Source organism: Abrus precatorius, unplaced genomic scaffold, assembly GCF_003935025.1.
Source record: "Abrus precatorius isolate BTA unplaced genomic scaffold, Abrus_2018 Scaffold11, whole genome shotgun sequence".
In the NCBI taxonomy this organism is placed as follows: Eukaryota; Viridiplantae; Streptophyta; class Magnoliopsida; order Fabales; family Fabaceae; genus Abrus; species Abrus precatorius.
The window spans coordinates 15,057,643-15,346,000 of NW_020874303.1; the positions used below are offsets into that span (position 1 = coordinate 15,057,643).

At 31.8% G+C, this 288,358-nt stretch overlaps 14 protein-coding genes, 1 long non-coding RNA gene, 1 other non-coding gene and 3 pseudogenes across 36 annotated transcripts; 9 read left to right on the top strand and 10 right to left on the bottom strand.

The window, feature by feature from the left end:
* Nucleotides 1–6,413: 6,413 nt before the first annotated feature.
* LOC113855667 (zinc finger protein 1-like) lies at nt 6,414–7,301 on the top strand. The gene has a single exon (XM_027487298.1). The coding sequence runs from the start codon at nt 6,414–6,416 to the stop codon at nt 7,299–7,301; it is 888 nt and encodes a 295-aa protein (XP_027343099.1).
* An 11,985-nt stretch (nt 7,302–19,286) lies between these two features.
* LOC113855668 lies at nt 19,287–23,427 on the bottom strand. Its single transcript, XM_027487299.1, has 5 exons — nt 23,084–23,427; nt 22,864–22,999; nt 22,436–22,699; nt 21,395–22,201; nt 19,287–19,307 (listed from the first exon to the last, which is right to left on the bottom strand). The coding sequence occupies exons 1-5, from the start codon at nt 23,425–23,427 to the stop codon at nt 19,287–19,289; spliced, it is 1,572 nt and encodes a 523-aa protein (XP_027343100.1).
* A 17,464-nt stretch (nt 23,428–40,891) lies between these two features.
* On the top strand, nt 40,892–43,805 carry LOC113854734 (pentatricopeptide repeat-containing protein At1g11290, chloroplastic-like). The gene has a single exon (XM_027485922.1). It carries the CDS (start codon nt 40,938–40,940, stop codon nt 43,383–43,385), a length of 2,448 nt encoding a protein of 815 aa, XP_027341723.1. The 5' UTR covers nt 40,892–40,937; the 3' UTR covers nt 43,386–43,805.
* Nucleotides 43,501–48,639, top strand: LOC113855669 (annotated as a pseudogene).
* Nucleotides 47,688–50,378, bottom strand: LOC113855215 (L10-interacting MYB domain-containing protein). 4 transcript variants are annotated; one of them, XM_027486755.1, is made up of 4 exons: nt 50,239–50,378; nt 49,798–49,898; nt 48,360–48,715; nt 47,688–48,272 (listed from the first exon to the last, which is right to left on the bottom strand). In XM_027486755.1, exons 3-4 carry the CDS (start codon nt 48,711–48,713, stop codon nt 47,706–47,708), a joined length of 921 nt encoding a protein of 306 aa, XP_027342556.1. In that variant the 5' UTR covers nt 48,714–48,715; nt 49,798–49,898; nt 50,239–50,378; the 3' UTR covers nt 47,688–47,705. The 4 variants fall into 4 exon arrangements, with proteins under 4 accessions (XP_027342556.1, XP_027342554.1, XP_027342555.1 ...); XM_027486753.1 differs by having other exon boundaries at nt 49,798–50,088; XM_027486754.1 differs by having other exon boundaries at nt 49,798–50,093; nt 50,239–50,253.
* Nucleotides 50,379–62,533: 12,155 nt separating this feature from the next.
* On the bottom strand, nt 62,534–64,818 carry LOC113856585 (annotated as a pseudogene).
* A 111-nt stretch (nt 64,819–64,929) lies between these two features.
* LOC113855670 (cysteine-rich repeat secretory protein 38-like) lies at nt 64,930–66,380 on the bottom strand. The gene has a single exon (XM_027487300.1). It carries the CDS (start codon nt 66,378–66,380, stop codon nt 65,559–65,561), a length of 822 nt encoding a protein of 273 aa, XP_027343101.1. The 3' UTR covers nt 64,930–65,558.
* A 14,446-nt stretch (nt 66,381–80,826) lies between these two features.
* Nucleotides 80,827–85,234, bottom strand: LOC113856584 (cysteine-rich receptor-like protein kinase 10). Of its 4 annotated transcripts, none has more exons than XM_027488457.1 (7): nt 84,417–85,234; nt 82,752–82,874; nt 82,492–82,661; nt 82,176–82,386; nt 81,527–81,764; nt 81,271–81,421; nt 80,827–81,169 (listed from the first exon to the last, which is right to left on the bottom strand). In XM_027488457.1, the coding sequence occupies exons 1-7, from the start codon at nt 85,186–85,188 to the stop codon at nt 80,861–80,863; spliced, it is 1,974 nt and encodes a 657-aa protein (XP_027344258.1). In that variant the 5' UTR covers nt 85,189–85,234; the 3' UTR covers nt 80,827–80,860. The 4 variants fall into 4 exon arrangements, with proteins under 4 accessions (XP_027344258.1, XP_027344259.1, XP_027344261.1 ...); XM_027488458.1 differs by having other exon boundaries at nt 82,857–82,883; XM_027488460.1 differs by lacking the exon at nt 82,752–82,874.
* Nucleotides 85,235–97,226: 11,992 nt separating this feature from the next.
* On the top strand, nt 97,227–97,333 carry LOC113856768. The gene has a single exon (XR_003503001.1). It is a non-coding gene; the product is annotated as a small nucleolar RNA R71 (small nucleolar RNA).
* Nucleotides 97,334–112,105: 14,772 nt separating this feature from the next.
* On the top strand, nt 112,106–142,452 carry LOC113853861 (ABC transporter C family member 12-like). 5 transcript variants are annotated; one of them, XM_027484539.1, is made up of 27 exons: nt 112,106–112,713; nt 112,920–113,098; nt 113,572–113,611; nt 114,211–114,367; nt 114,520–114,634; nt 114,726–114,806; nt 114,948–114,972; nt 115,471–115,527; nt 116,234–116,299; nt 125,153–125,227; nt 125,357–125,464; nt 125,590–125,724; nt 126,088–126,194; nt 126,281–126,374; nt 126,976–127,143; nt 127,486–127,626; nt 130,182–130,382; nt 133,836–133,934; nt 134,025–134,177; nt 134,532–134,917; nt 135,340–135,520; nt 136,050–136,373; nt 137,469–138,225; nt 138,951–139,072; nt 140,100–140,345; nt 140,987–141,407; nt 142,178–142,452. In XM_027484539.1, the coding sequence occupies exons 1-26, from the start codon at nt 112,381–112,383 to the stop codon at nt 141,395–141,397; spliced, it is 4,761 nt and encodes a 1,586-aa protein (XP_027340340.1). In that variant the 5' UTR covers nt 112,106–112,380; the 3' UTR covers nt 141,398–141,407; nt 142,178–142,452. The 5 variants fall into 5 exon arrangements, with proteins under 5 accessions (XP_027340340.1, XP_027340343.1, XP_027340344.1 ...); XM_027484540.1 differs by having other exon boundaries at nt 112,107–112,713; nt 134,532–134,914; nt 135,337–135,520; nt 142,178–142,420; XM_027484542.1 differs by lacking the exon at nt 133,836–133,934 and having other exon boundaries at nt 134,532–134,914; nt 135,337–135,520; nt 142,178–142,421.
* Nucleotides 142,453–142,463: 11 nt separating this feature from the next.
* LOC113853862 (receptor-like protein 14) lies at nt 142,464–146,021 on the bottom strand. Its single transcript, XM_027484544.1, has one exon. It carries the CDS (start codon nt 145,930–145,932, stop codon nt 143,752–143,754), a length of 2,181 nt encoding a protein of 726 aa, XP_027340345.1. The 5' UTR covers nt 145,933–146,021; the 3' UTR covers nt 142,464–143,751.
* Nucleotides 146,022–147,324: 1,303 nt separating this feature from the next.
* Nucleotides 147,325–147,819, bottom strand: LOC113855671 (receptor-like protein 14). Its single transcript, XM_027487301.1, has 2 exons — nt 147,447–147,819; nt 147,325–147,329 (listed from the first exon to the last, which is right to left on the bottom strand). The coding sequence occupies exons 1-2, from the start codon at nt 147,817–147,819 to the stop codon at nt 147,325–147,327; spliced, it is 378 nt and encodes a 125-aa protein (XP_027343102.1).
* Nucleotides 147,820–150,986: 3,167 nt separating this feature from the next.
* On the top strand, nt 150,987–154,396 carry LOC113854450 (BTB/POZ domain-containing protein At3g05675). 2 transcript variants are annotated; one of them, XM_027485426.1, is made up of 2 exons: nt 150,987–151,137; nt 152,915–154,389. In XM_027485426.1, the coding sequence occupies exon 2, from the start codon at nt 153,286–153,288 to the stop codon at nt 154,174–154,176; it is 891 nt and encodes a 296-aa protein (XP_027341227.1). In that variant the 5' UTR covers nt 150,987–151,137; nt 152,915–153,285; the 3' UTR covers nt 154,177–154,389. The 2 variants fall into 2 exon arrangements, 1 of the variants encoding a protein (XP_027341227.1); XR_003502763.1 differs by lacking the exon at nt 150,987–151,137 and having other exon boundaries at nt 151,385–154,240; nt 154,273–154,396.
* Nucleotides 154,397–166,996: 12,600 nt separating this feature from the next.
* LOC113855672 lies at nt 166,997–168,767 on the bottom strand. The gene is made up of 6 exons (XM_027487302.1): nt 168,764–168,767; nt 168,556–168,676; nt 167,850–167,903; nt 167,713–167,778; nt 167,210–167,288; nt 166,997–167,126 (listed from the first exon to the last, which is right to left on the bottom strand). The coding sequence occupies exons 1-6, from the start codon at nt 168,765–168,767 to the stop codon at nt 167,049–167,051; spliced, it is 402 nt and encodes a 133-aa protein (XP_027343103.1). The 3' UTR covers nt 166,997–167,048.
* A 557-nt stretch (nt 168,768–169,324) lies between these two features.
* LOC113856438 lies at nt 169,325–171,356 on the bottom strand. The gene is made up of 3 exons (XR_003502889.1): nt 171,295–171,356; nt 171,071–171,166; nt 169,325–169,492 (listed from the first exon to the last, which is right to left on the bottom strand). It is a non-coding gene; the product is annotated as an uncharacterized LOC113856438 (long non-coding RNA).
* Nucleotides 171,357–179,211: 7,855 nt separating this feature from the next.
* LOC113855269 (probable serine/threonine-protein kinase PIX7) lies at nt 179,212–186,249 on the top strand. Of its 2 annotated transcripts, none has more exons than XM_027486837.1 (9): nt 179,212–180,049; nt 180,355–180,494; nt 180,769–180,863; nt 181,860–182,056; nt 182,786–183,397; nt 183,490–183,638; nt 183,995–184,210; nt 184,544–184,693; nt 185,666–186,248. In XM_027486837.1, exons 1-9 carry the CDS (start codon nt 179,866–179,868, stop codon nt 186,032–186,034), a joined length of 2,112 nt encoding a protein of 703 aa, XP_027342638.1. In that variant the 5' UTR covers nt 179,212–179,865; the 3' UTR covers nt 186,035–186,248. The 2 variants fall into 2 exon arrangements, with proteins under 2 accessions (XP_027342638.1, XP_027342639.1); XM_027486838.1 differs by having other exon boundaries at nt 179,233–180,019; nt 185,666–186,249.
* A 25,943-nt stretch (nt 186,250–212,192) lies between these two features.
* LOC113855673 lies at nt 212,193–214,925 on the top strand (annotated as a pseudogene).
* A 22,378-nt stretch (nt 214,926–237,303) lies between these two features.
* LOC113854206 (vacuolar protein sorting-associated protein 26A) lies at nt 237,304–245,319 on the top strand. Of its 5 annotated transcripts, XM_027485092.1 has the most exons (14): nt 237,422–237,647; nt 237,880–237,933; nt 238,071–238,145; nt 238,368–238,442; nt 238,547–238,619; nt 240,155–240,199; nt 240,343–240,454; nt 240,842–240,908; nt 241,172–241,216; nt 241,506–241,561; nt 243,370–243,545; nt 243,950–244,008; nt 244,078–244,159; nt 244,724–245,062. In XM_027485092.1, exons 2-14 carry the CDS (start codon nt 237,931–237,933, stop codon nt 244,900–244,902), a joined length of 1,047 nt encoding a protein of 348 aa, XP_027340893.1. In that variant the 5' UTR covers nt 237,422–237,647; nt 237,880–237,930; the 3' UTR covers nt 244,903–245,062. The 5 variants fall into 5 exon arrangements, with proteins under 5 accessions (XP_027340896.1, XP_027340893.1, XP_027340894.1 ...); XM_027485093.1 differs by lacking the exon at nt 238,071–238,145; XM_027485096.1 differs by lacking the exon at nt 243,950–244,008 and having other exon boundaries at nt 244,724–244,860.
* A 4,162-nt stretch (nt 245,320–249,481) lies between these two features.
* Nucleotides 249,482–260,913, bottom strand: LOC113854376 (transcription factor GAMYB-like). Of its 5 annotated transcripts, XM_027485334.1 has the most exons (6): nt 260,753–260,903; nt 260,340–260,498; nt 260,051–260,141; nt 259,378–259,751; nt 250,490–251,474; nt 249,482–250,094 (listed from the first exon to the last, which is right to left on the bottom strand). In XM_027485334.1, exons 4-6 carry the CDS (start codon nt 259,732–259,734, stop codon nt 249,847–249,849), a joined length of 1,590 nt encoding a protein of 529 aa, XP_027341135.1. In that variant the 5' UTR covers nt 259,735–259,751; nt 260,051–260,141; nt 260,340–260,498; nt 260,753–260,903; the 3' UTR covers nt 249,482–249,846. The 5 variants fall into 5 exon arrangements, with proteins under 5 accessions (XP_027341135.1, XP_027341132.1, XP_027341133.1 ...); XM_027485331.1 differs by lacking the exon at nt 260,051–260,141 and having other exon boundaries at nt 249,648–250,106; nt 260,753–260,913; XM_027485332.1 differs by lacking the exon at nt 260,051–260,141 and having other exon boundaries at nt 249,752–250,094; nt 259,378–259,749; nt 260,753–260,877.
* Between the last annotated feature and the right edge of the window lie 27,445 nt (nt 260,914–288,358).

Here is a 288,358-nt window from a genome sequence, read left to right on the forward strand (position 1 = left end):
TACTAAATGAAATGCAGAATGTAAAAGTGCATAAATATAGATGTAACTTTAAAACATAGAAACTAGAACGGCGGTAGAACCAGTACAGATCTAGTAGAGGGAGAAGAGAAGAAAGTTAGACGACGGTAGTAATCCTTATTCAAAATTTATCATTGTCTATATTGATGATGTTTTAATCTTTTCCCATTCCATTGATCAACATTTTAGACAAATAAATGTTTTTGTCAATGTTATCAAACATAATGGACTTGTTGTTTCCAAGTCTAAAATTAATCTCTTTGAAACTAATATTAGATTCCTTGGTCACAATATTCATCAAGGAACTATCATTCCCATCAGCAGGTCCATTGAATTTGCTGACAAATTTCCTAACAGAATCCTTGATAAAACCCAGTTACAAAGGTTTTTAGGATGTTTAAATTATGTAGGTGTTTTTATTCCACACCTCAACAATATTGTTAAGCCCTTACATGATAGGCTTAAAAAGAATCCTCCTTCTTAGACCGATGTTCATACCAATGTCATCAAGGAAATTAAAAATAGAGTCAGAGAGATAAGTTGTCTTTATCTCCCTATTCCTCAAGCTTTCAAAATTGTTGAAACAAATGCCTCTGACATAGGTTATGATGGCATTCTCAAACAAAGAATTGAGTTGCATGAGCATATCATTGCATATACTTCAAAACATTGGAATTTTGCACAGCAGAATTATTCAACTGTTAAAAAAGAAGTTTTAGCAATTGTTTTATGCGTTTTAAAATTTTAATTTGATTTATTAAATCAAAAATTTCTTATTAGAGTAGACTGTAAGTCTGCTAAAGAAATTTTACCTTTCTCACCTAAACGAGACAACCAGACAATGAGACTGCTCATTTTTCTGATATTCTCACTTGAGCGAGAACAATCTCGCTTGAGCGGTATACAATCTTGCCTGAGCAAGCTATACAGCCTGAACAAGATTGAGTCCAGAGAGCACCTATCTTCCCTGCGACTCCTCGCCTGAGCGAGCTCTATCTTGCTAGGCGAGCTGCTCCGAGCCTGAGCGAGATTCCTTTCTCGCCTGGGCGAGAGGACAGTTGAGGCAATGTTATCTCATTCTCGCTTGAGTGAGAGTTCCAGAACGTTCTAGGAAATCCTATGTTGCTTGAACGAGATCTATCTTGCTTGAGCGAGATATTCTTTATCCAAATTCTTATTTTTTCTATTCAAGAGTAATAAAATTGAGGATGTTACAATTATTATTATTATTATTATTGTCTTTATTTATTTATCTAATTTATTTGTGTATTGATGTTTTATTTTTATATAAAGTGAATATGATTTAATATCATTGTTAGTAAATAATTTTTATTTAAGCAAATAATTATTATAATAAAATATAATAAATAAATTTATAGATTGATTCACAATGTAGCTGGGTAACTTCTTTGTGTGATTTATTATAAATTGTTAAGACTCGTGTACCTATGATACTTGAAGTCTTATGCAATACAAAATTGTTAAAAATATATTTTAACTTCTCTTAATTAAACGTTTATCTTTACTAATCAATTTAAATATATTAATTTATTTTTTTAAATATTTTTCATTAAATAAAATTAAATTCATACTTAAAAATTTTAAATTGTGTCTCCAAATTTAATAAATTAAATAACCAAGCATTCGATTATTTAAGTATACTTTTTCATTTTATATAATGTTTTGCGACATAGATGTGTGATTTACATTGCCTTTAGTTGACAAATAAGTTCTGAGATATTTATGTATAGCTTACGTTGCCTTAAATTTCTTTAATATTAAAATTTTTAAATTAAATTATATATTAAAAATATTTTTTCATAAATTAAAATATTTGATCTTAATTACCACATTTTTTATAACGACTTACAATATGGATGTGTGATCTTCTTTTGCCTTTTGTGTTGTTCGTTATAGAGTAACATGTATAGTTGCGCTATCTTATATCCTAAAATATATAAACGATTCTTATTTCTTTTCTCTTAAAATAAATATAATTATAATTAATTTTAAAACAAACTCTTTTAAAACCTTATAAAATTCTACTTAATAAAATAATTCTATAATTTTTTTACAGAATTATGTGACTTTGAGTTCTCTATTGCACTTGGGAATATGTAGGAGCGGAATCATATCTGTCGAGTCAAAATAATTTTTAAAAAAATATTTTTTTCTTTTCTAAGATATAACTTAATATTTTTAATAAATAAATCTTCTTTCTTTAAAAATAAAATAACAACATTTATTTTTTAAGAGTTAAATAAATGCTTTTCAAATTTATAATAAATTTGCACAATTAATTTAAGATAACCGTTATTTAAACGGACGTTATAGGGTGCTAACACTTTTCCTACGCGTAAATGACTCCTAAATCTATTTTTTGTTTCAAAGATCAAAATTTTAAGTTTTTCCAAGGTTTTATTTGATAAACTTTGGTGACAACTTTACTGATTTTTCTTAAAAATATTTTTTTGTCGTAACATTGCGACCGCTTAGTTGCAACATATCTCATTTTCTCCTTTTCATCTTCCTCATTTTTTTCTTTTCTCTCCTCCTTTCACCTCTCGTTCATACTCCACAACTAATTTCTCTCTCCCCCGAAAAATCTCAAACAAAAATGCAATATATTCTAATAGATTTTTTACTTGAGTTTTGGGATCATAAGAAAAAGCGAGCAGCAAGACAATAATAGTAGGGAGCAAGACAACAATAGTAGTATTGAATACAAATAAAGTATCAACAACTATTTTAATAGAGGCAAAGTTTCTTATGACTTTTATCTTTTTGCTCTTCCTCAAAACCTTTCTCCTTCTTTTCTTTTCTTTTTTTTTTTTTCTTTATTTACTTATTTTCTTCTTCTTTTACCCCTTATTCACACTGATCTATTTTTTACTTTGTAAATTTTGATAAAAATACACATTCTAGTAGGTGTTAAATTAAAACAAAACTCTAATAAAAATAGAGAAATAAATTAAAAAAAAGTTAAAAGTTAAGAAATTAATATACTAATTTAACCTAAAAATAAGTAAAAATTTCTTAACACCATATATTAAAATTGTTCACTTACATCACTTAATAACTTTTTATAAAATCTAAGATTAATCAATTAATCAGTAGTTTGAAGGTTTTCATTAAATAAATCAATAAATACTTAAATAATTTATTTTAATTTGTTAGTTTTTCATGTACTTGTAATAATTTATTTTAATTTGTTAGTTTTTCATGTACTATACAAGTACATGAAAAAAAATGTTAGCTTCTCAAATTAAAATATTTTATAATAAAAAATTAAGAATATATTATATAATTATTTTTAAATTAATAATTTTTATAATTGAAAATAAATATTTTAATAATAATAATAAATATTTTAAATTAAAAGATAAATTATGAAAAAATTGAAATTCAAAATTTAAATAAATAAAAAAATAAATTCTAAAAACTACTTTGATTACTGTAGTTCTAAAAAGTACTCGTATTTAAAATTGGGCACTTATATTTAATATGTAGAGGTAGATTTAGCTAAAATTTTAAATTAAAAGTAAAATTTATGATTTATTAAATTATTGATAGTTTTATTATAAGTTTTTTAAGCTATTGTATCTTGAAATATATTAAAATAGAAAAAATAATAAAAACTAATAGAAGAGGAGTTGAATTAAGTTTTTCCTTATTCTTAAACTTTACAAAGACTTTAAAACAAAGTTATATTAGGTAATTTAAGTTAGGTGTAGCTGGTATAAAGTTTATAAAACTTTGGTTTTTTAAAAACTAAAACTTTTTAATTAATAGAGTAGACTCTTATACACAAGTATACAAATCAGAAGAAAACTAGTTTAAAAATAAATTGAGAAAAGAGAAGGTAAACACTAAAATTAAATATTTATACCTATAACATTCAAGGCTATATCTAGTATCTATCTCTTAGAATTAAAATTTTTATTATTCTTCAACTTCTTTTATAAGCATTGCAATAGTAAAATTATTATTTGCTCTCATAATATCTCCACGATCAAACGCAAATATTATATGCAATTAGTCTTTCTAGACTCAAACTAAAATGTTATTCCTAAGTACTTTTATTAGGTTACACTCTTCTAAAAAACAAGAAAAGTAAAATCAGTACCATATTAAAGTTTTTTTCAGTAAGTACAAAGTGTTCAGTATTTATGAGATGAGTAAGAGTAGTGTTTAGGCAAAGGGATTGAAGGATTCACTTGCATGTTGCTCTTGTTATTATTCTTGGTAATTTTTTCTTTTCTCAATCTCATGTATATATAATAACTTAATAATTTCTTCACTTTAACTAATCAATTTGTATTTTATAAATAATATCTTTATTAATTTTTAATTATTTTATAGAATTGATCTTAGGTACTTAAACTTGGAGACGTACAGTAGAATATCATTTTTAACTTTAACTTCTAATACATGATCTCTTTTTTCTTTTTTGTTAAAATTGTAATGTATATACTTTGTTTTATTTTTGTTTAAACAAAAATTCTTAGGAATTATTTGGCAAGAAGGGCGGGGTTGAGAGGGGAGAGTGAGACATATTTTGTATTTTAAATAAATATATTTAAGAAGAATATTTTTTTAAAATAAAATATATAAGTTAATATATTAACATAAATTTAATTTATTTATTTATAAATGATATATAATTCTTTTAATTTAAAATTAAAAAATATGTCATCTCTTCCAAAATTTCTCTTCCAAACATAGTTTTAAATTCCAAGATTTTTATCTATAACTCAAGTTTAGTATTAACACATTCTTTTAATTCCTTAAATTAGGATTATGTCATCTGCAAATAACATTAACTGAAAGATAATTTTTTACATGTTACCTTTAAGTATATTTAAAATTAGGTTAAACAAGAGCTCAACATAAAGTATTAATGTAATCTTTTTTAATTTTAAAATAAATTATACAAAATGTAAAACTAACGTTAAGATTAAACTTAAAAAATTAAATGTTCAATAGCGTAATAAAAAGAAAATTAACACTTAAAATGTCCTCATTTAAGAATTATATAATATTCACATTTTATATTATAATAATAATAATAAATTTCAAACTTGTACCTGAGTCAGAGAATAAAAGAAAAGTTGAATAAGGCAGATTATCACATTTTCTTGAGACTTGAACAAGGTTTTAGAAATTGCTCACCTCATTTACTTCAAAATATCTAAAAGGTCTTTAGTCAGACCTTCATTTTATGTCTTTAACAAGAATTTATTGCATATAAAAAATATGAAATTAATATAATTCAAACCTCTAACATTAAAAGTAAGGTTTGCGCAACAGTTTACTTTTACGGGAATCGAATACTGTTAGATTTAGATAGTTGTTGAGAGTGCCCATTATTTTCTCTTAAACTCCTATTGTTTTCTTAATACCTAACTACAGAACATTCTCCGAAACTCTCGCACTATTCACTACTGTAATCTACATCATTAACTGTTGAAGATTCTAAGAGCTTCTAAAGTCTCAAATTCTTTTGTGTGTTACAAAAATTTGGGTATAATCCTTCACGAAAAATCAACTTCCTGAAGTACGGCACAAATGTTGTGGCATAACATGCTTGTTATATTAAAAATGGAATTTGCCATCATGGGTGAGTCCTTGAACCTGAAATCTGCGAAATAACGCCACTGAAAACTCAAAGTCTAAGCCATTAGAGAAGTGCTACGGATTTGTTGTTAAAAGAAAATTGGAAACAAGTTCTTTTTTTTAATGAGAAAAATGGATTTTGAATAAGTTAGTTTAATATTGCTTTGAAGTACACATTAAATTGGATTTTCCACACAGAAACTATAGAGAAGAGATTTCAAAATTTGAACCATCCGCGCGTTGAGTAAAACAAGGGATTTGTTAGGAAAATATAGAGCATTCATGAATCCAAAATTATGTCCCAAAATTACTTCCATTGATTTTTCCGCCAGAAAAGCTGTTGAACACATAAGTAATTTTACTTCAACAAGTAATTTCAAAGTTACCAATTTCGCTACTCGGTTTGACATCAAATTTGAACTACATAAAGTTGTGATGTACTAAACACCACTCATCCCACACGCTGGCTATGGAAATATTTGAATTGTTTGAGTAATCAACCACATTAGACGGTGTAGATAAAATCATTTTAGGAATGTTTGTTTATGCAAAGATCATGCACAAATCGGTGCAAACTTGCTCATACCGCTTCAATCCTTTGCTACCATAATGCAAAATAATAACTGCAAAATGCATGAGATTCCTTTCCTTTTCATGAAAGATATTTGCATTAACTCAAATCTTTAAATAAATAACCATGGTCATATGCCCCCTCTCAATTCAATCCCACTCGATCCCACAAATTCAAAAGGGTCAATTTTTTCTCCTTTAATTGTGGAATGGCATCACACGGTTTGGAACGTTGTCCCTCAGAAGCCTCTAACATATCTGCCACCTCCGAAGACATTTCCCTAAACGATGGTGTTGAAGAAGAGAAGAATGATGTGATTACAATGAAGGAGAAGGATGGTACATCTGAAAAAGGTCAAGCTTCAAATTCCAATTCCCATGTAATGTTGGATTTTGTGAAGCTCTCCAATGATGATTCAATTCATGGGTCAAAGGTGGAATTGAATTTTTTCAATCCAAAAAACGTGGTTAGTTCATCTTCTTTTAGGGCTAATAATACTAACGAAAAAGATGAGAGTAATGAAGAGAAAACACCAGAGGCAAAGACTTTTTCATGCAACTTTTGTAAAAGAGAGTTCTCTTCTTCACAAGCTTTGGGAGGGCACCAAAATGCTCACAAGCAAGAGCGTGCCCTTGCAAAGCGTCGCCAAGGGATTGATGTAGATGCTTTTGGACACCCTCATTTTCCCTATTATTCTTATCCTACGCACCCCTTTTATGGATCCTATAATCGCACACTTGGGGTTCGAATGGAGTCTATGGTTCACAAGCCATCTTATCATTGGACCTCACCCTTGAGGTTTGGTCAAGGGTGGCTAAGGCAAGAGATGTTAAACCCATCTCTTGTGAGGATGGAGGGTTTGCATGCAAATAATGAAATTGGAAATTTTAGGAGTGGTGCAACTTTGAGGGCAGAAGATGATCGTGGTGCTGTTGGAAATATTCCTTTCCTTGGAGATTCTTCTACAAATGTTGCTACCAAATCAAACTCATCCATGGACAAGCCAAAATTGACTAACATGGGTGATCATTATTCCAAGCAAGAGGAAACATCCAATCCTGATTCTTCTGGGATTGATTTGTCACTTAAGCTTTAAGTTTTGATCTTGTTTTTATTTAGATACTTATCAATGTTCTTGTTAATTTGATTGCCACTCTTGTTTAAGTTAATTGGGGCATTTCAATATTTTAGCTGTCGAATTATACATTTTGAAAAACAATATCAGTGTAAATAATTGTGTTTTGTTTCATTTTAAATTTTGCTTTTCTATTGTTCAGGTGTGATATCTGAGTTTATTAGCTTATTAGTTATGAGCTTTTGATTCCTTACTGATTTTTGTTACCATTGTAATTAAGATAGCCAAACACTCTTGCTTTATTAATATTTAATGTATCATTTACTACCTTTTAAAATCACGATTAAAAAGAGTTAAGCTGAGTTAAGATTAAGTCAACCTCACTCATTAACATTTTCTTTTCAATTTTTCTTCAAATTTACCCAAGCCAATTTATATACAAGTTTGTACTCTTTTTTAAAATTTGGCTTGAAAAGTTCAAGCAAATGCTTGAATAAATAACGATCAATATATCGGTACTTTTGATTCACATTGGAACGTATTTTCCTTTCATGTTCACCTAATTAAATAAAGTACATGATTAAAATAAAATACTCTCTCCCATGTTTATTATTGATTATTTTTTCTGTTGATGTGTTCAATTTTGATTTGGGGACAAAAATGGAAACCAATAATTTAATTTCTCAATAACGAAGAATTGGATTGAATGAGATGAGATAAAACAATCACTTCAAATCATTCTTAATTTTAAAATAGGATGACTTCTTGACTATTTCATACATGCTATACAAATGTACTACTCAGGAACACTATATATTTTCTTTTTTAATATTTAGAAACTTGATATACAAACATAATTTTCTCTTAACTAAAATAATAAAATAGTAGAGATCTTTTGGGGGATATGTTGAAAAACTAAAAAGTATAAGGATTAATGTGTGTTCAATTAAATAAAGGGAAGCAATTATCACTGTAGGAAATCAATCAAGGAATATTAGAAATAAATTAATTATATTCATGAAATATGAAATCATTAATTCCATTTTCTTTGGATATAATACTAACTCCTAATTTTGAGGAATGAGATAAAATAAAATCGCCATTCATTGTAGCAAGCATGATTTCATACATTAAATAAGTTTTCAGAAAATTTTAAATCTAGTAAACTTTCTAATTTTTTTAAAATCATATAAAATATATATCTATTAATAGTAGTGTTAGAAAACTATAACAATAATACATGTATCAAAATATTGAATCGCTTCACATCAACCTTAAATATATTTTTAATTCTTGAAAAGAAAACGGTTTTTTTTGTCTTAGTTATTATTCAGATTTTTTTGGAATCAATTATTTTTGTTTCACACATGATATATTAGAATCTTCTTTTACTTAAGGGGGATATTCTCAAGGTTTTATCTCTATATTAATAAATATGTTTTGCTTTAAAAAAAATTAAAATATATGAGTTTTGTAATTGTAAATATTAAAAAAAATAACGTTTAATGAAAATCAATTTATAAAAATTGGCATATTTCAGGAAAAAAATATACTTAAATCATTAAGCATGTGGCTCAATTAATAAAAAAAATATTTTAACTTAATTTATACTCTTAAGTTCAAGTCTAATACTTCATTGATTATAAAAAACAATTTAACTTAAATAAAATATGGATTCGATTTTGGTTTATACAGCTTGACATATGATTACCTCATTTTTTTTACAACGAATAATCATATTTTACTTTATAGTGATTGTTTACGGTGAAAAATGACAGTTGTAAACAAATAATCCAAAGATCAATCTGGGGACTGGATTTAGGTCCTCTTTGGGTCCTTTTAAGTGTGTTAACGTAACGGTGAAATGGACGCGTAAATTCAGCAATTTAGTAAGAATAGTGAATATTAAACGTGCAGAATTGACTCAAACGTAGAGGTTCATTACAGAAAAGTATGAAATAAGAAATGAATTGCAGAAACAAGAACAAAAGCAAACAAACGAAGAAACTTGAATTGAAATACAGAATGTAAAGGTACAGGAATGTAAATATGCTGAAATGTAAACATACGACTCCTCACAACGGTGAACAGCGGCCACCGTGGGTCTCCTTGTAGCTGGTGTCTGGCGCGGTGCAGGGTTTCAGCGTCTCAGAGAGTTTAGGTGCGGTGTCTGGGTGCAAAAAGTCGTCCTCTGTGAAATGGTGCTTTGGATTATTTATAGACATGAAAATCACCACCGTTTTCCTTCTTTTGCGGGCACTTCTTAGTAATTGCCTTCAACTGTTGATGCTCACTATCCAGGATTGCTTGTGATCGTGCTGTTTGTTGGGGCTGTAACTGCTATCGCCCATGATCTCCTTTGCGTAGTGGTGAATGTTGATAACTACTGGTAACCACTTTTGGATTTTTCAAGACTCCTATCTTTCGAGTATTTCTGAGAGAAACCTAGGAGATTCTTTTAATGTTATGGCCTTAGAATAGTTTCTTCTTGACTTCTCTTTTCGAGCCATTCTAGAGTTTTGAGAGCCTGTCTTGGTCTTGTGGACTTAGAACATTTTCTTTGCTTATTTCTGTTTTTTGAGCAATTCTAGAGAGACTCTGGAGCTCGACCAGATTTGTGGACTTAGATTATTTTCTGACCACTTCTTATTTTCGAGCAGTTCTGGAGGAAATCTGGAGTTTGGCTAGGTTTGTGGACTTAAAAGTATTTTCTTACCACTTCCTGTTTTTCGAGCAGTTTTGGGTGTCAGGTACTTGGAAACTCCTCAAAAACTCCTCGAAAAGCCATCAGTTTTTGTGGACTTAGAATATTTTCCTGTTAGTCCTGTTTTTCGAGCAGTTTTGGGAGTCAGAGATGCTAAAAAAAGCTAGTGCAGCTTGTGAGAAGAAAAGAAAATTTTTTATAGAAAATGTGAAGACCCTGACTATCGAGAGAGCTCAAGCTATGGAGAATATTTCGAGTCTAGATGCGCAATGTACGGCTCTTGAAACCAGATATCAAAATTTGAGAGCCGTTTACACTGAAATGCGCTCGAAGCCTCCTTTTTGATTTTTTAATGTATTTTTCTTTGAATTCTAGTAGTTATTTTAATGTAAATACTCGAATTCTGCTTTAAATGACATTTATTCATTTGGCCTTTTTATTACTCGAAATATCTTTTATTTGCCTTGACTTAAGTTATTTTTACTTCATGTATTTCTGATTTGTATGGTTTTAAGTACTTACCGTTAATCGACATAATTCGACTATTAGTTCCAAGTTCTCGAATTGAATACGCGTTATTTGAAAACACATTTTCAATCTCGAAGGGGCCTTCCCAATTGGGTGACCATTTTCCAAGTTTCCTTGATTTTTTGTCGAACGGTAAAATTACTTTCCATACTAATTCACCAGTATTAAAAAACTTGCCTCATACTTTTCTGTTGTATGACCTCGTAATTCTTTCTTTTTGTCGAATCATTTTCTCTAAGGCACTTAAGCGAATTTCATCCAAGACATTCAATTCATCAAACATTAAGACCCAATAATCTTCACTTGGTAACTCGAATTGTCGTTGTAATCTAACTGATTGTAGATTCACTTCAACAGGTAAAACGACTTTATGGCCATAAACAAGTCGAAATGGGGTTGTCCCCGTGGCCTCATTTGGAGAATTCCTATATGCCCATAATACTTGGCTTAAAGTGTCATGCCAATTTCTTGGCTTTGATCCAATGTGTTTTTTAATTAACTTGATCAAAATTTTATTTACTGCCTCCACTTGTCCATTGGCCTGGGCATAATATGGGGTCGAAGTTATCATTTTTATATTCAAGGACTCAGCATATTGAGTTACTTTTCGACCTACAAAAACAGTTCCTTGGTCTATTGTCAAAGTTTCTGGTATACCGAATCGATGAATTATGTATTTGTCGATAAAATTAACAACATCACTCTGAGTAACTTCTTTCAATGGAACTGCCTCAGCCCACTTCGTAAAATAGTCGACAGCTACAATGATGTATTTATGACCTTTTGTCGAAGGAGGATAAATTTGGCCAATTAAATCCAGAGCCCAGCCTCGAAAAGGCCATGGCTTAATTATTGAATGTAATTCTGAGGCTGGAACGTGTTGAATATTACCATGCTTTTGACATTCTTCACAAGATTTTGCATAGTCAAAGCAATCTTTAACCATCGAGGGCCAGTACAATCCTTCTCGAAGTAACATCCATTTCATTCTTTCTCCAGCTTGATGAGCTCCGCAGATCCCTTCATGGATTTCTGCCAAGGAAATATAAGCCTCATGTTCGCTGAGACATCGAAGTAAAGTGCCATCAACACCCTTTTTATACAATTCATCAACCATAATTATATAGTTAATTGCTTGAAATTTTGTTTTTCGATTAGTTGGAATGTTGGGGTCCTTGAGGTAATTAACTAAAGGTTTCCTCCAATCTTGGTCAATTAAGTCATTTATGTTTAGGATCTCAAGGTTTGTTGACCCTAACTTCTCCCTTATCTCTGTTAATTTTGCCAGGTTTTCACTCAAAATTCTATATTTCGAGGCAATTTGGGCTAATTCATTGGCCTCTTGGTTTTTGTTTCGAGGAATATGTTCTAGAATGACTTCGTCAAATTTTTGTAATAACTTATTCACTTTTACCCAATATTCGACGAGGTTTCTACTTAAACATTTATATTCTTTGGTTAGCTGCTTTATTACTAACTTAGAATCTCCTCGAATGATTACATTTCTTGACCTAAAATTTAACAGTATTTCAAGTCCAGCCAATAATGCTCCGTACTCAGCTTCATTGTTTGAACAAGCTGATTTTATCTCGAAGAGTAATTTCGTTGAGATTTTGTCTGGTGAAATTATCAATATTCCGATTCCAATTCCATTTCTATGACTAGATCCATCGAAGTACAATTTCCATGACTTTAGACTTATAAAATCTACTTCTTTGATTGGAATCGAGTGATCAACAATGAAATCAGCAACAACTTGGCCTTTTACAGATTTTAGTGGTTTATAAATTAGAGAATACTCTGTTAAAGCCAACGCCCATTTTCCAACTCTACCATGAAGGATAGGTTTCGACAAGAAATATTTTATTATATCGTGATGTGAATAAACATGTACATCGAAAGGCCTAATATAATATTTCAATTTCTCACAAGAAAAATATAGACACAAACATAATTTCTCGATTGGACTATATCGAGATTCTGCACCTATCAACATTCGACTAAGATAATAAACAGCTCTTTCGACACCATTTTCGTCTTCTTGAGCTAGCATGCTCCCAATAGTTTCTTCTGATGTCGAAATATATAACTTCAAGGGAAAACATTTCTTTGGCGGAACCATTACTGGTGGTTTTGTCAGATATTGCTTTATCTCCTTGAAAACAGCTTGATGCTCTACCTCCCATCGAAACTCTTCTTCTTTCTTTAACTTTAATAGGGGTGAGAAGATTTTAACCTTGCCAGAAAGGTTGGAAATAAATCTTCGTAGAAAATTTATTTTCCCTAGCAACGATTGCAGTTGTTTTTTAGTCGAAGGGGCTTGTGTCTCAGATATTGCTTTGGCCTTATTCTTGTCGATTTCAATTCCTTTTTGGTGAATAATAAAACCGAGGAACTGTCCTGCAATAACACCAAAAGCACACTTTAGAGGATTCATCTTCAAGTCATATTTTCGCATTCTTTCAAATGCTTGTCGAAGATGACCAACAAGGTCACTTTTATACTTAGATTTCACAACAATATCATCAATATAAACTTGCAAAAATTTGCCTATTATGTCATGAAAAATAGTGTTCATTGCCCTCTGGTATGTCGCTCCAGCATTTTTTAATCCGAATGGCATTACTACCCATTCATAAGTTCCTAAAGCCCCAGGGCATCGAAAAGTTATTTTTGATATATCCTCTTCAGCAATAAAAATTTGGTTATACCCTGAATATCCATCTAACAAACTTAAAATTTCATTACCTGCTGCCGAATCTACTAACATATCGGCTATTGGCATAGGGTATTCGTCTTTTGGTGTAGCAGTATTTAGATTTCGAAAATCAATATAAACTCTAAGAGATCCATTTTTCTTAATCACAGGTACTATGTTCGAGATCCAGTCAACATACCTGGCTGTACGAATAAACTTGGCTCTAAGGAGCCTTTCGATCTCTTCCTTGATTTTTGGCAAAATCTCTGGCGCAAATCTCCTAGGTGGTTGCTTTACTGGCCTCTTTTCTGGTCGAACTGGGAGTCGATGTTCGACTAATTCCCTCGAAAGGCCTGGCATCTGGTCATAATCCCAGGCGAAGCAATCCTTAAATTCCCTTAGTAGCTTGATTAATTGGTCTTTCACTTCTTCATCGACCAATTTACTGATGAAAGTTAACCTCGGCTCCTCCTCATCTCCAAGGTTCACTTCTTCTAAGGGATCTTGTGCCTCCATTTTTTGCCCTTTTTGAGCTAAATCTTTCTCAAAGCTAATCGGTGCATCGTCATAGATGCAATCAAGCCGGACATCATTGCCTTCGGTCTCTAAGACCGATTCTTCTTGAATCACACACGTTTCGAGTTCTGTGTGCCTTTGTTCGGCTAGATAAGCCGAATTTGTCTTAATTGCCAAATATGGTGAATCGGCCTCCAATCCTTCGGCCACTTTTAGGGCCGCTTCTCTTCTTTCGGCTAGATGAGCCGAACTTTCGACCATGTTGATATTTGCATGGCCTTGGATTGGGTCTACGGCTTTATGGGCCGAGATTTCTTCAATTTTTTGTGATTTTATGGCCGAACTAAATTTATTGGCCTCCAAAGTATCCCTGGCTTCGAGAGCCGTTTTTATTTTATTTTCAGCTACGTAAGCCGAAATTCGAGCCAAAAGGCTCTTTTCAAGGTTCTTCATTTCCATTCTTTTCGGCCTCCACTATTTCTTGGAAGCCGTAAAAACCCACCGAAGGACCTAGGTGGATCTAGTGTCGAATTTCGCGAGCATTTAGTAGGAGAGGATTTCAGCCAAAATGAGGGCCGCCTATATCTTCTATACGAAGTGGCGCAATGTTGGCAAAAGATTTGTCGAATGTTTTGCTATCGAGACTGCTTACATGAACTTCAGGCTTAAAATAGCTCTGATCTCCATCGACGTATTCCAACACTTCGTTGTTATTCCAAAGACATAGTTTCTGATGCAGTGATGAAGGTACTGCCCCAACCCCATGAATCCATTCTCTCCCGAGCAATAGATTATAACTTGCCTTAGAAGCTACCACTACGAAAATGGTTGCTCGAGAAACAGATCCAACCCTCAAGTTGATGATTAGGGCCCCTTTGGAACTTGAAGATTTCCCTTCATAGTCCGTGAGTACCAAGTTGTGGGGGAGCAAATCTTCTTCGGATCTCCCAATCTTTTTCAGTAAAAAACTGGGCATAATATTGATAGTTGCCCCAGAATCCACGAGGACTTTGTTCACTCAAAATTTTTCATCAATTCGAGCCGCAATGTATAACGGCTTCATATGGCTCTTCATTTCACGTGTTGGCTTCTCAAAAATAGCCGACGATTTAGCAAGTGAACCATCCTCTGCCAAATAACAATAACCCCATGGGTTATTATCGGGTTCGTCATCAGCATAGAAGTCTTCTTCATCTCCTTCGCCGATTCCTTCGGCATATTCAGCAGGCAGCATGGATACAACCCCAAGTATATCCTCGAGATCATCTTCAAAGCCTGATTCGAATACATCGGTGATCAATTCATCATCCGCATCGTACTCGATTTCTAGGCTCTTTATCTTCAAGTCCTTTTTCATTGCTGGTGCTCTTTCTTGCGTCGTTTTGACTTCGACACTAACCGGGGTACACCGCATATTTCTGGCGGCATTTCCCTGGACTTGTTGGACTTGATTTTGGGCTCGAATTTGGGCTTGGATTCGAGCTTGCGCTTGTGCCTGGACTTGAGCTTGAGCTTGAGCCAAGGCTTGTGCTTCATACTTAGCCTTCCTGATTCTTTGAGCCCTTCGCCACTGAGTTTTAGTCATAGGAGCCTTAAAATAAGGCTTTTTCGACTGAAAATGGCTCTCGGATGGATTATGGAACCCAGTTTGAGTGAAAAACTTAGGTTGTGAGAAAACTTGTTGTGGCATGACCGTCAAATGTGACGGTCTGCCCTTTTCGACCATCTGCAATTTTGGTCGAGTTAATGATGGGTGCAGCACGTTTCGAACCCATGTGTTGCTCGGAACGTTTTGAGCAGGTACGAAGGTCCTGTGATCAATTGGATTTTTATAATATTATTTTCTCTAATTCCTAGCTTATTAATCCTCTTTTGTGCCTAATTGGTTGAATTGGATCATTTTATGATGTTTGAATTTTATTTGGGCTTTATTTAATTTTTTCCAGTTTTGGCAAATTCTGATACTATTTTGGTTTTTGGACCATATCTTGAGTTTTAGAACTCCTTTAATTGTGATTCTTGATTTTCAGGAAAGCTAAGAGAAAGGTGCACAATTCCTATGATAGGTCAGAAACCAATTCCGATGATAAGAAACTGAAACTAGGCCTGGAAAAAGTCAAAACGCTGCAGTCGCGGATCCTGAGCAAGGTGCAGTATTTGGGCCATATCTCAGTTCACAGATGTCCAATTAAGCCTATTCTAGTGGCGTTTTGAAGCTAACATCCAAGGCTACAATTGTCCTTCAGGCCATGAACCAAAAAGAGGCCGTTTTCATAGCCAAAAAAAAGGAACAATGTGACGAACGGAAATTTTGAATTTTGAATTTTAAGTTGTTTTTGGCTCCTCTCTTTTCTTCTTCCTCTCTTCTCTCTCATTTTTTTTTCTCCGCTTTTACTTTTCATTTTCCTCCATTAATGGAGGCTTAGACTTTCATCTAGTCCAAGGATTAAAAGAGACGTGACACTCTTGAGGATCGGTTTCGCAATTTATTCAACAACAAATTCGGTTTCATCTCTTCTTTCTTTCTCCTTTTGCTAATTATGATTTTGAATTGAAGTTCTTCGTTTGGATTGATAATTGTGCAATTTTTTGATTATATATTATTCGGTTGATGTATGTAATTAATTCTTGAAGAAATGTGAATTAGATTTTCAGATTTGGGATCTAAGATTAATGGCATTGGTGAATTAAATTAACACAAATCAATTAGGTTCTAGAGGTTTCTGAACTTTGAGTGAATTGTGTGTTAATCGAATGCATGAGGGTTCTCGTGTGAATGCTTAATTTGAATTGAGGTTTTATTCGAATTTAATGTTAATCACTAATTTGTTAGTTGATGCATCTTCTTGGAATTCGATGATAGAGTGGTCGTAGTTCTTCTAAATTCTTGGATTAGAGTTTTTAATTATTTTTAACTTTTGATTCTAATTAGTTATTCTATAAATCAAACCCCCTCTAAAAATTTTATAATCGTATAACATTATCATCGTTAGGAGACAACTCAGATTGCACCACTTACTACATAATTTTTATGCAATTCGATTTTTATTAATTTGTCCGAGAGCGACACTCGCGATCAAATTTTGGCGCCGTTGCCGGGGATGATGATGTTATTTGATTATGTAATTCTGTGTTAGTGTGATTGCATTGCATATTATGTGTTGCGTTTTACATCTAATTAGGATTTTGCATAATTAGTATTTTTCATTTAGCATAATTGTGTCTATGCATTCTATTTTAGTAGCCTTTGAATAGCATAGTGGGTAGTCATCTATCCTTGCTTAGTATTACATCATTCAATTCTCTATATTTTGTGTTGTGTTTCTGCATTTTTGCATTCTGCATTCATCGAAAAAGTACACGGCCGTATATCTGAATGTGTAGATCTCTATCCAAACTTAAAAGTGGCATAACTTTTTGCATACAGCTCTAATTTCTTATTGTAATATATGCATTTCATATAGCTCAACAAGATCTATGCAATGGCAACAAGTTGGAGACCAATTGGTGGTTTCTGAAAAAAAGAATTATTTCTTTTCATTCTTATTTAGATATTATGGCTCAGAGAACTTTTTATATGGCTGATCATAGAAGACTAGAGAATAAGGTAGATGATTTAGCTTCTTTGATCGAGCAGTTGACATTGTCACAAAGGGCTACAATGTTGTGTGAAATTTGTACTTCACCTGAACATCATACTGATTTCTGTCCTACATTGTATGAGCCTGCAGGTTGGATGAGTCATCCAAACTTGGGATGGGAGAATTTTACGCAGCAACAATATCAACCCCCACCACAAAATGTTGCACCTTCCAAAAATGAGCCTTCCTTCGAAGAGTTGATAAGGGAGATGACAATTAACGATCTGAATTTCCAACTAAGAACAGAAGCATCCATTCAAAACTTGAAGAATCAGATTGTTCAGTTAGCAACAACAGTAAACGAGCTAAAGTCTCAAGGTCCTAGTAATCTTTCTGCACAACCAGTTGTTGAACCAGAGAATGTTACTTTGAGTTCAAGAAAGACCATTAAACACTCGCAAGAGAAGCAACCAATAGATAAAGATCTTAATGCTACTGCTCCAACAAGTGATTGCAGCCCAGCAAGTGTAGAATTTGCTCCTACTGCTCATACCACTTCTACTGAGTCAGAAGAAAAATTTGAGCAACCTGTTCCTCTTTCATTTCATTCAATTTTTCATGATAATTTGTTGAATGATTTAGTTGATGATAATTTGGCTGAGTTTTTTGAATTTTTAGATTGTATTAATTATCCTAACCTAGCCAATTATCCTAATTCTTTTACTTGTGATGCATGTAATGATTCTGCAAAATGTAGCATCTGTGTTGAGATTGATACATATGTTTATGGTGATTTTGATGCAGCTATTGCAGATTCTGAAAAAGTAAATCATGATGCATCCACGACAGATTCAGCTCCAATTTTTACACTGCCTTCTTTTCTAAAGCTGCCCCTTGCATATGAGTTAAAGCCATTTCCTGAGCAGTTGAAATATAAATATTATATCATTGTATATTCAAGGGAGCAGCCTAGGTACAGCAGCAAGACACGATGTTCTGCACATCAAGGAAATGAAGAGCATGAAGAGAAGCTTATTAAGTTCATGAAGCAGCTGGAAATCCCTCCACGGCTATTTCTTCCATGTTCCCAATTAAATGAAGTGCTGCAAATTTATGAGAAAAAGAAGGAATATCTAGGGATACAACTCATAATTATTTTTTTTCTTTTAGAAGTTTTCAATTTATTTTTTGCATTCAATAATGGTCTTGCATTTGAGTTTCTCACCTCAAGTTCTTTTCTAGTAAGCTTCGTTCTAGGTGGCTTGGCCCCTATATAGTAACTAAGAATTTTTCATATGGTGTTGTACAGATTTTGGAGCCTGGAACAGATAAAGTATTCACAGTGAATGGCCACCGCTTGAAGCCTTTCCATGAGGACACACTCTTGGAGACCATTGAGGAGGTCCGCTTGCTAGCAGCCACTTATGCTTGATTAGGAAGTTCCTCTCTGCTTTTCCTTACTATATTTTGCTTACATTTCCATTATACATTACATTGAGGACAATGTAAAGTTGAAGTGTGGGGGAGAGAGTAATAGGTTTTTATTATTTAGCATTGTTTTTGTTTTGTTTTGTTTTGTTTTGTTTTGTTTTGTTTTTCTTTGTTGAATTGGAAGTTGTTGAGTTAAGGCATTAGTCATTAAGGAGGATAGAGTTCCTACATGATTTCATTTTTGCTTCTTCATCTTGATATATGTGAATTGGGTGATTGATTTTGATTTGTATGATTAAGTATGTTAGACTTTACCTTTGTGAGCTTTTGAGCCTTATTTTTGGATGGTTGAAATTCATGCCATTCTTTTCTTTCTTGTGTGTTTTCCCTCTTAGATTTTGTCATTCTAAAACTTGTTTTGATTCTTCTTTGAGGCTACAATTTTCATATGCAATTATGAACATGATAGAGGCATTTCTTTCAAATTTGTACCCACTTGGCCATATAGCTTACCTTGCATTTTTCCATTTGTTTAGCCCCTTTGAGCCTTATTGACCATTCTTTGGCTTCTAGTACATTATAAGCTTTAAGTGAAAAATCATGTTATACCTAACTTTAGGGAATAGGGAGTGCATTGGTTTCATTAATGTTATTGCATTTCAAGTGTGGGGGTTTAGAAATAATGCAAGGAAAAAAAAAGAAAAAAAAATAATAAATAAAAAAAAATTTATTACAAAGAAAATGGAAAATTTTGATGAAAGGAAAAGGAAGTCCAAGGAGAATAATGTATGTTATGGCTTGATTTGTCTAAGGACCAATGTTATTCCTATTCTCTTTGGTTGTATCTTGTCATATCCTCATATTTCCCTACCCTTACCTTAGCCCCATTACAACCATTGAATAAAGTCCTCTTGATTTGTGTTTGCATATGATTGTAAGTAGTGGAGAAGTAGAAGATTAACAAGCTTATGGTAATGCATTGTCTTTTGAAGTGACTTGAGTGAAACACTTTGAACCATACACTTGAGAGTTGATTGTATACACCATCTTGTGAGATCTTTCATGCTTGATCTATACACTTTGAATGATATTGCTTAGCTTGCATTTTTGAGAGGTTGGGAGTTGGATGTTTGATTGTTGTAGAACTCTTGATGCTTTATTTGATCTTGTGTTCCTAGTTTAGCACTTCTAAGGATTCATTGGAGAATTTGTTTATTTGTTTTGATTATTCTATGATTTTTTAGGTTACATGTTTTTATTTGCTTGATTGTGTCTTACATGAGGACATGCAAGAGCTAAGTGTGGGGGAATTTGATCAATTGGATTTTTATAACATTATTTTCTCTAATTCCTAGCTCATTAATCATCTTTTGTGCCTAATTGGTTGAATTGGATCATTTTATGATGTTTGAATTTTATTTGGGCTTTATTTAATTTTTCTAGTATTTGGCAAATTCTGATACTATTTTGGTTTTTGGACCATATCTTGAGTTTTAGAACTCCTTTAATTGTGATTCTTGATTTTTAGGAAAGCTAAGAGAAAGGTGGACAATTCCTATGAGAGGTCAGAAACCAATTCCGATGATAAGAAACTGAAACTGGGCCTGGAAAAAGTTGAAACGCTGCAGTCGCGGATCCTGAGCAAGTTGCAGTATTTGGGCCATATCTCAGTCCACAGATGTCTGATTAAGCCCATTCTAGTGGCGTTTTGAAGCTAACATCCAAGGCTACAATTGTCCTTCAGGCCATGAACCAAAAAGAGGCAGTTTTCATAGCCGAAAAAAAGGAACAAAGTGACAAACGGAAATTTTGAATTTTGAATTTTAAGTTGTTTTTGGCTCCTCTCTTTTCTTCTTCCTCTCTTCTCTCTTGTTTTTTTTTCTCCGTTTTTACTTTTCATTTTCCTCCATTAATGGAGGCTTAGACTTTCATCTAGTCCAAGGATTAAAAGGGACGTGACACTCTTGAGGATTGATTTCGCAATTTATTCAACAACAAATTCGGTTTCATCTCTTCCTTCTTTCTCCTTTTGCTAATTATGATTTTGAATTGAAGTTCTTCGTTTGGATTGATAATTGTGCAATTGTTTGATTATATATTATTCGGTTGATGTATGTAATTAATTCTTGAAGAAGTGTGAATTAGATTTTCAGATTTGGGATCTAAGATTAATGGCATTGGTGAATTAAATTAACACAAATCAATTAGGTTCTAGAGGTTTCTGAACTTTGAGTGAATTGTGTGTTAATCGAATGCATGAGGGTTCTCGTGTGAATGCTTAATTTGAATTGAGGTTTTATTCAAATTTAATGTTAATCACTAATTTGTTAGTTGATGCATCTTCTTGGAATCCGATGATAGAGTGGTCGTAGTTCTTCTAAATTCTTGGATTAGAGTTTTTAATTATTTTTAACTTTTGATTCTAATTAGTTATTCTATAAATCAAACCCCCTCTAAAAATTTTATAATCGTATAACGTTATCATCGTTGGGAGACGACTCAGATTGCACCACTTACTACATAATTTTTATGCAATTCGATTTTTATTAATTTGTCCGAGAGCGACACTCGCGATCATCCTGCTTTGAACAGTTTGGGGATCACGTATGGTGATAGAAGCATTCTGGGTCTGGATCCCTTTGTTCTTGGTGATCACCTGGTTGGTGGTCACCTGATAGTGTTTCTTCATCTCTGATTGCTTGAAGGCTTTAGCCGCCGCTTTATCGAAGACGACGCTGCACCTTGGGCACAGCATGACCTCACTGTCCGCTTCCTTCTTTCGAGTTAGAAAGTCCAGCAGCGAGTCACCAGCCCTTGGGAAGATTTCAGCTTCTTCCTTCTCGAAGGCTTCGAGGGTGTCATTCAAAGAGCCTTTTCCTTCTAACTCTTCTACAGCTCGATCGAATGACCCCTGTTTTTCAGCAACATCGACCATCAGTATGTCGATAGGTTCCACGAAATTAGCTTCTATTTGCATGGGATCAGAGTCGATTTTCATCGGCATTTTGGTTTTTTGCTCGAATTTCAATCGTCCTTGCTTAATGGCGTCTTGAATAAGATCCCTGAAACGAACACAGGTATTAGTCCAATGACCATAAACATGATGAAACTTACAATATTTTTGACCCTTTCTTTGTTCTAGAGTAGGGATTTTATGATCATCAGATAATATAATTTGCCCATTTTTCAATAAAATGTCAAAATTATGATCAGTTTTAGAGACATCAAAGGCATAACTCTTATTAGGTCGAGTTTTGTCCTTAATTTTGAGTGGTTTTAAAGATTGGCAAACATAAGGGGGTCCTGGTTTTAATTCAGCTACATTTACCTCATTTACCCCTAAATCGACATCTTCTTCGTCGAGATCATTCTCGCTTCCTATTTCTCCTTCAGTGAGACCTATGTAAGCCACTTTGTCTTTTCGAGAAAATTTCTCTATTTTCTTAGGGACAAATTTTTCAGCCTAAAGTTGCTCGATTTGCCTCACTTTTGTCACTAACTGCGACATGTCTCTTAGCTGCTGATTAATCAATTTCTTTCTAATCGAGTACTCTAATCCGCCTACAGCCATTTGGACTAGTTCATATTCTGGAATTTGAGTAAAACATCTCGACCTCATTTGTCGAAATCTACTTAGATAATCATCAATGGATTCATTATGTATTCTTTTTATATTAACTAAATCCATTAAGCTAACTTTCGCTTCACCACGAAAGAATTGTTCATGAAACCTTCTTTCTAATTGATTCCAATTATGAATTGAATTCGGGGGTAAGGTTGTGAACCAGGTAAAGGCCCCCTTAGTCAAAGAACTAGGAAAGTACTTCAACTTTAAATCTTCATTTCGAGCTAAATCTCCACATTCTATGGAGTATCTAGCTATATGTTCTACTGTGGATTCACCGGAATCTCCGGCAAATTTAGTGAATTTTGGGACTTTCCAGCCTCGAGGCAGTTCAGCCTGCAAAATTGCCTCAGAGAATGCTGAGACAAAGTAGGGTCTATTAGCATACCCTACGTCGAACCCATGTTGATTCAGAACTTGTTCGACTACATTGGCAATATTTTGAGGATTCGGGTTGTTTGGATATTGAATTTGATGCCCCCTACATTATTTTGCCTAACTTGTTCAAGTATTTCATCAGCATTCTGATTTCGAGCAACAATAACGGGTTGATTTCCCTGGAAATCACCCTCATTTTGTCTCAGAAGGTTTTGGTCGAGATTTCGACCAATTTGCTCAAATGGAGCATTTGGATTTCTAGCAAAAACTAGGGGTTGGTCTACCTGGAAATTTCCCTCATTTTGTCTCGGAAGATTTGGACCAAAATTTGGTCTATTCTACTCAAAAATTTGACCATTTCGACCAAGATTTGTGGCATCTCGATTAGATGTTTGGGCAACATTTTGCCCTTGCCTTATAAGGACTTGAGGTGCCCCAAAAACGTCAGCAATTCGACGCATTTGTTCAGCCAAAATTTGATAGCTGGTATTAGTCGTTTCCATTATGAGATTAAACACAGCGGTCATTTGATGAGTCAGCATATTGACCATCTCGTGATTGCTTTCATCCATTTGTTGCCTCATGGAATGTAAGGCAACATTCAAAAACGAGCTAGCAGGAAGTGAATCCCCACTCGAAGCTCCAAACGCAAATTGCGTTTCAGGTACTCCACCAATCGTACCCATTCTCGGTGGAATGGTATGGAGTACACCCATTCCTGGTGGAATGGTGTGACTCTAGGGTGACACGGTTGTCACCATAGGATTGGAGTAGGTTGATACTCCAAAGATAGGCGGCATACACACAGGAGGTAAGCCAAATGGATGATCACCCAGGCTTGGCCTTGGGCCAGGATTTATGCTGGGATTGGTTGGTGGCATAGTAACCATAAATTGGCTAACTACGGGAGATGATGGCGTAGGTAACGCCGTTGTTAATGTGGGTTGTGCGGCAGTAGTAGTAGTGCCGCTTACATTTTCTGGGTTGGTATCACTACCATCACTTTTAGAATTGCCATTCCCAGAACTAGAATCATTATTTCTTCCTCTATTAGCCATAATACAACGTCCATTGCGTAATATCATACAACAAAACAATCAATCACTCAAAACACACAATATGGTCCCATTGGGCATGCCAATTTGTTTACAGTGAAAAATGACAGTTGTAAACAAATAATCCAAAGATCAATCTGGGACTGGATTTAGGTCCTCTTTGGGTTCTTTTAAGTGTGTTGTTAACGTAACGGTGAAATGGACGCGTAAATTCAGCAATTTAGCAAGAATAGTGAATATTAAACGTGCAGAATTGACTCAAACGTAGAGGTTCATTACAGAAAAGTATGAAATAAGAAATGAATTACAGAAACAAGAACAAAAGTAAACAAACGAAGAAACTTGAATTGAAATGCAGAATGTAAAGGTACATGAATGTAAATATGCTGAAATGTAAACGTACGACTCCTCACAACGGCGAACAGCGGCCACCGTGGGTCTTCTTGTAGCTGGTGTCTGGCGCGGTGCAGGGTTTCAGCGTCTCAGAGAGTTTAGGTGCAGTGTCTGGGTGCAAAAAGTCGTCCTCTGTGAAATGGTGCTTTGGAGTATTTATAGACATGAAAATTACCACCGTTTTCCTCCTTTTGCGGGCACTTCTTAGTAATTGCCTTCAACTGTTGATGCTCACTATCCACGATTGCTTGTGATCGTACTATTTGTTAGGGCTGTAACTGCTATCGCCCATGATCTCCATTGCGTAGTGGTGAATGTTGATAACTACTGGTAACCGCTTTTGGATTTTTCAAGACTCTTATCTTTCGAGTATTTCTGAGAGAAATCTAGGAGATTCTTTTAATGTTATGGCCTTAGAATAGTTTCTTCTTGACTTCTTTTTTTGAGCCATTCTAGAGTTTTGAGAGCCTGTCTTGGTCTTGTGGACTTAGAACATTTTCTTTGCTCATTTCTGTTTTTCGAGCAATTCTGGAGGGACTCTGCAGCTCGACCAGATTTATGGACTTAGAATATTTTCTGACCACTTCTTATTTTCGAGCAGTTCTGGAGGAAATCTGGAGCTTGGCTAGGTTTGTGGACTTAAAAGTATTTTCTTACCACTTCCTGTTTTTCGAGCAGTTTTGTTTGTCAGGTACTTGGAAACTCCTCAAAAACTCCTCGAAAAGCCATCAGTTTTTGTGGACTTAGAATATTTTCTTGCCAGTTTTATTTTTCGAGTAGTTTTGGGTGTCAGTGACTTAAAAACTCCTTAAAACTTCTCGAAAAAAGCCTTTAGTTTTGTGGTCTTAGAATATTTTCTTGTCTTTCAAGCAGTTTAGAGAAAAATCAACAATGTGACAAAAATCTCCTAAAATAGCTCGAAATATGTCCCTTTTAATTAAAACCAAAGATCTTAGATAATCTTCTAATATTCTTTTATGTTCAGACTTATCTTTGTCCCCTTCTTGACCTTTAAAACTTGTTGAGATGTAGTTTCATTCAAGATGATTTTTTAACTTAGAAATTTTTCCTTATCCCAAACAGTGATATAATATTATGTACAGCTATATTTCTATCGAAAAACCTCAGTTTAACCATCATACAATTAGGGTATTGTAATACCTTGAAATTGCAGAGGATTTTTATTATTACATGGAATTTTTTTCTTTTGGTTTTTTTTTAGTTTCACTACACAAAGTGCTACTACCACATCAATGAGTCCCAATTGCAATTTTCTCCTAGTAAAGCCATTGTCTCATTACTCCAATAAGGTTTTGTTACATAATTCATTTAATCATGAAGAATATACTAGAGAAAAGATAAATGATATGCTGCTAACGATATTCAACAATAAACAAAATAAAACCCCTAATAGTAATTAACAATGAATGTTAACTAATGTCTTAAGAATTTAAAATATTTTTATATTAAAAAGTATTATTAATTTATCCATATCATAATTTATAATGTATCCTTAATATAATTTTTAGTAAAAAATTATTTATTAAGTTTTTATAAATTGTTCTTACAAATGTTGTTTAGCAACACTCCAATAAAAAATTAAAACTTTTCATATTTTAGAGAAGTAAAAAAAGGAAACAAATCAACACCCCTCATGACATATAGTTAAACTAACGCATTATGGCTTCAAAAATTTTGATAAGAAAATTTAGCTTACATTTTAATTTTAGACAATGTTTCAAGATCAACAGTTTCATGCGTGTTACTTTCATAAATTTATAAAATACACAATAATAAAAAAATCATAGACGCTCAACTTGTAGAAGTGAATTAAGTAAGCATAATTAGTGCTATTTTAGGGAAATGAGTCTACCTCCATCTTTAGACATGTTTTCGTCTTATAAAAGGGTTGACTGATGCCTTGAGATGCAAGGTACATGATAAGTCTGTAATTATACTCTCTTTTACAACGTATATATTGATATTTGACCTTTATTTTATTAGAATTTTACATTGATTTATTTGTATATTGTGCAGTTTAACTTAAAAAGATCACAAATGGTTTAAGATGTGTTTTGGGCCTAAATTGGTTGGAAAATAGAGTTTCGCAGCAGTCATCAAACCTAGACCCTATCATCAAGAACGGAGTGCTATGAACACATACACGATCGTGCATATTGACCAGCACGCCTATGTACCAAGTTTAAGCATGATTGTGTTTATCTGCAGGAAGTCAAATTATGAAGAGCTTTTAGAGTTTTCAAACCCAATAAAAGAGAGGCCCCAAACATCCAGTTTTATATTTTGTTTTTTGCTCTTCGATACACATTTCATCTTGTCTCTCTTGCACATGATCTCTGATATACTCTTTGTAGGACTTAGAGTTTCGAGCGACCGTACTTGAAGACTGAGAACCCATCTCATTCTAGTTTGCTTTTCTCTATGGCTTTATTTATTATTATTTTAGTTTTTATCTTTAACATGAGTAACTAAGTCCATAGCTAGGGTTATGAAAATACTTTTTCATGAATTTATAGGATTTTGATGTTTGAATCTAAATTAAGTTTCCGTCCGTGATTAGTTTTAATGCTATTGGGCATAATTGTATAATCCTAATTAATTATATCGTTGAACGACTGTACCTTGATTAGTTAATAGATCTATAGGATAAAACAAGACAAAAGATTAGGTGGACCAAACTAATCTTTCTCTTTCAGTTGTTATTAAATTAACAAGTTCATAAGTGTTTTATGCTTTCTTGAATTAATATCTTGCATGACCATTGAGGATGTTAGTTTAGAGAAAAATAATATTAATATTACATGACCTTTTGGTATTAATAGTAATTGTATGAATGATTGGTAATCATAAGGAAATCAAACTTAAAATTAAACAAAAAAATAACATAAACGATTGAATGAGAAAACCCATATGCCCTAGGTTTTTCTCTGATAAGTTCAACCAAAACCTGCATTGTATTCCTTGTTCTTAGTTCTATAATTGATTTTATAAATTATTGTTTTAATTAATCTCATATCTTTGAAGCTCAAACAATTGAATTAGGAAACTCTTAGTAATTGAAAAACAATCCTTATAAGATGATAATTCGGGAACTTAATTTAAGAACTCTTTATTACTTCTCGATAGGTACACTTGCCCACCGAACAGTACACTGAGAGACAACCATTATCTCCATTTCAAGATGTAAAATGTACCTACTAGAGTAAAATGTGCTTGAAATTCCTTTAAGCCAAATATTACCCATGATTTCCTAATCTCTAGAGCTAGCACTCTCTCAATTTCACTGATCATCATACCTTTGCTCAGGCATATCGAGGAACGTTCATCTGAACACACTTCTTTATACCTTGCAATGTTTATAAATTATGAAGTAATTCCATCCTTCCTCTTTGTTTCATGCTCTAGGCCAATAAGCTTAGGAAGCGCACTTGTGGGAAGACCTATTTTAGAAGAAGCTTCCTATGAAGTTCCTCCATTTTTCTCCTCTACTCTCTAGAAAGAGTTATAGAACCTTTGAAGTACTAAAACTTTAAGGGGAAAAAGATATCTATTTTTTATCCTTTATTCCTTCTATGGTTCCTTCTGCCTTGGTCCCTATCACAAGTTGAGAGAGCACTAACTAGCAAGTGTATTAGTATTGTTGTAGTAAGTTATAAAATAATTTTCTAATTCATTTGAGTCCCAAATATCGTCTTCAAGGATTAGTTCTTTCAATTATCACTTCACAAATCAATAATTAGTTGAGCTAAACAAAATTTGGAATTTGAACATTTGAAGACAAAAGTAATAAAGTGCAGAAAATTGGAAAGTAATAGTATAACAAAGTGTAAAGTTCAGAAATAAGATGATATGTGAATAGAGTTAGGAATGATTTCACCTCTTTATCAATTATAAAACTGAATGAGATTTGAACTCTAAGTTCCTTAATTGATTGATGATTAATTTCACTAAATTAATCAAAGTTCAATTCCTTGACTCATTAATCCTAATATTCAATTAACTACCTTAATTCCTTAGGTGTAAATCAATCAAACATTGCATTAGGCATTAGAAATTAACAGATCACAAGATCATGAATGCTTATCCCTAATATATCAATAACCTTGACATTTAATTTATATATGAGAAATTAACTCAACTTTCATTGATGAAAATCTTCTAAGTTCAATTCAATTGAATAGCTAATCCAAGAATTGCATTAAGAATATAATTAAATGTTCAATACAATCAAGATCTTAGAATCCAGATCCATAATCAATTTACAATATCACAATCGGATCCATCAATCCCTAACAAAAAGATATATTCTTAAAAGAAAAAGAAAAAGAAAGAGTAGAAGAAGAGGACTTGTAGAATTTCTTCATAAATCCAATCCCTAGCTTGATTCCTCAAGGTTCAGAGCTTGGAAGTAATCTCCAATCTCCCTCTCTAACTCTCCTAAGGTGTAGAAATGAAAAAATGACAAAAGATTTCAAATCTCTAACTAAGTTTGTATTTATAATTTTTTTTCCTTTTTGGCCAAAAATAACTCTACATTCATAAAGTGATCACATAGAAGACTTTCTGTAACATTCCCTTTCTGAAGTAATCACTATTAGTGAATATAGTGATCACTTTATGGTGTTTTTATTAGTGAATATAGTGATCACTTTATGGTGTTTTTCTAGAATTTAGCCTGCGCGTGTTCACTATGAGTGTATAGAGTGAATACGCGCAACTCCCTTCAAGTCATAGCTCTATGTAGTGATCACTTTGTGTGTAGAAAGTAACCATGCACAACTCTGTGTAATCACTTTGTGTGCGAGTAGTGATCACGTGCAACTCTTTTCCTGGTAATAAGCTTTGAAGTATTCACTTTATGCAGAAATAGTGAACACTTTCACCATATTTTACTGAATACACTCAAAAGCTGTCACTTTATGCACAAATAGTGAACAATTTTATTCTTCCTCCTGAATAAGGTTGTTGTTCTTTAGTGTTTACTTTATACAGAAATAGTGAACACTTTCATTCTTCACTACTAGATTAACCTCAAAGTTGTCACTTTATGTGCCAATAGTGATCACTCCTAATATACGACTTTGGATTCTTCACTTTTTTTTTGTCCAGATTTGTCACTTTCTTTTATTTTCTCTTCTTGAATCCTTATCCTCAATACTCTTAGCTTAGAATATCCCGCAAAACTAGTTCAATCAACAAAATTATATCAGAATTCTATTAAATTCACACAATTTGAGTTACTAAAGACAAAAATTGACTTTATTGAATATTTATATATTTTTGTGCAATTTTCACCTTCCAAATTACCTTTTTTTTAATAAAAAATAACACAAAAAATTACTTAAAAGCATAATAAAATTAGGATTTATCAATCCTTAAGTAGCACATTGACCAATAATAATGAGCTTTGTCTCTATCGTTTCCTATCTAAAGCCTTTAACCACTTCTGGATATTACTTCTCTTTGTCACTTTGTTTCATTCTTCCTGCTTCTAGACACCATAGCTATAAAACCATAAATTTGAAGCGATTGTCTATTCTCGAAGGAGTATTCGTATATGTCTTGTCTACATATAAATTACTTTCAATACTAGTTGTCTAGACATGTTTGGCATCTTAATCTTTGCTCAATAATTTAAGGGTTCACTCTACTACAATAGCTTCTTTGGTTTCTTAGGCATTCTATTCTTGCAGTGTCTTCCTAAGAGCTTGTGGTTCGCTCCATGATCATCTCCTTCCTCCAGTGGAAGCACTTTTAGGCCCATGCTACCCTTACCATGTGATCTGTCCTTTTCCAATCATGTCTCCTTTCAAATCCTTTTACTCATACTACTATCTTACTATATTTCTCCTAGTTTCCATTTTTACCTCTAGCATTTTATTATATTTCCAACATTAGATCCCAAGTACATTCATTTGTTCTCTTACACCCCAAGTGCATTAATTTTATTGTTTTATAGCCTCTTTTATTTCTTAAATATGAAAAGTTCTCATACTTCTCGAAGGGCAAAAAGGTTCCTGCAACAAGCACTCACATTCAAAATCATTTGAGTCTTGAATCTCGCTCCTGAGGACAAAGTGTCCTTGGCAATAGCTTTTATGAGCGTGTCTTACAAAAGTTTTTTTATACAAATATTATTATACATGAATGTTATATAATGCTTATTATGAATGCATGTTATGTATGAATATGAATGAATTATGTTACATATGAATGTTCATGGATGTATGTTATCTCATAACTAATCTCAAGCATTTTTCAGGTTTGCTCCACTCTTGATTGGCTTAGTGTCTTCAAGGATAAGTTATTTGATTATTTGGACACCTTCTAGAATCTTGGTTTCAAAGGTTTATGGCTTGATTCCTTATATTTGAAACTTGTTCAACCTATTCTGTCAAAGCAAGAAACGATGTGTCTTATTGCCTTGAAGGATAAATAGTTACAATAAGTGCATTAGGTGACTATCAAGATTTCTGTTCTAATTACTCAACTAAGTTTGGCTTGCTCAATGTTAGCCCAAGCAGAGGACAAGTTGAGCAAGCTTGCTTCCTAGCTTGATGAGATGGTTGTGGCCCAATTTGTGTTACATCAATCTTTTTTTCTTTAGAGTTGCTTCTTTGCTTGTTTGTTTTGTTGGTGTTCTTTTGAATGATTGTACTCCAATGTTGACTTTTCTTAAACAACTACATGCTATTACTAGTTAAAGACAATTACTTTGCCTAGCACTTATTTATTTTTGCAATATGTATTACTGTTCATTTATCATGGTTTACTTATTTGCTTTTACACATGTGGAATAGTCTTGTTTTAGATGTGTCATGCGCTTACACTGTGTTTTCTAAATATTATTTGCATTATACACAAGCTAGTCACATTCTAGGTATGCCTTTGGAATGACACTTAACTTTTCACTTCCCAAATATTACGTGCACGCTTTCATATATAAGGTAGCCATGTTTTGGTTATGCTTTTGGAGTAATGCCTACCTTTACACTTTCTAAATACTACATGAAAACTTTTATACATAAGGTAGCCATGTTTTTGGTACGTTATTGGATTAGTACCTACTTTTGCACTTTCTAATGGCTACATGGACCTTCATGCATAAGGTAGCTATGTTCTACGTATGTTTTTGGATTAATGCCTAACTTTGCACTTTTTCAAATACTACGCACACACTTTTATTAGTTGAGGAGAGCAAGGTACTAAATGTGTTTTGGAAAGTGTCCTACTTCACTCTTTCCAAATACCAAAATATTAATATCTTTTATTAGGTACTAAAAGTGATCAATCAAGAAATTAATCTCACGTAAGAGAGTCATTTTACACATGATAGAAGTAATATTAGAAAAGTAGCTTTAATAATAATATCATTGTTCAATTACACTTTAGTCCTTATAGTTGACATGTTTAAAAGAATTAGTGCCTAAAAGGAGCAATACTTTATCACTTTTAGGAAGCACACATATTTATCAAATAAATGCACTATTTATGCATATTACTCAATAGTATTGCTATCTATTATGCGTGCAACTCATATTGTCATTTCTTTGAAAAAATATAACAAGTTGTCAAGATTGAGTACTTAAATTTAAGATGTTAAGGTATATACTTTGCACATGTGTAGTTATAACACTAATGTATATATTTCTAGTATTTCTTTACTTGCTTAATAAGTAGCGCTTTCTTTACTACCACTTAATTACTTAGGAAGATGTCCTTTATGTACTAGAAGAGCTTGACAATTTTTTCGTAAGAAAATTTTTGGAATCTTACATTAGTAATGGTAGGTATTAGCTCTATGTTGTTGACATTTTTGGGTCATCATCCTTGTTTCCATTTCTAGAATTTGTAGATTCATTTATTACTAAGAGGCACAAAGGATGGAAACTCAAAATAATTATGTCAATAAAGGCCTTTGTCTAGCATAACTTTGTACTTTTCAATACTCATCATTTGATAAGGGACTTGATAATATTTAATATTTTATAAAGTATCATCAAGTTCCTCTTAGATAAGACAATCACCTTTTGCGAAGATCATGACTAATATTGTTTAATCATTCCTCTCACTAAAGAGGAAGCAATTTATCGAACCAATAAGTAATTGATCTTGATCACGACCAACATGTTGTGTGTCATGTCACATATTCTCCTTTGGCTTAGCTTGCATCTACCAAAGTAGCATTTATTTGGCCCATTTTTGAGTAATCATAAACATAATATGGCAACGTGTAATCATAATCAAATCCAAAAACTTGCAAATTGTCCAATCTCAAGTCCTTATTCAATACATGTATTTAGGATTCATTTTTGACATTTTTCTAAGTGTATCAGGAATCTTGAGAAAATTATTTTTAGTGACTTCAAATTTGTGATGGAACATTGCTATTTCCTCACACTTAATCTTCAATACATAATGTTTTGACAATTAAACAATGTTTAAGTTTTAAGGGGCTTTAGAAAACCCTCGCAAAAGTGGAGAAGATATTATTATTATTATTATTATTATTATTATTATTATTATCATCATCATCATTATAATTATAAAAATTTAAGTAATCTCTTGCTATTGTCATGTGACAATAAAATTAATTACTTTTTAACCATGTGTAACAACTTCAACACCTATCATATCCTCACAAAATGTTAATATGTTTATATGTCATATTTGAAATGTTTTCTCCAATATTGACTTTTGTTGTTCATGATTATAGTATATATGTCATTCACTAACCTCTATTTAGCATAAGGTGCACACATGTCACACCTTAGTCATATGATAAAATGGCTTAAGAATCTTGCTAAATACAATACTGCCAAGCAAAGTAAAAGTTGGTGAAGAAGAAAGAGTAGGTATTGGCAGAGTCCTATGGAAAAAATATTTGAGGTCCACAATTATGGACAGAGAATGGCCTTGTTTTTATGTGTCCATTCATAATGAATCAGTATTTTTTTATTATTTATTTTTTATTTGTGATCCATGCTCATTCTTGTGACCCACTTTATAAGGGAGCTATCGAAAAATGGACACAATCTTTATGCAAAAGTTGTCGATAGCTTTGTCAAAATTTTCTTTTTGAGCTAAACAAAAGCAAAAGCTTTAAAAGCTTACTTTGGAGATTGTGAAACTTTTACTATTTCACATAAAAATGACTATGTCCCTAACACACAAGTCAAATCTTTTTAAAACTTATTCTAGAGTTAGTAACACACTATTCATATTTCAAATCATGAATTTAACAAAAGTAAAGACAAACTCTTGTAATATCACTATTTGCGAGAATGTGCTTTCTTTTCTTCTTTTTTATGCACTTCTGCCTCTCCCTCTCTCTTTTTTATTAGTATTTAATCCATATCATAAGGCAATGAATAAGTGTGTCTTAATATCATAAACATGAAAGAGAAACTTATCTAGATTCTATGTTTATTTATTTTATTTTATCTCATTTTCTCTTTCATAAGCGCTCCTTAGAAAACTTATTTATGCATATTTAGAACCATAAAGGTCTGATGTAACAACTTGCATTGCATCTTTTGACTCTTTGACCTTCTTCTCATTATTTGGTCATTATTGTTCAATAATCAACGCGTCATTGTAGAGTTTTCCATAAAGTTGTTTAAGTTTAAAGTCACTAGTAGGCCTCATAGCGAGTGTTTCTAACTTATTAGCAAGTTTTACTTCGTCCTTTTTTACTATAACTCCATGTTGTGGTCCAAACTGAGGTGACATGTGTGACACCCTTACTACTTATTATGCCATCAATATAAATATAATATTAAAATAATCCAAGCAGTAAGAAAGCCACATGTATGAGTTTACATTTGTTCACATTAATAGAAACTAAATACACCATCTGCATCAGTTATCCAAATACGTATATAGCAATCATCTGTCAAAATATACAGTCATCCAATCATATAAACATATACACATAGCTGATTTACATACAAAATAAAGTGGGGTCACGATATCAGAGACAACAACAACAAAAATGACCTCACAAGCTTTTCCCCTAGACCCATGATTATCAAAAATACCATTTCCTCCAAAAGTTAACAGTACTCTAGGAGTAAATGGAAAAGTGAGTCTCATGGGTACCCTGATGGGGATGGGGTATGCCCGTGGGCCTGTTCCATTTCTATCTAACAAAAAGGTAATAGTGCCAGTATGGGTGGACTGTTGTCGTTCCCAATCGTGCGCCCATCTTCTTTCAGGATCCTATCTGACTGTGACGCTGAACTGGTATGGTGGTCAGGCTATTTGTGTCCTCACCTACTAAACATATTCACATACAACACACATATATGCTAAAAGGGTGAGACAAACCCATTTCAACCAAAGTACAGTAGAAAACACGTCAAGATATTTGCAATCATTATAGCAATTAGCAACAACTCAACACACAATGTACATGCCATGTATGATTCTGTGCATCACCTAGTTAATTGCTATACTGACACATGCATGTGGGCCCAAACCATTTTCTTTTTCTTTTTTTCTCTTTCTTTCTTTCTGGGAAGGATCAGGAGTTCACTGTCACCAATCATTCTTGGTCATAACCATCTCATTAGATAGTTTCAAAGATATAGCTCAACTGATTCTGATAATCCATCGGGTTCTGTCAGGATAGTCCAGTTTTGCAATGAGAACCGACAGCACAGGGTTGCGAGCCCTGGCCTTTGCCCGGCTCAATCACACCCAACTATCCCCAAGACTAACCTGGAGTCTCCCCTAGATTTCGTATACTTCCCATCCAACACCATCATCATTACATGCTTAGGATGCATGAACCTAATTTCAGTCTTTTAATTAGGTATTAAACATTTCTTTTTAATCAACAACATATATTTCAAAATTTTACCGACAATCCGGCAGAGTTTCCTCTATAATTCAGATATTTCTAAATTTTCTTCTCTCTGCAAAACAGCCAGAAAATTTCAATACACTTCGAATTTTAAACAGAGCCTCACTACCACCACATTTCACAACTTTTCTTTCATTTCAATGGCTATCAAATACCTTATTCCAATTATCACCACATTTCAAAATACCCATTTAAAAAAATTCTTTAAAATGAATTAAAATCCTTTAAATTATTTAAATATGTATATAGGTATATTTTAAATATATAAAAACTATTAAATAAATTTTGATCAAACCACTTGAAATTAAAAGAAGATTTTTTTTTAATATCTTTATTTTGCAATTCTCCAATTCTTTTCAACTTTCAACAGACCTTCTATATGTTCACTCCACATGAATGATAGTTCATTCCTCAAGTATTTTAGGTAATCAATTATTTATACTGAATTCAACAAACAATTATCATAGAAACATCATCACACATAAAATCAATTTCAAAAAGGAATATCAAACAATTGTACACTAAGTATGGAAATAATTATAAATTCCTTCAAATAATTCATATATATATAGCAAAGAATAAAACACCCATTTCTCAACATTTTTCTACTATACCCGTGAAAATAGATATGTCCCCCCTTACCTTGAAGTGTATACCGATTTTTTTCTCACCAACGACTTCTTTCCACCACTTCTCAAACCACGATCTTAACCAAATAATCACACATAATCATGATCAATGTTAAGAGACATTAATCACCCAACCCACTACTAGTGAGTTGAAACTATCATTTTCTAATCTTCGCAAAAATGGCTTACGGGTCTTACAATTGTTTTCTATGATGTAAATGGAATACTATAAGCCTAAAGGTGATTAAAAATAATTATTTTCCCTTCATAACACTCTTGGGACAGCACCTCTAGACCAAGGGTTTTAAACCCCCAAATGTATTTTTAACAAAACAAAAAGCACCAAAATTATTTATTATAAAATATAGAAAGATTAAGCTAATTAAAACATAATTTAGAAACAAAATTTTTGGACAAAATCTCACCCTCATGCCACTGTTCCAGCACCCAAAAGAGGAAGAAAATAAAAAAATTAATCGGTTAAAAATGTTCAAAATGATGAAAATAGATGGAATATTAAAAAAATTTAATGAACTTACTTGGAAAATCAAAAGATTAGAGCCAAAGAAGTTTCAAAGCTTTTGGAAGGAGAAGAAGAGCACTTACGGCAGCCAAGAGTGAATTGGATGAATTGATGAATTGATCTTATCTTAAATAGTAAAAATAATAATATAATATTAGAATTTTCACTAATTTTTTAATAATTAATTGAAATAATTAGATAAAAATCCCAAAATTTAAAAATAATCATGGAATATATTAAACATAATTATAAAATAATTTTTGACACTATTGATCCTTTAGTTGGTGTCCAAAATTTTTACACGCAATTTCTGCTTGAGCATATAACTAATTTACATAAAATTAACCAGAAAATCCAAAAATGCTCATTAATTACAAAAAAATTATTTTTATATTCCAAATAATATTTATAAATAAAATATAAATTTTTATAATTTTTATTATTATTATTGTTATTTTTTTAAAATAAAATGTTATTTTTAGCATTATACAACAATTTTAACCAATACAAATTGACACTTTTTGAAACTTAAAAATTTTAAAATTAAAAATTACCAAAAATTTCTTAAAAATATACCTAACAATTTTGTCTAAAGCATCTCATGCTAATTCTATCCCAATTTTTTCCAAAAAATCAAAAACTATATATTAACTTAGAACTATATTAATAAATTAATCGTTTAGCAAAAACGAGGATGTTACAACATGTTTAGTCATTATGTCATGAACAGTACTCTAAACCTTTGGGTATTCTTCCTAGATAACGAGTAGTTTTCTTTGTGGGTTAGTTCTTTCGAGCAAACATTATTTAGCAGTTTCTTAACTCTCTTTAGCTTAAACTAAACGCTTGGCTTGTTCTAAAAGAGCATGACTTAATGAGAGTGAACTTTGTGCTTTAATTTTTTTTAAAGTTTTCACTGATATTATTATTCAATGCTCCTTCATCCATTTTGCCTAGTAGATTTTGTGTTCACCCTTTGTTATGCAATAAGTCATCCAAATTGAATGACGCCATCCTCAGCCTTATCATAGGTTATTGTGCCTAAGCTCCTTCCATTTTCAAGTGTACTTCTCCAGTAGAGTCACCAAATGTTTCAAGATCAATAATTACATAAAGGTTGTATTTTGTAAACTTATGAAGTGCGTATGAATGGGAACTATGGATGCTTGACTCATAAAAGTGAACCAGTTAAGCATAATGGGTACTTTTCTGGGAGAATGAGTCTACTATTATCTTTATACATGTCTCCTTCTTATAAGGGAGTTGATTAATGCTTCAAGATGCAAGTTATGTCCAGGATAACTACAACCTCTTTTTCAAGGCGTAGAATGCCTGTACTAAAGTAAAGTGCGCTTGAAAGCCCTCCAAGCCAAATATCGCCTATGAGTTCTCATTTGCTAGAATGCTCTCTTAATTTCGTCTGAGCGTTATTCCTTCAATCAAGCATATCGAGGAATACTCATCTGAACACGCTTTCTTATGCCTTGAAGTGTTCATAAATCACGAAGTCATTTCGTCCTTCGTCTCTGTGTTGTGCTTTAAGTTTGTAAGTTTAGGAAGCACACTTGTAGGAACACCTTGTTTAGAAGAAGCCCCTAATGAAGTTCCTTTACTCTTCTCTCTAGGGAGGGTTATAGAACCTTTGAAGTACCTATACTTCAAGGGAAAAGATCTTTATTTTCTATCCTTTGTTTCTTATATAGTTCCTTGTCTCTTGGTCCCCTGGTAGCACAACGACCAATAATACGAACTCTTGTCTCCATCGTTTCCTATTTGATACTTTTAACCATTTTCGAATATTGCTTTTCTTTGTAACTTGGCTTCATTCTTCCCACTTCTAACACTATAACTGCAAAACTAGGGAGTTGAAGTATCTCTATTCTTGAAGGAATATTCCTACACGTCTTATTTACACATGAATTGTCTCTAACATAGGTAGTCTAGAAAAGTTTGACATCTTAGACTTTGCTCAATAGTTTAAGGGTTCATAAATTCAATCCCTAGCTTGATTCCTCAAGGTCTAGAGCTTGGAAGTCATCCTCAATCTTCCTCTCTAACTCTCCAAAAGTGTAGAAATGAAAAAAATGAGAAAAGACCCCAAAAGACTAAGTTTCTAGCTTTTTACAAAATTTCTACTCTTCTGGCGTGGTTACTGTTTATGTAGAAAGTAACCACGCGCAGGGTAATTTTCCTGACAACACTCTGTAGTGATCACTTTATGTGCTGAAAGTAGCCATGTGCACTCAAAGTAATCACTTTCTGTGAGAATAGTAGCCACGTACAACTTCATTCCTTTAAAAAGGCTTGCGTGTGATCACTATATGTGAAGAAAGTGATCAATTATAACCTTATCCTTAACCATAGCTTTATGAGTCTTTCCCTTTGTAATTCTTTACTTTTAAATCTTAGCAATATCATATAAGATTCAGATCCTCTCTAGTTTACACGGGAATTGAACATCTAGTTCTTTATTTGCTTAAGCGATTTTGAACTTGCTTAAGTGAATTTTGAAATTATTGCTTAAGTGAGAGTGATAATTAGCTTAAGCAAATTTATAAGTGACTAAATCTTGGAACAAATAAATTTTGATTAAGCAAGCCATAAATTACTTAAGCGAGTATTCACTACATGGAGTGAAGATTCAATAGAAACCACAAAATGAGGACATTGATTATGGCTTAAGCGAGAGTAGGCTTGCTTAAGCAAAATAGGAATCACTTATGCGAAATCTAAATTTCTTAAGTGAAAATTGGACACAAAACACACGCTCTCAGGAATTTAAAATCGCTTAAGTGACGCTTAAATAACTTAAGCAAAATGACATTTGCTTAAGTAAAAATCGGACAAAGAGCAATCTTACCATGATAGTCTATTTTGCTTAAGCGAAGACTAACTAGCTTAAGCGAAATGTCTTCTACTTAAGCAAATTATGTTTTACTTAAATGAAAAATGCAAAAGATGGTTCCTATGTTGTAAAAAATTAAAATTCAAACACAACAAACAACTAAAGGAAATGTTTCACAAATTAAACATTTAGAAAGTGAGACATATATTATATATAGAAATTGCATAATTAAGTTCAAATGTTAAGAGGTCCTTCAAACAAAATACAATGTCAAACGAAAAAAATAAAATAAAATAAAACATGAAATAAAACAAAAAGCCTTCACGGTGCTTCTTCATTCACATCATTTACAAGTTAATCCTCCTCAATGTGCTACTTCCCTCTAGACCATATTGCTCTTGATCAAGCTTATCCTTTTGTGTCTTTTCTCTCACCTCTTGTTATTATGGCCCCCATCATCATTATCATGATTAGCCTCTCCTTCTTCTTCATAATATCTTTCATCCTTTTCATATTGGTTAGGCTCATTCAGGCAGGGAGGGGTGTCTTCAGGAGATGACACGTGCTACAAATTCTTCAGGTACAGGTCATGAGAATGTGAAAATGTCTCCTTCATGTAGGTGTAGGGTGAGTAGTAGAATAATTCATTCAGGTGTGTGTAAGCTCAATGGTTAGCCATCATCTGTTGGTGTAAGTGTGTATAAGCTTGATGATTGGCTTCCATTTGTTTGGTATGTGAACACCTTGAGCTTCACAAAGAACAATGATTAATATGGGAATCCTTAAGAGTTTTATTGCAACTGCATAAGGGAAGGAGTTAAACATCACAAACAAGTGAATCTCGTTAGACATCATAGTAACAATGTCCACTGTTATCCCTTCCATGATGTTGTATATGAGGTAAGCCGAAGGTGTAGGCACATATGATGTGTGAGTGATTAGAGCAAGTTAATTAGCAAACAAAAATGAGATCTAAATTTGTGCATAAGTGTTCAAACTCTCCTTCTTAAACCTCATTGGCTTGACATGGTGGTTTGAAATTCATTTGTTCCAAAATTTAGTTATTTATAAATTTGTTTAACCTAATCTTCAGTCTTTAAACTATTTTTCACTTAAATAATAATTTTAAATTTACTTAAACAAATCTAAAATTGCTTAAGAAAAAAAAAAGTAGACATCTAATTTTATCAAAATTCTTATATTCTCTCCCTCTCCCTCACCCTCTTAATCTCAAATCTCATCCATGTGAGTTCCTCTCTTAAACCATTTGAAATTGCAAAAGAGTAATAATAATAAAAAAAATCCATACACATGTTACTTCAATTATAGGCTTTTAGATTTGAAATCCACCGAATTCAATTGTTGCTAAAACATAGAGCCAAGACCTCACTCAAATTAAAACTTGTGCTAATACAGTTTTATTACTTAAACATTAACCTTATACTTAATTGCTAATAAATATATAGTTTCTTATTTATTTATATTTTATCGTTTTTCATACACAAAGATCTTTAAAGATGAGAGCTAAAAGTATTGTGTTACAAATAGATTATGAAACGTGTGTATTTTTTTTTATAGTTAAATATAAAATAAGAATAACATATAAAAATAAAAATATTCATAAAAATAAGGAAATGTGTGATATTTACCGTGCATGTTGGTACAGAAAAATTTCGTAGTGATCTTTAGAATACTTGTCTAAAATTAAAAAAGACAATAAAAATTATGATTTTAAATATCGCAATAAACTGAATTTAGATTTCTTTTTAACGTAGATACTATATATTTGAATATTATGAATCTATTAGTCCAAAGAACCTGATGCCTTTCGATTGAGTCGTAGGTGAGAGAGATCGAAGAAGAATGAGCTCACAGCTCCTAACTCTGCATTCTGCACCCATTCCCAACAAGACAATCACAAACACCAAAACCACAACGCCAACAACAACCCCTCTCTACCAAAGAATCTTCATCCCTTCCCATGTCTATAGACATCCTTCAGCTATTCTCTTAGAACTCTGCACTTCAATGAAAGAGCTTCATCAAATCCTTCCCTTTATCATTAAAAACGGTTTCTACAATGAGCACTTGTTTCAGACCAAGCTTATCAGCTTGTTCTGCAAATATGGCAGCATCAGTGAGGCAGCACGTGTTTTTGAGCCTGTTGAGCACAAGCTTGATGTTCTTTACCACACCATGCTCAAAGGGTATGCAAAAAACTCAACTTTAGGTGATGCCTTGGGCTTTTACCATAGGATGAAGTGTGATGAGGTTAGGCCTGTGGTGTATGATTTCACTTACTTGTTGCAGCTGTGTGGTGAGAATTTGGACCTCAAAAGGGGTAGAGAGATTCATGGACAGATGATAATTAATGGGTTTGAGTCCAATTTGTTTGCCATGACTGCTGTTATGAACTTGTATGCTAAGTGTAGGCAGATTGAAGATGCGTATAAGATGTTTGAGAGAATGCCGAAGAAGGACTTGGTTTCTTGGAATACGTTGGTTGCGGGGTATGCGCAGAATGGCTTTGCCAGGAGGGCTGTGCAGTTGGTTTTACAGATGCAGGAAGCTGGCCAAAAGCCAGATTCAATCACATTGGTCAGCGTTTTGCCGGCTGTGGCAGATGTCAAGGCTTTGAGAAACGGAAGGTCTATTCATGGTTATGCTTTCAGATTAGGATTGGAATTTCTGGTTAATGTTGCAACAGCACTTCTGGATATGTACTTCAAATGTGGGTCTGTGAGGACTGCAAGGTTGGTTTTTAACGGAATGAGTAGTAAGAATGTTGTTTCGTGGAATACGATGATTGATGGTTATGCACAAAATGGTGAATCTGAAGAAGCGTTTGCAACATTTTTGAAGATGCTGGATGAAGGGGTGGAACCGACAAATGTTAGTATGATGGCAGCTTTACATGCTTGTGCTAATTTAGGTGATATTGAAAGAGGGAGATTTGTTCACAAATTGTTGGATAAGCAGAAACTCAGTTTCGATGTGTCAGCTATGAATTCTTTAATATCCATGTATTCAAAGTGTAAGAGAGTTGATATTGCTGCCTCAGTATTTAATAATTTGACAAAGAAAACAATCGTAACATGGAATGCCATGATATTAGGTTATGCACAGAATGGCTGTGTAAATGAAGCTTTAAATCTATTCTGTATGATGAAATCTCAAGACATTAAACCTGATTCCTTTACATTAGTGAGTGTAGCTACAGCTCTTGCAGATTTATCAGTTACCCGCCAGGCTAAGTGGATTCATGGACTTGCTGTAAGAACTTTGATGGACAAGAATGTCTTTGTTGCTACAGCTCTTGTTGACATGTATGCAAAGTGCGGAGCCGTTCAAACAGCAAGAAAGCTTTTTGACATGATGCAAGAACGACATGTGATAACATGGAATGCAATGATAGATGGATATGGGACACATGGCCTTGGAAAAGAAGCTCTGTATCTCTTCAATGAAATGCAAAAGAGTACTATTAAGCCCAATGGTATAACATTTCTGTCTGTTATCTCAGCTTGTAGTCACTCAGGTTTAGTGGAAGAGGGCCTCTATTACTTCGAAACCATGAAAAAAATTTACGGCTTGGAGCCTGCAATGGATCACTATGGTGCCATAGTTGATCTCCTTGGTCGCGCCGGCAAGCTAGATGATGCTTGGAATTTCATCCAACAGATGCCCATCAAACCAGGAATAACGGTTTTAGGTGCAATGCTAGGTGCTTGCAAAATCCATAAAAATGTAGAATTGGGAGAAAAGGCTGCAGACAAACTATTTGAGTTAGACCCAGATGATGGTGGGTATCATGTATTGCTCGCGAACATTTATGCCTCTGCTTCAATGTGGGACAAAGTTGCTAAGGTGAGAGCAGCGATGGAGAAGAACAGGATCCAGAAAACTCCAGGGTGCAGTTTGGTGGAGTTGAGAAATGAAGTTCACACATTCTACTCAGGAAGTACTAATCATCCTCAATCCAAAAGAATCTATGCTTTTCTTGAGACTCTTGGAGATAAGATCAAGGCTGCAGGTTATGTGCCTGACACCAATTCAATTCACGACGTAGAAGAAGACGTGAAGGAACAATTGCTTAGTAGCCATAGTGAGAGGCTTGCCATTGCTTTTGGACTTCTAAATACAAAGCCTGGTACAACAATACACATTAGGAAGAATCTAAGAGTTTGTGGTGATTGCCATGATGCCACTAAGTACATTTCACTAGCGACAGGGAGGGAAATTATAGTGCGCGATTTACGAAGGTTCCATCATTTTAAGAATGGAAGCTGTTCTTGTGGGGATTACTGGTGAATCAATAGATACCTGTGTTGTCTTCATTCTGTAATGGTTCCTTTGGTGAGGGCCAGTAGCTTGAGAGTTAATTGAGTCCCCTCAATGGATATACTCATTAAGTTTACTTCCCTAGATGAATGCCATTATTTGGATCAATTATGGAGATGAGAATGACTCACAAAACCAGACAACAAATGATAGATCCTTCCATAACATAGAAACAAAAAAGAATGTAAACCATATAACCTCCAATTTTCAAATAGAGAAGCCCTACAAATGGCAGGTAGGTGGCCACAACAGTAGATTAGTGATAACTGAGGAAAAATAAATGGCATTAATGGAACTGAGGACAAGGAATAAGAGAAGGAAAATGTGTTCAAAAAGATTAGAGAAAAATAATGTTATAAACTTATAAAATTGGGAAATAAGAATTTCTTTTGACTCCCAACTAAGGGCTGGTTTAGAATTATGCTTTGCATCTTCATATGATGTTGAATAGATGCAAATGCATTTTGATTATCGTGCTAATATGTTTGATTGGTTTGAATCAAAATTGATTTTGGCTCTAAACTCACATTTGAGTAGATATGATAAATTGTAGGTTTTTTATTGAATTAAAAAAATTTATACTTCATTTTATTTCAAACTTATTTTTAAGAGAAAGATTTTCAAACATAAATTATATTAATTTAAACTGACTTTTAAGCAAAATTAATTTGCAAAATTAAGTTTATTTAAACCCAAGTTTACAATTGTTCATTAACTTGTCATTCTTTATGATAATTTGACATAATATTAAAGCTTGAAAAGGAAAAATGAATAAATATATTATTTCACTCACACTCTTGCAATTATTTTCCATTGTTCTCTCTCTTTCTATCATATCATCAACCAAGTGCACTTTTTTTCTCTTTTCCATCCATTTCACACTCTATTTTAAGGGTGTTAACTGATCATTTTTCAAGAAGAAAATATATACAAGGAAAGATTTGGGCTTTGGACAAATATATGTTGGATCAACCACTTCATCGGCTGTGTTGCAATGCTCCAGTCGTAGCTGACACTTAAAATGCTAACTGTAATATTGAACAAAATAAATAAATGAATAAATAATGCTAAACTATAAATATGTACACATCAACCAGCTCGAATGGATTTTTTAATCCTTTAACATATTTTTCTTAAATAATTTTTTATTACTTTATAATTTTTTTTTACGTTTCAAGTTTTACATAAAAATGAAAAATTATTGATATTTTTAATTTTATAAAATAATATTTAATTTTTAATTATACTATAAATTTATTATATTAGTTAATGTCTTGCTTTTATTATTTTTTACTAAATACAAATTAATTGTTAAAATAAAAAAATTATTGGTTGATTTTATAAAATGACAATAAAATACAGAAAAGAAAATTATTAAAATATAAAAAATAGAATACAAATATTATATATATATATATTAACTTGAAAATATTTAAAATATATATTTAATATTTTTTTATTTGGTAAATAGTAAGATTTGTAATTGCAGATATAAAAATTTGCAGGATTTGGAATTATTTCTTCCAAATCAAGGTGAGACTGATCTATTTAGAATGAGGTTGCAGCTTGTTGCTGTATATCCTTCACTCTTTCTGTGCAACCCAAACACAAACTCAAACTCCAAAACAACGACCACCACCTCTCTCTACCAAAGAATCTCAATTGAGTCAATTCATACCCGTGTCCATAGGCACCCTTCAGCTATACTGTTACAAAATTGTACTTCCACCAAAGAGCTTTATCAAATCCTTCCCCTTATCATAAAAAATGGCTTCTACAATGAACACCTATTTCAGACCAAGCTTATCACCTTGTTCTGCAAATATGGTAGCATCAGTGAAGCAGTTCGTGTTTTTGAACGTGTTGAGCAAAAGCTTAACACGCTTTACCAAATTATGCTCAAAGGGTATGCAAAAAACTCAAATTTAGATGAGGCCTTGTCCTTTTTCTGTACGATGATGTTTGATGGTATTAGACCCTTTGTGGGTGGTTATGCTTGCTTGTTGCAATTGTGTGGAGAGAATTTGGACCTCAAAAGGGGTAGAGAGATTCATGGCCAGATGATAACTAATGGGTTTCAGTCCAATTTGTTTGCCATGACTGCTGTTATGAATTTATATGCCAAGTGTAGGCAGATTGAAGATGCATATCAGATGTTCGAGAGAATGCCCCAGAAGGATTTGGTTTCTTGGACTACGTTGGTTGCAGGGTATGCACAAAATGGATTTGCTAAGAGAGCTTTGCAATTGGTTTTGCAGATGCAGGAAGCTGGCCAAAGGCCTGATTCAGTCACGTTGGTCAGTGTTTTACCTGCTGTGGCGGATATCAAGGCTTTGAGAATTGGAAGGTCTATTCATGGTTATGCTTTTAGATCAGGATTTGAATCTCTAGTTAATGTTGCAAATGCGCTTTTGGACATGTACTTCAAATGTGGGTCTGCACAGACTGCGAGGTTGGTTTTTACGGGAATAAGTTGTAAGCGTGCTGTTTCATGGAATACCATGATTGATGGTTATGCACAAAATGGTGAATCTGAAGAAGCTTTTGCAACGTTTTTGAAGATGTTGGATCAAGGGGAGAAACCCACGCGTGTTGCTGTCATGGGAGCTTTACTTGCTTGTGCTAACTTAGGTGATCTGGAACGAGGGAGATTTATTCATAAATTGGTTGAACAGCTGAAACTTGATTTTGATGTCTCTGTTATGAACTCTTTAATATCCATGTATTCTAAGTGTAAGAGAGTTGATATAGCAGCCTCAATATTTGGTAATTTGAAGGAGAAAACAAATGTCACATGGAATGCCATGATATTAGGATATGCACAAAATGGGTGTGTAAGGGAGGCTTTAAATCTATTCTGTATAATGCAATCTCAAGGCATTAAGCTTGATTGCTTTACATTAGTGGGTGTAATTTCTGCTCTTGCAGATTTCTCAGTCAACCGCCAGGCCAAGTGGATTCATGGACTTGCTATAAGAACTTATATGGACAAGAATGCATTTGTTTCCACTGCTCTTGTTGACATGTATGCAAAATGTGGAGCCATCAAAACTGCAAGAAAGCTTTTTGACATGATGCAAGAAAGACGTCTGATAACATGGAATGCAATGATAGATGGATATGGGACACATGGCCTTGGAAAAGAAGCTCTGGATCTCTTCAATGAAATGAAGAAGGAAGCCATCATGCCAAATGATACAACATTTTTATCTGTTATCTCAGCTTGTAGTCACTCAGGTTTAGTGGAAGAGGGGCTCTTCTACTTCAATAGTATGAAGAAAGATTATGGCTTGGAGCATTCTATGGATCACTATAGTGCCATGGTTGATCTCCTTGGTCGCGCTGGCCAGCTACACGATGCTTGGAATTTCATCCAACAAATGCCTGTCAAACCTGGGATTTCTGTTCTAGGTGCAATGCTAGGTGCTTGCAAAATCCACAAAAATGTAGAATTGGGAGAGAAGGCTGCAGCCAAATTATTTGAGTTAGACCCAGATGAGGGAGGGTATCATGTGTTGCTTGCCAATATGTATGCCTCTACTTCAATGTGGGACAAAGTTGCTATGGTGAGGACAGCCATGGAGAAGAAGGGGCTCCCCAAAACTCCGGGGAGCAGTTTGGTGGAGTTGAGAAATGAGGTTCATACGTTCTACTCTGGAAGTGCAAGTCATCCTCAATCCAAAAGAATCTATGCTTTTCTTCAGACTCTTGGAGATGAGATCAGGGCTGCAGGTTATGTGCCTGACACCAATTCAATTCATGATGTAGAAGAAGATGTGAAGGAACAATTGCTCAGTAGCCATAGTGAGAAACTTGCTATTGCTTTTGGACTTCTGAATACAAGCCCTGGCACAACAATACACGTTAGGAAGAATCTACGAGTTTGTGAAGATTGCCATGATGCCACTAAGTACATTTCACTAGTTACAGGGAGGGAAATTATAGTGCGCGATTTACGAAGGTTTCATCATTTTAAGAATGGAAGCTGTTCTTGCGGGGATTATTGGTGAATTAATTGATTCTATCAAATGGTGTCATATTAAATTAATAAAACCAAGGCTGTAATTCTTAATTTGTTACGTCAATGACAATTTTTTATCATTTGAATATTTGGGAGAGGATTTTTCTAACGTCTCCTGTACATGGCTATTTCTTATCACAGTTTCAGTCTATACATTCAATTATCCTTGCAACACATTGATAAAAAATTTCTCAAACAAAAGGAAAACATCTGTGAAACATGGTCCCCAGATAATCTATACACCAAAAACTTTCAAGACATGATCACCCTCATCTCCACCACGAAAACTGTCTAAACAGGTATATCTTTCTCATTCTAGCATTATATGTGAGGAAGGCTCTGGCTTTAACAGGATCAGCATTCAAATATTCAAAAGCATACATCTGTTTACCCTCTTCCAATCCATCTATCTCCATCACAGCCTGTAATAGCTCACTTGCATCAACTGAGGACTTGCTTTGCTCCATAGCATCAGCCAAACGTCGGAGGCTTGATGCTACAGTCATTAAAGCATCCTGAAGACCATCTGAGCCACGAGACCGTTTTGGAAGTTGTCTTACAGGCTGGCCCACAGGAGGCTCTTGAAAACCATCTGGCATCTGGCCAAATTCTGGAGGTCCAGTATATGATTCAGTTCCATCTGTCTCACTCATGTCTTCTGAACTGGGAGAAGCAAAGGAGGCTGATTCATCCCCGCAATTCTTCGTGTTCATTAGATGGCTTCCCCTCTTCATCCTAGCCCAACGACTTGGGGCTTGATAATTTCCACAAACAATTTTAAGTTCATCATACATCTCTATCTGCTTTCCACGAAGTCCTCTTGCATCAGGATTTGCCTATTCATTGAATCAAAGAACAACAGAATAGGTATTTTACATAAATTCATACACATCCAAGAATGGAGAAAATGAAACATTACATACCGCAACGTATTTCTTCCAGAGCTCATCACTGTCACACTCTATCATCTTTGAATTTGGGTTCCACCAGAAACCATCCTGACTTAGCATATCTCCTATTACTTTATACCTCTTCTTAATTGTTTTCAACCGGTTGATAACTTTCTGACTATTCAAATTCAAGTTGAAGCGAGTGTTTACAGCCACACAGGCTGCTGTGTAGGCATTTTCATTGAAACATTTGTCAATTTTGTTTCCACTTTTTGCCTGAACTGCCAGGGCTTCAATTAGACACTTATCCATCGCAATTGACCACACAACATTCCTTCCTTTGTTTTTCGTATCCCTTCTTTGTCTTTGCATATCATAGTGCTCCATTACTTGAATATAGTAGGAACCAAGAATTTAATAAAAGTTTTACATAAGAAAAGTGTAAGGAAGGATCTGCCAAAGAAACAAGTAGTAGATGAATAATGTAATATCGATCAATAATTACAAAACCACAGTGGGGTTTATCCAGTTCCTGACTTTTAAGGTGAGTTCATTAGTGAAGAATTGCTTATGAGTAGAATGTGTTAAAAACAATTAAATTGAAAGAAGAGTTTCTTGAACAGTGTAGAATAAAGTTGCTTTCAAGTGCAAAATTATGGGGGGAAAATACAGAAAATAACTTTGAAATAGTGAGGACAAATTTGTAAAACATGCAGAAGTGTCAGAATAAACTTTGACATCCAGAAGAAAGTCTTACTTGTTCACAGTAATTCTTGCTTTAAGCGGAAGTATGTATGTTATGCATCCTTAGGTGCATTTAATTGGAGTGGAATGTGTGCAGCTTTAAGATTGTCTGTTTGCCCCAAAACTTGTTATTGCATGGGGCTACATTTACTGATGCAGTAGGAGTGTTTCTCTAGGTTGTTTCATTGGTATATGAAGAAAAAAAGAGCATCCTTACTTAATGATTGTGCTTTTCTCCCCCAATTCCTAGTTATGTCTAGAATTTTCTAGTCTAGAGATGATATCTTATCCTCCTCTCTGTATACTTTTGCTCACATGACTTTGAAAGAGCTAGCAAACCGAGCTCTACAAGTCCAACATGAACAGTCAGAGCTTCACCTGTGATGGTTTTCTCCAATGAGCAAGTCCTCTCTAAATGCTGTAATAATCAACCAAAAACAACCTTTTCAGCCACAAACTTCAGCATTGGTTCACAAAATTACTAAGGTAGCTGAGAAAACTGCTCTATAAAATTGTTGGTTTAACGCACACCCGCAAGAATCCACAGCAAGAAAAGAGCACTGAAGAACACACAGATGGACATTTTATTTGAAAACAGAATTGGCTGCAGAAGATGGGAAATTGATAATCCCATGGAGGAAAAATGACGTAAACAGACCACGTCATGGACAACCAAATCCCAGAAAAAAAAAAAAAAGATTAATAGGAAAGCAATTTGAAAACTTACGCCAAACACTTTAAGCTGAATTTCCAAAATGAAGTTATGCCAAATGCCTCCTTCAAGCCACCTACATATTCTTCATTATGTCTTCTGAAACCATACATTGTCTACATAAAAGTCAAGTCATTCTTGCAAAAACTCAAACCACAATTTGTCCAGACTGCTACTCCATCTACTTTCACCACATTCACTCATTCTAGTCCTAACAAATGCCTATACTTCATTCACAATGACATCAAGCAAAAATGCCAGTTCAGCAAAGATCAATTTTATACACTTTCAAGAACACAAGTTCTACTGCACTGTAGTAAAGGAACACATTAAAAACAAAATACAAAAACAAAAAGCAAAAAATGTGGTTACAAAAGAATGTAAATTTCCTTTATCACAAAAAGATGAGAAGAAAATGTCAGTTCAAATTCTAAAAATCAAAGAAGAAATCAATACCTACAATACAACAACGGATTGATGAAGATTGGACCTTAATCGCCAGTGATATCACGGAATCCGACAACACCGACGCGTCATTGGAGTGCAAGAATGCAGCTACGATAGCACATTCGGATGGTTAGGGTTTCTCGGGAAAAATTATGGGAAAATTTTGATTTTCACTTTCTCGAAGACCAAACACAGAAAAGAAAAAGTCCAGTCCACTCTAGTCATGGGATCAGGTGCAACGCAGCGTGAGAGACTTAACGAAGAACCCTATGGTTCGCAGACACGTGTGAAGAATAAATAATCCCTTGTATTTACTACCTACCAGATCAAAATTGCCGTTGTTTAATTAAGGGACTCAGCCTCAACGGCTTTTTTCACGACAAAATTTACCAATAAGTTTTTGAAAGTTTAATGACTTTTTTTTAATTTAATTTTTACAAATAAAAAATTGTATATTTATATAAAAATTTATTTTAAATTTTATCTTTATCGATTTATACAATATTAACTCTCTTATTGAAATAAATGACTATTTAATGTATCAAGTTTAAATTATCTTTTAATCTTTGCATAATTTTATTTTTTGTTTATTAAACGGGACTTAAAACTCAAACAAACACAAAACTAACTGCCATTGGCCTAGGTCACAAATTAAGGAAAAGAGAGGAAGGAGTTTCATTAAACACAGCAAAAGGCTCACCAACCTCAGCTCTATCTTAGCTAACCAATTTGCACATTGATTGGCGACTTCTCTAGAAATAATTAAACCTAACATACTTAAACATTTCTAATGAGCAACCTAATTTTGCTAATAATAAAATAAAATGGGTGGTTACAATGTTGAACATTCATAATTAAAGAAATAACTATTTTGGAATCACATTCAATACAAATAAAATGAATCTTTCTAGCAATAACTAGATGAATACCCCAATATAAACTCCAAAGCTCAACAACAATTGGATGGCAAGGTCTAAAGGAATGTAGAATCTAGCAATGAAATTTTCATTTATATCACGGATTAAGCCACCGTAGCTAGCTGAACCTAGGGATAGGGACACAACACCATCAGTGTTGAGCCTTAGGTACCTATCTGGAGGAGGATTCCACTTCACCAAGTCAAGATTTTCTCAATCAGCAACGATCTTTTTCTTGTTCCTATAATAATAGAGCAAATAATCAATATTAAGAAAGATTTTATTCAACAAACCCTTATTATCTAGAGGTTGATTGTGGAAAATAACCTTATTTCTATTTATCCATAAATTCCAAGACACAATGCCAAAAATAGTGCTCTAGAGAGGATGAAAAGGAAAGTTTTGTTTAGAAAGATTAAACTCTAACAATTTCAGGGGCTTTCATGTACTTAGTACAAGCAGGATTACAACCATTTTCTGATTATACCTTTCCTCATTAGTAAGAAGCTTACCATGGACAATTTTTTATAAGAAGATGGATATCTTTGGGGGGAGGAGGGCTCCCAATCCCAAATCAGAGTAAAAATCTTCGCATGATCTTTCATTGGTTTGGCCAATATTAGATAAAAAATTGTAGGCAGATTTTAATGAAAAGTTCTCATCATTAGCTAATTTCCAAAAGGCATGGTCCTGGCCACTATCTAGAGAGGAGGGTTTGATGTTAGAAATGAGGTCACAAATAGTCACAGGAAGTAAATTCCTTTCTATTCCAGTCCTAGCTACCTTGTCTGGAAAAGAAAAAGACATGTTCTCTTAAATCATTCTCAAGAATGGGTTGAGTAGCCAGTTTTGACAGGGCCTGGTTATTATAAACCCAATTATCCTCTCAAAATCGAATTGTCATGCCATCACCTAAATTCCAGCTAAGGCTAGTATAGAAACATTCCCAAAACAAAGGCTATAATTTTCCATAAAGAGGTTATGAGTAGAACAAGGGAAGGGGTTAACCCGAAGAGAAAATCTATACTTGTTGCAAAGGACTTTTGTCCAAAGCTCATTAGGGGAGGTAACCAGCCTCCAACACAACTTCATAATGAAAAATTGGTTAACAAAATAGATATCCCTAAATCCTAATCTCATTTTCCTTTTTAGGCTTACAAATCTTATCCTAGCTAATTAAATGACATTTTCTATTATCAAGAGAGTCCCAAATGAACTTTTTGCAAATACTATTAATTTCATTACAAATAATTTTAGGGATTATCATTGTTTGCATGAAGTAATTTGGGATGTTCATAATACAAGACTGAGAAAGAGTAATTTTACTAGCTAGAGATAGGGATTTCATTTTCCAAGTTGAAAGCTTCCTTTTTATTTTATCAATTAAGAAAACAAAGTCCTTCCTCCAGGGCTTAGAGTGACTAATGGGGATACCTAGGTATTTACCAAACTGAGAGGAAGGTTTAATTCTCAGGGCATATTCTACACTTTGTTTGATGGCAGGGTCACAACTTCTAGAAAATAAACACAAGATTGACTATTTTGGTGATCTGCTTTAGAAACTAGAATAATATCATCCACAAAAAGAAGGTGGGATATTTGAAGCCTAGAATTGTTAAAGGAAAAAGGAGTCCAATTGTTGTTATTAACCTGATCTTGAACTAAATAGGATAGCCTCTCGACACACATTACAAATATATAGGAAGAAATTGGACCCCCTTGCCTAATGCCCTTTCTAGGTTTAAAGCTCTCTATCCTGCTATTGTTCCAATTGATGGTCATTGGGGAAGATGTAATGCAATGGTTTATGAGATCAACAATTTCATTATTGAAGTCAATTAACTGAATGGTATCAGAGATGAAATTCCATCTTAACCTATCATAAGCTTTTTCTAAATCTATTTTAATGAGCATATAACGAGACCTACTTTTAATTTTATCAAATGAGTGAATAAGTTCTTGCAAAAATTAGGACATTGTCTATACCCTGTCTACTAGGGATGAAACTAGTTTGATTAGGAGAGATAATGTGAGGAATGTAACGTCCAAATTTTTAAGTGTCTGTTTTATGCTATTAATTGATTTTCTTGATTCATTTACATGAATAAGGTTAATAAGAGATTAATTGAATATTTATTAGAATTCAAATTTATGTTGATTAGGTAGACTAGAATTAAAAGTTTATAGTAGAATTTTCTTTTAGGAGAGAAACTAGTATAGTTTCAATAGTTTAAATTATCAGAATAAAATAATATTATTTGTCCTAGATCCAACGGTGGAGAAACCATCCACCACACCTTGATCCAATGGCTCATAATCAACCTTGTGGCTCATTTGAGACCACAAGATTTATGAACCAATAAAAATTTGCCAAGTAACTCCATTCGTCATGGCCACTTGGATATTTTGCTTTCCCTCGCTCTCTTCTCCATCTTTCTCCTTTTCTTACCTCCATAAATTTTCTCTCAAGCTCACCTACACTTGCAAATTAGAAACATCTTTGGAATCAAATTGGTGCTCAAAAGAGGTAGGGTTCTATCTTTGATGTTATGCTTATGTGGATATGTGTGGCTGCCTAGCTTATGTTTTAAATATCTTAATCCATGATTTATGTGATGTTTTTATTATGTATATCTGGATTAATGGTGGGTTGGGTGAGTTTGAAGGTGGATCAAGTAGAAAAACAAAGAAGAGAAAGGAAACAACAGGTCTAAAAATAGAATTTTCTAGGGTTTTCGTACAAATACACTATGTCGACCAATTATTTACTGTTTAAATATTATGAAAATATTTTTAACTTGAACAAGACATCCAAATATTTCTATACATATAAATTATTAAGCAATTGGATTAGTATAGAATTAGTTATGAAATTTTAAGTTTGGTTTAAGTTTCAGATTTTGATTTTGGGCAGGTAAGCTTGCGTAAGACATAACTCATTCCAAATAACTTGGATTGAGGTGGAACAAAATTTGCTAAAAAGATAAGATATATTACTTTATACCATAAAAATTTCAGAGTCCAATTCATTTTGAGCAGTTCCTAGAATTTTTCCGAAGTTACCCTACTGCTGTTGAGTCAGAAATAGAACAACCTATAACAACCAACTTTAGAAACTTATAGCTTAAGTTATATTTAACCAAATGAAATGAAACTTTTTGGATAATAAAATTTGATTCCTTAACTTTAAATTGACATGAATTTAGCAGTTATACACTTAGAATTCGAATTTGGTGGATTTTAACATTTTTGAGTGCTATTCTGGCTAATCACAAGACAGGTTATAGTAGAAAGCAAAAATCCTGAGCTGTAGTTGTCAAAACTGAATGGGACCAATTAGGTTAGAAAATAGACAAATAGGCTTCAACATATAAAAAATCCAAGTCTATTAAAGTCATATAGCAATAAAGTAGTAAAAATAAAACAAGGCAAAATTTATCCCTTTAAGGAAAGAATTATGAATTTAAAGGTTTTGTTTATTTATTTATTTATTTGCTATGATATGTGAATGTTTGTTTGTTAGAAAGCAAATATGATCTGTTATGCTGTACAAATTTTGTAAGAATTATGGATAAATTGTAAAATTTCAAAGAGATATGTGAGATACAATATGAAAGTTATGAAAATTTAAGATGATTGAAAGTTATCAGAAAGTCCTATATCACTTGGGCCAGCTTCGGATAAAAAGTTAAGGAGAATAAGTCAGTGGGAGCGTTGAGAAAAGTAAACCTAACAAATCCTGTATAGGAACGAGCTCGATCCTGATAAGTAAACTATTACCCAAGAGTCTTATGGCCAAAAACTCCCAGGGGACCAAGGATAGGAACATATATGAGAATTAAGTACATTATTATGTGATTGAAAGTATTTTAATTTATATTAATTCATTTCAATGTTGCTTTCAGTTACAACTTTAAGTATTGTTCTGTCATATGTATGATTGATGTTGAGTCTTTTAATAATTTATTTAATTTCTTGTATATGTGTATCATAATCATTATGATCTTGTGTATTATAAATGTTAGACATAGAATTTACTTTGCTTCGGGCCATGTTTTTAAAAACTCTTTATTTAAATAAAAACCAAAGCAACTAAAAAAGAAAGCGATGTCACATAGAAATACACAGTCTTACTAAGAATTTTCAAAATTCTCACCCTACTTAATTTCCGTTTCATTCTCAGATCTACATGATGGACGCAACAACAGTGATCTACATTGAGTTCTCGGATATGCAGCTACACTATGATCCTACCTTTGACTCTTTATATAGTTGGATCGTGTCGTTTTATGATTTATTTCTTTAGTAATAGAGACTTTTCTGTACCTCTTTTTCATCCTGCATTTGATCCTATTACTCCATATTTCGCATTTTCACTGTCCGCGACACATCCTGCACCTATAGATTATACAACACCTATATATATTTCTCCTTTGCGGGTAATCCCCGGAGATCCGCTTGAATCTAAGAGTGACCCATCAAAAGCTACAAACTCATCATCATCCTCCCCTTAACCTGATGACTATACTCCTGTTGGGCCTGCTATGGCTAATGATTTTCTGTTTGAGTAGTTGGTAGAGTAGCTAACTTTGTATAATATGGCCCTTTTTTGGTAGGATAGTTTACTGGGCCATGATAGTAGTTGTAGGACACTAATCTTAGTTCTAAATTGTCCTATAAAGTCTTGTTAAGACTGCACTTTGATGACATGGACCACTGATCTTTTTGTATGTAGTGGTCCTTATATGTATTCCTGACTATATATAAATAACATGATGTCCTATATACATATACATATTTAGTTACCTTTCTGTAAAATATATGAGTTAAATTAATTACTATGTTTATCTAGGTTTTTCTATATTCGATTTTCTTTTATTTTTATTTTTATAACGTCTTGTTCCTTTATACATCCTATAATTTACTACTAAATCAATATGAAATGAATAAGTGGAATAATTTTTTTTTATTAATGTAATGCAACTACTGCATTTAGTAATTATGATTTAAGCATAAATTAAATATAGTAGGGTGTTACAAGGAAGAGATCCCCTAATCCTATTAGCCAACAGTTTAGTGATTATCTTATAAATTACATTATAAAGAGATATAAGTCTAAACATTTTCAAATGATCAGGTTATCAACTTTTGGGATAAGAGTGATGATTGTGTCATTAATTGCAGCCACTTTGGAAGGATCATTGAAGATATCAGTAACTAGCTTAAAGATGCAAGGACTTAATAAGACTCATTGGCTCTTGAAGAAAAGGGCATGCAAGCCATTAGGGCTAGGAGACTTCAAATTTTCTATGCTAAACAGAGAAATTCTAACCTCTTCAAGAGACATATCCGAATTGATAATATTTTTATCTATTTTCCTAAGGGGAGGAAAGTTAGAAATAGTGGAAAAGGGATTCCCATAGGGTCCAAGATAAGAATAAATGTTTCTAAAATAACTCAACTAGATTTTGAAGATTGGCTGGGTCATATTCCCATACATCATCATCATTCCTAAGAGCTTCAATCATTTTCTGTTGTTTCTGAATAATAACAAATTTATGGGAAAAAATTGTTGCTTTTATCTCCAAGGTTAATCTAGCTTGACTTATATTAATGAAACCAAAACATTTTCTCTTGGTCTAGAATTTTCTAGTAGTTTAACCATAGGGTTTTTATGAGATTTTTAAGTAAAGGGTTATCCTGAGTACCTAATTTACAAGATAAGCCTTGGATTCTATTTAAGATTCTTCTTTTCATTCTAAAAATATTACCAAACACCCTAACATTCCAATAAGAAATATTATTTTGAAAATTAGTAACATTTTCTATCTAGGGATTGGAAGCAACCCAAGATAATTTAACCTAGTTATAAAAATCCTCATGAGAGAGCCAATAGGCTAAAAATTTAAAAGCTTTATTTTGGGGGATGAAGAAATTTTTATTTCTAATTTTTAACCAAAGTCCTACATGGTCAGATTTTAGGATTAGAAGATGAACAAGAGAGTTATTTTGGAAGGTCATTCTCCATAGGTCATTCACCATTATTCTATCAATTCTTTCCTTTATGTTACCCTTATGCTAGGTAAAGGGATTCCCTTTAAATTCCAAATCCTGAAGACCACATATATTTAGACAATTATAAAATTGATATATCAAGGCCAGGTTAGCAAGTCTACCCCCAGTCTTTTCTTTTTCAAATAAGATGGAGTTAAAATCTCCAGCAACACACCAAGTTTCACTAATAGTTGTGCTGAAATTACTCAATAACTTCCAAACTTCAGATCTCAAAATTTCCTTAGGGCTAGCATAAATAGATGATAGGATCCAGGAATTCTGTCCACTACTGATTTTAAGGTAAATCAGATATTTTTTTTTCTATAATACTTACTTGGATCTTCCTAATATTCCAACAACACCAAATTCCCCCAGAAAAGCCTACTGCATCAACCCTAGCAGTTAAATTTTTTAATGAACTTTTCAACTTTATCAAAATTGATTCTAGGCTCAAAAATGGATATAAAATCTAAATTTTAGATTTTAGTCAGGTCATTTATAAGTTTGAGGAAAGTTTTTTCCCCAGCACTCGTGCAATTCTAAAAGAGACAATTCATAAAAACTAATTATACAAGTTTGTGGCCTCGATAGGCTGCTAAGATTTACATACCCTAGTAGGGTTTTCCTTAGGATCCCTCAGGTGTTCCTAGAGAGCTTTGTCTATTTCCATAGCTAGGGATATATCTAGTGGTTTGTTTGTAGGGATATTAGGTAAGGTATCCTGATTTTTCCAAAAGAGTTTAAAATTTAGGCCCATAATGTCTAGAATGTTATACCTCTCCTTACAGTTTGCTTGAATATTTTTCTGAAAATTAGACCTAAGTCTCAAAATTTCCTTACTTTCCTTATTTATATTATTATCCTTTTGATCTTGATTATGAAAAGCATTCCCAAAGATTTCAGGAGGAGTGGAATTAACTTTCTCCCTACCATGTTTCATAAGTTTAGGGGTAGCCTTGGATTTGGAAATTTTTCTTTGAATGTTCACTCAATTTGTTGCTGTTAGGCAATTTCCTATCCGATTTGTCAGTGACATGGTTCTTTTGGTTTGCAGAAAATTCCCTAGAGGCCTCTAGAATTTTGTGGTCTATCAGGTCTGAAACCTCTTCTACTACCTTATCTGAATTTCCTAGAACATCAAATCTAGATCCAATAGAGAGTTCTATTGGTTTTCCAATTTTAGGGCTAGGACCAGCAACATTCATATGGGTGGATTTCTTTCTAGGCTGTTTCTTTGCCAACATCTAGGGTCCAGAATGGTCATCCTTGTTTGTATGCTCTTCCCTTTCGTTGTTCACACACCCATCCTCAGTCATTCTTATCTTATCAAGATGCACTCCTTCCTTTCCCTTATCATGTTTAAAATAAGATGCCTCCTGCTCCATTTCTATTTGGCTGCTTCTCTCAGCGACGCCACATTGTTCCTGTTTATGCCCATGCTTTCCACATTTAAAATAAATTAAATGAAACTCCTCATACTCCACCTTAAACTCCTGCCCTAGGGCTTTAAAAGCTGGGATAAGGTTCTTTCTAATATCTACTTCAATGCAAATTCTTACAAATTTACCTCTAGACATCAGTGATGTGTAGGGGTCCACTTTTAGCATCGACCCTAGACATGAACCTACTTGCCATAGAAACTTATTATTATATAACGTTATAGGCAGGTCCAATATACGAGCCCAAACTGCTATTTTTCTAAGGTTATAATCTCTACTTTGAAACAAAGGCCTCCACCTCTGAACAAGCAAATAATGGTCTAGGATAAGCCAAGAATCTTCAAAAAGAGCTAGTTTATAATCTTCCATTTTCTCAAACTGGACTAGAAAAAATCTTTATTTAGACCTAAGATTTTTAAAGAACTATTCTTCTCCCAAATATTATTTAGTCTTTGACTCAAATAGTTAAAACTTACACACTTTCCTAGTAGTTTAACTACGAGGGTGAACTTCTATGGAGAACATTATGTCTCATAATCTTCTAAGGGTATTTTTATAGCATAGATTTTGATTTTCTAAAATTATCTCATCCATTTCTTCCATTTTAGGGATAAGATTAAAATCTTCTAAAACAAATTTTATGATTTCTTCATTATTAAGAACTAAATATAGATCTTTCAAACCTAGAACTTTATCTTTATAAGTAACAAAGTCAGAAAAGTTAGGGTTTGAAAATACCTGGAATGGGTTTTGATCTACTCGTCCCTGATCTTCTTGCATGTCTTCTTTATGCTGCTCAGTAGGCTCCTCTGTTTTCCTTCTCACCTTCTTCAAACTTTGATATGCTTTTTGCCTTCCTGCCATTCCCTTGGCTTGAATATTTGGCTCCTAATTGCTCAGCTATCAGTGAACCCTCTCACTTCTCAGTCTTGTTTGTCACACTCATGCAGGCCAGCTAGGGTGAGAACCCTAGCAGCGCTCCCTTTTTTCTATTCTTGAGAAAGAGAAGGAACTTTCTTGAAGCTCCTCAAGAACTGCAATATTACTCAAATCTTAAACTCTCTCTATATAAGTAATTTAGTTCTTATAAGTAAAAAAATTTGTATATCAAGTTTTGTACAATTTTTTTTTAATTTTCTTTTATTGTTATGGTGACAATTTTATATCAATGTCACGTGACATTTTCGTATCATCCTTAGAGAAGTATTATTCTTAAAAAATAAAGCTCATATTTTACTTCATATTTTTTTATATTTAACTTTATGTCTTAATTCGTCTTTACATACTTATCATCTCAAGTATTTTCATTTCTAGTATCACTACTTGCGTGTGTTTCATCATATCTTATTATAATATTTATCTTTTTTCTTGTCGTTCTTGTCCAAGTCTCAAATCTCGACCATGTTTCCTAAGTCGTGTCTAAAGTCAAGAATTTCCTTTCATTATTTCTTTAATATGTTTATAAGAAAATTAAAATCACTCTTTAAATCACCACTATCATCATAATTTTTATTTATTTATGCAATCACATATTGGCTATCTTTAGAAAACAACATTAGGATAAAAATGATAGGAGAATAGATGAGAATTATTATGAGAATATGATTAAGCAGATAAATAGTGATATTTGAGATATAAATACTCGAGGTGATGCTGGTGTGAAAATGAATCAAGACGTGAAGTCTTCTTGAGATGGTTCTTACACAAGTTTAAAACAAAAATAAAATAAAATTAACTTGTATAATAAAACTCAACATCATAGATTGAAAATGTATGAAGCTTCTTTGAAGAATTCAAAATACTTTCTTAAAGATGATAAAAAAATGTCACTAAACACCACTGTAATGATAGAAATAAAATTGAAAATAAATTTTTGTATAGAAACTAACGTATATATTACCTATAAAAATTAAATTATAAAAAAGAGAGTTTTATATAGAGATAAAAAAGAATTTAAAACTTGGACAATGATTTATCACATGAGAGAAAGAATTAAAGTTATTATAACATAATGATAAGAATAAAAATTAGACGATCATTTATCTTATTTTTTAATTATGATTTTGTCAAATATATTTTTTTAAAATAAGAGAATTGTATAATATATCTTTTACAAATTGCTCAACGAACTCAAATAAAATATTACATGTGACAAATTGTTAAAAAAAAAGGTGATGATTAAAGAAATTATTTACAATAAGTTATTAAAGAAGAAGACATGTGCAATAATTAATTTTATATTTAAATTATTAATTACTAAAAATAAATATAAAAATAAGAATTAGTATATATTCTTATCTTTTAATTATAATTTCTAAAATTTTAATTATTATTAATATATTTTTATTGTAATATGAATATTTTTATTTTAAAATTTTAATATTTAATTTGAAAGGTTATTAATTATTTAAATTAAAAATAAAAAATATAATGAAAAATTTCTTTCTAAATTATTTGTATTGACATTTCTTTGATATAATAATAAATTAAAATAAAAAATATTTTAAATTTTAAAATGATAAAAAAATAAAATATCTAGCATTTCAAAAGAAATAGAGTATAAAATATTACACAATCCGGTTCTGAACTTGTTGAGGCATATTGAATCAAAAACCTTGAAGGAGAGTTGGTGATGGGTGACAACTTATTATTCATTGGTTCACAAGTATTCAGTTTAAAATAAAAAATTATTTATGTTACAATAAAATGTTTCGTGTTATTGCTGCTCTTTAGGTGACACATACATTATCCCTTTCAAGTAATGTTTGTTAATCATAAGTCACTTTCCTTGATTTGTATGCGTCACTTCTTTGTTAGTAAAACATTTCAAGTCTCATTTTTTTATATATTAAATTTATTTTATAAAATTAAAATAATTACCAATTACCCGATAAATAATATTAGTAAAATAATTAAATAATTTTTCTTAAAAAACCTCCTTTATCCTATTATGGTAGCATTTGCTTTTACTTATTTTAGACTTCTCTTCTCTAATTAAGGAGAACTTGTGTCGATTATAGTTTTATAAAAACTCTGAGAAATAAAAGGATTTTTTAAAATAAAAAATTTTAAAAAGAGCTTTTGAATTAGTTTATTTTAGTAGATATTTCTTGTGTTTCTTTATCTCAAATATCAAGACTCAAAAACATACTACCTAATAATTTTTAACTTAAAAATAACATTTAAATTATAAAATTACAAAGTAATTTCAACTTTCAATATATGATTCATATTTTTAATTTTAACTTAAACTTAAAAATGACTAACAAGATGAAAAAAAGAGAGTCTAATATTACTGTAACTTTCTCTGTTTCCCATTAATTTTGCATCTTAAATGCTTAAAAGATGTATTTTAAATAAATTATAATAATATTAATACTTTTTATTATTTTAAAATGATTCATTCTAGAATTTGTCTAAGCCTAGATAAACATTAAGAGAGTGTTGAGTTATATATCAAATATGCAAACGTAGAAAAAGCCCTAAGTAATTATAATTAATAGGAGGAAAAAACACAAAAATAGAGTACACTTAACATCGCAACAACATTAAAAGTGTATTTGGATGACAGGGACAAATGAGACAAGAAGAATGATAGAGAATGTGAGCAATATGACAGATGATACGATGAAAAAGATAGATAAAGATAGAAAGGGAAAAAAACATAAAAAAGAGATTTAAGAGAAATAATATATGAAAAAAGAATAAAAATCCTAAACAATAATAATAAATACATGCCAAAATATACTTTTTCAAAAATCAATCATTTTTATACAGCAAAAAATCATGTCTTCTAAAAATTACTTTTCTATATTTCGATTAACTTAATCACAGATTTCCTTGGATCTTACTAAAGCTAAGAGCAAAAGCATGTTCACTGAAAAGTGGCATTGATCACCTAGGTCTCACTTCAGATATTGTTACTTCATTGTTAGAGTAATGCATAGAAGTGTTGGATGAAGACCCTTTATCATTGACAGCTCTTCCAACAGAAAATGCAGGGCGTGTGGGGCTTGGAAGAGACACTGTTTCACTTGCTAGCATATGAACAAGACTTGACATTGTTGGTCTATCTGCTGCATCTTCTTGTACACATAATAGACCAATGTGTATATACTTAAGAACTTCACTAGGTACACATGATTTTCCTATTAATGGATCCATCAATTCCAAACCTTTGCCTTTACACCAGTGATTCCATGTCTAAAATTGTAAATGTATTTGATTTTAGTTAAAAGAATTTTTCAAAAAATAATAAAAGCATGAATTAGGAAATCACTTACATATATGAGAAGGCTTTGGCCTTGGTCAGAAAGATAGAATTTACTGTTCCTTTTTCCTGTGATGATCTCTAGCAAAAGAACACCAAAGCTGAAAACATCTGACTTCACTGAAAACAAGCCTTCCATAGCATATTCTGGAGCCATGTATCCACTGCTCAAAATCAACACAACAGTAAACTTTATTAATCTCACGTTGTATATAAATTCATCAAATAAAGTAGGTCAATATTTTTGTACAAGTGAAAGAAAGCAAATTAATTTATACTTACTATGTTCCCACAACTCTAATTGTATTTGCCTGCTTTTGGTCTCCTCCAAATGTTCTTGCCAATCCAAAGTCTGAGATTTTTGGATTCATTCCATGATCTAATAGAATATTGCTAGCTTTCAGGTCTCTGTGAATTACCCTTAATCTAGAGTCCTCATGTAGGTATAAAGCCCTTTAGCAATCCCATTAATAATGTTTGATCGGTGTTTCCAATCCAGCTGTGCACCCTTCTCCCTATCTGACATCAAAATATAAAGCAATGCAATTCTGAGAAATATGAATATATCCATAAATATATTACTAAATAGGGTTAGTGTTAGACATCAATATATAAATAAAGGTTTTGGAGACTATAATTTGGGTATTGAATTGAGCCCCTAAAACATACAGTTTTGGGTTGATTTCGGAATTCATGTACATAAAAAATACCCTTGGGTGGGAGGGGTCTCCTGATACCTAAGACAAACGCTAGTCACACAAACTTTTAGACCCATTCTTAAACATACTTTTTGTAATCGGTCTATTCTATAAAAGTCAAAATACTTGCCTTATAAATTGATCCTTTTTTAAAAATTATTTTGAATTTTTCAAAAACTAACCAATTACAAGAAGTGTGTTGAAAAAATGTGTTGGTACCTTTCCTTTTTACCTAATGTCTGACTTATTAGGTTATGGTTACTAAAATAAAAAACCAAAAATAGTAAAAAGTGAGAAGGGACATGCCCCACTTAATGATTTCTTGGCATCAAAGTTCCTTGAAATTTTGTTTCATTTCATCCCTCGGCGCCCTTTTTCTTCTCCATTCAGGGCTTATGGTTGTTCATGTATTGTTGAACTACAGGTAGATAATTCTAGCTTTATAGCAAATAGAAAAGTCCTACTTAGCAATTATGTGAATGTATAACTGTGCATGTATGTGTACCATTATATATACTCAAATTCTTTAGAAAGTTTTAACTCTGTACATATTTATTAATATATTTCGTCAAACGGTTGATTTGTTCAACAATAAAGAGAAATGTAAAAGCAGGTACATTGTTTGGGTTTACCAAATAGGTGGAAGTCAAGGCTTGAATTTGGCATATATTCATATACAAGAAGCTTTTCATTTTGCTCAATGCAGCAAGCCAGCAATCTCACAAGGTTGCGATGCTGCAATTTTGCAATCAATATTACTTCATTCTTGAATTCCTCCGCACCTTGAACCGAAGTTTTTGAAAGCCTTTTAACAGCTATTGGTCTTCCATCTGGTAAGACACCCTAGAACAATTTTCAAATCTGTAAGTAAGAATGTTGCAAATGGAGAAACCAAACAAATAAATATCATGTGTGATAAGTGACATTAATTTATTACCTTGTAGACGGGGCCAAATCCACCTTTTCCCAATTTATGTTCATCAGAAAAGTTACTTGTACTTCTTAGAATTATACTCAAATGCATCATAGGAAGGTCAGTGTTCACACTCTCTTCCTTGTCAGTGTGATCTTGAGAAAACATTGGATTTAGTCCATCTTCTTGCTTAGCTTGATGGTCTACAAAGATGAAATTATCTAACATAAACATGATATAATTGATAGCCTCAGCTCAAAGAATGTTGAGAGTTAATGCTTACCTTTCTCCCTTTTGAAGCACCAGAAGTAGTATGTGCTGATAGCCAGTAGAGTTAATACTACAATTCCAGCTACAACAATGACTACTATAATCCACCACCTTGTGTTATCCCCCTCTTTGGCTGCATTAACAAGACAAACAATGTGTATCATTTGTGAAAAATGGTGAAGAAGTGGAAATAATTGTTATTTTAGGCTTTGTTATACAATTTTTACGGAGTTTTTGCCTTTATATTATACTTAAAAGATAGCAAATAAATGCAAGACTAAAACATGTTTCCGGAAGAAAATTAGCTCATGTGGCACCAAGTCCCTTGGGAAGCTACTTGAATCCCACAATAGAATGCTACTAGCGACATTTAGCATACCTCCACCTCCCCATACTAGTGCTTACACAATTTTATGACCAATAGTAGAATAATATAAATATTGGTTCTTAAACTGGTAACTTGTGTCCCCATGGTCCCTAAAAGTGTACATTCGTCTCTGAAATTGTCAAGTTGATCTTACCAAGTTGTCAACATGTAAATGGTTTTCTTCCCTCATAGGACTAATTTGTGTAGATGAAATCAATCAGAATCAAAGCAACACAAGTTGTCACTTTTGAGGGTATAAATTTTGAAAACTGTCTAACACGGCAATCTTCAAGAAAAGAAGTACAAGTTCTCAAACATAATTTAGGGGGTACCAGTGTCAGTGATGCTCCTATAGATCAATAGATCATAGCAAATTGGTTCTAGATGAATAGTACAAAATATTAGGATGAACATAAAAACATAGCTAAAAGAATCAAGCTCATACCTTGCTGAGGTGCTGGAGCAGCAGGCAGTGTATCATTCAAAAAAAATGGCTGTGTTTCATACATCACAATACAGCTTGGAGAAAAGATACGCCACACCTTCTTCTCTTCACAACAATTTTCAACATCCTGAAGCATATTGCTCAAACATGTTCTGCATTCATCACTAGTAATATCCCTGCTGCACTGCACCCAACCATACCTTCTTTGTGTACCATTTATGTTGAACATGTGTGTTCCAAACATCAAAGGATTCTCTGATCCCATTTGTATCAAACCATTCATCAAAATCCTAGCATCACTGTCAAATTCTCCAGCACTAGTAAAATTTTGCGTCGCATCGAACATAGGAATCCTGGGCCTGATTGTGAGGTTGCCAAAGAAATTCTGGTTTGAGTACCTCAGAAGACAAAAGGGGTACCATAAAATAGCTGTGGCATTATTTGGGCAGTGCTGTTTGAGTAATCTGCTAGAGTTTTGCACACATGAGTGACAAAGGCTTTTGTTAACATCGCCACGACATAGGTAGAGTCCATAAACCATGTTGCTTCGATCATCACCTGAACTTCTATTTCCAAAACCATTGCTTGTAGCAGAATCAGATGAGAGTGAAGATATCAGATTGTTGAGGTTGGTTTGGTATGTTGTAGAAGGAGGAACAGAAGATTGGTCCAAACAAGCATATCTATAATCAAGTGGTTGTGTATTGCTACTGTTCTGACCAGAAACAAAGCAAATAAGGCATATCAATTTGATGGTAAATAACCATTGACAGAACATTCTTCTGCTGCTATACCACCACCTCGTATGATCAACATAAATTTGAGGTTTAGGATAGATTTCATAGAAATATATGAATGATCAATTTGTCAAACATTTGACATTCATGTAACATGCACTTTTTAATGTTCAGAGAGGATCATGAATATATTGGCTGTTTGTAGCGTCAATTTCTGACCATATGAAACAGTAAATTTGAAACCCACATAGTATTAGAAAAAATCAAAGAATATTACGCTAAAAAAAAGCATAACAGTGCAAGTAACGTTTATTTAACATTATTCAACTTTTTTTTTTATTATGAACAAAAAATTACTTGAAATAGCTTTGTTCCAATAACGAAGCTTGTAAGTGGGGATGGCCCAGGGTCAGGTAGGATTGATATTTCTAATATTTAAAAATCAACGTTACAAGGTTGTCGTTTGAACAAACAGTAATAGGTTCTAAATCCAAAATATTTAAAATATTGAAATCTTTTAGATAAATTCATGGTCAACAATGGTACCCCTGAGAAAAGTAAACCATTTTGGAGCCTCCGTTTTCTTCGCTAATAATTGAGTTTATGATAATTCAAGTGTTTGACACGCCAAAATGCGACACGTTTTTGGTCAAGATATTGATAATATAATGTTTTAAACATGGATTGGGTGATCCAAACACTTTTTACTTTAGCCTTTTTTTTTTTTTAATTTTATTTTGCTGGCTGAATTGGGACTATATAATGAGTGACTGTGACGTTTTAGAAGAAGAAATAAGAAAGTATATTATGATAGAAAAATAAACAAATTTTTTTCAATCTCATAGCTTGAATACAATCAAGGCTCAAACGTGCTGGTAAGTAGCAACTTACCGTAAAATTTGTTGAAACTTAGTTGAAAACGAGAAAATATTAAAAGAAGAAACTTGGTAAAAATTATATAAAGTATACTAGAATTGTAAATGTGGAATAATTAAATTTTAAACATTTTACCTTTATAATAGATGCTTATAATGAGGTTAAGACATACTTTTACATTATCAGGCAATTAAAATATACATAGATCTTAAAATCAATTATTACATAAAAATCAGTAACTCTAATTAAATATAACAATTTACATTTAGATGATAACATATCTTTTCTATATTATCAATATATATGTTTTTTTTAAATACATTAGACAAATTAAAAACAATAGAACTTAAATGTTAATTAACGCACATAAAAGTGAATCTAGTTATTTTTAAAAATTAATTTTATTCAAGTTAGTCTGTTGGATAATTTTTTATGAATACTAAATTCTATTAATCTAACCATTAAATTGATGATTCTTATTAAATAAATTAAATGAATTTTTTTATATAATTTAAGAATTAATTAATATTTGATCAATCAATTTAATCTTAATAAATACAACATGTTATAAGTTGATATATTATAATTAAAATTCATTTAGATGTAACGCCCCGAATTTTGTAATATTAATTATTGATAATTATATAAATATAAATGTATTTCATGTGTGTGTTTTAGATACATGTTGGGGATATGTATATATATATATATATATATATATATATATATGTGTGTGTGTGTGTGTGTGTGTGTGTGTGTGTGTGTGTGCATGTGTGTATGCATGATTGGTTGGGCTGAAATGGGCTAAGTGCTTGAGTGCAGAGCGAGACACTGGATTGTTCTCGCTCTAGCGAGAGGGCCCTAGGAGGAAGGACCAGAACTGTTGTCTCCTCGCTGTAGCGAGAGAGCGACAATCTGGTTACAGTCTCGCTGTAGCGAGATTCTGCAGAAATCAGAGTGCAGTTTTTTCTGATTTTTTCGTTGTAGCAAGGGGGCGTGTCGCTGCAGCGAGAATATCTCGCTGTAGCGAGAGTGTCGCGACCAGGAGGGTATTTGAAGGGTTATGGTTCGAAAATAGGGTTATTTTCACGATTTTCCTCTCCCTCCTTCATGATTCTCTCTACCCAAACCCATTCCTACCGATTAAAAGCCCTCCAAGACTGATTGGAAGCTAGATTGAGGATTGGGGAAGTGTTTGGAGCTCTTGGAGGTAAGTTCTATGGTTAAGATTTTGGTTTTTGTCCCTTACTTTCATTTTCTGAGGTTTTCCTTAAGTTCCCTTGGAATTTTTGTGTACTTTAGGGACGAAATCTGTGTGGGAAAGTGATTCCATCAACGTTTCATGTCGGGTCTTCGTTTTTGAGGAAACGGGAGTACTTTACTTTAGTTATCTTTGTTAGGAATGAGTTTATTTGAACGAATATAGTAATGTGATAGAAATAGGAGATGTGGTTATGTGTATTGATGAATTGTACGAATTGGTTTGAGTCCGAAGGTGTTCGACCTCCGGCATATTGTGTGAAATTGAGTGATGTGCTTGTGTTGGTTGCCATTGGATGCAAGGAAATGATGTGAATTATGTACTAGATGTTGTGAATGGGTATGGGCACTCGTGCCGTATAATTGAATGAATATTGTGTGAAATGTGGGCCCGAGGGCCATGTAATATAAATAGAAATAGGCTAGGAGCCGTGTATCTTGAATGAATTATAGGCTATGTGCTGTGTGTGCTGTGAAAATGAAATGTGGCCTAGTGTCGTATACTGAAATGTGTGTGATTGGAGCGTGTAACGCCGTGTAATGTGTTATGAATGGTTCAGCGATACACTAGGGTGTGGGAGATGAGGACAGTAGAAGTACCTTGGGGAAGAGGGGGTGGTGGTGACATCGACTGTGGAACGGGTGCACTACAGGCCACACACTCTCTTCCTGACTAGACTTTTGACTATTACTTTTGCTGAGCAATCCATGACTGCCCACGTGGTATCCGTGAGGTGGGAATAACCGGCGACCATTCATGGTATAAATCCGTGATCACAGTATCAATAAGAGTGTGATTGGCGTGCGTATGCATGGATTCATGAATTGTGTTTGTTGGATGTACTACTGCTACTTGTGTTCGTATTTGTTTGATGTGTTGGAAATGTGTTGGAGGGGAGACTCTATGCTTATTTGTATGTTTTGGTAGTGTAAAGTACGCACCCTTACATTCATTTTTCAGGTACTCAAGACGATCAGCACCGGACTCAGTGAAAGGGGCGGATGAAACTGCTATAGGACTAGGAATTTTTAATTGAAAACTAATGTATTTGAATGAGTCCTGTAGTAATGACTTGATAGAAATTGTAACCCCTTTTTTTATTTTAAAATATTTAATGAAACAAAGGTTGAGAACCTTATTTAAAATGAATTTTATTTTATCCCGAATTTGCGAAATTATGATTTATTAAAATTAAAACATAAAGTGTTATATTCTACGTCAAGAATTAAAATTTGAGTCTAGTATTTCAAATTCAAATTCAATTTCAATTTTATTAAATTAAAATTAGCTCATAATTTTAAATTTTATTTTTGACTTTTATAAAGAATTTAGATACATGATTAGAATTTTAAATTTATATATGAATAATTTTAAATTTATGTAATTCTCCCTTTTTTTATGCATAATTTTGGAAAGCTAAAAAAAAAAAATATCTTTAGTGAAACTTAATTAGCTATAACAATTTTTATCACTTTCATGATATAATAGTCTCAGAAGCACAAATCTTTCCAAGTCATTGTCAGTCTCTACTTTTAATTTCCTAGGTATGAATTTTTGTTATACTGATAACAACTCCTTTTAAGATTAGTCTCATCTTTTTTACTTATCTTGTATTTTCATTGGTTGATAAATCAAATTTCAATATTTGTTGAGTTTTGTTTGACATCTAAAATTTTAACCATATTTTTTTAGACAAAAATAATTATATTTCTAAAAAGTAAAAATAAACAATAATCAAATTTATGAGAAGCTGTAACCAATATATATCGCATATCATATATAAAAAGTAAAAGAATGATAACAGAGATTAATAACAATAAAAAATACTCATATAACCAAAAACAATATATAGCTACAAAAAATATATCAAGAGCTATGGATTTGTGACATAAAACGAAAATCAAAGTAAATCACATCCAAATACCATTTAAGAAGAATCAAGCCAAAACTGGTGTAATATGAAAAGTATTAAAAAATTGCAAAATTGAAAAATTACATTATTACGTCATTAATTGGTGTAATAAAAAAAATTGCAAAAATATTCAAAAGTATTTTTTTTATGTAATATCAAAACTATCGATTAGTGTGATGCAAAAGTACAACGTTTTTTTTGTTTCTTTACTTGAAAATTAATTTTTATTCAACACTAGTACAATATTATCATGTGAACAGTGTAATGTTACAACTAAAAGAAATTTTAAAGAAAAAACATACCTTAGAACTTTTTGACAGAAATGAGAAGTGGTCAAGTAGCAGTTTTGGAGAACAATGAAAATTCTGAGACGTAGAATTGACAATTTCTAGAGTATGGGCTAAGAATTGGAAAAGGCTTAGGCTAGTTATTTTTAATTCCATGGAATTGTTATATGAATTTATGATTCTAATTTTAAAAGAGCCACCAAACATAAAATTTAGAATTAAAGAGCCCAATTCTAATTCTAAATATTAATTCCAAACCTAATTTTATGTACTAAAGGGACAATTAGGAAAAAAGTGAAGGTGAGGGAGTCAAAGGACACACAAGAAGAAAAATAGGATTAGTTTCTTTAAAATTTAATAAAGTAAACTAAATTAGATTAATTGAATATATGTGTGGGCACTGACCGTATATAATAATTCAACTCTGTTTATTTTTTAATTAACTCTTTTAGAATGAATGATTGGTTTAATCTTTTAAAGATTTATTTAATATTATTAATTTAGTCTTTCAAAATTTTTTAATATCGATTGAATCTTACACATATTAAGAGACAGAAATATAATTTCTTTAGTTTTTTTGAAGACTTTTACATTATTATAAATCTTCTATTTAACATCATATGAGTAGACTTCAGATTTATATATTTGTATTATCGTTCAATCACTATCAAACATTAACGGTTGAAAAAGAAATTCATAAACTACATGCATTCAATGATTGATCTTATTTTTCAACCCTGCATTAAATATAACAAAGCGTATATTTAATTGCTTTTTTCTTGTACATATGAAAATAGTATTTTCGAACCTACATCAATATCCATCTAAACAAACTATTTGAATTTCTGTGCAAACTTAAGATAAACTTTGCATTAATTAATGTGGTCACATTAAAGATAAGATTAACATCGATTTGGTGAAAGTGATATTAGTTTAGTCCCTTAAACATATGAAGGGATATCAACTCAGCATATTTCTTAAAGCTACACAATGTAGTTTCTAGAATTTGACGCGTTTACAGATTTTAATGCATGTATAGAAATGTGCTCAATCCTAATCAAATTGGCATCAATTTAGTAAATAAAACATACATATGAACCTAAATTATTAAAATATGAACAACTAATTAGCACCGAAAAGTTAATACAAAGTGTTAGGTTACAAAGCTACAAAAAATTGTAAAAACTTTTATCTATATAAAATGTTGTAAAAGTAATTTTTTAACTATCAATATTTTCAAATGGATTTTATTTGAATATATAAAAGTATCTCAACTCAATAACTTAACCTACACTAACCTTAATTCAATCAAGTTAATTGGATTTGGCTTGTTCCAAAAAATTTTCCAAACTTGAATCAAGATTTTAAATTTGTTTTGACCCCAACTCGTGTGATAGGGCACCACAATTAAAATTAAGTTATTTCTTTTAGAAAGTAACATATATTGTTGCCTTTTGTAATTACTTGTTTATGTTAAATTCCCTTGTTAACAGCATCAACATGCCATTAAGCAACTTCTGTAATAATTTATTAGGGTCTATTCGGATGAATGAAATTAGAATTATATTTCAAAATTTATAATTCTATCAATTCTAAATGTTAGACATAAATTTTGTTTGCTATAAAAAAAATAGCGTAAAATTTTAATTTTATTTTATTTTGACATCTATATTTAAGTATAGTCATGGATAAGATTATTTTGAGTTTGATAGAAAAAATTAATCTACCAAATGATAGTGGTAACTATGGTAGCTCCAATAAAATAAGAAATGGAAGTGGTGATTGAGATAATGATACGTGGTGTTATGATGATAATGTGGCAATAACAACAATGTCAATAACAATGATTTTTGGTGACATAACAATGATTTTTGGTGACATAGTAATTGTAATAACAATAATAATAAAAAAAGATGATACATTGATGATAGTGGTAAGAATAAAAATCAGGGTATTAAACATAATAGTAGTAGGAATAAACAATGGTAACAATATAATAATCACTATACTAGAAAAAAAAATTATGAAGTGGTTTTATGTTAATTGTGAGAGTGATTACAAACGTTCTTAGAAAACGCGCCGCTATGCAAAGTAATCAATTTTTGGAGAATGACTATTAGTTGCTTTACAAAATGTGTCTTAGAGAATGATTCCTAATTGTTCTACAACGTTGTAAACTTCTTGTACAACAAGGCAAACCTGTTTTATCTAGGAATCACTACACAGTTAACTACTTTAATTTAATAGTAATAAAAATACATGTCCTACTAAGATAGAATTTGTAACTTGCTATCCTTTTGCCTAGCTGGCAAAGATTTACCTCTGTGGAAAGGATGATTCATTCGGATCAACATGAGAGTTCAACCACATTGCATTGCCAGAACTCATGTTGTATATTTGAAAAAGGTTGACCTCCTTGCTTCTCTCATGATACAATCCTCTTGTTGCTAAGCTTCCTTTCTCTTTGGTCCACATAGACAAAATGTAAGACTAGTGCCAACAGTTCATCACGAAAGAAAGGACTTGCTGAGCTAAGATCACTAACTAATACTAACCTAATACTAGTAGAAAATACTAATAAATTAGAAATACAACTGTGTTTTCTGTATAGTCTCCCTGGTTCTATTGCTACCGCGCGTTTTACGCAATCGATCAGATCATATAGAAATCCCTTCAACACAACATAGGTCATCGAAAGGATCTCAAAGACCCACCAACGCATGAAAATTGAGATTTTTCTGAAAAAAGGTTCCTTTTCACTAAAAAATGCACTCCATTGTAGCCACCACACTTCACTAAGGACCACCATATTATGAGTCGCTCGCCAATAAAATAGAAATAAGTTAAGCTATTCAATAGGGGTTTGCAGCCTGACCTATTTAAGGTTTGACTTAGCTTATTTTAGTAATAGACTTAATTCAAATCTTTTGAAAGACTTAATTAATTAAATAGGAAAATTTTGGGCTTAAGAAAAAACTTTTAGCTCGATATATTGACCTATTTAAGACTTACTAATTTTATAACCTATTGAGTAGTTCTGCATCATACTGCTATGCAAGTGGATGCACTTTATTTCTTTTGAACCACAAATCAGAAATTTGAAATTTCTTCCCTCATAAATATTTTATTACAAACTAAGATTAATTCATTATTATGTTTAAACTCAAGTTTATATGTCTTATATTTAAAATTTCTTCCTTTATGAGTTTTTTATTACAAACAAAAATTGATTGTCCCACATGAACCAAATAATTCATATTCAAATGAACAAAACACTGGAAAACAGAAAAAAAAAGACTAAAATAACAAGAGGTTTTAGTATTAATAGAGAGGAAAAAAAAGAGCAATTAGAGAAAGAAGTGTGGAAAGGTACTTAGAATTGTGGGAAGAACCAATTTTTTTAGCATAGAGAAAATAGAGACGAAGAAGAAGAGATTCATGACAATGTTGCAAATTAAGTGATGTTTCATCTCTACTTATATTTATAAGTTCAAAATGCTAAGATATCTTAAAATTTTAATTTTTGAGAGTGGTTGGCACATACCAAACTTTTAGTTGTTTTATAAATATGATTAAATCTTCATAACCACCAATGTAACAAAAGAGAAGTTGCTCACTTATAGGCAACACAAGGAGCGTTAGATCATTAGGTAAATACACACCTATTTTCCTATTGTTATCTTTCTCCTATAAACACACCTAAAACGGCTTGTCGTTTGCACCTTTTTGCTTCCTCACCACATGAACAAGTTTGTACTTGGTACATCTTGTAACGTCCTTAATTTTTTCTTTGAAATTGTATCATAATTTATGATGAAGTATAGTAATTAAAATAAAATTCTCATGAAACAAGTAGTATAAAAATGTGATAACATTAAAACTATCTTATAAATAAATTCATACACAAAATTTACCAAGGCGTTAAAATAATGAAATATAAAGTGTACCTTAATAATTATATTTACACTGAAACAAAAAAGAATATACATACACTAAATTTCATTTACGTACAAAAGTTTAATATTTATAGACTTAACAAAATATATTAGGACTTAAAATACATAATTACAATATCAAAATAAACTAAGTCTTAAGAGTAGTCTCAATCCACACCCAAAATACTGAGAACTTAGTCCTAGTCATCGTTACCATGCCAACCATCTATCTCAGCCAACTCCTTTGGAGTCACGTCCTCATCTTCTCTAAGATCTCCAGAATTAGTCACAATCTCAATACTTGTTATTCGCTCGAAAGTAAACCAAGTCCTGTTACTCGCTCGAAAGTAAATCAAGTTGGTTTTCCATAGAGGTCATGATCAAGGAAAGCGTAAACATAATTTATAGCTGATGGAGTCTTGGTTGTGCATCAATAAATGAAGATACTAAGAGTATAGCGAATACTATTATTTATAGGATAGTCGAAGAGAACATTGTAGTCTAACATAATTTTCAGGGTAGAAATGTCTCTTACTTCATTATTATATTCTACAGAAAACTTAAAGTAACATACATGTTAGTACTCCCTAAATACATAATTTAACCTACAGCTTACAAGATAATCCACTAGTCTAATTATTGCTCGAGATTCAGTTATCTTTGCTCCCATAAATATTTAGTAAGGATGAGTATCTTTCTCACCATTAAACATATTGCAATTATATTAATAAAGACTGCAACATAACTTTAGTAATGAATTAAAAGGAAATATTGCCACCTCAAATACACAAACAAATTCATCAATAATTTCCACAAAATCATACATACTCAATCACAAACCATTACACTTTTCTCTCTCAAATATGCACTTTCAAGTGCATTGTGATCACAGGTATTTGATGCTTCCAACACTTCATGAGGTCTTACATAGGTAAGTAAATAGTCATCGGTTAGCCTATGCGCACTGATACAACATATGCAATAACAGACCCCTTAACAAAGGTATAGTCAGAAGTCTAATCAGGAAATGAGTGTGAGGTCATGTGATGTATTTGCTCTCAGAAAAAGTGTGTACACATACCTAAATGTCGTTCACCACCTTATGTTTCCCCTAGATGTCTAAATCGTCTCCGAACTCTATAGCCAAGTGTATCTTTGTAACTAATCACACTGTTTCCTTTCCTCACTTTATACTTATCCCATACTCTTTTCATATCAATCTCATTATTCAGCTAAAAGGGTCAGGCTTAGTGAAACACTTTTAGACTAAGTCCATTTTACACATACAATAAAAATACAATATAAACACCCAAAATCAAACAACTTTCTACAACATTCAAGTACCATTCAAACATATATTTCCAAACAAGAAACATATAATAATACTCTCATGAGCATAAAATATATACTATGTTATAATAACAAAATAGAGTTCTCCTTACCTTAAAATGAAGATTTAGAAAGAAGATTTGTGAAGAATATCATTCAAAAAACAGAGCTCTTCCTAAACATTACAAAATAGGATAATTTTGAGAAAGTAGAAAACGAAGGGAGAAAAAAACCAGAGATTGGAGAATTGAGCTTTAAGAAAGTTACTTGGAGTTGATCAGATTGAATGTCCAAGTCTGGATTAAAGGAATGATCGAGATTTAAGGGAGGTTTCTCTAAGGAAAGGAAGTGAAAGATTAGAGAGGAAATGAGAAAAAATGTAACTTAGATTATAATACAAGTTTTCTGGTTGGAAATTCCTTAAATACTCCTCAAATTCACACGCTCTTGCTTGAGCGAGGTACCATCTCGGCTGGACAAAAATATCAGATAGTGATTTTCTAGGCTTTTTTTGATATTCTCGCTTGAGCGAGAAGGGGTTCAAAGAGCTACTCATTTTTCCTACGATTCTTTGTAAGAGCCTGACAACTTATTCAGGACTGACGACTGTCCCTACAAATCAACATGAGACTTTTCAGCGTGCTTTGTTCTCACTCACACACTTCCTGGAAACTTCCCAGAAGGTCACCCATCCCATAATTGCTCCAAGTTAAGCAAGCTTAACTTTTGAGTTCTTAAGTGATAGACCACCGAAAAGTAAATGCATTTTGTTTGTATAGGTAGTCCTAATCAATTCCTTTAAGCTATCCTTAATTGTATACACAGTCTCTAGATCCCCCTCTCATTCCGATGTAAGTTCAATTTATTCATGTACCCCTTACCGCCGGAAGCCTGCTAGGTAGCCGCTCCTTATTCGTGCCACATTGCACCGGCGATCACTCCCCGCCCTCGCCTAGCGCCTGGGTGTCACATGCCCACCAGCTTCCACGTGATTCGTCCTCGAACCACACCGTACTAGGAGAGAGGCCTGCTCTGATACCATTATTGCGCCTGACAACTTATTTGGGATTGACGACTATCCTACAAACCAACACGAAACTTTTCAGCGTGCTTTGACCACCGAAAAGTAAATGTATTTTGTTTGTATAAGTAGTCCTAATCAATTCCTTTAAGCTATCATTAACTGTATACACAGTCTTTGGATCTCCCTCTCATTCTGATGTAAGTTCGATTCATTCATGTGCCCCATACCGCCGGAAGCCTGCCAGGTAGCCGCTCCTTGTCCGTGCCACATTGCACGAGCGATCACTCCCCGCCCTCACCTAATGCCTGGGTGTCACATTCTTTACGTAAATGAGCCCAACTAGCCTGAGCGAGAGGACAGTTGGGACAACTTTATCCTATTTCGTTAGGCGAGACTCATCTCGATTGAGCAAGAATGTTCTGAAATCACTTGGTCTAAAACGCTCAATCTTGCTGACTTGAGCGGAACTCCTTGCAGCAAACTTCATTCAATAATTTTAAATTAAAACAAAATTTAATATTAATTAATATCAAATAAACAATTAAGAAAAAAAGGGTGTTACGCGTCTTTTATTAGAGTTCTTGTTGGATAGCAGCATCGCAGCGCCACCAACGCAGAACAAGCAATTGGGTATCAACATCGTTCCAAAGTACCAATTTTGGGTTATGTTCTCTGTGCTCACCATAATTGCTTAAGTGTTGTTGTGAAACGAACCATGTCTTTAGCAAGATCAATGGTTATTATACCTGCATTGCAACCTATGCCTCCAAAATTTAAGCTCTTAATGTTTCCCCTCAACTTGTTCTTGTTCACAATCATGGTTGAAAGCAAAGTCATGGGGTTGAACAAGTTTCAAAACTAAATAATAAATTTTGAAATTTGGATTTACGCTTTGAAATTTGAATCTACATTAAACTCCATAAGAAGAGAGCAAGATAGTAAAGAAGTGTAAGATAGTAAAGAATGAGAAGTAAAATGCTTCAAACACATGTGAGAGAATGAAAATGTGACAAGACAAGACATGCAAAAGAAAGACATGATATACAAATGCAGAAGTGAGAATAATAATAATGACAAAAATAATAAAAATAGAGCAAACAATTACATAATATATAAAAATAAAGTTAATAATTATAATTTATAAATTGAAATTTTGAATTAAAAAATATTAATTTTAATTATATTAAAATTATATAAAATTAGACTTTAAAAATATGGCTTATGTTTTAAAAACTATTAAACATCATAATTATGAATACTAGATCAAATTTCAATTCTAAACCTTAATTTCAATCCTCAATTTTATTTTTAATTTTATACACTAAACAATCGGTAAAGATGTTATTCTTCAATTGCCTTTCACAATAATTGGTATTGTTTGTTGCACTTCATGATTTTTTCCTTGTTGATAAACTGATATAATCAACGATAGTATTATTTATAGATAAGAAAAATCGGTACTATCATATTGTTATGATAGCTTGGGTACTATGAAAAAAAATGCTTTATTGTTGCCTCTATCAGACTATCACGACTGTTGCAAATTTTGTTCTTATTTCAAAGCAACGTCATTATTACTCTCATTATCTATCCGTTTCTTATGTTTTTTATTCTTTCAAGAGTGTCATAGTTTCCCTTGTTAGTATTTTTTTACCCAGCCAATTACAAAGAAAAAACTGTTTTTTTAAAAGATTCCTCTAAATTAATTTTGTTTTCTATTTGTTTTTTGTTACTTATAGGATTGTTTCTAATTTATAGTACAACATGATTTAATTCACTAATATTAAAGGTTGAATGTATCTTTAATTACTTGTTTACTTTAGAGATAAATTAACTAAATCCTTTTTTTAATTTTAATTCCAAAACTAATGTTCTTTCTTTTTAGTTCGCAGATCATGACAAAACCAATGCATGTTGCTAATTATATTTTATATATAATTAAGTATAATTGTATTTCTAACTACAACTATGCTTGTTGATAAATGTTTTTTATGTTTAATCCGATAATGCAATTCATGAGTAATGATTGGGATTTTGAGTTAACCATTGTGAGAATTTATTATTAATTAGATTGTTATTCATGTTTTCAGGGAGAATGAACAAGAAGTGGGAGCTTTAGAAGATTAATGAGTAAAAAAAGGAAGTAATATCAACTTATTTTAAAGATTTACAAAACTAGAGATCTATACGGAAAAGTACACGCTTGTGTATATGTTTGTGTACTTATCGGATCATGTAAATTAAGTAAAGTATTTGAATCAAAGATACACACGGTCAAGTGCATGACCGTGTAAATGAGCATGAAGTTCAAAAAAGTTTAAAAGGAGTGAATATTTAAGAAATCAGAGATGTATACGGTCAATTGAGTTGTTTTAATTGTTGGTTGATAATTCAGTTTATGTTCTATTTTATTTTCATGTTCTGGTTTTGAGGTATGAATTGATCATTGTTCATGTGAAAAGACTTAAATGCAACTCTAGAGATAGAATGACATAAATCTTTTGTATTAGTAATTATAACTATGCTTGTGATTCTATCGATGTTTAATTATCTCCACATAGATATTTTTCAGTCAAAATTTGGTAACTACCGCATGCAATTTTGATTTATTAAACATGTTTGCATTCACACTGGTCACAGTTTGGTAATGATGCTATTTTTATAAATTCAACCATTGAATTATGACAGCTTATAATTTTATATCGATAACTTGGTATGTTTGATCAACGTCATGTATTTCATATCGAAAGAAAATGTAACGTAGAAGAAATTGTTGATTATACAAGCCTTCATTCCGAAGTTTCAATGCCTAAGATTATAAATATAATTCATGAGTTTATATGAAAACAAGTTTTCATATATTTTGGAGTTTGGACAATGAGGTATATTGTGATAACCTCCATATATAGATATTAAAGGCTTGACCACATCAAGCTACTCCTGTTCCCACTGTTGACCAAGCTGAAAAAACCATTTATTAAAGCTCTACACGGGTTTAACTATTCTTGAATGGATCGAAGATGGTTGATATAGGCATATTAATGATGCATACACCTAGTGAGAGATAGAAAAGAAAAGAGAGATAAGTGAAAGATGTAACCAGTGATGTAAACATCATAAGTCTTCTTGAATTATTACACGTGATTTAATTTCCTCTCTTAAATTTTAGTGGAAACTCAAAGCTGTGACTTTATATAATTAGTCTAGCGTGATCCATTACACTTTTACAACTAAAACCCAGCCCATAACTGTTTGAATATGTTATTTCAACAATATTTTTTTAATAAACATTATTTCTAAATCTTTCTATTACATCACCCATCTTATCTACACTTCTCTCTTCTTTGTATCTCACTCCTTGACATAGAAATTATTGTGAAAAAGCAATGATGAAATAAGCATTACTCTAACTATTTTACAATATCCGTTAATATCATTTTGAGCAGAAGTATTTTAGAGGGAAAAACCAAGACAAAATTTTAATTTTTAATTTTTAATAACAAAATGTATAAAGTGATAGATTATAATAAACTTAAAATATTAATTATTTATTTATTATCATACAGTATATAATTCTATTAATTTAAAAATAAAAAAATTACTTTCTCATTTTTCTTCAAAAATTGTCTCCCAAACAATCTTTTAGATGTATGTTGGCAATACGTTAATGCAAATCGATGGATATGATAAGACAATACAAGTGTTACACCAAATACAGATACTTAATACAATTTGAAAGCAAAGATTATGGAATCAATAATATGAACAACCACAACTTTAGTATTGCAACCCCAAAAACAAAAATGCTTCTCATACGTAGAGGAGGCTGTCTAGTTTGTTGTAATTAGTAGTACAATCCGGGCATTCTCAAAGCAAAATTTTTACCATGTTATACAATTACCTTGGTAAAACGTTTGATACTGTTACCTCATTAACAGAAGCATCCTTGGAAGCTTTTGATGTTGATTCTTCTTCCTTGATCTTTCTTCCAACTGAAAATGCAGGATGATTAGGACTGGGAAGAGTCATTGTGTCACTTGCTAGCATGACAACAACAGTGGACATGGTTGGTCTGTCTGTTGCATCTTCCTGTACACACAACAAACCAATGTGTATGCACTTCATAACTTCACTGGCTTTGTATGTCTTTTCCAGTATTGGATCTAATAGTTCCAAACTTTTTCCTTCACACCAGAGTCTCCAACTCTGCATGAAAATATGAAAATGTCAAGAAATTCTAGTTGAATCACATGCATATCTCTTTTGTAATATCAATATCTTAGTTATATGATAGAAGGAAAACTCACATATACAAGAAGACTTTGACCATGTTCTGAGAGATAGAATCCACTATTCCTTTTCCCACAAATGATTTCTAATAGAAGAACTCCAAAGCTGAAAACATCAGATTTTGCTGAATATAACCCTTCCATAGCATATTCTGGAGCCATATATCCACTGTTTAAAATCAATAGAACACTATTAGTTAGTAATTGTATCACATTTTGTGATCTATTATATATTAATGTGTCATGATTAGAAAGGATTGCCACTAGCACATACTAGGTGCCCATGACTCTATTTGTGTTTTCCTGACTTTGGCCCTTCTCAAATGTCCTTGCTAATCCAAAATCTGATATTTTTGGATTCATCTCTTGATCCAGAAGCACATTGCTGGCTTTCAGATCTCTATGGATCACTCTAAGTCTAGAATCTTCATGAAGGTATAGAAGTCCTTTTGCAATTCCATGGATAATACTCAGCCTTAATTTCCAATCTAGTTGCTTTCGCTTTTCCTCATCTGACATAAAAAGTGATAGATGAAGTATTTTTAACACTGGACTATATGGACCAAAAAAAAAAAAAAACTAGAACTTTTATTTTTGGCAAAATGCTATTACCTTATTGAATGTAATGATTAAATTTAATTTCCTAAATGTAAGATGTGCCAGTAGCAATATTTGAAAGCTGTCAAATTATAAATTGTTCTTGTTCTGTTTCATAATATGTTTGGTTCTTCTGTGAAATGTATAGAAAGAATTGTTACTTATCGAAAATTCAATTTTGGCAATAAATTTATCCCTCCAAACTCCTACCACATAGAAATACCTTCCTAGATTCTAATCGCTAAGACTTGTGTAAATAATAAGCTGAAGCGATAAAATTAAAAACAAATGAAATGAAAAAATAAGGGCAGGTAGTGATAACATACTGAACAGGAGAGAGTCAAGGCCAGAATTTGGCATGTACTCATATACAAGCAGCTTTTCATTTTCCTCAATGCAGCAACCCAAGAGTCTCACAAGGTTCCTATGTTGGAGTTTAGCTATGAAGATTACTTCATTCTTGAACTCCTCTAAACCTTGACCAGATGTTTTTGAGAGTCTTTTGACGGCAATTTCTGTTCCATCTTCTAAATTACCCTACAATAAAATGTTTTCAAAGACTACAAATAAGTATGGCAACTTAAAAACAAAGCAAAATTAAACATAGATAGCTTTCACGCACATCCAAAATTCAATTGACACCTTATAAACAGGACCAAATCCACCTTCTCCTAGTTTGCAAAACTCTGAAAAGTTATTTGTGCTCTGACGAATCCAAATTAAGGGGATTGTAGGAAGATCTGCATTCAGTGTATCCTCTCTTTGAATATGATCATGAAGAGATATAGGAGTGGTCTCTGATAGCAGTCCATCTACAAAGAAAACTTGCTAGTTTGTTATTTTTGCTTATTGCCATAGGTGAGTACTTTCAGCATGTGTATGTAATGGTTATTAGTTATTACCTTTTTTTGATGGATACCTCTTCCACAAGAAGTAGATACAGAAACTTATTAGAGTTAGTGCCACCAACACACTCACTATGGCGATTATCAAGGTTTTTGAATTACTTGAACCTCCTTGCTTGGCTGCAAGTGAAACAATGGCAAATATGAACATGTCACATTTCTTTTCTCTTATGTTCTTAACAGTTTCATTATCTGAAGGACTAAAATTGACACTGTATGTAGTACTGTATATAATTATTTGTATCTCTCACTTACCTTTTATCTTTTCTAAATACACACATCCCAAAAATACACCAAAAAACACAAAGAAAGGAAGGCCTAAAGGTTTCGTCAAAACACATTTTTAAGGAAGTTCCTAATTAATTAACAAATTTTGCTAATGCACTGTATTTTGTAACCCAAAAAAGGACTTACAGTTAACCAATTCTTCATAAATTAATTAACAAATTTTGCAAATGCACTGTTTTTTATAACCCAGAAAAAAACAAAAGAAATTTGTGGCTGCTGATTGCTCATATTTTAAATCTCCTTCTCTGGAGCCTGAATCACCTTTTGAATAAATGACATGACCTTGGTCCTGATTCACTGTGTCCATGGTTTTTTATTATATGATCTTGGAGGCCTGAAAAATTGTAGTGTTAACAGAAATATTGTCTTATATGCTTGATATTTCTACATGGAAGCCTATTCCCAAAAATTGAAACCGCAGCAGGATGTTGGGTGTTAGAACAAGCACTATAGAGCTTAGAAAAGATATTAGAAAACAAGTGCATTAACTCAAATGTTTTGAAAAGAATATTCTTAATGTAACTTCAAACTGTAATTAATTTGAGAAATCAAAGAGAGTAAGAGAAGTTGAGTTGTGACAAAAAGAAAAGAATTAAATCACAAGGTGTCACATAAATCAAAATGCTTATGTGACAAATAGGACTTAAATTAAAATGATGTCCTAAATGTTGGTGAGCCTGTTTACCTTAATCAGGAATCTCAAATGTTTTCTTAACGAATTGTTCGGTTACCGATGAAAGAAATGACTAGTTTGGCAAATTTAAAATGAAACAAACAATTAATGAAGATATAAATATCAATTTCATTTTTACTTTAAACAAACCATTATTTTGAAAAATAATTTCATGCCAAAGGTGTCATAAATGTAATGAAGTTACAAATTAAGTAATATAAACTACAAACTAAATATTAAAATTACATTAATAAAAGTATCAACTTTTATTATTATAATTTTAAAAACTGACCTGATTGAACTTTATAATAGAAAGAACTCTAAATATTTGTGTTATCTTTATAATGTGAGCAAAATATAAACAAAATTAACGTAATCAAGGATCAAATTATACACAACACTTTTAGGACCAATTAGTTTCCAGAAAAGACCAAAATATAAGCAAGTTAACACATTCAAATACTAAATTGTACGAAGCAAAACTTTCAAACATCAAAGACAAACAGAGTGCTGTTTTCAGTAGCCAATTTATGTATTTACTCGTTATCGTTACTAACTATAAAGCAACTCAGGAAGCAATTATAAAGCACATACAGACTGCAGTGTGTAAGATGGAACCAACCAAGAAAACCAAAATGGTAAGTATGCCAAAAAGTTGAATAAGTAATACTAATATATAATACAATACACATTGTATGTACCTGGATTAGGCAAAGGAGAAGATGTTTGACTAATAATCTGGTAGAAGATAAAATCATCATACTTTATAAGACAATTTGGAGACAAAACTTGCCATCCTATCTTTGTCCCACAACATTGAGGAACTTTGTCTATCATGGCCTCCAAACACTGGCTGCACTCATCACTAGTAATGTCTCTACTGCACTGCACCAACCCAAACCTTTCCTCAGAATTACTCAAATTGAACCCTCCCATTGCATACAACTTGTTGGTATCCACAGTAGCTTTTCTTCTCAAACTTTGCATAAAATCCTCAGCTTTCTGAAGCTCTTTTGGATCAGTGGCGTTCTTGGACCCCGGAATTGTCCATGATGAGGTTGTGTTAAGTTTCCCTATGAAATCATGGTTTGAGTACCTTAAAATACAGTAGCTGTACCATATAACTGCTGAGGATCTGTTTGGACAGCGTTGAAGGATTTCTGAGGCTGCAGTGGAGACACAAAACTGGCAGAAAGTTCCTGTGACATCACCCCTGCAATCATAGAGGCCATACACGACATCAACTGTGCCACTTCCTATGGTTGTGTGGTTGTATCCCTTGCTTGTGGCAGCATCTGAGGAGAGCCATGTGAGGGTGTTCCGAAGGTTGGTTTGGTATGTTGAGGTGAGGGCATGTTCTGTTGAGTTCTGGCAGTCATCACCCACATAGTATGGGGATTGTGCATTTGATGGGGTGAAGAGTATCATGAAGCCAAGAAATCTTAGGATTTTAATGAGTACTTTTGTTGCCATTGTTATGGGGTAATGAAATGTTAGGCATAGCAATATGTTATAGTAGAATTCAGTGTCCTGGGACCATAAGAAATTATTTTATAACTTGATTGTGACCACCGAATGTTCATAGTCTAGACCAATCTTCACACTATATGCTGTGATCATTTCTCATGATTTGAAAAAATTAAGTATATAAGACAGGAGAAATGGTTGAAATAATGGACATGGGGTTTTCAATTATGCAATAATCTCTTCTAGGAAGGGTTGTGTATGGGGAGGAAAATAGGATATATTAATGCATATGTGTTGAAGTCAATTGCTTGGAGATTGTGCCAACTAGAGAAAACGCCACTTAGAATTTAAAATCACATAGTTGAAGAAGCCGACCAGTGTGGTATGATTACTTCTGTCTAACACATTTGAATAACAATAATGATAATAATTTTGAAGTCGATGAATCTGCTGTTGATTTAGCTTGAAATCTTATTGATTAGAAAAGTCATATTTGTACTTCATTTCACTTTAATCTTCACATTTCATATTAAGATATTGCACAAAACTAAGATGAGGTATGACATGGTTGAAAGTCTGAATTTATCTAGATGAACTTCATTTGTAGTTTAGGGAATTCTTTTCAATAATATATATAATGTTTGGATCTTCAATAACAAGAAAAGGGTTCCACTATTGACAACCATCATATATGTAACGATAATGGTTAAAAAATCAATAAATGTGTTCAACATTTTAATATGCTTCTCTTGGATGTCTAATCTGTCTATTTATTATTTGTTGTTAGATAATAAATTCCCACGTTAATAAGTTAGTAACAAATTAAAGAATATATAAGCTGGAGTTTATCTGTATCGATATATATATATATATATATATATATATATATATATATATATTATAAATTTACAATTTATTCATGAGAAAGTTTGGTGAGGTGTCAAATTTTTTATGAAATGACTTCTACACTTTATTTAGATTTTACTTTTAGAAATCATAATAAACTAGTCACTTTCTGTGTATTGCGTAAGTATTATTAAATTTTTTTAAAAATAAATAATTAAAATTATGTTATATAATTATTTTAAGTATTATAATTAACAATTAATAAATAATATCTATTATATTAAATAAAATTAAAATTATACAAGTGTCAATTTCGAAACAGTTAGTTTTCTTCCAAAATTTCAACATTTATGACTAATTAGATAATTTATTTTCTTTTTTATTTTTATATTTCTAATTGTTTTTAATTGTCTTTCGGATTTTCAATACTCTCTCTTCATTTATTAGTTAGTCGTTACTCCTTCAAATTCAATTTTTAGAATCTTGGTGGCAGCATAATATTCATTTAGTTCTCTCCAAAACTCAACCTTCTAGATGGATCAATAATTTTCTAATTATTACCTAATTAATTAATAAAACCAAAACTTGGAAACTAAATCTTATAATTTTAATTAATAAACCCTAATAATTTAAACGATTCCCATAATATTTTGTTTATAAAATCACAATATTAATCTGACTTAAATGCAACGAAAATTAAGTATTGAATTTATGTTAATACTACCAGGTTATATAACGTTGTATAAAAATACATGGGGAAACAAATTTTATATTAATCTCAAATCGCATAAAGAAACGCGTGTATTAATTAAAAGCACTCAACTATCCATGAAAATTATGAAATTAAATTTAAAATTATAATTTAGTCATTGGATGATCCTGACAAAAAAAAGTTTGAATCGTAAATGACAAAACGAGTAGTTCAAAATATTTATTATGTGATTGTGTAATCAATAGTCAACTAATTAGTTAACAACAAATAGTAAAACAGTGTTAACCAAAGCATTGGAAGCAAATTGAAACAAAACAAACATAAGTAATCAACATTAAGAACCTTAGTGAATGCAGAATGTAGTAACCAATAATAAAATAGGCATGAATATAATAAAGTTTGATGAAACGATTTGTGATCGACTACTTTCAAACGGTTTGTTTACGTTTGAAAGACCCATTAATCCTAAAATTTTGTAATTTTAAAACTTTACTTGACACATCTAGAAAAAAGTAAACTGAAGATAACCCACTTGACAACCACAATTGTGACATGATCGCTAAATGGGTCAATAAATTTTTAATTTATATTGGTCACTGATTTAGCCCTACAATTCAATGATTATTTCGATTGTTGACTTAATTATAAATTTTAGTGACTCATTTTAGTCATATAATTCGGTCACTGATTTGGCGTTTATTTATCTTAAAATGACTTTCGGTAATTCAGTTTCTAACTTTAAATTAAAATCAATAGCTATTTCAGTTGCTATCAAAATTCTGTTGTTGGTCAAAATTTCAACTGCTAATGGAATTGATCAAATTTTTTAATTTCTTTTATTTTGGATTAAATAAAACATATTTATAGATATAAAAAAGCTTAAAATCACAATCATGATAAAAAAAAATGCAATAGATATTCATAAAAATATCTTATTATTTGAATTATAAATTAAACTGTAAAGATAAATATTTACACTATACAAAAAAATTTAAATGAATGTATACTAATATTTAAATAATAAAATTAAATATTTTTTTGTTACATTAAAGAATTAATATTTATATCAGCATGAAAGCATATTTATTTTTAAATAATATAACTAAACGTTTTGTTACTCCTTCTATTTTTTTTATTTGTGATTGTTTAAAAAATGTTTTGTTCCATTTTATCTGTTAATTTCTATAAGTTTAAAACAATATTTATTAGTCTTTTTCTATTATACCTTGCCTTTTACAAAATTTTTAATTATTTTATATAGAGGAATATTAGCAATTTACTCTTTTAAAATATGTTATCGGTTAAAATTTATTTAAAAATATAAAAGTGTGAGAGAGACATTAATTAAGAGTATAAAAAATGAAACTTATATAATTTTTATAATTTTTAATAAATTAATATTAAAAAATGGAGAGAATGTGTTCTTAATGAATCCAGATCCTCTTCGATTTTAGAGTAAACATTACAGTTTATTTAGACATTCATTTTAGCAAGTTTGAACTTGCTTCAAGGAAATTGAACAATATTTACTTAAGTGAGAAAATTTAAGTTAAGCAAGACTAAACATATCATCAGTTTTGGTTGCTTAAGCGCGTCCAAGCAAATTTAACTAAAGTTAAATGAAAAAAGGATAGAGAGCTTTGGATTGAAAAACTACATTTGACTTAAGTGAAATTTTATATGCTTAAACAAAATAAAATTTGCTTAAGCCAACTCAAAAAGAATGAAGCGAAAAAATGTAAAAAATGTGATTATTATGCAGAAACAAAAAACATGCAAGATAACATATTCAATTCATTGAAATACAAGGAATATTTTGGATAAATTGACCAATCCATTAATGAAAGTAGCATATCATAAACATAACTTTAGTGTTCAAAATAAGAAAGTACAAAGTGTAATCCATTATAAAACATCAAATGTTTGAAACTTAAAACGACAAATGTAATTCATAAAACTAATTAAAAATAAATAATGTTTATAGCATTGTCCAATGTAAAATTCAAGTGTTTGAAGTGATCATGTATGGCACAAACTCCTTGTCATCCATAGGCGAACTTAATCTCTCATTATTTGTAGCATGATCCTCATCATGTATCCTTTCTTTTCCTAGTTTTTCACCTTATACTCCATCCCTTAGTTGATGACAATCATGGTCCTCCTAAGCTCCATCCTCTAGCTCTACTAAATGATCTTCTTTATGAGTTTGAAAGGTATGGTTGTTTCTATGTCATGATACAACTACTGTAAAAGTCTATTGGTGTCAGCAATAGGAAAGTATATGTCTCTCCATGAGGTTGGTATAATGTCAATCTATGGAAGGGGAAGATGAATCAATTATATATAAGATAACTTGTAGAAAGACTGATTAAATTGCGTGTACGCCCAATGGTTTACTATCATTTGTGCTTTGTGAGTGAGATGACTTTCAAATGATGACACTGGTAATTGTGATGGTCAAGCTTTAGGTGTTGTTGACAAGAAAGGTTGAGAAGAAGGTCCAACAAGTTATTCCAATAGATTAGTGTAGTAATTTTATAAGAAATGGACATTGGTGGGTTTCTTCAATTTGATAATTGATTTCATACCTCTTATTTATATATCTAACTTGAAAGATATATTTATGTGAAGAATTTTAATTTTTTTATTATTTAAATAAATCCACCATAAAATATATATAAAAAAAATCAATTCAACCCACTTTTTTTTTTTAATTATACTTTTCAAATAAGATAATATAAGGTATTTATTTTATTCTCTTTATATATGTCAAATATAAATTAGAATAGAAACTTATCTTACTCTTATTCTATTTTGCTCTTATCAAATTTTTATAAATTAAAATTAAAAAATATCAATTTTGTTAACTTTAGTTTCTAAGTTGAGTTCAAACATCTAAAAATAATAATTTTTTAATTAAAAATAACATATATTATACTTTTTTATTCTCAAGATTATAAATATTTTATTTTCTGATAAAAAGTTACTACTTTTAGTTAGTTATTTTCAATCAACACTTTAAAATTGAGACTAACAATTTTCAAAATATGCTAATCTATTTTTAATATTTATTTTTTAATTTTTAATTAGTATTTTAAATACTGCTTATTTAATATTTATGTATTTTAATTTATATGAGACAAATCTTACCTAATCAATTAACTCGAGGCTTTGTTGGGTTATCAAGCTATGCTGCCGATGGGTTTCCTACCAAGGGCAATAATGTAACTTACTTGCTCTATGAATGTTATCATAATTTTAAGCAATGAATTATTAAAAACACATTCCTTAAATAAAATTGGCGCTGCAAGAAGGTCTTTCTTTTTCTTGAGAGAAGCCAAAAAAGGCGTTGCTAGAGTTTCTTTTCCTGGTCGCCTTGTGGCTTGTGAGGGTCGTGAGGCCTTTGCGCTTTGGGTCCTTTGCTACAAGGTTTGAGAGGGGGTTTTGCTCTATACGTATTATACTTTTATTTCTGAATAAATTTAATTATATCTTTTATTTTTGAAATTATACTTTTATTTTTTAATAGGATAAGGATGTTACAATCATCATTATTGAGGGCTAGATCTAGGTTATTAGACTCTAAAAGAACATTCTTATAAGTGCAGGAAATAGGGACACAAGATACAGAAGACATTTGATTCACGTTTGAAACTCTAGATCACTGGTCATCTTGCATGTAAAAGAAATCCCTCTCTATTGAGCTATCATCATTCGTTTTAATGTTCTTCGTACTCCAATCCATCAGAGATATAGATCGTCAGGGTTTGCAGTAACCTGGGTACCCATAATCCGCTCAAATGTCCATTGAGATAGTCTCCCAAGATGATCATGGTCATGGTACGTAAACAGGTATATCAATGTTGTTGGGGTTCTTATGGTGCCAGGAAAGATATACTTAAAAGAAAATTAAAAGGGACACTATAGGCTAATTCCATTTTCATCATAATAATGTCACTAGATACATCATTTACATATACAACAATCCTAAAGAAACAAAGTCGCTGATACTCATTAAATACATAATTTTGCTATTAGTTATAGAACTATCTACAAGTTTAAGTCTCTCGGTAGGTGCTGTCATCTTGGTTCTCTGAAATGTTTATGTAAGGATGAGTCTCTATTTTTATTACTAAGCATAAATTCATAAATAATTCAATCATACAAATAAAGAAATCATGGAAGCATCATATAACAAGATCATTAATCATCTAATTTATTCAATTTAGGTCCATTACTACTAACACTTTCAGTTCTCAATTTCGCTGCCCCTAGGATCCCTCGAGGTCTTCCTTAGCATAAATGGCTGTTAGATATGTCCTAGTATTAAAATTCCTTTAGAAGACTAGGAGGATTGGTGTTCTTCCTAGAAGTTCATCCTGATTGTGAAGCTCCTAGGCAAGTCAACTAGTTTTAACTACTCAAATCAGAAACTAGGTAGTATTTGGGGGGGAAAACAGGGCTTTAAAAATCCTTGATTTAAATAATAAACATGCCTTTTTTGAACGGCCTTGACTAATTCTTGATCACTATCTATTGATAGATGATTGCCGAGTCGCTATCAAAACAAACTATGTTTTTTAAAGATTTTGTAGTATAGAGTCAAACCTAGGTCAATTTACGGAAACACATTCTCATTCAAATTCAATTTTAGATTTTCTTTTAAAAATGCAAATAAGGTTTTTGTGGTTTTAAAAATTACAATTAATCAAATTAAATTATAAACAAATATCATTTGGCCATAACGTTTTCTACAGATATCATTTTTGGATGATTCTAGTTGCATTGGATTCTACACATCCACAGTTTCAAAATGCATATATGGATCACTGGATTTGGCGTTGTTTTCTATATTTTATAATTTTTTGAAGTTGAGGCAGATTTGCTGAATATTGTTGCAAGATTGCATTTGGACCCTTGTTATTTAATAATTGTATTTGGGCTTTTAGACAATATTGAGGCCCACATTTTGGCACTTAATTTACCCTGATTAGAACCTATAAATAGACTAATAAGGTTCTGAATTAGGAGGGTGATTAGACACTTTGAACTTTTGAGACTTGGCCGAAATAAGAATCTTTGTTTTTACTTTCTCTTGAACTCTCTCGTTCTTTTCTCATTCTTGCGTGGGTTAAATGTTTCAATGGAAGGCTAAACCTCTCGCTCAATTTGCAGAATCCAAACGCTGTAGTTCCGACTTGAGTTCTGCACTAATTGCTCCGAGTTTGTTCTCTTTTTCTCTCTAATCTCAAAATTGTTTATTGCGATCGTGATTGACTTTTCTGTTGTTAGATTTTAAATTAGGACTCGATTAATGCTCTAATTTAATAATTAATGCGAATTAGGTTAAATGATTATTTGATTTAATTCGTAACTCTATTCAATTAGGTTATTCAATTGAATTAATAATTGAATTGGGTGATTGCTTAAACATGGATTTAAATCTTTAGATACTGTGATAGTCAGAGTTACATGCAATTGGTATTCTATGGATTGATATTTCTTAATTCATTTTTTACTCACTTTAATTCTGTTCGCAATTTAATTTGATTAATTGCAATTTTCAAAACCCCAAAAATCTTATTGGCATTTTTTAAAAGAAAATCTAAAATTGAATTTGACTGAAAATGTGTCTCCGTGAATCGACCTAGGTTTGGTTCTATACTACAAAATCTTTAGAAAACTTCGTTGTTTTGTGTTCGGAGGGCAACTGTACCCATTGAGAAGTAATAAAGGGTTCTTAAATTAAGTTCCCGAAATATCGTCCTATAAGGATTAATTTCCAATTACTAAGAATTTTCTAATTCAATTGTTTAACCTTCAAAGATACGAGATTAATTAAAAATAAGAATTTATAAAATCAATTATAAAACTAAGAGTAAGGAATACAATGCACGTCTTGATTAAACTTATCGGAGAGAAACCTAGGGCATATGGGTTTTCTCATTCAATCCTATGTTATTTTTCAATTTAACTCTAAATCTGATTTCCTTGTGATTACCAATCATTCATACGAATACTATTAATACCCAATGGTCATGCAATATTAATATTTTTTTCTCTAAATTAATATCCCCAATGGTCATGCAAGACATCAATTTAAGAAAGCTTAAAGAACCTATGAACTTGTTAATTTAATAACGATTAGAAGAGAAAGATTGGTTTGATCCACCTAATCCTTTGTCTCGTTTTATCCTATAGATCTATTAATTAACCGAGGTACGGTCACCTGACGATATAATTAATTAGGATTAAGAAAGAAGCGCAATAGGATAAAATCTAATCACAAAACGGAAATCAAATTTAAATTCAAATATCAAAATTCCATAAATTCATGAACAATAGTTCTCATAACCCTGGCTATGGACTTAGTTACTCATGCTAAAGAAAAGAACTAAAACAATCATAAAAAAAGCCATAATCAAAAGAAATAGCAAACTAGAGTGTGAGATATGTTCCCGGTCTTCAAGTACGATCGCTCGAAGCTCCAAGTCCTGCCAAGCATGTGCCAAGGATCCGGTGCAAGAGAGACGATATCAAATGTATTCTAGAGCCAAAGCCAAGATGTTAAAACTGGTCTAAAACGGTGTCTGAGATCTTCCCTTTTATAGGATTTGAAAACCCTACAAACTCTTCATAATTGGGCTTCCCGCAGATAAGCACGGCCGTTCAAGGCCTTAAGCACGGCCGTGCATGGGCTCGAAGCACCCCCGTGCTTGTTGGAAGGGTCTGGGAGTGCTGGCTGCTACGAAGCTCTAATCTTCTATCAATTTGGGCCCAAAGTGCACCCAAAATCCACTTGCGGCCTCTTTATACCAAACTGCACAATTAATATATAAATTAGTGTAAAACCAAAATAAAATAAAGATCAAATATGAATATATGGGCTATAAAAGAAGGTCTAAATACAGACTTATCAACTCCCCCATACTTATTTGTTTGCTTGTCTTCAAGCAAAGTGCTGGTTAAGAGTAACATAATAACTTAAAACATAATACCATACAAGGAACCCGAGATGAGGAGATAAAGAAAACAACAAGAGTAATATCACTGAGCATAAGCAATCAAAAGAATTCCCAATTAGAATCTTATATTTTCAAACTTTTCACTTAAACATCAAACTGGGGTACTCTTCTTTCCTCTCTCACTAAGGGACAAAATAAGATATCGCTCAATTCTCCTAAAGAAGAGTGTACTACCATAGGCTTGACTATAAACTGACTCTCCACTAAATAAATTAAATGCAAGTAAAAATCATGAGGTCTTTTTCAGGTTATAATGTAGCCAAGTGATTATAATAATTGAGGTGAGATAATTGACAGAAACGGAATATACAAAGGGGTAATAAATTATAAAAATTATAAACATCCCCTAAGTTTACAAATGAAGCTCTTGACGTAATTTTTATATTTTTGTATGTGAATAATATCTTTACTATTCTCTCCTTTCAATCATATATAACCCTTTTTCTTTTTTTTTCTTTTTTTCTTTTTGCATATAGAGATATAGAGGAGAATTTATAAAACAATTCAACAACTCAATTGCTCCATTCATAAACTCAAGGTCATCAAAATATTTTTATAAATTTAATGCAAGGGACCAAGAAAATCAATAAAGCTCAAAGTGGGCAACTAGTTGTATCTCAAACATGCTGAAGGCCAAGAAAAAAAATTTTATTATGCCTCAATCATATTAAAAATATGTAATTAAAAAGAGAAGTCTTAAGTCGGTTCTAAGTCAAGTTCTAGAGCACAAATCTTAAGGAGATAATCACACAAAACAATGAGGAAAGGGGTACAATTAATTAAATTAAGATAGAAATCCCCTTTAAGACTCAAAACTCACATCTGTGGGTTAAAGTTTAATGTAAAGCATAAAAGTAAGAAACCTAGCTAATTATTAGTTTCCAAATGAAAGTATAATGTCAATAATAATCACTCAACATGCTCTTTTATCTAGAAAAAATTGGGTTCCATGAGGGAAAAAGTTTTAAATTATCATAAAAAATAGTATAGGCACTTTACTCAGTAACATGCAAATAACAATCATATAACTAAGAAATTCTCCCCCATACTTAAAGCTAAACATTGTCCTCAATGTTTGAAAGCAATTAACTTAAAAGCATGCAAAGAGGGCAATTGAATAAAAAGGAAAGAGGTTCTTTGATAATTCTTGGCGCGACGGCTTTGGGTAAGGGAGCACGACCATGCTGAAATCTTGAGCATGCCCATGCTTCTGATATAAAGCTTTCTCTCACAACTGCGACTCAATGCACGGCCGTGTATGTGATGAGCACAGGCATGCTTCCAAATCAGAGCTCAAAAGTGTGGGAACAATCAACTCCGTTCTTGCAATCTTTCAATATGCTTAATCTTTATTCTAAAAATAAAATATAAATAGAAAAAATTAAAATAAACAAAAAGAAATAAAATTTAAATAAAATAAAAGACACAGGTTGCCTCCTGGGAGCGCTTGTTTAAGGTCACGAGTCGACGTTCATATTAAATCATGGTGGGAAGAAGGTATGAGTCTCAGAGGTAACTCCCTTGATATGCAATTGTCTCCCTAGCAAATTTGCCTCCCCAACACCTATTACATCAGCAAATTTTTTCATAAGATAGAGATTAGAATAAAGAGAAGAAAATTTAAGCTCTAAATCAGGAGGCTTATTAATGGATGTTTTAAACTTTTGTCTTTTCTTCTTCTTATATTGCTTCCTCCTTGGCCTTCTTCTTGTGGTTCCATGCTTCACATGAATTGGAGGAGGAGAAGCAACATCCATAGTGCTCACAAAGTGACAGGACTCTTGGCTAGAAGGGTACTTGAAAGAATTGAAAACTTGAAATACAACTTCCTCATCATCTAGCCTCAGTGTAAGCTTCCCTTCTTGTATGTCTATAATGGCCTTAGCATTGGCCAAGAACGGTCTCCCTAGTATGATGGGGATATCACATCTTCTTCCATGTCAAGTATCACAAAGTCAGCAGGAAATATAAACTCCCCAACTTTTACAAGTACGTTCTCCATTATGCCTTTGGGGTATGTGATCGACCTATTTGCTAGCTGAAGTGGCATAGAGGTTGGCTTAGGTTTATGCATTCCAAGCTTCCCGAAAACAGAATAAGGCAAAAGATTAATACTTGCTCCTAAATAACATAAAGCCTTATCAATATGAGTTTTTCCAATTGTGCAAGGAATAGTAAAACTCCCTGGGTCCTTAAGCTTAGGTGGAAGCTTTTTAAGGAATATAGCTGAGCACTCCTGAGTGAGCTTCACAGTTTCATGTGCTTTCAACTTTCTTTTATTGGTCAAAATCTCCTTTAAAAATTTAGCATATTTAGGCATTTTAGAGATAGCATCAATGAAAGGCTTATTGATGTGCACTTTGCCCAATAAGTCTAAGAACTTGTGGAACTCTTCATCATAAGGAGGGTGACTTTGCAGTCGCTGTGGGAAAGGTATCTTAGGCTCATAGGGCCTTGGTTTAACAAGAGACTCTTCCTTCTTTTCTTTTTCAAGCTCCTCGCTTGAAGCACGGTCTTGCTCATAGTGATGCACGGTCGTGCTTTGATAACTGTCATGGGCGTGCTTGTATAAGTACGGTCGTGCTTCAGTTTCAGCAGGGGCGTGCTCATCAGTAAGCGCAGGCGTGCATGTAGAATCAGCATGGGCGTGCTTCTCTATAAGCATGGGCGTGCATGTGCCTCTATTTTGCGATTCTTGTAGTTTCTTCGCACTTCTAAGAGTGATGGCATTGCATTGCTCCCTTGGATTAGGCTCAGGCTGAGATGGCAGTGTTCCCATCACTCTTTGACTCAGAAGGTTCGTAATTTACTCCAACTGTGTACTAATCTTAGAAGAGTTGGCTTGTATTTCAGATTTAACCTCTGCGAACCTCTTATTAGTTCTCTCAATATGTTGGTCCAACTTGGATTCAAGCTCTGCCATCCTTTTATCAGAGTAATGCACATATTGCATCATTTGTTCTTGAAAGTTAGACTGAGATCTAAGAGCTTCTTTTCCTTCAGGTCTTGCTCCTTGACTTTGCATATGAGGAGGGCGATAAACACTTGAATTTTGACTTCCAAAGCCATTCCCCCAAGAGTTAGGAGGATTACTCCTCCACCCTGAACTTTGATTGCCCATGAAATTTTCCTTTTCTTGCTTAAATTCTGGGCTTGCGGGAGCTCTTACAGGTTGGTCTTGAGCCTTCATTAAAGATTCTAGTTGCTTTGCAAGGGCTGCCATTTGGTTCATTAGTGGATTGCTACTCTCTACTTGGTGGACTGTGGCTGTTTCTTTCCTCTTGATGTCGTAAGCGTCAACGGTGTGCCACTGGAACCTAGAAGATGCCATCTCATCTATTAGCTTGTATGCATCATCTGGATCTTTTCTTATGAGGGACCCTCCTGCTGCGGCATCAATCGTAGCCCTGGTAGTGATTGATAGGCCAATGTAAAAAATTTGTACCTGTCTCCACGTCGGAAAATCATGATGAAGACATTTCCTCAAAAGCTCTCCAAATTGCTCCCATGCTTCAAATAAAGATTCAGCTTCATGCTATTGGAAGCAACATATCTCTGTCATAAGCTTAGAGGACCTTGATTGAGGAAAGTACTTTCCCAAGAATTATTGAGTGAGATCCTCCCAAGTTCTAATGGAATTGGCTGGAAGTGAGGAAAACCATGCATTCACCCTTTCAGATACTGAGAAGGGAAAAAGTCAGAGTCGAATAGCATCGTTGTAGACTCCATTGTACTTTATGGTGTCCGTCAATCGGAGGAACTTTGTCAGATGAAGATTAGGATCTTCGTTAGGCATTCCTCCAAATTGTATTGAATTCTGGACCATAGTTATAAGTGCTGGTTTTAATTCAAAATTGTTGGTCTCCACATTAGGTGCTGTAATGCTTCCAGGAGTGCCTCTAGCAGTGAGTGTCATGTAATCTAGAATTGATCTCCTTTCTTCTGCCATTCTTTGCTCTCTCACTTCTTCTTTTTGTCTACGAGCTGTTCTCTCAATCTCCGGATCAAATAAACAAGCTGTAGAACATTTCGAATGAGTGAGCATACATTAAAAGAAATTGTGAAATAAAAAAATTAAAATAAAATAAATACAAAAATTGTAAAAAATAAAAAAATTAACAATAAACAAAACAGAACTAAAATAAAGTAAAACACAAATTGCTCAAATCAATTAAATTTTAGATTTTCTTAATATTGAAAAAGCAATTCCCGACAACGGCGCCTAAAACTTGTTCGGAGGGCAAGTGTATCCATCGAGAAGTAATAAAGGATTCTTAAATTAAGTTCCCGAAATATTGTCCCACAAGGATTGATTTCCAATTACTAAGAATTTTCTAATTCAATTGTTTAAGCTTCAAAGATACGAGATTAATTAAAAACAAGAATTTATAAAATCAATTATAAAACTAAAAGTAAGGAATACAATGCACGTCTTGGTTAAACTTATCGGAGAGGAACCTAGGGCATATGGGTTTTCTCATTCAATTCTTTATTTTATTTTTCTATTTAACTCTAAATCTGATTTCCTTGTGATTATCAATCATTCATACGAATACTATTAATACCCAATGGTCATGCAATATTAATATTTTTTTTCTCTAAATTAATATCCCCAATGGTCATGCAAGACATCAATTTAAGAAAGCTTAAGGAACCTATGAACTTGTTAATTTAATAACGATTAGAAGAGAAAGATTGGTTTGGTCCACCCAATCCTTTGTCTCGTTTTACCCTATAGATCTATTAATTAACTGAGGTATGGTCGCCTGACGATATAATTAATTAGGATTAAGAAAGAAGCGCAATAGGAGGTCTTCTAATGGGTGTCCAAGAAATTGTTCTTGCTGTAACACCCTCATCAAGTTTGGTCTAATTTCAAAGTTATTTGCTTGGATAGGAGGTCTGACAATGGATGTTGTGTTTCCCTTGGGTATTGCACAAACATATTCATCCAAAGTCCTCAGCTCTTCTTTAGCATTTTTTGCCATTTTTCCAGAACTTTCTTCTTTTAATTCCTCTTTTTCTAAATTCAGGCCCTTCTTTTTGGTTTTTTTTCTTGAAATTGATGATTAACTGATCAAGCTCTAGAGATGAATCAAGTACATTTTTGTTCTTGTCTTTTCCTCGCATTAACAGCCTGAACTACTGCACCTCAGTCTTTCTCCAACACCTGAAATATAACAGAAGTTATTAACCCAATTTAACAAATTCTCATTACAATTGATATTAACTATTAATTCTCGGCAACAGCGCTAGAAACTTGATAAACACATTGGTATGTGTACCAAATCGTTTATAGTAATAATAAAATTTTATCATGCACTAGGATTAACGTTAACTACCAAACCACAAGAATATCATCAGTAGGGTGACAAAGAGAGTAATAGTTTCAATGCAGAATTTAAATATTATGCATAAATTAAAAGTAAACATAAACTCTAAGGATTAATTTAACGTGATAGTAAAACTGAGTGCAAGAAATTAAAGCAAAATGACAATAAATTGCATAATAGAAATGAATGAGTTTAGTAAATAAGTCAAAAATTAATATAGAAGTGGGTTGAGTTAGGATTTCTTCATTCTCTCATTGTAAAAAGTATATATAAACCAAAATACAACTAATCTAATGGTCAGATTTTTAAGTACCCAAATCAATTCCTTGATTAAATTGTTCTAAACCAACTCTAAGTTCTTAATTCTTTAAATAATCAAGAAAAGGTCAACATTAGGTTTAGAAATCAAAGTGACCATACCATTAGAAATTTCTATTCCTAAGTAATCCGTAATGAGCGATTTAATCCATTTCCAAAAATAATTCTAATTTTTCAATTAGAAGATTCTCTTTATCAACTCTGAATGCTAAGAAACAGAGAAATATTAAGTTTAGGATTAAATGCGTTAGGATAGAACTTACAATTGAGTTATTTCCCACGTTTAGATTATCCTAAAATAGGTTGCAAAAATAAACTTTATGTTTAATTGAAAGAAAAATTACAGGAAATGTAAATTGTAGGGAATCATTTTTCTATCAAAAAGTAAAGAGAATGAAGAGATATAACCCTACTTCTCATCAAAATTCCTCAAAGAAGAAAATAAAGAAGGAACGAAAAAATATCTGTACATAAAAGACAGATAGAAGACCTAAAAATATTCTATGTCTGAAAAAATGAAAGAAAAGGTGCTGCTTTTAGCAGAAAATTATGTTTTTATATGTTTTGTCAGACTCGTGTCCCCAAATCAGGTATGCGTGTGCCCACAAATCAGTCCTGCAGTATTCTAACTTCTTTTCTACTAGATTCAATTGCAATTGCTCTTCCAAAACTTTCAAAAACCAATTGCAAAATATTAAGAACATTTTTTCATTGAATTTTTTTAATTAATTACACCAACTTAGATTGATTATTTAATGAAAAGTACTAGAAATACTTAATTTATTACATGAGTCAATGATTCATCGATTCCCTTGTTTTATTTGCTACATTTATGTTTTGTGGCCTAGAAGTTTGCTGCTTGTGATTGCAAGAGACACTAGTATGGCAGCAGAGAAGTCTATGTATTTGGCTACTTGTGCAAAGGGGAGTTTCTTTTTTAATTTTTGTGAACACGATTTTATGCATATTTTGTATTTTTAGTTTTCCTTGTGTATGAACAACCCCTTTCATCTTGATTAACACACATAGTCTCTGTAAATACTCTGTTGTATAGCCTAAATAGCTTAATGATTCTTAACAAATTTTGAATGCAATGTTGGACACCATGTATGTTTTAAATTCCAGATTTTACCGTGTTAGTAATTAAGCTAATATGTTCTTTGCTGAGTGCGTGCTTGCTATGTTTATCATTATTCTTTTCAAGATTTGCCATTATTCTTTTGCATATTATCATGCTTTCTTGTCATCAATATGATTGAGGCACTTTTCGTATTTTTTTAAATAACTCTAGCTAAATTTGCTAACCTTTACTCAGCCTCTTTTTTAACCCTTCTGAGCCCAACCTTTTTTATTCTGCTCCTAATATTATTCTCTCACTCAAAAGCGAAAAAACTAGTTTGTCCCTCCGTGTAACTTTAAGAATATGAACACTGCTTTAGATGATTTAAAGATTTAAATTTGGAGTTTCACCACCAATTCCTTGGGGACAAGCAACACTTTTAAGTTTGAGGTTATTGGGTTAGCTATCATTGAATTATGGTAAGCTGATACGGATTTAGGGAATTTCAAAATTTCATTAAAAAACAAAATTAGAGATGGAAAATGAAGTTACAACTGAAAAAAAAAATTGATTTTGCAGCACTGTAACAAAGATGAGTATTTTTAACGAGGTATTGCAAGCAATTAACCCAATTTTTAGGTCTCTAAGTTCATCTCTCATATCTTCTTTGACTCAGGGAATAACCAGCACCAAATACTCTTCCAACCTGAGCTTTGACTTCATTACAACCTATACAAAGTCCTTTTGATTTGTGACAATATTGCAGAGATAGATGTGAACTAGAACATTGTCAAGTCTATTATAAGAAATGACATCAAAAGCAAACAGGAGGGTAAACACAAGCTTAAATACCTTGAACATCAAGAGTGAAACTGTAACACCTTAACTTTAATTTCAAATAAATAATAATTTCGCAAACTGAAATAATAAATTCCATAAAATATTTCAAAAATGAGGAAGGGTTACAAGTTCATATCAAACAACTGTCACAGGACTAAACTAGTTCAAATACGACAATTTACAATTAAATAATCCTAAGCCCTATAGCAGTTCAGCCATTCTTTCACTGAGTCTGATGTCAATCGTCTTGATTACCTAAAAAATGAATGTAAGGGTGAGACTTTACACTACCAAAATACACAGTCAACTATAGAGTCTCACCTTCAAGCTACCTTAAATACACTTAGATAGGTATATGAAAATATACTCACAAGTAGCATTCCAGTACAATTTCATTTGAACTAAACATTGGTGCACTTATGGCACCTACAACATTTCATGTTCATAACTCACGGCATATTACATCGGCGTTGGCACGCCCCATCACAGTATTTCGTACCGGCGATTACTCGGCCCATTGACATTGTTGTACACCGGCAGCTACCCACCCCATTCACATTATTGTACACTGGCGGCTACCCGCCCCATTCTCATTATTGTATACCAGTGGCAACCTGCCCATTCTTTATTATATACTGACGACTACCCACCTCATTCTCATTATTTCATAATACACAGCACGAGGCCCACTTTCATTTATATCACATGGCATATAGCCTACTTCCATACTATTCAACACATGGCCCATATTTATTGTATTACACAGTCCTCGGGCCCACATTGGTTCACATTATTCATTTGAAATATACGACACAAGTGCCCATACCTATTTACAATATTTGGCATACAAGCCCACATTCTATCACACAACATTTACATACAATCCCTATTTCTTGATTTCAGGTAAACACAAAATATTCACGTATCACGGCACATGGTCTACATTACATTCCTCAGCAATTTCCTATTCTCTAACTCAACCACAACACAATATTTGGTAAAATAACAACAAATCACGCACAGAAGAGTAGGGTAGAGGCCCTTCTTACCTCGGATTGAAGACCCACACTCAGATTCAACCTTGAAAACGTTCTCCACACAGATTTCGGCCTAAACACACAGGTTACTTTCATGAGAACCCATAAATCACCCCAAAAATAGAGAAAGGGAATAAAAAATGGAACTCTACCCGTTAAAACTCACCTCCAAGCGTTTTTCACACAAATCCGAGCTCCAATCTCGCTTACGAACGACTTTGGAGGCAATTAATCGGTAAGAAAGGGGTTTGGGGTCGAGAGAATCGAAGGGATCTAAGGGATAATTTGAGAATTAACTCTCAAATCCCTAAACCCCTCTTTTAAACCCTTTAGATCGCGACACTTTCGCTACAACGACGTCCTCTCGCTGCAGCGAGGGATTTCTCGCTGCAGCGACACCCTCTATTGCCACAACAAAAATCTCAAATGAAACTGCATTCTGGTTTCTGCAGAATCTCGTTACAGCGAGTCTACACCCAGAAATGCAGTCCCCACTGTCACTCTGTTGCTACAGCGAGACACCTCTCGCTACAGCGAGACACCTCTCGCTACAGCGAGAAGGCGACAATTTAGCCCCCTTCTTCCCAGGGCACTCTCACTACAACGAGAATACTCTGCACTAGCTACTTAGCCTATTCTTTCCAGCCCAATCCAGTCATACCCGCATAACATTCCCGTATTTATTCACATGCACATACATATATATACTCATTCATTATTACCACACATTAAAATGCCATTCGCATTCCATCATTTCACACTTGAGTGCACATTCAAACATTCATTCTCGTATAAACATTTACACACACACATATATATATATATATACATCAATAATAATGATTAATATTATCAAAATTCGGAGCGTTACAGAAACACTTATTCTGAAAGTAGAGATTTTAATTCATTCATGATGTCAAGAAAGATGAATTTGCTTGTGAATATTAAGAATTATGTTTGTTGTTGCAAGAGAGGATTTGATTATAACCTTTGGTTCATAAGAAAAAATTACTACGGACAAGCAATCATTTGAAGTTTGAGATTGTTATAAGTTATTGACTCATGTAATAAATTAAATGTTTTTGGATACTTCAATTGAATAAGCAATTTATTTTAGTGTAATTAATTCAAAAATTCAATAAAAAGATGTTATTACTTGAAATTGCACTAGATAATTGAATTATTAATATTCCATAAAAAGTAAAGAAAAGAAAGGGATATATCACCCTTGTTTCTCTGCAAAAGCCAGTAAAGACGTAGAAAAAACATAAAAAAAAATCTGTGTGTTGTTATATGTGCTATTAAAATCGTATATCTACAATAAAAAGTGCGTGTATACACAAATTAGTCTTGTAGAATTCTAACTTCTTTCTACTAAATTAATATGCAATTATTCTTTTAAAATCTTTAAAACCAATTGCATAAAATTAGTAAGTGAATTATCCAATGAAACTTGAGGGAATTAAATCTTTCCGTTGAATTTTTCAAATAATTACACAAAAATAGATTGATTATTTTATAGGAGTGTCCAAAAATACTTAATTTATTAAATAAGTCAAAAACTTATCACAACCCCAAACTTAAAATAATAACTTATCCCTAAGTAATTTTTTCGTTATGAACTGAAAGTTGTAATCAGAAAATTAACAAACAACTTTCTCTATCCATTGTTGCAACAATATAGATAATTCTTAGATGTTCATAAGTAGCTTCACCATTTTCTACACCATGAATGAATTAAACTCCACTTCTGAGATTAGTGTTTCACTCTAATGCTCAATGTGTATAAGTTTGTGTTTATCCTCCTAATTGCTCTTGCTAAAAATTCTTATCATAGGCTTGACAATGTTATAATTCATAGCTACATATGCAATATTGCCACAAATCAAGAGGACTTTAAATGAGTTGTAATGGGATTAAGGCTCAGGAAGAAATTTTGGATTCTGACTATTTCCTAAATTAGAGAGGATATGGGGATGAGTTTTAAAGACTTAAGAATTGGATTAGTTACTTAAATTTCTCCTTAAATGCTCTCATCTCCTTCATTAAAATATTGTAGAATCACATTTTCTTTTAGTCAGTTTTAACTTCGTTTTCCATTTCTGATTTGCTTCCACTTTTTTTTTTTTTTCTAAAGATGTAGACAAGATTGAAACTAATTTAAATCAATAACAACCGAGCACTCCAAACTTAATTTTTTTTGAACCCTAAACTTAATTCTTTAAATCATCCAAATCAATGCTTATATTATCAAAGTCACATAGAGAGACATTTGTTTTTCACTTTTGGGTTAGGGGTGATATTAGGATAAAAAAAAATGAGAATCAGACTCAAAAGGATTGAACAATTGATGGATTAAAAGGTAAGCTAATTGTGGCTAATGTGGATATGTGAAGAAAATATTGCCTCAATCATGGTTAATGACATTAAAACATGATAGCATGAAAAGAACAAAGATAAGTTTTGAAATGAATTAAGCAAGGCAATTATGCACACAGCAAAGAAGGTCCAAATGCTCATAATTTAAATTGTTGTGGAATTTAAAACATGCATGGGTTGCAGCATTTAAGTCAGAAATTGCCTTTGTGTAATTATTTTCCTTGAACATTTGTGTTTATGTTTTTGATGAGTATAAATAATATCTGGATCCTGGAGATGCAAGAAATCTTTCATGATAATTTTACATTTATTTGTATGGAGAATACTATAAAGAACAAAAAGATGTTCTATTTTAAATCTAAACTTTACGTTTTGCAACACTATTATAGCAAATCCTAATACCCACCACCAACTTTTTCAGCACACTGCAAACTCTTGTCTTGAAATAATGCTATGTTTTATTGCTTAATATTAAATTTAAGTTCTTTTAGATATGAAGATAGGTTTTTAAGCTCTTACTTTTGTATTTCATTATAACTTTTTACCATAGAAATTTTTAATTAAAATTTGTCATTTGACTTGTTTAAAACTGATTTTGACTAAAATTAAATTTAAAATCAATTTTAACAAGAATCGGATTTAAAACTGATTTTAAATCAAAATTAGATTTAAAACTGGTTTTATTTAAATTTTAAAACTGGATTCACCCTAACAAAATGATATTCTACTCTATTCTATTTTGTTTTATTACTCTCAAAGTTGAATTGAAGTAATTTAATTTGACAAAGCAGTTGAAGACAGACCCAACGCATTTCCTATATTATTGGCGTCACGGACTCACGGGATTCCTTTCGTTATCTTTTTTTTTTTTCCTTCTTAACGACGGTAGCTAGGTACTAGGGATGACATATTAAATAATTAGAGTATCCACAAAAATATTCATAAAATAAAAATAGGTAAATATTTATCAAATTGTATGAAGATTGATGAGTATTACGATATTCATATTCATTTATCTTAAAATTTGTTATAATATTTCTTAGATGAATGATATTATATATTTTGTGTTAGGTGTTAGAACCTTAAACTTTGGAGTTTATATTATATATTTTTTTAGAATTTGTTGTGTTGTAATTCGTAGTATATTTGATGTCTTATTAATTAATGTTCTTTATTGTATGATAGTATTAATGTTTTATTAGTTTGTAAAAAAATGTAAAAATAATATTTTAGTTAACTAAATTGCAAATGTAGACTGATGAAATTTAAATACCTAATGAATATTCGAATGAAGATGAAAATCTAACTTGTCACCAAATGTAGACTGTGATGCTCTTTCTCTTTTAACTATTTTTTTATTTTATAAATAATTTTTAATAAAACTCAATTGAAATAAAAAAGTAAAGATGAAATCTTATCTTTGCAATTTGAATTTATAACGACATTCGAATATAAATTTCAAGTAAAATAATTATCTAGTAATTAATATAAATACATCTCAGTTTAATACTTACAATAAGATTTATCAAAATATTACATATTCTAAAAATCAACATTAAATATATACATTCATTCTTTGGCAAAACTAAAAGGAAGAAGTGGGTGCATGATTCTGAAAATTGATCTTAGAAAAACTTATAATAAACTTAATTGGAGATTTATTATTAATACTCTTTAAAAAATCGGCCTAAATTCTAATTTAGTGAACTTTATTCATTAATGTATATCTTCTGTTTCTATGTCTATAAACTAGAATAAGAACCTTACTCAATCCTTTAGTTCCGGTAGAGGCATTAGGCAAGGGAACCTAATATCTTCTTATTTTTTTTGTTCTCTGCTTAGAAAGACTGACCTATTTAATCCAAGACACGATTCTCTCACTTGTTTTTTTGTTGATGATATTAATTTGATGGCCAAAGCTGATTTGCATCATGCATAATTGATCCATGGGGTTCTAATTGAATTCTGTTTAGCCTCAATCTCTATGTTAATAATGAAAAATTCTCCCTTTTCTTCTCTCAAAACACAAATCCTGTTATGACTAAAGATATTAGCACTCATGTCGGTTTTAAAGTTTCAAAAGATTTTGGTAAGTATTTAGGTATCCTCATCAGTAACCACAAGCCTCATAGGAAATATTATGCTTTTATTATGGATAGAATTAGGAAAAAGCTTACCTTATGGAAGATGAATTCTTTATCCCAATCTAGGAGAATCACTTTGGTTCAATCTTACTTGTTGTCCATCCCTTCCTACATTATGCAAGCTATGCCCATTCCTAGTTCTATTTGTAAGAAAATTAATATAATTTGCAGGAATTTCATTTGGAGATCTTTGAGTAGAGGAAAATCTTATCTTATTAATTAGAATATAATCTATCAATCTAAGGCTGAGGGAGGGTTGGGATTCAGGTACTTATCGTTATTAAATAAAACCTATATGATGAAGTTAATTTGGAGACTAGTTAAATCTCTTAATGAGTTGTGGACTCAGGTTTTGTATAAAAAGTATAAATTTAGTTTTAATAAAAAAACCTCACCCTAGAAATAATATGAAATTATGGAAAAAGCTAACTGTTGTTTGGGATATCTTTATACATGGTTTGGGTTAGGTTGTTGATGATGGTTTATCGACCAAATTCTGAGAGGATAATTGGCTCCCAAATATACAAAACCTGCGTTCTTATATTGTAAGGCCTATTCTTGAAGAGGAGATGGAAATTCCTATGGCCTTTTTCTCTGATCAGGAAAACTGGGACTAGTCTAGGATCAACACCAATCTCTTTATCTTTACTTGTGAATACATAACCCAAGTTAAACCCCCTATAAGAGTAGAGGTCAGGATTTTGCTTTTTGGAATCCCTCTAGTAATGGACTATTCTCTTTAATAACTGCTTATAGTCTAGTAAATTCTCTTACCCAACAACCTTCTCTTAATCATAAAATTTTTAAAACTGTTTGGAAATGGGATGATTCTCCTAGGGTTGTTCTTTTTCTATGGAAGGTGGCCTATGGTAGATTGTTGACCAATGAAGAAAGATGTATGAGAAATATGGTTAGCTCCTCTCTTTGTCCTAGATGTGATAATGGTCTTGAGTTTATAATGCATGTCCTTAGAGACTGTTGGTCTGCCAAACAAGTCTGAAATTTCATCATATTACCTCCCAATTGGGCCTTTTTTTTAGCATGGGGTTACCTAATTAGCTTCTTAATAATTTATCTAATTCTCAGTTGAATAATTTTTCTAGTTAGAATAGGTTATTTGGTTTGATAATCTAGTTTTCATTGAAGGAAAGGAATTGTGTCATTTTTCATAGTTTAGTTACTACTACTAGTTATTTATATCATAAAATTTGTTATGAATTTAAGTATCTAAATTGTTGTTTCAAGGGTAAGGCTGAAACAATGAAGAAGCTGCAAGATGGCTATGTTCAAAATAGATGGTATCCCCCTTTCCAAGGTCATATGAAATTGAATGTTGAATCCCAGGCTATGGTGAGTGCTGGATGTGGAGGATTAATTAGAGATTGTAATGAGAAGCTTGGTGTGGGTTTTTACATAAGCCTTGAGTTTTGTAATCCCTTTGAGTCTAAATTGTGGGGTCTATTCTATGGTTTGCAATTGGTAACCCAAAATAACATCCAAATAATTTAGATTGAATCAGATTCTAGGAATGCCTTGCAGTTGGAGTTGAATATTCAAACTTGTAACCATCCTTATTTCAATTTGTTTGTTGCAATTAGGAATATTTTGAAATGTTTCCCTTTCATTAGATTTAGGCACATTCTAAGGGAAGGAAATAAATGTGCTGATGTTAGGCCTTGGGTCTACTAGAGCTACTTCATACTTAGATAGGGCCCTCCTTCTTTGGCTCATTTTCTCAGCTAGTTGTGTTGTTTTGGGCTTGTTAATTTATGCTTAATAAAAATTATTACAACCTCAGCATAATTTAAATCCTAATAGATCCTTATAACACATCTGAATATATGATCCTAGAACGGATCAATCTTCATCGAACATAGTATTCTGATTTACTTTCTTTCTTTTTTCGTTTTCATTACTTGAAAATATTTGTAAGGATGAGTATCCTCTATCCTACAAAATCCTTATTTTTAACATACAATTAAATTACATATAAACATTAATCGAATAGAAGTACACACTAATAATAATAATAATAACTCATTCATAAATTTTTTTTCTTTCAAAAGTCATCAAGACATAACATTTCACACTCAACCAAACACAATTATACAGCTCATGAGTTCACACCACATTATTCATCGCAATTCTTTTGGATCTATCATTTATTAGTACATCTTGTATTCACGGGTCCCTAATCGCCGCCAACATACTTTTCCTAATCATGTTGGAGCCAGCATGAATAGTCGCCAAATGACTAACACACATGGATACGTGTGTGATATACAATTCTGTAGTAAAAGTATAGTCAAAAGCTTAGTCAAAAATGAGTGTGATGCCTTATGATGCATTCACTGTCAGCAGATGTGCACAATCCTAAATACTATCACCACCCTACATTTTTCCTAATTTTTCAAATTGTCTTCAAATTCTATATCTCTAGTGTATCTTTGTAACTATCCATACATAAACTTTACAACGACAATTTGCACTGAAACTTTTCCATATGAATACTGAACATTGATCTTTGTACTGAAACTTATCCATATGGAAACTTAACAGTAGTAATTTGCTCTAAATTCTTTTACTCCAAATATCTTCATCACTCTTTCATAGCACACATTTTCTTTCTCTTTTAATGACATACAGAATTTCAAATCCACATACATAATCTCATACATCAATTTCATTTTCATAAATCCCTTTCACACACAATCAATGTCATACTTTTTCAACAATTTTTAAATATTCACACCAATTTCTTTTGTTACATTTCACTAATAATACATTTTCATTCAGTTAAATAAAATGTGTCTAAGGTCACACACATCTAGACTTAGTCTAACTCACTATACATAATAAAATACATTTCATCATTCAAGAACAATCAAATACTCTTCATCAATCTTATACGAACAACCGAAAATTCTCATTCTCAAATATTCATATCATACAAATCAATACAATATACTGAAGGTCAGACACTTTCAGACTCAAACCAATCGTATAATTTAAAAATATATTGCCAGAGATCATACTCTCTCGGTCTTGATAAAATCATCTATCCTAGAGTTTATCATTTCCTATTTTCATTCTCCAATATATATATTATTCATATAGATGATAATCAACAACCTAATCATAAAACTTCTTAAAGCATTGTTTGATCGTAACTGTTACTATAAATTTCTGTTTCATGTGATTCTTAAATCAAACCATAGGTTTTTTGTGCCAAAAATCCATTTTTAACATTACACTTTCAAGAAAATACTTTAGATCTACTATTCAAAATAGGATATTTTGGATTTTTAAAGCTAAAACATAAAAATAGAACTTAGAGTTTGAGATAAACTCTTCTTACCTGGAAATAGGTCTTTCACAATAGAGAGATGAAAGTTGATATCTCTAAGACCAAGTTCTTTTTGAGATTCAACGGAAAGCTACAAGGTTGCGATGGAAGATGTTGTCCAAAAGACCAAAATCTCCTTAGAATCAAGAGGAAGAGATATTCAAGCTCAGATTCGAAAGAGATTTGGAATTCAAAGGTGTTTTCTTTGAGAAAGGAAAGTGAGGAATAGAGAAAGAGATGAGAATGATTTTTTGGATTGAGATATGTATTTTTAGAAAGTCAAAATCACTTAAATACCCTTTTTTTTTTCTTGAGGATTCTTGGTTGAACGAGAAAATCAGACAAAAATTGCTACTCTTCTACTAATATTTTTGCTCAACTGAAAGTATTTTCGCTTGCGCAAAACTATGGTAGAGAACTACCCATTTCTATTGCGAATTTTTGCTTGAGCGACAAATTTCTCACTTTAACGATAGTATAGGTGAAAATTTTCTGTTTTTGCTTCGGCGAAGAATTTTTACCTGAGGTAAAACCATTCTTTTAAAAATAATTTTTTAATAGAAAACTTTTATTTTAAAAACAAGAAAATCACTTTAATTTTTTTTTATCATATTTTTTTTTACTATAACTGTTACTTTAATATTTTTATATATAATAATTTTTTATCATATCTTTTATTGTGTGACTGCTCATTTCATATAAATATTTTCATTTTTACAACTTTTAATTTTTTTTTTGTGTTGTTATCTAAAGTCGAACATTTACTACCATATTAGGTAACATCTCATATAGGAATCTGATAAAATTTTTTTTTTTAATTTAATAAATACTTTATAATAAATAACTTTCAATATCTTTCAATCTACTGATGTGTGTTAATTTAATTTAAAAAGTTATTCATAAAATTTTTAAAATTTATTTTTGCAATTTAATAATTAGAAATGATTTATAAATATTTTTTTTAAAATAACTTTTGAAAGGTCCAGAATTAGTTTTAAAAACAATTTATAAATGATTTATGAAATTAAATTTCTAAAGATAATAAAGATAATTTTAAAAATTAAATTCTGAAAATAACAATAAAAAACTAGTATATTAACTAAAGCATGTGATGTCTAATCAACTCCAAAATTTAAATTTGAAAAAGTATAAAATCACTTTAAAGTTAAATTTTAGAAGTGGTTTATAAATGATTTTTGAAATTAAATTTCTGAAAGATATTAAAAACAATTTCAGAAATTAAATTTGAAAAAATAATAAAACGATGCAAATAATAAAAGATAATAATACAAAAAATAATCTCCAAAAGTAGTTTTGTTAATTTCTTTTATAGTGGCATTAGCTAAAGGAGTTCGAATATGAAGGAAAACAAATTTAGGGGACGGCTACTAACACTAGGTGTAGACGCAACGAGGTTGTGAATGCGGTCCCATGTTCAAACTCATTAGTTAGTCATTATTGAACACACATGAATTTTTTATAATATTTCATTTTAACCTGTTAAAATATTTTTAAATTATAATGAAACGAGAGAATCTTTATTTCAATTTTAATTAATTAAATAATTGGTTATAATCCGTAAGCCGTGACGTTATTAACCAATTTTCATATCCCATAATGTTTTGTCTCATTCTGATTTGGTTCGAACTCCCAACGTCGTTTTCTGTCGTGTTTTACATGTTGTATATCCATCACTCACTCAAGATAAAACATGCATGTAATAATGTTAAGTTCTATATCCCATAATTATTCTGTTTTGTAACTGTCAGTTGCTGTTGGCTTTTTGCTTTAGTTTCTTTCATTGTATCTTCACTGGTAAAAGAGCTCGAAAACAAGTGTTGTTTTCATTTTGAATGGGCAAAGTCTAAGACGGGTCTTCTTTCAAATTTAACATAAACATTAATGCTGGGTTTTCTTGTGTGAACCAGAAAGGTGGGAGTCACACTCACACTCTTCTATTTGATGTTTTTCTTTTATGGTCAAGGACAGAATGGGGGTGTTTCCCATGTTCTCGTCACCTACCCTTTTCTTTTCTTGTTTTAGTATGAAGGTGTTTGTGGTTTGTTGTTGCAGTTACTCCCTCTTGTGTTAGGAAAAGAGATTTTAAAGCATCATTGGTGGAATCTGTGGAAGGTTTGTGTTAACTGCTTGAGACACGATGGGTTTTGAACCATTGGTTTGGTACTGCCAGCCAGCACAAAACCGCATTTGGGGTAGAGTGGTAGATAGTGTTTTTGGGTCATATACACCTTGTGCAATTGACACTCTTGTTGTGTCTACTTCCAATTTGGTTCTTATGGGTCTGTGCTTATATAGAATATGGCTTACCATTTACAATGCCAAAGCTCAAAGGCTTTGTTTGAGTTCAAATTACTATAATTATCTTCTGGGAATTTTGGCTGGTTGTTGTGCTGCTCAACCTTTGTTGAGATTTCTAACTGGAAATTCAGCTTTCAACCTGAATGGGGAAACTGGCTTTGCTCCTTTTGAGGTGAGTCTGATATGCTTGCTATATTCCAATGAGATCCCTTTGCATGAATGCACAGTATCTTCTGTTAATCAAAGTTGATATTTGATGATGGCTTTAGTTCATTTGGTGATACCGATGAGTTATTGTATGCCATGCTGCAGTAGAAAAATTTGTACAATTTGGTTGGGATGTGCAGTTCTAATTCTTACTTTTTTGTGTTCTTGCAGATAACAGCTTTGATAGTTGAGGCACTTACTTGGAGCACAATGATAATTCTCATTCTATTGGAAACCAAGGTTTATATCCGGAAATTTAGATGGATGGTGCGGTTTGGAGTTATTTATGTCTTGGTGGGCGATATTGTAATGCTTAACCTTCTTTTGTCAGCTAAAGATTACTGTAGCAGGTTAACTCTTGAGTCTGTACCATGTTTTTTGTTTTTTTACTTTTATGTTAATAATACATTCGATTTCATACTCTTTATTTATATCTTTTTAATATTCTCTCTAAGGAAAAATATTCTTTTAAGTGTTTAACTGGCATATTCTCTTCTCAGCTTTATTTGATAATTTAATTGGATCTGAGAACAATATTAAGATAAGGAATATAGGGTGCCAGTTTGAGATAAATATGCATGGAAAAAACTTGAATTTGAATTTACAAGTGAGACTTTGTTTTTCAAACTATTAAAATATATCAGTTGTTCGGTGTAAAAGTTTGTGATTTTCAGTGTGTAATGGTTAGGATAGGCATCTAAACAAGCGAAGAGGAAACAAAGTTTGGTCTTTTCTATAAAAAGAAACAGAAGAAAAGAAAATTTATACTCATTCTTGATTGTATATGCAGCACCATTCTTATGCTTTGATTTCATATTTTCAGATTTGCCCTGTTTCTGTACATCAGCCCTGTTATCTGCCAGGTAAATTTCTTATTTCCCTCTCTTTTAATGAAGTTAAAAATAATCTTTATTATACCTTTATTTCTATTCTAGATTGCAATACTAAAAACAGTGTTGTTTCATTAAAGCTGGCTACCAGTTTCACATACATTGAAAATTATAAGCCTAGGCCAAAAATGATCATTTGCCTTGCGTAACAGCCCTTTAGAACTTGATGCGATTCACAAAGGATTTGGAGTAATATGTACTTGTAAATTATACATACCCAATTCATACTTTAAAATCTTTGTGAATACAGTGTTTGTATATTTGGGTTTGAAAACTGTAGCTTTTGCTGCTGGCTGAGGCATGCTAGAGGGCAATGGCCACTAAAAATTGGGATATAAATTTTAAATGGTTGGCTGATACATTTTACAGATTGATAGTAACTGTTGTCCTGAAGAGCATGGGATATAAATAGCAACTTATAAGTTCATGCACATTGGGATGGAAGAGTGATTAATGTCTTACAGTTTTGTTAGTTAGGCTGCCATGAAATAGCTGGACATTCAAAGATGCTATATCATCGAGTCGCTCAGATAAATCACAACAAACTTACTGAGGCTACATTTCTGATGTAGGTGTTGTTTGGTACCTTACTTTTTGTTTACATTCCCAATTTGGTTCCTTATTCTGGCCATATAACTATGCAAGCTGAGTTTCCTGTCCATGGTGAATATGAACCACTTTGTGGAGAAGATCAAGTTTGTCCTGAGAGGCATGCCAATGTGTTCTCTAGTGAGTAGTATTGACAATTCATAGCTTTACAATTTCTTTTGCTGACTATGACTTTAATTTTACCTTTTGGTTGCCTTCATTTTTTTGTGCAATTAGGCAGTCTCTGTCCCTGGAACTTCATTTACTAGTAATGTTTTCTGTATTCTCTGAAGGATTATGCTTTGGATGGATTAGTCCCCTCATGAGCCAAGGCTACAGAAAACCCGTCACTGAAAAGGATGTTTGGAAGCTAGACACATGGGATCAAACAGAGACATTAACTGAAAAGTTTGCACTATTTCTCCTGGCTTACTGTATGGTTCTGCATGAAATTCTTACATCAAATATACATAATTTAAACTACTTTTGGTTTCTGCAGGTTCCAAGAGTGTTGGATGTTCGAATTTCAAAGGCCCAACCCTTGGCTTTTAAGAGCATTGAACAATAGCCTAGGGAAAAGGTGCATATTTACATCCCTTCATGATATTTTATCTTCCCTCTTAATTGTTTGATCTTCATTTGGAATCTTGAAGATGCCTTTAGTAGTATTGTTGTCTCATTTTTTTTTTTTTATTACTTTTTGGCTTCAATGTTTGGTTAGGTTTTGGTGGGGAGGCATCTATAAGGTGAACATTTTGACCCATTTTTTTATCTTTAACTTGCTACAAATGAATCAGTAAAAGTTTTCACATTGCAAGTTACTTCTGATTGTAGGCTGAGAGGATTATCTACTAGAATTTAAACTGAAATAAGATAATTTAAATTTATAAAACCATAGTTAGTTAAGCTTAGGTCAGTTTTCTTACCAAATGAAAGAATGATAAATGCTACATGTCAAGAACTAACAGTACCAAAATCCTACACTGTTAGGTGAAGACCTAGGAATGGCTTTATAGCTCTAAAACAGCCTCTCATGCAAAATCCCTTTGGGCATAGAGATTAGAGATAGTCAATCTACCTGGCTAGAGGCCTGTTTTGAATTTTCTATTAACCAAGAATCTCGTTAGAGGTTAACTTATCATGTATGGATACATCCTTTATGTTTAAAAATATATTCTGTGTAGAGTAGGCAGAAAAATTGCACATTAAAAGGCATGTGATTACGTTTTTAATGATCTCTGCAGATTGGTAATGATCTTTCTCAGTTTGTGGGCCCTATTTTGCTGAACCATCTCTTAGATGTAAGTTTATTTCTCCTTAAATCCAAATTAGAGATGATATGAAAATAAAAAATTAAGAGCAGAGAGCAATGCTATGCACACATTGAATAGAGACAATATAGAAAAATGGACACACAAGAATTTTTTTATTTTTTTTTTCAGTTCATTTGCCTAGTTTTCAGATTATATCATTCAATACTAAGCAGAAAAATTTGCATAAAAATGAAGATTAATGTCTTGCAAAAATTGGAGAACTCTACCAATTTTCAATCACTTGACTTGTGTACCCATAAACCTATCCCTGGGCTTTTTTATTCAAAGAGTTAATTTCTTAGTCTTCTTTTAGTCAAAACCCAGTTATACACTTGCTATCTAAAAAGCTTGCATCTAAACTCACCCTATATGCGTAGGATGCTTTATTTAAACATTGATTTCCTGGTTCAGAGGTATTTGACCTCAATTTACATATTTTCCTGCAAATAAAACATTGCTGCCATGTCACTTTAGCCTTACTTAAATCTAATCTTGACCATTCATATAACATTAAAATGTCAAAATTAGCTCAAATTACAATCGTACCTAATATGTCACACACATGCATACACATACTTGTAATTTCCCATTCTTAAATGATATTTTGTTGATATACTTTATGATTTCATTTCTGAGTATGTTTAAGGCTTATTCTGGCTACATTATCCTTTGTTACTCTTGTGCTAAACGGCAGTCAATGCAAAGAGGAGACCCATCTTGGATAGGTTACATCTACGCCTTCTCCATTTTTGTTGGAGTGGTATGGATACTTTCCCTTACAATTTTAAAAGCATTGGTCCAGTAAATTTGGTTTCTGGTGAACCTAGTGCATTTAAATATAGGTCAGGTTTTTCTTTTTGTTTCTTTCTTTCCATGATTTTTCTAATCCTAGTCATACAAAACAATAGATAAAACATCATTAATATGGAACTAAATCATTTGTGGCTAATTTTCTTTTCTAGTTGAAATGCCTAATTGCCTATAAACACAAGGCAAATATTAGGATGTGTTAATATGGAACAAGAAGTATGTGAAGATTGTAGTGCACAACTGGTAGGTGTATATATAAATGATCACCATTGTTCTCCTGTTTGAGCATGCTTTGTAGTAATTACACAATGCTGGCCCTATAACAGATAAATGGCAATCCTCTTCTATATACATAGTCCTTTCATGAAATAATGAATTAGTTGAAATGTGAATTCTTGCTATACTTTGACTATCACACCATAAGTTCATGTTAGTTGTTGAGAAAGAGAGAAACAAGAAGAGATAAGATTAATCTGTGTTTAAAATACAAAGTGGAGCTATTTATTTATAATAATAAATCATAAATATTACACTATTTATTTACATTAATGTCAACACCCTCCTTAAAGCTCATATACATTATATGCATCAAACTTATTATGTATATAACTAATACTTTGATCTGTACTATCTAGGATAGAAGTGAGCTCTCTAAGAGAAAGAACTTGCCTTGTTACTGGCATTTCATACCTGGGAGAAAGGCTTAATGGTCCCCACTATTACGTAGTTATTAGTCCCCCGTAAGAATTTAGTGAAGAGATCCGCCAATTAATCATTAGAATTAATGAATCAAATGAAAAATATCTTTGGATAAGATTGTTTCTCTAATGATAGTGAAAAGAACTGAATAAGTGGACGAACGAGTAAGTTTACTGACAGAAATGAGATTGAAGGGGCAATTTGGAACAAATAAAACTGACTCTAAGGAGAGACCTGGGACAGGGGTAGTATTACCAATGCCAATGATGTTGGTTTGAGAACCATTAGCTAAAGTGACAAGAGGAAAAGAATCGAGATAAGTGAGTTGTGAGAAAAGGGAAACATTACTAGACATGTGATTAGAGGTGTCAGAATCAAGAACCCAAAGACCAAGGGATGGAGACTGGGAAATGCAGGTAACAAGAGTACCTGTTTGTGCTACAGAGGCAACCGGTAGAGCGGGTGGGGGTTGGTAGGTGGATCTGACTGTATGGCGGCTTTGCATTGGAGATAGTCCTGGTATTCCAATGTAGGCACAGGAATATGAGAGGGTATGGTAGGGGCTGGAGATGGCATGTGGGCAAGATTTACACTAGAATTCTGGGCTTTGGCCTTCGTGCGACACTGAGCCTCAAGATGGCCAAAATGTTTGCAGTAGGCATAACGAGGACGCGAACGAGAATAGGTGTTACCATGTCCCCTCCCACGATCGCTAGGAGGAAAGGAGTTCAGCAAGAGTATAGTGGAATCAAGAGGAGATGTGAGAGGTGGGGTTGCCGCAAATGATTGAGGAGTGGACATGCGTAGCAGCTGCTTAGAGATAGAATCAAATGATGGTACTGTGGGACTAGAAAGAACCTGATTGCAAACAGAGTCAAGTTCTGGAAGAAGGCCATGGAAAGCAAGCACCATGAAGAATTTGCTCCGCTGTTGGGCATATTTTTCAGCATTACTATTAAATGGCATAAGATCATTAAATTCAGCCATCAAGTTGTCAAGGTTACCTAAGTAACTTTGCATATCCATGTCTTGTTTCTTGATGGAGATAAGGTTGGCAATGACCGTATAGAGACGGTGAATTTGATTGGAATAAACTCGTTTGGCCTTATTCCAAACCTCATAGCAGGTTTTAAATGGACAGTACTGTTGTTGCAGTTTGGCATTAATGGAGAACCAAAGAACACTGCAAAGTGAGGCATCAACTTGCTTCCAATGGTCTTGTTTGTCCATAGCAATGTCTTTAGCTTGTGTTGTGAGATGGTCAGAGTGGCCTTGTCCTTGGAACTAAAGTTCAACAGCCACTGCCCAAGAAGAATAATTGGGAGCCCTGAGGAGTTTCTCACAAGGTATCAAAGGCACAGTGGTGAATGTCACAACAGCACATTCGAAAGTAAACATTGCGAGAGTAAGGAGAAGAGAGGAAAAAGGCTATAAGAATATACCAGGGAGGTTGACGGAGATAGAAAAATGGTAGAGAAGGTCGCTCAAGTAGAAACAGCGTTGAAAAACGAGATGCGCAGGCGAAATATGGCGGCACGTGAGGGTTCGTGCGACGGCGGGTGGCGACGGTGAAAAGTCAATGATGGTCGCCGAGAGGAGACTGTCCTGGTTGCAGCCTTAGATGGCAGGAAAAGTCAACGGTTACTGTAGCAATCGAGAAATAAGTGTCAGATCGAAACCCAAATCTGATACCATATAGAATCTGATATTTTGAATGTGTTTTTTGTGTATTGCATATGACCCAAGGGTCTGAATTTATACATGTACAAGAGAATTTATATTAATTATAGTTTATTACCTTAATAAAGGTAATCCTGATATCCTGTTGTAATTAAGCTATTTTACTGGCCTAATTACTATAATTACACATCATGCCTAATTACTATATCTGCATATCACGTTCAGATATTGTATATCCACAAACAGTGATGGAATTGCCTGAGATTCGTCTCAGTGGCTAGAAAGAAACGCCACATTCAAATTGTAAACGTCAAATTACTACATATTTTGGTCATTGGAAAAAATTTTCATCCCCATAGCAGCCATGGTCGGCCTTTTCTGAAGCTGCTGTTTTTTTTTTTTTTTTTCGGTAGCAGCGGCAGTGGTGGCGATGAAGGAGGAACCCTAGAAGACTCTTGATATCATGTAGAATTAAGAGAGAGAGAGAGCACAAAGAGAGAGACAGATTAGTGTGCTAGAATTCGATGTTCTACAATGTGTAGAAACCCTTATATTTATAAGAATACATATGTAACCTTATTGGGCCAAGCCTGTTATTATAATACTAACATAAACCTTAATCCTAATACGTCTATTATAGCTATTTATAACAGATGTCTTGATCCAAAGACAAAATTTTTCCTTCTTCATCCTTAATACATCTAACTTGATTCAAATCTCTAGATTTTCTTTATCTACTCTTGGCAACTTTATAAATTCTTCTTTCACCACACTTTATCCCAAGATCTTGATAGAATAGAACCTTTCAAAAGTCTTAGAATGTGCTTCACTCACTACTTTTCTTGTCTAATTTCTTGCATTCCAATACCTTGTCCAATAGAATATGAATAGCATGTGTACATACTTTTCAATTATCTTGGATTAAATAGGAAAGTTTTGTTTTGTATGTTTATGATGGACCTGGACAAAAAGGGCCTCCATTGAAGACATATCAGCAGAGGAAGGGCAAAATAGGGAATGCTGGAATGAAAATGGTTAAGCAGAGCCTTAACAAACTACATACGTATCTAGAAAAGGGAGAGGAGAAAGATACGGGAAACTAGCCTGGAAATGGATATTAGAGGGGGCTGAAAGGAGGAGAGGGGGAGGAGGATTTTTTGGGGGTAATCAGGGTGGCTGCTGTCACAGGATAGGATCATCATTTGTGTTGATTGCTTGCTATTGTTTTCTTTTCGCTACTTGTACTCAAATCCCTGTAATTTGCTTAATTCTAATAACAAGAGGAAGTTCTATCGGTGGTATCAGAGCTCCCGATCTTGGGAGCGCCTAATGGTCACCACGCGAATGGAGAATCGATTGGAGCTTGTTGAATGGCGATTAGAAGGCATGCAAGCGGCCATCCAAGAAGAATTTCGGAGGCAAATGGATGAGGTCCTATCGGTGATGACCGCAAGGTTCGAGACAACGTTGCGAGAAGAATGTGAGGAAAGGGAAGGGGAAAATAACAATCAAGAGGGAGGTAATGGAGGTGGAGAAACTTGGAGAAGAGAGGAACATGTCAGGAGAGTGGAGGTACCTTACTTTGGAGGAGACGACCCACATGGATGGGTTTACAGGGCGGAGCAGTATTTTGAGGTCAACAAAATACCAAAGGTAGAGAAGGTGGACACCACTATGGTGTGTCTAGAGGGGAAGGCACTCAATTGGTACCAGTGGTGGGAACCACGAGCACCGATGGCCACCTGGCCGGTTTTCCGGCAAGCTTTGTTGGGTCGCTTTCGTTTGTCTACGTCTGAGAATCCATGAGTCGTTGATGGGCTTGAGGCAACGGGGAACAGTGACTGAGTATAGGGAGCAGTTCGAGTTGTATTCAGCTCCACTGCGTTTCACCGATGAGGAGTTCATGATCGGAGCATTTCTTAATGGCCTCCAGGAAGAAATCAAGGTGGAGGTACGCCTTCGAGAAACTGGAGACCTCTGCTCCGTTATAGACTTAGCACAGAAGGTGGAGGAGAAGAATCGGGTATTGGGCCTTTCATTTGGGCTAAATGTGAGAGTCAATGGGTCAACTAATTTCAAATTGAGTTGGGCTTTAAGAGGAGGACCCCCAAAACGAATAGAGTGGGTTGGGCTGGAAGGAATGAACCCATTCCACTTTTAAGGTTCACGTCTCCAATGCGTCCTACGGTGAACAGGGTGGAGACCCAAGGTAGTCGTCAAAGCCCACGCGACTCTTATGCATCTAGCTCAAATCGAAGGAGGCTAGGGTTCAAACGCTTAACAGAAGAAGAGGAAAATGAGAAGCAGCGAAGAGGGCTATGTTTCCGTTATGATGAACGGTTCTCAGCGAGCGGCCACGTCTATCGTAACAAGCAACTGCACGTCGTATTACTGGAAGAAGACGAGGTGGACCTAGAAGAATCTGCGGCGGTGGAAGGCGATGAAGAGGAGGTGCATCTTCAATTGAATGTAAGTAGCATTGCGAGAATGACTTCCAAAAATCCCCTGAAGCTATGGGGCAACATTTTAGGTAAGAGAGTAATAGTTATGGTGGATTCCGGTGCTTCTCACAATTTCTTATCTCTAGGGCTAGTTGACGAATTGAAAATACCTACTAAAGCAACTTGGGGCTACTGTGTAGAGGTGGGGAATGGTCAAAGGTTGAGGAGTCAAGGTGTTTGTAGAAATGTGGTGCTCGACCTACCCAACCTACAGGTCATTCAAGATTTCTTTTTGTTTGGCTAGTAGGGGTAGACGTTATTTTGGGATACGAATGGCTCAAAAGCTTGGGCAAGTTCAGTGCGGATCTGCGACAACATCTGATTGAAGTCCACAAGGATGGGAATGTTATTGAAATTAGAGGAGATGTAGGGCTATCCCGAACGGTAGCGTCGTTAAAAGCTATAAAGAAGGAGCTGAGGAACGAGGCAGAGGCTTATTACGTTGAATTGGGTATGATGATCATTGGATGCACTGACTCATTCACTCAAGTGTCGGAAGCAGCCCCAGAGACAATGAAGGAATTACTAAAGGAGTTTGACGACGTGTTCAAGGAAGGGACCTCCCTTCCCCCAAAGAGGGAGAGTGACCATGCCATTATTTTGAAGGAAGGAGCACAAATCTCCAACATCCGTCTGTATAGGCACCCACACCACCACAAGGAAGAAATAGAAAAGTTCGTGAAGGACATGTTAATGGCGGGGCTGATCCGACCCAGTACGAGCCCATACTCTAGTCCCCTGATTTTAGTAAAGAAAAAAGATGGAAGTTGGCGTTTCTGCGTGGACTACCGAGCTCTTAATAGCATCACCATCCCAAATAAATTTCCCATTCCTATAATCGAAGAATTACTGGACGAGCTAGGAGGGGCAATTATCTTTTCCAAACTTGAGCTCAAATTCGGATACCACCAGATTCGCATGAAGGAAGAAGACATTCATAAAACTGCTTTCTGGACACATGAAGGGCACTATGAATACTTGGTGATGCTCTTTGGGTTAACGAACGCTCCTTCGACATTTCAGGCCCTTATGAACCACATTTTTAGGCCATACCTGGGTAAATTTGTGTTGGTATTTTTTGACGATATCTTAGTATACAGCCGTGACCATTTTTCGCATATTGACCATTTATGTGTAGTTTTTCAAGTGCTGAGGAGTAACAAATTATGGGTCAATGGAAAAGTGTAGCTTTGGTGAAAGACAGCTGGAGTACCTGGGGCATATCATCTCAGCAGAAGGCATATCAGCAGATCCAACAAAGGTTGCAGCAATGAGGAACTGGCCCGTTCCCAAGGACATTAAGGGGCTGAGAGGATTCTTGGGTTTGACAGGGTATTATCGCCGTTTTGTACGTCGGTACGGAGTGATTGCTAAACCCCTCACACAGCTCCTAAAGAAGAACAATTTCGGGTGGTCAGAGGAAGCTCAGCAAGCTTTTGAGCAATTGAAGTCAGCTATGGAGGGTCTTCCCACATTGGCTATGCCACAGTTTGACTTACCTTTCGTGATAGAAATTGATGCTTTTGGATATGGTATTGGGGTAGTCTTAATGCAGCACGGTCGACCTTTTACTTTTATTAGTCAGGCCCTATCAGACCGCAATAAAGTGAAGTCAGTGTATGAACGGGAGCTCATGGCCATAGTGTTTGCGATGCAAAAGTGGCGACAATATTTGATGGGTCAGCATTTTATTATCCGAACGGACTAGAGGAGTCTAAAATTCCTCTTGGAGCAAAAGGTCCTGGTAGGAGAGCAACTGAAATGGGTAACTAAGTTGCTTGGGTTCGATTTTGAAATCCAATATAAACCTGGCCTTGAAAATAAGGCAGCAGACACCTTATCTAGGGTAGTGCATTGTCATGCCATTTCTATGGTCACCAATTCCGATTTGGTGGAGCTGGCTGAGGAAGTTTTGGGGGATGAACAACTGAGGATGATTATGCAAGAAACTATCCTCAACCCTCCCACCCACATTACTCTGTCTCCAATGGATGCCTCTAGTTCAAACAGTGGCTGGTGTTACCCAGGAGTTTCCCTAGAATGCCACTGTTACTAGCGGAATTTCATTCCTCCCCTTGGGGAGATCATCCTGGAATGACTCCACCTACAAAAGGCTGGCTATGGCATTTTGCTGGAATGGAATGAAGCAAGATGTAGAGAAATTTGTGGCGGCCTGTCACATTTGTCAACAAAACAAGTCTCAGACATTTAAGCCAGCAAGACTACTCCAACCATTACCCATTCTAAATCACGTGTGGGAAGAAATCTCCATGGATTTCATTGGTGGTTTACCCAAGACGAAAGGGGCTGATACAATCATGGTCGTGGTGGACAGGCTAAGTAAGTATGCTCATTTCCTTCCCTTGCTTCATCCTTATTCGGCCAAAGAGGTAGCTACTGTTTTTGTGAAAGAGATTGTTAGACTTCATGGTTTTCCTAATTCCATTGTATCAGATAGAGATCGGATTTTTCTCAGTACATTTTGGCAGGAATTATTTTGCTAATCGGGCACCAAACTGAAATTCAGCTCCGCTTACCACCCCCAAACCGACGGTCATACAGAAGTCACCAACTGAACCATTGAGGCCTACTTGAGATGTTTTGTTGGGGACCACCCAAAGCAATGGGTCAAGTGGTTGTCTTGGGGAGAGTTTTGGTTCAACTCTTCCTTCAATGTCTCTATAAAAATGAGCCCTTTCAAGGCATTTTATGGTAGGGATCCCTCTAATATTCTCCCTCACCATCGAAACAGTACAGTTGCTGATGAGGTTGACCAGTTACTAGTGATGAGGGACAAAGTCTTAGAACAATTGAAGCAAAATCTGATAAAGGCTCAAGTAGGAATGAAAGAACAGGCTAACAAAGGCAGGCGGGAAGTGGAATTTCAGGTGGGAGACATGGTTTATTTAAAGGCTCAGCCCTATAAATTGAGATCATTGGCAAGGCGTATGAATGAGAAGCTTAGTCCCCGATTTTATGGCCCATTCAAGGTCTTGGAAAAGATTGGTGTTGTTGCTTACAAACTCCTGTTGCCTGAGACATCATAGCTGCACCCAATTTTTCATGTCTCACATCTCAAAAGGGCCCATCCCACTGATCAACCTAGTCAAATACTTCCACCTTTCTGACAGAGGAGTGGGTATTACAAGCCGAGCCAGAGGAAGTGCGAGCAATTCGGCCGTTGTTAAATGGGAGTTGGGAAGTGCTCATTAAGTGAGCAGGATTGCCAGAGGAGGACAAAACATAGGAGTACTTTGAGTTACTTCAGACAGCTTTTCCCCATTTTCACCTTGAGGACAAGGTGCAACTCGTTGGGGGAAGTATTGTGGGCCTGGACAAAAAGGGCCTCCACTGAAGACATATCAGCGGAGGAAGGGCAAAATAGGGAATGCTGGAATGAAAATGGTTAAGCAGGGCCTTAACAAACTGCATATGTGTCTAGAAAAGGGAGAGGAGAAAGATACGGGAATGGATATTGGAGGGGGCTGAAAGGAGGAGAGGGGGAGGAGGATTTTTTGGGGTAATCAGGGTGGCTGCTGTCATAGGATAGGATCATCATTTGTGTTGATTGCTTGCTATTGTTTTCTTTTCACTACTTGTACTTAGGGATCATCCCTGTAATTTGCTTAATTCTAATAACAAGAGGAAGTTCTATCAGTTTATCTAGCATGTCTCAAAATGATTAAATGGTGTGTTACAATTAATCCAAAATTATTATTTCTGCTCTTGTTTTTTATTTTTTATAACCATCATTTTTCCCATGGAAAAAATTAGAATTAGAACTTCCCCTGAATAAGTGACTTACATGAATTTCTTTAATGCATGACGAATGATAGAGTATATATCATAACTTTTTCATACTTTTTATAGCGTTCAATAACAGGAAGAAAAGAACAATTAACAAGTCGTTCAACTCTTTTCAGACAGTTGGTGTTCTATGTGAAGCACAGTATTTCCAGAATGTTATGCGTGTTGGTTTTCAGCTTAGATCAAGTTTGGTATGGACATATCTTCTCTTAAGAGTCCAACTATCCTATTAATCCATTCTGGACAACTCTGAGTAAACTCGATTTTCCTAATTTATTTTATTATTTTATTTACTATGAAGTGACCCTCTCTAATTATAGGTGGCTGCTATATTTAGAAAATCTTTGAGGCTAACAAATGATGGTAGAAAGAAGTTCACATCTGGGAAGCTTATGAATATGATAACAACAGATGCCAGTTCATTACAGGTTCATTTGTTGCTTATACCGAACATCCATGTCTACTTATATGCTGAAATTTTATTATTAAGATTTAGAGTGTACTATGTTCCCTTGGTCTAAACTTATTGCAAATGTTCCTCAACAATGTTCAGCAAATATGTCAACAACTTCATGGACTATGGTCATCACCATTCCGTATCATCATAGCTATGGTTCTCCTATACCAGCAACTAGGTGTTGCTTCACTTATTGGAGCATTAATGCTAGTTCTTATTATCCCACTGCAGGCAAGTTTTGTCTCTGCTTTTATAGCTTGCAGACATGTATTATGGTTTTCATTTATGAAAGACAAATATCTGAACTTAGGAAAGGACCCTAAGAGAACCCTTGTCTTATAGGACTTGTTATCTCTTTATATTCTTTGTACAATACATCACCATACAAATATAATATGATACTTATTAATGATAAAGGTGAAATTCAGTTATTTTCAATAGAGTGCAAAATGTTTGACAGTTTTTAATTTAGTACAAGTTGAAAATAATATATTTGGTATTTTGTTCATTTTCTAAATAATAACTGTTGTCTTTTATTTTATAAGTTTCTCTCAATGAATAAATAAATAATCATTTTTATTGTTTTGAGAACAGACATTTGTGATTTTCAAAATGCGAAAGCTGACAAAAGAAGGAATACAACAGACAGACAAGAGGGTCGGTCTCATGAATGAAATTCTGGCTGCCATGGATACTGTAAAGTATGAACACATTAAAATAGTCCACTTACAACCATTAAGCTCAGATTGTGTTTTAACAGTATTTGCAATATGCTGATATGATTCAGATGTTATGCGTGGGAAACAAGCTTTCAATCTAGAATTCTAAGCATACGAGATGAAGAGCTATCATGGTTTCGCAAAGCACAGCTCCTATATGCTGTATGAGCCTTGACATGATTTTACAATTAAGTATTTCAATAATGTTTTCATGGTCCAGGGTCTGACTCATGGTGATAATTGAATTGAGATTAATAATCTTTCATGCATTCTCTACTAAGAGCATTGGATTATTCGTTTATAATAATTGGAGTAACTATATACAGTATGTATACAAGGTTGATAAATACATTCAAAATTAATATATATGATCCTATCAGTATAAAATTGTTTTCAAGGAAATGGTCACTTGCTTGATATAAAAAAATGGCTTTTTGAGATAATAACTATTCAATTTTATGCTTCTATACCTCCTTTGGGTAATATTAGTATTATTTCCTTAAATTTATCATTGTATTATATCCCTGGACCCACAACACTTGTATATAAACAATTTAAGCATCAACGTAAATTTAGTATCAGATCATGTTTTGTGGAGATATGCTCCTCTATCATGCAACTGCAACCAGTTATTTCTATATATGCATGTGCCAAATAAGTAAACAATTTCTTAGAATCTTTGTCTACAATATATGTGGCGTAAAATTCTCCTAGATTGTGAAAATTTATGGCTTTCTTCCTGACTATTTCTCTTCTGTTGCAGCTTAACACTTTCATACTAAACAGCATCCCTGTTCTTGTGACGGTGACCACATTTGGTATTTTTACTTTACTGGGCGGAGAATTGACACCTGCAAGGGCATTTACCTCGTTATCTCTGTTTACGGTTTTGCGTTTTCCTTTAAATATGCTACCAAGCCTTCTAAGTCAGGTTGTCATTGTCCCTTGTCACATATAGTTAATAGTTTGTTTATAAAAGAAAATATTATAATAGTTGCATAGTTTTTCACAATGATTTGAGAGAATTACTAAGAACGAATTATTGATGAAAATATTTACCATGAAGGAACGATAATTACTTGAAATGGATATGTATTCTTATTTAAGTTAGTTCATTATACAAATTCCACTTCCAGTGGAAAATTTTCCTCCATAATATTTAATTTTTTTACCACTTCAAATTGTAATAACTGTTTCCTCACTGTTTTGAGGTCAAAATATAACTTTAGCTGGAAATATCAAATCATTCCGTAATGATTGTCTTTTCTGACAGGTAGCAAGTGCAAATGTCTCATTGCAACGTTTGGAGGAATTGCTCTTAGCAGAGGAGCGAAATTTACAGCAAAATCCACCTATTGAACCAGGACTTCCTGCCATCACAATTAAGAATGGATACTTTTCGTGGGATCTTAAGGTATTTTCTTCAATGATCCTTGTGTGCATAGTCACTATTTTGTTAAAGCTGTCTTAATTATGTTTGGTGTTTGTATGGAGTTCCACATTTTATTACATTTCAATTTTCAAGATAAGAAAGCACAGATATGTTTAAGCTACACTATTTCTCCACAATCTACTTTGCACATATGGCTAGATTTATGTCTTATGAAATCACTTTGTCTCCCGTTTAATGTTTGAGATAAACAATAAATAAATAAAACAAGTTGTAAATTATATTTAAATAATAAAACTACTCTTTTATCAAAACAAATATAATTTTTTAAAAGAACTTTATTTAACTTTTCGATAAAAATATACATTAAAAATATTTTCATGTACATATAATATTAAAATTTTGATATTAAATAATAATAATTTTATTCAATTTTTTAACGATTAAAATTTATCTTTTGGTAATAAAATATTTTATAAAATATAACTAAGACAAAAATAAATTATAAAAATTTAAAATCATATTTTATAAAATGAGAAAATTCTTGTTTTATAAAAATATTTTTTATTGGAAAATGTTCATATAATATTTTTTATAAAAATTATATTTTTGAAATAATTATTTTTTATAAAATATTAAAAATGATATAAAGTATGAGTAGGAAGGTAATAGAAAAAAAAAATTATTTTATTCTAATGTTTCCTAACCCATCATCGTCACTCTTCTCAAGATAAGAATTTGAACAATGAGGATAGGAGAGAATAACTCAACATGATAGGAGAGAATAACTCAACATGATAAGCTATGATATCTTCTTGTTCAACAAACACCAGAAATTTTAATATGATAGGATAAACTATCCTGTCCTACTATTTAGACCTTGGTATTGGCCCTTTCTATCTTATATGACTATGCTTAAGTGTTACAGTTATTAGCAACATTAGTAATATGCTATGCAGAATAATAATCAACAAAAGTTGTTAGAATTTTCTTTAATCCATTATGTAATTTCTATTATGCAACGACTATTATAAAATTACCTTTTCCTTTTATGATCTTGAATTACGTTGCTCTCACAACACAATATGTGATTCTCATACAATTAAGGGTTTAGAGAGCACTAACCTGAATCTATTATTCCTTGATGTTACCTCTCTCTTTGGTGTCGTTGATCCTTTGATATTTTCTCCAACTCTTCCTTCCTCTTTCAACTCCTCTCGGATGGTTGAGAGAAAATTCATTTCTTGTGTTTACTGTGAGATCCCTCAGAGACCGTGAAAGTGAAAATAGAGAATACCGTAACCCCTATTTGACAACCGCTCTTTAATTTTATATGAAGGGAGAGGGAAGGGTTTCCTTATAATTGTATTTACAATTATACCCTCAAGGACTCTATATTTTATATTTAACTACTATCACATTAAAGCATTAATTAGAGTCATGGTATAAGTTACATAGGCCACTATAATAAGATTCATTAAAACAATCTAATAATCTTCTACTTGGCCTATGTGACGATTTGAAGATTCAATGAACTATAAGTGCGCATATCATTGATAATATCAAGTCATCATCTTTTAATGATTTAAGTTGATCGGATCATGGCAGTCACAAGTCATTTGACGTTCCTTCCAAGTATCACAGAACCAACCTAAATCAAATTAGCTTTAATTAGTCACAAACCTGTCTCCCTTTTGAATTGGAACTACCTCTGATGAGCACTTTTCCATTTGAATCTCTCTAATACTTTGTTGATGTAGCTTTTCTGAGACAATCCCAGTAATCCTTGTGATCTATTACGAAATATTTCTATTCCAATCACATAGGAAGCCTCACCTATATCTTTCATCTCAAAGTTCTTAGAGAGAAATTCCTTTACATCATGCAACAGCCCAACATCATTAGTAACAAGAATGTCATCAACATAGGACTAAAATGATAAATTTGCTCCCACTGACCTTCATATAGATATACCGGTTAACAATGTTCTCTATAAAACCATATGTCGTAACTCCTATTTGGTAACCGCTCTTTAATTTTATATGAAGGGAGAGGAGAGAGTTTTCTTATAATTGTATTTACAATTATACTCTCAATGACTTTATATTTTATATTTAATCACCATCACATTAAATCATTAATTAGAGTTATGCTATAAGTTACATAGGCCACTATAATAAAATTATTAAAATAATCTAACAAAAGGTTCCAGAATCCTAATCAATAAACAGTTTCCAAGTTTTAAAAAAAAAACAACTAGCTTTATAAAAATACTACATAGTACTATCTTAGATTATGTTACATTGATTAGGCTTCCCTCTTCTTCCACCGTCCTCTCAACTTACAATATAAGCCAAATCTTGGTCAACTGGAATAATGATATTGAATTATTAATATTTCTTGTAGGTTTTATATGACCATGCTGTTGCTTTTGGTGAATGTGATGTTAATGATTGGCCTTGTTCTTAAGTTGAGGCAAAAATAAAATAAAATTCAATTTTCATTTTTTCTGATCCATTTTATAATTTTGATATTAGTGGTGCACACTTTACTTTGTATGAAAAACATTCAATTGCCAGGCAGAGAAACCCACGTTATCAAATATCAATGTGGAAATACCAATTGGAAGCTTAGTTGCAATCATTGGCGGTACTGGAGAAGGCAAAACATCACTTATTTCAGCAATGATTGGAGAGCTACCTCCTCTAGCTGATGGAAATGCCACAATCAGAGGGACAGTTGCTTATGTTCCTCAGATTTCATGGATTTACAATGCCACAGTGAGTTGCAACTTGTTTATGATTAAAAAATTTGTGTGTTTTTCTGAACTAAATTTAAGTGAACAAATACTTAACCTGCTAGACAACATTATGAAGAGAACAGAGACAAGTGATATATTCAGAGTAGAAAGGAGAACTCTGAAAGATTATTATCATTGATAGATTGAAGAGATGCAAGTATTGTTATTTATAGGAATAAATAACCTAAGGCTAACCCGTTTAGTATAACTAAGTAACTACTAACAGATTCAGTTAACTGGTAAATTTGTTAGTTAACAGATTCTTGAATGTTACATTATACTTTACTATTCCCCCGCAAAATCAAGATGGGTTCACTATAGAGAAGTAGTCAACAACATTGAGTTTGTCTCTTAAAGTGGTGAACCTAAGAGGGGAGAGAGCTTTGGTGAGAATATCTGCATACTGATCATGTGACGGGATGTGAGCACTTGCAGACTCCTATCTAGAACCTTTTCACGAAAGAAAAGATATCCAGGTCCATGTGCTTGGTCTTAGCTTTGACACTCTACTTCAGTACTAGACCATGTGACCAGAGTCTGTTTCTTGAACCACCAGCTGATCAGAATTTGCACCGATAAAAATGCAAACCCTAGAGGTAGATATTCTGTCATCTGATGGGGACCAAGGTGGTATCACAAAAGGCTATCAGTTGTAGATAACCAGAAGTAGGAGCTGGTCTGAAAAGTAAACCATGGTGGACAGTGCCTTTAAGGTACCTAAGGGTTAACTACCTTCTGATGTTCTTCAAGTCAAGGTAAGAAGAGAGAAACTGACAGACTTTGTTTACTGCAAAGCTTATTTTAGGTCTGGTGATGATGGTATATTGGATATTGGAATGCACAAACTATTGACTTGTAATAGTAGGATGAGAGATATAATCAGAACCATGTTTGCTTAATTTACAGCCTCTTGTCATGGCAGTAGAGATCCCTTTATCTGCATCCATATTACCTTTGAGAAGGATCAAATTTGCTGTTTGAGAAGGCAAGATTAAAAAGAGCGTAGCTAAGTCAGTCAAACCAAGCATGGGGTGCTTTTTTTAAGGCCATAGAGGGCCTTTTGAATAGACCGCAGAGGATGCAGAGGAAGATAGTCGGTGGGCCTTTTCCAAACACATGAATGCAAGATTCATTGACTTTTATTGCATAATGAGATAATATACAGTTTCATTATATGTCTAAGGGCCTCATGATGAGGGTGCCCAAGTCTACAATTCCACAAAGAATAAGACGTAGAAGTATTAACAGGACTAGTAGTGTTTACAATAGTAGAAGGAGGTAGGTAGTTCAAACTATTTTGAAAATAGAAAAAGATTAAGGATTGTATTGTGAGTGAGAGGAACAGAAAATTCTCTTGTAGATTGATCTGCACCAGCACTTGGAACAGTTGAATGAGTGAACTTGTGTGGTCCATCTTGTCCAAGAGTCCCATCTATTAAGATGTCTCACATTGATAGGAATAGAGATAGAATACTCCTTATAAGGGCTTGAGTAGTCCTCTCCTGCTCCTGTAAGCTAGCTTTTGGAAGTGAATTAAGCCCAAATTTCCTAATATGGTATTAGAGCCTATCCAGTTTAAATGTTTAGCTGCCCACAGATGTCTAGCCCTATTGAGTTACTCGCAGATGCCCAATCCTACAAGCTTCACGCACCTTAATATGGTATTAGTTAGGAATAAAGCCTGAATACTCTTTACAAGGGCTTGGGTAGTCCTCCTCCTATGAGGTGACTTTTGGGAGTGAGTTAAGCCCAAGTTTCCTAATACCCTCCCAGAGAATCACATGTCTTAGGGTTTTACAAAGCAACAAGATGGGTGAAACTCAAAGAAAACAGTTATCATAGGCAAACCGAATAAAGATAAGAAAATTTTTTAGAATAATATGTTTTTAGGTATGAGATGTGACTGTAAATCTGAGGACCCAATGGAAGTGATGGACAAACCTTGTCCATTGCCCATGAAAATTTGGTCAGATCCTATGAGTTGAGTGCTTTGCATTGGACTATTGGGATCAGATGTGCCATGGTGCACGGCACTGGTGTCAAGATACCAGGACTGATTAGAATCAGGCCCTTGAACAGTGAGAAGAACTTGTCCTGATTTTGTAGAATTAGGTTGTCTTTTGTTGTCAGAGATATGCTGCAGAAAGGGATTGAACCCTGTGGTACTACTGAACTGAGGAAATCCATAGAAATTTGGCATCATTGAGGATCCTTGAATAGGAAATTGAGGTTGCAGAAAGGGCCAATGTTGAGGTTAAGGGAAGCCAAAACCAAATTGTGGAATGCACTGCATTGATAACAAATAGAGGCATCATCCTCCATTTCATAGCAAATTTGACATTGAACAGAGGACATTGGGCTAGATCTGCCATTGGTACATCAACGTCCATGCCCAGAGCGACCACCTCCACAACCAAATATGTTATAGTTCTCAGAGAAATTATTTCTTGGCTGAGAAAAATGTGAATTGTTTTCAGGTAGCTGAAACACAAGGAGGGAGTTGGTGTTAGATTACGCAACATTAACTTAAAAGATTTTCTTGGAGAACTTCTTTCTTCTTGGGCAATGATCAGTGTTTCAATTTCAGCTACAGTCAGTGGGTCCAGTCAGCTGGTAACAGTGGTGATGAAAGCCTCAAACACATTTGGAAGGAAGACCTCCAAGAATTGTATCAATGTTATCTCTGTTTGTAACAGTATCACCAACAAAAACCAAAATATGAACAATAGATTGATGTGAAGAAGAAAATCAGAAATTGAGTGTGAGCCTTTCTTGATGAGCTGAGTAATCTTGGCTCAACTAAGGGCATGAAAATGATTGTGATTTTCTTCCCATACTTGCCATGAATGGTGACAACCAACAACAGAGAGGGTAGTGAGTAGCCAACAACTAGAACAGTCTTGTTGATCACATTTAATGTAGGCTGGCTTTACAATATTTTCAGCAGGATCTTCATTCCGAGAGATATAGCACACTGGAATGCTCAGATTAACAATAAAGTGATGGATCTTGTGGCCACCAATAAAGGCTTTACTTGCTGGTGCCATTGCAAGAAATTGGTGTCATTCACCATGGAAATTATAGGTGGGGAGAATGTGACTGAGGCGACAGCAGTGACAGGGTTTTGTGAGGAAGTCATGGACTTAAAAAAAGGCTCTATTATCCCATTTTAGAAAACATTATGCAGAGAGAGAGGAACTGAGATATTCAGTGAAAGATTTTTGTCATTGATAGGTTGAAGAGATACAATTGTTGTTATTTATAGGAATAAATAACCTAACAAAGACTAACCTGTTAGGTACAACTAACTAACTAATAACAGATTTCGTAGGTTGGCAAAGCTGTTAAATGACAGAGTTAGCTAAAAAATTCTAGAATGTTACATGATACTCTAATACTACCATTTATCATTCTGAATTCCTTCTTTTTTCAGGTTCGTGAAAATATATTGTTTGGATCGAAATTTGAAAAAGAAAGATATTGGAAGACCATTGATGTCACTGCTTTACAGCATGATCTCAACTTACTACCTGTATGATTGTTTTTAAAATTTCATCTTTTCTATTTCTTCTCTAAAATAATAGAAACAATTTTTATACTTATCTCATTTATATCTTCTCAGGGACGTGATTATACCGAGATTGGAGAAAGAGGAGTCAATATTAGTGGTGGACAAAAACAAAGAGTTTCCTTAGCTAGGGCTGTATACTCAAATTCAGATGTATATATTTTTGATGATCCTTTAAGTGCTCTTGATGCTCATATTGCTCAAGAGGTATCATTCTGAAATTCTTTTTAGGCTTTAAAACACAACTCCTTGTTATGGAATAACTACCATCTATAGAGGCTAGTAGTCTACAATCTACATCAGTTCAAATTCAAAGATTACTTCCATCCTTAACAAGTATCATTCATGCATTTATATGATATGAGCAAGAATCAAATTGAACTGATTTTTATTATTAAGAAATTAACTTAAGGAATGCCTTTTCAACCATATTAGATTTTCCTTTCTTCTATAGTATAAATGTTTTAATTTCACATCTTACCATTAATTGTTGACCATTTTAAAATTTGAAAATAGATATGATCATAGTTCATATAGTCTGATCTGCAATGAAACCTTCAGGTTTTCAGGAATTGCATAAAGGAAGGATTGCGAGATAAAACTAGGGTTCTTGTCACCAACCAACTGCATTTTCTCCCTCAGGTGGATAAAATCATTCTGGTCAGTGAAGGCATGATTAAGGAGCAGGGAACCTTTGAGGAGCTATCAAAAAGTGGGCTTCTATTTCAAAAACTAATGGAAAATGCAGGGAAAATGGAACAACAAGCAGACAGTAATGAAGAGAGAGATAGTCATGACAAGGCTAATGATTTACCCTTCAAGAATGAGGCAATTGTGGAATTACCAAATGATGCAAGCTATGAGAAGAAAGGAAAATTACAAAAATCAGTACTGATTAAGCAAGAAGAGCGGGAGACAGGGGTGATTAGCTGGAAAGTTATAACACGGTATGATTGCCATGTAATTTGGATGTGGATATTACAGGAATCTTTTTCCTTTGAGTTATTTTATTAGGAAAGTATGAATAAGATAATTTTGATTTTCTTTTGATCAGGATTAGGAACACAGTCCCTTCTTTAAATGACAAAATGTGGGGTTTTTCTCTTTTCTTTCTTCTTTTGGCTCTTTTTCTTTTTTTCCTTTTTTGTTGCTTATGGAGGATTCCTTGTCCTCTTGTTCAGAACCATTTCCTCTCTTATTACATTTTTCTTTTTTCAAAATAAGTAAATAAATAATGCTTAGGTACTGTTTAGTTTAACTTGATTATCAATGCTGATCATTAGCCCTGCATCACAATTTCTTTTCTGCTTGAAGGAACTTAGATACTCCAGTTCAGTTATAACTTGTAATTATAAATCCAAATTTTCAGGTACAAATCTGCTCTAGGAGGACTGTGGGTAGTTTTCATACTCTTTGCTTGCTATACATTAACAGAAGTTCTTCGAATTTCAAGTAGTACATGGTTAAGTGTTTGGACATCTCAAGATTCCACTGCTGATTATGAACCGGGATATTTTCTTTTGATCTATGCACTTTTCTCATTTGGACAGGTCATTGTTAAATGAGTTTCTATTTAACATTTGTATCTTTGTAGTTCTCACATGCTTACAAAATCCAATATTTAACTTTCTACTTTGTACTTTACATCTTTCATCTTATTTGTAAGGAATTGGCATTATTTAAGAAAAGGCTTAAATATATTTTTAATCCTACTAGATATGACTTATTTTGGTTTTAGTCCTCCAAAATTTTCTTTTGTTGATTTTGGTCATTATAATTTTTTATAAGTTGTCCCTATTATCGGTTTGTCATTATGGGACATGCATCTAACCATACCAGATCAATAACTAGTCCTAGGTGACAAGTAATAAACAATGCTTTAAAATTTATAAGGACTAGAACAAACACAGAAAAATTGGAGGCTTAAAATCAAATTTAGCTAAAACTTAACTAAAAATATATTTTACTGTTAAGAAAAGCTGATCCTTCAACAAGCTATCTGACTTACTATATGGTACCTTTCTGTACATTTTTCAATTTTAGGATAAAAGAAATGAATATTTCCTTTTCTGCATTCAGGTTTTTGTGGCACTTGCAAACTCTTATTGGTTGATCATTTCAAGTCTTCGTGCTGCCAAAAGATTGCATGATGCAATGCTTGAAAAAATCCTCCGGGCTCCCATGTTATTCTTCCAAACTAATCCTGTTGGTCGCATAATTAATAGGTTTGCAAAAGACATGGGAGATATAGATACCAATGTTTTTAATTTGGTGAATATGTGTTTGGGACAACTCTGGCAAATTCTTTCGACATTTGCTCTTATAGGCACTGTGAGCACCATATCCCTGTGGGCCATAATGCCACTTCTGATATTCTTTTATGCAGCTTACATATATTACCAGGTGTGTTCTATATCTTGTTCTTAGTTTTAGAGCTGTCTTATTAGATATTTACATGCCATGTTGGTTTTATCTACTTTTTTCATTATAGATTCTCTAGAAATTTTGGATAACTAGAAATAAAGATGTTTCAATTTTATTTAGAGTAAATACACGATTTGATTCCTGAAAGTGCTTATCTTTGATCCCTGAAAGTTTCACTTCGTAAAATTTATTCCCCAAGTGTGTTAATCTTACACACGTTTTGGTCCTTCCCTCCCAAAACATTTCATCAAAATGGGAGTAAATGTTAGAAAAATTATCATATTCAGGGACCAAATAGTACACAATGGCATTTTCCAAGACCAATTAATTCCTTAAAGACCAAAATATGCGAAAGTTAACACATTCAGTTTACTCAAATTACTCTTTTTATTTGTATAAAGAGATAGATGAACAATAACTAAATAATGGGTGAGTACAAACATGATATAAACGTCCTATTTTTTTCAGAACAATTTACAATGAAACTCAATGATTTTGCTTTGGTCAAAGTCCAGGTCTTAAGCATCACCATCAATTAGGGCTGATTAGAATTAACCATAAATCCATAACATTAGAAGTTTTCGTATTCTGTTGTACATACTAAGGTTACAAGGGAAAACTTTCACATATCTGGAGATTGAATTCTTCTACATGCACTGAAAAGATGTTTCATGATGCATACAGTCTATAGTTTTCAGAATTCATATTTGAAATTGAATAATAACATTATCCCAGTTAGCCTCCTTCCAATTATGAAGGCTTAATTCATATGCACACAACTTCTTACTCTTCTCTATGCTTTTGCAATACTGCTATAGTGCTGAAAATTTTTATTGACATTAACTTCTGAACTGAAAGAAAATGTATCGACATGGAATAAAAGTTAGTGCAAAATAAATACAAGTTACTAACTACTTTGGCAGATGTGTCAAAATGGTGATCGAGTGAATTTTTGTCAATAGAAAACTCCCTTCTGGAAAGAACAAACAGCAGCAGAGTTTATTGTTTTTTAATAGACACTAAAGTGGTATGGTTTGAGGAGTTGATTTTTTCTGTTAAAACCATGCTTGACAGAGCACAGCTCGAGAGATAAAGCGCTTGGATTCCATTACGAGATCTCCTATTTATGCACATTTTGGAGAAACACTTAATGGTTTGTCAAGCATTCGCGCATATAAAGCATATGACAGGATGACACATGTCAATGGAAAATTAATGGATGACAACATAAGATTTAATCTTCTGAATATTAGTTTGAATCGTTGGCTGACTATAAGGCTACAAACATTAGGAGGCCTCATGATTTGGTTGGTAGCAACATTTACTGTGGTGCAGAATGGAAGAGCAGAAAACCAGGCAATGTTTGCATCTACAATGGGTCTACTTCTCAGTTATACTTTGAATATAACAACTCTCTTGAGTGGTTTCCTCAGACAAGCTAGTAAAGCTGAAAACAGTTTAAATGCTGTTGAGCGTGTTGACACATATATAAATTTAGAAACTGAGGCTCCTGGTGTAATTGAGACAAACCGTCCACCACCAGGATGGCCAACATCAGGATCTATTGAGTTTGAGGATGTTGTTCTGAGATACAGGCCTGAACTTCCTCCAGTGCTGCATGGATTTTCCTTTACAGTTCCTCCAACTGAGAAGATTGGGGTAGTTGGAAGAACTGGTGCAGGAAAGTCTAGCATGCTTAATGCATTATTCCGGATTGTGGAGCTGCAAACCGGAAAGATCATTATTGATGGTTATGATATTTCTACATTTGGGCTAGCAGACTTACGAAGTGTTCTCACTATCATACCACAATCACCAGTTCTTTTCTCCGGTATGCACCGCAAAATGAAAATTTGTTCTATGTCAAATTTAGATAATCAAACATGAGTTTAACTTTGATCCGTTGTTAGCAATGTTTTATATTGTGATGAAGCCACTCTGTGGACCAGTCCAGACCACAATTGCAGGTGATGTAAACTAAGATGTCACTGATTCATCAAATGATACAAACTGAGATTAGAAACCTTATTGTCAAGGTAAAAGTATCTACACTATCACCCAATCACGTAGAAGCAAATTTTTAGAAAACAGATCACTTTTGAAGTGATTGTTCTCATAAAGTCTCTTATAATAATGCAGCAATAAATGACTGGATGATAGTGTAGAACAATCTTTGATGGTGGATCAAAATTAAATCCATGAAATATTTCTATTCTAACACCCAAATAAGCCTGGTTATTGATACCTTTCTTTTCTTTCATAGGGGAATAACTTGGGAAACAACGAATTATTATCCATTATGAGACCTGCTAATTAACTGTTAGCGGATTAGAAATGAATTCGAAGTATTGTTCACTTTAACATAACTGTCACAGTAAGAAAGTGCCGTATGGAAGTTCAATAATCAAGAATACAATGATCTCTTTCTTGGCCATATAAGAATACAGGGCTTATGACATTATCACAACTTCTTCATTTAGTTGTGACTTATGAATAAGCATTGTTTATCAACTTCAATAAAACTGTAGTTCTAACAATTAACATTTTTACTTTTAGGAACTGTTCGATTCAACCTTGATCCATTTAATGAACATAATGATGCTGACTTATGGGAAGCTTTAGAAAGGGCACATTTGAAGGATGTCATAAGAAGAAATTCGTTTGGTCTAGATGCTCAGGTACAAAGATTATGGTGTAGTTATAATCATTGAGGCTGCTCATATTAATTTGAAGTATCAATGATGTAATTTTTATTTTTATTTTTTTGAGTTTTTAACCATATATTTATAAAGTTAAATCCATAATACCAGTGATTGATTATAATTTCCTTAGGGATAGGAAGTGTCCTTAATTTGTTTTTTCATGCTAGCAAACATGTTTAAACCCAAGAATGTAATATTAGAAATACTTACCGTTAGTAACATATGTACAATATCTAGTAGTTTTACTTTCTGAATTAGATGGCCTGATTTAAAAATAAGATTTTTAGTTTGTAGTTTATTAATTATGTAGAAATGAATCATAAGTTGATTAAAGATATTGGAACATGTTTCTGTACATATTATAACAATCACCAAAACTGTGTTGTAAATTTTACAGACAATCTTAGTTCAATTAAACTATAGTTGTAAGTAATGATAATTTTGCTTAGTTTTGAAAACCAGACCAAACCAGCTGATTCAACCGGTCAGACTGGGAACTAGCCATGTGACTTCTCCAAATAACTCTTACAACTGGCTAAGCATAGATAGAACCAGCGAACCACTGAAACTGGAGAAAACTGCTGGTTTAGTATTTTATAAAATAGTAGAATATTTGTAGAGTGGGTTTCAAACCCAAATCCGCACCATTAATTCATGCCACGGTTTTTGTCAATTAATGCCCTGATTTTATTTTTAAAATTTATAATACATAATATAATTATTTTAAAATTTTATTTAACTTCATTTCTTTTAATTTTTAATTAATTTATTATTTGATGGTACACAAAATATTAAAGAAATTATGTTTAATTATTACTGGTTTGACCATCATTAAACCTATGAACCAAGAACTAGTACCTTGACCTGTTCAATGACTGGTTGAATTTTAAAAACATTGTAATTTTGGTTGAGTGTTAATAGGTTGTTTATAGAGTTTGTTTTTTTTTGGGAATTTTATTCAAAAGAAGAAATGTGACAATATAAACTTTTGTACTGAATTAAGGTTTCAGAGGGAGGAGACAATTTTAGTGTTGGTCAGAGGCAACTGTTAAGCCTAGCTAGAGCATTGCTGCGAAGATCAAAGCTTCTGGTCCTGGATGAAGCCACTGCTGCTGTAGATGTTAGAACTGATGCCCTCATACAGAAAACTATCCGAAAAGAATTTCAGTCCTGCACAATGCTCATCATTGCACACAGATTAAATACAATTATTGACTGCAATCGGATTCTGTTTCTTGATGATGGCCGGGTAATTAAGTCCTATTAACTAAATTTACAAATGTGTAATACATTGCCTACCTACAACAATTATCATGGTTCTATAATAACACGAAGAACAATGTAGATTTGAGTTGCATAAAATATATTTTCCACACTATGCATGACACTTGAGTTTAGTTTGGTCCCCATACCACAATTTTCAATTTAGTTCTCATTTTGACTGTCATCCTCATCATCTACTGTCTTTATAACATTTTAAGATTATCATGGAGTTACTTGGAAGTATAAAGATCAAATTGATAATGATTGTCCAGCATAAGGGTGAAAATATACTATGTTTTGTCGCTACATATGACACCTGTCTATAATTTGGTCCCTTTAGCCCTATACTTCAATGTATTACAACTCCAGTAGACTATGTCATAATGTCATAATAGACAGACCAAAATTTGCTAACAATTATATGTATGGAGACTAAATTGAAAAGGTTTCTTGTATAAAGACCAAATTGAAAATGACTGTCTCATTTAAGGATTAAAAATATATTTAAATCAAATTGAGTTTAAGCATTCTAAGTCAAGGAGTTTTTTTTTTATCCCAATCAAATAGTGATCTGAAGTCAACATTGATGATTCAATATTAGGTTTCATCTTGATCTATGCTTTCCAGGTTCTTGAATACAGTTCCCCAGAGGAACTCTTACAAAATGAAGGAACTGCTTTCTACAAGATGGTTCAAAGTACTGGACCTGAAAATGCTCAGTATTTATGTAGCCTAGTATTTGGAAGGACAGAGAACAACTCTAATGAATGCAGAAAGGAAATGGAAAGACATATGAAACAGTTAGCTTCTACCCACTGGACTGCTGCTACCCAGTTTGCCATATCTGCTACCCTTTCTTCATTACAGCATCACCTTCAAGGTCCAAGTAATAAAGACAATAAAGATTTCCTTGATAAAATAAAGGATGCACTGACAACACTTCAGGAAGTTCTAGAGGGGAAGCATGATGAAGACATTGAAGAGACACTAACAAAACACCATCTTTCTAGTGATAGCTGGTGGTCTACTCTCTATTAAGTTATTGAAGGTAAACATATCAGAAAAAGAAAAAAAAAATCCGTCCTGATGGAAACATGATCTGTGATTTTTCTAGACAAATCTTCATTTTTCCTTTTTATATAAGGACAAAACCTATATGCTGATCTTTAGTTGCTGTTATTAATATTTATCAATTAAAATTAGAATTTTATTTTAATAAAAGATTTTTATTTAATGTTATTACATATTACCAAGGTAAAACTCGAATTTTGATTAATAAACAATACCAACAGCACTTAAGGAATTGCATGCACCTAAGTTTTGTCCTTTATATATAATTCATGGATTTTGAGATGGGATCAATCACAAATTAGTTCAACAAAAAGATTATAATTTTTCAGTTTCACATACAAGTAACAGACTTTGTTGGTACAGCCCATTGGTTTATAGAATACAATGCCTCCATTCATATTATAAGTTTAACAACAATGTCCCTACCACTACCACTAATAATCCTTTTACTTTGTATTTTAGCTCTTAACCATCCCTTTTTTGTGGTAAATTTAAGTGACACCATTCCATTTATTAGAAAAAAGGATGATAGCATCACACTCCTTAACACACTCATAATTATTGACTAAAATTTATTGAAAACTTAAAAAAGAATATGAGTTTCACTATTTTTCACTCCTAAGTTAATTTTTCTCTCTTATACTTTTGTAATTTTTAAAGTTATGTGTTAGAGAGTATATTGTGCTAGGAAAGAAAATACTATGTTTGCATCTACATTTTCTAATTTTGTATTAATTATTCTGTCAGGTCTTGCTATCTTGATCCAGTTGCCTCCAGACATCATTCAACAAATCGAACTTTATTTTGAGGACAGATCCTTCGACTAGCATTCGTCTTGAGATGTCGTTTAGGGAAGAGTTATATGCAACCAAAGCTCAAAGGGATAGTTGCAATCGCAAGATTCTTTTGTATTTTTTTCCCACTTAGCTATACTATTTTCCTTTTGTATTTTTTTAACATTTTCTCTTATATTAATTGGGGTACTTTAAAGACAGATTTTAAGCAAAGTTATTTCTTTTTGTTTTGGGAAAAATGATAGTTATCGTAGCTTAACTACCCACATTTTGGGACGTATTAAATTAATTATTATTGTTTTTCCTTTTAATTATTCTCCTAATAAAAAAGAATTAATGATCTTTTTATTATTTTAATTAATATTTAAATTTCTTCAACCAACAATAAGTTTATCTCTACGCATTTTATTTATCATAATATTTATGCATTTTTTTTACTTTAGTTTACATACACAATTTAATAATATCATGTAAATTTTGAAAATTTAATTAAAAGAAGAATTTTTTTTTCATATTATAAGATCACTCTTTTATGATAAGAAAAACTTGATACGTTTTGTTTCTCGTTAGAATAGAGCTTAATGGACGCTGGGAGCAAAGCAAAAGATTTTAGCACCGGATAACTAAGCACATCCTTACATGATTTTTACTTTATGTCTTTCTATTTTATAATTTTATCAGTAATTTTAATTGAATCTTACTGATATTTGAATTTTTTGCTTTAAATGAAATTCTTTTGCAATTATAAATAGATTTAGAACAGGTACAGATTATTTTATGCTAGTATTTTAAAATTAGATAATCAAACCAATAATGCGAATTTAGTAATTAATAATCATTTGAGAGTCAAAAAAACTAGTTAAAAAGTTAGTAACTGGTTTAACTCTTCTAATTATATTAAGTTTCATCTTCAATCAAATTGAGACAAACCAATGGCAATGTTAGTGTTATTCTCCAATTAAGTTCCACCTCTTTAGAACTGTTTGGTTCAACCTTGATCCATTTAATGAACATAATGCTGAGTTATGAGAAGCTTTAATATGCATCAGTCTTTAATCCTGGTACGGTGAACATTACCAAAAGTACTGCACCTTAGTTTTTTCCATCAAAGTAACCTCGAAATGTATCAAATAAGTTAGTTCTTTCTAGACCTTTTAGGCGAAAAGTTTTCAGTTTTGTTTGAAAATTGGAAGTCCAGTTCGGGAAAAAAAAAAAAGAATGAAACTACACAAAAAAAAAAGAAGAAGAAGAAAACCAATGAAGCAAAGAATGTATAAGTTGATTTAGTTTCTGATTAAGGTACAATAGTGTAAATCCTAGTTGTACATACCTCATATACATCTCTTAACTCCTTAAATTCACAACACATTAACTTGAAGAGGTTAATATAACTACTTTCATTCATTAAAGCTCATTGGATACAAATTCACACAATTTGTTACAAATAACGTTATGTAGAGAAACAGAAACAGAAACATAGGAGCTTAGCTCAAATTCTAAACTTTTCTTCTTGTAGCTGGATGCTTATTAGCGGAAACCATTTCTAAAATGGAATAAACAACAATAATATATGCACAAATCCACAAGCCAAAACCAAGCTCTGCACCAGCGTGGACTAAACCATAGAACTATGGCTAAACTCAAGACAGTTAATACATAAGAGCTAACAAATCCCCAAAAGAAAGAAACCAATTCAATGGGTGGGTGATTTTCTCCTCCTTCGTTGCTTTGAATTTCTGTAGGAGGTGGTGGTGGTGAGAAAATTCTAGTAGAATTCCTTTTGGGAAACCCAAAAAGATTTGGGTTGCCTCTATAATTGTCCTCCCCAAAGTTGGCAAATTGTCCAGTGGTAGGAGTTAGACCTGACAAGTTATTGTAGGAGACATTAAAGATTGCCAAAAAATTCAATTTGGTCATATCAAGAGGTATTTCACCACTCAAGTTATTGTAAGAAAGGTCCAAGCTCTCCACATTTACAAGATTAGATAACTTGCTTGGTATAGATCCTGATAAGCAATTATGTGAAAGGTTCAAGGCATTGAGGTTCACTATGTTTCCCATTTCATGTGGAATGTTGCCACTTAACTCATTACTTGACAAATCCAAACCTGACATCTTTTCTAGCACATAGCCTGTGTAAGATAACACATTATTCTTTGTTCTGAACTCTGTAGGGATTGGCTTTCTAACCACATAATAGTCATCAAGAGAATTGTTGTACAATATCAAAGTGGAGTTGTATAAAGTAAAGGCAGTTTCAAAGAAGAACCAAACATTAAAAGTTTCTCCAAAACAAAAATTGTTGCTAATAGGTGTACCATCACAATTACCATGATCAATTGCAAATGAGATGTTACCAAGGCATGAAGGTATTTTTCCATTTAGTCTGTTACGTGAAAGATCCATAATCCTTAGAGACATGAATTTGCACAATCTATGAGGAATGCTACCACTCAGTTTATTCCCACCCAATAGAAGAATTGTTACATCTTCACCAATGAAAGTGCCCACAAAAGATGAAACATCTCCAGAAAATTCGTTGCCCCTTAGGTCAAGTGAGTACAAGGCATATATTCCAATTGATGTCAAACCAGTGAGAGCATTCTTTTGCAAGTGACAGAACTTTAGCATTGTCAAATTAGCCATACAAGAAGGTATGGACCCAGATAAACCATTTTCTGAAAGATCCAAATATGTAATGCTCTTTAGACCACATATCTGAAGGCGAATTTCACCTTCTAAGATGTTTTTCGACAATGAAAGTAGCTGAAGTGATGAAAAGTTGCCAATCCATGAGGGGATTCTCCCAGATACCATGTTGCCAGATATATCCATTGCTTGTAAAGAAGACTTTAGCAATACCCCATCATACATTTCTCCAGTAAAGTTGTTGTCATTCAACAACAAGAATTGCAACTTTGCTGATTGGGCAAACCTTGGAATTACTTGTCCACTGAAATTGTTGTGAGACAAACTCAACAACATCAATGAAGTCCAATTGGAGAAGAAATTTCTTGCAAGCTCTCCCCTGAAGTTGTTGTGGGATAAGTCCAATATTTGTACCCTTTGCATTTCAACCATGGAAGAAGGAAGGGTTCCTTCTAAATTGTTCATACTGAGATTTACATGGAACAGGTTATTAAAGATGTTACCTATGTTATCTGGGAGTTGACCACCTATTTTGTTGCTTGAAATTTGTAGACTTTGTAAACTATGTTTGGAGGTAGGCAATTGTAAAGTTCCATTAAAAGAGTTATTTGTCAAATGCAAGGTCTCCAACTTTGAGTTGTTAGTGAAGAGCCAAGAGGGAAAGTTTCCCTGTAGGTTATTGTGAGAGAGGTCAACTAGTCTTAACTCCTTTTGGAACAAAAGAAAACTTGGAATGGAACTGTTTTGTTGTGCATTAAGATGGCATCTTTCAAGTTGGATAGCCTTCAGTTGAAAAGTAGGGAGCCATGGTGGACTTTCAGTTTCAACATGGAAGTTATCACTCATGGATGACACCCTAAAAACCTCAAGTTTGGAATGGTTTGCCAATAAACTAAAGGAGAAAGAGCCTTCAATTTCAGTATCAACAAGAGAGAGGTATTCAAGTGACTTCAGACTTGTGATGAAAGAAGGCATGTTCCCACTTATAAGAGTTGATGACAAATCAAGTACTCTAAGGCTTGTTAAGTTGCTGACACTTTTGAGGTAAACTAACAACATCACTTTTGCTCAAGTCCAACTCAACTAGATTCTTCAATCCACATAGTGCTGTCAAAATTTGTTTCACAGAACTTCTATAAGAGACCATATTATGTTTTTCGGCAATAAAATAAAGGATAATTAATTGCTCTCTCGTAGATGTTAAAACAGTTTTTTTACGTGTGCCTAAAGACACACAATAGGAAATCATTATACAGTAAGCTTTTATTTAAATGTGTAGCATTCAATGTTACCCATATATTAAATTACCTGGTATCTTATAATATTCAGTAAAAACTTACTATACATAGATTTTTATTGTGTTTCCTTGAGAACATGATAGAAAAATTGATGTGGAAATTACAATAAGATAGAAGTTAGGCGCAATACCATAGGTATTTTTAATGTTGCTCTCTGATCAGAATTAGAGTTTTACTTCCACAATGCGTATAATAAAGGTTGACATTAAAGGTACACATTGATATCAAAGATCGACATACATTATTGAAGTAAAACTCAAATTTGATTAAAGAATAATAATGCTAAAAATACCTAAAATACTCTACCAAACTTTTGTTCATTACATTATTCTTTCAATATTTACTTTGTATGATTAATTGTTCTCTTTTCCTTACACTTAAATTAATGCATTATACTGTAACCGATTTTAATGTCATTGACCATTTTAGAGACAGTCTTAATTTCTCTCTTTCCTTATTAGTAACTAGTTTAATTTGAACTCTTGTTTATTTTAAATTTTAATTTCATATTCTAAAACTTTTAATTCGACAATAAGATATTTAAAATTAGTTATCAATCAATAAAATGTGAAAAGGTTAATAAAAAGAAGAATGTATTGGAAGAGGAATTGAGATGAAGATGGTAATCTTTTTTGCTTGGTTTAGTAAGAACATTGAGTAGAACGAAATAATCAGTCACACAATTTTCTTCCTCATCACATCAACCAAGAAAGTAGACGGAGATGCTTTTCATTTTTGTTTTCCATTCACATCCTTCTCTACTTATTTTCATTAATATTATATTATGTAACTCATTCTTTATAAGAATATAATTATTTATTTAAAAAGCATTTTCTTTCTTTTCACTTTTTTTTTTTACTAAATAAATTGAAAGAAATCTTATTTTTCTTCCTCTTCACTTTCTTTCATACCAACTAACTTAAACATTCCTAATTTTAGTTGTTACCATTTTTTTTCACTCAAATTCTACCTATTCTTATCCCTGTATGTCTCCTCAACCAAATAAATAATTACTTTCCACGCTAATTAAGAGGCTTTTTTACATTATAACTTTGTTAAAGGATAGAACATTTTATTTCTAGAGAGAAAGAAAATTAATTTTTAAAATAAAAAGAGATGGAAATACACTTTAAACATCAATATAAAGTACAATTTATCCTAAAATAAATGCACATTGACATATGCATATTTTTAAAGTGATTAAATAAGTTGATATGAATACTGTCCATACTAAACAAAACAAAACAAAAAAAAAATATCTTTTAAAGTACATACCTTCAATTCCAAGGGAGCCATTAAAATAGACAGCTGAGAAATCAAGAAACTGTAATTGTTCAAAAGGAAGCAATAACGAAAAATTCATAGGCGTTTGAATCAATGCAGGAAGATCTTCAAGAATGAGATGCGTGACACGTTTAGTATTGCAATGAACACGTTCCCACCCACAACAATTAGCCCCTTTATCATCAACCCATGATGGAAGAACTTCGATGTGCCCGTAATCACTAGAGCCAAAGTAGTCTTTGATCTCCAACAAACCTAATCTTTCTTTCTCCAAACACCCTTTTGATCCATTCATATTTAACAAAACCATACAAACACTGCATATCAATATCTTAACCAAAAGTGGTGCTGAACTTGATCCCATTTCTATTTGTTAACTCATCTGAGTATGAATTGCATGCTATAAATACTATATTATTCCACAAAACAATTAGTTTCCTATTAAAGAATGCTCAATTAATTCCATCAAGTGCTTGATATTCAATGCTAACACCTCAAAGTCTACCCCGGTGGACACGTTTTTGACAAAGTATGATGCTTGCTACAAAATCAATATAATTTATAGACATTCTTTTTTACTAGTGCTTCATATTCAAAGCCAAAAGGGACTTCTTTTCTGATACTTCAATTTGTGTGCTTAACCAATTTATACGTTCTTCTTAAAGTGTTATTAATGTTATTTATCAATTAAACTAAAGTTTTATTTTGATAAATTTAACACTTTAATTTTGAATATAGACACCACCCCTTCATAGATAAGCTGTTCTTAATAAGTTTTGTCGTTTACTATATTTATAAAACTATTTCAATAGAATAAAAAAATATTAAAATTAATTAATGTATTAGGTTTTAAAAAATTATTTATATCATCGTAAGTTTACGCTTATTTAAAATTAAACTCTATTATCATACTCTTATTAAGGACTGTAAAAGAATTTTAAATTTATCTTATAAAAAAGATTAAAGAAAGCAATAATATTTGTTTCAGACCTTTAGAATAAACACAACCTTAAGTTAAAAGATAGATCAAAGGCAGTGCATTAATTTACTTTCGCTTCATTATTTTGGTTAACTCTTATGCATTAATTTGTTCTTTGTCTTTTACGCATTACTTCAGTTTTGTTCTGTTTTTACCCAAGAAAAAAAATAAATAATTTTATAGAGAAAAATACTTGTATCTTCTTTAATTAATAGGCTAAGAATGTCGAACCCCTAGCAAAACTAGTAGTGGCTTTATAGAGAACCATGTGGCATGTTGTGGGTTTCATTCTAATATATGCATGCATGATGTAAAATATATGTTCCCACTTATATATACCTAATTAAGCAAGTAGCACTCTTAGAACAGCTTGATGGAATCGAAAAGCTTCTTGTTAGTCTGCAATTGAAGTTCATCAACTTTTTTGTTATAAAAAAGGAAATCAAGAAAACATTATGGAAGTTAGTGACTTATTTAAAATAAATATAATTTTTTTTTAATCTCTAAAATAATAATAAAATTATAATCATCACGTTAAAAATAATAGTATAAAATATAATATAAAATTTACAAGTAATATAACAAACATCTTATTTTAAGGTGGCTATCTCCGTGAAACCCACTGAGTAACGAAGGAGAAGTTATATTAACCCCACCCAACATGGCCTGTAAATGCTAGGCTTTGCATTACAATAAGAGATACAGCATGAACTCAAAACAATTTGGGTATCGCATCGTTACGTTATATTATCAATACGATTGAATTATTATTTTTAATGTTAAATATATACTAAAAATATTATTTTAATAATATTAAATTATTTATATAGTATTTAAAAACTATTTATTATTAAATTATTCAATTTATAAAAAATTTTAATGAAAATTTTAAAATTGTCAATTTTAAGTTAAAAAATGATACATCAAATTTACTTATTTTTAAATTAAAAGAACATGATTAACAAAAGAAATTAAACCTCAAAATAAGAATGGTAACAGACATAATTAATACTTGATGGGTATTCGAAATATATATATAATAATTACCTATTCAACTGGTTCAACACAAATATAAGTAAATGCTTAAAATTATATGAGTACGACCCATAACTATTTGCCTGCATAATGTATATATATCACATATAATAGATATTAATTATACCTTATATAATATGTAATTTTATATTAATATATTATTTTATAATATATATTATAATATTCTATTTTTATTTTTTTACTTTATTTTTTCTGAATTTAATATCTTTAGCATATAAATGTTAGGTTTTGCATTACAGTACGAGATACAATGTGGAGTAAAAACAACTTGTGTACAGCATCGTTATGCTATATTATAAATACTATAGAATAATCATTTTTTCCATGTTAAGTATATTTTTAAAAATATTGAATTATTTATGTAGTATTTAAAAACTACTTCATGTTATTTAGTTAGTTAATAAAAGTAATTCTACTCTTATTTTAAAGAAAAGGAAAAATAATTTAATTAATTTTATTAATTGGACTTTAAAATATGTAGTTATTTATATTTATCATTTTTTATGAATCAAGATTTGTTGATAGGATGTTAAATTTAAACATTTATTTTATTTAATAATTTTTCATAGAATGAAAGCTGAACCAATTCAATTTTTTATTTATTTTATATTATTTTTGTAATTATGTATATTAAATTTTAAATAATTTAAATATTTATTAATATTATTTAAATTTTGATATTATTTATATTTTAAAAGTATATTACACATTAAAATAAAGTATGGCGATAAACTACTTATTTATTTTATTTTTTTGTAATTTTTATAAAATTGATATACTTAAAAATAATTTTTAAACTTACGGTTGGATTAATTAATTTTATATTTTAGAAAAAATTATTAATGTTTAAGTTGATATATATTATCAAGAATGCTGACTTTTATTTTTTCTTGAAAAGTGGTAATATAGAGTTTTGTTACGAAACTTGCAACTCAACAGAGGAACTCCATTAGAAGTTTGTTTTAATATTTTATTTTTAACTTTAAATAAATATTATAATTTAAATTATTTTAGCTTGATATCTTAACATTGAAACTTTATATAATATTTTTTGCATTTGTTAGATAAAATATTGTATTTATTTTTTTTACTTATTGTAATTTTATACTACATTAAGTTTTTTTAATTAATGGAAATAGAGTGTACATTGTAGTTTAATTAACTGCATTGAAGGTAATGAGTTTGGATACCATTTAGGCACTTAACAAGTATGAAGATAGAGATCAAAAAATAGTTACCCAAAAAGTATGTGCATGGGTACCATTAATTAATTTTTATACTCTCCCTTTTAATGTTGAATTCTTATGCTCTTTAAACCCAATAATTTTCTTTATCTAGAAATTCATGTACAAAAAGAAATTACTTACTTTTAAAATTACAAGTACTTGATTTATTAAAAAAAATAAACCTAAAAAAATTAAATCAAAATTATTAAGAGATCAAAATTACACACAATCTAAATAAGATACAAATACAATTAAAAAAAAAGAAAATAAACAGCGATTTCAATCTTCCTATGATAAAGCTCGGGGCCAAACGACGCAGTATTGTTAGGGCTTTTCTTCTCTGGCCTTGAAGCTGGTGAAGTGAGTGGATAGGAACAAAGTCTAATCAAGCAACATCCCTTCTCTGTTCCACGGATTGCAAGTAAATTCTGTGTCTTGGTTTCTAATTGCTTTAAGGGGTTATGACAGTGTGTGTATAGCAGGATTTCAAAGTAAAGATCTCCACTTTTGATATAGTTAAAACACCCTTTTGTCACAAAGATAATCAGCTTTTTCTTTTGATGTAATTGCAATGGTTCTTCTTTTTTTTTTCTTAATTACTTCCCTATTTTTTACTCTCTCTCTTATTTAGTTTGTTTTTTTTATTTTTTTTTTCTTTCTGTCTCTATATGATGCTGATGGTTTGGCTGTGGTGTTGTGGATTTATGTTCTGCAAAGTTAAATTTTTCAGATCTTTTGGATTTATTTGACAATGGCCATTCCTTGGTTTCTTGGATTTCTTATTGTTTTCCATCTTTCCACTTGATATGTATTTTGATTGCATTGAAATATAGCTTATGATTCCTGTTACTATTTCTTTTTATTTCATGCCGTCTATATAAACTTTCTTATCGTGAAATAAGCATTGATTTCTGATTGCACGCTAATCTTTCATATAGTAAACAGAGGCTTCAAATCAACTTGATGTATGTATGGCGTACTACGTTTTTAATTCCAAAATGATAATGGTTATTGTGTTTCTTCCAGCTAACATAGAATCTCCGCAAAGCTTAGCCTTATACCCACATTAGGAGTTGATTATGTGATAGAGTAAGTGAATATAAGAAGCCAAGTATATTAGTAGCCTAATTTATTTGTACTGCTTGATAAGCTTAGCATTTCTGCATAATTTATAAACTTATGCAGAAATGCTTGTAGGAGAATAAAATAAGGAGTAAAATAATAAAAAAATCTTCTCATAAGTTAAAATAAACTCATGCACCTCATGTTTTGTAGAAGTTAATTAAAAAAACTTCTAAAAAGGTAAAAAGAGCATAAGTTTATTTTAACTTATAGGAGAAGTTTGATTCATTTTACTTTCCTATTTTTTGTCTCTCATAAATACTTACTGAGAAGTTAATGCAAATTGGGCCTTGAAATATTATTGATTGACCTGAATCTATTCAAAGTGAATTTTGAAAAAGGAATGATCATGTCACATTCAATTGATTAATTACTAGCACGAGTATGGGTTTATTGCACTTCAAAGGCCGCAAAAGTGGTGATATATAATATATAAGAGAATTTGGCTTCTGACTGAGTTCATTGACATCGTGTGATCCATGTAGCTAACTTTACCTAATGGGATAAGACTTGGTTGGTGTTGTGATTGTAAAGGCACTTACAAAAGGAATATGAGAAGCAGGTGGTGACAATAGGAAGAGAATGGATGCTTGTTCCCCTTCTAGTCACTTCTGCATACCCCCACATCTACTCCATAGATGTGCACCCATTGTTTTTGTTACTGCTTGAGATTAATTAGAAAGAGAAAGAAACAAGTTTGAGCCCACAATACAAGAAGTGATGGGTTCCACCAACTTCTTTCTTTCTTTCCTATGATTCCTTGGTACAGCTGAGAACCAAATTTCTAGCATGTATAGGCTGTGCACATGTTCCCCCTCCATTTCCTAGCACTGTGATTGTGTTTGGTAAAATTTGTTTAAGCTAGATACTTGGGTTTTGGTGAACTATTTTGCTGCAGTGGACAGGAGACAAGTTTATATATATATATCACCTTGCTGGGTTATCTTCTGTCTGGAGAATGCCTGTGGACCCTGCTGGAATTTATGTCTATTTAATAATTTTCTGTATCATGATTATTTGAAAATGAAATATTCTGTTGCTTGAAGTGTGATTTGTTTTGTTCATAATATTTCCAGTTATATATCTACCTTGCAAACATGGCCATGAGACTACTACTGAAAAATCAGTGACCTTGGGATATGGAGGAGGATCTGAATGTTACTACCCCTGCACCATTCTCACTTATAAATGAAACCAGGCTTCTCAAAGATTTTTTCATTGGGTCACATTATGTGTCTGACTTTGGCATGCACTTGAGACTCAGACTGCAGTCGTGTTGTCACTTGTTAAAGCTATTGCAATGAGTATAATTTTATGGTTGCTGTCATTGTCTGTATTCCTACATAGAAATTCCTCTTCTCTATGAGAACATATAGGTTCTAAACTTGGAGGTCATTCCAGGATGAACACTGGGATTACAAATTAAATTTGGTATTGAAACAGTTAAATGGTCATGTCGAAAATACCTAATATCAAACCTGTAGATTTAAGTTCTACAAAAGATATATTTATTTCAGCTGTTCGCTTTGCCATGTCTATTGAGGGACCATGTTTTCCATTTGGAGATGAGCTACGAATCTCTGCTCAGGAGCAAGTTGACTACATGTTGGGAGAAGATGGCAATACTACAATCATCATGGCGGATGATGAAGTGCAATCAGTTGTAAGAATGGGCGTTTACAATATCATTCATTCATTTGAAATGGATTTATCCTCCTTTCTTTTGGACACTACCCTTCTTGAGAGTGCATATAACATGATAATGAAAAGGGTATCCGATCTTGAATGGTTGTGTAATGTACTTTCGAAGGTGGATTTAATGAAGAATTTTGTTTCTAATTGGGCTGCAATCTCTAGTAAAATTTTGGGAATCATTGAAGACAAGAAGCTTGACCATGTCATGTGGGGCTTAAAAGTGAAGCTGATAGAAGTAGCATGTAAAGTTTTGGAAGCAGTTGGTTATGGTAGTGTGATTGTTCCAGCTCAATGTCGAGTGCAATTGCTAAAGACCTGGTTTCCATATGTTCGAAAAATGAAGCCCTTGCTGGATTCAAAAGCTACTGAGGAGACTGGTTTTCCTTACAAAATGGATGAAGATTTGTGTCAGGCCATTGAGGGAGCAATTGTATCATTGATATTGACATTGCCATCAAATGATCAAGCAGACATTTTGGCTGATTGGATCAAAAACCGGGAAGTTGGATATCCTGACTTGAGCGAGGCTTTTGAGGTCTGGTGTTATAGAACCAAGTCTGCCAAGAGGAGATTAGTGGAAGGTTTAGATGGCCACAGTGATGGCGATGCTTCTATCACCACGAGTTTGGCTCTGAAATCCTAACCCTTGTCTTTTCTTTCTAAATATCATTTTTGATAAATTTAGCTTCAATATTGTAAGATTAAAAATTATGATTTTGGATGGAAGCATTAATTCCTTGTATGACACAAGCTGAATGAGTTAAGGACTCAATCCCTCCACTTTTGATGCCTTTCACTGTTTCCAAACAACCCTATATGATGGAAGCTCAAAATACAAGTATATCTATTACTGGATTCACTGGGTAATATCGAGCTCAAAAATTCTCATTTACTGATATTATTAGTTGTCTCAAGCAATATATTTTAAGAGAAATGTTAACAAATACTCACTAACACACTGTTTCTAACATATTCTTGGTTGAAATTTATTAAAAAAACACAAGTATTTGTGATTTACTCTTAATTTAATGGTTCTCATCTTAATTTAATAATTATTAGTTATATTTTGTAATTTTTAATAAATTCTAGTTAATAATTAAGAGTATTAAAGAGTGTGATGATAACACGTTTCAAAAGACAGCAACATGCACACACTGTTCATGTGGATTTTAAAGTGATCTTAAGAAGGTTGGGTCTGACTCAAGTTTTCGATAATGGATGTTAGTTTTTAAGTATGATTAATATGATGGGGTTTTAAATATCTTTCCTTTTCTCTATTTAATAATAAAACTGTTGAATTCTTGGCTGTCTATGAAAAAGGTTTTGTTAGGAGAGAGAAAGTTTAGTTTGGTGATTTTTATGTCTCAAAAGAATTGGTCTTTATTCATCGGTTGGATGATATCTTTATACATACTAAAAAATAGTAATAAAATGGTTCAACGTATTTACAGCGTGTCAATCTTTGGTGCTATTCTTTCCCGTTCAAATGCTTAATTTAATGGTGTTTAATTTATCACAACCTCATGGATGTTTAATGTTTTCATTTGGAAGCAAGTTTTTGTCATTTTTCTTACATCCAGTTGTTATTCTAGAATGCTAAATTAGTTATGTGAGTGTCAATGGACTTAACATAAATGGTTTAATGATATTTCATGTTCAATTCTAACAGGAATCTAATCAGTAATTCTTTCGCAATTTCAATGCCCTCAAGCCTTGTACAAATTAATCTATAAATAATTTACTACAAACAAAACAAAACTGCCACTGGTCATCCCACAGGTGGTTTCTGGTCTTCCCATCTTTTATGTTCTTTTGTTTAGATATCGTTGGAAATGTGGCTTTAAGAGTTTATCACTAGTCAATGTTTGAGACATGGTGTATGTTTAATTTCTAAGTAATACATAGAAACTTTTCAATATACAACAACAACAAAACCTTATCTTATTAGGTGAGGATAGTGATAAGTATGTATTTTGATATTGTTAGGACTTAAAGTCAAGTGATTTCTGCTCTAATTTTAATATTGTTGTAAATAATGTTCCATTAGTTAAAGCTAAACCATGGATAGTCTATTCTAAGAAAATAAAGCAATCTAGTTAGTAGTTAATGGAGTATGACTCTTTATTTTGTTATTTTCTATTATTCACCTTAATTAGTTAGGAGGGAGATTTTGGAAATTGGTTAGAACCATTGGCAAAGATGATTCTCTAAGGGGCTTGCTCTAGGGTACTCGTTGCACACAAAATTTTTATTCTTGAATAACAGATTCTAGTTCTTTTTCCTTTTTCTGTAAATTCTATCATTGGTCTGACCTATCGAACCATTCATTGGAAAAGAAACTATGGATTGTGAGATTGTGAGAAAATAGAAGAATTTTGTTCTGTTTTATAGCTTAAAGAATTGAATAAAAGCAAAACTTACATCTCTCTTATAAAATTTTATCAGATTTAAAAGTGTTTAAAATTTTCAAAGAAATAGTTTTTGGGATTTCAAAGTGATAAATAAAATAAATTTTAAGTTTACATCTAACAAATTATATGATTTACATTGCATACGTGTATAAGTCTAAAACAATCAATAACACCTCTCAAGAGAATAAATTTTATCATCTAAAACTGATTTTGAATTATCATAAAATAACTAATCACTAATGTTATAGATACACTTCAAAATTATTAATTACAACAGAATTTACCAAATTATTATAAATTTTAAAATTAACAGTTAAAATATTTACAGATCTCAATCAACTTAAAATATAAGTCTAGTAAAATATTACAATTTTTCAAATTATTTTAAACCCTACTGAGCAATCCTTCCTTATAGTCCCACTAAGAATATGACTTTAGATCAGGTCAATCTTTTTTAATTTTCTTCGTAATCCGTTTCCTGAAAATAGTTAGTAAGGGTGAGTATTCTCCACCCTACTAAATCCCTTATTTGACAGAAGAATTTCATAATAATGAAAATATTATCTAATACATTCTTAACATATATTAGTTAACAATAACACACAGATCATACGAGTCATTATCACAATAAATCACATACATTTTCACATTGATTTATATGTCATAGTATACGTATTATATCACATCAATCAATATGTTACAATACATGTATCCTAATCGCACTTGTGGACGTATTACAATACATATATCATAACAACACTAATCAATATGTTACAATACCTATATTATAATTATACAATTTCTATACAATTTCACATCCATCATAATTTCACAATTATTGCTCTTAAGCTCCCTTAAAGTCTTCATAGTATAAATAGTTGTTGGTTAGTCACTACACACGGATACAACGAGCCAACTCAGCTCTTTCTAGTAAAAGTGTTGTAAGGGGTTTCTCAAGAAATGAGTGTAAGGCTTGTGGTGTCTTTTTCCTATATTTTTTTTAGTATGTGCAATCATAGAAAAAATCTATCACTCTCATTTTCCTCAGATTTTCAAAATTGTCCCTGTCTTCTACACGCCTAGTATATCTTTATGACTATCTATACTTATTCTCAGTATTTCTCATTTCATTTCTACATACTTTTTATATATTAGCATGTCATAATACGTTAGTTCTGATTATATAAATCAATGTATTACAATATATGCATTATAAGTACATCATTCGATGTATCACAATACCTATATCATAATCACATCCATCAATCTGGTATAGCTCACGTATTATAATCATATCTCTCAATTCCACAATCATGTCATATTATTCACTTTTCATCAATAACATAAATTCATTTGTTTCAACATACATCATCCATCAGACAAACATTCATATTTATTGTATCATATCAGTCTAACACAAAAATTATCAAACAATTTCATACCACACATATCAATACAATGTGCCAAAAGTTGGACACCTTCGGACTCAGACCAATCATACAATTCAATATATACACTTTCTTGATATTAATAAAGTTGTTTATCTTAAAATTTGGCATCATCCAATATTCATAGTATATCTATTATTTGAAAATATCAAATAACAATTTTAACTATCTCTAAATAATGTTCCCTAGTAAAATCATAATAGTTCTCAAAATGGTTCTATGAAGAGCTTTTGCTACAAATTGTATTTAGCTAGATTTGAAAATAATCATGGGTTTTTCATGTCAAAAATCTCTATTCCTACACTTGAGATTTTAAGAAAACATTAGTATTCTAGGGTTCTAATAAAAAAAAAACTTAGCATTTTCAAACCAAAATACCAAAAAGGAGTTAGGGTTTAGGATCAATTCCCTTTACTTGGAAATAGGTCTCTCAGACCGAGTTTTCCTAGAGATCCAAGGAAAAGTTACAACATCCCGATGGAAGATATTGTCTTAAGGGTTAAGGTTTCCTTAAGTATCACAAAGCATAAAACTTTAGATCAGAGAAAACTGAGAAATAGGAATGAAGTTAAAGAACCAAGCTCTAAGAAACTTACTTGGATTTGGATGGAATAGACGTTTGAGTTCAAATCTGGAAGAGATTCAGAGTTCAAAAGAGTTTTCTCTTAGAAAAAAAGGTGAGAGATGTAATGCCTTAATTTTATTTTCAAATAAATAAATTTTGCAAAATGAGAATAACAAGAATTTTCATTTAAACAATTCACAAGACATGGTTTCATCAAAGTATTTCAAAATAAAGGAAAGGATTACAAGTTTATATCAAATGACTGCTATAGGACCAATTCAAATACATCATATTTCAAAATAATATTCTAAGTTCTATAATAGTTCAATCCATCTCTTCAATGAGTCCGGTACTGATTGTCTTGGTCACTTGAAAAATAAATGTAAGAGTGAGTACTCTACATTATCGCACACATACAAACAAGCATAGAGTCTCACCTTGCACACTCCACATATTTTCTAGCATAACTCAAATCAAGCATCAACAAGCACAAGTAACACTTCTCAAATATTCTATTTCAATTCACAGACAAGTGTGTTCATTGCACTAACAAATATTTCACACACACGTGCGTTCACTGCATGTAGCCACACTCACTGTGGCACTGTGATCATAGATTCCTAATGCTCTCAACCTCAGGTACTTACTTAATTAACACCATGGATGGTTGTCGGATAACCTTCGCCTCACGGATACAATGTGTACGATCACGGGTCCCTTAGCAAAGTGTTAATCAGAGGCCAAGTCAGGAGAAAAGTGTGTGGCCTGTGGTGCACTCATGCTCACTATTGGTGTCACCACTACCCTCTCTTCCCTAAGGTATCTCTACCGCCCCCATCTTCCACATCTCTAGTATATCGCTGGACCATTCATAACTTTTCAACATATTCAACCACAATCACAATCAACATCAACATGCCATTTCCATACATATTCAACCATTTCACATTATTCAATATCAATCACATTGTATTCAAACATATAATATTTTCCATCACAATCCATACCAAACAATGCATTCCACTATAAGCACTATTCAACATCCATCACCATCTCATGACAAATAAGGTCATTTCATCACACACACATTATCCAATGTCTACCGCATCATAACTAGCACAAAGTTTCCATCAATACACACATTTTCTACGTTCTATCTCAATCAAAATCCATTGCATAGCATTATAAACGAAATTTAAAACACAAGAGATAAGGTAGAGTCTCCCTTACCTTAAATCGAAGACCCAATACAATTTAACGTTAGAAAATGTATCCCACGCAGTATCTCGGCCTAAATACATGGAGAAAATTCATGAGAAACCGGAAAGAACCGAGAAAGGATGGAAAAACATAAACCCTAACCCTCACACTTACCTCCAAATGCTCTAAACGTGATTACAACTTTCAATTTAGCTCCCAAACAGCTTTGGAGGCAATTTAAATGATAAGAATGGGTTGGGAATCGAGAGAATAGAGAGAGGACTCAAAGGGAGAAGTGGGATATGACTTTCCCAAACCCTAAACTCTTCAAATATCTTTTTGGTCGTGACACTCTCGCTGCAACGACACCCCCTCTTGTTTTAACGAAAACTTCAGAGGAAATTGCACTCTGATTTCTATAGAATCTCACTACAATGAGATCCTCTCGCTATAGTTAGACTGCACCCAGAAATGCACCCTTCTTTGTCGCTCTCTCATTATAGCAAGAGACCTCTCGCTACAGCGAGAGCGCAACAGTTTAACACCCTTCTCCTAGGGACTTCTCCTCTGCAACACACTCTCAGCCTACATATATATATATATATATATATATATATATATATATTCAATCAATCCAACCAAAAATCCATGTTCATTATTCAATCATATTATACAAACGTACGCATATCTATATGTGCTTACACACATATCCACGTTCAATTCATCACATAATTAATTGCACACATTCAAACATCAATTCACACATATATATTAATAATTAAATAATATTACAAAATTTAGAACGTTACAAGAGAATAGAGAGAAAACGAGAAGGAAAAGCTGTTTGGTGATAAATGAATTTTTTAAGGCTAGGGTAACTTAAATACCCCTCCAAACTCGAGCTTTGAGCAAGTCTAACTTTCGCCTGAACTAGAAAACTAGACAATGAAATTGCTCAGTTTTCTGCTATTCTCGCTTGAGCAAGAATGGGTCAAGAGAGCTCCCTATTTTTCCTGCAACTCCTCACCTAGGCGACCTCCATCTCACTTGAGCGAGACCCGTTCTCGCCTAGACGAGAGGATAATTGGGGCAAATTTTTCCTATCTCACTTGAACAAGAGTGCTCTGGAACGCCTTCTTTCAGAAAACTTTGTCTCATTTGAGCGAGAAACCTTGCACCAAAATATCTATTTTTCCATACAAGGGCAAAAAAATTAAGGATGTTATAGCGATCATACCACTAATTCCAAGTTGCCTCATCCACTGTAGGAGCTTTTTCAATAAGCAAGGGGTAAAATGTAAAATGTTGATATAATTAAACAATCTAACAAATCAAGAACCACTAATTCCAAGTTGCCTTATCCCTCTCTTCTTTATCCACCAATTCCCCTCCTACACAACTCTCGTCGAAAACCATTGCAACAACTCAGTGTGATGCTTTGGAATTGACATAAATTGAAGGTGAAAGTGGGCATGCGCACACACACTGAAGATAAGCTAAGTCGAGTCAAGACAGTGGAGTCTGTTAGGAAATATTTGAAGTCTTTAGTCGGTGAGCCTGTTTTAATAAGGTGCCACAAAGCCTTAAGTCGGTGAGGCTGTGTTAGTAGGTTGCCACGTGTTTCTAGCTGGGTTGATCAAATCTGTTAGGTGTTAATTGTGACAGTTTTGATATAAATAACAACTCTGATGTTAGATTGGGGTATCTTGTAATTCATTCATAAAATTCTTGTAATTCTTCTCTTCATCTTAATAAATCCATTTCGGGACCTTTCATTATATGGTTCTCAATTCTTCATCAAGTTCTTCGAGTCTCTGCATTCCTAGAACCAGAAAAATATTACAACAATTGGTATCATACTTCACGATCCATTCGGAGTTCTCAACAAAATGGCCGAAGCTACTCACAATGCAGAAGCGATCAAGGATTTGGAAGAATGCATGTGTTCAAGATTAGAGTCTCGTTTAATGGAGCTTGTTGGCTCGATGCAGAAGACCCTCAGTGATTCCCTCAAAGATCAAATTCAAGATTTGTTAAAGACAGATTCAGAAGAAGTGCGTGGCCCTTCCGCAAGTATTATATCTAAAGGGGCTTGTCCTTCTGTTTCCTCTTATTCTTGCGGAACAAGATTAGCAAGAATAGACTTTCCGCGATTTTCAGGGGAGGCTGTCAATCAATGGATATACCAGTGCGAAAATTATTTTTTAATTGATCATACACCTGATGATGTTAGAGTAAAATTGGCAATTGTTCACTTGGAGGGTTGTGCATTGCAATGGCACACGGCCTTAGCTCGATCTGCGACTTATTCTCCCTTGATTTCGTGGGACGAATATCCTAAGCTGTTGATTGAGAGGTTTGGGGAGGTGGGTGATGATCCAATGGCTGAATTGATGAGATTGAGGCAAAAGAAATTTGTTAGTGAATATCATGAAGAGTTTGATTCTATTGTTAATAGACTGAATCTTAGTGAAGAATACATGCTGAGTTGTTTCTTAGGAGGATTAAAGAAGGAAATTCAAATGTTAGTACGTATGTTTCAACCTTCCACTATTCGAAAAGCCTTTACTTTGGCACGAATGTATGAAGCTGCCAATTCCCCTTCTACTCAAACTGCTTCGGTGACTAAGCCTGCAAAAGGAATTTTAGGAGCTAAACCTGCACTCATTATTAAACCTGTTGCTTCCACTGCTAGTTTTAATTCTGGTTCTATGGCGGGAAATGGTACTCAAGTCAGACCTACTAGGAGTTTGACACATGCATATATGAGTGAAAGAAGGGCAAAGGGACTGTGCTATTTTTGTGATGAGCCTTATTCTCAAGAGCATAGTTTAACACATAAAAAGATTCAGGTGCATTTTTTGGAAGTTGAGGAGGAGGAGGAATTAGTTGAGTCTGCAGATCATGTTATTAGCTCTTTTACTGATTCTGATCAGGAATCACCTCAGATATCAATGAATGCGTTGACTGGTGTTGCAAATTTCAGGACCATGAGAATCACAAGGTACCAGCAAAAGAAGCCTTTACACATTTTAATTGACAGTGGAAGGTTGAGGACATTTTCCAGGAGCCAACTCAATTGCCTCCATTCAGGAAAGGTCATGATCACACAATACCACTTATTCAGGGAGCTAATCCGGTTAATAAAAGACCTTATAGGTATGCAAAAAGCCAAAAGGATACCATTGATAAGCTAGTACAAGAATATTTGAAATTTGGCTTCATTCAAAACAGTAGCAGTCCATTTGCTAGTCCTGTGGTTTTTGTAGGAAAAAAGGATGGTTCATGGAGATTGTGTATAGACTACAGAGAATTGAACAAAAACACTGTGAAAAATAAGTTTCCAATTCCTTTGGTTGATGATTTGTTAGATGAGCTTCATGGATCATCAATCTTTTCCAAGATTGACCTTAGGTCCGGTTATAATCAAGTGAGGATGGATCCACTTGATGTGCACAAGACAGCTTTTAGAACTCATGGAGGTCACTATGAGTATGTAGTAATGCTATTTGGCCTCACTAATGCCCCAACAACTTTTAAAGGGTTAATGAATGCGGTATTTCAAAAGTTCTTAAGGAAATTCTTATTAGTCTTCTTTTTGATGATATTTTGGTGTATAGCAAGAGCTTGGAAGAGCACTTAGAACATCTTGAGCAAGTGTTAATTACTCTTAGAAGCCATTACTTGTTTACTAGGAAAAGTAAATGTTACTTTGTTGTCCATAAAGTGGAATACCTTGGTCATTTCATCTTTGGTTCATGTGTATCTACAGATCCAAATAAAATAGAAGCTATGCTCAACTGGCCTCTTCCGCAGGCTATTAAGCAACTAAGAGGGTTTTTTGGTCTTGCGGGCTACTATAGGAGGTTTGTGAAGGGATATGGAGTAGTTGCAAAACCCTTGATTGACATGTTAAAAAAAATGGATTAGTTGGACTCAAGATGCTAAACTAGAATTTCAGAAATTGAAAGAATTGTTGTGTTGTACTCCAGTCTTAGCTCTTCCCGATTTTTCTACAGTATTTGTGGTGGAAGTTGATGCCTTGGGCTATGGGATAGGAGCAGTTCTTATGAAAAAGCAGAACCCTATAGCTTATATCAGCAGAGCCCTTAATTTGCAGCAGCAATCACTGTCTACTTATGAGAAGGAATTGCTAGCTGTTATTTTTGCTGTTCAGAGATGGAGACATTACCTTTTGAATAGGCATTTTATTGTCAGAACTGACCATTACAGCCTTAAGTACATATTGGATCAGAGGATGTCAACTGAGTTCCAGCAGAAGTGGCTAGTTAAACTCATGGAGTTTGATTTCTCAATTAAGTATAAAAAAGGACAAGAAAATATAGTTGCTGATGCCCTTTCAAGAAGAGACGTGGCTGAGTGCAACAGTTTACTTATCAGTTACAATCCGATTTGGTAGATAAAATTCATTTGTCATGGGTGAACGATACTAACTTACAGAGATTGATCAAGGAAGTACAAGACGAATCAGCTTCTCACAAGCATTATAAATGGGAGCATGACGAATTGAGGAGAAAGGGCAAGTTGGTAATTGGTAACGATCCAGCATTGAGGGGTGATATATTACAGTGGCTACATGCTTCTACTGGAGGAGGACATTCAGGGATTAATACTATCATAAAGAGGGTTAAAGTTGTTGTGTATTGGAAGGGTTTGATCAATGATGTCAAGAAGTTCATCCAGCAATGTTCAATTTGTTAGCAATGTAAATATGACACTGCAACATCTCTTGGATTACTTCAACCTCTTCCTGTTCCTGAACAAATTTGGCAGCATGTCACTATGGATTTCATTGAAGGTTTGCCTAAATCATTTGGTAAGCAAGTGATATTTGTGGTAGTAGATAGGCTGAGCAAAGCTGCACATTTTATGGCTTTGTCTCATCCTTATACAGCCAGTGATGTGGCTCAATCTTACTTAGATAATGTGTTTAAATTACATGGTTTTCCTAGTACCATCACTTGTGATAGAGATTCTATTTTTGTTAGCTAGTTCTGGCAGGATTTTATGTCCTTACAAGGGGTTCAAGTTCAGCTTTCATCCAGTTACCATCCTCAGACTGATGGTCAAAGTGAGGTGGTAGATAAATGCTTGGAAACCTATCTGAGGTGTATGTGTGCTGATGTCCCTCACAATTGGTCAAAGTGGCTATCCTTAGCTGAATGGTGGTACAATACCTCCTACCACACTGCTATTAAAGCTACTCCTTATGAAATAATATATGGACAACCAGCTCCAATCAATCTTCCTTACCTTCCAGGAGAATCGAAAGTGGAATTAGTGGACAGGAGCTTGAGCAAAGGAGAAGAGATGATGAAGCTGATCAAATTCCATTTAAAAAGATCCAAAGAAAGGATGAAACAGGTTGCTGATAAGCATAGGAGTGATAGACAATTCAAGATAGGAGATTTTGTCTATGTGAAATTGCACCCATATAGACAAGTGTCCGTGGCATTTAGGGGCAATTCTAAGCTAAGTCCTAAGTATTTTGGCCCGTTTAGAGTAACGGACTGCATTGGCACTGTAGCTTACAGGCTTGACCTCCCAGATCATAGTAAGGTTCACAATGTGTTCCATGTATCTCAACTTAAGAAACATGTGGGCAATTTGGTCACTACTACTGATCTTCCCTACTAATAGGAAGAAGCTTTTGCTGAAAATGAGCCTGAAGCTATTCTGGATTGCATGACAATAAGAAGAAGAGGGATGCCGGTTACTAAAGTGCTTGGAAAATGGAAACACCATCTCCCAGAGGACGCAATGTGGGAATACTATTATGACCTGAAGAGGAAGTTTCTAGCTTTCCATCCTTGAGGACAAGGATGCTTTTAAGGGAAGGGCAATGTTAGGAAATATTTGAAGTCTTTAGTCGGTAAGCATGTTTTAATAAGGTGCCACGAAGCCTTAAGTCGGTGAGGCTGTGTTAGTAGGTTTCCACGTGTTTCTAGCTGGGTTGATCAAATCTGTTAGGTGTTAATTGTGACAGTTTTGCTATAAATAACAACTCTGATGTTAGATTGGGGTATCTTGTAATTCATTCATAAAATTCTTGTAATTCTTCATCTTAATAAATCCATTTCGGGACCTTTCATTATATGGTTCCCAATTCTTCATCAAGTTCTTTGAGTCTCTGCATTCCTGGAACCAGAAAAATATTACAACAGAGTCACCTTGTTGGTCGTGCGTCCTAAGCCACATTCCATGATCCCTCTTCCTTCAACTCATGTATTGTAACCACTATGCATCGATAATGTACCATGGTGTGGTTTGATAATGTGCCATATTGAGGCAACATCACCACCAAAGTTGAAGAGTTTATAGGCATTGGAATGGCAACGATGGAAGAAGCCGTCGAAACATGGGAAGACAGAAAGATAGAATAAGGTGTGAACCAGACAAATCAAGGTGGTGTTTCGTCTTCTCTAGTGAGTTTCCATTTTTTCAAACGATGTTTCACCTTCTCTAACAACCCTCCACCATGCATATGCCACGATCACTATGTTGCTACCACTCTCCGACGATATTCTCTCATCCAACTTGTTTACATATTTACCTAGTAACCAGTTTATAATCTAACCTAAACTCTTTCCATCACAAAAAAGAAAAAAAAAATGCAATTGTATTGATTCTTTCATTTTGATTTGTCTTTGGTCTTATGGTACCTTGGATTTGCAAGGTGGTGGAGGATTTTCACTAGGAAGATTAAGAAGAAAAAAAAAGAAAGGAAAACACATGGAGGAGTTGAGCAGCATCAAAGAAGAAAAAAGGAAGATAGAGTAGGAAAATTATGGAACTATTCTTCTGTGGTACTGTTTTTTCTGTAGCATTATTAACCATTTGATTAAAAAACTTTTCAATCAAACGATCTACAATGCATGTTAACATTATGTAACTTCTTGAAAAGTAAAAACTTCCTTATCAAAGTTTATGGAAGGATGAAAGAATCTAGTGAACAAAAGTTACTGTTTTCTTGAAAAAGTTTTTTCCAATATATTTTGGCTATAAGTTTTTTCAAACATAAAATAAACTAGTTTAAACGGTATTCTATACGAGTAGCAAGATTTGTATGATGAGGATTGACCCTCAATTTTTTCTACAAGAGATTTACTTATTGTTTTTATAAGATGAAACATTAGTTATGTCAGTGTCAATGAACTCCAAGTATTATTGTCTAATGATATTTCACATGATAGGAGTCAAATTTGAAATGCTTTCACAATTCCAATGAGTTCTTGACTTGCACATAGCAACAGTCCTTAAACTAGTTACATCCACCATAGCAAGTTACAACCTTTGGTCTTCCCAAAGGTGGATTGCAGGGCTACAGTTCTTGTCATCCCCTTCAGATATTGTGTTTTGCTATCAACGGAATTGTAGTTTTAAATTTTGAGTGTGTAACAAATCAATTGTGACCTAGTGAATCTTTTGCTTTGATTTAGGTTAAAAAAAAAAATCCTCTTTTGTGTGAATTTTTTCCCAATAAAATTTCGATCATAAGCTTTTTCAAATGCAAAATAAACTACTTTACCCAATTTTAGTGGGACTAGCAGAGAAAATGAGGAAGAGAAAAGTTGAAGACTTTTGTAAGCCTCCTTTGTGAAGGAGAGGATCGCCAAAGTCTAGAAGGTCAAAGTCAATTGTTTTGTTCGTTTTTATTGTTTTTGTTTTATTCTTACGGTATTTTTATTTCTTCAAAACGCAAACATTTGCGTGAAAAAATGTGCAACTTTGTGAGAAACATTCATATATGACATGCTAAAAATTCAAGAGCACATTTTGGAGCAAAACAATTATTGGATGATATCGTTTATACATTTTCAGGTGATTATTGAATTTGAATGTTCTCTAAAGAAGGTAGCAGAAAGGGGCATCATGCCCAAAGCAGTGTGATGACCAAAAATACCATGAGGGCCAATCCAAAACAGAATCCAACTATTGCCATGAAAGCCTGGAAATTGTCAAATTAGACAACTGAGAACAACCAATGAAAAGGATAATAATAATAATAAATAGTGTTCAATTCAAAGTTACCTTCCCCTGTGATTCAAACTTAAACTTATCAGTAAACCAGGACAATCCTCTGTCAACAAAAGGTGCCAGTGCCAATGCCCTGCATAAGAAGTAACTACATTGTTTGAAATGATTGTCATTATATTATAAATTACAGAAGAGCTTTGTCTACTTGTACATGGGCAGATAGATGTAAACAACAAACATAACAATGACATGGTGCAATCTAGATACAAAAATAACTTCTCTTCTTCATCCACATCCATAAACATTTTCAACAGCATCTCCCTAAGATGCATGGAAATTTAAAAGTTGTCGTGATATTATTCAAAGTTAACAAGTCAAATGCCAACTGCCATCCTTACAGCTAAAACATCATCACAAAGTTACCATCAAGTGATAGAATGATATGGGGACAATGTTTCTAACTAAATTAACGAAAAAAAATCTACAATATGCACTTACAAATTTATAGGCTATATGCATTACACAGTTAAAAATGTGAAATGGTTCAGGTGGCTCACCCTCCTGCTCTTAAAAGTTTAGTGACTTGACTACCTGCCCACACCATGGCCATCACTTTGAAAAATCTATACATCACTGTGAAGTTGTTAATCGTTAAATCCACAAACTATAGGAGAAATATCAGTCACGTCCATACCTTTCTACAGCTGCAAGATAACCCATCTTTCCGGGTGCTGGAGCAATGTAAAACCTAAAAAAAATAAGCATATTATAGTTGTAGTGTGTAAGGATCCAATTGCAAAGTATGAGACTTGACACATTTGAAGTATGGAATTCTGTGAGGTTTATAAGGCCTTGGGTTCTCCAATTGTGGTCTCCCAAGGTTTGTATCAATTGGTATTAAAATCTTTCAGCTGCAAACAAGCAGTGCAGGTGATGATGTCAGCATTGTAGTGCTCACTTGGGACTAGTCAAAAAGGCTGGTGAAAAGTCAGCCCGTGTGAGTGCTAGGGCAGTGGAGCATGGTGGGATGTTAGGATCTAATTGCAAAGTATGGAACTTGAATCTTATATTGGATGTATGAGATACTAACGTGGGGTTATAAGGCCTTAGGCTATCCAACTAAGCTAGCTTTTTGGTGTGGGTCTCCCAATGTTTTCTTATCACAGTGACTTAGGAATAATTTAGAAAGATCGAATAATTATGAACGACGGATCCTATCAAATAGTACATGCAGGGTAGACAAAAAGCTTCAAGCAACAACCTTTACCCAGAAAAACATAGGAAGAAACGAGAAACTCTCTCAATACCAATATAATTTCTTATACAAACTGGCAGCCCAGGAAAAGGAAAAGCACAAGCAAAAGCAAAACTTAAGCTAAGAGGTACAAATGTCCACATACCACACAAAAAGAAATGTTGTGAGATAGTATGCAGTATTCAGAAGTCCATATGATAGGATTCCAGAAACTCCGTATCTCCTCAGTTTCTTCAGTATCCTGTCATTAAGCAAATAAGAGCAGGCTATAATTTGAACACAAAAACATCATCCACAACTATTCTGATCTCTAGCAATCGATGAAAAAATATCACAGGAAAAGTCAAACATACTCATTGCTCGTCAATGACTTTCCTTTCTTATTCTCTCCACTTTTTGCTGAACCTAAAAATATCCTGCTGCTGTTAATTATGATACTTGAAACCTCGTTGTAAGAGCTAGACAACACTGAGGATCAATTTAGACATTCATAAATCAGCAGAATGATCTATCAGACTATTTTCCCTTGTCTGTATAATTTAAATATTCTCTTCCTATGCATATTCAGCCAGATTGCCAAAATGGAAATATGGTCTGCATGAGATGAAAGTTTCCTCAAATAAATCTAAGAATATTCAAAACTTTCATCAAGAGAACAAATTAATGTTGGACCTTTCTTACTAAAACATTCAACAAGAATTTGACCTTTCTTTACAGGAAAATAGCAACCAGAGGGAATTTGTCATTGAGAAAAAGCACAAAGGAAACAGGAATTTAACATTTTGCACAAAAGAACAGTGAGAAATCAATAGATGGATTACAATACTTTTATTTCACAGCGAGGTTCAAAGACAACAGTATAAGTATAACCACTGCTAAAAGCCTGTTGCAACTTCTACATATTGAATGATCAGACTAAAATATGGACCACCAATAATTTGAGCACCCATTAATGTCCCCGGTTTAAACTAGTAATTAGAAACTTGCAACAATTTAAATATCGTATCCTAGTTACTGCATAATTGTAGAAAATAGAACAATCATATACCTTCATTACTGTATGCATCTGATAGCTCATGTGTCTGACCTTAAAATATTGAGAAATAAGACAACAATTTAATGAGTAAAAAGTGTAAAGAAAGAGGGGGATGGGGAAATCCAAGTAATATCACAGATATTTTGTTTGAGAATAAAATATCAAGCTAGTGTTTGCTAGAATTACTTTCGGTCAAAATCAATATAACATGAGAGTTACCATTCCCCAAAAGTTATTTTTTTCAGGTAAAACACTGCTTTGACTCCTTAGCCAAACATGCTACTAGAACTCCTAGTCTATCTTTAAGGGTATTCCCATGGTGGCTATCATTGTACATATAACTAACAATATAATACAGTTTCAGTGTTTTAAGAACATGTTTGATAAAAATGATCATACCAATTTAAAAAAAAAATTAAGAGTATATGTTAAAACAAAATTGAATTGAAATCATACCAATAGTGGGAAGAATAAGCTATTTGTGACATCATAATATCTCTGTGTAATACATTTTTGTAGTTTGATTGTAGGAAGGTCTCCCAACCTAATACCTCTAGCCCATACCAACAAGTCTGTTAATGTCTTCATAGCTAAGTAAGATTTAATTTAGCAAACAGTTTCCAAGGTTTAAGTCCATACAACTTGATCTTGAATGGGTTAAACTTTTCTAATATGTGAAAGCTGTAAACTACTAGGAACATCAAGCAAACTGGTCACTGCAGTATACAACTCGCGTAGTTTGGTAATGGTTCATTTGAACTTAGAAGACAACATTGTATTTCCAGGTTAGGATCTTCTGAAATGGGGCATTTTGACCTTTGTACTTTTATATTGTTACCTTTATTAATTTTTTTTTTTCTGGAACCAGAATGTTGAAAATTATGAGAAAAATCACCAAAACAAAAAAAAAGGATTTTCTTAGCTCCAAAAAGATTAAAATAATATATTCTTTATGTGTATTTTCTTTTGGTTATTAGTGTTGACAATTATTTTCATATTTGTATTATCTAAACCATATAATATCAATTAAAACATAACAACAATTGTTTGGGGTGTACACTAGAAATTGAACGACCTAATAAGCACAAATCGTTGTAAAAGGCGTTTGGGATGCAATGTATACCAGTCATAATTGGACACAAAATACAATAAGTGTGTGTTTGGTTTCCTGTTTAAATAGTTATGGATCCACATTTACTTCAACACTACAGTCGTAACTTCTGCATTGGATCTACATTTACTTCTAAACACACACTTAAACCGTATCTAATCAATGTTTTAAATAGTGATCATGGTTGCATTGTGATTACCAAAATTGCAGGCAAATGTAGCTGCTGTGGGCCAAAATTGCAGTCCAAAACCATGATATTGTGCTACAATTGTAAGTTTGCGACCACAATTTTGAAACCTTGTAAACGGTCATGGTGCAAACAGATGATACATATTCCAAAGCCTAGTTCCTTTGATACATATTTTACTACAAGGCATTTCAAGGTTAGCTTACACCTCACAACATATGGGTGGCAATAAAGATGATACAAGGAAAACATATTAATTAAACAAAACAACAAACAAATATAGTTCAAGACAAAAGAAAAATAAAAACCCATAAATTATTCCTTACATTGTCGTTGGTGTAACTTGAGCAAAGCCTTGCTTGGAAGGTGAGGCACAAATGGGTATTGTTCTTCAGCTGAGGGAAAGGGTTACCGACCCTTCTCTGGGAGAAGCCATCAAACACAAACTTGAGACATACCCAGATAGCAGAAAACGGAAAAAAAAAAAAAAAAAAAAAAAAAACTTTGGAATGGAATTGAAAAGAGTGCGGAATGTGTGTGAGAATTGTACCTGGTTAGTGTGGGGATGGGAAAGGAGTTTGGGATTGAAGAAGGTTGAAAGTTTAACACAAAGTGACATTGATTCATACAGTTCTGATGATGGATGTCAGATAATGAAACCAACAGTGAGGAAGCAATTGGATTTACTTCAGTGAAGGAAAACACGGTAAAGGTACTAACATTTCTTTTATATTTTTTTTGCCCTCACCTAAACTTCTTTTTATAAAAAGAAAAAGGCAAATTGGTCAAGGAATAATTTTAGCATACATCTGTGACAGAAATGCTACAAATACACTTTTTACGATATATTTTTAAAAATGTTTTTGTGATTTATTTATTTATTAAATAGTCAAAATATTTATCTCAATTTTTTTAAATTAGAAAATTATAAAAATGTGTTAAAGTTGTACTTAATATCGTGTGTTGGCTAATATTTCTTTTAAAAGAATTAAGACCACTTGTTGAAAATACACCTCCTCAAAATTAAAATTAAGTAAATAAAAAAGGTGCATATATTGCATATATTACATTATCATTTCTTCTATTTTAAAAATATAGATCTCTTTCCCTTAAAAAATTAAAATGCATCACAATTTAAATTATTTTATGTTTTTCATTAAAGCATTGTAAAATAATTTATATGTCCTAGTTTTATTTTTTTTATTTTTTACTCATGGTCTAATTTTTATTTCTATGCCTTAGTTTTTTTAAATCTTTTTACACTCTATCTTCTTTTCTTATTATGTGTTAAAGTTGCAAATGTTTACTTGTACGTTTTTATTAAAGGTGAGAATATTTTTATTTTTGTTTTATTATTTGATGTGAGACAAACTTTTAAAAATCTCATAATAATCACAAGTTTTTATGATTCTATGGAAAAAAAAAACATTCAGCTCATTGAACTTTTTGAATAATTGACTAAGTATATTATTTTTTAAAAAAGGTATTTTAGTAAAAAAAAAAATATCAAACATGTATTTAACAATATTTTACCAAAATACTTGAAATAGATTAAGTTGTAATGTAATTTAATATTTCAAGGGAGAGAATTATATTATTTTAAAATAAAATGAAAAATATTGTAATATATTCATCTTTTAGAGATTATTTGTTAGTGTATGAATATAGTTTATGAGTAACTTAGCTCAATTATATTCTTACCCTAAAGTGATAATTTTTTCTTTTGAAATATAATTATTTTTTAATTAAATTAACTCCTAATTTGATTGTAATTATATTTCATTAAACCCATTAAGTTTTATGGCGATTTGTAATTCTTTAAAAACCTACCTTATTAAATTAGCAATCACACAACTAAGTTTAGGTAAACTAATTTAAATTTTGATCTTATTAACTTAAATTACAAATTTGCAATCAAGCCTCTAATTAGTTTAAATTGATTCCAAATCAATCAATTCAAATTCAATTATGATTATTTTGATTATTAAGAATTTCTTCCAATTAGATCCAAATCTATTAACCTTAATCCAGCATTTGATAATAAGAATCAAAAATCAAAATTAAAGAAAAGAGGAGGATTTGAATTTGAATTTGAATTAATATTCAACAACAAGATCTTAGAATCCAAAATAATGTGTGATGAATCTTAGGCTGAATAAGCTAAAAATATCCTATGTAACATTCTTATTTTATTTAATATGATAAGAAAATAATTTCAGAATTTAGAAGAGAATATTTAGATTAAACTCATTGCAAGTTAAATACAACGTGTGAAAATTTTAAAATATTTAGTGATACTTTAACCAATTCATAAAAATTTAAATGACAAAAATGGGAATAGACAAGTTAAAAGGAAACTTGAAATAGCATTAATATGTATATATTGTTCTAAAAGGTTGGTATTAGAAAAATATATATCAAAATACATTAAGACTCATTTACAATAATTACAAGATACAAAATATAATAAGTCCTAACGAGCCGTCTATCCATCAAAAGACTAAAAAAGATACTAGTTGTCCCCATGTCATCTCTTTATTGCCGCTAGATCTTCGAAATCGATATCCTCATCTGATTTGAGATAAAGATCGCTTGAATCTACAGTGGCCTGCCTGCTAATAATGCGATCAAAAGTCCATCGAGTTGGTCTTCTGAGGTGATCGTAATCATGATATGTAAATAGGTAGGTCACAGCTATTGGAGTTCTATCTGTGCCTTGACAGATGTACATAGGGTGTGGATTCTATTGTTTACAGGGAAATCAAAAGATACACGATATGATAGTTCTATTTCTAGCATAATAATGTTACGTGTTATATTATCAACATGTAAGGCCAGTTTAAAATAACAAAATATATGGTATTCGCTAAATACATAATCTAACGTACACTATACAAAGCTATCTATAAGCCTAATGCTCTCCCTGGACGCTGTCATCCTGGTCCCCTAAAAGGTTTAAGTAAGGATGAGTCTTTATTCTTATTACCAAACACACATTCACATTTAAGTCATACAATATAGCAATGTAATGCAACAATCAATCATATCACAAACTCAAGTTCATATATATGAAACAATAATTAATTATTCAGTCTTATGACATTTAGAGTTGTCCTTTCACACTTTCACTGCCCTTGGGATCCCTTGAGGTCTTCCTTAGCATAGATAGTTGCTAAATAGCTGCAGCTACACTGATACAACGTATGTCGACCTGGCCCTTTTTAGCAAAAGCATGATCAGGAGTTTAAGTTAGGAAACAAGTATGAAGCCTGTAGTGCTCTTACTTTTATTTGTTATGCGCAATTCAAGAAAAGCATCAACCACCCTCATTTCCCTAAGATTTTTTAATCGCCTACATCTTCCACACCTCCAGTGTACCTATGATATATCCATACTTGTCCATATCATTTTTTCTTTCTCATTCCATTTCTGTTTCCATATTTCTCATTATGGACTTTATTCTTCTCATTAGTCATTATGGCTTAAAGTCATTATTTGCTATGACCTGAGCTCATTATTTGTATTCTATCATGTTATTCATCCCTCCATTTCTCTATTTCACTCAAGTTCATTACTACGTCATATATTAATCAATCATTGCCGAGAGTTGGTTACTCTCAGACTCAATCCACAACATACCTTCATATACACTGAAAACAAGGATTATATACATCGTCCAACACCACAAAACATGCTTCAAACACAACAAAAACATGTTCTCATCCAACATATACTCAAAATCATGCATTTCATCATAGCATTTTCATGAACACAAGCATACTACTTTCTTAGTAATAAGATATAGTTCTCCTTACCTTTAAATGGAAGTTTAGTGAAGGATTTTTGAGAAATCTTGCTCAAAAGGTTGGGTTCTTCCTAAATATCAGAAGAAATCCTATTTAGAGGAGGAAAAATAAGAATATAACCAAAGGATGGAGAACCAAGCTCCAAGAACTTACCAAGTTGCAGGGAGAGTGAACTTCGAAGCTTGGATTGAAGAAAGATTGGAGTTTTTCAAGGATTTTCTGAGAAAAATAAGGAGAGAAGTCAGAGAGAATGGAGAGGGTCGTAACTTGGATTATAATCCAAGTTTCTCAACTTGAAAACCCTTAAATACCCTTCAACTCGCAACATTCTTGCTATAACAAGACCTTCTCTCCCTACAGCAAAAAAATTAGAAAAAGTTTTACTTTCCTGTCTATTATTCTAGCTACAGCTAGAGCTCTTCACTACAGTGAGAGTACCTTCACTATAGTGAGCGAGCGTAAGAGAGCCTGACTCTAGACGCTCATTTCTCGCTATAGCTAGAAATCCTGCAACTCGCACACACCTAAAACTCTCCTAATTTCAAGCAACATGCATCAATAATTATTATACAAAATAAAATTAATAAATAACAAAATATGGGTGTTACAACCTAAAATTCCAAGCCTTAAACTATATATATTTCCTAGGGATCATTTAGTCCATTGATCATTGGCCATTACACGATATAGAATATGGCCAAATATACAATAATTCAAATGATCAATATTAGACTCAATTTCAAGCCTAATTGACAAATTTCTAACTTAGATATTATAACACTCTAATTTTTATTACTTTTGTTTTGAAAAATGAAAGAATTTTATTTTAAAAAATTGCAGTAATTTTTGCTTAAACAAGAAATGTGTTGCTCAAGTAAGATTGTTTAATCTGGAAGGACACCTTTAAAGCATTCTTGCTTAAACAAGGCAACCACACAGAACTGCAAACGCACGACTCTTTATTCAACAACTATACAACTCGCATTTTCCATTAGCCATCATGTGAAAATTCATATAATCCAAGCATATACAACACAATTTAAAAGGAATAATACATATATAAATATATAGGTCTAACACTTGGAATTGAGTAGAATAGGCGTTCAACCCGAGATCTGGAAGAAGTTAGGGATCCAGGAAAGTTTTCTTTAGGAAGGGGAGGTGAGAGAACAAAGAGAAATGAGAAGAGAGACTGTTTGGTTATAAATGAAATTCTCAAGCATGAAGTTCTTTAAATACTCCTCTAAATACGCGTATTCTAACTTGATCGAGGAAACTCTCACTTGAGTGAGGTTAACTCTCGTCTAGGCAAGACCCTCCTCTCTTGGGCAAGAAAACCAGACAATGGTTTTACCTAATTTTCTAATGTTTTTGTTTAAGCGAGAATGGTTCTAGAGAGATCTCTATTTTCCTATGATTTCTCGTCTAGGCGAGACACTTCTCGCTTAGGTGAGAGGATAATTGGGGTAATATTATCTTCTTTCACTTGAGCGAAAGTGCCCGAGAATGCTTGGCCTAAAAAAACTTTGTCTCGCTTAAGCGAGACATATCTTGCTTGAGCAAGAAATCTTGCACAAATTTCCTATTTTTCCAAACACAAGGCATTAAAGGCGAGGGTGGTACACAGGTGAGAGTGATCTCACTCAAGCAAAAATATTAGTAACTGAGTAGAAAATTTCTATATGATTTTCTTGCTTATGCGAGAAAGAATGTCATTCAAGCGAGAATGATGTCGCTCAAGCGAAAATCTTAAAAAATAAGAGTATTTAAGTAACTGTGTCATTTTTAAAACTTAGATCTCAAGACAAGTAACTATTCTCATCTCACTCTCAGTTCTCTCACTCCTTTCCACAGCTATAAAACACCCTTGCTCTCAAACCTCTCTTTAATCTGAGTTTAGATATCCTTTCCTCTTGATTTCCAGTAAATTTTCTTGGAACTTATACTTTCAATCTCATTTTTATTTCATTATTTTCTTTCTTCTCAAAAATTACTCTACTTTGTGATGCTTAGGAAGATTTTGGTCTTTCAAACGACATCTTCCACCAAAACCTTACGAGAATCATCTACTTGAGGTAAGGAGAATTATATCCAATCAATAAAGTTATACCTACATGATGAGTGTGAACATTTTTACATATATTTATATACTCTTTACTTTTATGAGTGGTTACATGCTTTTACCTTAGAAATCTAAGTTTTAAAATAGATTCTTTGAATTGATGAACTAGATGATGTATGTTTTATTGATAATTGAATGAATGACATATGATTGATTAAAAATACATGATTTGGATTGAGTGTAGAGGTGTCCAATCTTCAACATGTTTTGCTTAACTGAATGATAAGAAATAAATAGAGAAAAAATGTATTATTATCCAATATGATGATGAAAAGAATTAGTATAGATAACCATAGAGATATACTGGGAGTATAGAAGATGGAGTCAATTTTGGAAATCTGGGAAAAATACTAGGTGGCGACTACTATTTGCGATTATGCATAGATGATGAAAGTAGAAGCAGCACAAGCCTCACACTTATTTATCAATTGACGCTCTTGACTGTACTTCTACTAAGGGGCCCGGTATTATATATGCTGTATCCGTATGCATGGGCTAACTACCAACTATTCATCTATACGTATAAGATCTCATGGAATACAAGAGGTAACGATTGACTATAATCACAGTGCATGAGAAAATGCGTATATGAGAGAGTGCCATATTGCGTTATGTGATTAAAATACATGTATTATGGTATTACTGATATATTTATCATTGTGTTTGTTGCTGCGAAATTTTAAACTGATTATTTTGGTTATGTTTTAGTGGTGAGGAGAAAACTCATCTTTACTTACATTTTCAAGAAATAAACATGACTACCCCTTAGAGACCAGTTAAAGTGATCTAGACTAGGATCATATTTTCAAGATTTTGGTGTGAGAATAATCTCTTCATTAGGACTTGATGTATTTTGATTTTGTAATTATTTAATTTAAGTCCTAATTTAATTTGGTTTTGAGTTGTAAATACTAAAATCATGTAATTATGTAATATTAATTATGCTAATTAACTATTGCTGTTTAAATTTTATTATTTCAAGTATTATTAAATTTTGTATGGATCAAGTGGTAAGAAATGAAAGTTTTTAAATATTGCTAATTTTTCTCGTATCACAAGTGAGAAAGAGTTACTTAATAATTCAATTAAAAATTTAAATTCTTATATGATTTATAAAAAAATAATCTATCAAGTAAGAGCATCACATATACTATGGTAAATTTTTAGCTTATAACAAAATTGTTGTCACTCTCTAAATACATAATTAATTCTACTATCTATCAAACACTCTAACAGCTTAATGAGTCTCTATAAGTTTGTCATTCTTGTTCCTTAAAAATATTTATAAGGATAAGTTCTTTTCTCATCACTAAAAACATATACCATTTTTAAATATTACAGTACCAAATCAAATGATAATTATATCAGAAAATTATATGACACATATCTTTATACAAATAACATAGTCATAGTTAAAGAATAAGAAAAAAAAGTTAACTCTAAAGAGAAACTTTGAAATTAAATTTAGGAATTTAAAAAATTTTACTTAAAAAAGTAAAATAAAATATATGCATTATAATTTTTTTAGAAGAAGGTCATGAAAGTCAAAATCGGAAATAACACAATACCACAAATTCAAAATTTAAATATTTGGATGTGAAAAACTCGTACGATTCATATAATCAAGCTCATTTAGTAGGATAAAGTTTTTTTCTTGTTGTCTTTCTTCTTTAGAAATATAACGCTAATCTGATATGTTGAAAATTTACAACATAAGTGCTATTCACAAATCTGATCACTGCATCGTCTTTAGAGGGACACTGGCCAACATTGTGATTGTAGTTGCCTTTGTCATTACATACTATAAAATATGAATATGACGTATACATGTGTTATTAGACATGGACACATGGTTCGATAAATTTAAAAAATTATAGACAGGACAGGATAATTATAATTAACATACAAAATTGACATAAAACAAATTTTATATCAAGAGAAAGTTCAACATTTTAAAAATGAGTAAAAATGGTTGTAGCATAATAAACTGAAATAATTTATCCAAATTAATTGGTAAAAAAATTAAAATATGAAATAAAGTATTTAAAGTATTCTTGAAGTTCCCAACACAACACAACTACTATTTTGAATATTGTTGTTTTTAAGGAGAGAATCAAAATGGATATGTTTATATCGAAGCAGCAAATTAATTGAGAAAAACTTCAGCCAAACATTTTAGAGAGCCGGATTGGTATCTGTCTTATCCAAATCAAAAACAATTTTGGAAGGACTTGATGATGATCTAATCATACACATAATCAGCCAGCTATGTAATGATTTTATTTATTCAATTTTTAAGGAATTACATTCATTGCCTTGTCCGGCTCTTGTACATGCAAGGTCTCAATTAGTTACCATTCAAAGACACAACCAACATTATTAAAAAAATATCTTGCCAACAATGCTACATTTCTTAAAAAGCTTAGGTTATTTCGCCACTCCCTAAATCCAAAAATATGTGGACAAAATTCACTTCAATGAATGAAACTTAAAGGGAAAAGGAAATAATATATTATTCCCAAATGAGACTAATAAATTCACCTTGCTTCTCATTAATTGGAGAAAGGTTCAGGGCCAATTCGGGATATCCGAATATGCTATATTGCTACTAATCCTCTCTTAATTATGCTCTAATGGATTCATCACTACCCTTTTCCTGAGGAATATTATGTTAATACACCTTTCTTTATAAGTATCAGCGTGTGTCAAAGAAAGAATAAATTTGGAGGATTTGGTATTTGTTGTGTTTGATCTCAATGTTCCCCCATCATTTATGTTTTGAAAAAATTACAACATATAAATACGTTCCTTTATAGCTAGTCTTCAACTCTTTCTTATCATGGCTATCCTTTGTTCTTCTAATACATCAAATCCTAATTGTATATAATATCAAACCTTACACCTGCCAAAGTTCATTGACATTTCATTTTTGCTAGCAGTAGCTTCTGATTTTCATCACAGTTAGATTATATATCAGATTGAAAAAAATATGTAGGCAAATTTACATAAGTAAACCACAAATATTGTAACAAAATCAAATTCCAAAACAATGCTATGCATTTAGTATTATTGTTGAATCTGGTAGTGTACAGCTTCACATAAAATCCCTTTATACTTTTGTATGTCTTTTTTGTTGTGTCATTTGGGAGAGAAAATTTTGTTTGAAAATTGAGGAGCAATTTGAAGCACATACATGATGGCTACAGAACCTCAGAGGGTAGTGGTGATCCAAGATGCATCAAGAGATGTTAGTTTAAAGGCAATTCTTAGGGCCCTGAGAAAGTTATCAGTTAAGGCTGGAGATCAGCTTATAATTGTTGCTGTTCTTGATTGGATTAGCAGTCCTAGTACGTTTTCTTTTTTCAGAAGAAAGAGTTGTAAGGATTCTATTTACTTTTCCGTTATCTACATGTAGCTCATGTTTGGCTCAACTTACTTTGAAGAAATAATTTGTTTATTTGTTTTAGCTTTCTGAGAGAGCTTTTGAAAACTAAGCGATCATTTCTATAGAATTAATTTGAACCAAACACGCTATTAATCAAATAAAAAAGGGGAAAAATAGAAGGATATGAATTTTGATACATCAAGAAAAGTTGTAATTTGAATAAGCCGTTTTTCTTACTAGCTACTTGCATTTGATATGCTGAATTTTCCTCTTTGTTCTTTCTCTTTTGCTCTCTAGTGGGTTACATGGTGAAAGTTGATTCCAGTTCAATTATTTCAACAAACCAGAAAGTTATTGAGAAACATACCAGAAGAAAAGAAGACTATCTTTTGAACCGGAAAATTAAGGAGCTCATCCAGTATTGTAAAATGAATGAGGTTGGTGCAATCCGTACACTTGACATATCATTCTGAAAAATCACACAATAAAAGTATCTAACACTTAACGCAGCTAGAAAAGGGATTTGACAAACTGTAGAGCAGAAATAAAAACTAATAAGTTTACATTTTTGCATAAAATTTCTGATGTGATTAATATGATGAATTTGCACTAACATATACTGATAATGTTACATATAATCTGAACAGAGAGCATAGTGTCTTTGAATAAAATGGATTATTGAAATTGTTCTTTGGAAATGATATTTCTCAGATTGGACTCCAAATAGAAGTTCCTCTGGGCCTTCCTGTAGAAGTTGCTTCCAATGCTGCCCAGGATTTTCAGGCAACAAGTTTGATACTTGTTAGGTATGTTTCTAACTTCCAAATATTTTTCCCTTAATCTAGCAGATGCAAGTGAAACCAAACAACAATTTACTGTTTCTTAAGATGGAATTGCACATGATCAGATAACAAATGCAAAATACACAAAAAATAAAAATAAAAAAATCCCGTTTTAAGCAGTGAAAGATGATGTTTGACAACTACATACAGGATCTTGTCCCTTGTTGCTTTCGGGTGTATTTGGATACTGATAAGAATTCTCACAAAAGCGAGCTATTGGAGTCCAAGGCCTTATAAACCCCACGCTAGAATCACATACATCCATTGTGGGACTCAAGTCCCATACAATTGGATCCTATCAGATACACAGTTTAATTATGCGCTTATTCAATAAACTCTTTTCATATAATGGTTTACGTCATAAATTTAACCATAAAACTTATTAGAATAAGCTAATAAAAGCTTATGGGGGTCACAATCTATTTCCAAATCTGTTCATAAGCTCTTCTAAACAGACTCTTTATCTTTTCAGAACTTGGAGTTGTGCAGATTCTCTAGATCAAATCTAGGTGATAATGATATAATTAACAATCCCAATTATAACCAACATGCATCACTATGAGTACAAGGGGCTTGGATCCCTTAAGCATTTGGTCTTGGGTTCAATCTCGAGATTCATGTGTATGAAAAAAAGGTTGTTAGGAGGTATTCCTGGTTTAGAAATTGACTATGCTTCAAGAGATTAGTCTCTCACATCCTAGATGCAAGAATACTACAGGACAACCAAAAAAGACAATCACAATTATATAAACTTTCTTGATAGGGTATGTCTACCACTTCCATATAAGGGAAATCAAACTAAACCATGCACAACTTGTCATTTAAGGTCACTATAAAGGAGAATTAGTCTCTCTACAAAAAATAGAAACTATTTACATTTAATAACTTATGCTATCAAATTATCCACAGACTACTTATGTAATTAAGGTTATTTTTAATACACTTTTTCCTCGGATGCAGACAAATGCACAAAGATATGAAGGAGCTCATGGACATGCTCCCTTGTGGCATGTATAGGATAACAAGTGACAATTCAATCGAGAAGTTGAAAGATCCAAAATCAACAGCCATCAGCAAATCACTTGCAGATAGGCAAGAAAATGTAAGCTATAAAGAAATGTTTCCAGGAAGTGAAGAGGAAGCACGTTCTCTTCAGAGTAAGTATTTATTTTACCATAAAAATATTGCCAAAATAGGAAGCATATATATAAATTAAAATTTCTATAATGTCATAAATTGGTTATATGTTCTCCCATTTGTTGACTTACATACTATCAAGAAATATTATAGCAATATCTGCAATACCACACATATAACATCATAGACTTCTAGATTAACTGCAATAACATATTTCCATTTTGGTGTTAACTAAACAATAAACATCTTGATTCAAAATTTTTTGTTCGTTCATTCATGTAAAATTTTGAAAATCCATGCCATGAACACAAGAAATCTTGATGTTCTATCATATCCTATTTGTCACACAGACTGCAAATATATATCTAGGAATAGTTATCACCTTATGATGATTAAACAAAAGATTAGTTAATAACATCCAACAGTGATCAATATATATTAACTTTGAATAGCTAGTCTTTTACTCATTTTTTCCTATCCACTTCAAATGCACAAACTGAAGAATCAATTACACAATAATCTAGCAAATAAAAGCCATGGTGAAAGTTTATCAAAGTTTGGTTACAATTCTCAAGGTCATGATCTAACGAAAATCTTTGTCTACATTCACTGCTAAATGAAATGGCTAAAGTATCGCAGTGAAATCTCCATTAATTCAATGATATTTAGCATTACTTAAACACCTATCATTATGTACAATTTGATGATTAAGTAGTACAATTGAGGATGACAAATGGTGCATTTAGCAGTGTCTAGGTCTTCATCAAGTGATCTGTTGGCATCAGCTGTTTCAAGTCAATGGAGTACTGAAGCCTCAACTTCCAGTCTCGGAAGCTTGCGGTATGGTCGCCAAAAACACCAAGACGGGAAGTTTTATTCAAATATAGAACAAGTAACATTAGGGAACCAATCACTATTTCACATTTCGGAGAATCAAGAAACACACCAAATAGAAGTAAACCAAAAGGAACAGAACAATGAAACATCGCATATGGAGGAAGAATTTACAAATTCAATTTGTTCTGTGTGCAATAATAGACGACTGAAAATTGGATGGAAGAGAGATTTCAGTTATGTAGAGCTCTACAATGCTACACAGGGATTTTCTCCTAAGAATTTTCTATCGGAAGGTGGATTTGGATCTGTCTTCAAGGGACAGCTTAATGGAATCAAGATTGCTGTCAAGCAGCATAAAAATGCAAGCTTCCAAGGAGAGAAAGAATTTAAGTCTGAAGTAAATGTTCTTAGCAAAGCAATACATGATAATGTGGTCATGTTGCTTGGTTCATGCTCAGAAGGATATAATAGGCTTCTTGTTTATGAATATGTCTGCAATGGCTCACTTGACCAACATCTGTCAGGTAACAAAACGTGCCTTAATGTAGTAATCTGTTGCTATTTATGTTTTCTTGTTACATCTCATAAGAGACTAACTTCTGTTAAATTGATGTAGAACACTCTCGCTCCCCTCTTAATTGGAAGGATAGGATCAACGTAGCTATTGGAGCTGCCAAAGGCTTACTCTACTTACACACGAACAACATAATACATAGAGATGTGAGGCCAAACAATATCCTTATAACACATGATCATCAACCATTGGTAAACCATCCAATCTTGAATATACATATATTTGGATGCATATGATGCTTAATTAAAACATGACACACATTCAGTGTGTTTGGTTTAGCTTATTTTGAAAAATAATCGCAAAAGAGTGTTTGAAAAATAAGCAGTTATTCTCTAAATTTAAGCGCTTATTTATGCTCTCAATTGTAAGGCGTTGAATAATGGTTGAACATTTTAGAATTAATACATTTTAACATTACTGTATTTACTAGTGCAAATGAGATGGCAAAATGACATAATTTGAGAGTACTCTATAAGTCATTGTTAATTCTATAAAGGAGATGAACTTCATCAAAACTAACATTATTCTTTCATGATGAATTTATAAGCTGGGAGACTTTGGGTTGGCAAGAAATCAAAATCAAGACTCAATACACTCGACAGAAGTTGTTGGAACTTTCGGGTATTTGGCACCTGAATATGCAGAACACGGCAAAGTGTCAACCAAAACAGATGTATATTCTTTTGGGGTGGTTCTACTACAGCTAATAACTGGAATGAGAACTACAGATAAAAGACTTGGAGGAAGAAGTCTTGTGGGATGGGTAACAATCTAAATACCTTGAAATTTCAATTAGTATCTTAATATATTAGTACAACCTCAGCACATCAAGGCATCAATATGCTTCAAATCAATTTTTATTCCTTAGTTTTCTCAGTGTGAAGGACCAGGGTTATTTTCAGTTGATCTTTTAAGTACATGAGTAGAATCAATTACAGCTATGATCTTTTCTTGGTTTGGCAAAACTATGATTCATTTTGATTGGGAACAAAATGAATGCGACTACTTACTGGTAACATAAGTTTTAATTGCAACATTCTGATAAATAAACCTATTTACATACCCTTACTAGTTTGTCTATTGAAATTTTATGCAGGCAAGGCCACTTTTAAAAGATAGGAACTATCCAGATCTAATTGATGAAAGGATCCTTTATTCTCATGATGTCCATCAACTATTTTGGATGGTGAGAATAGCAGAGAAATGTCTAAGCAGGGACCCTCAGAAGAGACTAAATATGAATCAGGTATGCATAAATTATTGGATCCCATCTTTTGGACTATAGTTTCATTATACTTCTTATTTATTCGAGAGGAATTTGAGATAATGAAGAGAAGTTGACAATTAGCAATGTAATTATGTTTTGGTATAGAAAACAAAGATGGTTATTAGTTTCTTATAAAGATATCCAATGTTTTTTCAACTGCGGATCCAAGATCAAATCAAAAGAAAGAGAACAAAATAAATTCGGACCCCATTTCACCTAATGAAAGTGTTGAAAAAGAGTTACCAAAGAGCATATTACTAACATATCTTAATAGAGAATCTTCCAGCAAACATTCTTTTGACCATCCTTCAACCCAGTTTCTAATATTGAGCTTGGACCTGAACTTTAGAAATTTTCTTTTTTACTTTTTCCTGTTTAAGTTTTGAACAAGCACGCACATGTCCAACAAAATAATAAAGAACGCGTTGGAGAGAATTTTTATGAGGATGGGTTAATATATAGCATCTATCTTGTCACTTGATTATACAAAATTAGGCATTTAGAGTTTGCTTTTACTTATTTACATTTATGGTCGACTTAATAAAAAGTGTGTTTAAATACATTTATATTCAATAATTTATCTCAATTTTAGTTTTGATTACTATATTTTAAAAGCTTACTTTATTTATAGTTCTTATTGTTTTATTTTATCAGAATTTAACCTCTATAATGCCATTTTGTTTATGTTTCAGCCCCTAATTAATTCTATTTAGATTTTGGTCCCAATAGACAGCACATATTAGTCTCAATGGCTATCTTTTGAAAATACATTCGATTGACATATTAAAAAATAAAACTATGGTGACCAAAACTTATAAAGTAAAGTGATCAAAACTAAAATTAAAGTAAATTATAGAGAGTAAGAGTGCATTTAACAATAAAATGTATGGCCAAATTCTAAGGTTCTACTTATAAATTTTATTTAATTTCATGTGTTATATGTCACTACAGGTTGTTGATGCTTTGACTGACATTGAGCAAGGCAGAACATGTGACACCATAATAAGGGATTACTCTCCTGCAAGGTCAGATTCATTCTATGGTGCATCAGACTGTGATGAATATGAAGATGAAATGCAAGGATCCTTCGAGATCGAAGGCGAGTTACAAACTCACAGTTCAGAATCCACAGCAAGTAATTGCTTAAGTCAAATGATGCAAATGATTGTAAGACAGCCACCATCTCCTCCAGTTAAGAGCATCTCTTCAAGTTGCTCAAGCTTATTTAAGTTTATTGAAGAATCAACCTGTCATGTAGAAGCACAGAATGAAGAGAATTCAGAAATAACAAAATCCAATGAGGTGTTACACAATTGTTAGATGGTAGAGTAGCATATAACTAAAGTAAGGGATAATATTTCAGTTTAGTTCCTTTAAATAAATAAAGTTTCCACTTGTCAAAGTGGATATTATGTGATAGAATATGGTTCCTCAGTTAGCTTCTGTAATAAAATATAACTATGAATGGATTTTGTTTAATCCTCTTACAACATAAAATATTTTACACTATCAATGAACTTATTTGTGTCTCTTGGAAACAATCATCAGATCTTCAACTTTTGTAACAATTAAAGCCGTTTAAATTTCCAATGTGTGAGTGTGTGTGCAACTTAGAAATGTAACCGTTGAATCAATAATACAGGTGTCACTTTCTACTTTCTAGAACGTGACTACGTATACAAAAGAATGTTTACAGAAAATTCGGGATAAAAATATTTTGGCTTATTATTTTTTTCTCAAAAATTCATAATTTTTAAATGTAGTTCTTTTTTTTTATTCATTTTTCAATCGAGTTCTTTGTTTTAAACTTTTCTTGATTAAGCTGTTTCCTTGTGATTTTTGTTTTTAATTTAGTCCTTGTAAATACTATAAAATTTTCCTTTAGTTCCTTCTAAATATCAGGAATCTCCCATTCAGTCTTCATATATATATATATATATAATGAATTTCTCTCCTAAAAACTTGTAACATTTTGAAGGATCAAATAGGAAAAGTGAATGGAAAGAATTATTTTATACAACAATTAACATGTAAGGTTAATTACATAGATCACAAAACTTTATTAAACTTGATAAAAATCAAATTCTTATGAATATTATTTATCATTCGACCTATTTTAATATGAAAATTTTATTTTATAAGTAAAAATACATAAGAAAATTGTTTAAGAAAATATAAATTTTTGAGAGATAAAAAATTAATAAAGCATTAATTGTTTTGCTACAAGAATTTGTAGAAGTGAGGACATGATGTACGATGGACGAGGCCTTGCATTTTCTTTTAATTACATTGTGAAGAATTTAAAAAGTTTTCTTTTAGACACAGCTTTAGTATTAACGAGCTAGTGGCAGAATTTAGTTGAAATAGTGAAAAAAGGCTATCATACCACTGATGATATTTGTCATTGCACATGTGTGATCAAATATGATAAGAATAATACTTTAATGTAAATCTAACAAATTTCATTTAGTTACTGTAAATTTTTTTCTGTTTTAATTTTTAACTTTTATTTTTGGTCTCTACGTCAGATATCTTTTCAGAAAAGGCATATACAATTGGTTAATTTGGGGGAAGATATGGAAATAATATTTTATGTGATTTAATGTTGAAAATCATATTTTGTGATGCTTGTGCGGGACTTTTTCTCCTTTTAACATATATAATGTGTTCCACACGTGATAGAACTTAATTACATATCTAGTAGCTAAGTCAAGAACTAACTAAGGAGTAAGGACAAATTAATAACAAGGATAAAAACAAAAGTTTAAAAAATAGGAATAAAAATAAAAATATATAAAACTAAAATAAATCTCGTTATATATACCGACACTAATATAGTCAATAAATTTATACCGAGTTTACATATGTAAAAAAAATACGTTAAAATAATGTTTATTAAATTGATGACAAAATTTTAAGTATAATTACGCTTTTTTATCAAGATAAAAACAAAATATGAATTGTCAACTTTTTCAACGAGATTAGTTAAAAATGAAATATATCTATATTGATACATAGTTTATTAAACACTTGATTGTAAGTTACATTTTTTATGTCAAAAATAAAAATTCTTAATTCTTTTGATGATTTACTTTTCACAATGTAAAATATCATTAACTGTGTATGAGGAAGTATAGGTGTTTGAACTCCTGGCCTGATACAGGATGGAGTGTGATCCTGGTATAGTAGTTTGCGATACTCTGGTGATTTCTAAGGAGTGGTGTTTTCGTAAGAAATCTCAAGTCAGTGGAGGATTTGGCCAAAATAAGGATAAAGGGTTGTGATTCGACGTACTTTGACCGAGGGACACATGGTTAATTCATCTCAGTTGAAGCGAAGATGGACTTCAATATACATAGGAGTCTAATTGTGGTGAGCACGCGACTATTGGTATGTTTGAGGGGATCAACCTTTCACAATGGACCTATGTGGAGTGATAGTAGTTTTGTTAGCTTGACCATGGTCATGTTTTTTATTTCGGATCAATCTCCCCTTGCTCAAGCTTGTCACGAAGTGGGAAGGCCAAGTTGAGAGGAGTATGGTGTAATATGGTACTGGTTTTCAAGTGTCAGCTAAAGAGATTGTAAAATTTGGATTACTTATTTGTTTTGGTCTAAGGTCGCTTGAGCACCTTCAAATACTTTTTACTATGCCAGATTTCACTTCATAATTTGTCAACTAAGAGAGTGGTAGAGTGGTTAATAGAACACTGCTTCTACAATACATTTAGAGAGCGGTTAAGACAAACTTTAGAACAATTCTCTATTAATCGTTCTCTAAGAAAGACTTTGAAAAGTGGTTCTCTATTAACTGCTCTCTAAATTAAGTCACACTTTAGAGAGTGAGTGATTATGTATTAACTACTCTCTAAAGTTATTCTAGGTGAGCAGTTACATATTAACTATTTTCTAAAGTCACTCTTAGGCAGCAGTAATGTGTCAACCACTCTCTTAAATTAAACTTTTAAAATGCTTTGCAACTTTTATCTAATAAATGAAGCACGCTAAATTCACACCTTATAATCTCTTTGTCTTCTTTATTTTCTCTACACTAACAAAGTTGATCTCTTTCACATCTGTAGGTATTGTTCTCACAGTTCTCTTCATTCTTTCTGTCAAGCATGTAATTTATTATTGAGTAATCTATAATATTTTGTACTTCTTAAATATTAATTGAAGGATTATTTGGTATTGAAATAGATTTAGATGGAGTTTGAAATTATTTTTATATATATATATAAAAAGTGAATAGTTGTGGTGTGAATAATAATTCCGGGGTGAGCAGTACTCTGGCATGAACAGTGAGGCTGTGTGAACAGTAACTCTGGCGTGAACAGTGTCTCAATTTTTTTTTTCTATAAATAGGACTCCTTGCACGAAATTTTCACTTCTTCACACTTCTCAAAGGTTCCAAGGTCATATACCACCATTTTCTCTTATACTAAACCTTCCTAAACTTAGATTTCTTGCCAAATCTAAGATTTTACGTCTATTCTGAAGGATTTGAAGTAAGATTCTGTAAATTTGAAGTTAGATTCACCGTTCATTTCTCTTCTTCTTCTCTTTCTCATAAAAGTTCATGGTATTCTTAGGAGAGACTTCATTCTAAAGCTAAATCTTCAGTGAATCTTGTGTTAAAACAAGTAATATTCAGTAGATCTAGTGTGAATCACAATATTCTAAGGTAAAAGGAGCTTACTTTATTTATTAAACGATGTTTAGGTGGGTAGACGTGTAACGATAGAGCATGTTAAGCTATGCTGTCTAGATCTAGATACTAGAATGGGTCGCTCCCAAATCGACTCGGTTCCATTTGAATTACTTAGGTTGTGAAACCAGTTGGAAACTAATTTCATATTGTGCATTAGATGAGCTAGGAATGCATGGGGCTATTACTGTGAGCAATATTTTGCTTTATATATATGATTTTATTTTATTTTTTGTAAGCTCACCCTTGCAATTCTGTCTATTTTGTTGTATGCGTGTGTACTGAGATGATCATACAGTGGTAGGTGATCAGATGTAGTAGGTGTTACATATACTTCACAGGCTAAGGGGCTAGTGGAAAAATGTTAGAAGGCAGAGTCAAGTAATTTTGCATTAAAGTCTTCTTCCTTATATTTTGAGACCTCATATAGAGGGAGTGATGTAGTAAAAAAAAAAATTATGTATTTTGAGTATTATGAATTAAACATAATATTATGTTGTTCTGTTGGATATTTGTCATAAGGAATTCTATTTATTTTGAATGAAAAGTGAATTTTATACTTATATTCTTCGTTATTTATTTATCTCAAATAAGTAAGTGGTGTAAAAAAAATGCTTTCGGTTCTTTACAAAAATGGGTCGTGACATTTTAGTGGTATTAGAGTGTGGTCTAGGTAAACCTACGTGGTGAGATTGTTAGGCGTCAATTGTACATATTAGGCATGTGAGTCTTAGCTATGAATCATATATCATAATTTCTAATAATCAGGTTGTGAGAGAACAAGCTTGATCACCTCGATTCTTAGACACAACAGATGTAGAAAATTTTGGTATATGATACTTGGGTGAGCTATAGGCGAGTCATACTGCTTGAATAATAGGCTGCCAAAAACTTGATGTGTAAAAATCGAATTACTAGGCAAGTGTACCCGTTATCAGAGTAATATTGTGAAAATTTAAGTACCAAGTGTCGTATCCACAAGGACTGTTATTAAGAAATTCTTCCTTAATTGTGTAATTGTTAATAGATATAAAAATTAAATTTTGTTAATGAAATTGCTAAAAGTAAAAGAATAATAAATTAAAAAGGAACAAATATTCTTATGAAAATAAATTATAGAAAATTATGGCTAAAGGTGTTCAAGGGATGGCAAGTATCTAGACTGTAAATCCTCCTAAATGTCCAAATAACTGAAATTCTTCTTCAACTACTTAGTTCCAAACCCTTATCGCTGCAGGAAATTCTAAATTAAATCAATACCTTTCTAAAGGATAATGATTCCTAACCCTCAGTTGATCAATCGAAATCTCTTCCTTAATTAATACTCCTAGGTTGCATTAAGTTCATTATGAATTCCATAATTAGGGTTAATCCTAATACAAAAAACTCACGTCTTTCTATCTCTAGAAATATATTCAAGTCTTTTTAATTGAGCAATGTTAAATTCATGCAAGAATTTTACTCAAATTCAAACAAGAAAACAAGATAGAAGAAAATTGATACTACTCAATTAAATCCAAGAGAAAGGAACATGAAATAGCATTAGAAGAATTCCAGAAAATTTAGTCAATTAGGATTCATTACGTCTAGAAACTCAAAGGAAAGTTAGAACCTAAACATCTTGAAACTAAGATTACAAAAGATATGAATTAGAACGCTTGATCTCATCCTCTTGCCGTCTCTGAGTCTTTCGTCTCCAAAAACAGCCTCCCTAGGTTTCTGTGCCAAGGTCAATTTTATATGAGTGGCCCAAGGGCTCATCTTCTCGTAGAAATTTAAATTCTGACGCACGTTAAAAGTACACGCCCAAGTACACAGCCATGTACTTTGGCCGTGTACATCTCTGGTTTCTAATAATTGCACTTCACAGCTTTCTTGAAAAGTACACGCACATGTACACGGTCATGTATATACATGCCCGTGTATATCTCTGGCTTCATTATGTGTTTCAATTCCCAATATCTTTTAAAACTTTCACTTCTTGATCCTTTTTCCTAAAATATAAATAAAATGAAATTAATAATAGTAAATTTTATCAATGAATAGCTTAAAACTCTCAATTATCATTCATGAATTACAATGTAGGATCAAGTATAGAAAGCATTTATCAGCTGTTAAGCTAAGTTGTAAATGATTGCTAAGATAAATGTGAACGCTATGTTGTGTGAATGTTGAGAATGCTGATATGATATTATGCTAAGCGCTAAATTGATTAAATTGCTATGATATACTTAATATGAATATATTATTATAAGCTGAATCTATGAAAATAGCTATGTTATAGTATTGTTGAATGTGTTAAATGCATCTAAGCTAGTTTTATTATGTATATTAAGATGGCTAGACCAAGAAGGTTTGTTGCAAACCCTTCTACTCCTACTGACGTGAACCAAATGGCTCACGCCATGGAGGCTATGGCAGCCATAGTGAGGCAAAGTCTAGAAATGATACAACAACAATAGGCTACAAATCAAGCCACTACTGCAGCACAAGAAACAGTAGTCACTACTTTAATTGTACCTTCTCCTGAATATTAGGGATTGTCTTAGTTCAGGAAGAACGATCCTCCTAAGTTTACTGGATTTGATGGGTCAGATGCAGCCAAGCAATAGATTAGAGATATTTGTGTGAGAAACTTAGGGTTACAGGTGAGCGATCTAGGATATAAATTGGTAGTATTGACACCTACTCTGAGTTCGATAAAGACTTCGACAGTTTATGTTAAGTGTCCCAAAGTAGTTGAGGAACGAAGGTATAAGGTAAATCTTATTTGTATCCTGATGTCAGGACTAGATGTAATCCTAGGAATGGATTGGCTTACTGCTAATCGTGTACTAATTGATTGTGGGTAGAGGTGTCTGATTTTTCTTGAGCAGCAGAGCTGTGTTGAGCTGACTTCTACCCGTCAAGTAGAAACATCTTTGAGTGAAGGGGTCTCTTGTTATGTTCTTTTGGCCATTATAAATACAGAGAATAAGCAGAGTTTGCAGTCAATACCAGTAGTATGGAAATTTCTTGAGATCTTCCCAGAGGATATTCCTGGAATACCTCTGCATAGAAAAGTGGAGTTTGCTATAGACTTAATTCTTGGAGTTGAACCAGTTTCTATAGCACCTTACCGAATGGCGCCGAAAGAGTTAATTGAGCTTAAGGGGCAGATTGAAGATCTAATGCAGAAACAGTGAATTAGACCAAGTGTATCGCCTTGGAGAGCACAAGTTCTCTTGGTGAAAAAGAAGGATGAAAGTTTTAGATTATGTGTTGATTATCTTAAACTGAATAAGTTGACAATTAAGAATAAGTACCCATTGCAACGGATTGATGATTTGATGGACCAATTAAGAGGAGCTAAAGTATTCTCTAAGATTGATTTGAAGTCTGGATACCATCAGATTCGAGTAAAGAATGAAAATATTCCAAAGACAACATTTCGCACTAGATATGGTCATTATGAGTATATAGTGTGCCTTTTGGAGTCACTAATGCTTCGACAGTGTTTATAGACTACATGAACTGGATCTTTAGACCTTTTCTGGATCAGTTTGTGGTAGTCTTCATTGATGATCTCTTGATTTATTCTAGTCCGCCAGAGGAACATGCAGAGCATTTGAGGACTGTATTAGGTATTTTGAAGGAGTAACAGTTGTATGTTAAATTATCTAAGTGTGAGTTTTGGCTAGAGGAAGTGAAGTTCCTTGGACATGTTATTTCAGCTAAGGAAATTACAGTTGATCCTTCCAAAGTTGAAGTGGTGTTGCAATGGGAAAGGCCAAAGACAACCACAGAGATTCGTAGTTTTATGGGCCTAGCAACTTACTACCAGAGATTTATAGAGGGATTTGCGAAGATAGCTGCACCATTGACACGGTTAACTCACCATGATCAACCCTTTGCATGGACTTAGGAACGTGAGCAAGTTTTAATGAATTGAAGCAACGACTAACTTCCTCATCGGTGTTAATTCTCCTTGATACTAGTTGACTGTTTGAGGTGTACTGTGATGCTTCCCATCAAGGATTGGGATGTGTGTTGATGCAAGATAAGAGAGTGGTAGCTTATGCATCTCGCCATTGCGAACTCATGAGCGAAATTACCCAACCTATAACCTTAAGCTAGCTGTCGTAGTTTTTGCTTTGAAGGTGTGGTGACACTATCTTTATGGAGTTCAGTTTGATGTGTATAGTGATCACAAGAGTCTGAATTATTTGTTTAATCAACGAAAGTTAAATATGAGGCAAAGACATTAGATGGAATTTCTTAAGGATTATGATTTTCAGGCTTAAATATCATTTAGGAAAAGCTAATGTAGTGGCTAATGTATTGAGTAGGAATGTGGTTCAAGCATTCTCCTTTAGAGTTAGTGAAACTCTTTTGGTAGAACGATTTCGAGGCCTGAACTTACATGTGGACTTATCACCTAGAAAGATTAGTTGTGGCAGAATTGTGGTAACTAACAATTTCTTGCAGAAAATTAAAGACAAACAACTATGAGATCCTATATTATGTCGGACTGTATTTCTCTTGGGGACAGATAAGACAAAGGGTTTTAGTAGAGGTGCTGATAATATTCTCAGATGCCAAGGTTGAGTTTGTGTCCCTGGAGATGTTGAATTAAAGAGAGCAATTCTAGAAGAAGGACATAAGGGTAGTCTTAACATTTATCCTGGTGTTACTAAGATGTATCAAAATTTAAAGCAAATGTTTTGGTGGCCAGGCATGAAGCAAGAGATATCTGAGTTTGTTAAAGCTTGTTTGACTTGACAGAAGGCAAAGGCGGAGCACCAAAGTCCTCCAAGAGAGTTGTAGATGATGGAAATTTTGGAATGGAAGTAGAACCATGTGACTATAGATTTTGTGTCCCATCTACCTAGAACAGTTAAGAATCATGATGTTGTGTGGGTCGTAGTTGATAGGCTGACCAAGAATGCGCATTTCTTGCCGATCAACATGACCTATAGCTTGGAGAAATTAGTAAAATTGTACATAAGAGAGATTGTCAGGTTGTACGGAGTACCTTCTAGTATTATCTCTAATAGAGATCCTCGATTCACTTCTGTAGACAGATGGTCAATCTGAGCATACTATTTAGATCTTAGAAGACTTGTTGCAGACTTGTATTGTGGAGCAGAGGGGTAATTGGAAGGATATGCTTCCTTTGGTAGAATTCAATTATAATAATAGCTACCATTCGAGTATAAATATGGCACCATTTGAGGCTCTGTATGGCAAAAGGTGTAGAACCCCTATCTGTTGATTCCAAGATGGAGTACATTTGATGGTTAGGCCTGAAATGTTACAGGAAACTAAGGAAAAAGTTGAACTTATTAGAGAAAAGTTGAGAGGTACTCAAAATCGTCAAAAGTCTTATACTGACCGACGCAGGAGGCCCTTGGAGTTTGAAGTTAGAGATCATGTATTCCTGAGAGTGTCACATACTACAGGTGTGGGACGAGCATTGAAGGCAAAGAAGTTAACGCCTAAGTTCATAGGACTGTATCAAATATTACATCGCAGAGGACTAGTAGCCTATGAATTAGCATTACTACCTCAGTTGCGTGGACTGCATAATGTTTTCCATGTATCGCAGCTGAAGAAGTATGTTACAGATCTGTTTCATGCAATCAAGCCTGATGTTGTGAAGATACAAGATGATTTGTTTGTAGAGGTCTCAACTGCTCATATCGAGGACACAAGAGTTAAAGGACTTAGAGGCAAGTTTATTCGATTAGTAAAGGTTGTTTAGAACCCAGTCACTGGTGATGCCACATAGGAGTTAGAGGAAAGAATGAGAGAGTTGTACCTTCATCTTTTCTCTGAGGGATGAAATTTTTTAGGACAAAAATTTATTATCACGGGGAGAATTGTTAGCATGTAATTTATTATTGAGTAATCTATAATATTTTGTACTTGTTAAATGTTAATTGAAGGATTATTTGGTATTGAAATAGATTTAGATAGAGTTTGAAATTATTTTCATAAAAAAAAATGAACAGTGCAAAAATGCGTAAATAGTGACGGTGTGAGCAGTAACTCTGCGTGAACAGTGCCACAAATTTTCTTTCTATAAATAGGGTTCCTTGCACGAAATTTTCACTTTTTCACACTTCTCAAAGGTTCCAAGGCCATATACCACCATTTTCTCTCATACTAAACCTTTCTAAACTTAGATTTCTCACAGATTTAAGATTTTACGTCTATTCTGAAGGATTTGAAATAAGATTCTATAAGTTTGAAGTTAGATTCACCATTCATTTCTCTTTTCCTTCTCTTGCTCATAGAAGTTCATGGTATTCTTAGGAGTGACTTCGTTCTAAAGCTAAATCTTTGGTGAATCTTACGTTAAAACATGTAATATTTGGTAGATCTAGTGTGAATTATTGTTCTAAGGTTAGAGGATGTTTTGAATGATTTGGTATGTTATTACAAGAAGTTTTGAGACGATTTTGTTAGATCTCTTAGATAAAAGCTATTTTCTATGTTGTAACTATTGTTAATTAATTTAAAAGCTGAGATTTGGCTGAAATATTATGAATCATTTTAGCTGAGCTGTTGAGAATATGATTTTGTCTATACTACATTATGCTGAGATATATGTCTTGCATCATTATAGAGTCAAGTTACACATTTAGGTGGGTAGACGTGTAACAATAGAGCATGCTGAGTTGTGCTATGTTGTGCTATCTGGATCCAAATATCGGAATGGGTCACTCCCAGACCGGCTTGATTCCTTCTGGATTACTTAGGCTATGAAACCAATTGAAAATCGTTTTCATGTTGTACATTAAATGGGCTAAGAATGCATGAGGCTGTTACTGTGAGTAATATTTTGCTCAATATATATATATGATTTTATTTTATTTTTTGTAAGCTCACCCTTGTAATTATGTCTATGCTGTTGTGTGTGTGTACTGAGATCATCGTTCAGTGGTACGTGAACAGATGTAGTAGGTGTTGCATTTACTTCACAGACTAAGGGGCCAGTAAAGAAATATTAGAAGCTGGAGTCAAGTAATTTTGTATTAAAGTTCTTTTTCTTATATTTTAAGACCTTATATAGAGGGAGTGATGTAGTAAAAAAAATTTTGTGTATTTTGAGTATTATGAATTAAATGTAATATTATGTTATTCTATTGAATATAAGGAATTCTGTTTATTTTGAATGAAAAGTGAATTTTATACTTATATTCTTTTTTATTTATTTATCTCAAATAAGTAAGTGGTATAAAAATTATGTTCTTAGTTTCTTACAAAAAAGGGGTCATGACACTCTTTTTAAAATTTCTTAATTTTTCTCTCTGTTAACAGTAAAACTCCTTATTAATTTGTTCTTTTTTTTCTCTTCTTAATAGTGTTTGATTCATGCAAATGGGGACTATTGGATTAACACAACATACAAACTCAAGTTTTAACACTCAAGTCAAAGAATCAATTTTGATTTGTGATAAAAATGAAGAAACTTCAAATGTTAGACACACAAATATAAATTTAAACGTAACAATAAATTAATTTTTGTTTGTGATAGAAAACTCGTAAAGAAAGAAATTTTAAATTTTAAATTCGCTGTTTATACTCATACTTTGAAGAGCAATTATATGAACCACTCTTTAAGTGATACCTGCTTGGATAGCAGTGCTTATTAGAGCAATTTGAACTACTCTCTAATATCTTTTCTGTTGTAATGTTTTTTGTTTATGTTTTGTAGCATTCCATGCAAGATTAACCTTTAATAGCAGTGTTAGTCATTCTTCATGTATTCTAACCATGGTTAGTGTTTGAATCTACTTTGACAACAATTTTGAGTTCTTCATGCCCTTTTGATTGTGTTAAGCCCTCCTTGCTCTTTAATTAACTTTGACAATGGTTCTGGGTGTTCTTCACACCATTGGACTATATTGAGTGCTCTTCGCACTTAATTTTAGAGTTTTTCAAGGCTGGGGGGTGGAGGCGAATTTACCATGCATTCATGTCTTGGTAAATTTGTCTTAAAGGTGCATTCAATGGGACATCTTTATCGAAATGTCCCTTGTAGTGTTTCCTTGGGTTGTTTTGGGATTTCTCAAACATTTGGAAGGTTTGGAATGTTTCCTAATGTTGTTATAGTCTACTTCTACATCAAAAAGGTAAACCTTGGTACCTTAAGGTGTTTTCTAGTGCTCTTCACCCCTAGCCCAAGGTAAACCTTTAGCTTAAGCTAAAGTGTGTCGCGAGACTTTTTTGTACTTTTCACACAGGCCAAGGTGAAGCTTGAGCCTAGGCAAAGGTGAACCTTGAGGAGTCTTTTTTGGTGCTTTTCACACCTAAGCCAAGGTGAAGCTTAAATCTAGGCTGAGGGGAAGCTTGAGCTCTTTTCTAATGCTATTCACACTTAGATCAAGGTGAGTCTTAGGGCCATTTTTGGTGCTTTTCACCTTTAGGTCGAGATGATGCTCAAGCACTACAAAAAAAAAAAAAATTAGCTCCAAACAATTTTCTAGCTAATCCCTAGCTAATAAATTTAGCTACGGCTTAGCTACAGATTAGCTACGAAATTGTCCATAGCGTTAAACAGGTCGCTAATTTGCTACGGATTAGCTACAGAATAATTCCTAATCTGTAGCTAATCCATAGTTGATTATTCAATAAAAAAAATAACAAGTCCATAGCTAATTAGCTAGGGATTATCCGTAGCTTTGTCCGTAGCTATTAATTTTTAGGTCTGTAGCTAATCCCTAACTGATTTTCAATAGACAAAATAACAAGTCCGTAACTAATTAGCTAGGGATTATTCGTAGCTTATTCCATAGCAAAAGTCTCTAATTATTCCGTAGCTATTTCGTAGTGAAAGTCTCAAAATATTCTGTAGATATTTCATAGCTAATCCGTAGCTAAAGTCTCTAACTATGCTGTAGCAAATCCATTGCTAATCTGTAGGTAATGTCTTCAATTATTCCGTAGCTATTTCATAGCAAATTTGTAGCTAAATTTTTATTTTAGTCCATAGCTATTCCATAGCTGATCTGTAGTTAAAGTTTCTAACTATTCCGTAGTCAATCCGTAGCTAATATGTAGCTAATGTCTTCATTATTCTGTAGCTATTCCTTAGCAAATCTGCAGCTAAAGTTCTATTTTAGTCCGTAGCAATTCCATAGCCAACCTATAGCTAAAGTCTCTAACTATTTCATAGCTAATTCGTAGCTAATCTGTAGTTTATGTCTTCAATTATTTTGTAGTTATTTTGTAACAAGTTTGCAGCTAAAGTTTCTATTTTAGTCTGTATCTATTCTGTAGCTAATTGGTAGCTAAAGTCTCTAACTATTCTGTAGCTAATTTGTAGCTAATGTTTTCAACTATTTAGTAGCTAATTCGTAGCTAATCTGTAGCTAAAGTTTCTGTCTTAGTTCGTTGCGATTTCATAGCTAATTTGTAAGTAAAGTTTCTATTTAGTCTTTAACTATTTTGTAGCTAATCCATAACAATTGTGTAGCTAATTTCAATCCAACATCTTATTTATTATTCAAAATTAACTTCTAACCACAACATAAATAATTTAAAGACTGGTATATTAAACATTTAAAGATTGTAAATACAAGAAAAGTGTATTAAATATCTAATCGTTAATACAGAAACAAAATTTAAATTCAAGACATACAAACATAAAGATAGTAAACAGTCTAATCCTAAATCATTGTCATCATCTTCTGCCTCAGTAACTTGATCTAATGGTTCTTCACCTCGAAGGGGTGGTACTGGAGGTAAATTTGGAGCTTGAAGGCCACTGTAGCGAGATAAAATTTCCTCCAACATCGATGTCAACTGAGTACTAACAAAAAATGTCATTGTTACATTTACAACTGCATCTATGGCTACTTGTGATGGAGTAGACATAGAAGAGGAAGTAGCACATGCTAGGGTTGTAGACATTGATGATCCATCAGTTGATAGCTCTAAGTCGTGACCCAAGCCATGAACCCGTCCCTTTTTAGTGGGATTTAGGGCTTAGGGTTTAAAGTTTAGGGTTTAGGGTTTAGGGTCAATCTCAGGATAAGATGATTCTTCACCATACTTTTGTGACATTGCATTATTAAGGTTGTCCTGCATATATTACAAGCAAAATATTTACCAACTCTGCAAATATACTTTATCTATAACTTATATTATTATACTACAAGAGCAAACAACACAAGATGATGTAGTGTCAATCTAATGCAAAGGAAAGAATGTAAAAAAAGCAGTCGAGAGATCATAACAGGAACACCAAAAACATCTAACAATATAATTATTATATTACAACTCTATATTCATTGATAAGGCCACACATTCATTACTCACTATGAAACTCAAACAGAAATTATTGATAAGTAATAGATAGAAAGTCTTACACTGCTAACAACACATGACCAAATTCAAAACAAACAAAAGATGTACATCACCCACTTGAGAATAATATTCAATTCATTGAAAAAGAGAAGATAACTATATTATATTACAGAGCGCACAAGAAAAATAATAACAAAGCCAAGAATCCTGAAACTGAAATCTTCAACAATCAGAATAGTAAAATCTCCCCCACATACGAAAGTCAGCAAATGAAGATATCTATACAAGAGAAATAGCAAAAACAAAGACATGGACAGCTAATGATAATGTACAACAATACTATAAATCATATGTTCTTATATAGCAAATAGTATAAAACAACTAACAGTATAAAAAATTAGGTTTAAGCCACATACAGCAAATTGCTTAGAGTGATCAGATACAAATGCTCCAGTCTTGTTCTTATGTGTTTTATGGTACATATCTCGATAAGAAACTTGCTGGTTTTTCTTTATCCCCTGTAATTAACATTTAATTAGATAGAATACATAAAAAAATATAATTACTGAATCAAATTTGTTATACTATCTTCTTTTTGTGTTCACAAAAACTAATGGATCCTCCTGTGTGCAACATTACGTCAGACATGGAAGCTCTATTCCTCTAAGCAAATACTTTAAAATTTATATTTTTATTTGTCATAAAATATATTATATATTTTGCAAATACTTTAAAATTTAAATAAATTATAAATTAAAAAATATTAATAATTACTTTTTTTTAAAAAAATTAAGAATAATATTTTTATTTAAATATATTAACAAACTATGCTTAAATATATTAAAAATTTTAGTTAATGTTAAGAAAAAAAACTTTTAATTGAATTTGACGTAAGTTAATAAATTATTTAACTGGCTGAGTGTAATTTGTCTTTTACTCTGTTGTATCTATCTTTCTCAGTCATAAAAAAATAAATCCACCGAAGCACGTAATTAGCATGCTAAAAAAATTCAAAAAAAAAATGCGTTCCATTTAATTTCAAGACAAAGAAAATTATATTTAACCTCACAATTTATCAAATATAAAATATTATCTTATTACAATAATTATGTATTGTTATTTAACTCTAATTAGTCTTGTTTATGGTTTAAAATTAAAATTTAATTTATTTTAATAAGCAATTATATTTACAATTATCATAAATAAAACCCTAGATTTGGATAATAAATAATATCAATAAATTAATAAATAATATTAATAAAAACAAAAATAACTTTAAGGAGTTTTAACTTTATTTTTTATTTTTAATAATGAATGCAAATTATCTAATTTATATAGATTTTAGAGTGTTTTATATGGGTTAATAATTCATATTATTTCATAATTTGTTAAATTTTTACCATTTATATTTTTATTAAAAATTAGTCTAATATTAAAATTAATCATTATTGTTTAATTTAATATTAATTATTTTCTTATATTATATTAAACTTTAATGGTTTAAATTTTTTTAATCAAATATTTTATTTTTCATATAAAAATATATTTAAATAAAAAATACTAAAATTAAATATCAAATATATATTCATCTAATTTAAAATATTAAATAAAAAAATAAAAAAACAAATATATTTTTATAATTTTTAAAATTTATTTTTTAAAACAAATATGTCAAACAAATTATTTTTATTTTCTCACCTTAAATTTGGTTTTGAAAATTAAAATACCAAACAAATTTTACTTTATTTTCTTCATTAAATAATTTTATAAAACTGTTTTAAAATATTATTTTTAAAAACCATAAATCAAACAAGCTCAAAAACTAATTTGTAGCTAACTTAATATTATTTAAGTGTAAATTTTGCTACCGAATCATTCTATAACTATTCCGCAGCAACACTAAGAATATTTTGTAGCTAACTTTTACTATGAAAACTTTTTGTAGCTAATTCGTAGCTAAATTAAGAAATTTTTAGCTACGCAAATGTCTGTAGTTAATTCATAACTAATTTTAAATAAATTTTTCCTATCATATAGCTCCATTTATTTCCACCATAAGTTTATTTTGCAAAAAAAAATTTTGTAGCTAATCTATAGGTACATTAAAAAAATTTTAACTACGCAAAAGTATGTAGGTAATCCGTAGCTAATCCCAAGCAATTTTTTTCCGTCATAAAGCGCCACTTATTCCCACCATAAGTTTATTTTGTTACAAAAAATTTCTGTAGCTAATCTGTAGCTACATTAAAAAAATTTTAGCTACGCAAAAATATGTAGCTAATTCTAAGCAAATTTTTCCTGCCATATAGCGTCACTTATTCCCACCATAAGTTTATTTTGCTATGAAAAATTTTTGTAGCTAATTCCTAGCTAAATTAAAAAAAATTTAGCTACGCAAAAGTTTGTAGCTAATCCTAACTAATCTCAAACACATTTTTCCTGCCATAAGGCGCCGTTTATTCCCACCATAAGTTAATTTTGCTACGAAAAATTTTTGTAGCTAATTCGTAACTAAATTAAAAATAATTTAGCTACGCAAAAGTCTGTAGCTAATCTGTAGCTAATCCTAAGTAAATTTTTTTCGCCATATGGCGTCACTTATTCTCACCATAAGTTTATTTTGCTATGAAAATTTTTTGTAACTAATTCGTAGCTAAATTAAAAAAAATTTAGCTACACAAAAGCATGTAGCTAATATGTAGTTAAATCGAAATAATTTTTTCCCGTCATAAGGCGCCACTTATTTTTACAAATATAGCTACAAAATTTTTATTCCTAGCTAATCCCTAACTAATTAACTAGGAATTTGCTATGGAATAATTCCATAGCTAATTTTCGTAGCTAAATTTGTTTTTTCTTGTAGTGAAGGCCTTATTAGTGTTCTTCACACCTAGACCAGAATGAACCTTGAGCTTTTTTCTAGTGCTATTCACACCTAAGTCGAGGTGATGCTCAGGCAACTTTTGATGCTCTTCACATCTAAGCCAAGGTGATGCTCAAGGCCATTTTTTGTGCTCTTCGCATCTAGGATGAGGTGAACCCTAAGGCTTTTTGTTATGCTCTTCACACCTATGTTAAGGTAAACTCTAAAGCCTTTTCTGGTTCTCTTAACACCTAGGCCAAGGTGAACCCTGAGCCTAGGTCTTGGTGAACCTTAAGGCCTTTTATGGTGTTCTTAGCTACTAAGCTAAGGTGAACTCTTCACACTTAGGTTGACGTGAACTTTGAGGCTTTTTTTCTAGTGTTTTTCATACCCAGGCCAAGGTGAACCTTAAAGCCGTTTATTATGCTTTTCATGCTTCGGCCACTGTGAACCCTAAGCCTAGACAAAGGTGAACCATGAGTCTAGGCCAAAGTGAAACTCCAAGTGAATCTTAATTGTTCTACAAGTATTTTCGATTGATAGGGCGTATTCTCCATGATAATTTTAGGAATGGTTATACCAGTTTCCACAGGCAACGCCAATGATGAATACTAGGGAGTTGAAGATGGCATAAACTCCCGATACAAGGTGGTGTGCGATACGAGTACAAAGGTTTGTAGTGCTTTAATGATCTTTAAGAGGTGGTGCTCTTGTAAGAAACACTCTAACAACCAAGTTAGTAGAGGTTTTGGACAAAGTGAGAGTAAAGTTTATGATTCAACGTACTTGGACCAAGGAATTTCCTCTTTATATAAGTATAAATAAATTTATCATTTAACACAAGTGACACTATAATTGTTAAGTACTGAAATGCATCTCATGTCTGTATGGTGAGTCATGACGTACATGACAAAATTTTCACTTATCATAAGTGTGAGAATATGGATATGCATGTGTACGATTAAGTCATCTCAATTGAGGTGAAAACAAAAGTTCAATATAGACAGAGGTCTATTCATAATAAACACGCAATCGTTGTAAGAGCACGAATGGGTGCATGCTGCGGTAGTTGCTATGTTCAAGAGAATTCATCTTTTGAGATTGACTTAGGTGGAAGGATGATAATTTTACTAGTTTAAGTGTAATAATGGGTTTGACGTCTAATCAAAACACATTTTTATTTGAGAACATATTATATTAAAAGTATTTAATGATATATAAATAATATTATAAGTTATTTTGCTTCTAAAATAATAATAATAATAAATAATAATGATACAACACATATATGAACAGAATAAATATGAGACAGATAAACTGAGGAGTAATTTATTTGTCACTAATGAAATGTACAGTAGAATATATAAATACAATAAAATAGTAAAACTTATAATTTAAGAATATGTGACGTGACTTTCTATATATCAACGTTGAATTTGAAATAAAAAATAATAGATAAAATAAATTTGCACCAAACGATACGAGGAATAAAAAGATAACGTGGAGAGTCATCTTGTATATATTACACTAAAATTAGCATATGTGATTCCAGGTGTAAGACCTTTTAATAGTTTTTATTAAATAAATAAATTTTATTTAAAAATAGAAATAATAAATATTTCATTACATTACTTTATTTCAATGTGTAATATATTTTTAAAATATAAATAAATATTAACTTTTACATATCATACTTACAAATATCTAAATTATGTAGAATTTAATATATAAGATGATTTAGAAATTGATTATTAATCTTGTATTTTATAAAAAAATTATTAAAATATGAAAATATTTAAATTTAACACCTGATGTCAATAAATTTTAACTCATTATAATATATTATAAAATTTAATTTTCTTTTGCCTAAACTAAAAATAATGTTTCCTATATTTAATATTATTTTTAATTTTAGTACCCATAATTTAAAGACTCGTTATTCATTTATATATCATGATAAATGCAATATAGTGATAATATATATAAATTTTCAATAAATTCTTAGGTAGCAATATGAACTTCTTCAACATTCACCTTTGTCAATATGATTTTAACATTCTTAAATCTCATTCTTATTCGGTTGATTAATTGGACGTCCATGTTATTATTAAATGTTATTTTAATTATTATGTTATTATGTAAAACTTAAAGACTAAAATAAATTTAATTTGCTAAATAGATGAATAAAGGCATATATCACACACATAATATTGCATATATAGGGTTATTGTTCAGTAGTAGAAAATATACTACAGACCTTCTATCATTTCCTAAATTATTTAGGCATAATACAAACCAAAGGAAAAATGAAGATGAGGAGAAAAGATTCTAACCACTTATGATTTACATATACTCCTTCCTTTTTTTTGTCAATAGATCCCTCTTATCTAGTCCTCTAGTCCATCTGGAGGCCCTTTTATCTAGTCCTCTAGTCCATCTGTAAGAGGATCAATATGAAGGTCCAAGTAATTAGTTATCTTTTTAATTTCTGGGTTAAAGATTGAAAGTTCTGTGCTCGCAATCCATATAGTGTTATAGCTAAAACATCTTAAACAGGGAGCTGAGTAACAGTTGACAAATTTATTATAGTCATTCCCAATAATTTACACTCTAAATAATCTTGGTATGCTCTAGTGTATGTGAGAATAGTTTAGCATATTTCCCACTTTTTGCAACACAAATTAGCTAAGTTTGATCCCTTGCTAGGACTTGGCTACTTTGTTTTCCCCTATCGTAAAACTAACACTATTTGCCCCTTACCTATACCTAACGTTTTCAACCACTATCCTTATGAATTAATTTACAATCACAACACAAATTCCAATCATCAATTTGTCCATTCTATGGACATGGATATTTATCATAATCATTCATCCTTCAAAACAAGATAACAATTCATTCTATAAACATGGCTATTTTTAGATTTTTTCAGATTTTATGCACCAACTTGTAAAATTCATAACTAAATAAATACAAATTCAAAAATCATGAAATCACTTGAATTTTCTTTATTTACATGTCTATTTTAATATAAAAATACAAGCATAAATCATTCATTTATAGAGAGCCCTTCAAAACTTTGTTGTCCTATATTATTCTCAAAATACCATTCCCACGACCAGAATAATAAAAAATTTGTAATTAAATCATTATAACTTAAAAAATAATGAAATCAATGAGGTACTTTTTCTTTGAATATCTATTTCAACAAAAATATATACATAAATCATTCTTGTACAGAAAGTAACACTTAACCTAGTTTCTATATATTGTTTATATAATGTCATTTTCATACCCTAGCAAATTGAAAATTCATAACTAATTCATAACACCTCTAAAAATAATGAAATCAACGGAGTTTTGTTGCTATAAGTATCTATTATCGTACAAAAATACATTCTCAGAACACATCCTTACAAATTCTAATTTGAAATCTATTTTCTACAAGCAAGTCACAGGTTACTTTATTTCAATAACAAATTCTTAGAAAATTTATTCATTTTAAATTCAAATGTGATAAAATCAGTGGGGTTATTCTCTTATGTACATCTATTTTTAAGCAAAAATACCTTATTAGACCTAAATTCATAGGCTCTCAAGCCACTCAACTGAGAACAAACTTCCTCTCCAGGTCACACGATATTATTTTTCACCTAATAATAGGTTAAAAAAATTCATATCCTACTCATTTTAAGTTCAAAAATGATGAAACTAGTGAGAATATTTCCCTCTGTGTCTACCTGTCAACAAAAATATAATAAAAATTTAACCACTTATAGAGTCTTGCACATGACAAAATTTTCCTATACAAGTCACATAGTTCCTTTTATCTATCAACAGCTTAGTTTAAAAATAATAATAAATTAAATTTAAATCAAATTTCAGTGAAACCAATGAGAAATTAATCCTAATACAGTCTACTATCTAAATAAAATACTTTTGTAATTTTTTGCAAAACAGTCTCTATAATTTATAGAAGTACAGTTTAGTCTCTAAACTTTAGTTTATTTGCAAAAAGGTTCTTCTACCAAGACTTGTTGATTTTCTGGTTATCTAGCACGTTTTTTTCCTTACCTTTAAGTCATTGTCCAAGTTTCAATATGGTAAAAAATATTCCTTTAGTTCTACCACTCATTTGATTAATTATTTTAAATTTTTGAAGTTTATTTATGGTCAAATCATGGTATTTTCTTATTTAAAGGTTCAATCTTTCAAATGTAATTCAATAACTTAACATCATATGTTTCTCATACTCCAAAGGTTCCAAAAATGTCCATGAGCCCAAAAATTCATTTCTTAGTTATTTTCTAATTTTAGATCATTTTCCTTTATCAAAATATCATTTAAATTCAAAATAAATCAAAACTATCTAGAATAATAAAATAATGTGTGCTGATCTTCTGAAAATTTTTTTTGTAATTTTTAGAATTTTTCAAAATAAAAAAAAACATTAAATAGTTCAAACTATATCAAAAATGTAAATCTTCTTAAAAGTTACAAAAATTCCTTTTAATAATCTACCAAAGTCCAATCACGAATTTTTCACCAAGGTTGGTGTATTTATGCCATACAAAGGTCAAATAAATGATAGCTTTGAATGTGCCTGTTCAGAGGGCAAGTGTACCCATCGAAAAGTAATAAAGGGTTCTTAAATTAAGTTCTTGAAATATCGTCCCACAAGGATTATTTTTCAATTACTAAGAATTTCCTAATTCAATTGTTTAAGTTTCAAAGATACAAGATTAATTAAAAACAAGAATTTACAAAATCAATTATAAAACTAAGACCAACGAATACAATGCACGTCTTGGTTAAACTTATCGGAGAGGAACCTAGGGCATATGGGTTTTCTCATTCAATCCTTTATGTTATTTTTCTATTTAACTCTAAATTCGATTTTCTTTTGATTACCAATCATTCATACGAATACTATTAATACCCAGTGGTCATACAATATTAATATTCTTTTCTCTAAATCAACATCCCCAATGATCATGCAAGACATTAATTTAAGAAAGTTTTAGGAGCCTACGAACTTGTTAATTTAATAATGATTAAAAGAGAAATATTGGTTTGGTCTACCTAATCCTTTGTCTCGTTTTACCCTATAAATCTATTAATTAACCGAGGTACGATCGCCCAACGATATAATTAATTAGGATTAAGAGAGAAGTGTAATAGGATAAAATCTAATCATGAAATGGAAATCAAATTTAGATTCAAACATCAAAATCTCATAAATTCATGAACAATAGTTCTCATAGCCTTAGCTATGGACTTAGTTACTCATGCTAAAGAAAAGAACTAAAACAATCATGAACAAAGCCATAATCAAAAGAAATAGCAAACTAGAGTATGGGATGTGTTCCCGGTCTTCAAGTACGATCGCTTGAAACTCCAAGTCTTTCCAAGCATGTGCCAAGGATCATGTGCAAGAGAGACGAGATAAGAGATGTATCCCAAAGCAAAAGCCAAGATGTCAAAACGGTATTCCTAATGGTGCCTCAGGTCTTTCTTTTAATAGGATTTGAAAACCCTAAAAACTCTTCATAATTGGGCTTCCTGCAGATGGCACGACCGTGCAAGGCCTTAAGCATGACCGTGCATGGGCTTAAAGCACCCCCCGTGCTTGTTGGAAGGGTCTGGGCGTGTTGGTTGCTGCGAAGCTCCAATCTTCTATCAATTTTGACCCAAAATCCACTTGCGGCCTCTTTATACCAAACTACACAATTAATATATAAATTAGTGTAAAACCTAAATAAAATAAAGGTCAAATATGAATATATAGGCTGTAAAATAAGGCCTAATTACAGACTTATCAGTGCCCAAAAAGATCCTCAAATGTTAGAGTTATTTTGCTTAGTTTGGGGGTGAAGCTGGTTGTTGGTGTTTTAGGGCTTTTCCTACTTTATTGGCATGGAAGATGATATGGCTGAATGGTGGGGTTTATTTTTTATATGTTTTGGATGTGGTTAAATGTTTAAAAGAGTTTGGTTTTCTTGGATTTAGAATTTTTGGCTAAGTATTCAAAATTTACTCCATTTTACACATGAGAATGGCCTTGTCTTTGGTGGATGTTTTTCCAATTTTTTCTTGGCTTTTATGGGGAAGGAAGTTCATGATTAGCTAGAGAGATCTAATTGGAGTAACTTTGCTTTAAAATTCTCCCCCAAATTCAGCTTTAATCCTTGTGGAAACTGGTCCCAAAAAGTCATGCTCAATGTAGAAAATTTGATCATTATGATGTCATCTAGTTTGTCTAAGTGTGCTTATTTAGTTTGTCTTTAGTTCTTGGTTATTCACACCAAATTTTTCTACTCACGTAATACTATTTGGTAGCTGAATTTGATTTAAGTTGGTTGGCATGTGGTTAGGCCTCTTGTTAGGGATTAGATCGTTAAATCAAGGAAGGTCATTTTCAATAAGTTTTAGTCAATCAAGCCTCATTTCTCATTAGTCTACTTCACTTCAGCTCTCTTGCTTAATTATTAAAAAATTGGGTTCCCTTTCATACCAAAAATCGTGCCAATTGAGTTGGGTAATATATATAGAATCACAAAATTGGAAGTTTTGCCCAATTTACCTACCCTTTCACACCATTTTAAGTTATAAATTTAGAAAAATTATTTTGAATTTTTTAATTGAGGTTTGTGCTTGGTTTTTAAACGAATATAACCACATTTGACCTGATAATTTTTTATAAAAATTTTATAATTTTTCATTATCATTTCCTTGTCCAAATTGGATAATTATTCTAGGCCTATTCCTGGGATATTTTGATCTTTTTGGTCCAGATTTGCAACTTACATTTAATTTTTTATTTTTATTTCTTTCTAATTAGTTATAATTTTTTCAACCCCTAATTTAGATGTCTAAAATCATTTAAATTTTTTTAGTAATTAATCTCTATTAAAATTGAGTTACTCTATAATTATGTTACCTAATTTTTCTTTAATTTACCTTTTTTCAAGTAAATTTCGTTAAATGTATTTTAATTTCTAACTTTTTATATATTATTTAATTCTAATTTATTTAAATTAATATAATTAATAATTAATATAATTAATAATTAATTTTAAAATAGTAAAATTTTGGGGCATTACAATTACAAAAATAAGTTATTATCTCTTGTTGATCTTCATGAGTACATATGATCATTATCAAATCTCAAACACTTATTAATGTTTTTAATAAAAAATTATATTACTTAGTCTAATTTCTTGAATAATAAAAACCCCAAAAGTGAAACAAAGGTGAAGTCATTATTGTCCTCCAGCTTAATTTGTCTTCCTCCTGAACATTTAAAATATTAAGAAAATTTAAATTAAAAAATTATTTCTTATACTTGACATTATTTTTCAATTTGATTCTTAAACAAAAACATTATACATTTTATTTTTTATATGAATTTTTTTTTATAATTTTTTAATAGAGACTAAATAAGAAAATTTGTTGTTAAGTAGAGGAACTAAAATGTAAATATTTTTATATAAAAATTTTAAAAAATGTAAATTTATGTCACAAAGAATAAAACAAAAATATTTTAAATGTAAGAGTTAAATTACGTAATAACTATAACAAATGGAAAAACTTATTTCATAAACATTTTTCATATAAAAATCAAAATGAAAATGTTTTTATATAATAATTAAACTAAAAAATAATATAAAATTTAAAGATTAAATTTTTAATTTAACAAAAACAAATGCCAACGAAGGAGAAGAAGGACTTCAAAGGGAGAGAATGTAAACAATCCCTTTCCCCCAGCAAGTGTTATAAAACAATTCAATTCAAATTCATTCTTTTAGCCCTTTTTTCACGGAGTAATATTTAAATAGAACTATTTCCCATTAATTCATCCTTTCTGCAAACTTAATACCACCCTTACCCTTTCAAGTTTTAACATTGCATACTTTAAGAACTTATGTAATATTTAAAATCATATAGTTTTTAGTTCTATAGTTTTTATAAAAGCATTATTTGATTTAACAGATACTAAAATAAAAATTTTCAGAAACTTATTTAAGCTTAATAGTACGAATTATTTAAGACAAATTGATGTTTAAAGTAACTTTATGTAACATTATTATATATATTTTTACAAGAAGCATTTCAGTTTAAATGACCAAGTATGTACTCTTTTTCCGTATATTCTAATTCACAATTGTCCTATCATAACAAAAAATATAACTTATCTCCTTTTTCTTTATCTCTTTGCAATGAAATTTTAAACTACCACAAGTTTTAACACATTAAGATTTCATAAAATATTGTATCAATGGATTTTATTTTTTAATCTCAAATTCTAGAATTTTTTAAAAAGTATAATTTTAGGGATATTTCAGACACAAATTTTAGTGACATTCTATGTACCAGTGTTGTTGGGCAACCTAAGCAAGCAACTGCTAAACTTGAGTATCCCTCTGATGTTTAAGGCAAGTTGCTATCCCTCTCAAATTGGCATTTACTATATGATAAAGGTAATTGAAGTGAGTACGCAACTGCTCTTCCTATATCCCCGAAGGCTGAGAAACAATACATTTTAAAATATGACCATATTGCTTCAACATTGTTGCATGTTAATAAAATATAAGAAAAACTCACAAATTGTGATTTCCAAGCTATAACGGCTCCCCATTCCTTTGATCCTGTCAATCTCTTCAACATTGTTATTCTAATCATATCTTGAAGTTCTCAATCAATGTGTTCCACATTGTCGGCTTTCTTAGCCCATTACGAATAACAAAGCATTTCAATCCAAGTAGATATCACAAAGACTCCTTTACTTCAGAGTTGTCTCTATCTTCAACTTTGTTGCTGAAGAATCTTACCCTTAAGAGTTTTGTTCTTTGAAAAAAAATTTAAAATAAACTTCTCAATAGGATTTAAGACTAGCTCTCTGAATATTCTATACCATAAGAGAATCCAGACAACTGTCTAAACAATTTTGAAAGCAAAGAATTCAAATATTCAATTTTGTGTGGAAAAGAATCCAGACATTGAATTCCTTGATCAACTACATGTAATATGGTAAAACTAATTTCAAGTCCTTGGGTCCTGATCCTCATTGCTCATCCACTAATTGTGAAATTATTGAATGGTACATGACCACTCCATGTTCATAGTTCCAACCATTCATCATACACACGACATGTGGCCGAATTTTTTTTATGCACGAGAAAGAGTTAATAAACTTGTCCACATGTCATGTGAAGACTGGTCAGGAGCATGGACATGTGATTGTCCTAAACCATAAATAATTTCTTCCATCATTCACAATCCTACAAGTACAAAATTTAAGATGCAGTACTATACATAGGTACTAGTTTTACCTCCATAATAAATGTCAAATTTTCATGCTAGTATGTTAATTTTTAGTATTGACCTTTACTATACTATACAAATTATCAAGGTGAAACTTAATTCTGATTGAAAAATAAGACCAACAATACTAATAGTACTATTCCTAAGTTTTGTCATCCTACAAAAGCCAAATTTTAGGGCTCTATTTTCGAGGCTGACAGAACCCTTCAAATGGAGAACATTACTTAGCAATCAATAAGGAAATGTGCATCATTCTCTCACTGTGCTAAAGGGACAGGTCAAACAAAAATGTCTCATCCAAACAAACAAGATAAACAAGAAAAACAGCAAACCAACAACCATGAAGCACATCTAATGGTTGAACAATCTGTTTGCACTATGTGCAATAACAGGAGACCTAAATTTGGATGGAAGAGAGATTTCACATATGCTGAGTTGCATGCAGCCAACATGGTTTTTCCCCAAAGAACTTTCTCTCAGAAGGTGGGTTTGGTTCAGTTTACAAAGGGGAGATGTGTGGACAGAAGATTGCTGTTAAACAGCATGTTTATGCAAGCCACAAAGGAGAGAAGGAATTCAAGTCTGAAGTTGATGCACTCAGCAAAGCAAGACATGAGAATGTGATCATGCTGTTGGGATCATGCTCAGAAGGAAACCACAGGCTTCTTGTTTATGAATATGTCTGCAATGGTTCACTGGACCAACATTTATCACGTATAACAAAAACTAAAACCATATAGATAGCAATTACTACTAAAAATATGAACGTGTGTATCTCATGATTAATATTACATTAAAGAGATACTAACTTTGGCTACTATTGTCTGCAGAACATTCTCGTAAACCACTTATCTGGCAAGACAGGGTGAAAGTAGCTTATGGAGCGGCCAAAGGATTGCTATACTTGCATGAGAATAACATCATACATAGAGATATGACACCTAACAATATTCTTCTTACCCATGATTATGAAGTATTGGTAATAATGAGCACAATCAGTATTTTAAGACATTATTATTGATATAAATGAAAAACATATATGTCATATGGTTATAAAAACAAAAGTGGAAAACTAATTTTTTTTCATTTTAACAACGATTCTGCTGCCTTTGTAGAATGGCAGTTTCTAATTTCTACCATCTATGCTTTCATTTATCAAGTATTATTGAAAGAAAACACTATACTTGATACATACACAGTTAATTACTACAACATGTTAATGATGGATGATCATCTGACAAGCTCTTATATAATTCATTGTAATTTGGTTCCACAACCACAGGATTTTTTTAACTCATTAAGTTCTAATATTCAAATAACAAGTTATATGTTTTCATCAGCTAGGTGATTTTGGTTTGGCTAGAATTATAACTGGAGACTCCTCATACTCCACAGAATGTGTTGGGAATCTGGAATATTGGGCACCAGAATATGCAGAATTTGGTAAAGTGTCAACCAAGACAGATGTGTATTCTTTTGGGGTGGTTCTGCTACAGCTAATAACTGGAAGGAGGACCACAGACAGACGAGTTGGAGAAAAAGGTCTAGTGAGATGGGTATGAATCTAAATAGTGAATACAGTAATAAAGCTTGATGCATATAACTGTCATTTCTTCTTTCTTTTTGGCACTACACGCAATGCATTTCTCTTGTTCATCATAACATGTTTTTGTCAATCACCTGTACTTTGAAGGAAATTAATGTTACAAATAGTTATTATCAGAAAATGTAATATACAAAGGCGATAAACTTCTCAATTAGTAATTATAGAAGCTAAAAATTAAGTAGTAAAATGAATCAAACACTTCCCATAAATTAAAATAAACTTATTCTCTATTTCTTAGAAGCTCTCTCGTTTAGCTACTCTAAAACTTAAGGAGATAAATTATTTTTAACTTATAAGAGAAGTTTTATTAATTTTGATATTGTTTTTGTTTTCTTATAAGGACTTATCCACAATTTCACCCAAACTGAGCTAAATTCTTATAAAATAAGTTAAAAATGCAAAGTTTTGAAAGCTGGCCAATGTTCTCCATTTTTCCCCTCTCAGATTCTTATTTTATTCCAGATTCCAAGGATTTCTAGTTGGTCATTTTTTGTGCAGGCTAGACCACTATTAAGTGAAGGGAAATGCCAAGAACTTATTGATGGAAGGATGATCAACTCCCATGACTGCCATCAACTCTATTGGATGAGTCGCCTAGCTGGAAATTGTCTTCAAAGGGATCCTCATAAGCGATTGAATATGAATAAAGTAAGTATACACCAGCTACTTCTTCAACGTTGGCTTAAAAAGTTATCATATTCTGTTGTTTCTTGACAAACACGATTCCCACCTCATTTCATATTTATCTTCCTTTTCCATATGATCAAAATGCAGCCACAGTAGTTTTAGTTCATATGACATTTGTGATATATAATATAAAGATATTACTAGAACAGCCATTTTCAGTCACATTGTTTAGCTTACTCCTAAATTTACTCAAGCCATTTAGGCCCCGTTTATTTTAAAGCTGCAAAATCAGTTCTTGCACTTTTCAATGGAAAATATTTGATCCAATAGAAGTACGTGGTTCAGATTAATTTAGTAAACCATCTCAATCACATTCTATGGTTCAAAATCAATTCTACCAAATTTTAAACCAAATGGGTACTTAAGACGGTAGGATAAAAGTTAGGTGGTATGACAAGTTAAGACAAGTAAATGGAAAAAAATTAATCTGCAACATATAGCATGATTTCACTTCTGCTAAACTTGATTCACAGTACATATTTGTGAAGACAAAATATCTTGTGTTCTAGATTCTAATTTGCTTTTGTCTATTACTATAGGTGGTCAAAGCCTTAAGTCAGATAGTCCAAGGTTGTAGCTGCATTGTGCGGAAAGACCAAACTATTGCCATGTCAAGCCATTCTAAGTCATCAGAATCAGAAGGTGGAAGTGGAAGTATAGGGAGATCCAACAATGCAAAAGTAGAACAAGAAAGCAAAATAATATGGATTTTGGAGAGCACAGTTTAAACCCTCAACTCCCCTCCCCCTTGAAAAGCCTTGAAAGAGTTTAATTTCCTATAGTTTTTCATCCAATATTATTGCATGCTATTAGCTCATCCTCAGCTTCTGTCAAACTAGTAAAAGCTAAAGTTTGAATTGACTCTCAATATACTGCATGCATCAATTTTTCAGTCACCATATCATATATTGATTTTCAAAGGTAGTGTCTTCTATATCTGTTATCTATAACACAAGCTTCTGAAACATGAATAGTTCTATCTGCTGGTTCAAACTGAAATACAGTTGTCTATTGATCAAAGTAAGCTTAAAAACATTAGACACCAACCATAAGCACATTGGTAGAATATACTCAAGACTATTACTATCCTCGTGACCTTAAAGATGGAAGTGCAAGAATAAGAAATGCATTAAGCCTAAACTGATTTAGAATTGAGAAAATCTTTAGACATGTTCTTCTTTTTCTAATTTAGTCTCTAAGTGATGTTTGCTAGTCTTCACTGTTGCTTTCCAGATACAATACAGAACTTGTCCACATAGTATTATACACGTGTAACATTAAATTCATCCAAAGCAAGAGTATGTGCTACAGACTTTCTATCGGATGATTTCAATCAGTTTTGAGATTGATAACATTAGTATAATCAAAGATCAACAACTGGATCAATTATTCTTTAGCCATGAGCATATGAAATTATAAATAGTTATACCCTATGTTTAATGAATACGAATACTGGGTACAATAAATACAATTCGTGAATGCAATAACATTTTAAAACATTAGGATATGAATATATATATATATATTGGAATATTTTATCAATTTTTTATTTTAAAATAGCTGATATTTATAGATTTGTCACTAGTATCGTATTATTAATAGCCTTTAGTTTTCTTGCAAAATTTATTAAAATATATATTTTTATCAAATTTCAAATAAAAATGCTAAAATTCAAGTTATGATGATAAATCTATCACTAGCAAAAGAATATATATATATATATATATATATATATATATATATATATATATATATATATATATATCGAAAGACAGAGAGAGAGCACACTTCAAGTGAGAAGAATTTGTTATTATAAGAGATGAGAGGTGAGAAAAAAGAATTAATTGACAAAAGAATGAAAAAAGTGGATAGTGAGATAACAATATTAAATCTAAACTCTTTATTTGATTTAATGACCACTATTAATGTCTCTCACTTCTCATAATAACTAATTTCTCTCACTTGAAATGCCATATATATATATATATTCTTTTTTTTATTGTAACATCCCCTAATTCTATAATTAATAAATTTTATAATTCTGAGCATTAGTTTTTTATAAAAAAAAAATCAGTATAAATTTAACAATATTTATTAAATTTTGAGTAATATGAAAATTGGAATTGTTGGAGAATCTAATTTTAATTGTCATCCAAAGGTACTGTAAGGGTGTAGGTAACAGTCTTAGAGTATTTAGAAAAAAGAATGAAATAGGAACCTTACTAAATTGGGAAGAAGACTGAAAATTGAAATTGGAAGAGTGAAATGGATGGTGCAGCTCGTAAAGTCCAAAATGAAATAGGAATTTTAATTAGAAATCAATTGAAATTTATTTAGACTAAGATAAAAGGAGAAAAAGGCAATAATCGTGAAAGGTATAGATTAATTGTTTCTCGTTTTAAATATTATTTTTATTTTTAAAAATAAAAAATAATAAAAACTTATTTGTCAATCAAGTTTTTAAAAAAATAAAAAATAATTTTTTATTTTCAGGTTTTTTTTTTAAAAAAAAGAAATAACCTTTAAAGTGTTTTACTTTAAATTTTTTTTATTTTCTCATCTTAAAAATATTTTGAAAACTAAACTAACAAGCAAGTTTTATTTTTATTTTCTTTTTAAAAATATTTTTTAAAATCATTTTAAAATATAATTTTTTTAATTAAAAAATAAAATAGAAATAAAGAAGTCTAAAGAGTTTGAAGTGGAAGCCAATTTATGAAGTGTATATATATGAAGTCTAAAAGAAATAAAAATTTTAGTTAGAACACAATTGGAATTAAATTTAAAGGAGATAAAGAAGGTAAAGAAGAAGGTAAGCACTTGGAGGAGGATTAAAAACTCATTCAAAATTAAGGAAAAAGGTAAATCTTCTTAGTGGCTTTACGTGAAACGAAAAGGGAAATTTATCCAAAAAAATAAGTAAAAAAGCAAATTTTTCTGGCCAAATGAATAAGAATATTCTCCGTTACAATATTCACCGGATATAATTTAAAAAAAAAAACATAACATTCCAAAATAATAATTAAAAATATATTGAAAGAAGTTCAATCATTATATGATCAATAACAATGTGTATTTAGCACAAGAATCATTCACACAATAAGTATAAAAAGAAGTCTTAAATCATAAAAGTGGGTCAATGTCATGATGATCATTAGGGATGAGAATGGATTAGGTTGGTTTAGGTCTAAGAGTGAACAGGTCTGGCCTACTACACAAAACTAGAGCTCGAGTCTAGGTCTATAACCTGACATAGGCTAAATTTTTAGCTTGACTTGACCTTTTTAGAAGTCTGACTTAACCCAATAACCTATTTAGTAGTCTATTTAACATTAAAGCCCTCAAATAAACACTACATTTAAGTTTAAGTTTAACGGGTTAATAAGTCAATGAGTTAATAGCCAACGACCTAGCAAACTGAAATGCAATATTTAAATATTATGTTTAGCAAAAAAATATATATACATAAATGGCTTCAGAAATATTATATCTCAACATGATCATATTCAATAACTCCACAAAATTTCATATCTCAAATAATCCAAATGGTAGCAAAAGGTAACATGTTTATATTATGTAATATTAAATTCCAAGATAACACTTAGGATGTTTATTATGAAAAGAAAATAAAAAGTGAAACTAAAACGTAGAACCCAGCAAACAATTGTCAAAGGCATCTTTTGTTTTTAGTTTATGGAGTCATGACTTTAAATAATTATATTAGGGTTAAGAAGTTAAAAAGTATTTGAATTAAAAAGACTAGAATAATAATTAGGAAAGAATGAATTATAATAATGGATTGAGATATTTTAGAAATTAGACAAAGTTTTAATTTATAATTTTTTTTATGATAAGTTTTAATTTTGGTACTCTAATAGTATAATTATAATTATTATATTATTATAGACTAAATACTAAATTATGTTATACGTTACCGATGTAAGTCTAAAAACTCTTACACCCAATCTGAGCCTTCCATTTAATTTAAATCTAACGGTCAGTTAAGTAATAAATTATAACTCGTTAGATTTAAGTTAAATGAAAGGCTAGTGTAAGAGTTTTTAGACTTACACCGGTGTAAGAAGATCCTGTCCCATATATATATATATATATATATATATATATATATATATATATATATATATAAATTTTTTAGACAATTACATTTATATTAAATTATTATAAATAAATAAATATAAATTATATAATTATTTAATTAGACCGGCCCAATAGATTTGAAAGGTTTTTTTAAACCCTAAGCCTTGTCTAAATAGGTCTTTTCAAAAGTTTAAGTCTGACCTTTTTAATAAACGAGTAGAGTCAAATTAGGCTTTAAATATACTAGGCTATAGACTCCTAATGAGCTACCTGACTCATTTCCATCCCTAGTGATCATCAACATTATTTTTAATAGAATAATCATCCAATTAAGTAGTAGCAAAATTCTCAAGTGTTTTGACAACTTATAGATGAATGTTCTTAGTCATTTATAGTTTTAGATTATTTTTCTGTTATGTAGTGCTAGTCCTATCCAAGTTAGATTGCATAATCTTAACGAGTATTTCTTTTGTTGCTAATTTTGTATTAAGGTTGACAATGATCTACTAATAGTTAATACTAGAACTAAGATTAGATTATGTATACTGCGAAGATAAGGCCCCAAACTCTTTACCCAATTTCCCTAACCCATAAACATGAGTTTCTTGTTGTCTTCCAACAACTTCTAGAAAAAATGGCATAATTAGCAATAACATAATGTTCACTAAAGGCACCATCTTCATCATGATTATCGTCATTATGGGCATGGACCTTTTTTTTTATGACAAACAAATTCCTACAAAATAAAATTACATATAACTATTTTTTTAATCAAAATGAATAATAAAATTTGAAATGAAAAATAGTCCAAAGAAAAAAATATACAACAACGTTTTTCACCTTGTAATTCACTTGCTGGCTGAATGAATAATGTGAGCTGTATAGTTGTTGAATAAAGAGCCATACATTTGCAGTGTTGTACGTGTGGTTGTTTTGTTTGATGTTATTAGCAGTAGGTGCTTGTGATCAATCAACAAGTGTTTTATGTGTGTGAAAACATAGGAACTATAGCATAGTTTCTCGCTTAAGCAAGGTGTGCATCGCTCAAGCAAAACTAAGTCATACTGGATTAGACATTCTAGAGCTATCTCATTCAAGCGAGATCAATCTTGCTCAAGCGAGATAAAATAAGACCGTCCCAACTGTTCCCTCGCCCAGGCAAGAAGGGATCTCGCTCAGGTGAGAAGCGACCTTACTCAAGCAAGATACTTCTCGCTCAAGTGAGAATAGCGGAAATCTGGATAGATACAATTGTCTAGTTTTCTCGCCCAAGTGAGAATAGTCTTGTCCAAGCGAGAACAGGGCTCGCTCAAGCAACAATAGGGCTCAGTCAAGCAAGAGCACACAGATCTGGAAGGGTATTTAAGGAACCTTACTGTAGAAAATATTCATTTTTCACCAGGCATCTTTCTCCTCTCATTTTCTCTTTATTCTCTCACTTTCTCCCTCTAGAGAAAATCTTCTCAAAGCCAAACTTCTTCTCGATCCAAGTGTGAATTTCTATTTCATATAGGTCTAGGTAAGTTCCCAAAGCTCAGTTCTCTCTCTTCACTCCTTGGTTCTTTATTCCTCTTCTCAAGAGCTTTTTCTTTTATAATAATAAGGGGATCTAAGTTCTTGTGCATTGTTTCTCTCTTTAGGACTCACAAAGATTTTGATCTAAGAAAACTCATTTCAGATAAAGGGAGCTTACACTAGATAACCTTTATAATTCACTCAGGTGTTATGATATTTGTAAATAATCTTGTTTTAGTTAAGAATGAGTTGATTTATGAACAAACCTTAGGGTAGAACTCAATGTATGTATGGCTGAGTGGATTTTTTGTTGTGTATGAAAGAAATATTTGAAACATTGTAATATGATATATTGAAAATGTTATATATATATATATATATATATATATATATATATATGTGTGTGTGTGTGTGTGTGTGTGTGTGTGTGTATGTATAAATGCGGTAAAATCTATTATGCTGAGACTGACTGATAAATGTTGTAATTCTACACAAGTTATAGAAAATAAGAAATGTTATGAGCTGCTTAGTTTTGATTATCATAATGGTTTTGCAACATATATATATATATATATATATATATATGGTTATGCTGCATCATTCTGATTTTATCATTCTAGAATCGAGCTACATGCTTAGGTGGTTAGATGTGTAACGGTAGAAAAATACTGAGTTGTGCTATGTTTGGATCTAAGTACCAAGTGGGTTGCTCCTAGACCAGAGAATTGTATGTTCCTTCTGGATTACTTAGGTTGTGAAACCAGTTGGAACTGAGTTGTTGCATTTGCATTAGATAGGTCGGGAATGGGTTGAATGGTTGCATTGCTAAATAGCATTGATACATTAAGTTGTATGAATAAAGGTATTTTATTTTGTATTCTTTTATTATGACTATAGCTATTTGTTATGTAAGCTCACCCTTGCAATTCTATCTGTGTTGATGTGTATTGCGATAATCGTACGGTGATACGTGAGAATGTGTGACAGACAGTGCTTCCACTTCCTAAGCTGGAGGGTCTAGCTGAAGAATGGTTAAGTTTGACATCCTCTTTGGAAGATTTGTAGTTTTACTTATTTTGTTAGTCTAGGTCTTAGTTGTGAGTCTAGACTAATTGGCTACAATTTTAGTCATGGAACGTGAGCAACTCTGGTGTAACTTTTGTGAAAGGATGATTATGTATAAATGTATATTCAGAATTTTATTAAAATACCCTTAGGGCTTTACTCTAACATTGAAGTGTTAAATTTTATTTTCCATTGAAGGTCTTGAAATTAGTACTTAATATTTCTTCAAATGTTTAAAATTTATACAGATATTAATTGGGCAGGATGTCATAGATCCTTCTCGAAAAGAGGTTGTAACATACAGAGTCACTTGTGTATAAAAATGTTCCGCTATTCATATCTTGATTTTGTTTACTAATAATAGTCTTCTTTTAAAACTCTTCTCCGCTAAATGAATGTCAAACTCTTGTTTCACAATCTTTAACCACTCGTAACTTACATATTGTGTTCTTTAAAATAGCAAAGTCTTTATGCTCAAAAATAGCTCCAATAGTAAGACTATGTTCAAATAGTCATTTGTACATTTTCTACACACACAAAAATAGTCATAAAAAAATAAAATAAAGGCAAATTACTTGAAAAATGATATAATTAAAATGTTAGCTCAAATTCTTCAAACAACATGTCTTACTTCTTGAGGCACCTTGGTCCAAGTAGGCCAAGAACTATCAAACTTAGACTTAATTAATTTAGAAATAACCTAAAGACCATATGGAGGTAGATAACTACTCTATCCTGTCCTTTTTATAAGAAACAAAAAACTAAATCACTAGACCCAAAGAAAGCAATTAATTCAGTTATATTTTTTTATAAATATAAATTTTATTCCAAAAACACCCTTAATATTAAATGTTGTAATTTGTAGTTTCTATATTTAATGATATTAATTTTCTTATAAATCTAAGCAACAAGCACTAGTATTCAAATAGCCAAAATACGTTAATTATATTTAATGGGTGATTTTAAATTTTCCAATAGACAAACTGATGCAAATCAAGATTTTCTACCAAAATTTGACAAAATTAACTTGGCTGGTTGCAAGTCTTTATATTTGAATTAATCCTTGGCCAAATTGGTGTGAATCAATCCTTGCCATTACCTATCTATGGCTTTTTGAATCACAAACAAATATATAATTCTTCCACCACTTTTTTTTCTTTATTGGTTAAGATTGGAAAATGTCACTAGATGTAAACTTTAATGTTGCAGCAATGAATGAAGAAGAAAATGAACTGTGGTTTGATTTAAATCTTAGACATTGCAATTGGCAAGATGACCTACCATTTGTCTCAACTGAAATGAATGCGCATGATGATACAACCCTTGTAATGACAAGTATGAATGATATTCTACAAAATTAGTTTTATGTTTCCTTGTATATGCTAAAAGTTTTGTGGCACATTAGAGAGAACACTCCTTCCAATCTTGCAGCAACCACCACTTAGTCCTTAATTCTTTATTCTTCATCTTGATATATTTTTACACAGTTTATATTTTAAATATTGCATTTAAGCTTGTTCATTATTTTTGTAGAATTGATCATAAGTGAATGAAGCTTGATATCAACTTTGTCAAAATTGTTTTTCATGTTCACATGCACTCACTAGTAAAAATACTGTAATAAATTTTTTTATTATTATTTTTGCAAAATTGGTTATGATTGAATCAAGCTCTAAAAAACGTGGTTTTCTATCAAATGAACAAAGGAATGTTATATCGTATTTGTTACTGAACTCAAGCAATGATGATCGTAACCTAAATCCAAGAACAATAATAGAAATAGCTTCATTATACAATGTACATAGAAGTGTCATTTATCGAATTTGGAATCAAGTGAAGGAAAGTGGTTATGCTTGTCATAAAAAAAACAAGGAATTGTGGTAGGAAAAGAATTCAATTAGACTTTCAGAGGGTGTTGAAAGTTCCACTGTCAAAAAAGACAACCTTAGAACTCTAGCCTATGCTTTGAACACTAACAAGACATCATTAATAAGATTGCAAAAGGTTGGAGTTATACGACGTCATTCAAATGCACTTAAGCCATATTTAAAAGAGGAGAACATGATTTCACGTTTAAGGTTTTGCTTGTCAATGCTTGATGATAGTAGTATGATTCATAATCCGAAGTTTAAATCCATGCATAACATTGTGTTCATTGATGAGAAATGGTTTTATATTACAAAAAAATCCACCAATTATTACTTGCTTGCAGATGAGGTTGAGCCACACAGAACATGAAAAAACAAAAACTTCATAAGCTTATGTTCTTAGTTGCAGTGGCTAGACTAAGGTTTGATAGTGAAGGAAATAAGTCATTCTCAAGAAAGATTGGTATATTTCCATTTGTAAATGAACAACCAGCAAGAAGGACTAGTGTCAATAGGGTGGTTGGGACAAAAGAAAAGAAGCCCATAACTTCTATCACAAAAGAGGTGAGTAAGATCTACTTAATTAATCATGTTTTACTAGCCATCAAGAATTTGTGGCCAACTGAAGATGTAGGAAAAACAATTTTCATACAGTAAGATAATGCAAGGTGTCATGTTAATGAAGATGATAAAGACTTTTGTCAAGTAGCAAGGGAAGGTGGGTTTGACATTCGTTTAACTTGTCAACCACCAAATTCTCCTAATTTAAATGTCTTGAATTTAGGCTTTTTCAATGCCATTCAGTCTTTACAGCAAAAGGAATCAACTAAGTCAGTTAATTATCTTATTAAGGCATGGAAAGTTCATTTCAAACATTTGTACAAAACAATTCAACAAAATTTTCTTGACTCTTCAATTATGCATGATTGAAATAATGAATGTCAAGAGATTAAACAAGTACAAAATTCCTCACATGAAGAAAGATATCCTATATGATCAAGGTGGAATACCAACTCAACTGAGCTGCGATCCTTCATTGGTTGAAGAAGTCATCCAATATTTAGAAAATGTTGACACTGTATAAGTACTAATTTTTGAGTTTCGTTTTATTGTCATCAACAAAGCACTTAATTTGTGTTTCAAGTTTATGCATAATGTTTTTCAATATGGTTTTGTATCAACTACTGGACTGTTTAGAGCAATGTGATATTGGAAAACACCTTATTTGTATTCATAAATATTCACAATAGACTTTTGCCACTTCGTGCTCAATCATATCAAAAGTTAAATACAAGGATATTACAAGATTGATTCAAATAAACAAAAACATATGTAAACCAATGATGTCTTCTAAACCAAAATCTTAACTTCAAGTACCACAGTAGAAACGATCCAAATATATCTTGACCAAAATGAGAACTTCGTTGTTCAAAGCCTCATTTTCACAACAAAAATCATGTCCTTCATCTAGGCATTTGTTAAGGTCCATAGGCTTCTTGCTATTACTGCCATCGAAAGTTAAAGGATTAGAATTATTTCAATGGATCACTCTATTTTCTATTAAATCATCTCATATAGTGATTTAACTTTACCTCTAAAGTTTATTTCTTCACCCTTCTCACTGGAATTGCTGGCCTTGTCTAGTAAATGTTCAACAATCTGAGTAGCAGGCTCGTATGAATCATCGGGCAACTTCTTTAGATAAAAAAACTTCACCCCTTTTAACTTATTTTTGTCGTGTTCTATTTTTTGTTCATCAGGCTTAACATTAGCAGTGTTTGAATCATGCAATAAATCCATGAAGATTGGTTTTTGATAGTGCAATGTGACCAAACCTTTAGTTTATATTGCTTCAATAATTACGTAATTATGCTCGAATGGTGTAAGGTGACTAAGCATCCTTCAATTGCATGAAAAATAGGCATGGCCTCGTAAACATACTTTTAACTGCAAAAGAAATAATTATGGTCTCATAAAAATACTTTTAACAATGAATGAATGATATAAATTTTTTTTATCAATTAATACATTTCAAATTCATCCTATGTTTCTTATAATTAGGACCAAGAAAATAGTCAATTTTGTTTCTTATAAAAAGGACTAGAGGGAGTATTAAAAAAATAATAATATGATAGCATTAGATAATTATAAAAAGGATTAGTTTTATATAAAATTAAATTTACTCATGTTTGGCTCCTGGGACAAGCCATATCTTCCCATAAGTGGAATCTTTGGTTCCAGGTATTGGTAATAATAGAGACATATGATGTTCTAACAATAATCGTGCAAAAGGTTTTGTGTTAAATGAATGGGTAGAAGTAGGCATGACAATGAAATTTTTAGCGGTAATTGGAATTGATTCAATACCTACCTGACATGTTACTGGACAAGATATGTCAATTATATTTTACTGGTTAGCTGAAAATAGTAGTTGTGTAGAAGATGTCCTAACATAACCTCTATCATGACTTTGAAATCGATCTCAACTTCTATCATTATCAATGTTTTCTACCATATGTTTGCTTGAAAATAAAAAAAAAAAGTAATAGTTAAAATTATGTATATTAAAAAGATGGCATATAATATAATAAATAATTACCTAAGGTAACATTGTATCACTTAAGTCAATATTTATGTTACTCTCACTTTGAGTCTCAGTGTCACATTGAGTTGAGGGATATGTGTCATCCTTATGTTCATCTAAATTCAGTTAATTAAGTAATTATCTAACATTAACTTTGCCACTATCACCACTAATATTTGCAAAATAGTCATCATAAAGATCCACATCAATATGTAATAGGACATGTAAGTCATGACATCATAATATGGAGTTTCAATATCAACCTAATCTAACAAATTATTATTTATCGCACTACATGCCTTGTTCTTAATGACAACTAGCTAATCGTGATGACCTCCAGGATATGGTGTGTAACAAAATTATTCAATTTGCTTTGTGAAAATGAATGAGTCATACATTATATATCATTGTAATGCCAAACTAAAATAATTTCATATTGGTTATGTACTTTTATCTCTTAATTAGAGTATTGTCAAACCAATCACACTTAATGGGAGCAAACTTTTTAATAGGATTACAAATATATTTCAATTCAATAATATCAGTCAATATTCTACAAAAGTCATCTTCTAATGGACCAAAGGTACCTCGTACACATACACCACAATTAGAAGTTTTCATACCTTTACTTCATGTCTCTATATGAAATTTATAGCTATTTATGACATGAATAGACCATGGTTCAACCCTTCTTAGATCCTTTTCATATGCCTAAGCTAGAAATTAGAAACACTATCTGTAATTTTCAACAAAAAAAAAAAGTAAACAATATTTGCAACGCAGTACCTCACAAGAGAATGGGAAACTACAATTGATAGTAGTCACAAACAAACAAATAATAAATTATGTGTAATACATTGAATACTCTTGTGTTTAGATCATCTCCTGTAGTATGATACAATGACTAAATCCTATACTGAGTACGATTAATCACCTTAATTCCTTCCAAAACTTGCTTAGAAATAATGGGTCTCAACCATTTACAATGGCAACACGAATGTCGTGAAGTTAAACAATCTCTCAAACAAATTATTTAGCTATACTTTTGGCAATGAAACGGCATTTGATCAAGATAAAGTGAGCATACTTGGACAAACAATTTATTACAACTATAATCACCTTGTATCCTTGGGATTTCAAAAGTCTTGTTATGAAATCCATTGAAACACTTGCCAAATTAAGTCAGGAAAAGGAAAGGGTTAAAGTAACCTAACTGGACAAAAGGTGTGATACTTAATACGCTGACAAGTATCATAATATTTAACAAACTACATAGTCTAATTTCTTATACTTTTCCAATACAAACACATTGTTATTCTTTTATACATGAGAGTGAAACAAGAATGATCTCTAATACATGTTACATGGAATTCTTGTAATAGGGCAAGAATAAGTGAAGAATTCTGGAAAGTAACTAAATGATCTTTATAAAAAAAAGCAATTCACTTTGCAATAAAAAGTCAAGTTAGGAATTAGGATCTTCTTTTAACTCTTTCAAAACTTGTAGTTAAAAGAAGTCAGTTTGGTATTCTTCTTTTACCTTCTCCATGTCCACCTAATATAGACTTGAGGAAACATACATAGTTTCTTTCCTGCATCAAGTCAAGATAAATAATCTACAACCTTGTGCTTTGACCCAGGCTTGTACACTACCTCAAATTAGTATCCCATGAGTTTGACAAGTCAACAATGTTGATCAATAATGGTGATGCGTTGTTAAAGCAAACATTTGATGCTCTTATAGTTTGTATAGACTTTAAAAGGCCTATCCAAAAGATAATGCCACCAATGTTGCACTGCTAAGACAAGTGCCATGACTTCCTCCTCATAGACTTTTGTTAAGGTTCTAAGAAGCAAAGGCTTTGTTAAAATAAGCCACAAGTTGTCCTTCCTGCATCAAAACAACACCTATTTTATTTTTTGATGCATCACACTCTATCACAAATTCCTTGGAAAATTCGGGTAATGTTAAAACTAGGAATGTCGTGAGACAGTGCTTGAGTGTGTTGAAGGTTGGTAGAGCCTTTTCATTCCAAAAAAATCCTTCTTTCTTAGTTAAATTAGTTAGTGGTCTAGCATTTTACCATAGTCCTTAATGAAACATCAGTAGTACCACACCAACCCTAAGAACCCTTGTACACCCTTAGCATTGGAAGGAATTGGCCACTCAATAATAGATTGGACCTTCTTTGGATCCATGGCAACTCACTTTGAAGAAATAACATGATCTATGTACTCCATAGATGGTAGGCCAAGGATCCACTTCTTTTCATTAGCAAATAATTGATGTTGCAACAGCAAGTTTAAAACACTTCCTAAATGGCATATATGATCAATTCAAGTTAGACTATATACCGGTATATCACCAAAGAATACCAACACATACTTCCTTAATCAAGGCCAAAAGATAGAGTTCATAGTGGACTGAAAGGTTGAGGGTGCATTCATTAGGCTGAAAGGCATAACAAGGTACGCGTAGTGTCCATCATGAGTGCAGAATGTTGTCTTGTGAGTCATTCTCTTTCACTCTTATTTGATGAGAGCCTAAATGGAGATCAATCTTTGAAATGAACCTTGCCCTATATAATTTGATAAGTCTATATTTTGATATATTTTATTAATTATATTTATGCACTTAAACCCTATTTTATATACACTAATTATGCTATTAATTGTTGCAATTTAGCTTGAAGTTGTTATCAGTACATTATAGAGATATTCTAAATAAAAATTAGATAATTTTAGCCCTTGGCCGTGCTATGTGAATCTAAGTTTAAATTTTGAATTTAAAATTTAAAATTAGATAAAGATTTATACATGAAGATTTGGAGCGATTTTTCAGTTGAAATTTTGATTGTGAATAAAACCGATTTGAAAAGATAGAGCTTAACTGACTAGGAACTCAGTTCACATCCTATATAAAGAGACCTTATGCTCCACACTTGGGAAACTTTTCCACATTGTTCTCTACACACCTTCTTTCCCTTTCTTAGTTATGACTCACTTTACCGTTGAGAGTTATTGAAGATCATTAGCAAAAACGACGAACCCCTTCGGAGTCAGAGTGAGTGATTGAGCACCTTCTGGAAAAAAGAGAATTCTTTTCATCTTTTTCCCTTTTGGGTTTCTCTTATTTGCATTCTCCTTTGTGGTTAATGAATTGGTTTATTATGTTTTTCATTGTGTATTTCATTATGAGTAATTAAATTCATAGCTAGGACTATGGAGGATCCTATTGCATACTTTTTGTGATTTTTACTTTTACTATCGATATTGATTTCCCTTTAATGTTTGGCTTTTTTTCTATTGAATCATATTATAAATATTAAGAATTGATCATCCTTAGCATATCTTAATTAGTTGCATCGTAGGTGATCGTACCACGTGTAATTAATGTAACTATAGGATAAAACGAGATAAGGGTTAGGTTAATCACACTTAATTCTACTTTTTTAACCGTTATTGAATTAACAAACTCATAGGTGTGAATACACTTTTTTTCCTTTCTTATTTCTAATTAAATAATGCAAAACAAAAAACAGAAAGGGAGTCCCGTGAAATAGGGAGCAAGCAAGCTGCTTCCTGCCGCCTGCAAGCATCCAATCAATTGCAAAATTACAAAAAATAGAATGGAGTGTCTAAGCAAGAAAAGAAGGGGTTGCGTCTTAGGAAGAAAATAGCATAAGGAAAAAGAAGAACGAGAAAAAAGGGGAAACTCGGGGGTATAAAAGAGAGAGGAGGGGGAAGTATTTTAGGGTTACTTACACTAGAGCGGTGAGGGAAGCGAAAAAAAAAAACAGAAGATAGTCGAAGGAGAAAGGGCAGCATACAGTGCCTTGTGAGAGAGGACCCTTTTGGGAGACGTTTGTTTTATCGACTCTTCTAGACTTGTATATTATAAACAGTGTCCCTCACCTTCAGAATTACGAATCCTTCTTCAATAACTTTTGCTGTTTGCGTCTCAGATTCATCTTACAGTCAGCGCCTTTTCCATTTGATTTTTCTTTCTTTTTGTACCTTTTTGTATGTGATTTGCTGCAAGCTTGTGATAAATGTCTTGTCCACTTGACTTTGCTGTCCTTTAATATCTCCTGGTGCATATCTTGCCCGTGAACATGTAGTATAATATGTTTTACTTTCCATTTGCCTTTGTCTTATTTATAATCACGTATATATATGTTGTGAACATGTGATATACTATGCAGTAATGTTTTGATATATATATATATATCGGGTATCAGAGCCTGATGGGGAAGTAGGAATATAACTGTTGATTATTTGTAACTATGTTCTTCTGGATCTAGACTTTAAATTCCTTTTAAGTTTCTTCGAGTGAGACCATTTATGGTCATCCCTGTCTGAAACAACACCACGAACTATAGTTTATTTGTATAGAACTTTAATTTTATGAAAGACCTTTACTGGAAGTACAGCAATTCTTAGTTCTTTTGAATAGGGCTATAGCAATAAGTCTCGTGTGGTTAAAGGGCAGTAAGGCTAATTTGACGATGCTGTATTCAAAAGAAGCCAAGAACATAAGAAGCTGGTGGCTATGGTAAAAGAATTTCAGAATTTGTAAATCTTAAAAAAAAAAAAAAGTCCACAAATAACCAAATCTAGTTGAAAGAGTTATAAATAATTAACAGTTATATTGTTATGGAACCAAATGAGGGTGATGTGCTAGAAATATTTTTATGATGTCTCGTCTTCTGCGTTCTTTCTCCCGCATTTCTTTCAGGTCTGGCTATAGTTCATCTTCCTCCTCTCCAAACAAAAATAATCTTTTTAATGATCAGGAGAGACAAACTCCTAAAATCTCCCCCAAACATAATCTCTTTGACGAAGAAATTCGCTTCGAAGAGATAAATCAGAGCATGGATGACTGGACCATCCCAGTCATTCCTCAGGACACATTATATGTTCCTGAAGATCAATCTATGAGAAACAGTTCTGATTACATTATCAAGACTGTTGAAAACAACATCCCTTTAGGTAAAGGTATAGGAGAAGAATTTCATCTCCTGTCAAAATCTTCACTCAATGATCACAAAAGAAAATACCAATACCTTCATATAGGATGTGTCTAGGTAGCAATCAAACCATTAATAGATATAGGCATAGATGTTGCTGTCTTAATATGTCTTAGGGATATTCGTCACAATAAGTTTGATGACTCCCTTATAGGAACTGTTGAAACTAATCTCGGTCAAGGTCTGATCTATTTTAATTATTTTTCTAATAAAACAATGAGTCTTAAGGATGAACACATTCTAGACTCTCTATTCCTCAATATTTGCTTTCATGGATTAGACATGAAAGAGGGATCTATTCTCAAAGCCCTTATCTATAGGATTCAGTATAAGGTCATGAACTCTTGTGCTTCTAGAGTCCTTCTTAAACCAGAAAGAGGTGAGACTACCTTGTTTATCATAGATATAACTAAGACAAATGTCTCTCTACCTAGAACTATTAAGTGGGATGAGGTTACTTTCCCTGAAAAATGAGTGATGGACAAGGCCTCACCCTGTATTCCTCGCCCTGCTCCTCAAATACAAGATATTTCGCAGGATAATTCTGGAAAGGTTGAATTAACCTTCGATAGGAGAAACTTTTTCTCCTCTAGGATCGATGCTTATAGTAACCGATCTGATTTTGTTTCTGCTAGGAGATCTTTCTCTTCTAGATCCTATGTTAGGTCTGATATCCAAGAAGAATTCTATCAATTTATCAGAAAAGTCAAACAGAACATCCCAACCTAGCAATCTGGAATTCCAAAAGAATCTCCCAAAAAGACTGATTCTTCTGTCAAAACCACCAAACAAACTAAAGCAGATTATGCTTTGCCTATTAGCACACTCTTAGCTATATATATATATCATGTGTTAAATTTTTTTATTTATTTTATTCTTATTATTACTATTTTTATATTATTATTATTATCATTATTTTTATGATTTATTTGAGTATTGATATTGTTATCTTTAATATTGCTTTATTTTGATATAAAGTTGATATGATTTGATTAGTAAATTACATTTCAAAAAATTATAAACAAATATAACAAATATATAAATAAAATAATTATATCAATGTATGATATTAATGTATAGCTTCCCTATCGTCGAATATCATAAATTGATAAAGTTTATGTCTACTTACGTTATCGAGCTTTATGTGATATTGATTCATCATATATTGTCTTTAATTAATTAGATAATTATTTTCATAATAAATCATGATATATTTCCTTCTAATTATTAATTTAATAATCTATCAATTTAAATCAAAATTATTTTATTAAAGCAACAATTTATAATGTCATTGTGTAACATCTCTACCTATGTACGTTTTAAATTGTCGAGATCTTTATATACCAACGTTATCTTGGTCTCACGCAATACAAAATTATTAAAAATATATTTTAAGTTCCCTCAAATAAACATCTATCTTTATTATTCAATTTAAATATATTAATTTGTTCTTTTTAAATATTTTTAAAATTGATTTCATATTTAAAAATTTTAAATCATGTTCCCAACTTGAAGAAAATATTTTTACTAAATTTTAACAAAATGTTCTGCGATATATATGTGCAATTTACATTGTCTTCGATCAACAAATAAATCATGAGATATTTATTTATAGCATACGCTATCTTAAATTTCTTCAAATATTAATTTTTTTAATTAAATTATATATTAAAATACTTTTTCATAAATTAAAATATTAGATTTTAAATACCACAGTTTTTACAATGACTTACAATATGGATATGTGATTTCTCTTCGCCTTTCGTATTGTTTCTCGTAGAGTACATGTATAACCACGTTATCTTGTATTCTAAACATTATAATTTTATAAAACTAATTTTAATTTTAAAAAAATAAATTTTCTTTTTACATAACTTAATTTTAACTAACCAATTTCATAATTTTTATTTAGAATTACGTGGCTTTGAGTTCTCCATTGCACCTGAAGATACGTGGAGCGAAATCATATCCGTCGAGTCAAAATAATTTTTAAAATATTTTTTTCTTTTCTAAGATATAACTTAATGTTTTTAATAAATATATATTCTTTCTTTAAAAATAAAAATAGCAACATTCTTTTTAAGGTTAAATAAATACTTTTCAAAATTATAATAAATTTGCACAAGTAATTTAAGGTAACCGTTATTTAAACGAACGTTGTAGGATGCTAAAACCTTCCTTGCACATAAAGGACTCCCGAATCCATTTTTGGTTTCAAAGATCAAAATTTTAAGTTTTTCTGAGGTTTTCTTTAATAAACCTTGGTGGCGACTCTACTGATTTTTTTCTTAAAAACGTTTTTTGCCGTACCGTTGCGACCGTCTGGTTGCGACAATAGGGTCTTTATGTTTTCTCGACTATTTGCCTTATATGATCATTGGAGGTGATTATTAACATTGCATGATCATTGAATGTTAATAGAACTAATATGAGTGGTTGGCAAATATTCAGATACCAATAGTAGAGTTAAAATAATTAGAACATAAAGAAGTGTAATAGGTAAAATCATAAGTCTTAGGCTCATCTTATTCGATTTCTCTCATACGTTGCATTATTATTCTCTTCAATTAATTGTTAACATTAAGTCTTGTTTTTAATCTATCTCACTCCCTTTGCGTTTAGACAATCGAATCAAGGTATTCTTAGTACTTGAAAATAATATCTGTGGAACGATAACTGGAAAACTCTTTTTTGAAAATCTTTTTATTACTTAAAATGGATACACTTGCCCACTAACATAATTCATCAATCAGCTCATTAATCATGGGAATTGGATATTTTTTAGTATAGTAACCTTATTAAGTGCCTTATAGTCTATACACATTTGCCAAGAATTATCTTTCTTTTTAACTAAAATTATAGGATTAGAGAAGGGGCTCTTATTGTGCTATATAATTCTAGAATTTAACATTGCCTTAACTTGTTGCTCAATCTTGCTCTTATGGTGACAAGCATACTTATAAGGCCTCATACAGATAGGACTAGTTCCTAGTTTAAACACAATAAAAGGATCTTGACTTTGCTCAAGAGAAAGACACTTGTTACTATTGTTCCTTAAGAAGGAGCAATTTAGCTTGGAATTGGGATATGGTAAAGCTTCCTGTGATTCAGCCATGGTCCTTTCTTTCTGAACTTCTTGAACTAACAACTTATCCTCCATCCCAATTGACTGAAACAATCCATGCAATGCAATAGTATGGTGTTGATCATTCACTTGCTCTAAAACATAGGTGTGCAATTACAAAAATATTGGCATACTTATGTGGTGATACCTTATTTTTCATTCAATTTGGGCTCAAAATGCACCTTAAACCCAATTGGGATATTCTCATGTTAAATTGTACAATTTGTGTAAAATTCTAGTAAAATAATGGTCACACATATAAGTATATGTTGTAAAAACATGTCAAAATACAAACTTATCAATAACTAAAATATTATATTTGGTGTTGCAATTTGGCTTCTATAGTTAAATAGAAATGATTTGGTTTTTAATAAAAAATAAAAAATATAAAGATTTTTCTTTGTAAAATGCATAGTTATGTACATTACATTAATTTTGATTTTATTTTGAATCATTCCTTAATTCACATGATTTGTAAAAAAAAATAAAAATTGATAGGTTGGACCTAACCTCCTTTTCACATATTGAAGCTTAATGTGGATAAATTTATTTGTAATCCTAGTGATGACTAAGGCAACTTTTCAAGTTGATTTTACTAAAAGACTTGGTAGAGAATTTGTGTTGTTTGTTCAACTTTGGACTCTTCTTATATATCTTAGACTAGTGAAAAAGCTTGATCTAGAAGGGGTGTTGGTAGAAATGGTCATCTTTCCTTTAGAAACAAGTTATATCCTATTGTTAGTAAGATTAGAAACTTGAATCAATTTTGTAGAATAGTTAGCTTATATCATATGTATAGAGAAACTAACTGTTGTACTAATTTTTTAGTTAATTGATTTTATTAAGTGTCAAAGAATGATATTTTATTAGAATATTTGTGACACTCTTACTTATTATTTTGTTTTATGTGTTAATTCATATCAAAGATATAAAATAATATGAATTTTTTTATACCTATCGTGTTAAAAATAATTTATTAAAAATCTAAACATTCACTTTATTTATTTAAATTGTGAAAATATCAAAATATCCAAGAAAAGATGAGATCAATATTTTCCATTTGCTATAACTTTGCTAATTAAAATTTACATTTGAGCAGTAAGAAAATGTACATATATTTCATTTTATTCAAATACAAAAGTTTAATATTTCTAGTTCATAATATAAAAAATTACATTAGGACTTCATTTATATAATTAGAAAATTAAATATACCAAGTCCTAATAAGCAGTGTACTCTCACACCAAAAGTTCTGAGAGCAAGATCATAATTATCATTATCAAACCAACCCTCTATCTCTTCCAACTTTTATGGTGTCAATTCTTCATCATAAAATCTTCAGCATTTGCAACGACCTCTGTACCAGTGATTTACTCTCAGGTAAAAGTGATTGGTCTTCGCATTTGATCATGGTTGTGGAAGGTATACACATAATTCACAGCTTTGGGTATTCGAATTGTCCCAACATATACATACAAACATAAAGTGTGGTGTATTCTACCATTAACAGGATAATCAAAAAGAACATTATATCCTATGGTGAATTCTAGTGTACTTACATTGTTAGATCCGTTTTCACTAGTTATAATAAATTTATACCATTCTCTAAATACATTGTTTAGTCTACTCTGTAGTAAACTCTTACAATCTAAAAGGTCTTTGTAGTGTGATCATCCTTGTTTCTTGAAAATATTTTGTAAAGATGAATTTTCTCCTCACTACTAAAATATAATGAACACACTGATATAAATCTCCACATCACATACAATACAACACATATCAATGATACCATAATTCATACATATTAATTATATAACATCTTCTATCACTTTCTTATATACACACTTGGACGTACACTATGATCACATTAGAATGTTGCCTCCAACATTTCATAAGGTCTTACACATATAGGCAAATGGTAGTCGGTTAGCATGTGCACACGAATATAACGTACACAATAACAGGTCTCTTAGCAAAAGTGTAATCAAGAGTCTAGTCGAAAAATGAGTGTGAGACCTGTGATACTTTCCTTTTAATTAGTTTATGCATAAGCACTACGAATAACATTCACCATCCTCATTTCTCCTAGATTTTTGAAATTGTCTCTAAACTCTATACTCTCGATGTATCTTTGTAATCATTTAAATTAATTCCTTTCATCACCATCACTTATAATACATTTTCTTCTATTCATTTTCTCATCACTTAACTAAATAAATTGTGCCTAAGGTCAAGCACATCTAGACTTAGTCTGAATCAAATATTTCAAAGAAAAATATGTTTCAATTATTCAATATTAACCAAACATGCATCACTAACTTTAACAAATAGCAAAACTTCAATTTAAATATATATATATTTATAAGATAAATGAACACAATATTATACTTTCATGAGTACAACAATATTTAAAGTTTTAATGGTGGGATAAAGCTCCCCTTACCTCGATGAGAAGATTTGGTAGAAGGTTTGCGGAAGATATTGTCTAAAAGACCAAGTTCTTCCTATATATTACAAAATAAAACACTTTTGAAAAAAGGAGAAAAATGGAGAAATAGAAATAAGATTGGAGAACTAAGTTCCGAGGAACTTACTTGAGATCAAGAGGAATGGATGTCTAAGCTCGGATTTGAAATAGGCCTAAAGTTTGAAGGAGTTTTCTTTCAGAAAGGGCAGAAAGGGCTGTGAGAGAATAGAGAAAAATGTGAGAGAAGTTTTTTTGACCTACAATACAAGTTTTAAATAGGAAGATTTCTTAAATACCTATTTTGACCTGCTAATTCTCACTTGAGCGAGACATATTCTTGCCTGAACGAGAATACTAGACAGAAATTTTTATACAGGGTCGCTTAAGCAAAATTGAGTCCAAAGAGTTCCCACTTTCTCCTGTACCTTTTCGCCTAATTGAAAGGACAATCAGGATGATATTATCTATTTTCGCTTGGACTAGATTCATCTTGCCTGAGTAAGAATGTTTTGAAATGTCTAGTCCATAAAACTCAATCTTATTTGAATAAAACCTTTTGCAACTTCTAGAAGTTTAAAATTCTACTAATTTAAAATAAAATACAAAATAAAATAAAACAAAATAAAATGTATTAATAAAATTAAAGATGTTACAATATTTCTTTCCTAACTTATATCTCTTCTTAGAGATTATATGATTTTTTTTCACTTATTGATTAATTAGGTTTGTTGTTTTATAAGCTAGGTTTTAGTCTCATTGACTACAAGATAAAAAAAAATAGAAAAGAGAAAAATAATTATATGTTTGAATTAAAAAAACAGTGAGAAAAGAATTAAAATGATGTGAAACACATTCAAATAAAAATAAAAATAAACTCTCACTCAAATGGGAAACCCACAATTTATTTATTATTTTTTATACGTTTAAATAATTTTTTATTTATTGCTTCATTTTATCTTTTTATTTTCTCTTTTATTTTTCATATTTGTTCTATCCTAATTTAAATATATTATAAGATAGAGCTATTGATATCAATATGAGTTAATTAGCTTCATTTTATCTACTACAAGTGATATTTAACAATAAATTAACTTAATTTAATTCACCGCAGTAAAAAAAATTACTAACTCAATTTAACTCACTAATTCAATAAACTAGCTCATTAAATTAAAAAGGATATAAAAAATATAAAATTTTTAAAAAATCATAAAATTTAAATTTTGTTCATTATCATTTAGTTATTTAATATATAATATTTATAATGATTTAATTTTGTCACCACTTAACTAATTTAAAATTCACTACTCCCCAAGTTGGCTGGCTGTTAAAAACTAGCTCAAACTACACGGACAAGTGGACAACAGTGGCTTTTTCGGAAGTCTAAAGACAGCATTGAAATGAAAGAAAAAAAATGTCTCTCTCTCTCTCTCTCTCTCTCTCTCTCTCACACACACACACACACACACACACACACACGTGAGCGAAACGACGTTGCGTTTAAGCTTTGAAAAACAAAAGAAATGAGAAAATGCGACTGCTACTTCTACCTCCATCGTGTTACTGTTCGGGCTTAGTGAGTTGCAGATTCACTTCAAATTATGCGTTTCTTTGATCGGTTTTTCATCACATCAAACGACGTCACCAATCATCGCAATTTCTCTATCATTTCCTTCTCTTGATCCGCGAAATCGTGCACACGGTATCACTTGAATTTCGTTTAGATTTCGGTTTTAGGGTTTGGGAGGGGGATAGCCATGAGCTTTGATAATTTGGAGAGAACAAGGATTTTGAGTATGATCTTGAACACCCAATTGGCCATTAAGTCGTTTTGATTTGTATTTTGGGGGTGAAGATCTATGGCATCAGGAATGTTGTTTTTGTGTTAATGCTATTTTATTTAAAGATTACAATGGGAGATTTGTATTTGACAGGTGCTGGTGTGTGTACTGAGGTAGAAAGAAGAAAATTGGATTGTGAACAGCATGGTGAGTGTTGTTTCATAGGGTGTTAATGTTTTGGTTCTGTCCCTGTTGATGCTATTAATTTATTCTAACCTTGATTTACTTGATCCGGTGATGGTTGTGACCCTCTATACACATTTTACCGAAAAAAAAAAAAATAGAATTATCTTCTTGGAGCTTTCAAGCCTGCATGTAATGTCTTGATCACGTTTAACGATGGAAAAAACCGTAAGCAGGTAAGCCACCGCTTTTTTTTAATTATTATTACCTTAATTTCAATTATGGGAAATAACGGTATACATCACATTATGGCCATTACATTCTGTAATAATGTTGCAAAAGGTAAATGTTGATGCTATTGAAGGTTCAGCAGCGTGGGGAATTGTCATCTTAATCACTGTAGTGACTTTTATTGTTGCATATTCATTTTGATTGATATCCTTTTGGTGGCTATTTAGGTTCCGTTTAAAAAAGAAAATGGTCAAACAGTTACAGTCCCACTTTTTCAAAGTCAGGAAAACATTGCTGGGAAGGTATTTTATTTGTTGATGTTAAACACATGATGTTTTACAATAACTTCTGATATTTGTCTTGCAAGCTTCAACATTGAATATTCATTTATCTGCTTCATGTTTAGATAACAATAGAACCAATGCAAGGGAAGAAGATTGATCACAATGGTGTAAAAGTTGAGCTCCTTGGACAGATAGGTTTGTACCTGACTAATGTTTCTAACTCTTGAATGTGCATGTGTCTCTGAAGTGTTAATGGAGAAAAACAAAAAGAAGAAGAATGGATGATTGTTTAAAACCTTTTTTGTAATAATTCTATGTGATGAAACTGATTATGATAGCAAACTTCTATTGTACTTTGTAGCATTTTGATGCAACTGCTTAAGAGTGTGTTTGGAATTTTGAATGAGTTATTTCAAGAGAGTAATTCATTTTTTTAAAGAATTTACAATTCTTCGGGTTAAAATTTGTTGTTTGGATAAGGAATTTTAAAGATTTTAAAATTTTAGGAATTTAATTGGGGATTTTTAATAGATTAAAATCAAAGAATTCTGAACCCTTACAAAAGAGTGAGAATTTATAATTAATATTTTCATTCATTGTGTGTTCCGTTTATATTTTTATTTAATTATGGTTACTTAATAATTTAAATTTCATATTTTTAATTAATTTTGTCAAATATAGTGATAATTTTATTTTTTTTAAGAATGTAAATAATTTAATTACTCTATCCAAACAAAAATATTTGAAATGAAGGAAATTCAATTACTCTATCCAAACAAAATATTTTAAAATAATAGAAATTTAAATGATGTAAATTAAATTTCTTAAAATTTTAAATTCTCTAAAATTTTTATTACCTCAACCAAACACAATCTAAAGGAATTTTCCTTGTGAATAATCATTCAAAGAATATGGTTCTCCTCCATTCGCTAAAAGGAATTTTTTCATTATCTATTTTTTTTTTTTTTTGGCTTTTGTATTACATGTATTAAATTCCATTCATTTATGATTGTTGATTAGGACTCTTAGGCATGTGCCATTGTTACAATTGCATTGTTTGTAACTTGTGTGATTTTCTATGTAATTCGTCTTCACACCTTTAAGGGGACTGCAGTCATGTGATAATTCAGTCGTGCATTGAGGATGTATGGTACTCTCTGATTTTCATTCATCATTTTTCAAAATTGATATTTAGGATAAATATTCCAACTTGATTCTCTATCTTTTATTTAGCTATTATACATTTTTGCTATCCGCATTTCTGCTTAATTTGTTTGATTTGGGATAAAGCATAAAATATTATACATCTTAGGATAACATCATCAAATTAATATGCTAAAAGCTTTTAGTCCTAAAGCTGTCAAGCAGAAAGATATATTGCCCTGCTTTAAGCTTTTCATTTTAGTTTTGTCAGAATAGTTTATAGAATATGTTCATTGGATTTTGTACCCACCCTTTTTTTCTATTGAGAATCTGTAGCTGAAACTGATATAATCTTCCTGACATTGATGATCTTATTTTAAATTTGAGCTCTTAATATTAATTTTACAACGATGCAACTGTTAAATTTTTCTCTGGTAATGACCAGCAAAGAAATAATATTCCATTCTCTGCTTGCCTTAAACTTATTCCATTATTGGTTTCGGGAATAATTTTTTGCTTATGACTGTTATCATTTTTCACTTTTTTTTACTGACAAACTTTATTTTGAATTTTGTTTCACTGTGCAGAGATGTATTTTGACAGAGGAAATTTTTATGACTTTACTTCCCTTGGTAATTAGTGTTCTGCCACTTTCAGTCTTGACTGAAAATATTTTACATTGTTGTAGTTAGCCTTTCATTTAATGCAACAACTAGTGTGGTGATCCATGTGGTGCGTACTTATACAGCTGTTAAGTAATATTTTTGTTTTGCAGTACGAGAACTGGATGTTCCTGGAGAAATCTATGAAAGGAAAACATATGCGTTTGAATTTTCTACTGTTGAAATGCCATATGAGACGTATAATGGGGTGAATGTGAGACTTAGGTATGATATCTCAAAGATCCATCATCCATGGCCTTATATGTTAAATACTTTATGCATATGCTGAGGTAGTTAAAATCTGAATTTTACCTTCGTAAAATTGTAATTTGAATCATAAGTTGGGATTCAGTCAAAGTGAAATCCTATGATTCTTGGGATTTTTCGATTTAAATCTCAATTTCACAATGATTTCACTGGGGAGTGATTTTTCCAGCAACTTGAATCGATTGAGCCTTCCAAATTGTAAAATTGTGGGATTTAACAATTCAAATTCCTATTTAAACTACCATGGCATATGCTTGTCTTTCTTGAATATTTACTTTGCTAGTAAGAGGATGAAGAGCCTGAATATGATATTATTTGATGTTTTTATACTTTCATAATCTCCAGGTATGTATTGAAAGTGACCATTAATCGTGGTTATGCTGGAAGCATAGTAGAGTACCAGGATTTTGTGGTATGTTCTATATTGGTAAATAGAAATTTGTGATTTCTAGTGTAAGATATTGAATTTATTGTTATTTTGTCAAAAACACTGCATTTCATGGATAATAGTGTGTTGGATGAAGCTGTAAAGTATATATTTTCCATGAGTACACTATTTCCCCACCTCACAAAGAAAATAAAGTTTGTATGTATGTCTATATGTTAAATACATAGAACTTTCTGTTATCCATTTTCATTAATTTGTATTTTTTTGTTTCAATCTTTATTCACCAGGTTCGCAACTATTCTCCACCTCCGCAAATTAACAATAGCATCAAGGTGAGCACAATAACATGATAATCAATTTTTAATGCTGTGTCTAGCACACATTTCATTGCCATTGTATAAAGCTGTGATAGCGATTCATGTTGACAACTTTCCAACAATTAAAAACAATGACTCAGGAGCAATAATAAAGTGAATTTATGTCAACCATTTTCATTCAATTAATCATTGTTAAAGTATTTGCAGGCACATGTATAGTTATTGCATTGTTCTTTACCTCACAACTTTGTTATTGCCTACTTTTATTTCTTAATTATATTGCATAATATTATTTCTTGTATAGATGGAAGTTGGAATTGAAGATTGTCTACACATTGAATTTGAATACAACAAAAGCAAGTAAGTTGAATATTTGATTGATCATTTGACTGGAATTGTGTCTACAGCTAATGTCACTTTTATTGGATTGTTTATCTTTATATTTACCAACTTGTCTCCTTTGGAGTTTCTACTTGCAGCTTGGAGTATGAAATATATTTATTGCTGCATCCTGTTTAGTTGCATTGTCCTATGAATTTCATTTCCAACTCATGTAAAATAATTTTGTTGAATATTTATTGCTTTATCTTCATAAAAAGATAATTTTGTCAAAATAGCACCGCATCTAAGAAGCTCGAATATGACATGGACATAGACATGAGGATATGGCAAACTTTAAAAATTATTGGACACAGCATGGCTATAATAAAATGTCTATAATTACAAAGAGGTTTATTTCATCAGGTAAGGTTGGTTACATGATCACACGTTGTTGAGTATGAATAAAAATCAAATTCTTATCAATATTATTTATCAATAGATCTTTTTTAATAATTTCTTTCATGTTTCTTATGGGTTTCCTTCTACCTTTTTTTACTGGACTAAAAGTCACGCTATTCACTTTTCTCACTAGTGCTTTTAGTGGCTTTTTCTGCACATAGCCAAACCACTTTAGATGACTTTCTATTATCTTTTTTATTATTAGTGTTACTTTAATATTCTTATGTATATTATTATTTCTTATCCTGTTCTTTCTTATATGACCACTCATTTACATTAAAATTTTCATTTTTGCCACTTCTACTTTCTTTTTCATATTATTCCTTTAAGACTACTAGTATATAGGATAATTGGTCATATTGCAGTATGATAAAACTTTCCTTTCAACTTGATAGATATTTTATGATCATAAATAACTCTTAAAAATTTTCTCCATTTGAACCACTCATCTTCATTAATTTTCTCATCCTTCTTTATAATCAAGTGCCTGAACTTAGAAACTTGTGGTATAATGTCATTTTCAATTTTACCAAATATGAAGAAGACAACCAGAAAATGTCTCTGCTTAAATTAGAAATAAGTTGGGTTTCATGGAAGACGAAAAAGATGAATGGAGCTTGGCCGGAAATGGTGACTTGCACCATAAAGTGACATTGGAGATGGAAGACGATGCAAGAGAACAAGAGATGGAGATAGGGTTCGATCTTCACTTCTGAAAACAGAGAAGCACAGAGTATCATGATATAAAAAGGGGGAGAAATCCTAAGATTGCCCCCGTCCCCTCTTAAAATGCATTCCAACTTTCAGAAAGGGAGGACAAACTTGCCCTTTTGCCGGTTTAACATAGCGGCCACAATGGCCACATTTTTTCCCTTTCACTGCTGCGAATCACACTATGCAACAGTCGCTCCTCCGCAATTGCGCCTGGCCCTACTATTGCTATTATTGACTACAAGTGAAAATTCTTAGATTTCAAAATCTCTGTCCATAACTCAGAGAATGTTTACTATAAAATCTTTAAATCAAAAGGTTTAATTTATGTTTTAAAAACAAGCATTAGTTATTATAGACATGGTATAAAATACTAAAAATTTTCTAATTATTGTGGTATTTCAATTTATATTGGTATTCAAGTTTAAAAAATTATAGTTAGAAAAATAGAAAAAATGCTATTAAAAGTACTGGAAGTGTTTGGGCTGTGTTTAACATGGATACATGTAAGGGATGGCTACACATGACATGGCTACCATTTAGAAATGTCTATGCTTCTTAGCACTAAATAGAGCTTTTGTGTATTGGTTTGAAAAGAATATTTTTCTCATCTAATTTATATTTTATTAGTGCAAAAAACGGTTGTAAATGCTTAACTAGGATTTACAACTTTTCAGGTATCATCTGAAAGATGTCATCATTGGTAAGATATACTTTTTACTCGTCAGAATCAAGATAAAAAACATGGATCTTGAGATTAGGCGTCGAGAATCCACAGGATCAGGGACTAACACTCATGTTGAGACTGAAACATTGGCTAAATTTGAGCTGATGGATGGTGCTCCTGTCAGAGGTAGTTTAACCTTTAAATTGGAAGATACCTTTCTAGTTTCTATTTACATACTAGTTTTGATAACATAAATATAGGTTAGATCTATGTCATCTATAAAAGAATATATCTGTTTTTAAGAAGTATTTCATGTTTGTACGCATTCATAAATCTTTTTGTATTTACTCTTTCACCAGAAAGATGACAATGTATTTTACTGTTTTGTATTCATAACCTTTCATGCTTGCTGTTAGTTAAACAAATTACTAAAGGAAAAAAATTTCTGCCTTAGATGTTGATTTTAATTACCCAAAAATGTGTCATTTTTTCAATTGAGTAAATATAATATTAAGGGTAAATTGCAGTCCCATGACTCCCATCCCTTTATAGATGGCTGACCTACATTTCCTTTCCATCTATTTTAAAAGTTATTGACTTTGTAACTTTTGAAGAAGTAAATTTCTTGGGTGAAGTTCCAAAAGCAATGGTAGGGATGTTTAGAACTTCATTGCATATTCCAAAATTCTAAAATTAATTATAAAGTTTTTGAAATTAGCTTCTAGTGACGCTGAAAAATACAAGGAGAGGAAAAATGTCTTTAGGAGGGTTGATCATAGTTTGTTCACCACAGCTCAGAGGTTTGTTAATGTTTAAATGGGCTAAAATTCTATAAATTTCATCTCTGTGAGGAAGATAGTGTAATTTAAGCATGTCTCAGGGAAGAGAGTGTAATTTATCCGAAATATAATAATTTGTCAAACTTTACATAGCAAAGTTTTATCAAGTCTTTTATGCCATGAACCAATTAAGTATTAGCATTACTCTAAAGCCCTAAAATAATATATCAGTAAAAATCTTATTGTTTTCATACTTTTATGTACTGAATGATTGAAGACCTTCCAATAAACATGAGAAAATAAAATAGGAATAAGAAAACATTTAAGAAACAATGCATAATGTGTTCTGCTTACTTCTTCTTGCAATTAGCAAAACCAATTTCTGAAGGCAAAAGCTTTCAACAGATGTTGATTTCACCTTTATGATTAGCTATGCAAACATCTATTGGTGGACAATGCACTCATTAAAATGAATTACAGTAAATAAAATACAGTTAACACTAAAACTCGTCATCATCTGAGTTAAAACCTATATTTTCATATATGCAAATAAACACATTGACTAATGTGGGATTGTTTTTACAGGTGAATCAATTCCAATCAGACTGTTCCTCAGTCCTTATGAGCTGACACCAACTCATCGAAACATTAATAACAAATTCAGTGTGAAGTACTTTTTAAATCTTGTGTTGGTTGATGAAGAGGACAGGCGATATTTCAAGCAGCAGGAAATCACAATGTATAGGTTGCAAGAAACTTCATGATTACTTGCCATACAGGGAATGAATGGGTATTAGATTTGGTAATAGAAATAAAGCAGATTGTTGAAGAGTTCTTATATCTGGAATTAGCCAAGTGAATGGTGTTCTCTAAGGGGTAAAATGGCTTGGTATTCTAGCATGTTTGGAATTCACCACTTGTAATCATGTACATTGACTGATCTTCTGTTGGTGTCCTGACACAGTTGTGTAGATTTTAAACATATCCATTGAAGGAAGCATCTTGAAAATTCTGTGCTGGATTGTGTTGACTGAACATGTACTTGAGTGTAATATCTGTTGTACTTCGGTTTTTTGTTATCAGCTTTTGCTGTATTTGCCTTGTGAACATGATGATGATATCTATTTTAATTATTTTCAACAGATAGATTCTGTTGGACTCTGGTTTGTTTGTTTCTGCATTCACACATTTTTCCTGCATCGACACCAATTTTATTTCTTTTATGTTGGATACGTAACAGTAACCATAACATTGCATTGGATGCACCCCCATTGGTGCCTTTTGTTTTTCGAAGTGACTGGAATTTTTGATGACCTAGTTGATGAAGTGCTTATTTGTTTTAAAGTTGGATAGGAGTGATTTTGACCTTGAATGAAATTGAGATTTGTGTCTGAATTAATCTCTTCTATAAATTGAATGAATGATAATTGCTTATTAACTAATGTTTTAATAAGCTAAACCTAAGGAAAGTTATAAACTTTGAACGTCACGATGTTAAAGGGCCAAAATACAAATCTGTTTGCGGGTGAGTATTTTTAGGCAAAGAGCTCTATTGTCAGATATTGATAATTGTCCTACCTGTTATTTTTAATAGCTTAAGCATACCATGAGAGTTAAACCAAAAGACTAGTTCATTAGGTGGAGAATCTCTCAGCTTAAGTATCACATTGAACATTTAATTTTACTTAGAATGTATGGAAATAATGCTTAATTATATACTTATTAAATAAACCTTTTTCTAAGTGATAGTTTGCGTCATAAATTTAATAATGAAATTTATTGAATTAAATTAAAAATAACCTAATGAAATAAAGTGAAAATAACTTATAAGATTTATAAATTATTTTTTATAAGTTGTATACAAAATCTTCCAAATAGACTCTTTGTAGGACTCATAATTTTGTCACCTTAAAAATTTTGATGTTTACGACTTTCACCTACACTGACCTGATGGTAACCTTGTTTTCTGTAGTCGCTTCACTCACTTATTAGCATTTGGCATGTTATACCTTAATTCATCCTATGCAGGTAGCCCTTTATTAGTAGATGTTGACAATTGTATTACATGTTCTACTATGGTTGAGGTTGAATTGTATGTGGTGACTCGGTATAATAAAATACTTTTTCAACTGCCTTATTTTTATGCATTTAATTTATGAAAAATGCCAACATTATAGAACGCTAATTATAAATTACAAAGATTGCACATTAAAAATTTAAAATATATTAATTAAAATGCTACTACGCAGTTTGGACCTTTGATTCATTTGATCACCAAATATTAGTTAAAATATACTGTGTTCGAATTGATTGCATCAAGGGTCTGTCTTAATTCTTTTATTCTTAATCATCAACCTCCTTCTGCATTCACAAAATATTAAATATACACTCCCAATCTCCCGTGTACGAGAAAGTCATTATTTCAAGTTCTGCAAACAGATATCTTCTTGAGCAGTATCACTTTTAAAGAAAAAAGATTTAAGGCATTTTGGCTTCTGTATGGTCCTGGTTTCAGAACATTAGAATAAAACAGAAGAAAAAGTACTCTATTAAATCAACAAACTTCAAGAATTGAACATGCAAAATGCAACAAATTCGAGTACGCCAAACAGGTTTTGAAGCATACCATAGCTTACAATAATATCATTTTTAGCATCAGAAAGGTACTACCTAGCTGGGGGCTGAGTTCAGTTGTCAAATTCCTTTAGTTCCTTGATACCAATTAATAAAAATCGTGGATGAACGGTGTCATAAAAGTTAGTTTTTTGTAATTATAAAGTTAAAAGCCTTATAGATCCCATACTAAAATTTCATACTAACAATGTGAGACTCAAAATCCCACACCTTATAGAACTAGCATAGGAAAAATATCCAAAAGAACAAGCATCAAAATAGTAAATATCAAATTTTTACATATTTAGATATGGAAAAATCAAAGGATTGAAGGGGATATTTACATATTTAGTTTCCTTTACCAACTTGAGCTGCATTGAGTGCTATTCAGAGTCTATCTTCCCATGTCAAGAACTTTGCCTTGCTGTTTTTTATCTGTTCAATCAAATCAATATTAGTACTTTCGAAAGCTTTAAGGGCCAATTTGAGTGAATCTCATTGAAATAGAATAAGGTTGGGAACAATCATACACCTGAAAGAAGTACATCCAGGTTTCTATTTGCCATGTATTGTTTTCTACATTGCAGTACCAAATAAGAGAACTCAAATTTTTGTGATGAACTTAATCAATAGTTTAACCTGCAATTCAAAGGTCAATTCTATGTCAAGACAACCACGATCGAGGTTGAGTTCGGTCTTCAGATAGAAACTTTTGTACAAGTAATGACCATTTGCCTTTGCTAGAAATTGTTCATATAATCCTATCAACGATTGAGCTTAACAGCTAATTCGAGGGTCAGCAACGAATCCATTATAAACTTTTCCGAATCCACCTCTACTGAGCACTCTATTAGAGTTGTTGATAGTCTTAAGTATATTTTTTAGGTTAATTTAATGGGTTAGTCTCTATAGTTTTTTTTTTTGCATTTTAATTAAGTACTCATAATTTACTTTTTGTAATTAAATCTTTAACACTAACATCATTATATCTCTATTAAATATCAATCAAATGATATTTCTAATTTAATTGGCAACCTATTTTTTTTTCTAATTTTTTCCCTAAATCTCTAAATCCTATTGCTACTAGGTTATTAATTCAACAATAATTAAAAACTTATCTTTCAGACTACATTTTATACTCTCATATTCAATATGCAAAATTAAAATATGATAAACAAAAAAACATCAGAAAAAGAAATCTAAAATTTTAAAGACACTTAAATATTACTTCTACAAAGAGTTCAAGTTTAAAACTAACTTCTGCCATATATGAAGTTTTTGGACCAAGTTTATAAAATTTTATTATAACAAATCAGAAAAAAAATATTTCAACGTCAAATATATTGCCCAGTGATAATATGTTTGAGATTTGAAGAAAAATACTTATGAAAAAGAACTATAAAAGAATATTTAAAATGAAAAAAATAGGTTGCCAAACTTTAAATATCATGTCATTAATTATAACATTGTTAATTATTAATGATTTAATTAAAAAATTAAATTTATAAGGATTTGATTAATTTTTTTAATTAGGACTTAATTTAAAATTTTAAAAAACTATAGAAACTAGCATATTAATTTAACATATTTTTTTATCTTTATATTTTGACAATTTTAATTTTTAAAATTTTTAAAATTTTTTAAATTATGATTTCTAATGATGATGCAACTAAGAGGTTATAACTTGTTATTTTGTAAAATCACATTATCATTAGAAATTAAAAATTGATGAATTTAGAAAAATTAAAGTAACCCATTTTTTTTTTCTAATTTAGAAGCAATAAACTTTATTACGAAGAAATCAAATTAGTTTCTCTTAAAGTGTGTTTTATTTTACATAATATTTATCATCTCATGCAAAACTTCTCTTATGTGCTCATATGTTATGTTCAAAAAGTTAATTTAATAATTGACAAATTAACTCATTTGACACGTTTGTCTAATATTCTTTTGACTCTAGATGATTTATAAACTTTTAATTCTAGATAGTCTACATATTTTGTAACTTGTCTTTTTTTTTTTTTTTAACCAAACAGAAAAAGCTAACCATTTTTTTTAAAAATTATTAAAATCAAATTCTCATAAAAATTGTAAAAATAAAAATTATATATATTTAAGCCATAAACCGACAAATTCTTCATTCTGAAGTCGAAGGCATGTTTACAAGCTTGGAGTAGAACTTATACTTACAATTGACGCATCAACAAAGACTCACCGATAGACTTAATTCCACTAGCAGGAGCAGACCTAATCCCCACTGGCTTAGGAAACGGCGGAGGAAAGTTTCACCCCCTCACCCATCTAAGGATGATTCATGCCCATCTTTCGAATTGTTCTAAAGGGACGAAACTACCATAAAATATTAGCCAGCAAAGGTGTTTTTGGTTAATTTATTTCAAACATTTTAATGTTTTTTGAGGCTCAAAGTTGTTAAATATGTTACAACAACACTAATGCATCGTTTTAAAATTTAAAAAGATCAATTAGATTCTCATGTTAATTTGTTAGCAATTCTTCCTTTCAAAATGGTTAATATCCCTAGTTTATCATCTGGAGCTAACGGCGCATTCCTTTTACATCTTTTGTTGTCACAATCAAAATGCTAGTTATGCTTTCTAAAATGTGCAACAGATAGAGCGGGACAACCATAATTTTTTATGTTTTCTAATCAGGGGGGAAAGGAATATCCAGAAGCCATTAAAGGTTTTTGCACATTCAAATGGAAACTAAAAGAAATACAAGACATTTGTCACTGCATTGAGTTGCATGCTGTCCAAAGTTTCAAGTGTAACGTTATTCCACAAATTATTCAGAAACCTGCAAAAGCAATTTGTTCTGAAGTGTTTCGAGAGGGTATACAATAAATGCCACACAGAAAGAGAGAAGTTATAAAGCTAGATAAGAAAGGCACAGGTCTCTTCCGACCCGTGCATTTGATAACACAAGTCACACCCATATTAGACTCAATGGGAAATATTACACCTGAATCCTGATTACCCATATTAAAAATTACGCATAAATGAAAAATAGAAAGCTTTGAGTCACATTCAGCAGTTTTCTCAATGAAGACCAGGCAATTGACAAAAAGGGTCAAGTTAATCCATGCGCAAGAAACAACCTCCTGTACTTGAAGAAAAAGTTCCACTGGGCATATGCTTATTGTCACCTAAATCATCAATAGCATTAGTCACAATGGCTTGGTTCATGCCAAGCTCAGAACATTGCTCCTGCCAATCTGAATCTAGCAAGACATCTGGCCAAGAGAGATTCAACATGGATATGACTTGATTTTCACTCTTAGGGGGCCAAACCTGGTCAACTGACTCTAATTTCGAATTGTTGCCTGCAGAAATTTCTAACAAAATCTCAACTTTTGCAAAGAATCAAGATAGCTTTGTAGCAACTGGAAAATTTAAAAATGGGAATTAAGGGAAAATACACCTTTATTTTCATCAAAACTCAATGAATTTATTGAGACAAACTTACCACAGGAAAGAAAATTTCTCAATTTATCTAGGATGTGCCAATATTTTTAAGTTCCAGAATGTGCATGAAGTAACTAATTCGAATGATTTCACACAAATATATGGCAACTGAAACAATGAACCATGAGATAAAAACTAGTAATGTTCAAATAATTAAGTTTTGCATGGTGCCAAAGATGTACGTTAATGTGAGCATATACTCGTATGTTTTTCAACTATCATCCTTCATCATACCACAGTAAAAGATACTAACCACTATATGTCTGAAAAGGTACCCATTCATCCCATGAGTTTCCACTGGCGCTAACAGCAGGATGCTCATTCAGGATTGAAGTTGCACAAAAGGAAGATGCAGGATCAGCATAATCCTCCCATTCTGTCTCATACAAGTTCAGAGCAGAACTCTCATGAGGAGTTGCAATAGATGAGTTAGAACTCTTGTCAGAACAATTATTCTTTGAACAACTAAGAGTCTTTGCCTGATAAAGTAATGCATCAAGCAAGCCACTATTATGTGGTGAAGAACAACCTGAGTCTATTGCATTAGGTGGCTGAGAATGAATGAAAGCATCAACAGACTCATTCAATGGAAGTGGGGGAGAGGTACCCCAGCTACCAAATTCAGTTTCTGGATATTGGAGTGAAGGGAGCTCCAACTTCACAGCCTCAGAAATCGGCTTAGAAGTAGAGGAATTGCCATTTGATAGTGAATGGCTGTGACAAATTGAGCTATGTGAGGAGGCAACAGGATCAAGGGGAGAATGCAATCCAAATGAATCTGCAATATTATCGGACGGATTATCCTTCATATGGTCAAATGGATAAAATCCATTCCTGTTCATCCCACTGGAACCAAATAAAGACACTGTCGACTCTTGAAGATGATTATGGTTAGGTAATGTGGATGGCACAAAATTACAATAGGGAGGAGAACCAAGACCATTTGGCAGAATGCTATGGGCAGAAATATCAGGAAGCTCAGGCACAAAAGGTAAGATTCCCTGATTTTCCTTCAAACTGTCAAATATTGCATCATGTATCTCATAGTTGTTTTTCTGCAAGAAATCATGATGCCCTCTATCACCATCATTAATTCCATCGGTACCTTGGCCACACTGACTCTCTTGCAGTGCTCGTAAACATACTTCGGGAGGATAAAGTGGCAAGCCAGCCCGTTGACGCCTCTTGATCCGGGTGTTCCAGTAGTTCTTTATTTCATTATCTGTACGACCAGGCAACTAAAAGCAGAAGAAAAATCATTATAAATCATTGTTTATAGAGAATATACCAAGCCTCTTCTCCCTCTCGTAAGGGGTAGTTCCAACTTCTCATTCAGACAAAAATGTTCTACTTTGATTTATAAAATAAAAAGTTCAGGAGTGTTTAAGATGTTTTATTAAGGATTTTACCAAAATCTAAATTATTTGTCCACTTCTTTTTATGCACAATTAATTCTCTACCTGTTTTTTCTTTCAACTCACTAATTTCTGTCCCTCTTACAAAATGTCTTAACACTCCTGAACATTAGAATCAACACAGGAATGAGGAAATTGCATGTGGGGAATCAAACACCCCTTCCTCCCTGCTCCAATACCAACAGGAGCTCCATAATGTTAAAAAGCCATGGGAAAATTCTGTGAGCTAAGGCTTGCCAATAACTTATTTCTATTTTAGAAAGGAGAAGAATGGTGTTTTGAACTGAATAAAAAGGTGGAGGAGGTTAGCAAGAATCTTATTTCTGCTGTTACATGATCTTGGGTGATAGGAAAAATAATATTTTATCACATTAAATGTAACATCAAGAAAAAAATTGTTATGCATACATCACTATCGTTGACATAAATGCTCATATGTACATACTTTATCTATTGAATGTATTTTAAAATTGATATGATTGTCATATCCCTAGGTTGGCATGTTACCATATGTCATTTTTTGTCGACAACAAAAGACCAGAAAATGCAGCCACAATGTGACATAGGGAACCTTTTTCACATTGTGAATTAACAGGTTCCATAATATTTTATAATTTATAACATTTTAGAGTAAAATTATGCTTGTTAATTTTCAATTTTATTAGTTCATCTCAATATTTTTGGAACTAAAAGTGATTTCAGACAGTGAAAAAATTCAAACACATGCTCTGAGATGAGTGTCATCTTGAACAATGTACCATAATCCTAACTGATTACTTTCCCTAAACAAACATGATGATATTCAGAACAATTAGAAAGATGTTGCAAGGCTCTCTATTGTGCAGATTTGTCACACTAAAAGAAGCAGCATTAAATGACATTTTTATGGAATGCTTTATTTTAAATACAAACTCCACCTATGGCCCCATAGTTGGTTCCAAGCTCAGGTAAAGGAGGACGGTTGGTTAGGCTTTCAGCAGCCAACGTAAAACTTGTCAAAAACTTTTATATGGATTACACATAACAATATTGTGTTAGGGCTAGGTCGTTACCTAGAAGTAACGCTTCTAGGTAACGCACTGTATGGCTTGAGTATAATATCAAATGAGCTAAAGCCGCTGAATTGGCACCCAGATGTAGTGTTAAATGAGCAAGGGTCCTCATTTTGGCTGGATGAATGTGGGCAAAGAAGTTAGTCTGAAAACACATGTTTAGGTTTGGTTCATGGAATATTAGTACTTTGACAGGAAAGTCATTGAAAGTGATGGACACTAATTCGTAAAATGTTTAACATCATGCACCTTCAACAAACAAGAAGGATTAGAAATAAGCCTAAGGATCTCAATACTATAGGTTTCAATTTTTGGTACATAGGCATAGTCAAGGGAACGAATGGCGTAGGCATAATTGTGGATAATACTAGGAAAAAGAGAGTAGTAAAGATCAAAAGGATTGGAGATAAGATCATGTCCTTGATTTTATTTGTTGTACAAGACACTATTAATTTCATCAGTGCTTATGCTCCACAAGTTGACTTGCAAGCTCATTTGAAAGTCTATTGGAAAGCAAGTTTTGGGAGGATTGAGAGGAGTTGATCCAAGACATACCCACAAACTAAAAAGATTTTCATAACTGGGGACTTCTATAGACATGTTGGTTGTGAAGCGAGACAATTTGCAAGGACTCATGATGGTTTTGATTTTGGAGTTAAATGAGGAAGGACAATTCATTCTTGATTTCTCAAATGTCCTATGACTTTTAAGATTATAAACACTTGTTTTAAGAAGATGATGAAACATCTTATCATTTTTAAGAGCGAAGTTTCAAGGTCTCAAATCGATTTTTTCCTAATAAGGAATCTAAACAAAGAAATTTGCAAGGATTGTAAAGTGATTCCAAGAGAGAGCCCTACTACACAACATAAGGCCTTGGTCTCTAATATTCGTTTTAAGACTGATAAACAAAGATTTTGACAAGTTAATGTTCCAAGAATTAAGTGGTGGCTACTTAAAAGTGAGAAACTATTGGATTTTCAGAGGTAGTTAGTGCAAGCGGGTAGCTAGTTGACACAAGGTAATGCTAATATCATTTGAGACAATATGGCTACAAAGGTGAGGAAAGTTGCCAAGAATCATGATGGTAAAATGAAAGTGTGTAAGAGAGTATTAGAGAGAAGAGGATGTGTTTTAAAACTTTGCATACATGTAATAATGCCGAAAATTGGACAAGGTATCGAAAGGCAAGAAATGAGACATGAAAAACAGCAAGTGAAGCACATTCTAAAGTTTTTGAAGGGTTCTATCAAGATCTTGAGACTGAAAGGAGAATTATAAACTTGCCAAAAGTAGAGAAAGAAAATCTAAAGATTTGGATCAAGTTAGATATATTAAGGATGAAGAAGGAAAAATTTTGGTTTCAGATCAGACATCAAAGACTAATAGGAGAAATATTTCTATAAACTTTTTAAAGAGAGACAAGAAGCAAGTGAAAATTTAACAGGATTAGAAGTACAAGCAAATAATCTAAATTTGGCATATTAGCATAAGATTTGAGTTGGAGAAGTAAAAGAAACTCCTAAGAGAATGGTAAAATAATTAGCCACGATAATATCCCTATAGAAGTTTGGAAAAATTTGGAAAAGTGCAACACTTAGCTCCTTAACAAGATTTTAAAATCTAAGAATATGTCAAATGAATGAAGGAAGAACATTTTAGTTCTTATATACAAGAACAAGGGGAATATTCAAAAATGTGCAAACTATAGAAAGAGTAAACTCATGTCACACTATGAAGTTGTGTGAAAAGGTAATTGAACATAAATACGGGAGGAAACTAAGATTGCAAAAAATCAATTTAGTTTTATGTTAGGGAGGTCTACAATTGAAGCTAAATATCTTTTACAAAAAAATGATTAAAAAATATTGCTACAAAGAAAAGAACTTACACATAATTTTCATTGAATAAATAAAGGCATGTGATAAGGTACCTAAAAAAGTGTTATGGAAGACTTTAAAAAAGAAAAGGGTTCATGTAGCATATGTTTGGAATACACAAGACATGTATGAGACTAGCTACATCTGTGAGAACTTTTGAAGGCGTATTTAAAAACTTTCCAATTGAGATAGGTTTACATCAAAGCTCCCTTTGAACCTTTACTTATTTAATCTAGTATCAAATGTGATTACAATTAATATACAAAAGATTATCCCTTAGTGCAGGCTCTTTCCAGAAGATATAGTATTAGTTAAGAGTTCAAAAAAAGAGATTAATGCTAAACTTGAGTAATGAAGAAAGACATCAGAAGCTATTTGTGACCATAAAGTACCTATCAAGCTGAAAGAAAAGTTTTACCATACTCCAATATGACTAGCTATCTTATATGGTAGTGAATGTTGGACTTTAAAAGAATAACACAAGGAAAAAGCAAAAGAAACAAAAATGAGAATGCTAAGGTGGATGAGTAGGCATACAAGAAAAGACAAAATACAAAATGATAATATATGAAAGAATATTGAAGTAACACCTATAATAGCAGTCAATAGCGACCAGCAACCGCTATTGCGATAGAGAAGCAAGGTGCCACTATGGAGACTTAGTCGCATTGCACTTCACAAGAGCGGCCATCATGCCTCGAATTGCGGCAAAAAATAGGGGAAATCGAGGCTGCTAATCCATTCGCGCAGAAATTCTGAATTTGCCCTCTGTTTTTCAATGTTGGCGACTTTTAAGGGAGGGAAATCTTGGGATTTCGACCCCCCCTTACTTTCTGATATCTTCTCCCTCCCTCCTTTGCGAGTCTTAAGCCCTCTCAATTCTCTTTCATTCATTTTTTTTCATCTCTATTCTATGCAATTCCACTACTTCTGAGGTCCTTCATCTTCAGCTAGGCTTCTAACGCAACAGAAATCTTTGGTCATCTTCATCTTCGATGAAACCTCCAACATGACCCAGACTGTTCTTAGATGTCTTCTTCATCTCCGGTCATCTTCTTTAAGTCTAGTGAAACTTCCATCATCTAGACATTTTCCAGTTATCTACATCTCTGATGAACTTTCCAACAAACCTGCACATTTTCCGGTGACTGAACATTCTCTTTTCTCTATTTTCCTTCTCTATTTTGATTTTTCTACTCTATTTTGTTTCAATTTTCAATGCCTAAACAGAAGCAATCCTACCAATCAGTCACAAGAACTGCCTCTTTTAATTTCTTCCCATGCAATAGTGAAGCCAATTGGAAATAATTTGGTTATAGGTTGGCAATGGAACAATTTCAAAGACATAAATAATAAAATGCCTGTTACTTGTTACTTTTGAGAAAAACTACTACCGACAATATTACTTGAGCAGCATCAGATGGGAGTGAACGAAGATGTTGATAGCTGCCTAATGATTCTCAAAGAAATAAAAAAAAACACTAACAGCAGCACATCAGAATAAATCTGAAAAAGCAGCACATTTACTTCAACCTAATAAAGATGATGATGAGGAAGAAGAGGTGCAAGAAATTTAAAATATTCGTAATGGAAAAAGACCTACAACCTCAAGTGTTGCATCAACTTATGTTAGTGGTTGTACTGCTATTAATAAAGAAAAAATGTCAAGGGCCCCTTGGATTTATTATGGGGCCACTTGTCCAAGTTTTGAGGCTTATTGATAATGAAAAAAGCGTGCAATGGGTAACATATATGAAGCAATTGATAGAGCTAAACAAAGCATTCAAAGGAGATGAAGACAAGTATAACGATAATTTTGCTATAATTGATAGAAGATGGGAGTGTCAACTTCATCATCCATTGCATGTTGTAGGTCATTATCTAAATCTTCAATATTTTTACAACAATAAACAAATTGAAAATAATCTTAAAGTTATGGACGGCTTATATAAATATATTGAGAGCTATGTACAAGTGAAGAGGATGTAAACAATGCTACACTTCAATTGTCAACATATAGAAGAGTTAAATGTCTCTTTGGTTTGAGTGGAGCAAAATGATAAAGGGCTACAATGATTCCTAGTCAAAGATTTGTTTAATTTTTCATTGTAATGTAATTATATAGACATAAGAATAAGATAGCAATGTTAATAAGTTATGGCATAAATTGCAGCTAAATGGTGAAAGAACTGTGGAGTACATATGCCATATTTACAAACCATTGTCATTAAGTATTGAGTTTAACTCGTAGTTCATCTAAATGTGAACGAAATTAGAGTACTTTTGAGCACGTAAGTAAATGTCAAATAATTTCAATTTAAAATGTTTGGTCTAATAATATTGAAAGTGTGAAATTAATATATTTTTAAATACATTCTAAAAAGAGAAGCAGACTTGAGCATCAAAAGTTGTAAGACTTAGTTTTTATTAAATATAACTTAATGAACGTTTTTAGTGTTCTCATGTGAAAGATCTTATTCTCTTAAAAGGATGTTGATGATAGTAATGATTGGTTGTTAGAAAGAACTAGTGAAGATGATAAAGATGTTGTAGATAAATTAGTGTTTGATGATGATAACTTGACTTGAGGAGCTATTGCAAATGCAATTGGGGCTAGTGAGCAAGGTAGTTAAAATTGACATTTTACTTCAAATCTTTTAAGAGAAGTAAAAATCGTAAATCGTAAAATCATAAATCAAATCATAAGATTTTACAAAAATTATATATACATGCATATAAATTCATATTATGCATATAAAATAGCTGAAAAAAAAAAAAAAAAAAAACACATTAAATCACTAAAAGCACTTAAATAATACATATCCATAAGACTATCTAGCATAATCCATAATGTAACAACCCAAAATAGCCAAATCATCATGTTTTTTACATATTACAAGGCACAAACACCAAATTAAATAGCAACTACTAACTAGTAATGTTCTAATTCTAAGATGTCTAATCTAACAATTGTGCCACACTAAAATCATAAGGATCCCCACGCTTAAAGAATCAAGCGCGGTGGAGCTGTCGGTTGCAGTTGGGAGTGACCTAGAACCCCCACCACTTGAGCTTTGACCACCAAGCATGTTTGAAGCAATTCTCGGACAAGATACAAAAAAAAAGAGCAAGAAGAGAACAGCTAACAAGTCGTTGTCGGTTTAGGGTTCCATGAAGAAAACAAAGTAAGATGAGAAGAAAATAGCTAACATGCAGGATTGGGGCAGAGAAAACTACAGAGAGATCACGAAGAACACACAATAAAACATTGCAAACTTAGTCGCTCTGAGGTCTAGGGTTTGACAAAGAAAGAAAATAGGATTCAAGAACAAGGGACTTTGTTTGAGCCTAAATATAAGCGGAGTTGGGCTCAGGTTATGAAGGATTTGGGTCGTGATCCAAAACCAACCCACAATTAATTGAAATCAAAATGCAATTCCACCGATTTTACAACTCAAATCGCAATTTCACTGCCATTTCTGCTACGATTTCCATCGTTTGGCTGACCAAAATCGTAGGATTTTACAATTCAACTCCCAATTTTAACTACCATGCTAGTGAGCCTATAACCAACACTAAGCGACAAGCTAGATCAAAACCCAAGAGAACTACAATTGCTTCTTCCTCTAAATGTAAAAGAAAAGGGAAGGAAATTGTACAAGAAGGAGAAGAATGTGATGATAAAAACTCTGAAAAAGAGGAGGAAGGCCGCTACAAAAATAGTGATGGAAGAGAAAATGAAGAATACATGGCAGATCTTGGAGATGAAGTTGATGATAACTATTAAAATATTTGTATTTAAATTGAATATTTAGTATTTTTAAACTTCTAAGCATTAGATTTGAATTTGTTTAGTTCCTGTATTTTGTTATTAGTTATTATTGACATTTGACATGTGTTATGTTTTTAAACTTTCACTTTTGATCATTAATATTGCATGTCTTCAGTTTGGGTCTTAATTTTGTATTTTTCAGCATATATGTGTGTAGTTTAATTTACATCACGTATATTTAAAATGCCTAAAATAGTGGTCATCTCGCTATCCGCTATCCTGTTATAGCATTTTTAGGGTTAGCTGCTTTGTGTTGCTATCCAAGATTGACTACTATGGAACCTATCATGGAAAAAATGAATAAAAATCGTCTAAGGTGGTTCAGGTATGTGCAAAGAAAACCTTTAAAGGCGTCAGTAAGAAGAGTGGATTGCATGACTATTACTCCGATAAAGAGAAGGCAAAGGAGACCCAAAAAACTCTTAGATGAAGTTATTAAAAGACACCTTTTTATTAACTAAATTTTGGAAAAATTGGTTTTTAACCGACCCAATAGTGTCATGTAATCCATGTAACTGACCTCACCTAGTGACAACTAAAATTGGTTGTTGTTGTCGTTTTATTTAAAACACAGAATCTTATTAAAATGACAACTAAACTGTATTTATGACACATTAGAGTCAGCCCTTACACCAGCCAGTAGAATGTACATGTAATCACCAGTAAGCAAATTATACTATTTCTAATGAGCAGTTTCATTTATTTATCTATGTTTGTTGTTGAACTGAGATTCATAAATCTAACTAGCTCATTTCATATTGTTAGGGACAAATCAAATTAAAAAGAAGACATGGTTGTCATATGGAATTCCTGTTAGATTATACAAGGAAGGCATAAACAAGGAACAATGACATCACCAATGACAAATCAAATTAATACATTTAGCAAAAAGAGAAAAAATTGGCAAATTGAAACAAGATAACCAAATTTTCAAGGCAACGACAAATATAGAGTATGCTTACGTGTGCTGCCATGCGTGCCCATTTGTTTCCCATTTTGGCATGGAGTTCAGCAATCAACTGCTCCTCTTCTGGAGTAAATGCCCCTTTCTTTAAATTTGGCCTTAAATGATTGGCCCATCGCAGTCGACAACTTTTACCACAACGTGACAAGCCCGAGTACTTCTGAACAGCATTCCAGTTCCCCTCTCCATGCTTCTTGACATAGTCCACCAAAATCGCATCTTCAGCAGATGTCCATGGCCCTTTTTTCAGAACAACTCCACCAACACTTCCTCCATTACCCTCATCATTTAACTGAGACCCAATCTGATCATTGCAGTGCATGATGTCTTTGACCTCATCTGTCATTTGACTCATTTCTAAAATAACAGTCTCTGCAATGGAGTTTACAATAACAAATTAAATTATTTAAAAATGCAAAAAAAGCTCGGGCAAAAGGAAAAAAAAAGTCCAAAAATTGCAGTGCTAATAGCCAAATTCCTTTTACTTTTGTTTGGGAGATTGGGTTGTAAAACACATCAGGACACAAGTATAATGATGTTCAATGATCTAGACAATAAAGAAGAAAACCAGAAATGGCTTTTATCAAGGAGCCTAAAAAACAAACAGAACTACCGCAATTATGAAACAGAAAGAGAAACAATTAAAAGCATCATAAAAGCCAAGAACCTACATTCTTTTGCTTGAGATGAAAAAAAAGACAATAATTCCCATCTTCAAGGCTTACTCACAATACATATTTCATTTTCCCCACCGACCTAACGCTGGTTACAACAACATAGAAACGCTTTTATTATAACATTATAACATGAGTAAAACAATAAATTGCATGTTCTAAACTTCAACAAAATTAACTGCCACATCACAACTCAACAGGTCCATATAAATAAATAAATAAATATATATATATATATATATATATATATATAGAGAGAGAGAGAGAGAGAGAGAGAGAGAGATACCTGTGTGTGTTTCTGACAGGACGTGAGAGTATTCGAGCTAAAATCCAAAGATGTTAGCTCAAATTCTCAATAAATGATAACCTTTTTTTATTATTACTTTTGCAAGCAGAGAAGCAGAAGCTAAGCTATAACCTGAAGGGAGCAGTGAAAACAGCGTTCCTGAAATGGACAAATGAAAAACGAAATAAACAATTGATTTTTTGGTAATAAAATAAATAAATTCAAAGCAAAAATTAATTAGACCCAATAGAGTGATGGAATTGCATGCAACAATTTCACTCGCAAACACACAAGAAAGATGAATTGGACTCAGAATTAAATTATGATAAAGAAAAAACCAATATGAAATGGGGGAATGATAAAAAGGAAAGAGAAAAATGGGGGGTTTGGGAAAATGGGAATGGGAGCGTAACCATAGTTGATGAAGAAGGATCGGAGCGAAGAAAGAGCAGAACATGGAGATCAATCTTCAAACACTCACACCATACCAACACTCGCATGCAGAGAGAGAGAGAGAGAGGAAAATGGCAAGTGAAGAGAAGAAGTAGGAGTGAAGATTTGGCTGTTGTGTGATGCGGGTACCTTCCCCTTTTGTTCTCTATATCTCACCATAAGTCATTTGTTAATTCATAATTAACCCTAGTTGAAAACCAAAAATACTAAATGATAATTATTAATTAAATTTTATTAAATATTAAACGAGAATTGTAAATGAGATGGTGTGTATTCATTATTTATTAATGTAAATTGAAAAATTATAAATCTATTTGCAACTCCTTTTATTAATGTTATATGGTTGCTAAAAAGAAAATAATTATTTTATATCTTTAAGATATTAGATGCATTTATTTTTATTAACATTTTGTTTATTAATATTAAAGGAATAAATAGATAATATTGTAGGAAAAATATAAAATGTTTCGTATAAATTTGATTGTAAGTTTAATATAAAAATAAAGTTGTCCTTAGAGTAATTTTTATTAATATGTTTTATAATAATCTTTTATATTCACTAAATTTAGTTAATTTAACTATTAAAATAAGAAATAAATAAACTTTTAGTTTTTATATAATTTTTTTTTAAATTTCCTCTTTGATGTTAACTCTTTTTTAATATGATGAACAGTTATTTAATGTAACTAGTTTAATTTACTTTTAGTTTTTCTATAAAAAAATTATCTTAATTTTTATAAGTAAAAGAATTTGTATATCAGTTTTTATATGAAAGTTTAGATTACCGAGTACGTAAATTACTTAGTAGAGATTGTTTTATCCTAATATGTGATTTCGAATTTGAGTTACATGTAATGCTGGAAAAAAAAATTTGTCTACAACAATTAATTCACATTTTATCAAACAAAATAAAAAGAATTTCTCTTATAATAATTTAGGATTTTTTTTGTTTTTTTAAATTTATAGTTTAAAATAATTTGTATATCGACATCTTTTTGTATTTGTTCTCATACAGTTTATAATTAGACTTTATGGATAACTTCATGTTTTTTATTCGTGTAACACTTTAATTAGCCTAATCATTCAATGTACACTTTTTAAAAAAAAATTATTTAATATAATATATATATAACTTTGAAAACATCATTTTTTAAAAGGTATCACAATATGTTTTCTTCTTAGTATATAAATCTCATAGGGTGTGATGACTTGTAATTTGTAAGTAAATCACACTATATAACCACACATTTGTGTTTGTGATTAACACAATTAACATAAGACATATTTGTGATATACATTAATACAAGCATACTTAATTCAGCGTGATGCAAGTGTTTTTTTTACTTTTTTGTTTTGAACTTTGAAGAGATTTAGGCTTTTTTTTTTCATAAAACTTTGATTTGTGTAAAATATATGTTTATTTTATATAATTTTTCAAAATTTACTTATGAAAACATCGATAGTGCATTTGGACTCAAAATTTTAATATTTTGATGATTTTTTAATTTTTTTATATTTTATTAGCGAATTTTACGATTTTATGTTTCATCATTTTTATAAGAAACAAATGTATCTTGTTTTTATTCCTTTTTGTTTGCTTGATTGTGTTACAATGGGATATTATAGGTGGTATTTTATTTTAATTAAAATTTAATTGATGAATTTTTTTATTATTAAAAAATTGATAATGTTGAAAATTTTGTAATGTTTTCTTTTTATACTAGCTTGACTTGGCACCACTTTTAAGTGATTTATTATAAATTTATGGTAAATTTGATTGAATAAATCTTAAAATTGATATATAATTTGAACAAATTAAAATTGTATGCAAAATGTTATAGCTTTTAGAATTTAACACCAAAACACTAAAAAACTTAAAGACAGTTGTGTTAACTTGAGCATAGATCGCACAACATTTGGACTGATTACATTCTGTCTTTTTATGACTATACTGCATTATAAACAAAAACATATTTTGATATTTCACAAATAAATGACATATCTAAAGTTTTGTATTTATTTTATTTTATTTTTACAAAAATTAATTTATATATTTTATAGAAATATTTATTTTAAAAAAATCTTAATTTATATTAAATTTGTGAATTATAATATATAAATAGTTTTTTAAATAGAGGTCTACTATGAGAACTTATTTCTAATAATTTCTTAAAAAAATATAATATCATTAAATTTTATAAATTAATAACATTAAATATTAAAATTTCTAATAAAAATATATTTTTTATTAATTTTGAGAAAACTATTGTATTAATAATCAATGTAATATAAATGCTCAGCGTGTCACTCAACTTATAAACAAATAGGTGTTTATAATCTAATCTAATTCAATGCAAATCATAATAACAAAAATAAAAAAAAAATTAATGAATTAAATTATATTTTAAATATAATTTTAAAAATTAATCAATCTAATTGAAATTAAATTTATCTGTACATATATAATTTTATTTATAAAGTTAACTTCACTCATTTTTGTATAATTATATATTTATAAAATCATAATATTTAAATATTTTTTAATACTTTTAAAGTTAAACTTTACTATTATTTTTTTTAGAGATATATTTTATTATTTTAATGTATTTATAGATTATTTTATTTTATATTAAATATAAGATATTTTTTATATAATATCTTTTCCCATAATTTTTATGTAAAACATAAGTTTTAATTATAAATAAGAAAATAAAATATAATGATTTATTCATTGTGTCTTAACTAAGTTAAAAAAAATTATAAAATTAAATCATTTAATTCAATCTAAACTAAATCAAAATATATTTTTTAATTAAATCAAATAATTTTTTAACCAAAAACCATGTCAATCCAAACGGTGAATATTTCAATTTACTTTTGATTATACCAATTACTTATTCCAATATTAGTATTATATTAATTAGTTGAAATATTTTAATTAAAAATAATAATAATAATAATATAAAAATAGTCCTAAAATTAAATTTTATTTATTTATTTATTTGTTGTCAACTAATAATTTAGATAATTAAACTTAGCAGATGAAAGAGACAACGTGATCATTTGTGGCAGAGTTGTTGTACGTCGAGTGCCAAAGAAAACTCGAAAAGGCTTCATATTTGTCTCATTTTCTCGTGTGGACATGCTAGCAAATACATAGAAAGCCAAAAATATTAGGCAGTTAAAACTTAATTTTCTTAAAACATCAGGATATGTTTCTAATATCAATTTAATAACAAATTTAAGCAAAAGGGATTTGTACTGGGTAAGGACCAACTCGGTCCTACTTGTAGTAAAAAGAGACCGAGTACCTATTCGGCCTAATTTGGCCAAATACCCTTCGTTAGGATTAAGAGGTAATTAAACCTAATTTAGAGTAATAATCAAGATATTATTTGTTTTAATTAAAAGGCCAAAGATCAAGACTGACTTAGCAGGCCCATTAGCCCATTACAGTGCCTATATAAGGAAGGTAAAAGTACAGGTAAAAGAAAAAATTTTCATTATTGAATACCATTTATTACTCAGAATCGAATCCTGACTTCAGCATCGGAGTGCCTTTTGCAAGTACCCTCCCCACGTCAGCGAATACCAGAGAGACGTCATCACAGCAGATCAGAGACTTGAAGATCAGTGTTACCCTTGCAGGAACATGATTCATGTTGTTTTGAGTTACAAAACTCATTTATCTCTGAGTCATGAAAGTCATGTTAAAAATTGAACACAAATAATACAGTGTAACATTAAAGATTTTTAACTACTCTTGTGATATAAATTTCAAAGTAAAAAAGCAACACATACACACACTATAAATATGGAGTACCTTTTATATGAGCATGTGGCATTAACGATCATGTTTTTACAAAAGTTCATAGAAACACTTACTAGAATCATTTATTTTTACTATGCTAGTAACTTTTGGAAGAGAGACGATTGAGTTTTTCCAAAAGAGTATTCTGAATTTGAGTATTTATGCTTTATTTATAAGCATACAGAGGTAACTAACCTTAATTTTCTCTTACCTACTGTAGTGTGACTCATTCTTAATGAGTTTGACCCAATAAGATATTATTTTAGTCCAACTAAAATATTACTTTTTTTTAGTAAACTTGTTCTTTGTGTATGACTCTATAGGTATTTATTATATTTTGTTATAATATTAAATAAAATATTTAAGTTCTTAGTACATATACCAACAGTTACCTATTTGATAAATTAATCATGGAACCATGCTATATTAGTTAGACATCCAAGATTCAAAATAAAGCTAAAACATATAAATATGTAGTTTTAAAAAAAGTTACCTTCCCTAAAGACCTTACATCTTATGACTCATTATTTTTCTTGTCTCGGTAGAGACAAACTAAAACTTGAATTTTAGTGAAGAAAACATTGGATATTGTAAGTAAAATTCTAGGGTTGTGGGTTTGAGGCCCTTGTTATTAACTAGGTAGAACAAAAAGTGTATGTAAGAAAAAAAGACAAAAGAAAGAAGTGAGATAGAGAAGTAGTAGGAGGAAATGGGTTAGAAATTTATTTGAGACAAATGAACAAAGGAATAGAAGAGTGATGTTTTTTGCTTAGGGAGAGAAAAATTGAGTAGTAAGGAAGTAGAGTAGTCTTGAAGACAACCGATGAGGGAAGAAGGTAAACTTGTAAAATAGGAAGAGTGGAGGCAAAGGGTGACAATGAAGGGATGAGGAGTGTCAATGCTTAAAAGAGGGAGAAAAGTGATTAATTTTTTAATTTTTTATTCTTTAAGTATAGAAAGCTTGTTTTTTTTTTTAGCCTACAAATAATTTCTTTTTTGTTTGAGCGAAAAAATGTATTGTGTAAGACTTTGTTTTTTTAGTATGTAATTGATTACAACTTGGTACAAAAATCAAAGAATTACAATTTGATAATGTCGAAAATATTTGAAAAATTTTACAGCCTATCTTAATTAACATGAAATTGTTCATAGACTTACATGTCATTACTCACATCAATATAATGGCAACTCTAATAAAAATTTTCATTTTATTACTCACGTCAATATAATGGCAACTCTAACAAAAGCATCAACATGTGACTAAGATTAGACTTACCTTATTAGTTAAGGTCTCTCTCTCTCTCAAGTCTCTCTCTCATTACAATAACCATTTTATTAAAAAAAATCTCTTAACTCTTAATTTTTTAAAAAATTTTGAGTGTACCTGCTACCTACTATTGAGACCTTACAAACAACATAAATTAGACTTTCTAATACAATGCTCTTTTCTTGGTTACAATACTTTAACATATAAGATATTATTGAATACCTCCTAATAGAAAAAATATATATTGAGACATGTCCAATTTGATGAAACATTTTTCCCAGACACCATTCAACTCTCCACCTCATTGACACCCATTTACCATTATTTACCACATTATTCCTCTAGCAAATATTGCACCTTTTGCAGTCACTTTTCTTTTTTCTTATTCTTCTTCATCACCTTTCTCTCCTTAAAAAGTATTCATCCTATAATCAAAAGAGCCAAAATAGAAAAATAAACCAAAATTCTTCTAGTTTTCACTCATCCCTTCTCTAACTCATACAATTGATGGTACACTTTAAAAATATAAAACTTGCTTAGTGGTCAAAACATTTCATCAAATACTTGACACAAACTTTTATTAAGATCTTTATCCTTGTTTTAAAGTTGTCACCATAAAAAATGTTCTCAATTTAGTTATTGCTTATAATTAGGCTCTTCATGTTTCAACCTCCTAATTTTTATTATGATTTCAAGAATACAATATGCAAGTTAAATAAAGCAATTTATGGCCTTAACAAGTATCGTCATCTTAGTTTCACAAACTAAGTACAATTCTACACTCTTTTGGATTCATGGCTAGCAAAAGGTATTATTTTATTCATGAACTTTTCCCCATTATCTACTAACCTCATTTTAATATACATCAATGATATCTTAACAATGGGCATCTTTTGTATTATTATTATTATTATTATTATTATTATTAAACTATCACTTTAATCTCTAAAATATGCAACTTGATTAAAGTTAGTTCTTAAAATTTTTAATTTAAAATTTTAGTTCTCAAAATTAACAATCGTCAATCATGTTAATCTTTGTCATTAAGAGATGATACAATGAGTAATAAAATGATGATTTATGAGATTATCTATACTAAATAACTTATTAGTAATGACTCTTAAACTTAGTATTTTACACACCTCAACTAAATATATAAGTTTATATTTTTATTTATTTTGTTTCTCATATAATTGTAATTAATTATTGTTGCTTTATTACTATTATTATTATAACTTGTTGTATATCTTACTAATTTTTGCAACATCTACTTAAATGTTAAAAAATTCATCTCTCAATTATACTGCAATTTTGATTCTTGATCAACTTTTAGATGGTGAAGGCCAACCCTAAAATCACACTAATGATTGGTTGACACAAATTAAAAGTAAATAGCTTTACCTTTATTCTTGATCCCACCTCTAATGGGTCAAACATAGGTACCCTATAATATGATATTGTTACAAGACTTGAACTATCTTATTAAGTGAACAAGGGATACTAGTTCATGCATGCTCCTCGAGAACATAATTGAAAAGCATTCAAACAAATTTTTAAATATTTACAAGGTATAGTCAATTATGTTCTTCATCTTAAGTCATTATCATCCTAGTAGATCAAAGCACTCCCTAACTTTGATTAGGGATTAGATTTTAATGATAGACATTCCATGGTGTTCACCGTGATACAAATATTGTAATTAGGGATTAGATTTTAATGACAGACATTCCATGGTGTTCACCGTGATACAAATATTGTATAATGAACTAATATATAAGTTGTAGTTTTACATAAAACAGAAAGGTTAATTACAACATAATTTTTGTTAAAACTATAAAATTTAGATAGAAATTAGTTATATTAATTAAAAATTAGTTGGTTATATAAGTCTTATTACTTTTATAACTCACTTTTATCATTTTATTTAACATATTTTTGTATTTCATTCAATTCTACTTTTATGTCACAACATTAGTGTTATTTGTAGTCAATTTCATCCTTCGTTTATAAACAAAATATTTTGAGTTAAAAATTCATTTTATTCATAAAAAGATAATTTAAAATCAACTTAAAGTTATTCATCTTTTTTTTTTTTTTATGATAGGCAAAACAAATCTTATTAAAAAGAGTTCAAGGGGAACTCAAAACCCATATACACAAAACTACTTACTCAGAGAAATAAAAAGCAAAAATATACTTATACAAAATTAAGACAGATGCAATTTCGTGGGTTCAAATACCAATCAGCTAACATAATAGCTTCTCCCTTACTAACAAGTGATAACCATTTCCAGGATCTCAGAATAATAGAATCTAGGACTTCCCTCTCATCCAAAACACCATTGGAAAATATAATTCTATTTCTATGCAACCATAAAGACCACATTGTACTTACCCAAATAATTAATAAGCATATTCCTTCTCTTTTACTACAGCCAACACCAACCCAAGAAAGCAAGTGAGTCGATAAATCTGAAGGCAGAACCAGTGAGAATCCAAGCCAACGCGCAGTAAAGTACCAGATTTGAGATGAAACTGAGCACGTTAAAAATAAATGAGTTGGAAGTTCCTCCAAACCATGACAGAAGCAACAAGTTATATCATCAATTTGAACACCACGATCAATCAGTAAACCTTTACAAGGAAGTGCATTCAACAACAATTGCCAAGAAAAAACCAGACACTTAAGAGGGACCTTCCCTCTCCATAGCCTTTGCAAGGCATCTGCCGTACACTGATCTACACTATTAGGACCACCAAAAAGTTCAAATAGCCATGAATACGCAGATTGCACTGAATAAAAACCTGAAGAATCTGCCCTCCATACCCATTTATCTTCTTGTAGTAACTTAATAGAAACTCCATCCACAAGCTCCAACAAAAGATTAAAGCTCAAGATCTCATGTTGAAAGAGTCCTCTTCGCCAACTAACATTCCAAACCCATCTAGTGCCATCATGAAAACCATTCTCCAATACACATGATTCAGCATTTCTCGCCACTGCAAATAATCGCGGAAATGCTTCACATAATCGCACCCCTCCTACCCACTTATCTCTCCAAAAGAGAGTGTGAAAACCTGCACCCACACTTCTATCAAACTTCTCATCCAGCCATGAATTCCCTTGATGAATAACCTCCAGCAAATCACGCCACCACAAAGAACATCTGTTGTGAACTGATGAACGCTGAAGAGAAGAAGCTAATCTTCCATATCTAGATTCCAACACCCGCACCCACAATAAACTAGAACAGTTAACACCTCGCCACAACCATTTACCAAGAAGCGCCCAATTAAACCACTGCACATTCCTAATGCCCAAGCCACCATTCTTCCGCGGTCTACATACAGTTTTCCATTTCACCCAGGGGATTTTAGATCTATCCTTAACACCCTTCCATAAAAAATTCCGTTGGATAGTGACAATTTCCTTTATTACCGACTCGGCACCTTAAAAAAGGATAACGAGTGCAATGGCATAGAATTAAGAACGGCATTAATCAAAGTCACCCTACCTCCAATAGATAAATACCTATGCTTCCATGACGCTAACCGCTTTTTAAGAGCCTCTAACACACCCTTCCATGCACTAGGCTTTCTCGGGTTAACACCTAATTGTAACCCGAGATACTTTAATGTGAAACTACCAATCTTACAATGTAGGAACTCCGCAGCCAAGTTTTCAAAGTCATCACCAGTATTAATCCCCAATACAAAAGATTTATGGAAGTTAATTTTCATACCTGACATTAATTCAAAGCTACGTAATACTGCTTTCAAAGTCCACAAATTCTGCACCGAAGCCTCTCCCATAATCAATGTGTCATCCGCAAACTGCAGCAAAGAAATATCTGGTCCCCCTTCCCCAATCGTAACACCAGAGAACAACCCACTAGTCACTGCCTTCCGCATAAGAACTCCTAACCCTTCTGCTACCACAAGAAAAAGAAAAGGGGCAAGAGGATCCCCCTGTTTTAGGCCCCGTTCAATATGAACCTCCAATGTAGGACAACCATTAATCAAAGCTGATAGGCTTCCCCCACACACACAAGCTTCCATCCAACTGACCCATTTGTCAGAAAATCCAAAGCTACGTAACATAAACAAAAGATATCCCCACTCTATCGAATCATACGCCTTTTCATAATCAAGCTTTAATACAAAACACCTCTTATTATACCTCCGCACATAATCAACTGCTTCATTAGCCACAAGTACACTATCTAACATGTTCCTTCCCGGAATAAAGGCTAATTGTTCTTCTGAAATTATTGAATCCAAAACTCCTTTCAACCTATTTGCCAAAAGCTTGGAAACAATCTTATAAAGACAACCTAATAATGAGATAGACCGAAAATTAGATATCTGTTGTGGGCAAGACACTTTTGGCACAAGTGCTACAAAATAAGATAACAAAGACTTAGGTAGCTTTCCATTTCTACAAAATTCAGTAAGCATACCCATCACTTCTTCCTTGATCACTCCCCAAAACCTCTTAAGGAATACAAAATTGAAACCATCAAGCCCCGGACTTTTATCACCCTCACACTCCAAAATCATCTTTCCCACTTCTTCCTCCGAAAAAGCATTAACAAGCTCCTCATTCTGTAGAACAGAGACTCTTGGTAAATTATTAATATCAATAGTAGGTCGAGACCAACTTCTACTACTAAAATGGGCCGCAAAATAGGACACCACACATGTTTTAATCTCATTAACCTCTTCGACACATCTCTCTCCAATTTGGAGCGCATGAATATTATTTCGTCGCCGCCTCCCATTAACACATAAATGAAAGAACTTTGTATTTAAATCACCCTCTTTCCCCCACATAAAGTTATTCATCTACTTTTACAATTTCAAGTAGTTGTTGTGTTCATCGATGCTCTCTCAACATTTTTTTTTCAATTTTTAAGATTAAACTCAATTTTACTTCATTAACATCCTTTAAGTTTGCAGGAGATGCAAACCACACTTGATAATTTAGTTATAATTATCTTTGTTAATAAATTAGTTTTGACTACTATTTTATTACTTCTTCTATAAAACATGTGTTCCCTCTTATGTTAATATTATGTGTAAGTATCAATGTATTAATCAATGTAATCATTTCATTCATTTGTCTTTCTATTCTATATACAATTTAGTTTATTTTCTTCTTTCTATCATGAATTTGATATTTTAGAATTGATATAATATGAATATTTAATTTGCATGTGAAGGTTAGTTTACTTAATAAAAATATAAATTATCGTATTAAGACATATATTTAAATTTTATTGTCGATATAAAAACTTCATTATAGTAAGTAATTTATAAATTATTTATAAATATTTTTTGAATTTTAAAGTATGCCTCGATTTTTTATATATTTATATTAAAACACTTTGATTTGACGTAAATATAAGTCATATTTTAGTTAAATAAAAGTATATATATGTAAAAATTTTAAACTTATAGATACAAATGTCAATATCATTTTACACCGTGATTTCATGCTTAAAAATTTACATATTTTTTATAAGTTGAAACTATAATTCATTTTTTTAAATTCTTGTACACGATCTAAAATTTGAATATGTTTTTTCATGTGTTGTAAATATTTTTCTATGTAATTTGGATATGAATATATTTCCAATATAATACAAATATTTACTCTTGTAATTTAAATGATGAAATATTTGTATTTAAATTTTTATTCTTGATTAATTAAAATAGGAATAATTATAAGTTTATCTTAATTTTCATAAATTATGAAAAAAATTTCTTTCTTATGTTACATCAATATTATAAATCGTAGATTCCTTCTTTAAAGAAACAAAAACTGAATTTCTCTGAAGAAATTCAAACGGATCAATAATCTATAGTAAAGATCGTAAATTCTACATATTCTTGTCATATTTTCAAAAATAATAATTATAAATAAAGTATTATTTATATAGAAGAAATAATTTTTATATAAAATAATCTACAATGTATGTCTTTAATCGTTAAATAATACCAAAATAGTATATGTCAAAATGTTTGACAAATATTAGTAATAAAAATTAGTTACAGAAATATTAAAAAATTTATTAGATATAAAAAAGCATCCTCAAACAAACTTTTTATTGTATTTTAATTTTTTTTTTGACAGGTGGTTAAATAATATTAATAAAAAGATACCAAATATAAAAAGTAATATATAAGGTATAGTTTATACATAACAAATAATTTTATAAAATGGATAAGTTTGGGCAAATATTATTAATAAAAGGATTTAAAAATGTTGGATATCTAGATGTGTAGGACTATATATGGGCAAAAACAGATGAAGTGTATCATTGATTTCTCTAAGAAATATACAAAGGTTTGAGCCCCACTTGATAGTAGCTATTACATCACCAAGCTCTTTATTCATCACAAGCCATGCACTGATGCCAACTTTTTTGTCTAATAATTCGTATGGACATTGCGAGTTATTTATATTTCTTCCTTTACCAACTTGGGTGATGGGGTGAGGTCATCCCAATCAAAAATTAATTTTGTTATTTTTAATTTGTAAAGTTGAGTTTAAATAATTATTATATTTTTACATTTTTAATATAATTAAATCTTATTATTTTTTAATACTTTAACTCAATTCTAAAATTAAAATTAAATAAAAAATTTCAAATGCGGATTATCTCTCATTATCACTTGAATATTTTAAAATTCATTTTTACAACATTATTTTATCAATCCTTTTGTTTGAGTCAAAACACTAATATATTCCTTATATTTGAATTGAATATTTTATTTTTTAATTATTTTATAAAATGTTATAATGATTAATAATTAAGAAGATTTCTTATATTAGGCTTTACTTTCCCTTCTGAGCATGCGTGAGCGAACAGGGTTTCTAGGTCCTGCCTTGTCAATTATCGAGTGATCTTTTCATCTTGAAGGAATTAATAATTTCAATAATAATTAATCATTGGATTGACTGAAGTTCATGACCTTATAGAAAAAGAGTTATTATTTCATGCAAAAATTGAAATTCTAATTATACCTTTAATACTTTTTTATTTATATAATTTTCAATAATATATATGTATATAAGAATATTTTATTAAAATTCATAAAATTTACAACCTGTTTGGTGGTTAAGATAGAATTACAATAAATAACATAAGAAGGTTGAATAAAAGTAGGATATGCTAAAAGGATCATAAACTTTTATTATGTTAAATGTTTAATGTAAACTTAATATAAAAAAGAAAGACATAAATATGAAAAAAATGATAAAATTATCCTTTTGTCTATCTTTATTAAATTAAATTTTAATTTTTTTTACTATATATTAGTTATTTATTTTAAATTTGTAAAGATATAAATAATAGAAAAAAAAGAGAGATGAAAAAGAGAAAAGAGTAATAGAATAAATTAAGAATATTGTTATTATTTTCTTGCTCTTTTCACTTAGTCATATTTTTACGATAACAATTACACTAATCTAATAAAATAGAATAGGTAATATGATAAATTAATCATATATTCCTGTATCTCAATAAACACTTAATTAAATACATATACAATATATATTATTCTATTTTGTCTATCCCTATTTTGAATGTTACAGAGATTAAAAATATTATATTTATAAATATTTTTTAAGATATTTTTAAGATAAAATTATATCTGACTGATTTTATTTACAAAAATGTTAGTTGTACATTTAGAAAGTTATTATTTTATTTTTAAATTTTTTTTAAAATATATAAACATAAAATAAAATGATATACATTCTTATGTACATTATTATTTTTTATTAGTTTAAATAATAAAATTGTTTATTTTAAGTATTTTAGGCAGGAGTTTTAAAACATTAACATTACTTTATTCTTTTAGTTAACATTTTCTATCATCTAAATATGTATGAAAAAAATAATTAATTTTTTATTTTTAAAATCTTGATTGTTAATTTAAGTTTAAAATTTTAAAATTAAAATTAATAATTAGTTTTAACTTTTAACATTAAAATTCAAAACACATTAGTTACTTCTTTTCAATTTAAGTTTATTTGATGTGGAGTAATGATAGGTAGGATTAGGCATTGGTTGGGTGTCAACTTCAAAACTTCAAATTTGAATAAATTGACCACACAATAAGGTGGACCATTTTTTTTCAGAGGTATTGTTAGGTTGTACGAGTCTTAGTTAAGAAAAAGAATGGGTTGAATGAGTGGGTTGGGACTGTTAAACCTTCAGTGAAATAGGAGACTAAAATAGAAATAAGAGACTTGACAGAGTAGATAAGCTTTGGAGAAAAGTGGACTTAGTAGATGTTGTTGGAGAAGAAAACATGAATGAATAGTACATTCAATGTATAAAGAATCCTCATAAAGAGTGAAGTTAGTCACCTCACCCAAAATATGTCTAAGTTAGCAAAACAAGGTACATTAAAAAACTGAGAACTTGCACTCATTTGTCACGTCATTGATCCAAGTGATTCCTTCATAAATCACAATGGATCTTAAATCGTGGAATCATCGTCCATTTGGAGAATATAAGATGTGTTGGTAATTCATACACATCTTTATACTCTTATCTTTTTTTTTTTACTAAGCACAATTGCTCGACATAATGACACACTTGATCTCATGAATTGGTTTCTGCAACAAATCTTCTACTTGCTTTTTCAACTTGGCCAATTCTATTGGTGATATCTAATATGGCACAATAGAGACTGGACTTGGTCTTGGAATGAGATCGACTATGAACTTGATCTCTATTTTTTGTGGTTGTTTGGTTATATCTTCTAGAAAAACTTCTAAGAACTAACACACTATTCGTATATGCCCAGCTTTCACACTCTTCATTACCTCAGAATCTAGAATTTTCTGTTATACTAGTACTAAAAATCAAATTTTTCTCTTTAAAATTTAAAAGGACATGATTGGATGACAACCAATTCATTCCCAATACAATATCAAGTTGGGAAAAGGGTAAGCAAATCAAGTCTACAAAGAATTTCTTACCATGTATCATTATAGAACAACCTAAGGAATAGATACTACAATATTATATGGTAGGAGAGATACAGACAATTCAAGACAACTTACATAATCTATAGAAATAAAGGAATGTGTAGCACCAAAGTCAAATAGAACACCAATAAGATTGCCTTTTAGGATGCATTTACCTCTAATAAGATCACCTGATTTTGATACTTCAGATCCATTCTTCGCAAACACTTTGCCTTGAACATCCATTGTTACCTCTAGATGTAGGCTTGTTGCTTCCACTTGCACTTCCATTCCTCTAAGGTGTATTGATAAGTTTGTAATTAAGCCCTATTTTACAGCCCATATATTCATATTTGACCTATATTATATTTGAGATTTACACTAATTATATATTAATTATGCAGTTTGGTGTAAAGATACTGCAAGTGGACTTTAGGTGCATTTTGGACTCAAAACGATGGAAGATTCAAGTTTCACATCAATTAGCATGCTCAGACCCTTTCAACAAGCACGGAAGTGCTTCGAACCTATGCACGGTCATGCTTAAGGCCTTGTACGGCTGTGCTCATCTGCGAGAAGCCCAATTATGAAGAGTCTTTAGGGTTTTTAAATTCTATTAAAAGGAAAACCTTGGACATCATAAGGACACCGTTTTTACCTTGACTTTTGCTCTAAGATATGTAACACCTTAAATTTTAATTTCAATTGAATAATAATTTCATAAATCGGATAACCAAATTTTCATAGAATATTTCAAAATAAGTGAAGGGTTACAAATTAATATCAAATAACTATTACAGGACTAGTTCAATTACAACAATTTCAAAATAAAATCAAAGTCCTATAGCAGTCCATCCATCCCTTCACTGAGTCCGGTGCTGATCGTCTTAATTACCTGAAAAATGAATGTAAGGGTGAATACTCTACACTACCTAAAAACACAATCAACGTAGAGTCTCACCTCCAAAATACTTCCAACACATTAAACAAACATAATCATAAGCAGTATTTCACATCTACAAGTACAATTCATAAACCTATGCATATGCACGCCAGCCACACTCATTGTGGCACTGTGATCACAGATTTACACCATGAATGGTCGCCAGTTACCCCCGCCTCATGGATACCACGTGGGCAGTCACGGGTCACTCGACAAAGGTAATGGTCAGAGGTCTAGTCAGGAAGAGAGTATGTGGCCCGTGGTGCACCTGTTCCACAGTCGGTGTCACCACCACTCTCTCCTCTCCAAGGTATTTCTATCGTCCTCATCTTCCACACCCTAGTGTATCGCTAAACCATTCACAGCACATTACAACAGCGCTACATGCCCTATTCACATACATTTCATTCACGCACGCAATATTCATGCTTGCACATGGCACACAACCTATATTCGATTCATAGCACACGGCACGCAACCTACAATTATCGTTCATATTACACGGCCCTTGGGCCCACATTTTCACAATATTCATCCAAATATACGGCACAAGTGCCTATACTCATTCTATCACACAACATTTACATATAATCCAAATCCATCAATTTCAGATCAACACACATAATGTTCACATATCACAGCACATGACCCATATTACATTTCTCAGCAATTTCTTACCCATTAACTCAGCCACAACACAATATTCAACAAAATATCAGCAATTCATGCACAAAAGAGTAGGATAGAGTCCCCCCTTACCTTGGATTGAAGACCCACACGCTAAATCCACCAAAAAGTGCTCTCCCTCACGGATTTCGTCCTAAACACATGAAGAAACTCCATGAGAACCCAAAGAAACCACGAAAACAGAGAAAGGGGATGAAAAACTGAAACCCTAACCATTAAAACTCACCTCCAAGTATCCCCACACGAATTCAACCTTCAATCAAGCTCTCGAACGGCTTTGGAGGCATTTAATCGGTGGAATAGGGTTTTGGGTCGAGAGGATTGAAGAGATTTGAGAGGGAATTTGAGAAATGAATCTCAAATCCCTAAACCCCCTTTTAAAACCCCTCAGATCGCGATACTCTCGTTACAGTGACACCCTTTGTCGCTACAGCGAAAATCTCAGACGAAATTGCATTCTAGTTTCTGTAGAATCTCGCTACAAGACCCTTTCGCTACAGCGAGACTGCACCTAGAAATGCACCACAAACTGTCACTCTGTCGCTATAGCGAGACGTCTCTCGCTACAGCGAGAAAGCGACAGTTCTGGTCTTTCCTTCTAAGGCCCTCTCCCTACAGCGAGAATCCTCTCGTTATAGTAAGAACAACCCAGTATCACGCTTGCACTTAGGCACTTAGCCCATCTCAGCCCTATCCAGTCATGCATACACATAAATATACACATCCATATACTTAATACACATAAACATCATTATCAAATAAATCAACACACATATGAATATATATACATATATATAATAATAATTAATATTACTAAAATTCAGGGCGTTACAGGATACATCTCTCTCGTCTCTCTTGCACGGGATCTTTGGCACACTCTTGGTGGGACTTGAAGCTTCGAGCGACTATTCTTGAAGACTGAGAACTCATCTCATTTTAGTTTGCTATTTCTTTTAATTATGGCTTTATTTATGATTGTTTTAGTTCTTTTCTTTAGCATGAGTAACTAAGTCCATAGCTAGGACTATGAGAACTATTGTTCATGAATTTATGGGGTTTTGACATTTGAATCTAAATTTGATTTTTGTTTTGTGATTAGATTTTATCCTATTACGCTTCTCTCTTAATCCTAATTAATTATATCGTCAAGCCTATGAACTTCTGTGAGAAAGAGAAGAAAAAGAGAAACGAATGTTGAATCTAATTTCAAACTTAGAGAAACTTACTTCAAATCCCTTAGAACAGTCGCAGAATCACAAATCTGGAGAGAAATCGAAGTTTAAGAAGGTTTAGCATGAGAGAAAATAGTGATATATGGCTTTGGAACCTTTGAGAAGTGTGAAGAAGTGAAAATTTCATGCAAGGACCCCTATTTATAGAAAAAAAATTCAGTACTGTTCACGCCGAAACTACTGTTCAAACTGACACTGTTTATGCATTTTGCACTATTCACTGACACTGTTCACGTATACTATTCATCGACATTGTTCACTTTTTTTTTTTTAAAAAAGTAATCTCCTTCTAAATCTATTTCAATACGAAATAATCCTTCAATAACATTTAACAAGTACAAAATATTATAGATTACTCAATAATAAATTACAGGCCTAACATCAGTTATCCAAGGCATACCTTCAAAGGATAGTAAAATCTTTTATGTTATTGTTTGACGATGCAAGAATGTCATTTTTGTAAACCTGTTTGTCACTACTCTATCAATGAGCTCTAACACTAATTGAATTCACTTTGGAAGATCAAGTGAAATTAACGTTATCAACTTCTTCATTGTCACTGGCAATGATTGCATCTCAATAGGGGATGACAACAACTAAATAATTATATTGAATGTAACTTGTGGATCAAGAAATTGTATTAATGTTGGAAGTCTTGGAATATATTCGAATAAAAAACCTGGAGAAAATCTAATTATTTGAAACTATACATTGAACAACAAAGATAATGGTTTAAGATCTAAACTTAGCCTAGTACTACGATAACTTCTCTTGTGTCAAATTTTCATTTTAAGGATATTATAATGGTTAATGTTAGCAACCCAATGATCATAGATCAAGAGTGAATGGAATTAATGCAATAAATAGGTATTTAAGTAATAAATTCACATTTAAAACAAACTTTGCCTTGACAATTTCATTATGTTAATTATGTCTATATAGTCATAATAGGTGTTAATCTTCAATTTTTAAATATTTTTAATGTTGCAAACTCCATAAAAAATAAAGATAAGTATGGTACCTTTCAATGATATTAAGAGCACATTGGCAACATAAAAAAGTGTCACTCTTATTTGTAGCAATGACATACCATGTGTGGATGTGAAGCTTAGAAACATTTATCTCATTTATGATATTAAATGTAATGGGTAGAAAAGATAATAATAAAATAATTTTAATTTTTAATGAAATATAGAGTGTAGAAGAATGATAGGACTATAAAATAAGAAGAGATTATTATTATTATGGAGTTATTGAAATGTCGTTGAAAAGCTTATAAACATATACATTCTTGAAATAGATTATTATTATGGAGTTAAGAAGATAGAAACATAGACAGATGCATATTGATTTGATTTCATTTGTCTAATCAACAATGGTGGAAGATAATCAATTCTATTGGACAAATGATTTGCCTAAATTAGAATCATTATAAGATTAGAAAATCACATGTAATTAGTGTTTTGAAAATATTTATCTTTAGAAAATATATATCACATGTTTTATTTTATGGAGCCTTAATTAAAAAAGATCAAAAATAAAAAAAGAATGCAAATAATAGTTTATCCTTTTAAAAAGTATAAGTTAGAGGGAGAGCTTTAGAATTATCTAGTCTTTCTAACAATTTTATTGATAAATACTACTTTACATGAGAGCTTTAGAATTATCTAGTCTTTCTAACAATCTTATTGATAAACACTACTTTACATGAGCCAAATAGTATAGTTGATGAGAACAATAGTCAATGTAGGCTAGAGTACTTGCTGATAAATAATTTTTTAAATAAGTTTTTCTAATTATAAAAGGAACATACTTCTAAAGTATAGGTTTAACTATGCTCCAATTAAACTTATGTTTTTGTGCCAAAATATCCTATAAAAAAAGGAAAAAGAAAGAAAATATATTTATAAGGAGATATAGGTGTGTGATTAAACTATGAGTTGACAATCTTATAAGTTTATTTGGTAATATTGCACCTTGTTTTATCAAACTATAAAATATAAGTTAACTTAATCCAAACTAGAAAAAGACAAATTAACTTGTATAAAGAAATAATTAAAATCTAAAAAATAAAGATACAAGCCTTTGATCCAATGTTATCCATGTTAATATGAAGTTTGTATTTTATTTTATTTATATAAATTTTGTTTAAAATCCATCTAAATTCCTATTCTTTGAGTCACTCCATTATTCTTATATGTCAAATCAAATGTAAATTTTGATAAGATTTTGTAAACCTTTAAAGAGTTATTTGATCTCTATGAAATTATGAAATAGTCATATTGTTGGCTATTGTAATACTCTAAAAATTTGTTAGGAGCAATTTATCAAAACTATTAATAGGTAATTTATTTTTTTTTATAATTTATAGATAATCTTTAAAAGTAGAATATATATAAATTAATATTATTTACTTCTTGAATTAGTGTTTGGAATAGGAAAAGTTTGTAATGTTATATTAATTAGCCTATGTGACTATTATAATTAACAGGATTGGGTTGGATGATACGCGTTTTAAATTTTAAATATGTATGTATTATATATATATATATATATATATATATATATATATATGGTCAATTTTTTAAAAAAGCTCAAATTAATTTTAAAATGTGATTAACTTTTCAAAAAGATATTTTGACATTTTAAAAATTTAACAAATCACAAGAAGTATATTATAAGAGCGTGTTATTAATATTTTTCTTAAGCTATGCTATTTATTTAAATATATGGTCAAGATGATTTTTTAAAATAAAATTATAATGATTATAGAAAAATTAAAACTAATAAAAATAAAATATTTTTTTCTTCAAATTTATTTTTTACTAAATAAATTTTCTATAAACTTGTGTAACAATATACTGCTTTGATTACGTGGTATATCATTCTCAAGTGTAGTACATATTATATGAGCATATGTATAAAATATATATGGTGCTCTAAGTGGTATAGCATACTTTAATTATCTCTTTAAACTATCACTAATTATTTTGTAAGCACTAATATTTTCTTAGCCAAAATGTTATTCCTTCACAAAATAAGTTTTTCAAGGAATGCTCATATGCATGAATTGAAGTTAAAATAGCGAGATATGCCCCAAATGGTAAAAGGAAGTTAGTCATGCACATTGACACCTTTAGTCTAAATTTGAGTTTAAATTTAATCACATAAATGTCTAAATTTTACAATTTAGATTTCAGAAAAATTTTATATCACTGTCTTTGATTTTTTTTTTTAATCATTTAACATATAAATAAAAGATATATAACTCAAGTCTTCGTTTTAAAATATGCTAAAAATTGTAAATATTATTTAATGTTCAATTTGGTGAAGGTAAAGCTTATAGTGTAGATTAGCCCATAATCTTAAAAATAAGAAGGTATTATAGTAATTTGGTGAAATTTTGTCTAAGCACTTAAGCAAACAAAATAAGTTATTCACTTAGTATATTAATTTCATAAATTTTTATTATGGATTCATTTTCTGTATTTTGTTCTATTTCAAGTTAATCTTAAAGTACTGGTTCTTAAACTAAATAATTCTAAGGGTATAAAAGAGAAACAATACACAATCATAGTGTATTAAGTACATTATTTACTATTATAATGATATAATATAACTTTAATTATAAATCTTGAATATTTTTATTTTCTATAAGAGATAAATTTTTTATTTTATTTTTATTTGACAAATATACATTTAAATATAAAGACAGTTTGAGAACAAGAATACTAGAATGTATAATAAAAATGGTTGTGGTCTTAATCTTTAAATATAATACTTGATAATATTAAAAGAGGTGTATAATACCGAGTAAAAATCGGATGAAAATGAATTTAAAGGAAAAAAAATTAAAAATATTTTTAAATGAATAAAACTCAAAAAATGAAAATTTTTATAAAATAATTCTTATAAAAGAAAAGATTGAAATAGTAGATAAAAAGAAAAATAAGAGAAAGAGAATGAAGGAATATAATAGTCATGTATTGTTTCATTTTCATAAAGGGTACTGATAAAAGAATAAGAATTAATTAAAAATATCAAGAAATTTATAATTATAAAATATCTACTCAAGATCATAACTTTTAACAAAAGAAACAAGTAAATCATATCAAATCAAGTCTAATATTAATTCTCATACATATACAACACTTTCATAAAATTATAAATATTTCTCATCAACCTTGTTAAGAAAAAGTTTAGTGAGATAAAAAAAGCTAGTAAAAAAAAAACGTAATTATTCATAGCTAAACTTATTTTCCTTTATGAGAAATATTCTTTAATTAGTCCATCTCAATGTTACCATCAAACATTACAAAAATCAATATCACCTATTATTTATAGTTCATAAGATAAAAGAAATTTGGAAATATATTTAGTTATTACCCTTTATATAAACCACCTTCAATTTGAGCAATACATGTTGTATTATCCTTATGTAATTATAAGTTTATATTCTATCAACAATTATCATGTTATTTTTTAATATGCTCAATCATAGTCATACTAACTTTGTGAGGATTTGAAAAAAAAATCAAAATTAGTATATTCAACTAATTAAATGTATGACAAAGATAGTAAATGATATGATTTAATCTATTCAATAATGCCTTTGAGTTGTTAAATAATTAAATCTTGCTAGTTAAATACAAAAGCTATATTTAATCTAGTTCTATTTGCAAGACACTGAAATTGCTCTTTTAACTTATGGTAATTTAAGACAAAAATATCTTTTGAAGTCCTTATTATGTTTGAATTAAAATAAATTATTATTATAAATGCAAAATTTATTTATTTTCATAAATACATACGAATATAACTATTTCAAATCTATTTTAAAAAATACCACATGCATATTCTAATTGCGTTAATTCGTATAAGGATTTGTTTTAAAAAAATACCACATGCGTGTTCCAATTGCCTTAATCCATATAAGAATTTTGTAATTTAACATACTTATTTACCAAGATTTGAAATTATATACTTCTATATCTTAAATCCTTCAAGGATACTTTTTATAATGCCTTTGTTATCAACAATTGAAATAACATGGATTCAATAACTTTTCCTTCTAAAATTCACTTTACCTCCATAACTATTGTAGACTTATCCATGACTTAGGAATTAATATGTAGTATTCACTTCAAAGAATGGTGTTCACCTAGTTGGACAAGATTGATAGTTTTCTTTAAAAGCTTCTGAATTTGTTCAACAAACATCAATAATTTAGTTTAGAATATTCAATAAATTTATATTCTAAATGTTACACCTTCACTAAACATTTTTTTCATTATTAAAATAGTTAATACTAATTCATTTATAATCAATTTGACATACCATGTAGCAAAAAGATCTCTCTTACCCACACAACAACCACATCCAAAATGTACATCATATATACAAACTCAAAAGTTTATATAGTTAAGCACACCTAAATATTAGTAATAGTAATATAACGATGTTAGTATCTGTAGCAAGGTACACTACAAAAATAAACATAAATAATAAACTAAAACCTAGGGTTATGACATAAGTTCTTAACATAATTGTTAAAAGGTGTAAAAATCCTTAAAAAGTTGTTAAAAACTCTGGTGAAAGTCAAACCTATCCCACTTTCCTCCATCACCTAGACCCAACTCAAGAAGAATTGTTAGAAGAATAGAAAAAAAAAAGAAATTTTCACAAAAGTAGAGACGTGGAGGAACATGAGAACATATAGTTCAAAAGAGTAGGTACAAGTTCAAGTATAAGAAAAATATGTTGTACAATGGATCGAATATCCTTAAAACTTAGAGGTGGGGTATTAAGTCTAACTACATGTAGATCCAAGAGTAGTAGGTTTGTGTATCCCATAGTGATAGGGATGGAAATTGGTGGAGCTCTAAGCAGTAAGATAGAAACAATGAGACGTTCTTATTCCTAATAGTTCAATCTCCATTATTTGATACTTCTTAGAACATACCCAAGTTTTTTTCTCGTTATAACATATATAAGAGTCAATTATGTCTAAAGCATCAACTAACTCATTTGCACAAAAGCACTAATATTATACAATGACATAATATTATAATGCTCAATAGGTACAAACCTTCTAAGTTTCTTCTTGCCATTCAATTAATTACATCATAAAAGAAACGAAGATCTACGTAGTGACCCTTAAACACAGTTCACTACACACATAAGCTACTCCGTAGACATCTCGTCCCTTACTCCTTTAGCCCACCTGGAGGAGAGTTATTCTGCATCCATAACATTGTTAAAGACACAAAACAAAGAAAAGGGGTGAGTAGAAACATTCATAAACAATAATACAAGGTAATAGATATGCTTAAATGAACAAAATATCATTCATGCATCAACGATATCAAGCATCAACAATATCTATGCTTAAATGAACGAAACAACATTCAAGAATCCCCATACTAGTGCTTAAATGAACAAAACAATATTCAAGCATCAAGCAATAATCATTCAATGTCTTTTGTTAGAATTCTCCATAGAGTAATTAATTAATTATTCAACATTTTATTTTTAAGTTGATATTTGGAGTTCTGTGTCTGCAATTCGGCTAGTGTCATAGGTACATGTTCTCCTTTTATCGAAGACAGAAAATCACTACTAGTAGCCCACACTCAAACCAATCTTGGTAAGCTTTAGTGTCTGTCAGGATAGGCTAGCAAAGTTTCCACTGCCTACAACATAAGTTAGCTAGATTTGGTTCCCTGTAAGTCTTAGGCACTCTTATATCCCCTATGGTAAGACCAACACTATTTGCTCCTCGTTTGTACTATGGCGTATTCAACCTCTTTTACAATCATAAACATAAATAATATCATAGCCATTAATTGTCCAATAAGTATAGTATAACATCTCTATTTCAAGAGAACAATCAATCATATGGATATGGATAACAATAATTTTTTTTTCAGATTTTATAAACTAACTTATAAAATTCATAACTAATTTGATATAAGTTCAAACATTATGAAATCACCAAGGTTTCTTCCTTTAAATGTATATTGTAATATAAAATTATAGTCAAAATACAAAAACTTCCAAAGAATCAATCAAGTCTCAGTTTACCTCTGCTATTCTCAGATCATTTCACTAAATAGCTAGCATATTGTAAAATTCATAATAAATTCAATTATCATCCAAAAGACATGAGACTAGTGATATTATTCTCCTTAACATGTCATTTCCATATAAACATTCTTCCAAAATCAAAATATTCCTAGACATCAATTCATGCTTTAATTTCTCAATACATGTCACAGAATAGCACAATTTAACAACAACATATTGGAAAAATCATAAGTTATTCAATTCACCACCAAAATTAATGAAACTAGTGGCATTCTTTCACTTTGGTTATATAGTTTTACACAAAAATACAAGTAAAAATTCATCACTTTCATATTCCATAACCAGTCCTAATTATTCTCTGTTACTCACAATAACTTATTTCTTAGAATCAATTACATAGAAAAATTATAACTATTTTATTTTAAGTCCAAAATTAATCTCAGTAAGGATATTTCCCTTATAGTCTCTATTTTCATAAAAAATAAAATAAAATAATGCTACTTATACATTTTAAGACAAAAATAGGTTTCTCAGTAGCATCACAAAACGTTAATCTCATACAACAACATATTGAGGAAAATCATCAGTATTTAATTTTTACTTCAATTTCTGCAAATTCAGTGAGAATATTTTCCTTATAAAATCTAATTTTGTAAAAAAAATATAAATAAAATAATATTACGCATGAAATTTAAGACGAAGAGAGTTTAGAGTAAGCTATTCTTAGAAAATCATTCACACACATCACAATATTCAAAAATTCATATCTATTTTGTTTAAAATCAAAATCAAGTGAAACTAGTGAAAAAAGTTACATTAATAAGTCTATGTTTATAAAAAATATAGATAAAATAACACCACATAAAGATATTAAAACGAAATTGAAACAAGGCATACTACCCCAAAATACTATTTTCATGTAACAGAACTTTAGAAAAATTATAACTAATTCAATTTGAATCCAAATAAAGTAAAACTAGTGGAAAAAGTTTCAAAATTTAACTATCCACATGAATAAAATACTAACAAAAATTTTTGCAATGTTTTTCTCATGTGTTACTTTATTTGCAATTTAGTCCTTTTACTTTATGTTAATTGCAAAAAGGTCCTTTCTCAAATTTTGGTAATTCTTAGATAGTTCAGAACGTTTCTAATGAGTTTATGGGTCTTGAATCATGTCTTCACAAGTTCTAAAATATTCTCTTGGTTCTACCACACATGTAGTCAAGTGTCTTGCACTTTTAAGGTAGATTTTTGTCCAAAATCATAGTCCATCATCATGTCAAGGTTCAATCTTCCAAATTTATTCTTAGATCTTTGTTTTCATCATATTTCTCATATAGTCCAAAGGTTTCAAATATGTTCAAGGTTCCATAGGTCCTCCTCATAGTCAATTTCCAATTTTAGTCAATTTCTTATTAAAGTTTCATATGAAAATCTTCAATAATGTCTTAAAATTATTTTTTAACTCCAATATAATCCAAACCAAAGAGAAAATCATATATCTTACTTAATTATCCTCAAATCAAATCACACAATATAGATCAAAGAGAAAAATTTCAGAATACACACTTAGAAACAAATTTTACAGAAAACCCATATTTATTCCATGACAGAAAATATGCAATTTCGTAGAAAATTCCCAAAGTCCATCTAATCAATTCCAAAGCATAAATACACATGAATATATAATTGGTTCATAAAAATAACATATAACAAACAAAATAATTAACAAAATTCCATTAAAATACTATTTTACAGAAAATTTTGATTTTTCTGCAAAACTTCGTGTTTTTGCTATTTTAGTGGTTTTCTTATGTATTCTTTTTCAAATCAATTTTTCTTTCATATGTATACTAAGGCCACGAAATTTCCATCATATAGAAACGGTTAAAGGCTCCCTTTGACTCAAAAATTCATTTAGCAAAATATTCCCTTAATTTATGAAATAGTAGTTCCGCTTACTTGATTTTTGGTTGATCTTGGCTTGATCCTTGGGAAATCCTCTTTCTCTCCTTCTCTTACTCTTTTCCTACTCTTAAAAGTGATCTTCCACCTTCTTTCGTCTCCTCTTCCACGTGATCAAGGCTTCCATCAAGAAAGATTTTGTGGGGTATGTTGTCCACTTTAGGACTTTTATGGTAAGTTGATGGATGATTCAACTTGGTGGAGTTCAAGAGATGAGTGTGAGACTGATTGTAGAAGTGTTTGAAGGTTGCTAAATATTGTTAGTTTGGAAACTCTCTCTCCCTTCCATGGTTGCTCCATTCTTATGTGAAAGTGGCCTTCTTTCTATACAATGGGGTTTATAAAAAAAAAATTGGCTTCTTTCTCTCTCTCCCTTGGCCCCTCACAGTTACTCCTTGTAGTAAGTGTGGAGATTTAATTTGGGGTCCAATTTAAATCTTCTCTCATAAGCCTACACATGACCATCTTTTCTAATGCCAAAATTGCCCTCTATTATGATTCTTGTCCTTAGATTCCTTATCCAATTGTACTCAAATCCTCTTGGTTGATTTCTAATTCTATTAGTTACTTTAGAGTGTATCTTCTAGTCCCATTTGGCTAGGGTAGTTATAGTTCGTAAGTTCAAAATTGGATGGAAATTGAATCTTGCACCTTATTCAAAATCTTAACATGGAACCTTGACCTGCTTGACTTGCCTTTCTTTCTTATTGGCTACTTGATCAATTGGATTTTTATAACATTATTTCCTCTAATTCCTAGCTCATTAATCCTCTTTTGTGCCTAATTGGTTGAATTGGATCATTTTATGATGTTTGAATTTTATTTGGCCTTTATTTAATTTTTTCAATATTTGGCAAATTCTGATACTGTTTTGGTTTCTGGACCATATCTTGAGTTGTAGAACTCCTTTCATTGTGATTCTTTATTTATAGGAAAGTTAAGAGAAAGGTGCACAATTCCTATGAGAGGTCAGAAACCAATTCTGATGATAAGAAGTTGAAACTGGGCCTGAAAAAAGTTGAAACGCTGCAGTCACAGATCCTGAGCAAGGTGCAGTATTTGAGCCATATCTCAGTCCACAGACATCTGATTAGGCCCATTCCAGTGGCGTTTGAAGCTGACATCCAGGGCTACAATTTTCCTTCAGGCCACGAACCAAAAAGAGGCCATTTTCATAAAATGGAACAAAGTGACGAACGAAATTTTGAATTTTGAATTTAATTTTTTGGCTCTTCTCTTCTCTTCTCTCTCTCTCTCAGCCCCTCTCACCTGTACGACTTGTTGTTTTCCTCCATTAATGGAGGCTTAGATTTTCATCTAATTCAAGAATTAAAAGGGACGTGTCACTCTTGAGGATTGGTCTCACATTGGCATAAATTCAATAACAAATTCGGTTTCATCTCTTCCTTATTTTCTCCTCTTGCTAATTATGATTTCAAATTTAAGTTCTTTGTTTGGATTGATAATTGTGCAGTTGTTTGACTATATATTATTCGGTTGATGTATGTAATTAATTCTTGAAGGAGTGTGAATTAGATTTTCAGGTTTGAGATCTAAGATTAATGACATTGGTGAATTAAATTAAC

Coding starts and splice junctions, on each gene's coding strand:
- LOC113855667 (XM_027487298.1), top strand. CDS start 6,414: ATGGCATCACACGGTTTGGAACGTTGTCCCTCAGAAGCCTCTAACATA.
- LOC113855668 (XM_027487299.1), bottom strand. CDS start 23,427: ATGGGTACGATTGGTGGAGTACCTGAAACGCAATTTGCGTTTGGAGCT. Junction 22,700..22,863: donor CTGATGAAATACTTGAACAA/GTTAGGCAAAAT, acceptor GCAATTTTGCAG/GCTGAACTGCCTCGAGGCTG. Junction 22,202..22,435: donor TCTTTCGTGGTGAAGCGAAA/GTTAGCTTAATG, acceptor GAGCAACTTTAG/GCTGAAAAATTTGTCCCTAA.
- LOC113854734 (XM_027485922.1), top strand. CDS start 40,938: ATGAGCTCACAGCTCCTAACTCTGCATTCTGCACCCATTCCCAACAAG.
- LOC113855215 (XM_027486756.1), bottom strand. CDS start 48,713: ATGGAGCACTATGATATGCAAAGACAAAGAAGGGATACGAAAAACAAA. Junction 48,273..48,359: donor TCTGGAAGAAATACGTTGCG/GTATGTAATGTT, acceptor TTCAATGAATAG/GCAAATCCTGATGCAAGAGG.
- LOC113855670 (XM_027487300.1), bottom strand. CDS start 66,380: ATGTTCTGTCAATGGTTATTTACCATCAAATTGATATGCCTTATTTGC.
- LOC113856584 (XM_027488457.1), bottom strand. CDS start 85,188: ATGGCAACAAAAGTACTCATTAAAATCCTAAGATTTCTTGGCTTCATG. Junction 82,387..82,491: donor GATTTGGTCCTGTTTATAAG/GTGTCAATTGAA, acceptor ATTTTATTGTAG/GGTAATTTAGAAGATGGAAC. Junction 81,765..82,175: donor CCTTGACTCTCTCCTGTTCA/GTATGTTATCAC, acceptor TTTTTATGTCAG/ATGAGGAAAAGCGAAAGCAA.
- LOC113853861 (XM_027484539.1), top strand. CDS start 112,381: ATGGGTTTTGAACCATTGGTTTGGTACTGCCAGCCAGCACAAAACCGC. Junction 114,807..114,947: donor AACAATAGCCTAGGGAAAAG/GTGCATATTTAC, acceptor ATGTTTGGTTAG/GTTTTGGTGGGGAGGCATCT. Junction 133,935..134,024: donor ATGATCTCAACTTACTACCT/GTATGATTGTTT, acceptor ATATCTTCTCAG/GGACGTGATTATACCGAGAT.
- LOC113853862 (XM_027484544.1), bottom strand. CDS start 145,932: ATGTTGTTAGTTTACCTCAAAAGTGTCAGCAACTTAACAAGCCTTAGA.
- LOC113855671 (XM_027487301.1), bottom strand. CDS start 147,819: ATGGGATCAAGTTCAGCACCACTTTTGGTTAAGATATTGATATGCAGT.
- LOC113854450 (XM_027485426.1), top strand. CDS start 153,286: ATGGTCATGTCGAAAATACCTAATATCAAACCTGTAGATTTAAGTTCT.
- LOC113855672 (XM_027487302.1), bottom strand. Junction 167,904..168,555: donor ACAACATTTCTTTTTGTGTG/GTATGTGGACAT, acceptor TATTTTTTTTAG/GTTTTACATTGCTCCAGCAC. Junction 167,127..167,209: donor AGTTTGAATCACAGGGGAAG/GTAACTTTGAAT, acceptor GACAATTTCCAG/GCTTTCATGGCAATAGTTGG.
- LOC113855269 (XM_027486837.1), top strand. CDS start 179,866: ATGATGGCTACAGAACCTCAGAGGGTAGTGGTGATCCAAGATGCATCA. Junction 183,398..183,489: donor ACTTGACCAACATCTGTCAG/GTAACAAAACGT, acceptor AAATTGATGTAG/AACACTCTCGCTCCCCTCTT. Junction 184,694..185,665: donor AGAGACTAAATATGAATCAG/GTATGCATAAAT, acceptor ATGTCACTACAG/GTTGTTGATGCTTTGACTGA.
- LOC113854206 (XM_027485092.1), top strand. Junction 238,443..238,546: donor AGGAAAACATTGCTGGGAAG/GTATTTTATTTG, acceptor CTTCATGTTTAG/ATAACAATAGAACCAATGCA. Junction 244,160..244,723: donor TTGTTCACCACAGCTCAGAG/GTTTGTTAATGT, acceptor TTGTTTTTACAG/GTGAATCAATTCCAATCAGA.
- LOC113854376 (XM_027485331.1), bottom strand. CDS start 259,734: ATGAGTCAAATGACAGATGAGGTCAAAGACATCATGCACTGCAATGAT. Junction 251,475..259,377: donor GGGCACGCATGGCAGCACAC/GTAAGCATACTC, acceptor TTCTGCTTTTAG/TTGCCTGGTCGTACAGATAA. Junction 250,107..250,489: donor ACCTTTTCAGACATATAGTG/GTTAGTATCTTT, acceptor AGATTTTGTTAG/AAATTTCTGCAGGCAACAAT.